The sequence below is a fragment of the Cyprinodon tularosa genome, unplaced genomic scaffold (assembly GCF_016077235.1).
Source record: "Cyprinodon tularosa strain WSP-4 unplaced genomic scaffold, ASM1607723v1 ctg34, whole genome shotgun sequence".
In the NCBI taxonomy this organism is placed as follows: domain Eukaryota; kingdom Metazoa; phylum Chordata; class Actinopteri; order Cyprinodontiformes; family Cyprinodontidae; genus Cyprinodon; species Cyprinodon tularosa.
Window position 1 is genome coordinate 801,997 of NW_024039052.1, and position 256,962 is coordinate 1,058,958.

Below are 256,962 nucleotides of genomic sequence, written 5' to 3' on the forward strand. Positions count from 1 at the left end.
TCTTTGTGAAACGGATAACAGTTTTACAGTTTTCAGTTAAACTGCTTTTTAAAGCGAACCCTGGGGCAAGAATTGAACCCACAGCTGCTGGGTTTAGCACCAGCATCTGTACTTGAGCCACCCCACATAGCTCTGGCTGTCTGGTATCTCCAGTAGTAATTGAGTAAGAGGCTGGGTACTTTGGACAGGTCATCAGTCCAGCACATGGCAACACAGAGACACACAGAACAAATAACCATGCATGCTTTACACAATTAACCTAAAAGTCATATTTTTGACCCCTGGAAGAAGTTAAATTTCCAGGAAAGAAACTTAGTATGCACAGATATTAAGTGCAAACTCCATGAACAAATATTAAAGGTTGGGATTAATTTCATCTCTTTTAATTCTATTCAATTTAAAATTTGGGAATTTTTTGGCAAATTTTGGGATACTTATAACCAAAAAGTGCATATTTATTCATGTTCTTTTTAGTAAATTCCTAACAATAGTTTAGATCTCTGCTTCACCTTTTACTAATTGTTTTAATTAGTCATATAAATTCCTTTAAATATTTTGGAATAAATATTTTTAAGACATAAATCTTAATGAGCCAACTAGGAAGTTAAGTCAGGAACACTAGTTAAATGTTTAAACCGTAATCCCCTGTGGCTGCCTGTCATTCTGTATGTAGTTCTATGGATTATTTACAAAACAGTTTCTGCGCAAATTACATCGATAGGTACTTTACGCCATTTTGTTTGAAAACATTTATGAAATTGAATCCTGTTTTGTTTTTCTGTTTGATGATATAGTAGCATCAGTGTGATGTGTAAACATTTCTATTATTATTGTCCTTAATTGTCCTTCTTTATCTTATTGGATCCACACTTAACACCTTATTATCACATTTGGACACCAGTGTAAGTCTTCACCTTTGACTTTTCAAATTCAATTTCAAGTCGTTTAGGGATGTGAAGCTGTCTTTATCTAGTTTATTCAATAAAATATCCTTGAAGGTAGGTTTACAGGATGAACATGTCATGCTACAGCTACAACTCAGGGTGGATAGCAGCAAGGATTGATTGGGTCAAAGTCTACTTTAAGCAAAGTTTGTTTAGTGTCAATGTTTTCTGTCATGTTACTAGATAAGGTGGCATTTACCCCAAAGCTGAATTAAATGCATATAACCTGCAGCACCAACAAATCTGTTTAATTTGCTTATTTTTATTCTTATAAGATTTACATTACCACTCCACTGGCCCTTCCTCATGTCTCTACTCTATGAGAAATACATTTCCAAAACTGACTGCTTAAATTGTTCTAATATAATTCTTTATTGCCTCAACAGACAAAGTTATTGAATTCAAGATGGATAACCTTGCAATAATTTAGATTAAATCCCTCTTTGGAGGAGGCTGATAAATATGCATGCTGACTGAAGACGCAGAGCAGCTCCTGAGGAGTTGTCCTTGTCACAAAATGAAACCGTCCTAGCTAAAGGTCACAAAGTGAGTGTCATTCTAAAGAGCCATCTGTTGGTAATAGATGGAACAAGGGTGTTGCTGTCCGCCACAGAAGGTTGTGCCAATAAATGCTGTCTCTTTGATTCACGGCTAAATAACAAATGTTTGCAAGTAAATGTGAAAAGGTACAGAAGCCAAGGACAATGACTGACAAAACTGTTAGATGTAGCTGAAGTATCATAACCTCAAGAGACGTGGCAAGTAACATATTTTTTTTAAAAATCCCTATTAAAGATATAAACTTTTCTGAGTAAAGACCTTTTCTATATGTATAAAACATTTAATGTCTACAGGTTACGTATAATTCTAAAGAGGGAATTACATCTGCCTTTAGATGCCACAAACTAAATAAGTACCTTGCATGATTTGCCTGTTTTACAAAGAATAAAATAAAGTTATTTCTTCAACTTTTTGCAGCTTGCTTATAGCTATTATGACTTTATATATTGAATTTGACAACTTTTTTTTACAAAAAGTAAAAAATAACAACAAAGGATTAATCTAAATCTAACCTTTTTGAGTAAAAAAAAAAAAAAAAAAAAAAAAAGTGATTACCTGATTAACTTTAAGGTAACAGTTCACTATCTTGATCTTTATCATGACATTTTTATTTATTAGCACCATTGATTAGTATCATACTAATCATGATTAGTATATTCCATGATTCGCATAATATGCAGGGAGAAGGTCCTGGGTTCGATTTAATGGTCATATTTATTAGGGCTGTCCATTAACTGTATCAACATAATTTTTACATAAAATTCCAGGAACTGTGATCCAATCCCTGCACATGTAGTCTTTTAGGTCCAATCCCAAACCACCCACTATGCAGTACCCCTTCACTCCTAATGAAGTCACACTTGCAGCTGTGAAGTGCGCTAATGATTGAGGATGAAGTATGTAAATAAAAATGGGACACCCTCTTCCTGTTGCCATCGCAACTCAGAGACGCCCCTTGTGATTGGCTGCAGCTCTGTGGCTCAGGTTGACCTGAAAAAAAAGAAATTTGCCTCTTGAAAATACATTTATACAGCAATTTTTAAAAAAATATTTCAAAGAGGACTTTTTAGTTCTTCTTAAGTTGTGGTTTTCTGTGACAAAGATAGAGATGTTTTAAAAAGGACAGTTAGTACAAGATGTTTTTTCTTCTTCCTATTTGCTTTTCCTCATGAAAAAAAACAAAAAGGGGAATATTTTTCAATATATGATTTAATGAAAAGCTGCAGCAAACCAGTGGAACTTAAATCTAAATGTAGGCGTTTTCTCCAACATCAGGCCACCTTTGTACCCTCTGCCACATTGCAGCGAATATGCCATGATACAGTCTCGTTATTTAAAGGCTGAATGGTCCAACCGCCCTACCTGCTACATGGTTTGGGACGGACATTAATATGGCTGAGCCTTCACAGGAATGCTCAGAGGTGCTCAGAGGTAGTGTTTAGGGGCCGCTTTGGGATTGGGCCTTACTTGTGAACTTGGCTGGAACCACTTTGCTTTTCATCAGCTTACATCCTGCTTGAAAGATTCACTCTGTTCCAGATTGACATGGATTTGAAGCTGCAAGCAGCAAAAATAGAGCAGTTGCCTTCTTTAGAGAAGTGGCCGGCACTTCTCTGAAACTCAAAAAATCACAGAGGCACATTAAGTGGAATCAATCTGATTGGCTGGGAATTTGACTATGTACATGCATCCTTCTTTATAAAATAAAGTCCCAAGCAATGTGCTCCAAATGAACATTTCAGGGGGAGCAAATTATAAACAAATGATTAAAAGCTATAGCTGCTTGTGAAACCTTAGAGGTGTCTGGAAAAGCAAATAACTTAGCCACATTAAGGTGACATAAGTCCGAACATTTTATCTGATTCCTTTAACAAGTTAGTCTCATAGACTAGGGCATTAAAGGAGAGTTGCAGAGATTGCTGTGAGGATAGAAAATTTGTTGCCATCATAAAAAATGGCACTGCTGTGCAATTAGGTGTCCTGCTGCTTTGCATTGGAATGCATAATTTTTTTGCTCTACACTAATCTACATTTTGATTAATTTTAAAAATTTTGCAATCAACACCTGTTGACATTTAACATGTATTCAAAGACTCTGACGACATGTGGGCTTGTATATCAGTCTACATTTTCCTAATGTTACACCTCATGAAGATCAGCGGAACTTAAAAACTCATCATCTTGCATTTTGCTCCACCGACCCAGATTGTGTTTTGTGGAGATTCACAAAACACATAGGCTTTCGTAAACATTTGTATAACATAAACAATTATCAGGGAGAGAAACGGTAGTTAACACTTGGCATTGATCAACATTTCAGGCAATGGGTGTTAGACATGGAGAGGTTTGGGTGTTTTCCCTAGAAACACTACTTGAAATCACGTATACCTCTTAAGTCAGGCAGACAAAGCTTGGAGTCTTTCTTTGGCAGTTTCCAGGGCCCCATCTGTTTGTATTTCTGCAGCATTCCATGCCAGATGATACCCTCTGGAGCTTGGAGAGGTGGCCTACTTTCTATGTTGTCTTGACTTTGGCTTCCAACCTTCTCTTCCATGGTTGACATTGTCCTCTATGGGCATTCTTGACTTTACCTTGGTCAAGCATATCAAGGATCACTAATGGTGTACTGTATATCAGCTCATTAGTTTCTATGATGGTCGGAGTTGGAATAGTACTTTGTGCTGTATTTACATCAGCCAGGAGATCATCGCTCCTTGTAATGCTACTGTAACTTTCCTAGCAGTTGGCGAGGTTGACAGGATCTGAGCCATGGTTTTGTTTTCTTAGGTAAGTAGTTTCCGCATTTAGTGGTTGAACCATTGGGGCTTAGTACCCAGCATCAGTGGGGTTGATGGTGGTGCCCCAGTCTCCTACATAGGAGTCTGTCTCCTTACTAACTGAGCTATAAAGCCATATACAGCGGGTAAAATAAATATTGAACACCCACTATTTTTCTCAGTAAATATATTTCTAGAGGTGCTATTGACATGACATTTTCACCAGATGTTGGTTGCAATCCATACATACAAAGAAATCAAACCATAGATGACCAGAAATTAAGTGATTTATAATAATGTGGAATAGCACAGGGAAAAAGTATCAAACAAGTAAAAGAAGGTGCAAAAAGGCATTGAAAGCAAATACACCAGCCGAAATCTCTCAGTAATTAGAAACCAATCCTGCCCCTTGTCAGTGCAAATTAATATCAGCTGGTTCAGTCCCAAATGATGGCCTATAAAAAGGTTTCTCTGGTATCACACAGAAACATCTAATGATGGGTAAAAGTAAAGAGCTTTTTCAAGATCTTCACAACCTTATTGCTGCAAATAATGATTGAAGATTTCTATACTTTTGAATGTTCCAGTGAGCATTGTTGGGGCCATAATCTGCAAGTGGAAAGAACATAATTTCACCATAAACAGACCACAACCAGGTGCTACTCGCAAGATTTCTGACAGAGGAGTGAAAAGAATTATTGGAAAAGTTGCACAAGAGCCAATGACCACTTGTGGAGGGCTTCACAAAGACCTGGAAGTCGCAGGTACAATTATTTCCAAGAAAATAATAAGTAATGCACTCAACCTCCATGTCCTGTATCCACGCTCACCATGCAAGACTCCATTTTTGAAGAGAAAGCATCTTGAAGTTCGTTTAAATTTTGCTGCACAACATTTAGACAAGCCTGAAATTTTGAAATATTGGGAGAATATAGTCTAGTCAGATGAGACCAAAATTGAACTGTTTGGATGCCATAATACACATGGCACCGCACATCACCCCAAAAACAAATTTTGGAGGTAGGAACATCATGGCATGGGGCTGTTTTCACTATTTGGTAGTAGAAAACTCAAATAATTGAAGGAAGGATGAATAGAAAAATGTACAGAGACATTCTTGATTAAAATCTGCTGCCATCTCCAAGAATGATAAAGAGGAAACATGGGTGGACATTTCAGCCAGACAATGACTCCAAACTCACAGCCAAGGAAACTCTTACTTGGTCATGGTTTCCAAGGTTTTAAGACGTTTTGCTTCCCCTCCAGGAAGCTTTCTCAATTCAAATGTCTGGATCCGCACTGAGTTTGAGGCTTTATATAGACAAGCAATACAAGGCCTTGTCAATCTAAAGCCTCAAGCTCACTGTAGATCCAGACATTCAACATATTCTCATCATGAGTTCGTATGAAATCATACGAAAAGTTATGCACACTATTTCGTACGTTTTGGACGTTTTTCCTCAAAAAACCACATCAGTGCGCATGCGCAGGCAGACAGACAAAAAAAGCAGATCCGCGGACGGACGTAAAACTGGGAAATGTCTCTAACTACGTTGCTTGCTGTTTTATATCTTAGGGTTAGGTACAGGGTCAGGGCTAAGGCTAATTGTATTTTAAATTCTATGTTCTTGAATGGTGCGTAAGATGCGCATGCGCATAAGACGAAAAAAACGTCCAAAACGTACGAAATTACGGTGCATAACTTTTCGTACGATTTCATACGAACTCATAATGAGACTAGGTTGAGACATTTGAATTGAGAAAGCTTCCTGGAGGGGAAGCGAAACGTCTTCAAACCTTGGAAACCAAGTCCAGTGGATTGTTTTTTTAAACTTTTATGAAATGACTATGACCTGGATGACTGAGAATTTTCATCAGCATATTCTAACTTGGTTAAGAGAAAGAAAATTAAGCTGCTAGAATGGCCCAGCCAATCACCTGACTTGAATCCAAAAGAAAATGTTTGGAAATAACTAAAGATCAGAGTTTATAGAAGATGGCCGGGAAACCAGGAAAATGTTTTTTTGTGCATTTTTTTATGGGCCATAAGTTGAATATCCATAGTCAGAGTGCATAAAAATCCCTTTGTTAATTCTTGAAAATATGAGAATAGCAACATATTATTATAAATGTATAGTTTTTTTTCTTTTATGTCAGGCATACATATAAACATACATATAAAATGTATCCCTGTCATACATATTATGACAGGGATAACTCTGTGGGATAATCACTTACTCTTGACACCTTTTCATGGATCCCTCTGTCTTCAATCCAACAAATAATTGCTTTCAAAAAATGTTAACAATTCTCTGTAGTCTGTGCCTATTCTAAAGAATGAGAAGGCAATGTTTTTTGTCTCATCAAATGTTTAGGCTTTGAGCACATAGGGCCTATGTTATTAAACTGTACACCCAAACCAATAGTTAGACAGGGATCAGACATGAAAAACGTAGCTAAAATGCCAATTCTGTGTGACTTAATGGGAGCTGACACAATCCACCTTCTCATTCAACTACAGTGGCACCAATACACAAGCCTGCTACACTGATGTCATTTGTAATAAAGAAAATATAATTAGTTCTTCAATACCTGTAATTATTTATGAAAGCATTATTGTACGCTGAAGCTGAGAGAATTACTTTCCAGAGTGTTCAGCAAATATGAGACCCCTCCAAGGCAAATAAATAATCACTGCTAGATGATTAAGTAGAGATGTCAATGAATGATAAAAATGCTTTGGAAAAATGCTTGCATTAATGAAATAGTTACATGAACGGATTGAAAAAAGAGTGGAAAACTGAACGGTACTTTATTTTTGGGAAACAGCAGGGATCAAATCTGACAATATGGATCAATACAAGAAAAAAAAACTGAAACTGAGATTGGATTTTTTTTGCTTTTTCTATGCCTTTTGAAAAGCCACATTCCATCATGTTTATTTTAAGCTTCCTTTTTTAAATGTGAACATGAAAATGATGGATTAATTTCAAGTCTTGCTTTTAAAACCAAAGCAATTAACAGCTTATTGTGTATATGAAAACACTAAATTATTAGAAATAACAAATATGATAGTTAAACAATGGTAATAATATTACGAAGGGGTAGGAATATCAAATAGTTTCTGAAAAGAAATCAAGCAACTTTAAAATAGGTTTGTTTACTGTTTGCCACAAGCTTTTCATGAGTTAACAACAGCAAACATGCACTATACACCACCCTAAAAAACACTGTCCCAAACTGTTAAAGCTGATGTTGGCAGCATTATTCTGTGGGGAGACTTTTTTTAAACAATGACAGAAAAGCTAGCATAAGATGAGGAGATATATGTTGTTAAATAAGGACGTCGTATTAGAAGTTCGTATTAGAAGGAATGGGTTCGCTTTACAACAGAGAGCATCTATAGATAAATACAACCAGAGCTATAGCAGATGGTTTAGCTAAAAACATATTTATATTTCCTCTATTTATGTTGTAATGGGTGAATAACAATTTACTGCTCGGCTTCACAATTGTGAACAACATTTTGTTGGCCTATTACATACAGCACTATTAAAATTAATCAAAGCTTTGGGTTGTAATATGACAATATGTGAAAAAAAAATAGTTTAATAGGTTTGAATGCTTCTTTTAGGCTCTATGAATACAATACCAGCACCAAAATTTAGACTACAACTTTTTTAAAAGTAAAGATAAACATTCTTTATATTACGAATAACAGGATGTAGGAATGACTATGAGTTGTCATCCCAGATGTTTGTAGCTGAATATCTTATTCCAAGAGCAGCTTTCCCAATCAAACAATGTCTTCAGACTCCAGCTGTCATACAAAAGTCAAGTCAGCTCCTCTGTTTGCAAGCTTTTGAAAAAAAAAAACCTACTTAATGCGCATCAACACAAAGTACACAATTGTAACTAAATATAAGCATAAGGAAGTGTCTCCATAATTGCATACATCCGGCAGCATGATTAGTTTTCATTCTCTGTATCGCAAATTGCTTCTGAATTGAAGAGCCGTGGAACAGTTGGACATGTTACTTAAATCCTCATTATGTTTCCAACTGGTTTGTGGTTTACAGTGCATGAAAATCTCACAAAATATGCACGTAACAATACATTTTCTTTTGCAGCAATTCTCTAGAAATGGAATGACATGGAACTGCTTAAACAGGTTTTACTAGTTTCAGTGACATACAATTTATTTGAAAAAGTACTTATAGTGTTTGTTTTAACATATTTATAAACATTAAACATTACCACATTTTTTTCAGCAATTGCAAACTTCATTTTGTTTCATCGGAATTTGAGTTGAGAGACCAACACAAAGCGGTGGAATATTATTATTCCTTCCTCCCTGTGCTTATTATTCAGTATGCGTACAACAGGAGATGCTAAGGTCTGATAAGAATGTATCTATATTTTCTTTGTCTTGCACAGAGACTTTTTGTTTCCTAATTAATAAAATAGATTGTTAAAATTTTTCTATTATTAATTCACTATTTTAATTATAAGTTACACTTAAAGGGAGATATTTCATGCAGTTATTTGAATTTATGCAACAAATATTTAGAAAAAGTTTTTTTTTTATTTAAATTTAAATTAGTTTTTTTAAGCATTGTCTTTGTAGAATAATGATGTGGGAGGATTTAAGAACAGCATAGAAATATCCTTTATATTAACTTAGAGCGGAAATTCTGGTGTATCTGAAGGTGACAGAAAAATGGAAAGGTGCATAGTCACATAAAGGTAAAGATCTCAAAGCAAAAAGAATGAAGAGATTGTTGATCAGCAGGAAATTCACATCAACCAAATATATTTTACCATTATCAAAATATAGCATTCTGAGATTCAAGGAAAGTAGAAACACATTTGGATAATTTTAAAAATAAAAAATACAAACCACATTTATTAATGCAAAGAAAACAGACTTATGCATTTATCTTTAGTAGAATTGATTACTGCATCAGCTTCTTCATGGACGCCAAAATGTTGCTGCCTGTGTTCTCACTAGAACTAAGAAAGTAGAGCACATCAGCCCGGTTCTGAAGTGCTTCCACTGGCTTCCTGTAGCTCAGAGAATAGACTTTCAAATTATGTTAGTCTATAAATCACTGAATGGATAAGCACTTCAATACATAACAGAATTGTTGTCAGTGTATCAACCTCCCAGACCACTCAGGTTTTCTAGTTCCACCCTAATCCGTAGACCCAGAACTAGAACCAAACATGGGGAAGCAGCATTTAGTTCCTATGCTCCACTATAAGAAACAAACTTCCAGCAGACTGTACAAGTGCTGAAAGCCTGAGTTCTTTAAAGCCAAAGTTAAAACCAGTTTGTTTAAAACTGCCTTTGACTGTTGAAGTTAATCTTTTAATTGAGATATTATCAGTTAACTTCGTGGTCCGAGTGTTTTATTCGTTTTACTACCTGTTTTTTCATACTTTTTATCTTTACTTGATTTTATTCAGCTTTTATTTTCTTTCCATTTTGTTTAAATTAGATAAAGCACTTTGAATTTTCTTTGTATTGAATTGTGCTATATAAATTAACTTATTTATTTAAGTATCTTTAAACATTTAGTCAGTTTGATTTTGTTGCCTAATATTGTTAAAAATGTAAATAGAAACTATATACACACTTTGGTCCTGTTAGTAACACGTGGTGATTTTCATATAATCTGTAGGTGATGTGTACTGATTGAAATACTTTGATTAATAAATACAGTCAGTTAATTATATTCTTCAGGTAATATAATACAATATAATATAATTAGAATGATATATTAAAGAAAACAAGGGAGGTCTTATTGCTTTTTTCTTGTCTGTATATGAGACAGATTGATGGATTAATTTCAAAAGAGTATTCCTTTATAGATATCACTAATATAGTACAAATGCATTTTTTTTCTAATCAGCTGGTCATCTATAGTCCATGCCAAAAAGCTAAACTGAAGTTTTTGCATGTAGTGTTATAAAATAGGAAAAGGTTTATAAGGTATAAACCAGTATGAGTACTTTTGCTTTGCACTGTGTATTGGTATAATGTTGGCCTCTGTCTGCTGGTAATAAAATCAGATGTCAGCCATTAGTGCACTGAAATAGTATGATCTGCACAGTTTCTAGAAAGGTGGACAGCAGTCCTCAATGAATGCCACCAAGGGAGAAGGTTAACACAGAGCAATAAATGGAAGCAGAGAGAGAGGAAATGAAGCTAATGAGAGGCGATAAGATTCACTCCAGTCTTCAATTTCAAGCATGGAGTAGCTGGGATCTCAGAAAGGACAAGAGACTGACATGAGGATGGAGATCTTTAATGAGAGACATTTAGAGGCCAAGAGATACTGGTGTGTCAGGCAGAACACAAAGCACATGCAGACAATCATTCTGTGAAGTACTTTGAAGGGTTTAAATATTCAAAATCATATGTCATATAAAAAAGACTTATCTAAATTATTCCAAATCATGTAAAATAGCTAATTAAAGAAAGGAAATAATGCCTGACTAAGTGGCTTCAATTAAATTCAAACTCGTTGACATGGGTTGAGAATACATAGAAATAAGCAGAACTTATTGTTGGGATTTTTTTTTTTTTTGGTAAAACTCATTTATGAATTTCAGACTCGTCAGCCCCCTGAGAAGAAGTGAATTGTTAACACCTGACCTCACAATATAAAAGGGCCAAATGGTTTAAATCAAGCAGAAGGGGCTCTGGGGACATTGTCAAAGGAGCAGGTTGAAAAAGGACGAATTTCAACTTGGCCTCAGCAAAGGGAAGTCATGACTTTTTTAACAGATACAAGGACACTAAACAAGGTTAGACCAAAAATAATTACACTCTTCTTTCAGTTTCAGCAAAAACATGATATTTGTACATCCTAAGGATATTACTGACCAGACCGGTGCTGCAATAATTCTTAACCTTTCTAACTTTGGTTTATTAAGAATGAATTAGATTTTGAGGAGATTCTATGGATTTCGGATATTTACATTTCTTAAAAGGGAATAAAATGTACCTTTCAGGTTCCATCAGACACAGATTAAGAAAACTGATGGAAAAGCACAATAAATCTATTATCATGCTAGATGTAGAACTTGTGCACAGTTATTGAAAATAATATTAATCTTTATTTGCGACATAATCTTAGCATGAACTCTTCTAAACAATACAACTTTTAAGTAAGTAAAAGTAGTCTTAAGACTTTTTATCTATTTTTTTTATCTTTCACAAATATAAACACAATTTATGATTTGTAGAATCTACTGCAAATGGGACAACAACTGTACATTTGGCAAGCTTAAAGCTAGAGATAAACTGAAAATATTGCATATTGGCCTTCTAATAAATTCTTTAAGTATTGGCAGTAAGCTTGTGACACTCCTGCTGCTTTCATGCTTTTCTTGCACAAAGCTATAGTTATAAGTCTGTTTGCTACCTTTTGAAAAATGCTTCAATAAATTTGATGGTTTTTTTTTTAAGAAAAGCATACATGATTGCTAGCAATAATTTCCAGCTACCCCAAGGTCTATTGCAAAAAATATTTTAATAGAAACATTTTCATCTACAGAAAAATCCAACATTGTATTTTCTTAAAATTTGCTTTGACACATTGTGCATGTCAGTCAGTTAACCTGGGTGTGTGCTTCTGCAGCTCAGTTGTTCTCCACAAACTAGCAAAGCAGGACACGGGAGCTGTACATGCTGTATCTGCCCACAAACACTGAGGTGAACTAGTTACCTGCATATGCTCACCATTGAAAGAACAAAAAGAGAGCCTGTTTACCACTTCAGATGTGGAAGCAGTAAAAAGATTTGGAAACCGCATTCTACTACAGGTTGCTTTTTATGCATAATTACCAGATGTGCTGACAAGTATGAACAGTGCTACTGTGAGAATATGATGCAAAAGGCATCAAACAAACTGAACAAACAAGATGCACAAAAATAAATACCCAAAACCAAATCAGAAAAACCTCTGCATTTTGAATTTAGTTACAAGAGGGTTTTTTACTCACCATACCGAAATAAAAGAAAAAATGAACACAAATATTAGAAATATTGAGGAAAAATGTACAGTATTTAATGAGTTCATTTCACTTAATCTATGCAATATATTTGGTATGCATTAAATAGAAAATATTTGTTGTATACTATCAGAGACCTCATTGAGTTAGGACAACATTAAGAGCTAATGTTCTGGATTATGCAGGTTTCTTTTTAATTAGGTCAAGTTTTATAGCAAAGTCTTGCTCCATCTCCTTTACCTTGTTAACATTTCAGAGAGATTTGGATCATTTTGATGTATTTCAATGTGAAAGACATGGAGAAGGAAAATCTCTGACAAAATGATTCTTTATTTTTCACTTAAAATAAAGGTTTAATGTAAATGAAATTAAAATAAAGAGACAAATTACACTCTTTGCATCAGAATCAGACTCTAAAATTCCCAGATATCATTTCATGAAATATAAGACAATATTAAATAGACAATACTTTTTCTGTCCAAAACCAATTTCATGTTCTGTAGCTTAAACTACAAGGTTTGTTTCTCCACGTGTTGCAAGGATTGTGACAAGCCTTTCATTTTAGGGCAAAAAGCGCTTTAATAACCCTCCATTCATGGTCTGCTCTCGCTCTCACACTTTAAAGACCTCCTTGTGTGGCCTGAGCCTACGTTTGAAATTTGTTCAGCAGCTTTGAAAGAGGTCTATTACAAAGAGTCATATATGATTATCTCCACATGTCTCAACTTTGCATTTTGCAGAGGTTGAATTATGTGTCCTTCCCTCATTATGCTCCGATTCACAGAAGACTGCCAAGGCCAACCACTTCAAATTTCCACTGAATCTTTGGCCTCCAGGTCAGCAGACATAGACACGACAGGCATAGACAAATTCTGAAACACAATATCTTTGAACTTTGTGAATCAGAAAAATACATAAATGGCATAAAATAAATGATGGAAAATAACTTTTTCATTCTTAGGGGGTTTTTGTGTCTTATTTTTTGAGTATTCTTGCAAGTTTATTTTCAGATCTGAAATTGTAGAATAAATGGAATTATAATTTTAGCAATACAATTAAGCAAAAATAATTTAAAATACTGAATGTATTATTCATTAAATAGGTGTATGTATCATTTATTATTAAATGAGAACAATAAAATTAGTGGTTAAAATATTTTTAGGATTTTGCTCTGTTTTTTCTTCCAGCCCTGTGCCCCCTTTCATCTTTCTCATGAAAGCCTCTATTATAAAAAAATTATAGATTATTTTTGGGTTTAGGTCAGGTCAGCTAGCTGGCACAGTTATGCTATGGTCGTTAAACCAGTTATGGGCACTTTTGGAGGTGTAAGCAGGTGCCAGGTCCTCAATATCTCCATAAAACTTGTCAACAGAGGGAAACTTTAGATGCTCTAATTTATGCCCCACTAACTTTGGACTTAATAAAACACAGTGGCCCGACTCTACCAGGTGACATTTCTTTCCAAATAACGACTGACCGTGAAAACTTCACTCTGGACCTCAAACTTGGACTATGTGCTTTTTCATTGTTCCTCCAAACTCAGGGACCTGGATCTCCATATGAAATACAAAATGTACTATGATCTTACCTTTGCCTGGATAAGCACAGGAATGTCGTTGAAAGAATTGTAAGGTGCATGCTAGACCATAATGCCTTTACATACAATATTGCTTTAGTGTTAAAGCTGAACTTTGCAAATCTTGCCTTTTTCCTACTGCTTCCAGTGTAAGGGGACTAAATATACAGTAGTTTAATCAGAGTTAATAAGATAAGTCAGACTTTATTGATCTCACAGTGGAGAAATTCACTTGTCACATTGACTCAATACACTGCACAAAATATAAATCTAAATAAGTCAGTTTTTCTTAAACTAAGTGCATTTATTCTGGAATTAAGGAGGCAAGTGAGACACTTTGCCAATGGAACAAGACAATCTACATTTAAAATAAGAAAAAACAATAGCATTTTCTTATTGCAATTGCATATTGTCTAATTATCATATTTTAAGAATAAGATAATTAGAATTCATCCCATTTACCCTAAGGTAAAAGGGTAAAATTAAGGGTAAATACTCTTGATTTGAAGAAATTTTTACTTATCTCAAGATCATTTTTGCAGTGTAGTCAAAAACCGGTGCCAAAAGGAGGAAAAGGTGCATAGGGTATATACAGTATAATAAGAAACATGCATTCACTTCTTCTGAATGTAGGTACTCACTAAACTGTGTTCATTTCTGTACAGGTTCAGCAGGGGCATATGCTTTGGATCTCTGTAACAGTAACATTTTGGGTATTAGTGGATGTAAGCTATTCATAAATTCTACTGTTAACTTTGAAGAACTTGACATTATATTATTATCAGATTTTTAAGTTTCCGTACAATATTCATTGTCGGATTCTGTCACTGTCACATGTCTTGACAGTGTTTGCCAATCATAAGGACTCTGATCGAATTCAGCTGTCAATCAGAGCCCAGCCATGTTGTTTTCTTGACTTGAAAAAGCTTCTTTTGGAAATCCTGACAAAAGAATTTCATTTTAAAGTTAAAATGCCTGTGGGTGACAGTTGCTTAAACAGAGTAACTGGTTTTGGTTGAAAAAGAAGGGTTTTGAAACATTTTGCATGTTTTTTTTGTTTTCTTCAGGTTTTTTATTGCAACACAATGTCTCACATTTTGAAAAAAAGAAATACGAGTATTTTTGTTATGTGCATTTGAGTGCAGATGTGTATCTTTGCCAAAGGTGTCTAATGCCAATGACGTTGTGCAGCTAAGGTGAGAGCAGCCCATTATATGTCAGTCTGCCTCTGCCTCCCCCTTCCAGTGCCCTGATAGGGCTCTACTCATTGCAGACCTGTTTTGGAGTAATTCCACAGATGGTGACGAGCCCGTGTAATCCCCATAGATTTCCATGGTTTATAAACAGCAAGACAAGCAGCAGGTCCCACTGATCTGAACAAACACTTCCAAATCAGGAGGTGTTTATCATGCCTGTTTGGGGTGGAGGTTGTAATTATTGCAAACAAGAGCAAACATGCAAAGAGAAATGGATTTCACAGATCTAATTGATTGTGGGAGAAGCAGGAAATTTGGCAGCTTTAAAAGCCAGACTCCCCCCTCCTTTTTCTTCCTCCATGATTGTATAAGAGTTAAAGATTTATCATATTTTGCAGCACCTGGATAATAATTTTTTTTTACTTTAAATAAGATGCCATTAGTGAGATGGAGATCAAATTGTATTTCTTGTGGCTAAATCCAAGATACAGTTATGACCAAATACAATGTTCAGATATGATGGAGGGACAGACAGACGTTTGTATTGATAAACTGACAGAATGACAGGGAAGCAAGGTGTGGAAGCACAGCTAATAGGGCAGGGTTTGCCAGAGTTAAGCACATCCCTTACACATTTGGGCATGCATATGTGATATTAAATGCTGCAAACTGGTCACACTGTTGGCTCAGATTGGTAAGTGCATGCTCAGGTCAGTGGCATAGAAATACGCCATAATCTTGACATTAAGTTACTTGTTTGTACTCAACAATAATTCCCTTTATCTCGTCCTGAATGCTCCTTTTTCTTGTTTAGGACTTACTTAAGATCACTGATAATCCAGGGTTTATTACTAGGGAAGCATCTCACTAATCTAATGGGAATAGTTTTATCTGTCTGTGCTGTGGACTGCAGCTGCAGGAGTGACTGGGATGCTGGCAGTTGAGGGCTCACCTGATTCTTATATATCTCATTAGCGATTGCAAATTTAAAGTGGATATTTGGTATTTTATTTGGAAATACATTTTTATGTATTTGTGCCCATCCTTGTCTGTAGATCAGCAACAATAGAGCTGATGACATCACAAGGTGTCTGCAACAGCAAAAGGTGGCATGTAAACATCCTTCCTTCTTCCTTCAGCCTTATTTAAATCTCTGCTTGCTTGTGTGGTCAGAAAGCCTGGCAGAATGAGACACAGGAATCAGGGATTTCAACCTGCAACCATGTTTTAGTAAAACGCATAATACTGCATTCGTATATTCTGGCTGAGTCCTTGCTAGAGTTCTTCTTACCTATTTCCTGATGATCTAACATTAACAACAATGATTTATGGAAGATATTACTTGCATTTCTTCTTCTCTCTTTTCTCCTTGCTCCTTTGAAACTTAAGCTCCTCCTTTTTAACTCAGCTGGAACGTGTGGAAGTAACGGAACTATTATTGCAGATTTTGAGATGCTAAGTAGCTGCTCCTCGCTGTAAAATTATTTTTGGTATGATTGTGCATCATAGGAAAATGTCCAAAAATAAAAAGATACTGGCAAAAATCCTTTTAGCCACATTCACTAGACTTTCTGTAAGCTTTCCTTAACCTATTACTATTACTCTTTAAGGGGAGACACAAGCACAGCAATTTGACTTAAGCTGGAAATTCAGTTAGGGTATCTGCTTGGGTAGAAAGGTAGATAAAAAAGCAATTAGCAACTTATCAACTATAGATTTAAACAGTATTACTTAAAACAAAGATAGTAGTGGCACTATTTCAGTCACTAATGCACTAACTTGTGAAAAAATTATACTGCTATATACTGTTGGTGCTAACTGCTACAAGTGTATTCAGAATTGTTGCTTTTTTCAGGGAATGTTATTTCCTCACAACAGCTGGTAAAATGGGAGCATTTGCATGAGAACTATGTGTGTTTTTTTGTTTTTTTATATCTGAGATTTGTAATACCTGAGGTAAATATTGTTCCTATAAAAAGAGTTCTGTTTCCAGCAATCTACTTTAAATAAAAAGGGTTGGAAAATATCAAATCTGAGTCATGTAAAAGTAAAAACCCACCTATTTTCTGTGTCAAGATTTTCCATAAAGGTATATGTTAAGCACCCCTTTGTTGTTGTTTCACCTTGTTTTAATGCAACCAGAGTCATCTAAAATTAGCAGCGCAGTTTGAGAAACAGCAGGTACAGCGCATAGTGCTATTAGACTGTGGAGGTGAATTAGGCATTAACTGAAAAGACTAATTCACCTCTAAACCAGATGTCTGTGGTAAAACAGAAAACGGCAAAACTGTAAATAGAACATTGAATGAGATGTTGGGAGATATATTTAAAGTGTTTTTGCCACTGTTAAGAATAGTAACCTGTCTGAGATGTTTTTTTTTTTTAATCACCACAAATAGAACCCTAATATTAATTAAAATATACATTTTTCTTTATTACCTCCGTTACTGCAATTTCTTGGAATTTTCAAGTGTTGTCATTACCAATTCCCCTATAGTGTATCTTAGAAAAGTATGAAAACTGTTTTTATTTTAGTTTTTTATTTTATTTGGTTACAGCCACAAATTTCATAATACAGTACTTCAGCACAATTCGGTCATGTTAAATCACACAGTAGGAGATACACAGAGGTTTTGAAATGCTGTGAAAAGAAAATAGGAGTTTGATGGAGAAAAATACGGGACAAACATAAAAGAAACTTTAGGCAAAATAAGAACTGGGTTTGGGACAGAAGCTGACTTTACAGCAACACAATAATCGTTAACCTACACTTTGCTTGAGTGGTTTGGACAAAAATATCTGTGTTTGCTGTCTTGAACTTAGTTCGATTGAGAATCTGTTGTTACACTTGGTGACAGATTATTTTTTAGAGAAATATCTGACTGACAAAAAGTTCAAGGGGTGGTAAAGCCCTGTTTCGTTTATTTATTATTTAAATATTAACTAAAGCTAAGTAAAATCAGCACATGTACAACTTAATCATCCTTTTTTTTTGTCTAATGCTTTTTTTTTTTAGCAATCTAAGATGAAGCACTTTCTAATTCTAGTTAGAGAAGAAAGTTGAAGCCAAGCTGACTTATAACTGTTGACTGGTTTAATTTGCTTGAGCTAAAATATTATTATAAACGTTAGGATTTTTGTGAAGCATCGACTAGCCTGAACATGTTTCCTTTTTATAACATCACTTATTTATATCATTTTATTTTACTTTGATGTGAGGAATGCTTGTAATTCCGCGTACCTCAGTCATCATGTTTCCTTGATGAAATTTTTATATGTATATAAATTATGGAGGACTAATGCATTATGCATTGATGGGATTTCACGTTTTCTACAAAACAGGATTTTCTAAAGTTTATTTTCTTAATTTGAATTCCTCTTGGTGTTAACCAAATCTCTGATGCTTGTGTTTTTAAGCTCAAGGAACCCGTTTTTAAAAACATTAATGAAAGTATTTGCAAACACTAATGATCACCATTCTACATTCTACAGAGACTTCACTTTTACAGTGGTCTTTCTGGGGTTTGCAGGGAGTATATTACTCACTTGCTTGAACCCTTAGGTGGGCAGTAGAGCTCCTGAAAGACATGCAGTCGATCCAACCCATTACCTTCAGAAGAAAAATTAGGAGCAGATGAATGATATGGTAAAGTGTCAAGGCCTTTATGTCATGTTTTATATTTAACAAAGGCCAATACTCTTTTCTATGCTTACATATACAATACACTGAACATTGATAAGAGATCTTGAAGTTTCTTGCATTCAGTCATGTTTCAATGCCACAGTATTCTCCTGGGCTTTATGTGACAGAGCAAGTCAAAGTTGCATTAAAGTACAGAGAAAACAATTGAAGTTTTGTGCAAATAAATGAATAATCTGAAAGTTTGACATGAGTTTGTGTACAAGGCTTTTGTAAGTGTTTTAGGCTACGTTTGCCACTTCTGTGTTTTTTCGGATAACTTTTAAAAACTAATTCGAGCTCATTATGATTGAATGGAGAGTGTATTTTACCATTAATATTTATATATTGCCATAGATTTTCAATCAGCTTTGAGAATGAAATTTAGGCAGGCTAATGTATTGTGAATATGCTGTAGTCTACACCATAGCATTGCAGCTTGGTTGTTTCCTTAAGTTCCTTTTCCTGGTGCTTGGTAAACCTTGAACCTTTTTACAGCCCCGTAAGGTGCGTTAACACTGTATGCAAACCCTGTGAACATTTCTGCAGGTATGTCTGCTTTTGCTGGCCTTGAATCTCACCGGGTCAGCCTAAGCTTTTTGCACAGCAGGCAATTTGGAACGGCGGGCGAAAGGCTCCTAGATCACGCAGTTTGCTGGTTGTTGGTTTCATGGTGGACATGGATTTACAAAGCCCCTGGCTGTAATTATTTTTTCTTTTTTTTAAAGTTTAGAAAGCAAAACAAGCTGTTGGCCTTTTTGGGTTCACCATATGCCCAGAGACGTAACCAATATAGGGAATACCATCACCTCCTCCAAAGGCTAGGTCTGTATGACGATCGCTGTCAGCGGGACTTCCACCTATCCATGACTCATTTCAGGGCCCTGCTGGCGGCAGATCAGATTAGTGCACTGGGAAGACAACACGGAAGGTGGGACAGAGATTATGGCTGCCCTGGAGAAGGACAGTGGTAACTGAGAGGAGATGAAATGAGTACCGCAGTGGATCAGCCAGGCTTCCCTGTGCAGAGAGCAGCAGAGCTTGGGAGACGAAGCATCTGTTTGTGCTCGAGGTGATACAACGAAACAGTCCTTCTTAGGCTAAATTAAGATGGCTACTTTAAAAACTTAAATCCTCTTAAGAGCATTTCCCCTTCATCCTTTGTGAATACTATTTTCTCCATGTTTCATTTTCAATAAAAATAGCTTGTCTCCGCTGCGCTCCTTCACTGTCACTCACAGCCACATCTAGTCCCTTACTAGATTTTGGGAATGTAAACAAAATTTCAGATGTTTTAACTTCACTCACAGGTGAGGCTGTGATCAAACACGGCCAACTTCGACTCCCTAAATTCACCACCTTCACCTCATTCAGCTTCTGTGCCCTTTCCTTCCCTCCAGATCCAGCCTTCTAGAGATAACAATTGAATCCTTCACTCTAGCTGCAAAATCTGTGTTCTGTGTGAACATACCTTAACCCTATAGGGTACTATGTGAAATCCTTTGAAAATCCACATTGCAAGCCAATAGTTTTATTGGAATCTAAGACAAGACCTTATTACCTTTTTAATATTTTGATGACAAAAATGAATGTCAATGTAATAACAAGAAACACCAACCTGGCCGAATATATTAAGAAAAAGAAAAATAAGTGCTTCTATAAGAAATTCATGAACAACACAAAGAAACACTTTTTTTTGGTACAACATAACCTTAGAGGCATTAATGCTGATAGTGGCACTTACATTTTTTAGTTTATAAACCTAACTATAATTGTTAACTAGGCTTATTAACTTTTTAACATCACTTTTTAACTTTTCAATTTGCATTTTACCTTTTCTTTTAATTTTTAATAAGCCTTTAACCTTTTTTTCTGGACTTTTTAACTTTTTAATGTAACTTTTTACCTTTTTTTTCTTGACTTATTAACTTTATACCTTTTTTTTATCAACTTATTTTGAGGTAGGTGATATATCACTCGAGTGTTAATCTTATTAGTCGAAAAGCCAAAATAAGATGCACAGCCATGTAGCATTATCTATATGGCTTGATATAGATCTTGTGCTTCTAGACCTCACTTAGGGACGGCGGGGACTCCATTTGTAAGGGGTAATCAAGTGATCAGAAATGGTAACTTGCCCTATAAAGGGTTAAAAGTTTTCCTAGGATTGCATTACTTTAAGATTTATCAGTGCAATATCTTTGCTGAATTTACCTTCTCTAAAGAATAATGTTTCCACTATCATGTTTTTCAATAAAAAGTTTTGTTTCCATCCAGATAAAAAAACTTTGGATGTCTTAATTTACTCAAACGACTAAGAGCTGCCACGTCCAGACATCTTTCTATCTTAGCCGTGAGTTTTCATGGCTTCTCTTTGGCCTCTAAATGTCGTGGTAACTTTGCAGTTTATAAATAGATAAATATAAACTGCAACATCTCTTAATAAATTAATAGATAACATCAATTGTTTCTCAACCTAACACAATTTAAATGCTCTTCACACACCACTGAAACCCTTATAGAGCCAATAGATTTATGCTGAGAAACCGAGATTACTCACTGTTTGGCCTAATCTTTAAATCAGGTATTTATAAGGGGTTCAGCTATATTTTATTTATGTCAGATTACAGATACATATGCCAAAATGTTCTGTTTTATACAATTCTAATGCTTGAAAACTATAAATCATTTTCGTTCCACTTTTAAGTTACTTTATGAAACAATAATTCATTGTCTGGAAGTTTGTGGCTATGATGTGATAAAATATATGAAAAGCTTGAGGGCTATTCATTCTTGTGTAAAGCAGTTAATATGGTTGCTTTTTAATATGAAACACATTTCACACTGAAATTGATGGATTTAACTAAGATTTACTATTTTCTATGAAACCTGATAACCTTTTCTTTATTTCTTCTTTATTCATATATATTTTTTTCTTTCTAATATTTTGCCAAATATAGTACTTGTTACTATACAGGGGCAGTGTTCATTGTATTTCAAGTGCATTTGAATGATTTGAGGTGCAGCATAAAAACAACACAGTTTTCGGATCTAACTCCATATTTATTGGTAAAAGCCTTAGAAAAGCTTCAATTAAAGTAGAGTAGTATTATCTGAAGGGGGGAAAATTTTAAAAATGAATTTTAAATTAAGTGATCAATTAAAGGTTGAGTATTCAATTATTTTTTTCCCCTGTGGTATCACCATGAGAAAAAAGTATGAAACGTTTAACTTTGCCACCAAAATAAAGTGAGTAGGATGGTAAAGAAACTCAGAGAAATATTTAAGAAGCTCACTAAGAATTGCGAAGTGTGGCATTCGGGGTGTTGCTGGGTCAAAACAACAACTTATTTCAAGGCCATATTTTTAGCTGAAAAAATTGGACATTTGATATAGATAAAAAAAGTGCTTGATAGGAAAGCAGAGAAAAAAAAAGGATAATATCGATATCAAGATTTACTCAGTGGGAAGGGGATGTAGAGGCAGAAGCTGGCACATTCAGAAGATTGGCAGCAGGGAACAGATGGTCAGGAGGAGAAAGGAAACATGACCAGGATGTGTAGTTATGCAAAGATAAGCAAAGGAGGTGCAGGGAGTGTTGATGAGCTCTGAGACACTGGCATCCTAATTCTGTGTATAATAAAGCTTTACAAGTATCTAAACTTCTGGTAGAAGCAGACAGCGAAAACAGTTGCAAAAAGTCTCCATACTCCAAGTTAGATCTGATTTTTTCTTCAGCAGATGTTAAAATATGATCTCTTTCTTGATTCATGCAGCTGTTTGTGCTTCTTGCATTTTAATGTGGAAGAGATATAGTTTTAACAGTTGTAAGTCTGATGCATGCAGTATAAACAGCTTACATCCCCTGTAAACAATGACACAATTCTGAATCATCTTAACACTTTAAAGAATTTTGGGAGGACACATATTTTCTGTAAAATTCCAAAAGAAAATAAACTATTTAGCAAAAAATGTATACATTTCACTTTTTGTGTAGAAGTTTGCAAATTTGTTGACTAATATATATATATATATATATTACATCTTTTATTTATTTTTAAGTATTTAATCTTTTAAAGTTCATTTCTACCATTCGTTGTAGCAAAAACTTGAAAAAATTCTTGAGCTCTTCTCGGTTTTTTGATCACATTTATTTATTTACATAATTCAGTTAAAGCTTTGATTTACTTTAAAAAATAAGAGTAAATGTTCATTCATGGGAACAAATTCTACAGCATTATAGCACATAAATGATGTTTGAAAATGTTAAGTCATAATTTTTTATGGTATGTTTCGTCTAAACTCTGCCCGTCACCCAAAGAACAGTACTGTATATTCACTGTAAAAACATGGTGCAGGTGGCATCATGCTGTGGGGACACTTCTGTTTAGATAGAACCAAGGTTTTCTTAAAGATGTAGAGTTATTTATTATTTTAGAAACATACAGAGTCTGAAAATACACACACCCAACAAAATAATTAGTTTAGTAGAGAAAATCTTTTTTAAAAGGCAAGACCAAAGTCCAGAACTAAATCAAACAGATATTCTTTGGAGCGTTGAGGGAAGCAGGTATCCTCACTATTTAAATGAGGCAGAGATTTCTTTAAAAGTAAGATGTTGGATGCTGATAAGACATACTGGATGCTCAAAACATATGAAAAGGCAATTCAGCTAAGTCTTAAAAGAAAACATTTAAAACTGGTTCTTATAGGTATTCATAGGGATGACACCCCCCTTCTTAAATGACCAACACCCGCAGGTCGAAGGACCTGTTAGAATAGTTTTAACTCATTCATTGCCAGCATGTAGCCTAGCTTACTTTAAATTAGAAATTTAGAATTTCTGATAAACAATCTCTATTGTATAGTACAAATACTCTAAATGAATATTTGAAAGGTGAGTAAAATGATTAGATTACATACAGGCATTTTTCATTTTCCGGCAAATTTGAACGAGTTTGAGCTTTTAAGCTTTTTTTTTTTTTTTTTTTTTTTTTTTAGATTTTTAGAATTGTTTCAGCTGTTTCAACTTAATTGATTGAATTTGAATAAAAGAATACTTCACTTGAAAGGATTTAGATAATCATTTGCAATGTTTTGTGAGGTTTAGTTCAAAATCTTAATAGATTCTCTACCAGAAGATTTTCCGAAGTAAAATAAAAAAAAAAGTGTCCTACCATGGCTATGAAGCTGATCCCAGTGGGAAATTAGTCCCTAACTATGTAGGAGCAGTTATAGCAATGCCAGTCCAGGGACTGACTGCAGTCCTACTGTAAGGTGCCTTGGTCAAGGTCAATGACCGGCATACCTGACATGTAAAAACCATCCATCCATCCATTATCTGACACACTTGTCCGGAGTGGGGTCGCGAGGGGTGCTGGTGCCTATCTCCAGCAGTCAATGGGCGAGAGGCAGGGTACACCCTGGACAGGTTGCCAGTCCATCACAGGGCAACACAGAGACACACAGGATATTCACACACACTCACACTTAAGGACAATTTAGAGAAGCCAATTAACCTAATAGTCTTTTTTTTTTTGGACTGTGGGAGGAAGCCAGAGTACCCAGAGAGAACCCATGCATGCTCAGGGAGAACATGCAAACTCCATGCAGAAAGACCCTGGGCCAAGAATCAAACCCAGAACCTTCTTGCTGCAAGGCAGCAGTGCTACCCACTGTGCCACTGAGCACACCATACCATACCATATTAATTAGGCTCTGTATGCTTCCAAAAAAAAGCCCACCTTATTTTTTTTTATTTTTTTTTACAACTCAACTACTGGTTCTTATTGTTAATTTACAAAAACACTTGAGGTTTAACTGTGGTGGGCACATTGTTATCATCCTCTGTATGTCTGTGTCACAGTTTGGAAATGATGACCTGATGTGCTGAATGTATTGTAAAGATGTTGCTGTTTGAAGAGGCCATTTTTCATTCTTCCAGATTGCAACAGCAAAAATATCTGTGGCTGATCCCTCAATTCAAAGTAAATGCTGAACAGCTGCACACTAATGATGTTACTCTATTAAAACTCGAAATGAATTCCGCTAACTGCAAAATTGACCAGCATGCTAACAAATCTGAGACTTGGGGGCTTCAAATCTCTGTTTTAATCTTATGCAATTCCATAACTAAGTGGTTCTGGCCCTGATAATTGGCTAGTGAAAAATCCACCACGGACAGCTAAATCCTAAAATCAGCCCATTTTCCATGCAGTGGTCTGTGAGAACACCAGCTGCCGGTTTGCCATCATCGATGCGAGCCCCAGCACAAAGCACTTCACTCTGTTTAGGGTGCGAGATTCTGTTACTGTTGGTATGGATGGAGAGATGGAGGAGGCAGACTGAATATGCATTCACGCTGGTCCCAATGGGATAATGCATGTCCTTGAAAACATCCCTTTGTTTGTAAAGTTAAAAGAAAGGGTCAACATCAGTTCAGCTATTGCACCTCTTAGTTTCAAACAGTCTTACATAAAGGTACTATCATTACCACAGATCTCAGCTGACTTAAAGATGACTCATCTTTCAGCAGAAGTCCTGTTGGATAACCAAACAGAGCATTATTGTTACTAAGAAAATGTAGCTTTCTATTTGCAGATGTTTAGTGAGGATAAATAAGAGAAGTTTCACTGCATTGTGAACCCAACCCTAAAGATTTCCTAGTAAGTATTTCTTCACTAAATGATGCTGCAGTGTTTCTCCATCCCTAAAACTTTATCACTGACATCAGTTTACCTCTAAGGACATTTTCAGTACACGTGTCTATCTGGGTGTAACAATGAGCCATTGTCCCCTGTATATTGGCTAAAGTAACAGTTAAACACACCATCTGGTTTATTTATTTTTTTGGGTGAAGTTGATTTGTTTGGGGTGTGGTTCTTTGGTTTGCCACATCTTGTTTTCATTTTTGTAAAAAGGTAAATTGATTTCACTTTACAATATTTTGTTTTTGTTTAACTCTTCCTAAAAGGGAAATGCAAGGATTAAAGAGTTAAAATATCAAAACTCATTATGAAATACTCTCACTCTCCAAGCAGGTGTGTACAGGACTGCGCCATTGGATAATTGAAGGGGGAGGTTGATCTGATGTATGGTGTTTTCTATATTGAGTTTGAGTATTTGTTTGGGTTGAATTGAAATATTTGTTTTCTGTATTTATTGGTAAAAGTATTTCTTAATTAGCTGTTCATTTAAAACATTTTTTCTTGTTGTTGTTGGTGTGGCTTGATTGATGTCCTGTACCAGAATAAAAATTAAAGACTTGTTAGCTGAAAACTCTTTGGAAATGTACTTCTTTCAACCGGTTTGGGTCCCGCCTTCAAGACTGCTTGACCTCATGACGAGCATGTGACACTGGGCATCACTGTCAATAACTTTAGTTAAAAGAAAACAAAAAAGAGTGCTATATTATGTATTAAAATACTGGTCAGAATTTTCTACTGTAGCTTAATCATGTATACTTTGATTCATTTTCAAAGACCCAGTCCATCTTAAGGTAAAATAGCTCACTTCTGTTTATGCATTTAGCAGATGCTTTTATCCAAAGCGTCTTACAAAGTAGGCATTAGTGTGAAGGGTCTTGCCTAAGGACCCATTCCCCCCAGCGCGGATTCAGGCCCCGTCCACACGAAGTCAAAACGAACACGAAACGCTGATATTTTCCAAAACGTTTGCCGTAAAGACGGAGACGTAAAATAAATGTGAGCGTCCACACGAATGCATGAAAACGCTGTAAAATGTATGCCAGGCCAGTAAGTGGCGCTGTGGTGCCAAAGCAAAAATAAGCGACAAAATGTTGGGCATGTGCACTAATATTTATACATGGTTGCCCTGCGGGTCCATTTTCGTGGTTAAGTCAAATTCAGGTGCTGAACTATGTCGTCGATATTGCTCTGTTCTTCCTGGAGATATTCCAGAAGAAGAAGATTCTGTTGTAAGCCCGACAGCAGGGTGAGTAGCATTAGCAGCAACGGCGCCATTGTTGTTGTGATACTGGTCGCGCATGCGTGCTTAGAGGCGACGCTATGACGCATGCGTGTAAAAAAAAATATGCGGTTAGAGTAAGGTGACCAGATTTCTGAAATCAAATCTGGGGACATTTCTTGCTCGTGGATAAAAATCAATACATCTTATCGAGATGAAATTAGGAAACGGGGACAGTAATGGTTTCATATATTTTTACATATTTATTAATATTTAAACAACAAAAATCAAGTGTAAAAGCCAGGAATCCTTTCCAAACGTTTAGTGTATCCTAAGATTAATAACATGAATAGTGTTATTAGTAGAAAACTAGAACTGTGTCTCTGGGTTGGGTCAAAGTGGTGGGGGTGGGAGCGGAGGGGTCAAGGGTCATTAGCAGGGCTTTCCAATTTTGTTGGGCTCAAAGAGCTCTGCCGCCTCCTAAGGGGAGAGTGACATGAGGAAAAGAAATTTAGAAAAGTAAATACAAACATTTATTCTATGCCTGTGGCTGTCTGTTGAGACAGAGTCCCCCCACCTCTTCAAAAAAGTGCAACAAATACTTATTCTGTTTACATCTACTGTACATACCTATAAGAAATATTTTTTTTTCTTCATTAACATAAAATAAAACAAGTAGTAGTCAAGCCTGCAGGTAAAGGTTCATATATGTTTCTTACTGTAACCTAGCCACATCAGGGGCCTGTGTGTCTCAAAGTAGCAGGTTCATTTTTCCTACTAACCTGAGTATACAGCCACTCTGTGTTCCACAGCATACTTTGCACACTACATCACTCAATATGTTAGTTTATCACTCAAATCATGTCAACACTTTATCACTTGAACTGTATTAATACATATTATGTATGAATATTATGTATGAAATGTTTGAAACAGAAATATTAACTGAACAGGGTCTGAGGCAGTGGCCCTGGTAATTTGGGTAAAATAATATAAGAGAAGACATAGCAAGTAAAAAGCAAAATAACCTTTTTAAATTTCTTAAACAAGTTTAACCATTGAACAGCAGAATAGGCTTAACATCAACACAATGTATATAATCCAAGAATAGTCCATATTTATAAACAGCAATAACATATACATATATAATTTCCCAATGGAAATTCTGATTGTAATTTCTCCGTAAAATGACACTTCCTCTTCTTTGAAAGAGCCATCTGGTCATTCAGTCTTGTCTGTTTTCTTCCCTCTCCACCTTCGCTTTTGTTTCTAGCCCTCTTCTGACTTCTGCCTGCTCTCTGCTTTACTCCTCAAAGTAAATTTTTCTCCCTTCTTGTCAACCGTTTTTTCTATCAGAGTTCCTAGTTTCCTCCTCTCTCATTCAATCTCCTTTCTGTCTTTCTATCTTCTTCCTCACTCCTCCAGCATCAATCTTACATTATTCTAAAACAGAGACATTATATAATCAAAATCACCTCCAAAAAAAATTAGGATGTGCAACATGAAAACTTATTATTATTAATATCTCATCTAAATACTAAAAATGCTAATTACCACAATATTAGGTGCTACAAGCAAAAACCACATAATAAATGAACATTAAACAGGTGGTTATCTCTTCCTCCATCATTCTCAGATCATGTAGATCTTGTCTTATTCAGTTCTCCTGTTACTGACTCCTATTTTTTCTCAAGGAACTTTCATATATATCCAAACTGAGCAGTAAAAAAGCACACCAAAAACTGGAAGTCTATGCTCATAAATCACAACCATAAATCATCAAAACAAATTGAAATAACTCTACTTATAATAACTATCTGAAATATAAACTAAAGGTCACCTATCCATTCTAAAACATCTTTATACAAACCAAGGGCGTAGGTTTGATTTTAACTTTGGTAGGGACACGATTGGTCGGGTGTCATTGGTGCTATGCAATATGCACGCCCTTTTTTATGCTCGATGTGAGCATCCGTACTGATAAGAGGAATTCAATGTTAAAAGAGAAAAGCATAATTTTGCTACATTAATAAAAATTAAATAAAAAAAACACTACACTCATTAGATGCTGTTTATCAATGTTTGAAGCATTAATTGATTATTTCAATAATCGTCAACTAATTTAATAATTGATTCATCATTAACTGGAGTATAAAGACTCTAAAACATAATATAAATGTAAAATGTGTCTTTTTCCAACAGAGCAACCCACTTAGATCAGTAATTATACCAAAATTGTAAAACTACAATACATATATATAATCAAAATTCTCCATCCAGAACTCCTCATGTGGAAATATTTTAGTTTCACCTGGTTTATTTAGACGTCACCTGAAGCACTGAATGGCAGCTGCTTCACCTACAAGCTGCCCTGCATCATTATTACTGAATATCTGTGTTTCCTATAATCATATAATGTATAAGTGCATTTTTAATACCGTAGTAAAGGATTAAATGTAACACAACCTTTTATCATTGTCCTATATTGCTACTGTCTGACTGTATAAATAGCTCCTTATGTATATTTTCTTTTTAGTGGCATCATCTACAAACACAACACTGAGAATGAGCCTAAGTTTATTAAAATATAAAATCACTTTTAACAATTATAAAAGACAATATAACACTATCTTATCTGTAATTTAATAATATCCAAAATAAACAGTCAGATTCCAGCATTTTTACCAGACATTAATGTTTGTACTAATTTACTTATAGACGTGTGGAAATCTATGTAAGATAAAATCAATGTTAATATTCTTCATCTGTTTGTTCTTCTCTTTATCCTATTTCTAGAAGTATAAATAGTCAATTAAATTATTATTATTATTTGGAACCCTAATTATGCTTTTTAAACGATAAACAGCAGATGTTTAGCCGCCATTTCTTGTTGTTTTCCTCTATAAGAGAAATAACACCTGCTAATAATTATACCTGAACTTCCTCAGAGTCATCAAAAAATGAAACCAGTAACAGCAACTAAATATTGGTAAAAAGGAAACCGTCACATTTTCTTTTTTAGGTGGCTGTGGCTAAGAATCAGAAATGTTGATGGCTTACAGCCTTTATTTGCCCATTTTGTGTCTTCAGAACTCCTGGCTGACTCAGAATATTTCGTTTTATAAAAGAAAAAAAAAGGTTTTTGTTTTTTAGTGTACATGATATTCATTTTTTTTATTGGGACTAGTTTCATAGTCTAATATTAATTGTAGTAACCGCTGCATTCTAGTGTGAATAAATTTTCAATGTTGTGCTCCAAGCACAGCGGACTAGAAAACAGCCAATCAGAAAGAGAGAAGGCGGGACCTAAGGCAGAACAGCCAATGAGAGTGGAGTTAAACAGCGCAGCACAGTTCAATGCGCTGCTAGGTGAAAGGGACAGGAGAGACCAGGCAGAGGAGCTGCGAGAGGAAAAGAGCCACTGCTGTAAATTATAAACATGTTGCTCACATCCAATTATTGGTCGGGACAATTAGGACGGTTCAAAACTTTGGTAGGGACATGTCCCTTTGGTCCCTATGCAAACCTACGCCCATAATACAAACCCTTGTTGATCCCTGGAGAACCAGCGTACCAGATTAGCGCCTTACAAGGAGTTTTCAATCATTTTGCTACATTTTAACCCAGCGTCTTTTACTCATGCTCAACTCGTGGTCTTGTCTTACTTTTTATTATTGTTTTAACCTGGACACAAACCAAACATTTATCACAAGATCAGCCCGATCAGAATAAAATAAATTGATTAACACACTTACCATCACTCAGCGTAGCTCCCCATCAGTTGCCACAGGTTGTAAAAAACGAACTTCCACTTCTTCTTCTTCTTCTGTTTTAAAAGTGATGCGCTCTTCTTCTTTTTTGTGTTTTAATGGCAGCTGACATCCAAAAGGATAATTTACCGCCCTTCTAGTGGTGCGCTCTGTTCCTTATCTTTATGTTATCAGCAGCGCAACCAGCTACCGTAATACCTATTTTTGCGCGCAACAGCTCTACCGTAATAACAGTCTACACGCAACATTTTTCGCCTCGGTAAAATCGGGGACATTTCCGGGGACAGCTTTAGCCGGGGACAGGTGGTCCAAAACGGGGACAGTCCCCGGAAATCGGGGACGTCTGGTCACCCTAGGTTAGAGCGTAAAGATGGAAACGCGAAAACGGCGTTTCGAAATCTTCCCACTCTGAAGGCTGAATAAAAAAAAAGATCGTTTACAGACCCCCGAAACGCCGGCTTCGTGTGGATGAGAGGCTGGTTTGGTGAAAAATTTGTGCGTTTAGGCCAGGGCTCGTCTTCGTGTGGACGGGGCCTCAAACTCAGGACCTCCAGTTGCCCTGGGTTATCAAAAAATATATAACCCTTTTTGCTCCAGTTTCAGGAAATCTGGTCCATACAATGTTTCGTGGAGAGTTTCAAAGCAAAGTACTTAGAAGATAATTCCAGCATTTTTAATGTCATTACGCTGTTGCAAGTATAGAGCAATGAAATTAACTCTCTGTATTAACCCATCCCCTTGCGGAGCAGTGGGCTGGCATTGTGCGGTGCCTAGGGAGCAGTGTGGGGTCTTGCTCAGAGACCCAGAGTTGCAGTCTGTGGGAGTGGGGCTTGAACTTAGAACCTCTGGATTCCAAGCTCAATTCCCTATAAACTAGGCCGTCACTCCCCACTCTTTTCTAAGGACCCACAGTGGCAGCTCATTCCCCCCCAGCTGGGATACGAACCCAGGTTGACAGGTGACTTATCACTTCAGCTAGCCAGCCGCATAATTAAATCCTTCCTATTCAGGTATACTGTAAGTATACACACCCTGAAAATGAAATCTGAAAAGCATCCACACCCTCCCTGCACAAAAATGCAATTGAAAATAATTGTTTTGAATTAGAAAGCAGCACTGACCTTATTTTTACAATGCTAAAGTGCCTTTTTGAGTCTACTTTAGAAATCAGATATTTTGGATGGAATTCTAGGAAGATCCTGCTTCATGATTTTTTTCCCTTCCAGCAGGTTCCTTAAGGTTTTAAGGAAATATTTTACCCATAGTACTACTCAGACGACCCATAGATTTTCTGTCTGTCTCTCCATTATTCTTTCCATCTTGACTAATCTCCTGTTGGTGAAGTACACCCACGGCATGATGGTGTCACCACCATGTTTCTCTACCTGTTCAGAGCTTTTTGGATCCTAAATGAACTATCTGGAATTTAGGCACAAACATAAAAATTCAACTTTATCAGATAATAAGAAATTCTCTTCTAAGTTATTTGGAGACTTTTTGATGCATGTATAATTTCACTGAAAGGAAAAACACTTTTTTTTTTTAAAGTAAACAATTATCAGCTTTGTTAAAAGAAAAGAAAAACATAGGAGATGGAACACAAGCAGTACCTTCAAGAAATTACTTAATTTTGGTAAAAATGCACTTATATATTTAATTTGTTCAAGCTAACCCACACTTAATAAATTAAATAGGTTCCTTTTTTAAATCGAGCTTTTTGCTACATCACAGTTGCTGCAATTTTTAAATGTGCAAGTCACATTAAAATGTTGTTTCACAAGGGATGGAACAGGGGTGCTGTTTTATTTCTATAGGGGTTATGCTTCACTATTCCTTTTAATTTGTGAGGTGAATGCTAAATAAATGAAATATAACATTTTTTTTTATCACTTTAGATAAAATCACTCCAATTCCTAAGGTACTATGTCATAGCAGGTTATGCACTCTATTTTATTGTTTATTTTCTTTTCACTTCTTTTCCCTAATATTTATTCATACTACTTGTTCATTTTCTATATACACTTTACCTTGGGGAAAAAATGGAGAAGAATCTTACATCCACAGGGTGAGAGGTGAAAACCAGGTCAACAGTCCATCACACAGACAAATGAGGCAATCATGCTCACTCGCACTCACACCTTTAATCAATTTGGAAGCCCCATTAAATCTAACCTGCTTTTTTTGGGACAGAAAAGAAAGGAAAACCAAAAAAAAAAAAAACATTGGACATTATAATTCCACACAAATCAAACCTTTCTAAGATTTAAAATGGAAACCACTTCACAAGAAATGTACCATTTAGGAAAACAATGGACAAAAATGTAATGAAAACAACATGGGAAAGTGCCAATAATAAACTAAAACTAAGAAATATACAACTAGTTAACTTGGGCATCATCAAAAAGCTCAGGGCTGCTTTAGTAAACAGTTACTGCATGTTCTCAATCCTGATTTAAGCGGACGGTTTCAGGACATCTCATGTTTTTTTGGCGGAGTAAGCAGAGCTAAAGGGAGCACAGAAAACTAAATACTGCCTCCGCTTGTTTAGCTGTGGTCCCTGGAACACTGAGCGAACAGATCTCTGAAGCCCTAAGGGTCTTCATTGTTCATTCCTGACGAGTAACTCTGATCTATTTATGCCTAAAGTCATTCAGTACTTCACACACTGGTAAGGTTTTAAAATGATGTCCTGTTCCAAACAGGGAGGCAGTGCAGTTATATAAGGACTCATAAAACCTGATCCCATATTGCGGAGTCGATCAAGACTCTGCATTAGACATAAGTAGGTCGATTGGTATATTTTGTGCTGATCCTTTGTCTGGAAACAATGGCTTTAATAATGATGCAGAAAATTCTGATCTGACACTGATCGATGTTCTGGAAAGAGTCACTCAATCGGTGTAAAAGATTTCTTGCCATGTGTTCAAAGAATGATTTTAAGGGTGGATGTGTGAAGCATGGGTTTGGTAAGATGATCCCAGGATGCAGCCTTGAAGAACTCCCTTATTGGAATCGTAGTGACTAAATGTCCCCATGAAACATGTAGATAGAAAAAGAAACATTTGAAAAACATAAAAAAAGGATTTATTGTCATTTTTCTTTAAATATTTTGCCTAAAAAGCTGCACAAAGCTGCATAGCAGTTGGTTTCCCTTGTCTTCTGCTTGTTGGTAAGACAACATTTATTAGGTTAGACAACTGTCAAAATAAGAGCAGTATATTTACACTTATTGGAAAATAGTAACCACAACATGGTATATACCTCTAAACAAGATGTCTGAGTGATTACATCTAATTTAACCATATATACAGACATTTTCATACAGTCCTGACATGCAGTGTCCTATGAAAAAGGCAATAAACAGATGGAATTGTATTCCCACTCGCCATCAATAACAAGTATTGCTCCTGGGGTAAGAAGAAAAAAAAAAAAAAAAAACAAGAAGCATATAACACTCTCAGCACACTGTCCAATTTCAGATTTTACAAAGCTTGAGAGCGCAGCTGTTATTTCCCTGAGGAACACTGACAAGAAAAAAGCATGTTTGTGTCTGACACATTGAATTATAAAAAATCTATTGACAAGAAATTTTTTGAATGTTTTTTTATATTTTTTTATTTTGCTGCAGTGCAGCAGTTGGCTGACAAAATCATCAAACTGTGTCCCCGTCCGGTGTTTAACTGATAATCATCTATATAAATAATTCTGTATGGCATAAATTTAAAGTTCATCGTGCAGAATGAATCTAGTAAAGCTCTTTTGATTGAAATCCTATCATTGAGGGGTAATGCATATTAATGACTCGCTTTCGCCATGCCTTTTGTTTCAGTGTTTGTTTTGATTTCTTTTGTGCATTTCGGAGTCTTGTTTTGAAATAACTTGAAGCCTTTTCAGATTCAGATGTTTTGTGTTACAACAGGTAGTTGGGATTCCGGTGAGGGGCTTGCAACCTGGTGCACATGACAGAGCACTCCAAATGATACAAAGAAAGGAAGAGAATGCAATGAAACGCCCCAGATATATGCAAAAGCGGAATGTGCTCCTCTGCATGCAGATCTGTGTCAGCACCCTAAGCTTTTTTGCTGAACTCACATGGTCAATAAATTCCCGGTGTTAAGAAGGTGCATGAGTCGAATTCCACTCTCAAAGATCTAATGAAATGACAAGAAACTGACCTTCAGGACACATGGGATTGATTCTTTACCCCTATCCTCTTGGTAATTGGCTTTGTATAGTTCTGCTTCGAATTATAAGTGAGTTGTAAAGAGAACGTATGTCACACAAGAGCACTCAGTCCTTCAAGGTTTACAGTTCAGAGAGGCATCAATAGCTCCACTGGGAGTAGAGATGTGCATGGTTCCAAGTTAAAAAGGCTAACATGCAGCATCAGCACGTCTCAGTAAAAGGTTCCGTTTCAGACTGTTATGATTAAAAGCATAATCGATTACTACATGAAAATATACCGCTTTCATTTCATTTTTGCCATTAAAGATTAGTGATCCAACTGATTGTTTCGAGGGTTAATTTTAACAAAGCTTTTTTTCCCTCTGAGAGGGAAACCACAGCTGTAAAAAACAAAAACAAAAAAGGAACTATATTTCCAGCCCTAAATCTTTTCTCAGGTGGTTCGCTCAGGTCAGCAATTTGATTTGAAGTGGGAGTGACGTGGTGGCCCACTGTGAAAAATTGAACCAAATTTGCCAAGCAGAATGTTAAACCATGTGTAAAATCCTTGCGATCAGTATGCTCCCTGGCTGAAGCCACCATTTTCCCTTCCCACCTCTGTCCTTGGGAATGGCCACACTCATTTCTCTGCGCCTCGTGAGATCCATTTAAAAGAAAGGTGGATGTCCAGGGGTCCATTTACCTCCCCTTTGTATGTGCAGTCATTCCTTACATGCATCCAGACACTGGGTCACCACCTCTGTTAAGCAACAATCTATTCATACAACATTAGCAGGTATTTCTCTCATGCTATATGCAGTCCTTTTCATTATTTTAAAAACATGTTACATGCAGAAATGCACTAAGTGTTTCCAAAACTTTAAAGATCTTGATGGACATTTGCTTAATTTATTATCTGGAAAAAAAAAAAAAAAACACTGAAGACCTACCAACACGTTTGTATTCTACATAAACTGAGCAAGAACACTAATCAGAAAACCAGTCAAGGGAACCTCCTAAGGAGCTAAAGTGATCCTAAGCTCAGATGGGGAAATCTGCTGCCAAGACAACCTTAAACACCACGTGCTGTTTTCTCCTGTAAAACTGACAAGATGGAAGCCGTTTTTACGTGATTGAATAGAAATGAAATAGAAATAACCGTTATCATCTAAACAGTATGTGAAGCATAAATTGTAGCATGAACAAGAAAAAAGGTAAAAAAAAATGAGTAAAAAAAAGTAAAAAAATAACAATAGTAGACTGTGCATAAACATACTTTACAGGTTGTTTAAAGGTATCATAATGAATTCATATTCATGTATATCTATGCATAGAAACACAGGATAGGACATAAATGAATGATATAGACTGCATGTATAAAACAGCAGAGATATTAAACCCAATGATTTTGTTGGGAAAAGTGATTTAAACTCCAACATCCAATGGAAAGAAGGATCGGTGGTAATGCACCTTTAATCTTTCATTGCAAAATAAGGAGTTCTGTTTTGGTCTTGGCATTAGGACTTCTAGTAATCACAGGAAACTTTGGAAACATTGTTTTTTCAAAGACTAAAAAAGCTTGCTGTTTCAGAAAGGCCCAGTAAAAGCTCAGACTACATTACAATTGAGATGCTGTGACAAGACTTGAAGTCATTATCTCGGATTCTCTTCATCAGTTGTGACAGTGCTGAGGCCATTTCACTAAGAAAAATGCACAATGGAAAAATTGACGTTTTTCTTCATTTGTGCAAAGCTAGTAAAGAAAAACATAAAATGAGCTGCAGCTTTAATTACAATGGAAGGATATTCATAGATTTTTATAGGTTTCTATTAAGGAAAGGGTTTATATAATTTCAGCGCTGTCAAACATACAGCAACACGAAAAACAAGATTTGGTTATAATCACCAAACAATTATAGCCTTACTGAAAGTTTAACTCTTCAGACTCCTACAGTTGTTGGTTTTTTCCCCCCAGCTTTTTTACTGTCATTACACTGTCACAGGTACAGAGCAACGAAATTAACTCTCTGCATTTAACTCATTCCCTTGGGGAGCTGTGGGCTGCCATTGTGCGGCACCCCGGGAGCAGTGTTTGATTGCATTTGATTCGTTTTTGTGAAGCGGTGACTTTTGCAAATATTTGCACTGATATTCCAAAAAAAGTTAAAAACAATCCACTGGACTTTGTTTTCAAGTTTGAAGACGTTTCGTTACCCATCCAGGAAGCTTTTCAATTTAAAATGTCAGGAATAGCGTTGAGTTTGAGGTTTTATACAGTATTTCAACATAGCCTTGTTTTAGTTTTGAAAACATGCAAATTAGAATGGACGAACGAGTCCACCCCTTTGGAATGGGGGTCGTTTGGCTTCTTTTGTTTGCCTGCAATGCCCCATTCCCATCTAAGTGTCTGAAAGAGGGGTCGTTAAAGGGGATTGTTGGCCTGGCTACAATCCCCTATTCAGCCAGGCCAACAATCCCCTTTAACGACCTCCTTTTAGCAATGTGGCAATAAGAATAAATGTGTTGATGCCAAAAAAGGGCCCAACAGATTTTGCTTTCACAAGTGGAGCAGTATGGCTATTGCCATAGTGTTCAGCTTGATTTACACATATAAATAACTTTATTATGAATATGCAGGGGGTATTACAGATTATATGGACACTACAATGTAAACAGAGCAAGAAAGGAAAAACCGTAAAAAGGAGAAAAGGTGAAAGACAGAGGAGATAAAAGGGAGATAACGATAAAACTTCTTCAGTCTGCTTTATCACCTGCAAAGAGATGTAAAAAGAAAAAAAACGCAACCAATGGATATACAGGGGCGGAGCTAGATGGTGGGCCAGGGGTGGCCATGACCACCCTTAACCAATCATTGGCCACCCCTGTGGCCATCCCTACCATTTTCTCCCTCTTATACAGATGGTGGCTGCAGTAATAATCTCAAGTGGAATATTAAAATTTTTTAAATTTTTCATATATTACCAATTACTTGACAACAAAAACCCTGAGGTTAATTATGCTCATCAGTATGCTAACATTAAAGGTGATAAATACCGAATTTTCAGAACTAGATTTTTAGTTATATGGGGTAAAGAGAAAATAACGTGTCTCTGCAAGTCATCTAGGAGTCTTTAGTAAAATCATAGATAAATAAGTATTTTAATAAAAACGTATTAAATAATCAATTCATGTAGATATTAGTACATGTATATATCAATTTTATGCCAAAGGATTAATGATAAAAGTAGGTAAGTAATGACAATGGAAAAGATGTTTGCCTGAGAACTCAAACCTGAAAGAATTTTACCCAATATACCTTTAATTTAGACACCACGGATGTTTAAATTTATGTGTCTATTTGTTAGCAAAGGCTGTAGGAAAGTATAGTTAGTTTTTATTTTGAAAATATGTATGTTGCACTTGTTAATTTTCCTGTTGGAACAGTCTGTCCACTTTCGGCCACCCCTCAGTCTACATTGGTTATTGCCTGGCCACCCTTATAAACATTTTCTGGCTACGCCTCTGCAGATACAGTATATAATATAAGAAATACAATAAAGTAACACCTTGATACTATCGCTGAAGTATAAGTAGTATTAATTAATGTGACATGTATGCTGTGGTAGCTGAAGATAAGAATATGGGCTTTCTGTATGGAAGGGAATCTCTAAGTACCTAGAACCAAGCACCTGTAATTATTTGTGAGAGTTCACATGTGCATGTAAAGTTTATCTAAAGGAAAAATGCTCAATAGTGGTTGTGAAGAGCCAAAGACACGCCCCTCCCCTCCAGAACACCAAGGCCAATTTACATGTTTTCAAAACAAAGGCATTGTTGAGCTACTGTATAAAACCTCGAACTCAATACCAATGGCGTAACGACACAACATTGGCCTGTAAGCAACATTATCTGGGGGGCCCCAAATGAAGTACAACCCCCCCCCCCCTCATCCACGCTCTCTCCATTCATCTCCTGGTCACAATCTTTCCTCTGCAACGTCCACCATTCCCTCTTTGGTTCTTTAAAAGAACGTTTTTTCTTTTCTTCCAGCAGCTCTTCTTTCCTTTTTCTTTTCTGTAATCCGCTTAAGTACCTCTTTTTGGTATCCATCTTCGCTAACACGTAATCTGGATTACCCATAATTCCAAGTCGTATTGTAAAAAATAAAATACTAAAATACATTGTTCTTTTAAGATCTTTATTGCGGTTTGAAATATATTATATTAGAGTATTTTTTACTCAGGGAGCAAACCAGGTGTCAGTGACGGGGCCCCTAAAAGGTCGGGGGCCCCTAAGCAACTGCAGTCTCGGCTTGCCGATAATTGCGCCACTGACCAAAGCTATTCTGTCATTATCCTGGCGCTGGTGGCTGGCTTGATTGCTCATTACATTCACCTGTTTAACTCTGCCCTGTTTCTCATCATCACTTATCTTATCCACCTGTTTCCAGCTCCTATATATAGTGTTTGTTTTCAGCCACCAGTGCCAGATTATTCTCACCTAGGTGAGAGAAACAGTCCAGGTTCTGTAACCACCAGGATCCAGGAAAACAGTGCAAAAACACAGCAAACAGAGCAGACAAGGGCAAGGTAAAAAAACGCTCAGAATCAGGATAACAGACAGACTTACTTGAGGGCTAGAGTTACTCTTACAGCAGCTTGAATAATCTGGCACTGGTGGCTGAAAACAAACACTTTATATAGGAGCTGGAAAACAGGTGGATAAGATAAGTGATGATGAGAAACAGGGCAGAGTTAAACAGGTGAATGTAATGAGCAATCAAGCCAGCCACCTGTGTCAGGATCATGACATATTCCTGACATTTTGAATTGAAAAAGCTTCCTGGATGGGAAGCGAAACGTCTTCAAACTTGGAAACCAAGTCCAGTGGATTGTTTTTCATTTTTTTGGAATATGACCCGGATGACTGAAAATCTTCATCAACATTTGCACTGATAATATAAGAAAGAAAAAAACAAAACAAAAAACAGAACAATAATCTACAAAAAAAATATATGCTTTATGTCCGAAAACTGATGTAAGAAAGTAACTATGTCCTCAGTGTGATTGTTTACCAGCGATCAGAAGTATTTCAAGGTGTTTTCATTGGTGAAGCGTCTTCATTAGTCAAAAAGCGTGGGCGGGACTCTATCTCTCTGCAGCGAGTCAAAGTCAAAGCAATAAAGGGAAGCAGGAGCTGCACTTTGCCGACGAGCATTTCTGCCGTCCTGCTTCAGCACAGTCACCACTGCCCCCTCTGATCAGCCAAAACACGCAGGGACTCCTGAGTTCATCAATGTAACTCGGGTCAACGAGAAACTGCACCGTTCAGCTGGATAAGTCCAATCCCCACCGAAGAGAGAGAGAAGAATAAGAAAAAAAAAGGAGAGAGTGGAGTGTTGGCGTAAAAATTGTGAAGGAAAAGAGAAGAATATGATGCTCAAGCAGCACCTGATCTTCATCCTCTACAGCCTCTGTTCAAGCGTCTTTAAAGGTGAGCCCCGCTTTGGATGGATGGATGGATGTTAATGTTGTGCAGACGGGCGTGGTGTGCGCAAAGCTGGAGGCTGTGTGGAGTGTTAAAAGATCATTTATGCTCGCCGCACACTTGGGTGCAAGTTGTGTTATTCAATGCAAAATAGAGGCAAAGAGAGTTGGTTCGCCTTTAAAACGGCGCTGCAGCAGTGCGCCGCTGTCTGCTGTCAGAGCCAAGTGTGCTGGAATGCCTGGAAGTTGAATTGCGCGGCGCAGTGGGGAGCAGAATGCGGCTACGCAAGTTTCTGCGTCGGGAACAACTTGGATGTCGCCTAAGTGGATGATTAGTTCTCTGTTTCTGTGCTCAATCAGCTGAGTATTTCTTCGCAAACTGATCCAGGATGCAGGAGAGGAGGCTGGTGTCTTGTTTGTTTAGTGGATGATCACAACCACAGGCTGCGCGCAGGTTGATTTTTAGGGATTGTGGATTTGCAAAGATGAAAATCGTCCTTAATGCAAACATGGGTACATTTGGTGAGGGTGTATATTGTGCACACTGTCTAAAGAGTGCATGTGCATCTCCAGCATGGTGCACAGGGACAGCATCGTGCACAGACGCAGGTGAGGTTGCGTGACTTGAAGCCTTTCAGCAGCTCGGTTTGGATGTCGCCTCTTGACAGCAGCCCATCTCCCCACAGACCGTCCCGCTCCTGGACACGTCTGCGCAGCCACCGCCCTACAGGCGACCAGCCTCCTCAACCCCCTTCAGAGGAGCTGCTGGTGGTGCCTTCAAAGTGCTCCATATGACAAATGGTCAAATTAATCCGCCTTCCTCTTTTAATAAAAAAATCCCACATGACATTAATGACATTGTCATTGCAGATTTAGTGTAAGCCATGGTGTAATGAAAGTGATTAGAGCAATTTTAACTCACAGCAGGAATGATTTAGACTAATTCTACTCAGGAACCCAGTTCCCCACATTTAATCCTGGGGGTCACTAATAATCGTGGGGTGGCAGCACAGAACCATAAAACCATAACAGAGGCTGAGAAGTTTTGCTCTACTGTTAAAAATAAATTGACATTTATTATTGGACCTATATAGGGCAAATAAATACATTCATTAACCAATAATCACTTATTATTGATGGAACGCAGTGAAATTTGTATCCTCTATTGAGTCCATATAAAAATGTCAATAATATAAAACAGTGCCTGTCAAGGGGACCTAATAGCTTACCCACATTAGAATCAGTTTAGTAAATACTGAAAAGCGTGTTGGCAATAAGTCGGAGACGATAACGACACAATCTGTGTTAGAATTCACAAAATATTTATATAATATGCCTTAATGAATGCTCGTTTTTTTGGAAAGTCGCTGTCAGCAAGTCTTGCCTCATCTAACAGAGCTGTCCAACTTGAAATGCCATCATCTGTTAGGCACAGCTGTGACCCGAAAAGACATCCAACCACATCCACAGTCACAGCTTGCCTAGAGACATGCCCCTTTTGGACACGATTATGGTTTTAATTAAATAACCTTGGATGATTTTTGCAAATTCCATCCATCCATCCATCCATCCATCCATCCATCCATCCATCCATCCATCCATCCATCCATCCATCCATCCATCCATCCATCCATCCATCCATCCATCCATTTATCTGATTATACTGAGATGTTTTAATTTTATTATTATTATTATTATTATTATTTAATTTTATTAAAATGATAATTGATGTAAAACTTTTTTAATCCATTACAAATAACAGTTTTTCTCTCTCTGGGCTTAATGAAATCTAACTTTGAAGCACTTCCTCTGGCTTTGCAAGTTATATCAATAGGGGCGACCATTCTGTTACCAACCGAAACTAAATTCAATAAATCTCTCTCTATGTCATTTGCAGAGTTAAGATTCTTAACTTTTGCTCCTATAGCCCAATCGATTCACACTTGTATCATTGCATTCTTAAGCATGCAAACTATACTCTCAGATAAAATGATTTTAAGGACCACAGACTTTAACCTCTGTCAGCCGTGGGATCATTGACTACCGATATGGGGATATTAGCATAGCTTTAAAGATTTAGTAAAACTGGCATTAAAGGGATTTACTAAAAAGGCAGACACCATCAAATGCCATTTAGGGTATGGAAATAGCACAGCAGCAGCAGGTAGAAAAAGATGAGCTGATTTTAGTTTTTATTTTATCATATCAAATAAAAGATATGCCTTGTAGTCTTAAAATCTAACAGGATTAAAACAAATGCTATTCATTCATCGTATCGGAGACATGATAAGAATCGCTGGTAATTACACTAGGGCTGCAACTAACGATTTTTTCGTAAATCGATTAATCTGTCAAAAGGTTCAGCAAAGGTTCCTTAAAGAAGACGTTTTTGTGGATTTAAACCAAATGAAAATAAAGCTTTTCCACTGGAGGAGTTCTGGTTAGAGCATATTGATAGACGAAAAAGATTTTTATCTTTAATTCTAAATGTTTACACATTTTTTTTTTTTTTTTACAAATTTGGTATATTTGCTGCTGAAAGTGGGTGGCTCTGTCAGCTAAAGACACATTTTACAGTCCCTATACTCCAGTTAACAATTAATCGCTTACTAAATTAGTTGACGATTATTTCAATAAAAGAATTAATCATGATTTATCCGATTCATTGTTTCAGCCCTGAATTACAGAGACTTATTTTGTTCAAAATAAGCCCAACTGTATTTATTAGCCTTTTCAAGTCCCCAGTGGTTCCAATTCTGTTCAAGGCTTCATTACCATCTTCTTCAAGAGCATCGTACTGCAGGGGCAGGGAGCCGCCATTTTTACAATCAATGGCGGACATACACGCTGGAAGTCAGTAGGAGTGGGTTTAGCCCTCAGGGGAGAGAATAAACCAAGGGTATCAAATGAGCTTTTGATATTGAGTATATTGACTTTATGTTGGGTTTCTAAAAGTTCTGCTGTGAACTTTTTCTTCGTTTTTGACGGAGCTTTTTTTGAAGTGTCTAAACATCTCTACAAACAGCAATCATCAAAATTATGTAAAAAAAAAAAATAGATTGTGAGGTATAACTAGTTCAAACTTTGAATTGCGTCAAGTTTTCACATAAAGGAATTTAACTAAAAATAAAACAACTAAAAAAGAGCTGAATTAACTTATTGCGTGCACTTCCAGTATGGATTGTTAAAACTGGACATATCCTGTCTTAAATGGATGCCTCTGATCTTCTTTGACCTTCTGCCCAAAACAGTGCAAGTATATTAAGTCAGGGTAGCACTAATATTTGGACTCATCTGAGGAAAGTTTTCTGCATCAATTAATCGTTTTGGAACTTTTCTTTTTCTAAGTTTGCTTGCAAAACAAAACACACCTTTGAGTGGAAGATGCTACTGAGGGAAGAAGGCTCTGAACTAAATATCAGTATCATTAATGTGTTTAAATTTGAGCAAGGAGAAAAATGTTATTTATATAAAAGGAAAAATGTTTTTTCAATTTAATGAACACAAAGAACAGTACAATAAAAAGATAAAAAAAACACTGTTCTTTATTTTATATGCCCTGTATTATAGAGTGGTGAACATATTTATTTAATCCAGTATTAAGCATAAACAATTGTAGGGATTTCTATACCTTTTTTATACAATTTACAGAATTTAGAGCTTCAACAGAAATTGTGCCAGTTGTGAGGTTAAAAATAGTTATCAGAAAGCTAACCTACTTGGCTCCAGATTTTAGTTCATGAGAGGAAAGAGAAAGAACGGGGCCCATGAAAAAGGTATCTTGTCCAGAGGCTGTTTCAAGATAGCGCCCACTTCAAGGGCTACTTGAAATATTAATGATATGAGGGTAAAGTTTAGATGCATGAGGTGCCAAGGCCAGTGCTCCAAAAGTATAAATCATATATGTTGCTTTTTAAAGATGTGTGAAGTAAAAAAAAACAAAAAAAAAACAACAACAAATAAGAGTATTATAAGAGTATTGCACTGAGACAAAGGCACCACAATTACCCAAACATGTTATTATAATTATTTGAATTTTTAATCTGCTTCAAGTGTGGACTATTCTGAAAACATTTGAGCAATTAAATGATATGAGCTGGGTAAGAGGTATTCAGATTTTTATTGAAGTAAGGCAGCTACAAGTACAATGAGCATTCCAGTGGGAATAAAGGCTTGAAATATTAGCAACAAAATGTATTTCTCCTAAGGCCCAGTCTTTATCTGGCATTTCCATTCTTGTGCATAAGCAATCGGTTTGGGGTTTGTGTTAGGGTTGTCTCCTCAGGATTGTCCGAACAGTTTATGTATCATTGATGCATATTCATATAATTTGTAAATACAGAGACTAAAGGGAAGCGAAAAGGGGATGAATGTTAGGACATATTAGTGCCTATTTGGCAAAGAATATAGACAGAGATATATTCAGAGACACAGAAATTACTTAAATCCTTAAAAATCATTTTTCAATAGATAAGATCAATAAGATTTTTTATGTCTATATAGGACACACGTACAGTATAAAACAAAGGGGAAGCTAAGAGGGAAGAAAAATCGCTCCTACATCAGTACACCTTATGGTCCATAGCATCCTCTGGTTTCTCTGAAGTCATGAGCAATTTTCAGAGAAACCATCTTCTCTAGCAGACAAACAAACAAATGGGACTGAAAACATAACCTCTTCAGCGCAGGTATAAGGGAGCGGATCTACTGAGCGTTCACAGCCTAATCGACAGTTAAATTGCAGTGCGCCACATCACATACTGCAGCGATTCTGTAGACAAGACTTCAGCCTCAGCAGCTCTGTTCATGCACCATAATGCTGTGAGTCATTTCACACAGACTCATCCTTTTTTTTCTTCTTTGTCAAAGAAATACACTTACTATTTTTGCTTATGTGACATTCTGAAAACCTATTTATAACTTTAGCCCATGTAGCGGCACGCTGTCCAAATATTTAAAATGTCTGCTTGACAGACTTTATTAAACTTCTTCCATGTGCTGCTGCTCCATGGAATGTGCTTTTACACCCATATGTGCACAAGTGTAAACTTGTGTCAGTTTGTGAAGTGTTGGAGTATCATTACACCATCAGAGCATATTTCACCAAAGGCAGCTAATGAAGACAGCAGACAGACTTGTCAAAGAGAGTTATCAGGTAAGATGGCAGGCATGATAGTAATGCTAATTAGCCATGTGGTGAAGCCATACCCACTCTCTTTGCAAACCCCTTGACTGGTTGTACATGGATGTACATCTTATGATCTGCCTGTTACTTTGTTGGATGGAGTCTTTGGCTTGATGTGATTTCCCTTCTTCTTAAGTGTTTCATCAATTTCTGTCTTACGGAGCCCTAAAAGCTGCCACGCCACCAAGGGAACTTTCCTTTTGTTTGAGCATGGTGCCTTTCATCAGGTTTTATCTCATCGGACATGTCTGCAAGAGCAGCCTGGCAGGTGACATTTGGGTGTGTGTTTGACCATGATGTTTAGGGGCAATAATGAATCTAACGGAAGATAAATAAAAGGTGAAAGTCTTTTCTCTCATATCAAATACACGCATGAATAAAACCCCTGATAAGAGATCAAACGTTACATATTCAATATTTTTCACAACACCTGTTAAAAGATTGGCTCCTTGATTGGAGATGGGATTGAGACTAGTCATTAACAGCTTCACTTACAAAACTGGTAGTTGGAGGTTTTTAAATATTGATCTGAGCAAGACCCAAACATTTTTTGTTGTTGTTAAGCTTGTTAAAACCCTAACTTGTTTGCAGGCTTTTGCAGCTTCTTAGCAAATGTGGTTTGGAATTATTTATCAAAGGATTGACAAAGGAAACTTCAGTAAATACATGAAGTATATAAAGAAACCCAAAAGATCCCATGGACAGGGCGACATTTATATGAATTCAATGATGCACTATATAAAATGATCAAACAGGCAGAGAATGACGCTTGTAAATCATTAAGTGATGCAGCAGGTTCTAAACAACATGCATCTGTGCAAATTTGCTGTGCTCATTTTTAATGGTTGTGCCAAAACTACAGTCAATTAAATTCTCTGCAGCCTTTTTCCTCAGCCTCCATAGTACAAACAGCTTTTGTCTAAGAATGTGATTTTCTAGTCATAATTCACACAGCTGTGCTTTAAGACAAATGGGTTGCTGTAAATAAATGCATAACGCCTTAATTAAGTTGAAGGAGACCGTTTTAGAGCAGAGACATGATATTGGGATGGTTCATTTTTTCTAAGGAGATTTAATTTTTAGATCAACAGTGACACAAAACCTCAAGTTTGTAGACATTTAACAACTGTTTTCTTGCGACAAGATGGTTGTATATCAGCTGTATTTCTGCACTGCTAAACAATTCCAGAAAAACAATAAAAAAAAATCACAATTTTTGTTAATTTACTGTTGTTAATTTCTGTTCTGTGAGCCTTGGGTGTCGGTGATCGACTGATCCTGCTGACTTTTTTTGCTCTTATAAAATGGTATGAATGGAAAAGGATTGTGATTTCATAAAGCCAGTCTTTCAAAAAACAAACTAAACTATATAAAAAAAAAAAAAAACATTCCTAAAGTCTTCCTTAAATGAGACTGATACCCTTTTGTGGGTAATATGTTTTTATCCCCACAAAAGGGTATCAGTCTCATTTAAGGAAAACAGTTCCTTCAAAAGTATTATTTTGGTACATTTTAATTTTTGTTTTTTGGGTAAGGCAGTTGAGACTTGCAGCCTGCACATTCACACTTTAATCAGTCTGAAAACACTACAAACTATTCAATCTGCTAAAAGAAGTCAAGAGGATCAGCATTAAATCAGGCATTGCCTCTTACTGTTCTTGTTTAAGCAATAGTTGACTGGTTAAGAAGTTTATCTTGAATATACTGAGAAGCTGTCATTCTCACCATTAGGCTGCCTGATTCAAAAAGGATTGGAACGCTTCTTAAATCAGCATAAATATGAAAAGTGCCAACTGTCTCGGTTGTTCACTTAAACTGCGAGATTGGGCATACTTTCAGACTAAATCGGGTGCAGCAGTCCGTATTTTGCTTTTCTCTTCTTTTTTTTTTTTTTTCGTGTGAAAAGTGAGTTCTGTTACAGCTTGGATCTGAGTCCAGCCAATGTGAACCATGAAATGCCAGACTGGTAGACGCAGGGAGCCTGTGAGATGTGTGGCTGAGCACATCTCCTGTGGGTTAGAATAATCAGTCAGCAGGAATAAGCTGGCTGAGCTGACGACAAGGTATGGAGGAGAAGGGAGGTTTACGTTCAAGGATACCCTTTCCCCACTGCTGAGGGGGTTAGCTTATCCCTGCAGAATTTCTCCTACTTGCCAAGTGCTGGCGCTGGTGCTATATGCAGTATGCCACTGCAAATGATAATCCAGTAAAAAGAACCAATATGCTGCAAAAGAGCCAGCACTGCCCTGCCTTGCTCTCTGTTGACAGATATACATCTGTGAGGATAAACCCCAAGCTAGAGGCAAATGTGCTCAGACAAGTTGGGAAGGGGGCTTTCAGATTAGCAGCTCACCGCCTCAGCGCCATACTGTGTGATGTCAGTGTCCCTTTGCCCTGCTCTTTGTCATCCCACATTTACACACCAAGCACCTTCTGAGTGGCTCTAAGCTCAGCATTGAATCTAAAAGACTGTAAGGCAATTACAATATAAAAGATTATTTTTGCCCATTCCCTGAGGAAAAGAGGTTTACAAACTTTTCTTTTGCCGTAAAGCCTTCGTATCTGATATTCATGATATGCTTGCTGCTTCTTTTGTTCCCAAGACATAGCAGTTAAAGCAGTGTTTATACGTGTCACACTTTAAAGTCAAGAGATGTATCCTGTATTCAGACGGCGTCATGTATCCAACATGCTGTAAAATTGCTTTAAAGTATAAAGTTGCCTTAGTTGACTGACTCACTAAATCTAAAAATTAGCTTGTTGTGTTAAAATGCAAAGATACACCTGGCTGTTAAATAACAATTTATAATTCGTAATATTCTTACAAAAATGGAAAAAAATGTGTTTTTTTGTGTTTGCAACAAAACAATTCTAAAAAGTCCTCATCAGCAGTTAACCTTAAATTTTTGATTTAGATTTGAAATGGCTTATTTCAAAAAGCCTAAAATATAACATGATAAGAGTATACATTTTACAATATATTTTCTTTTGCAATTAAGGTATATTCAAACATTGTTTGACAAAACTTAATTGTCAATCACAATTATCTGTGCCAAAAAGATGTCTTCGGCATAAATTTAAAGAATAGGTACAAACATTTAAATCACTTTCAATTAGAAATTTTTCGTTAAAATAGTAAAACATAGATAACTAAATAAAACAATTACTTAAACATAAGCAATTATATATAACTGCCAGGGGTGTGTATAACGTATTTAATTGTAAATAACGATGTAATGTAAAAAGCCTTTAATTTTTTCAGAATTTATCAAATTAAGCTTCAAGATCATAAAATACTTTAAAATATATAAAACTGAGAGCTGAATAAGCACTCTTAATAATTTTTTTCTTCTATAAATTTATAACGTACAGACTTTTCAAGACCATGTCAGAACCTGAAACATGGAGGAGGAATGTTGTTCTCAGTACTAAATGAGCCTACATGTAAAAGCATTAGATTTCTTTAATGCTACAGTCATATATAGACATGTTTGGAATTTGCTGAAATTATTAAAGGGGATTATTAGAAGCTGTGAGGCATGTTAGGAAGCAAAGCCACTTAATGTAACCTGCCTAGGCATTGCCTTTGCACCTATTTAGATACGTTGAATTGTGCAGAAAATTTAAGCATCTAAATAAGTAAAACATAAACAAAAGAACCCAATAAAAATTGCCAGATTCATTAAATGGAAAGCTGTTTTGTTAGATGTTATTTAAAGTTGGATTTATAAAATTTTAATTGAAAGGTTTAACAGATTCTTTTTTAGATAGAGTTCCACTTCTAACCAAAAAAATCTCCTATCTTTGTTCATTTCCGTTTTAACTTTATTTTTTGAAATCCACACATCATCAATACTTAACCATGTTTCTCTAAATACATAAAACATGAAGGGCATTCATTTTTTTAAGATTACACTTTTTTGGCTTTAAACTTTTACTTATTATTTGATTTTGCTTTCACTGTTAAAGAAAATGGCTAAAGTTGAATTGCTTTTGATTTTATCAGCTAAACTTATACTTTACGGAAACCTATTAACAGAAATAAATGTTTGATGCAGTACTTTTTTTAGATGTTTTAGAGCAAAGGGAACCTAATACACTTTCCTACCATTATTTTTATTTGTGAAACAGTTTTTCTATTTTATTTCACTTTACATTAATGCTTCACTTAGTGTTTGACAATAGCATAAAATCCCCAATATATTATGCTGTGGATGTAACATAAACAAATATACACAAGTTTATTAGACATGCATCTTTGTCCAAAACACTTTTTCTTAAAAGAGCACAAAATATTATCAATTTAAATGTTTGTGTTGGCATGGCTCCACTCTCAGATTCATAATGTAATACAAGACGAACAAATGTGTTTTTCCTTTTTAAAATGGTTGAATATATATGATCAATTGAGATAAAATTTTTTTACCAAGCCATAGTTCCTGTAAACACTTATATGTGTTGGCCTAGTCGTTTTAGCAGTGTGCTTGTGCTCTGAGAAGGTTGCAAGTTCCCGGTTTGATCCACACAGTCATTGCTCCCCGGGCGCCACACAATGGCAGCTCACTGCTCCCTAAGGGGTTGGGTTAAAATGGAGAGAGTGAATTTCCCCTTTGCGTTACAATAAAAGGGATTTACATTTATCTATATGAAGTATTTTACATTTTTTTCTACAGACTACTTTTTATAATAGCCTTATAAAAGCAGAATTTATGTTTAAAATATAACGTAGGTGAAAGTTAAAGGAAACCTTTGAAATATGAAAATGGAAATATGAGTGTGAGAATATGAGAGTTTTAGCTGCAGGTCCTGGAGTGAACCCTGGTGGTAGGCGTGTGTTCTGAGAGAGGTTTGTGCATTCCCGACATTACAGTATTGTGTCTGAAATGAAGCCTATACTTCATTTCATTGCTGTTTGCAGAGTTGACCTTTACCATTCTCTCTTGGCCTTCATATCTGTTGAAGTGGGCTATTGCCCGACTATGGATGAGCCTGTAAATCTCATTTACTCTGTGGAATGATCTCCCTTTTCTCCTTTGCTGCAGTCGCCGAATAAAGTTAATATTTTCTCTTTAGAAATTGCATCAGTACACTATTCTTTGACCCAACAGACAGGTAATCTGTTAAGATATTTTTATCATAGTGGGCTTTGTACTCCAGAGAAGTTATACAACTAAAGTTTTATGTTGTCTTTTCAAAAGCTTTCTCGTTATATGTCAGTGTATATAGCCTGAAAAGCAATTAAATACAAAACTGTTGGTGCCACAGTACAGTATATACTTTTTTTTAAACTGCAGTGAATTTATCTGTGAATAAAAAAATGATTCTGTCAAAAGTCTGGTTGGGGTCTTTGATATTTTGCCTGGAGGACTTCCAACGAGAAGTCCAAAAAGACATTTGTCAAACTGTTTTAAGATTCTCCCAGTCTAAGGGAGACAGAGGCATTTCTGATTTTGTTAAAGAGTGCTCCTTCTGCCTGTGTCTGAGGTGTCAGTTTTCTCATTGTATGCCCCCGCATCAACAGTTGTGAAATTTTTTCATCCTCTGCGACAAATCGGATGTGGGGTGTAAGAAAGTGTGTTATGTGTGATCTGCAGGAGTCTCAATGAATAAGATTTTGAAGCCCTGTATTGATAAATGTTGGAAGATCACTGTATCATTGTTCTGGAACAATCTTTTGGGGTAAATTAAAAGTAAAATAGACACAAAAGAAAAGAGATTGCATTTACCACACACATATGAATAAAAAAATCATTACTTTCATGTGCAGCACCATAAAGGTGCTGTATTTATGTTTTGTATTTATGTTTTCTTTCTGTTTCCAGCCATATGGACAGCGTTTGTCAGAAAACAATGATAGAGAGAGATGTATTCAGTCAATATACAGTCCCTTGCAAAAGTGTTCATCACCCTTGGCTTTTTAAATGTTTTGTTACATTCCAATCTTTAAATTTAATGTTTTTTTAATTCAAAATTTTAAATCTTGTAGGAATCTGCACAAAATAGTCTAACTTGAGTTGATCACAATAAACACACAATAAGCACTGCCTGTCTACACGACACGTATTCAGCCATTTGCTATAAAGAGACACAAAGTTGTTGAGAAATACAAGTCAGGGTGTGGTTCTTAAGAAATATCCAATTATTTTATGTTTCTTCAGACACCAAATCCATCATCTTCAATTTGAAAGCACGTGGTAATGTAACAAACATCCCAATAGAGGGACGGCCTACCAAAATTCAGAGACTTAGTTAAAAACATGATTAATCTGAAAGGCAGCATGGAAGAAAAACATGTTAATGCAGTTCAAAGTTCCATAGCGTAGTATCTGTTCATAGGACCACGCCAAGCTGCAAACTCCATAGGGCTAAGCTTTATGAAAGACAGCTCAAAAAAATGCAATCACCTGGTGTTATAAATAAGAATCTATTAAGAATCTAGCTTTGAATATCATTGTTTTTAAGTGGAAAGAAAAGAATGAGTTGGAAAAGTTTTACCTTAAGATAGGGAGAAACATCCCAGTAACAAAATGCTATTTGTAGCTGCAATTGCCATAAAAAGAGGCTCTAAAAAGGATGAATTCAGAGTGGTTGAAGTTGACACTCTAATTTTTTTTAAATTTCATCATTGTATATGTTGTTTACTTCACAGTAAGAAAAAAATTACATCCTACAAGTTTCAGGTGTCTTTTGTAAATGGATTTGCAAACATTCTCAAACAATCCATTTTCATCCTAAAACATGAAAAGTTTCAAAAAGAGTAAACACTTTTGCAGGCATCTTAAATTTTAAATAAATGCATTTATGCTTTTTGTAATAATAATGATAACAATAATGACAATGATGTATTATTATTCTAATTTAGGACTATAGGCTCGCAGTGGTTTCCTCTGAAGGTCCATTAAAACTGACCATCTGATATAACATACATTCTTTGGTCCTTTTGAGAAAAGCTGCAGTACCCAGGAAAAAAAATCCATGTATACAGAGAAAGTATGCAAATCTCAAAATACCCCAGCCAAAATCAGTAGCTTCCTGTGATGTCATACAGCTGCATCCAGCAGAATTTTTAGAAGGACACATGATGAAATTTTAATCCACTGTGCATTGCTTGAAAAATCTTGAAAAAGGCAAAAATTGAGTCTTTTTAGACAGTTTTATTTTTAATGCCAGTATGTTCTCGAATGTGAAGCTTTTTTTCTTACTAGAGGAGACATGGTTGGTCTCCCTTTGTCCAATGCCTTGTAATTTCAGTAGAGAGTGGTCAAGCTTAAAAAGCGGTACTTCTGATCTACAGTCAATTGATTGTTGCATCTTTAGATTTAAACATAATGCCAACATTTCTCCTGCTGTTTTTCTAATTTAAAAAGTGTTATTTTGAGATCGTTCAGAACAATTCATTTCGTAATTTATGAAAAGAATTACATAATTATAATCTAGAGAATAAAACATGTTACACTGAAAAAAATATTGCATTTACTTAATCATATTTAATTACTTTTAACACATTTGTTTTATGTTCTATCCTACTAACATGAAACAATTATGTTAAAATAACTAAATAGGAAAAAGTAAATGCCAAAAACTGTTGTATTACCGTATTTTTTTCAGTGTAGACTTGGATAAAAAAAATAAAATAAACTCATTTGTTAACTCTCCAAATAAAAGTTGTCCTACATTTTCTACAGTTTTTTCAACAAGTAATACATGGCAATGCATTTGACAATATTTTTTGTCCAGTAATGTCAACAACATTCCGTCCCAAAGTTTTAACACGTCAATTTACAACCTTTTTATTGTTTAATGCAGTATAACACAGAAAGTCCCTCAGTTTCATATTGCCAGCTGGATTTCACATCACTTCATTTCTCTGATGCAAAATGTCTGTCCTCATAAAGGCCCTTCAGTCAAGCAGCCAGGCTGGATGAGCTCCAGATAGAAAGACTATCTTTGGAAAATTGATGGCTAGCTGGAATTCAGGGACTTGTAAGCAAAATAATCTTAGGCAGCGTAGTTCTTCATTGTAGGATCAGAATTTGAGTAGTAATATTAAGATTTGATATGCCTTGCAGATCTTCATGAAGGTTAGTAAAAGGTTGGAGTCATGGGCAGAGAATAAAAAAGATGTAAACTATATTGACACAAATATTGACCAGTATAAGATCTTCCAAGTATGACAACGCTGAGTTGAAATACCACAGTTTCATGGTTTTAAAAATTAAATTTTAAAGAAAATGAAAAATATATTTATAACACAATGGCAGTTAAAAATAACCTTTGCTAGATGTATGTATTTGAATTTAATTTCATGATTCATTCAATTGACAACGAAGAAAGACCAGGTTGTCATAAAGCCCTGGCTATCAAATCTACATATTTATATGTGCATGTTGTCTAAATTGGTTATTGGTCTGCAAAATATACATATTGAATAGGTTGAGCAGTGGTTCTTTATTGCCAATATTATAGAAAACTACTTGATAATGGTAAATACACAAAATGTTCCCTTCTTCCCTATAAAGCACAAAACCCAGTTCTGAAAAGAGCATATATTCTATTATATCCTATTTAACTTTTGTATTTTTATTTAGGTATTTAAAGTATTACTATAATTTAAATGCGGTATTTTGTTGTCATTGTTTTTGTTAATCTACTAACAGATAGAAAAATCTAGTCTCTCATATATATATATATATATATATATATATATATATATATATATATATATATATATATATATATATATATATATATTATATTAAGTAATGTCAAAAATATTCCATCCCATAGTTGTAACACATTAATTTGCGAGTTAGAACATTACGTCTGAAAGTATCACCTTGTTGGGGTGGCCATAGAGGTGGCTACTGATTGGCCATGTCCCTCCTTAAGCTCCGCCCCTGCCACCCATTCCTTCAGTTTTCTCTTTCTCCATCTCGTTCTTCAATAGTTACAGTGGGTTCCAGGACTTTTAGCTGCACTGTCCCAAAACACTGGTATTCCTTCCCTCCAGACCTCAATTATTTATTTCTCTTCAAATCAAATCTCAAAACCCACCTTTTAAAACTTGCCTATAAACTCACTTCATTTGTCACACTGCTGTATTTTGCTGTTTTTAAACCTTTAGATCAATTTATACAGAGTCCTTGGGTTTTTTGAATGGCACTTTAGATTAAATGTATTATTATTATAGAAAACACTTAATGAATCTTGATGCAAAATATTGGTAATGTCTCAATTCTCCATGACTATTATGTCACTAAACTGGATAGGAATATACAGAACTTGCAATGACAAAATGTTATATATATATATATATATATATATATATATATATATATATATATATATATATATATATATATATATATATATATATATATATATATATATATATATATATATATATATATATATATATATATATATATGCATATCATTTTTAAACCTACTTAAACCTGCTTAAGTGAGATGCCATCCCCTCCTAAGAAATAACTTTAGGTTAAAGACTCAAAAAGCACAAGCTTAAGCTCTTGCATGTTTATACCCTTTTATTGACTTCCTCTTTAAAGGCTTCCCACAAGTCTCAGCTAAAGCTGGAGTTCAGATACTGAATGCAGGCATATTTGCAAGTGAAGGTGGGGATAAAAGCGCTGAAACTCATGTCCTCATAAAGAGAGATCAGCAGTGTGTACGGGAGCTGCATACCGATGCAAGAGATGCCAATGCTCCAAGCCAGAGTGCACACTATGCTGGAAAAAAAAGCCTTAAGCTGAGAGCAGAGGGATAAAGGAGGAGAAGGTGAGAAGCAGGAAGGCACACAAACTGTGTAAATCCGAGGATGTGTCATTATGTAAGGTATCTGCCATTTCCTTTACCTGCTGTGACTTGAAAATGCAAAAGGGGTTACCGCAATTATATGTGAAAGGTTAACTATTACATCTGGCATCACAGCTTTACCATCTTAACACTTACTTTTGATATTAGTAGTTTGACGGGATTATTTTTGTATAGGTGTATGCATACTGATATTTATGGGGATATAATCTTGAGAGAAACAAACCATGTAGGGAGATATCAGATGAGTGTTAAAACAGACATCAGCAGTTTTGTAGCATTTTTAGAAGATTCTAACAGTCAGAAATTATGTGCACTACGAATATTTTTCTATTAGTTTTACTCTAAGGGCCAATTTACACCGAATGTATTCAGAGTCAATGATCACAATAGATCTGATTTTTTTTTTCTTTCTTTTGCGTCACATTAAATTGACAACACATTCATTTTGTAACAGTTTAATGAAGATGGCGGTATGTTAGACACAAAATCCCAGTATTTTTTTTTTTTTGTCAGGGCTTAATTGATGAAATAAGAATGTAAACTGACTAGTACTGTAAATTGATATGCAATAATTAGAAATTTACAGATAATTTCTACTTTCAGGATTTGGTAAAACGTTGCTGTTCCAGTTTAAGAAGCTTTTAATTTCTCTTTAAAAACTGCAATATAAGAACACATCAGAAAAGTGTTTAAATAATAATAATGTTTTATTCTAGTCTAATATTGACAATCTTTGGTATTGATTCATTTGTACTGTTACACCGTTAACAAGTATACATCGTAGTGCCAGAGATATTCACCCGTCTGCCTACATGTGAACTTGTGTGAAATCCCTTTCTAAATCTACAGGGCTTAATTTGATGTTGGTCTACCCTTTTCAGCTTTAATAGCCCTCGTGGGAAGGCTTTCCACAAGGTTTAAGAGAAGTTCTGACCATTCTTCCAGAACATTAGTATGGTCAGAAACTAATGCTGGAAAAGAAGGCCTGGTTCACTGTCTATGCTCTCAAGGTGTTTTGCTGACTTGAATTCAAGACTTTGGGCAGCACAGTAGTTTTCTGCTTCAACACAAACTCTCTCACATATGCCTTTTTTTTTTTACCTTGCTATGTGCGTCAGTCTGTTTTTATTGTGATAATGGAATCTTTCAGAATGTCTTGATATGCTGGAGCACTAAGATTTGCATTACTGCAACTACATGGCTGAGTCCAGCTTTTAGAAAAAAGCTCCCACCCTAATCCCCTCTGCAGCAAACGCAATACAGTCAGGAGAGTGACTTTCTCTTGTTAACTGCAACACTTATATTCACCATTAGATCACCACATGGAGATATGTGTTTTGTTTCCCCAGAAAAGAAAAATCTAAACTCTGGAATAGAGTAACAGCATACATTCAATGTTTTGCCTTCTACTTGAAGAGGAAGTTTTAGCTTGTCAATGGAGAAAAGTTTTCCTGAAAACATAGAGCTTGATGGTGTGTACTGTATTACATAAAACAGTTATGCACCTCAGTATCATTTTGGGGGTTGCTCATTGCGCAGTGGGTAGCACTGCTGCCTTGCAGCAAGAAGGATGAAGGTTTGATTCCCAGCCTGGGGTCTTTCTGCATGTAGTTTGCATGTTCTCCCTGAGCATGCATGGGTTCTCTCTGGGTACTCCGACTTCCTTCGAAATACTGTCCAAATACATCACTGTTAGGTTAATTGGCTTAAATTAGGTTAAATTGTCTTAATTCTCCTAAACCTGGTTTACAAGTTCAGTCCACGCCCAGAGAATGAAGTAGGATCCAGCTGGTGGGCTGCCAACAAGATGTAACAGGCACCACCCAGAGTTTCCCAGATGCTGCAGCCCTGGAGAACAAGCAGGAGTCTGAAGCCAGATCAGGCAAACAGATCAGAACAGGAAGGCTCAGAGGTCCGGGAGGCCGAGGCCAGGTCAGCCAAACAATTCAGACAGGAAAAGGCAGGCTCAGTGGTTGAGAGGCAGAATAGGTCAAGATCAGGAAATAGGAAACACCAAGGTACTCTAAAAACACTCTCATCAATGACTTGAGAGAACAGATTAGCTGCCCTCATGACCGGATTCCATCTTCCCTCTCTTGCGGGAAAAATCATTGGCTTCTCTGTGTATTAGACTAAGGAGCTAATAGTGGATTTGAGGAGGACAAAAACACCTGTGACCCCTGTTTCCATCCAGGGGGTTCCGGTTGACACTGTGGAGGAGTATAAGTACCTGGTGTACTTTAACAATAAGTTGGACTGGACTAGAAACACGGTCTACAAAAAGGGCCAAAGCCGACTAATCTTCCTGAGGAGGCTGAAGTCCTTTAACATCTGTGGGGCAATGCTGAGGATGTTTTATGAGTGTGTCGTGCTAGCACGCTCTTCTTCGCTGTCACATGCTGGGGCAGTGGGCTGAGGGTCGCTGAAAACAACAGACTGAACAAACTGATCAAGAGGGCCGGTGATGTTGTGGGGGAGCAGCTGGACACCCTGATCATCGTGGCAGAGAGGAGGATGCTGTCCAGGTCTCAGTCCATCTTAGACAATGACTCACATCCTCTCCACGACACACTGGTCCAGCAGACAAGCTCCTTCAGCAGAAGACTCTTCCTACCCAGATGCACCACAGGAAATCATTCCTACCTGTGGTCATCAATCTATATAACGCCTCCCTCAAGTTATTCAGCCCCACCCGTAATTGACATTTATGCACTATTTTTGCACGCAACGTATCACTTTACTTGGATTTATCACTTTACTTGGATTTTCACTTTATTTGGATTTAGTTTTTACATATGCATAGATATACCGTAAATTCTCTAATATTGGCCTGTATTCCATTAGTGGCTGGGTCTCTAATAATGGCCTGTCTCGCTGATGGCGGAGGTAAATAATGGCCGGTCTCTAATACAGGCCGGGGCTATAAACGTTTTTTCTGGGCATACCTCAACATTATACTTGTGGTAGTAACATACAAGTACCACAGCCCTGCGCTGCTGGACGACAGGCCCTGACTGCTGCCCGTCTGCGCGAGGAAGAAAACAGACACGCAGCAAAACATGAGGAACTGTACAATAATGAACTTGTGATAGAGACTGGCGCGAGTGATGAGGAGAATACAGGGAGAGATGAAGAGGAGGAGGAAACTGAGGAGCAGGAAACTGAGGAGGAGGATTAAACAGAGTTGGAGGATTTTTATTTTTTTTACTTTACACCAAGCGAGACAATTTGAGTGAGCGAGGAGGTGTCTAAACCTGTAAGTTGCTTTTTGTTATAAAACAGCCTAATTATCACCATGTATGGTTAAGTGTTTACATTGCACTAGTTGCACTACTGGTATGTTTGCTACGTTTTTTTTCCACTGGAATTTAGCCTGAATTACAGGTAGGCTATTTGTTGTTAAATTTCTGTATACCGTTATGGTAACTGTTCTTGTTCAATAAATGAACCTAGTGTTTTATAGGTTCAAATAGACACAAAATCTCATTTTTTATTCATTCCACTGGTAGTCTGTTTTGCTCAAATAGCAATAGAGGCCTGTCTCTAATTCTGGCCTCCTTCCAATAAAGGCCTGGACCGCGATGCACTTGAGTGAAATAAAGGCCCGGGCCTATATTAGAGAATTTACGGTACGTACAGATATATATACAGAAGAGCTATATGTGTATATATTTTATCTCTTTTTATTCTTATTTTTTTATCTTTATTATATTGTATAGTTGGATGTGTGTATATATTATATAAAACTGTAACTGGAGCGTGTAACAAAAGTAATTTCCCTCTGGGATTATTAACGTATTTCTGATTCTTATTCTGATTCTGTATAGCTTTCCAGAGCAAAGTTGGCTTTGGTTTAAGTATTTTCATGTACATTAAAGACATTTCAAATCTGTGTTATTTTAAGATGGTAAAAGTTTGCTTTGTGATAAGAGATCTCACACAAGCCTTAAGCTTAAGTTTTTAAATTAAACCACCAAGAGATTTATCTACTGTAGGTAAGATAATAAACTTATTATAAACTTTTCATTTAAAAATCCTAAACCCTCTCTTTAATGCGAAAACCTTATAAGATATAGGATAAAAATTATGTGTTAATCTATGTGATGATTAGTACACAATTTTAAGTATTGCTGCAGAAAAGACAAAACTAAAAAACTTTCCCAAACTTAGCCCAAAGTTAACTTTCTAATCAATGCCAAATCATTAAAGTGAAAAAAAAAAAATAACAATAAGCTCTGAGTATTAAAAGAGATGCACAAGGTAAAAAATATCCTGCAGGTGAGCTGATAAGCCAGGCAATAGAAAACACTGATCTATTTTTTAGAAAAAAAGGGGCACAGATATTTCTACAGAGGGTGCAGATTTTTAAGTCTCTTACATATTCCATCAATTTTCACAAGGCTAGAATTGCTGCAGGTATTTATAAGAAAAGTTCTACATGCAGTTGTATTTCAAAAACTGGCTTAACTGTACTATATAGTATAATATACTGTTAGTGAGCTTCTTTTCACTCGTGATTCAAAACATCTTTGATTTATTCTGGACTATGACCTTGTATCTGAAACCCAAAATTTAAGATATTCATAGTTCTACCAGCAGCAACATAATAGAAACAGCTATGCATCAACAAAAATGCCAGAAATCGGGATTGACAACTTTCCCGTTGGCCATAAGCAGGCCAAATCTTAAAAAATATGATTTGTTTTTATTCAACATTTTCTCTTCTATTGTTTAAACACTAACCAATAGACAACACTTTAATACCCTTTTTTAAAGGTTAATGAAAAACTTGCAATATTTACGGACACATGTTCTGATGTGTAGATGGGACTCATTATCTGTTGGAATTAAATTATCTTTGAAAACATGAGTCATATTTCAATTTTTTTATAATGCCTAAAATAAGAATATTTAATTGGTTAAGATGGGAATCTGCTGATCAGTATATAAGTAAAACTGATTTTTATTTGAAAAAAAAAAAAAAAACAATCACTGCATTATCACCTTCTACTGCTTTTGTTAATGTAATGAATGAGGACCTGATTTAATTGCATTGAGTAGGCATTACTTTATAGTAGTTGATTTTTTTTTTCTATTTTTATTAAATTGTTTAAGGATAAATTGAACTTACTTAATTGTTTTACATTAACAGATTCTGATGAGATACATTAATTATAGGATGTTTAATATAAAGAACAGGGTGAATGTAGACATCTATAAAAATCCTTTCGCTTTTTCCGCTATTTCTACTGTCTTTCAGAAATCACAAAAAAGAAAGATAAAGTTAGAGCTGAAATAGCAGGATATGAAGTCAAGAAGGAGACCACAGTAAGCTCCTATAATGACCAGTCTGGATAGACCCTGGACTCTACAACTCTGGGATGATTATACATTTAGTATCCTCTAGTGTGAGGACATACAGTCTGCAGCAAGTGACCTTATCCACTAGAGATGTAGCATCCCCCAGATAATGACTATTCTGAACCCCAGGAGCAGGCCTCATCACCCCATAAATACAGGGACCATATGCACTCTCAGTAGAAAGCTACAGACTGTAACTTTTCAAATGGACACGTATTTGTTGGGGGTGCAGATTGTGCTGTGAAAAAAAATAATAAATACATTGGTTCGGAACAGAACGTTGTTTTAGGCTGTATTTAATTTATACTAGTCTAAATGACAGACATAAAGGATTTTTCATCATTGATATTTATAGTGCAGGTTATTAAATAATGAAACTTTGTCTTGGTTAGGAAAATTTGGCAAATGACATGAACAAAATCCATTTGTTATTAATGATTTCCTACAGAGTGATATAAAACAAATGTGACTAATATACATATTTGGTCATCCACCAAAATGATGTCATAAAAAAAGCTAATATATATTAACAAATGCCTGCCGGTGGGTCAGGTCCATTATAAATAAACATGGTTAAATTTACAGAAAGCATTTTAAGCTTGAAAAGGAACCTATAAAAAATTTAGATCCTCGTTCTTCGCGGGGGCAGAACAGAACAAGAGGGTTACTCATCTCAATAGTTTCCCTTCAGTCTGAATAGTGAATGTGGGGCCCCACTTTTCACTCGATTCAGAAGCGGGCCTCTGGACAAAATCACTTTCCATGGTGCTGACAAACCAATAGCTTCCATTGTTCAAAGCCACACGCTTCAAATAAGATTTAAGGAAAAGAACTATACGTATAATTTGAATTTTATTTTATTTTACTTTTTTGAAGTTATATTGGAATTTTTATTATCCTTTTATATTTAGCTTTTTGTTTGGAGGAAGGGGCACTTAGTAGCTTTTTCTTCTTCATGCTTCTTTTCACTCATGAAAACAACATACAATGTGAAGCTATACATGAAAAAAGAAATTTACATGACTGAAATGAAAACAAAATGAAGTTGAAAAAAGAAATAAAAAATAAACACTGAAACTGATACTTGTTTTTAATACATGAGGCTGATTTCTAAGGTGTAAGTGGTTTCTTAAATACAATTTACATTTACTGTTGATAGCACAAAATTAGCCCAGTTTCGCCACAAAAAAATACTAAATTTTATTTCTTTGATTAAATTTCTGTGTGCTAGATTTGCAATAGTTATTAACTCATGGGGAAATTAAGACAAACAGTTGTATGTGAGTCTTTCACAACAATATCAGCACAGACAGATGCATTGAAAAGTAAGCACATTTCTACACTAAGCCCATGTGTGTGTAATTAGTTCCCTGTATAAAACAATGCATTTTATAGATGTATTTTGAATTGAGAGGAGCTGAACATGTATTCTGCTTTAAAAATTTTTGGACAAAAAGCATCTTTTAGACTAATGAACACCCTTTACAAGCAGAGGTGAAATAAGCCGGAAACGTTCAGTACTGCATTCCAGTAAAAGAATTGCACATCTCTGTGATGACCTACTTCCTAATGTCATATATTTTGGATTCCTTTAGTGCCATGAACTTCTGTACACAGTTACATTTGAGATTCCTAAAGTGTTTTTGACATATTTTGAAGTTACTGATTAAGTCATATCAGTGGTAAAATCCCTACAGCTCACTATTGGGTTTATATGTTTTTTTTTTCTCTTTTATGTAACTTAACAGGAAGAAAGCATAGTTTAAATATCTTTTCACAAGGCATTGGTCAATATGAGAAAAAAAAACAAACAAACATGATCAGTCATCTTCCGGTGTTTAAAATTTTTTTTGAAACTGGCTGATCTGTAGTGGGCCTCAACACATCAGTGTAGGGCAGAATTGTGCTAATCTACTGTAAGGTTTTGCATCTCATTAAAAGAAGGAAAGCACTTTAAAACATGCAAACATCATGATGTGATTGTTTTATTTAGTAAACTATTGAGTTTTAAAACCTCATTGCATCTTTACACTGTTAAATGGGCCATGACTAACCTCAACAAACCTCAACAAATACATTAAGACGGTTCAATAATAACTAGAAAAAAAAAAACAAAAACAAAAAAACATCTAAAAAGGAGAAAAACACAAATCATGGTATCCTAGACACTTTACTGGGCACATTCTGAATTACTCATACTTTTTCATGGCAGGAGAAGAGCAGCTACAGATATGTTGGGTTTAAGATATTTTTGGCTCAGCACAGGCTTTGCAAAATTTATCCCAGACTGATGAGCTTTAGCTTAGATTTTTTTATGTTTATAAGTAGCACTGAAAACCAAGCTGCCTTACTGATAGATCAGTTTAACTCAAAAAACTATGCAGATTATAAATGACCTGAAAAACTATCTATACCTCTGTTGAAATCAAAATAGATTACTGTGTAGCCTGATAATATTACTTTACAATATTCTCAAACCATCATTAAGTGTTTTTTTTTTTTTTTTTTACTTTCCTGTTTACTTCTTTTCGTCTTTCAGAGTTAATGTTTATAACTAAGCAGTAAATTACACAGAAAAGCTGATTACAAAAAATGATTACAAGTAATGTAAATGAAAAGTACTGATTATAGTCTTAGGTGCACTACGCATAGTGAACAAATTAGAGTATTATTGCTAAGTAATTCAGTCCAGTCACTACGCAGGATGTTTTCAAACCCTTTTTCTGTAAATGCGGATGATTTTCTGCATACAGCTCATGGAAACAACACATTTAAAATTAGAAAAGAACATCAGACAAGTTAATAAGCATTTTTATACTGATATTAAACTCATATAATCACATCTCTCTATATGATTATAATATATATATATATATATAAATATATGTTTGTAATTATAAAAATATATATATAATTACGTAATATATTTCAGGTTCACTTTACTGGTTAGCTGTTATTGTTTTCTTGAAATTGTGTAAGTAATTGTTTTTTTTAAACTTAACACAGTGTATGTCTTACTTTACACAGATTTCATTTGGATGTGAAATTATTTTTAGCTACATTTTGTTCAAGCAGCTAAAGTTTAAACTTAAATTGCATTGCTGTGCAGAAAAAATGTTTTTCAGAGCAAAGTGGCTTCATGTAAGTGGGACATTAAAGTTGTTGACAGATCCTTTCAGGCACAGAGACCCAGCTGTTTCATATGCCTAACGAAGGTGTGACATTTAAGGGGAGATCATTTCATTCACATCATGAAGTCTTAACACACATTTTATGTGTAGTGTCAAGAAGGAGCTGTAACAAGTGCTGCTCATTGTTTGGCCTTTGAAAATCATAAAAGGGTTTAAAGTTCCTTTCTTTAACAGGGGAGTAAGTGGCTTATTATTACTGCAAATTAATGGAAACCATAGAAACGCTACTTGCAATTTGCTTTCTTTAAGTCACATTTCGTAAAATGTTCTATTTTTTTTTCCAGTAATTGTCCCAATGCTTTGGATTGCACAACATCTTGATGAAGAACACACTCAAGTGCAATTGAATCTTTATTCAATTATATAACAACTGCAATTCATTGATTTTCTCACTTTTATGTGTTAGGTTATCTCGATCCTTGAAGTTCACTTTATAAGAAGAAATATTTGCAAAGCTCAGAGTCCTTTTTGTTAATGTGCTATGATTGAAATTGTTAAATTTGTTTGTAAATCTTTAGAAGGTCAAAACATTGAGTGTGTTAATCATTGCTGTTCAGATGAAGAAGGACAGAGATTCAGCAAAACCTTAGAAATACCCTACATGTAAACTCACTCACTCCTACACATAATCAGAGATTAAACATATTTATTTTCATAAAACTGATTAAAATCATGGTGTAGGAAACAATGGGAAAAAATATTAAATACGTTGGCTGAAAACTTCATTAGGGATCAAACTATGGCTTACGGCAGTACCGTCCTGAAAATGTCCAATCTCATCTGATCTCGGAAGCTAAGCAGGGTTGTGCCTGGTTAGTACTTGGATAAGAGACCGCCTGGGAATACCTGGTGCTGTAAGCTTGGGCTGCTCAGTGAGTTCAATTCTTGTCTTTCTGCATGGAGTTTACATGTTTTCCCTGAGCTTGTGTGGGTTTTCTCCAGGTACTCCGGCTTCCTCCCACTGTCCAAAAGGATGACTGTTAGTTTAATGGACTTTTCTAAATTCTCCTTAGGTGTGTGTATGCACGTGAATGATGTATTTGTCCTGTTTGTCTCTTTGTTGCCCTGCGATGGACTGGCGACCTGTCCAGGGTGTACCCCGCCTCTCGCCTGTAGACAGCTGGAGACAGACACTCGCACCCTCGCAACCCCACTTGGACGGAAAATGGATGGATCAGACTATAAGGATAAAACTTGAAGCTTTTATTTAGCCTTTTTTCATTTACAGTTTAACAGACGAACTTGATCTGCATCTAAAGTCAATGATATTCATGTAAATTCTTCATTCCTTGCTTGTACTCTCTAAATTCATACACCATGCTGAGTTAAGTGTAGCAGCAGTAGGTCGGCAGGGCGCTGAGTTGAACATCATGAAACTACACTAGATTAATCAGTCAAGTTCAGAGGGGAGACGCACATCTTTTCATTTCCTATTAAGTTATTACCTTTATATTGGATATTAATCTTAATTTTTAGTTCCATCTGTGTTGATCTGATTCCACTATTTATTTTTTTTAATTTACATTTTAAATGAGGAGCGAATCAATTCGCTTTTTACTGTCAAAAACTTTTGTTATCGTGGCACTTTTCCTGTTATTATGTATGAACCGCTGTTGATCAACACATAATTGAGCAAATCATTATAAACTGATTAGGCACTTTGTATGATAAATGCCTTCTGTGTATTCCATTCTGATCCTCTTAAATGCTTAGTCATTTGCACATAATCTCCAAAGTGCGGTTTTATTTTCATATGAAAATCTTCCATTTTATGTTCTTAAGCTGTGAATAAAAAGGCACATCTTTTCTCCAAAAATATATATTTTTTAAATTGAAGTAAAAAAAGAACTCTGATCAAATCTTTTCTAATAAAGGACAATCATTCTTGCATCTTTAATAAGTTTCTTTCTTTACATGCATGTTATCGTTTAATATTAAACTAACATCATAAGCTGTATCCAAATCCTAGTTGAAGCTAATGATTCTGATTGTTTTAATTCTTCTGATTATGCACTAGTAGCTCTGTGCATATCAATGTTTTTCATGTATATTTCAAAAGATCAGTTTCCATTTTAAGACTGCATGAATTATATTGTCTGTAATTCCATGGTGGTAAGAATAATGTGTTTTCTTTATTGAATCAATTGTGCACAGAACTTTTTGGATAAACTTTTAGTTGTAGTTGTTCACCTGATCTGCACTTCAGCTTGAGGGGATTTTATTTTAAGGTTTACACAACTGCTCCTTCCCAGTCCTATAGTCTTAAGTCTATATTTTAAGAACAGACATCCTTCACTTGCCTTTCCAGGCATATATTTTCCAGAATGTACTTCTTGGTTTAATACCTATTTGTTCTTGTTTTTCTCTTTTCTACAGATGTAGTTTAGAGTGACATCAACAGACATTTTTTTATTATTATTTTTTTAATATAACAAACCAAATAATAAATACATTGGTTCGGAACAGAACGTTGTTTTAGGCTGTATTTCATTTATACTGGTCTACTGTAAATGACAGACATAAAGGATTTTTCATCATTGATATTTATAGAGAAGGTTAGGAAAATTTGGCAAATGACATGAACAAAATCCATTTGTTATTAATGATTTCCTACAGAGTGATATAAAACAAATGTGACTAATATACATATTTGGTCATCCACCAAAATGATGTCATAAAAAAAGCTAATATATATTAACAAATGCCTGCCGGTGGGTCAGGTCCATTATAAATAAACATGGTTAAATTTACAGAAAGCATTTTAAGCTTGAAATTATGCACTAGTAGCTCTGTGCATATCAATGTTTTTCAAGATCAGATGATGCAAACATGTTTAAACTATACTACCACTATTTTGAATTGCAGTGTCAGATAACTTTGCTTATGTTTTTTTTTTTTTTTTTTTCTTGTGGGATGTTTTGCTTTCTCATTAATTCATGATTAGGCAGCTTAATCAGCATATAGCTCCTTAATCAACAGTTTGATTAAGCTGCTTAACACTCCAGCTTATAGTAGAGAAGTGTCCCTCTTCTTGGTGCCCTGCTTTCATACCAATACTACTCAATGCTCTGTTGACTCTTAAACAAAAGAAGGCTGTAGTTGATGTGTGCAACTATTTGTGAATTACAATAGAAAAAAGTATAGCGATTTTCCCTAGCTTCAAATTTAAAAGGTCAGAACTGTTTCTGTGGAACTTAAGAATAAATATAGAACATGAAAATAAATAAAAAGATACCTGTGGTGCTGCTAGCTTCAGATATAATTGATCAAGCAAGGTAGAATTCATTCTGTCTTGATATGAGGTCTGACGTTTTTAAAACATACTACAGTGTGTTAAAAAAAAAAGTTTAAAGCAATTGTGTAACTTTTAACAGATGTTGCACAAGCAGTACAGGGTTCTCATTAGGATTAGATGTGGGTGTAGCAGCAGGGGGGGTGTGTGTGCAATAAATCCTTTCACATCAGTTGAAATCATGATTTTTGATTAGTGTTTTGTTTAACTGTTTAAAGTGATGACCAAAGAATAAAGCCAAACCATATTTCGATATAAACTTTAACCCTTAAATAAGGTCTGCCCTAACAGCCAAACTAAGCAAACTTGCCTAGTTTGGCTGTGATACATTTAGAGGCTAAATCCTTTCATGTACTAACATCCCACAGGAAGCCATGTGGTTTTATCCGGCATATTTTCTAATGACATTAATCAGATGTCTATCGCAATTTATAATTAAATTGATTTATATATAGGGGGTGCTAAAGCAAGACATTTTAATTATTTGGAAACGTTGCTTCAAAGGTTGTGCTTTCTCACTGCTGATGGAGCAGGAAAGCTACTCAAGTCTGTGTCGATGACAGTCTAAAGGGCGTAAGGCTGTCAGGTAGTCCATGTTTTCCTAGCCTAGACTCAAAGTCTTCCAACAGAGAGGTTTACCACATATATGTGCAAATAAGGAAGCAGATGAGTTTAACAACACAGAATCCAATCGTTACGCTCATTAAAATTTGAACCAATTTCTAAAACAGGCATTGAACCTTAATTCTAACATAGCGATGAAAACTGCTCTGGCCAAAACTCTATATACAGAAAGGTTTGTAAAGTACAAAAGAAAAAAATAATATTAAAGCAATACTTTAACTTTCAGCCCATGACCTTTAACTTCCATGTTTAGCACCCCTCAAAGCAATAGCAACAGCACTGTGAAAAAATTAAATCGTCTCCCTCCATGTTTTGAAGATTGATAGCAGACCACTTTGGAGCAACAGATTGAAAAGACGAGTGGGTTACTTGTAAAGACGAGACTGCATACACCCCTCTGAAAGAAATCCTATGTCAGACAACCAAAACCATCTGATAAGGTGTCGTGTCTCTTTTGTTGCCTTACAAAAACTTATAGCTTAGTTAGCGCTTGTATTTTAGGGGAGCTCAGACTGCCTTAAAGCAGCAATCTAGTTCATTTGACTCATTCAGCGTTGGATCCAACCCTCTCAGGTAATAGGGGATTTTTTTGAGAGGTGCAGCCTGCAGCGAGCATCAATATCTCTAAACCTTTGCATATTGGCCTAAAAAATAAGTTGATTAATCTAATGCTTAGGTCAAAATTCACACAGCAGTGCTTTCACCAGATAATTGGCAAAAGTTTTATTTTTAGCATTTTTTGAAGAGTTGTTTGTAGAAAGGAGATCAGTATGTGAGAAGAAAAAAAGAGGGAAAGGAAGTATACTGTATGTCAATCAGAGTAGAGCAGCCAAGTTTTCAGAGGAGAGTACTCACTATTGCTGTCGAATTTTGTGCTTTCTTACTTCATCAGCGGAAGTTCTTATGAGCTGTGTGACTCAAATCAGTAGGAAAGTTACTTTCTTGACAGTTTTGTATAAAGCACTCTCCTGTGTACAACCTGAAGTTTTTTGTAGAAAGAAACATTTCTTTATGGGCACATGACAGAACACTTCCAGGCATAACAAGCAGCAGAAACTATTTTTCGAAGGTATTCAGAAAGCTCCTTTGTTGTTTTCATAATCTGATATTATGTGTTTTCAAATCTAGATTATGCCAACTAAATACTACAGTTTAATAGATCCATCTTATGATTAAACAGGTATATGTAATTTAAATTTTTGTGGTTAGTCTTTAATGATAATAGTAGAATTGTTCCTTATAGTTTGCTCAATTTTTCCTTCATGCACGGTACAATTTCATTTAAATATATATATCCTTTACCTTATAAAAAAAAAAAAAAGTCAGCGTGGAGGTTTCTCTTTTTCATATTGTTTTTGATCACATCACTTATGTCATTTATTGTATGATGGATTTGAACTACCTATCTCATTTGGAATCAGTTTCAGAATAATAATGCCTACATTTGAAAAAAAAAAAAAAGCTAAAATCAGATATTAACATGTGTCAAGACTTTCAATAAACGGCAATTTTTTTTTTTTTATCAGTATTTAATCTGAAGGGGCCTTGTTCTCTTAGTCTGTCCAAAAAGTTTTACAGGACTTTTATATGCTTGTTTTTGTTCAGTAGTTACATAAATATATTCACTTGTAATTTAAGTGTTATGCTTATTGAAAGGATTTTTTATTAAAATAAAACTCAACTAGGGTTGTGATTTTAATTTCTGCATTAATTTAAATTATTATAATTAATTTATAAATTATTACTGTGTAAATAATTTACTATAGTAAAATTGAGGTGATCAAATATTATTTGTTTATTAAGAGAATTGTATTAGGTATATAAGAACTAATTAACATACTTGTGGTAGACTGCAGTCAGAGCAACTTCTCATATAAACTATGCATTTTGATTCAGTGTTAAGTGTTTCTAGATCTCATTACTTTTGCATGACAATATTTGTGTTATTGTCTTTTTCTTGGAGTTGGAGGTAAGGGTTTATGCATATGGTTGATTATAAACTGGTAATTTCTTAGACTTGTTTTTTTTCTCTTTTATGACCTAAGGTGTTGAAAAAGAACACAGGGTCAGTGTAAGTGGATATCAGTCTGAAATTTAAATAGGAATTTAAATCAACGAGGAAAAAAACCAATGAGTTTGATTAGTAACTGTTTTCACTTAGTTTATGTTGCAAACATGTCCAGCAGTTACTTTTTTTTAAATACAATGATCATTATTAGGACTCTTAAAATAATGTTCATTGATTTTTAGTTGGTTGCTATTAAAAATCTTTTCTTTCTGAGCCATGTATTAAAATATCATTTTTCCTGCATTTGGTTATATAAGTAAAAAAAAAAAAGGTACTGGTTAAATAGAATAACCATTCAAATCTGTATTAAGAGTCACAGAAAACCTTGAAGTATTATCAGTTTACATTCTCATTACTGTCACTGCTCTAGACTATAAGAGTTTTCATCTGCTTATCAAAGTGCAAATTATCAAGCATGACATAAACAGGAATAATTAGACCATCAATCAAGTAAATTAGTTATGGATTATCTTTCTGCAATTGAACCCTTTTTGTTACATAGCTTCAAAGGGACACTTAACCAAAGATGTTTTAACTGAGATGGCATAGCCTTTCATTTTCTTTCTTGCCTTTTTATAGTTCTCCATAAATGCAATGAGTTCAGCTTTACCAACACAGTTGGCCTACCTGGGTGCTGTTATTTTGAAAGTGGCTGGTCTTATGTTTTGCTAGATAAGAAAGAAAAACAGCAACAAAAAAAAGTTTTTTTGAAATTTAAATAATCTGGATATTAGAGCTTTTTCTAAAGCAAATTAAACAGGACAGTAATTTGCACATTGGAAAAATGTATTATGTAATACAGCTGAAAAACTCAATGTACAGTAATGTGAAACTCACTATTAACAGAATGTTACACTTTCAGCTTTTTCACCTTTTTTCGTTACATTACAATGCCTTTTTCCCCCCCGTTTAAGCATCTTGTTAACTATGATCTAAATTTGATGGTACAGTATTTAGTCCAAATCATACAGCGGAAACAATGGACATACAGATGTTAATATTATCACAATAATATTTATCGGCAAAGTTTTTTTTCTCCAGTTTGGCATTTCCAGAAAACAAAAACAAACTCTGTGTAGCCATGCTTGAGAGACTTAAATGAAACTGACATCCTGTATCAGTGGAGATCCAAACAGAAGTTCTTCCAATGTATGGAGGTGATTGGCACTAAGTCACATGTGGGCCTTCGGCTATACCTGAATGAGCTCTCAGACAGGTTTTCAGACTCTCTTTCTAAAAGATAGCAGAAAGTGTCTGTTCTGATGTCTTGAGGTGCAGAGCTGTGGAAGAGGTGGGGAAGCTGTCCATCCTCGGTACACACCCAAAAGGATGTGACTGTTGCTTGAAAATCACTTGAACACATCGTAATGAGACAAAAGATAAACAAGCTTGTACAGCTTTGATAGTTCACGATGTATTAGAATAATATACAATATGTCAACATTTAACAATGCATCACAATATGTTGTTTTTGTATTTTTTATTATATATGATATAATATAACACAATGAAATTGGTTATAAACAAAAAGTGAGAATGGTTTAGTAGGGGATATTGCATGAATGTTGCAATTTTTTTTTCTCCAGAAAAGAACCTGCTGCACGTTCTCAGCTGGACCCTTCTCCATGACCAGTAGGACAGAAGACACGTTCAAGATCATTTTACATTTACTGACAAAAAAAAAAAAAAAAAGGTGTGTTTTTTAATATGAAAGTAGATTTTTTTTTGTGGTGTATTTTCTCCATATACTCCTGATATTTGCATAAAATAATTAAAACTTATTTAGATTAAATCATTGTTTGTTTTACTTCAAAGTTACACGGTTATACTGGGCTAAAATCTGTGGCTGTAATGCTGGGTGTAATAGTCCGGGACACATAAAGGCTGCACTGCTGATTCTTACACATTCCAACTGTGAATCTGAATACTGGGGGACGGAGCGGATTTTTGGATTGTTCTTTTTTTTTGTCCATTAACATTGATATTTTTCTTAAAAAAAGTTAAATAAATATTTACATTTCTCTCTACTTTTAAAAATGAGTTATCAAAAAAGTTCATTTTTTTCTCTGTTTCAAAATGTTCAGAATTTTTTATTTGGACATTTGATAACTGCATTTAAAAAAAGTTTCCAGATTTCATAGTTTCATTTTAATTTCTGATGTACGTCTATTTGCACTTTTCAGAGCCCTAAGTTGCAGTTAAGTTTTATAAATGATACAAATTGTCAGAATAATACCTTTATATGCTAATTGCAAATAATACCTTTGACTTAAAACACATGGTAATATAAACAATCGTGTTCTTGTCATGCTTTAGTTATTGAACCTTAACCAAGGACTGACCTAATTGATCCTGGTGATAATTCTAAAAAAAGAAAAAATTATTTGTAATATAATGACAAAAATCTGTCACATGCATTCATATTTGAATGATATGAGGAATTAGACAAATGTAAGCATAATATATAAACACATGGAATATGTACAGTTGGCCCCATCATCCCTAAGTAATTAAAAAAAAAAGTTAAATCATGAAGTGGTGCAAGCACCCCTAGTTTCTCCTACTGCATGATAAAATACAATACAGAATGATTTGTTATGATATGAGACATGCCAAACATTGTACTTTCCATTAAACACAATACAGTGCAAACAATACCATGTGTTGCAGTTTAATATAGTATGATAAATGGAAATGCTGTAGGAAATGATGCTGCATAATATGTGACACCTGTCAGGTGTCTGGTATAAATTCATCAGTCGGTCATTGGGCACACCCTAGTTTTTAATTCAGCCCTGTATAAAAGGAAGTGGTGCTGTATTGCAAATGAGGGAGAGATATTGGGCCTCTATGACCTGGATGACTGAGAACCTTCATCAGCAAATCAAGTCTTTGTGTCCTTTTTCGTCTTTTTTTGTCAAAATCCGAGAGCCAGCTTGTTACAAATATATTCACAAAGGACGCAATTTGATTACACTGATATAATAATTTACAGTCAATGCACTATGGTGAGATCGAGTACATTTGATTCATACAACATTGTTTTTGTTTGTTTTTTCTTGTTAACATAAAAAAGCTTAGTGCTTTCATTGGTGGAATATCTGTAGGGAAAGTTACTGTCACCCACGGTCACTTTTACTTATCAGAATTAAATGTTGGTGCTTCTATGGAAATACAAACCACTTGTTATGTTAAATTAGTCTCAAATGTTTTTTAGCAGATGATACTAATATCCTTAGTTCTGGTAAAGATTTAAAAACCTTATTGGAGACAATAGAAAAATAATTAAGTTTTGGTTTTATTCAACAAATTAACCTTAAATTTAAAGAAAACAAAATTTATAATCACAAATCCTGCTATTAATATGCACACAAAATTGAAAATAAATGACACAGATATCGAAAGAGTAAGAGATGTAAGATTTCTTGGGTAACAATACAAAATAAGTTAAGTTGGAAACCACATATTGATTACATCAGATCAAATTTAAAGGCCTCTTAAATCAAAAAACATTATATCTTTTGTATTGTTCATTAGTTTCACCTTACAGTACCTGATGTACTTTATTGAAGTGTGGGGAAACACCTCTAAAACAAATTTAAACCCATTTTTCATAATTCAAAAGAGAGCTATTCGAATTTTAATAAAGTAGATTATAGAGAGCATACAAACCAACTTTTTGTACATTTAAAAACATTAAAATCATGAAACATTAAACATTAAAAAATGTTTTGATTAGGGACAGTGCTTATGACCTCAGATGGTAGAAAATGTTCAGAAAACCAAAAACACGAACAAATGTAAAACAACATTGTATTTCATTTATTGGGGTTGATGTATGGAACAAATTAGATCAGGAGCCAAAAGATTGTATGACATTAACAAGGTTTAAAAACATAATTAAGAATAATATGATAAAAAAGTATGAAACATGTGAATGCAATTAAGAGCAGTAAGATATTGGGTGTGTTACCTTTTTTTTTTTTTCTTTTTCCTAAAAAAATATTATTATTGTAGAATAATTTTTTTCTAAAATCTGCATTGGTATGTATTATAAATGGTAGCCATCTTTTTATCTTTTGCTTTCTAGTCCAATGTAAATTGGCTTTGGAGGGAGGGCATTTTTTTGCTTTTTACTTCTGCCAATTCACCCTTTTTTCAGACTGTTTTAATTTATGTTATATGGACATATATAGTCTTTATTATATACTTGTATGTCTGAAATAAATAAAATAAAAAATTCTTGCTAATGAAAGAAATACCTCATATCAGTGAGGTAACTCTAATTTGTAAAACGATTATGTTAACTGTTTTTTTTGTTTGTTTGTTTTTTTACGATGAATAAATAAAATAGGTTTGGGAACTGGGAGTTAAGGTTTGGGTACTGGGAGTTAAGGTCAAAGACATCCTATACAAAGCCCCATACTTGAAAAGAGCCTTGCCTTCTTCTTGTCTAAGGTGTAAAAACCTGCTGTTGTGCATTATTTGTTGCAGAGAAACATACAAAATATCCTTTAATTCTTGAGCTCTATGGCATCATCTATGAAACTATTGAAAAAGAATAAAGGAGTGCTTTTTTTTTATAAATTGTTTTTACATTTCCAAATGTAATTTAAAACTGAAATAAAAGCAGGACTTTTTGACAACCCAGTCATGGCGAAGAAAACAGCCTAATGCCTTTTTCCTAGAGCTTTATTTGAGAAGAATAACTCTACAAAAGAGATATTTTTCTGAATGTCCACATGACAATTTATTTTAGAGCAATCCTCTTAATGAAAGTCTGATTACACTACAGGGAAAATAACATTTCATGTTGGACGTTCTTGTCTATCAGTGCAAATTTCGTGGTGCGACCTATTTTCTGTTTATTCCTGCATTCATTGTATCATGTAGTCATTGTGGAGTAAAGTCTCTGCAGTACTGGCTGCCTTGTGTTCCAGTTGTGTGTGTACGTTTGTGAAGGAGCATGAAGAGAAGGCTCATGCTGGGGATATCTGTCACTCCACTACTCCAAAGAGCTTATCACAGAGGGAACACTTTCTGCCTCACCAGTTAAATAAATTTGGTTTCTTTCTATGCAGCGTGTCTATATAATACAGATTTTTTCAAAGATGACTCTGGGGAAAATGCAACTTTACAATGTCTTGCAAAAGTAACCCCAACCATTAAACAATTTATTATTACTTTTAGTCAAGTTACTGCAAAACCTTTAATGTATATTATTAGGATTTGTTGTGAAAGACTTACGCAATGTAGCTGATAACTGTGATCTCAGTCAGTTTCCACTCTAGAAGTGAACAAAATACTGAAATCATACCTCTTCAACTGTCTATGGGTTAAGAATGTATACTGTGGGTTAGGGCACATAGAGTACATAGTTTTCTTTGGTTTGAAGGACGCGTTCTGCAATGCTATTTAAAAACGTGAAAATAAAACATATCTAAACCTTTAATGAATTAACCATTCTGTGCAAAATACTTTTTTTTTTTTTAGCAATAATAACTTATCCTTAACCCAGCGGTGAAAAGTTACAAAGTACATTTACTTGATCACTATACTTAACTACTTTTTTTGAGTATCTTCACTTTATGTTATATAGACATATACAGTCTTTGTTATATACTTGTATGTCTGAAATAAATAAAATAAAAAAATCCTTGCTAATGAAAGAAATGCCTCATATCAGTGAGGTAACTCTAATTTGTAAAATGATTATGTCCACTACATTTTTAAGTCAAATATTGTACTTTCTATTCCGCCACATTTCGAGAAAACTGCTAGTTACTTGTTGGTAAGGCAGCAGCCTTTAGGATTGAATTTGGACAGCACAGTTTTAGAGATTTAATGGCCTTCCACAATTGTGAGAAACTCAGGTCAGACATTATTAGAAGTTTGTACATTTTATTAAGGTGTTACTGTAGTTGTTGCGTTTAGTTGAATTGAGTTTCTTTGTGGTAATAGATTCACCCTTAAAACTCTATTCAATAGTGAATTAGAGGAATCAAGACACTCTTGTTTTTCTTTTTGGTATGTTTTTAAAATAAATAAGAATAGAAATAGCTTTGCTTAATTTTTGTGGCATTTTTATGCTGAAGTTCTTTACACTTGGTGTAGAATCTGTAACAAGATTGGGTCTACACATCAATATATCAGGTGTTTTCTGAAAGTTACAAGGTTCTTTAAAAATCCCTCTGAAAATGATAAAGACATGTACTGATATTTGAAAATGTAATTACTATTTTTCTATGCTTAAGCACTATTAAATGCATGTACTTTTGAATACTTAGTATTTTCAAAAGTGAGTATGTTAATACTTGAGTCGATGTTTGACCGAGTAACCTTTTCTTGCAGTTGAGTAAGTTTTGACCATAAGTCTAATTACTTTTACTCAAGTAGCACAGTTGAGTACTTCTTCCACCACTGCTTTAACTGGGCATAAGCCTAATATATATATGTGCAGTTTTATGTGGTTTTATTCTACACAGTATCCATCTGGAAAGGCTCCTGTGGAAAGTGTTCGCAAAAGGGAGGGATCTTTCAGTATAATTCTGCAAGCTAATAGGGTAATTCCCCAAGTGGCACCTGCCTCCCATGTGAGCTTTTAGCCCAGGGGTGCTCAAGTCCAGTCCTCAAGAGCTACCATCCTGTAACTTTTAGATGCATCTCTTCTCTAGCACACCTGAATTGAAAGGCTCAATCCTCTCATTTAGCCTAGCAGAGGCATCGTAAGGAGCCACTCATTTGATTCAAGTGTGTTAAAAATGGGGTGCATCAAAAAGTTGCAGGAAAGTAGCTCTTGAGGACTGGATTTGAGCACCCCTGTTTTAGCCAATCACAGCAGCAGTAGCAGCTGTTGTTACATATCAAATTTGCACATATGTGTGTTTTTTTAATATTTACCTACCCATTGTATGTGACGTGTTACATCATCCACGCCAATTCCAACAATTGTGCACATGGAAGAAAGCATGTCTCTTCATTTAGAGTTTTGCCATCATCACTAAGGCTTGATAATCTCTAGTCTATCTCACCAATTTCATTGCAGGAGTCTGGCCCATAATGCAGCAATGCTGTTCTGTAACCCTAAGATTGCAGGAGCAGATCGATGTTTTTATAATGCTATTTCTTAAGTCACAAAAGAGCTGTTTTATCGTTTAAAGTTTAACAACTAGCTGCATTAGGAGCTTTTCTTTTCATAGAAAAAAATGTTTTTGCACCACATCCAAAGTTATCTTATTGGCTTTAAACTTTTAGTCCTGCCTTTGAAGCAGTCTGGCTAACCTGGCTTACTAGGCTAATGATAATAGCACAAACATGAAGAGGAGACACAGCACACAGGACTCCTTTAGTAGTTTTTCTTCATTTCCAGGTCAAAAAAAAAAAAAAAAAAAAAAAAAATGGTAAGGACAAAAGGATTTTCTTGGTCTCAATATGTCATTATAGGTTGCTGTTTTTTTCCCCTTGATAAATTAAACAAGTATTTTAAAACTACCTTATGTAATGGGTTAAGTTATTATTATATATAAAACATTTGTCAAACAAAGCAGAAAAGATAACCCACAAATAAATCTCTAAGGTGAAAAATATTTCTTCACACTTTATCACTTTTTATTTTTCTGTCACATAAAAGTTTTATAACTTTATTGAATTTCTTAGATGAAAACCAGGGAAAATGACACGAGATGTATGAATAGTTTTGAAAAACCCAATAAAGTTATTAAATATCAGACGTAAAATATTAGAAAATGGAATTTAATTTGAATTTGTTTCACATTATTTTGCATTAGGTGCTTTGAACTGAAATGGATAAATCTGTTAACTCAACAGCACTCTTTTGCATATTTAACAAGTTGAAACTTTTGGAACCATTTATTACTCTAATTACTCAACTAGATAAATCTTCTTTTTTAACTTTTCTTTTACCTCCAGTAGAATTATGACACAGCTATGGATGAAATGCTTTTTATGTGTTGGTTCAGCGTTCTCACAGTAGGCATTAATGTCAAACACACGATGAAGCAGATGGCAAAATGATGCCTCCAGTTAAAGTCCTTTAAAGACATCTGTTAATTGTTTCTGAAGAACAAAACTTGATGCAGTATGCAGACACAGTTATCCGATGTAAATTTTTTAATTTTAGATTTTAGATTTTAATTTTAGACGAGTTGTACTTTCTGATCTGTATTAATAATTCATCTTGTCTTGTACAATAGACATGAACTGTTACTTATGTGTTGGCAACCCAGTATAACAGTGGTTTATAATTTAATTCATAGAACAGTTTTCTATTATTTATTCACCAGAAAAAGGCATTGCCAGAAATTAATAACTTTTACAGCTTCTCAACTTTTTCCTTCCTTTATAGATTTCCTTGGAAGCAATCAAACACTGGAAAATGAATTATGTTTTAACTATGAATGACTACCTTATTCCTTTTGAGATATTTAAATATGTTTAATTTCAATTATTTTCAACATGATGTATCATATTACCTTGGCCATAGCCTGGCAATAATTATATTGAAATAAAAAAAAAATATATAAAAGAGTTTACTGGAAATTGTTAGAAAATATGTCTGTTGAATAAAAAAAAAAAAGAAGAAAGAATGCAACTCATTTAAGTATAACCAAGGTTTTTAAGAAAAAAAATGCCTAAACGATTTTGTTTTTAATTCTTGATTGGAAGTTATTAGTAGTTGGTAATAATTGTAAAATAGAAACAGACTACACATGGTTGCTTTAGGTTTTTTCACAACTCAATTGTTTTAGAACCCCGTGTTGATGCTTTTACACTACTCCGTAATTATGCACCATTGTGTGACATGTTATGTACTTTAAGCAACATAAGAAACAAAATTTCTCCCCAACAATTAGCCTTTTTTCCCTCTTTACCTACATCCCAGATAAAGAAAAAAATAATGCAAATTGTTTACACATTGAGCAGTTAAATATTTGCCAATAAACCTCAAGAATAAACTGATAAATTATTCTAAAATTCATTGTGTGAGTTTGAAGAAATGTCAGACTTTGTATATGTCAGTGCAGTGGCAACACTTATGCATGATAGATGTTTAGCAAATAAAATAAAAGAAATGTCAAATTTCATCTTGACATTCATATTTTCCCCCCCATGCTGCTTAAATTCATTACCTGCCTCACATTGATTTGCCCTCTGTGTGCCCTGGCGATCCCCATTCTAATTCGCTGAGAAAGATATTCAGTCATTGCCCTTTTTAACAGCCCAAAGTTTCCCGACAAACTTCTCGGTAATAACCAATCAGCCCCAGAGTCTGCTGATGTGTTGTTGCCTGGAATTTATTTGTCCTCCTATAAATTATTCAGTATTTTGCATCGACTAACTGCCATACCTTTAAGGTTGTGGATCCAAGACCTTGGCACACCTTGCATGTTAATACGGCCAGACATGCAAGGTGAGAGACAGATCAAAAATGACCAGGGTTTTGGTTTTAGTTAAGTTTTTCTGACAGGAACAACTTTTTTTTTTTTTACGCCTCTTCATTGTTTGTAGTTTTTTGTTCAATAGGAGGGCTTTATTTATATATTTTAGAGCCTGTTCTGTAAACTCTGCGCTAAGCCTGTTGCTATCTGAATGATGCAGTGACAGCTTGTTGGGCTGGGCATCAGATTATTGCACATTGGAGGCCTCCTTTGTTGTCAGGCCAACATAGTGTGAGGTACTGTGGTCTGTCACCATCAGAATGTCAATGCAGATCCCCAGTCCATCTGTCTATAGACATCTACTGTGAGGGCACATCCCATCCCCTCTGACACCCAGTACAATTACAAGTGCCTGGCAGCGTTACGCAGCTTGTAGCTAAGCTAATACAAGCTCCCAGTGAACCTTGCTGTTCACATTCCATCTCAGCTCTAGTAAGGAAATGAAGCTGAACCCATGCATGACAGTTATATTGTTGTTAAGGGCATTTCAGATAACCATCATTGCTCTAACCGTCTATCTATCTATATCTATATCTATATATATCATATATATATATATATATATATATATATATATATATATATATATATATATATATATATATATATATATATATATATATATATATATATATTTATATATATATAGATATTTATATATATATATATTTTTTTTTTCTTCAAAAAATCATAAAAAAAAAAATCAAAAGAGAGGTCAAAAGTACAATTTATGCTCAATAGAGGCAAACTAGAAGCAATACATGTGCTGGTTCTTAGTGAGATGTAGCTTGACTTAAAAAAAAAAATATATATATAAATATATATATATATATTTTATATATATAATATATATATATATAAATATATATATATATATATATATATATATATATATATATATATATATATATATATATATATATATATATATATATATATATATATATATATATATATATATATATATATATATATATATTTATTTATTTGATATATTTGTTATTTTTACAACAAAAAAAACTTAAGGGATTTTCAATTTACTGACTTTATCTGAGCTGACAAAATAATGCTTTCAAGCAATCGGATTTTGAAAATGAGTTGTTCCTGCCGCCAGCTGTGGCTAAGATGAGTGTTTCTTTTGATTTGTAAAGTGATGCACATACCTGCTGATCAAAGGCTAATAACTGTTTTGGAAAACTGCGATTGTTGCAGAAGCCTTTAGTAGAAAATACTGATCAAGTATTCAGTCTCGTACAGTTTCATGTCAGATAAGATTGTGAATATCATGCAGGAGGGTGAGGTGAAGAGGCATCAATGCTGTGAGAAATCATCTCTTCGTTGCAAATCAATGCTGCTACTGTGTGGTTTGTATAAGTCTTAAATAGTTAAATTTTTAATCATGTAGGGAAGGTTGAAATGGTTAACTGTGTAGGAAAATAGCTGATTTCTTATTATTTACTCTACCCAAATCATTAAGTGTTAACAGAATAAGTAGTCAGGAAACCCTTGTAACTCTTCAGAAGCAAACGATACTTCCCTTCTAGCAAGACAATGGCTCGCTCAACATAAAGCTAAACACTGATCTCTATGAAGGCCTATTCTTATACGTACTAGGATGGATCTATTAAAGTGTAGGATTCAAATATAAACAACTGGCAAACAGGAATCCATACTGTAATTATCTCACAATATATGCTCTGAGCTTGAGACATTTTGCCTCAAAGAAAAGGTAGGTATTTCAGGCTCTCTTTATAGAGCTGAAAAATACAGTGCATACCCCAATATGCTGCAAAATCCATCATCTAAGATCTAAATACAGATCAATGTGACACTCATTGATGAAATGTTTATTTTAGAAATGGGGGGGTGCAGCATGTTTGACCATCCAATCACAGACCCGATTCTGTGACGCATCAGATGTTTGTAAAGTGAGCTTCTCAGGAGAGACAGCAGTGATAGCCAATAACACAAGAAAATATGGGGGGCCAATCAGGAGCTTGTGGGTGTTCTAAACTCAGCGAAGCGGGTTTTCAGTTTGACCTGCGGTCGTCCCCATGGTCCAAGTGCTCGATGAATGTCTGTGTACTGTAGCATAACACTGTTTTTGGACAGTAAAACGTGCAAAAATCTAAGCAAAGCGTTTCAAAACCATCTATTCATTGTCTTCTTGTATGCAATATGTCCTGATGAGCTAAATGAAAGTTTTTTATTTAAAAATGAAAACAAAATTGGGGAATGTATTGTTTGCAAAGTGATTCAAAAGCTGCACGTGCAGTGCTACATATAGAGCCTTATCGCTTCCTACTACACTGGTTCTAAAATTTAAAAAACAAATTTGAACCTGAAGATGGACGGACCACTGTAGCAAGCAAGTGTTAAATTAATATGACAGAAAGAGAACAACGTTACACATTACAATCAGCTTTTTCTATGATGCAATAGAAGGCAAACCAGCTCAACAAATGTAATGATTTTACATCCGTCCATTAAAATATTTTTTGTTGCATGTTTGCGTGTTCTCTCCATGCATGGTTGGGTTCTGTCCGGGTACTCCGGCTTCCTCCCACAGTCCTAAAACATGACCATTAGGTTAATTGGTTTTTCTAAATTGCCCTTATGTGCGAGTATGTGTGCAAGGATGTGTGTCTTTGTGTTTCTCTGTGTTGCCCTGCGATAGACTGGTGACCTGCCCAGGGTGTACCCCACCTCATGCCCATAGACTGCCAGAGATAGGCACCGGCCCCACCGTGACCCTGATAAGGACTAAGAGGGAGAGGATGAATGGATGGATGGATGGATGGATGGATGGATGGATGGATGGATGGATGGATGGATGGACGGACATTTGGGGGAAAAATGTCAATCAAATGTCTTAATCTGAAATATGCAGAACAATTATAATGCTGTGAATTTCAAAGCTACTTAACACTTTACAGCATAAATTTTAGGTTACGGCTGTAATCTCAGAGTTGTCTTTTGAGTGGCCATGGCAGCTGAGTCTTAAATCTTTGCTCTTGGTTCTAGTTATCTCACAGACCTCTGTCTCTGTGCCCTGACATTAGCAGCTTTTTTCCCTTTAAACCTGCTTAGTGCTGATGTGGTAGCCACAAGCAAATCATCTATTTCCATACAAATTTATTCTTGCAGGGAAACTCTAGTCTCAAATTCTCAAAACTCACTCTCTTCATGTAGAAGACTCAAAATACAACAACTCCTGTTAACTTCCCAAAGTGCTGATCATTGAGCAGTTGCTCTGGAGTGGATGAAGGTTACATGACTTGCTCAGAGATTCCCAGATTGGATTTAAATGGCTTACCTTCTGTTCATAAGTTCTGTTGCTTACTTACTGGTTTATTTGTACAGACAACTTCAGGAAAGATTCAAAGCTTCATCAGTTTTGTGTTTTGTTTCAAACAATCCAAAAAAAAAGAACTATTTAAAATAAAATTAATATTAGAACTACATTATTTGTTCCCTATTTGGAAATAAAGCAATTCTTTATTGAGTATACAAACCCTCTGTGACTGATACAGCTCCTCCAGAGACTCCTCAGATCTCTTGGCTGCTTCTTTTTATGTTCTCTCTTCTCGTTCTTTGTTTAGGTTGATGTCTTTGAAACTTAGCACTTACAGTATATCATACTCTCCCCATTTGTGAATGCTGCATTATACAGTGTCTATGAGGTGTTCTCTAACAAACCTTTTAAAGAGCAGCCTTATATTACAAGTTAGTTTGACAGTGTGCTTATATTTACCCATTACGTGACCCCAGAGGGAGCAGGGTAAATGTGGATGAAAAGAAACCGTCACACTATATTTTTTCACTAGCAGGAAATATTTTGGTATTTTTTCACTACAGTACAAAAACATGCCAGATTTTGTGTTGTTCAATCATATAAAATGTCAATAAACACTAGATGCATCATAAAAAGGTAGTTGCAAGGTCAAGACCTTTCAAAACCTTACCAGGCCCATTGCCAAGTAGAATGTCCAGTTAGGATGTGTATGGCTTCATGCTTCCATTGTCAACTTGGTAAATGTGTTAAATGTGTTAAAGATAATCAAGATTTCAGAATAATCAACCAGTGACACATGAATCTGGTAAAGAAATGCACTTACTCCGATAAAAGGAGCTGTCAGAAAGGATGAGAGAATTATCAGTCTAGTCTAATATCCCTCCTTCAGTCATTACGAATCAGTATGTTGAGTGTCTGCGTCCTCTTGCAGAGTTGATGTTAGAATCACTTTAATTCAATCACTCTTTGCTAGTTTGATGTAAGAAGTGTTATAAAAGACAATTACGCTGTAAAATGTGACATTTACAATGACAAAGAAATTGTAGTCTCTATGTCTGACCAGCAAGCCCAAATAGTAATGTGTGACCATTTATAAACAATTTGGGGAACTTAAGAAATAAGATGCAATACTTGTGCAAGTACAGCTCTTATCTTAGTATACCGGTACCTAACCTTGAAAGCTTAAGGGCGTCAGACCTGTTTAAATCACTGCTTTTATTTTGCATGCAGTATATTCATTTACTTCATTGTGCTACACTAAATGCAAGCATAGATGTTTGTACTTTGAAAAAAATAAAGTTTGGTCGAACAAGTACTTCTTCAAAGGAATGAAGGGCAGTTTTTGAACAAACAAGACGGGGAATTATGCCTAGACAATTAAGCTTGAGTGACCTCCAGAAATATGATGAGAAGCGATGTCTAGAACACTTTTTTTTTTTTTTTTTTCAAAAAAAGGCTACCTTTGCTTTTAGCAGTATAAGTAATTAGCAGATTTGGATGCCATGTGGGCTTTCAACTTCAAGAATTATAAAGCAAAGGCAGATTTGTATATTTTAGCATAATTCATAGACAAGGTAATTGAAAGTAGTTTTCAGACACAAATAAAGAAAAGATATGTGGCCTTTAATGGAAAGCTTTAGCACACCGTGATGTTTTTCCCTGACTTAAAGGAGCATTGGTCTTGCATGAGTTAGTTACATTTCATTTAATTTCATTTCACACATTTGAATATCTCTAATGTGGGGTGTAGACTGTATGTACATCTGAGATCTATTTACGTCCATGTTGAAGTCTAGTTTGTAGAGGTCAGTATACTGTGACCTTCAATTCCTACCCACAACCATTACTTTTACAGTAAGTTTACAATCACACAGCCCACCCTTTATTTTTGTATGAAATGGAGCCTTTTTTTTTCAATAAAGAAAAGTTAGAACATTTTGTAACAAAATCATACACTTTGCAATAAGAGGGAAAAGGTTTAGATGTAGATAAAAAAATAGATATAACTGAAACAAATTTGTCAAATATCTACTATTTTACTTTTGTTACACAACTTAAAAATAAAGCTCAGTAACTAAAACTAATTTAATAATTACCACCTTCCATAAAATAAAACAAAAACAAAGCCAGGGAATTCGAAGTAATTCTGTTCAGTTTAATTCAGATCAATTCTATTCAAGTTATATTATGTTTAATTCTTTCCACAAAAAAAACAACAACAACACTTTATTGATCTTGCAGGGTAAGATTTTTTTTTAATGTTTAATGTTTTAATAGCTGTTGGCAATAAAATGTTCACATGGTTGTTTGGAAAGTTTTGACTAGGGACACTGTTGCTGTTCAACAGTCCTCTGAAGAGAATGCTTAAGGTTGTCTGTTATGTTCTTCATTTTAATAAATCCTCTCCAGATGTTCTTGAATAGTTCCTACAACAGAGCCAGCCTTCTTTATCAGCTTGTTGAGTTTCTCTGAGGTTTTTTGCTCAGCAGCTGCAAGCACTCTCCACACAAACTACAAGAACATCTTGCTGCAAACACAGCCTGCTTTGTCTCTTCTTTTTAAAGATTTACAGTTGCCTCTCCAGCAAAGTCTGTTGCATTTTTACTCCTATTCCACTTCTTCTCTCATAAGCGTTATAGCATTTGACTGTTTCCAGTTTCTTCTGGAATCTACAATCATCTTCTTTGTTTATTAACATTATGGATTAGATTAATGCTTCCACACAGTGCCAGAGAACAGACCACCAGCTTCCTGTACTTGTTGTTTTGTCCATCTCTGATGCACTCCCACGTCTGCAGAGTCATCTGTGTATTTCTGCAGATGACAGGAGTCTGTCATTAACTGGAAGTTGAAGGTGAGAGTAAAAAGGAATGCCCAACCCCTCAACTAGAGAACCATCAGTGCAACATCAGACACAGGCACCGCTCAATAGCTGGGAGCATAAGAATGGGGAGGAGACAGGCCGTGCTCATACTTGGGGCCTATGATATTCCAGTAGGTGGGGGGACACAAACACTCAACCTGACAAGCGGACAAACACAAATTGACATTCATCCAGTTACAATCACACAATCCCATCCTTACATCCATATGGACATATACAAGCATTTAACAGAGACGCAGACTGGGGCTGACATTAAACATATCCTTACACTCCTCATGCATGTACTAACATACAACAAAACAAAAAAAGGAGCTCTGATTAGGTGCCACCGTTCGAACCGAGCTTGGATCAGTTAACCGTGCCGAGCTCGGTTCCTTACGACCATTTACACATCACACTAGCACAGTTTCTCGCCTCCTATTGGCGATCTATGGTACTACTGCTCTCTTATAGGAAAAATTTGTGGTTATGTTTTGTTCCATCCAACATTGCCTGGATAGCACTTTGTGCATTACCGCAACTACTGGAAGGTGATTGTAAATTGGTCTGCTTATGCGCTCTTTGTTATCAGAGAACTGAGCCACGACTGAACCGCGCTGAGCCCTACTGTTGAACTATTAGTACTAGTTTAGTGGGGTTTGGTTGTATCTGGCACAGTCCGGTTCAGTTTTGCATGCCATTTACAATTAACAGTTATCTCGGTTACTGTTCCAGGGCCGCTCTTGGAACAGTTTCAAAAGGGTAGTGTAAAAGGCGCTTTAGTAGCCCAGCTCAAGCCCGAAACACCACCCCAGCTACCCAAGCTCAGGCCCCAGATACCCCCTAGCATTCTCCCACTCGACTGCAGGCACATGCCATGTGCAGGGTCAGCGCAGGGACCCAGGCAGACCCACACCACAAGCTGAGGTGCATCTGGGCACAGTGGTTGTATCCCACCGGCTGGCCGGCTTCCCTACAAGAATGGGGCCAGTCCCTCTAATGTCACAGACCCCATCCAAGGCCAGGAACCAGCATCCCCATCCAAGCAGATGGCCAAGACATCGAAGCCATAGGATGGGAACCAAAGGCAGCAGACCCCAAGGAAACCCGAAACCCCATTAAAGCCATAACCAACCCTAATTCCCCAAGTCTATCTTTAGGTGCAGCAGAGAGAACATAGGTATGAAGGACCCCATGCCAGCCTCCCTCCTGCTAGGATGTAGTGTTGTTGTCTGTTGGACTACTGTATATTTAAAATGGGGGAAGGATAGGTGTGCCGCCTCCCACCTCTCCCTCCCTAAGTGTCTAAATGCATTCCAACAACCCCAGGTGGGCATGAGCATAGGAAGCAAAGTCAGAAAGGCTGACCCCTCTCCAGTGCCTCATATATGCCCCCTCTGATGCCCTACAAATGTATGTCTTGGAAATGTTATAAATGATGCTGGCTAGGATGTTCATTAAAATTGGGGAGTAGGCCACCACAAGCATGGGAGGACCCACCATGGAGATGATCTCTTCCCCTAGATCTTTTGCCTGTGGTAGTGTGAAGGAGCAAGTGAGGCTAAGCATTGCAGATGGGGAGAAAAGAACTAGGGAACAGGATTCTCCCAGGCAGCCAGCTCTCCTACTGTTCAGAATAGGCACCATATTCTCCACCCTCTGGCAGGGAGCAAGGTGTCAAGCTGCACGGGAAGACCACAACCCAGACCCAGAAAAGTTATTTGATTATGCTTCTGTTGCCTTTTTTCATCTTCATTAAATCAGCAAATATGCTTCACCTGATTTGCTTCAGGTGAATCTTTTGGTCCACTGGACGCACTCTGCCATTTTGCTGCTATGTTACAGTGCTAAGCCGAGTGCAGCTGTTTACAAGGGCATACACTTAGGCCTAGATGCTCTCATGGTCGGCCCAGCTTTGTAAATAAATGAATATATATATATATATATATATACATATATATATATATATATATATATATATATATATATATATATATATATATATATATATATATATATATATATATATATATATATATATATATATTACTTTGGACTAAAGTAGTAATGATATCAATCAATAACTGGGTTTTTTAGTATTTGCTAAGAAGTAATTGACTAATTATTAGTGCAACAGCGATAATAGAATTCTTGTTGGTTAAGGACATTTTTAAGATTTCTTTTTGGATTCAACTTTCCACAATCAAGTCTTCTCAGTCAACTTTTTTTATTTAGCAGTTCAGCTGTCAGATAATTGCTTGGTAAACAACATGCTAATGAATGAGACATTTTTTTTTCCTTTCAATTTGTCAAGCTTCTTCTGGTCAAAGTCAACTCAGCTGTCAGGAACCTATGAGCTCATTTCCATATTGTTTGCAGTTGAATAATGACTTAAAATTAGCTTCTAATTAAATCAGAGGAATTCACACTTGAGTGCAGACAAGCATGTGTGTTTGTCTTTGTGTCTCAATGTACACACTTTTGTGTATCGGTGGGTACACTGTTGCCCCCTCAACTGAACTTAATTTTGTTTTTCAAAGTAGAGGACGAGAAAATGATGGGTGATGGAACAAAAATGACTCATTTGCTTTGTAGTTTGTTTTAAGTAAGCGTAATGGTTTTTGGGTGAAACAGAGTAAAAATATTAAAAAACATGCATTTTTAACAGAAACTTATTATTTTGGTGTTATTGATAGGTTTGTTTAAAAAGTGGATTGTACAAACTTCTTACGTGTTTATTCTCAAAAACTCTGGTTTGACACTAAAGTATTATAGCCTGTTTTTTTGTAGTTGCTTGATTCTGGAAGCTTTGTTCCTACACCTCTGGCCTTTAAAAGGTGCTTTGCTTCCACTTTGTCTTATCCTGTCTGCTTCTGCATGGGGCTTGTTCTGAAAAATCACTGATCAATAACTTCTCTCTGGTGGCACAAGTAATCAATCAAGCAGCAACCTACGAAACCAATAGATATGTGTATTTCTTTTTTTAAACGATCTGTTTTAATTGCTTTTGTGATTATTCAACTGAATATTTATTTTTCTCTATAAATAGCTGTTGAGGTATTGTAGTTGCTCTTTAGTATTACCAAAGTAATTGGCTAATTTGCTGCTCAGTCCTGTAAACTATATACATGGTAAGCTACTTGAAAGGCAGATGGTTTGGTGTTCATGTGGTCGTTAAAGCACACCTTCTCCTTGCTGATCAGTTATTTAAATTTGCATTTAAATGTGTTTGACCTTGAGATGTTGCACACGCTGCCTACTCTTTGTTGCTTCACACCTTTAATTGGCTAATTATTTTGGGTTTTGTTCTCTGCCTGCTTCATTATAATTTATGTGCAAGTTGGTGTGTGTATGTTTATTTTTCTTTTTCGCTTGTTGTCGGGCGAATGATGATTAGGAAGGAGTAGGTGTCTATTTTTCTCTCCGATTTCTTTTTATAATTTTGAATTGTCCAAAAATGTATTCTCAAACCAAACAATCTTGGCCTGCCCTCTATGGTAGAGGATAAACATCATCAAAGTTGCCACACAATGGCCACATTGCTCCCTTTGTTGCCCAGTCAGTTATTCTCTCAATTAATTTTTCCTAGGGGTCCCAGTGGAGGAGTTGATGCAGTAGATCAATTGATCAAAGAGCATGAAGGCTGAAGTAAATATGTGAAGTTAGACTGGAATTATTGTGTCACTTAACAAGAGTAACACTTCCAAGCATTTATATACATTTTTAACAGTTTTCAAGTGAAAATGTAGCTTTTGATTCAAGCTTCTGTCATTTTGTCCATACCCTTTTGTCTTTTTGTAGTTTTAGTGCCCCTTGGAGTTTAAATGGGAGGTTTATTACTTAAGAAATTTTGTACTAAGCAAGTTGTATTTATACTAACGTTAAATAAAAAGTATCTGTTTCTAAATTTGTACATGTATTTTAACAAATGTGAAGAAATGTAAGATTTTTATTTTCTTTTTTTCTTTCTTCTGAAATATATTAATAAAAACAATCGAGATGTGAGAGTCTAGAAAAGTCTACTTTGATGCAACTGTTTGAAATAAAAAAATCACATAAAGCTGATACATACGTTCCTGGATTGTTTGTTTTAAAACTAGAAGTTCTTTTAAAGCAGCAGTGGCCTTTATCAAACTTACTACAACTCAAAATTAAAATTAACCAAAAGTGGTGGATCAGAACAAAAAGAAAACCAAAAACTGGTATTGGCCAAAAAATATCAATGACGCATCTGAAAGAGGTCCATCATCCAAGTGAAGCGTCATTGTTCCTCCACATCAAAAGATGGAGTTGTTCTTATCGAAATGTGTGAGTTTCCCATGTGTGCTTGTTACTCCTGCAAACTCATGATGGCCTTTTTTGTCTGTAGACAGTTTTGCAGTTGCAGCTGGAAGTAAGCAAAACCAAATCCCTTTACAAAAACAGGGGAATATTTTCCACTTAACTCTCAGCTTCTGCTTTATGATTTCCTCTTTGTAAAAGTTAAATACTCTTAATGGGAAAAGGAAAACAATGACAATGTTTTGGCATGTGATCTTCTTTGAGATTCTGTCCAGATATTTTTTCTGTAACTGAGGTAATATCAGGAAAGTAATCAGTGAAAGCAATAATTTCAACGAAAGAACATCAATTGAGGAGTAAAAATTAATCTAGATTTATTAGTTCATATTCGCATCTGTTTATGGCTCCTGATTTTATTTTAATTTAACATCACAGCAGGCTTTTCAGTAAACCTTGCAAGTGCTCCCCATCATAAACACATACATGTAGTGATGATCCCTTGTGCCCTCATGCTTAAAGCTGTCGCATCAGTACAACAGTTTGTCATGCGCTCCACCTCTCCTGGGCACAAACCATAACCCCAGTGAGAACTGACTACATCCCCGTAAACTTCTCGCACCGATGAGCATACCCTTGTTTGATGAGGACATGCATAAACAATCAGGTTTGTTTTAGGTAGCATAAATATTCAAAACAGATGGAAGTTTGACTCCGGAGGATCACTGATGAAAGCCTTTGTAATCACGAAGAACTACTAAGGAGGAATTACTTTTTGTCAGCACTCAGCAGACTGGGATTTCATATTTTTTTTTCAATATCTACCTCCTTAGAAATGTAAAAACTGGTTTCAGGATGAATGGTCTGTAAAGCACAGATTGTCTATCAAATTTAAGATGGGACTCTGGTCAGACATCTCCAAATCATTAAGAGTTTCTTCATTGAGAAGGGGCATGTTGGTAAAATTAAGATGATACTTTAAAAACAAAAATCTGCCAGTGTTTTGAATTATTTTTGGCCTAAACATACATTTTGCTGCTTACAGAGTGATAAGCCAGGTATCTTGTTAAATTTTGTGATTATGGCCTATGACTAATTAAAACCAAAGTTTCAGTTTCTTAGAAAAATAATAATAATACCAATATAGATCAATAAACAATGATTTCCAATACTGAAATATTACGCTCTGGAAATTGTATGGCTTATGTTAGAGGTTTCCTAAGTGCAGTCTGGACCCCATGTGTGGCCCCAGAAATGTTTCCATGTAGCCCCAAATGGCAGTTCTAGAACAGACAACAATTTGACTCCACAGACCAGACAGTTTACTGGGATGCATAGTTTTTGTAATGTCCATGTCCATGATGAGATACAGACTCGTATCTTAAAATGTGAAATGTTTGACAGTTCTCTAAAGAAAGGTACATCCAATAAAATTTAAATAACTGTTTATTTTCTTTTTGTCCATTTTAAGTTTAAAATTTTTGTACAATATGTTTTGTCATAAGTAGTTCAATTTTGTTGAGGACCAATATCCAGGCTGGTTTACTTTGAATATTGCTGGGGGAAAATATTTACTCTAACATCCAAACTGCTGTAAATCCCCTCTTACAAGACCATCACAAGCAGGCTCGGACTAGTAATCTGTGATACCGGGCATTTGCCCCATGGGCCGGTCCAAATTTCAGCATGCAAGGGCCGACCCTCCTTAAATCAGACCAACCCCAACACTGATTCTCCAGCCGAAGCACCTACCCGTGACAGTAAATAACTCAAGGTGCTCAAGAAGTAATACAATATTAACTACATAAATGATGCATGCAGTATATATGTAGCCTTTCCTTGTCATGCACATCCTTTTTTCTATTTCTTAAATCTGTAAAATCACACTAAATTATAGTAAAACTAAAATGCTTTCTTTAACCAAACTATGATGTTTCTGTTATATTTGGCAAATTTATGTTAGAATATTTAGCTAAAATATTTTGTGGTGCATGATGGGGTTTTGCATCTGTTTACATTATTCCGTTACATTGCCCACATACCACCTTGGCTGGCAGTGAATGCTTCTACACCACTGAGCTTAGAGGGCCGTTGTAGATGGAAAAATGCCAGGGCCGAAAATCGTTCCCAGTCCGACCCTGATCACAAGACACTTCCACAGGGAAATGGGATCCTGATCCGTCTTTATGCTTAGTAAAACTCTTACAAAAGATTAGTCTCTTTTGCCCTGGCTCCTCAGCCAGCCACATGAATGGAAGGCCATGCAGGCCAAACAATTCAGAACCTTTTGGCTGCCATAAGTTAGCCTGCTGGTAATTGTAGAACCAGACTTTCTGTAATTTTTCTCTCTGAGTTTACTGGAAACTTTAACATATCAGAGACTGTAGGCTTTCATCTAAGAGGAAAGGAGATTAGCTTCCCTACTGCACGGCTACTATTCTAAGCTTTCCTGCACTTGGAGACGCCTCACCCTCCCAAAGGGAAGTTCAACAGAGGTTAGAGGTCTGGCAAAGTTAGGGAAAGACTTTCAATCTAAAATAATGTTTTTTGATGATTTTGGATCAACGCATTTCATGTTTTTGCTATTGTGTAGAGCAAGTAATAAAAAGCTACCCTGTCCTAACATATTTAGAACTGCTGTTTATAAAGTTAAAACAAAGGTTATTTCAGTAAGGGTTTAAAACACTAAGGAAATGTTTACATTTATGTGTTTTCTGATATTTTATTACATCTGATTGTGAGAATGTGACCAAAAGAGTCCCTTTAAACAAGTCTGCTGGGTGCTAGATCCACCGTTTTAATAAGAAAACCTTAAGGTAAATGGTTGCAACCCTTGAGTATCCCCTCAGGAACAAACACTCAAAGCTAATAATCAACATTATTATTGATTCTGATTATGCAAATAATTTGATAAGAACTCATTCTAATTGCTTTAAGTTAGTTAGAATGAGATTTGCCCTGAATCCAAACTATTAAAGGTAAACTTTGATTCTAAAAAAATGCTGAATTCTGATATGCTTTGCATCATTTCTATTGCTCATGTGTTTCAACTATATTAAATTCCTTTTTCTACACCCACATAGTAGCATAGTTTAGTTGAGTTTCAGTTGTTTAGTCAATAGTTTTTAACTGAAATATGTGTGACTATTGTGTCCTAACCCACATCTGTCTGAAAATCCCCCCACACACACACATACAGAAGTTTGTATCGCTATCCCTATGAGGACTTTAAATTGGCTTACATTTATTTTAGCTATAGCATTTATGCCTTATCCTGACATTTAATTAATGCCTAACCAATGTCTATGTTCTTAACCCTTACCTTAACCTATAGTTAATTCACACCATACCTCTAAACTGACTCCCTCACACTAAACATGGAGGTCCGCCACATTAGGACCAGCCTTTTGGGCCATACAAGGCCAGTTGGTCCTCAGAGTCTTCATAAATACACCAAAAATGGCAAGGTAATATAAACAAATACACTTTCTGTCAATGAAACATTGCTTAGCTGCAAATCATAAAAATATATATCCAAAAGATAATTCTTTTTCTGTTTTAGATGTAAGAAAAACTATATCTGGCCTGTAAGTACTTACGTTTAGGCAAATTTGGTCTATATAGTTAAGGTTTGGGGGCATCAGTAATTGATACCGAGCCATAAAGCAGATTTACTATTTGGAAATGTGAGCAATTAAACTAGATTCTATTTTGATTTATCAAACTTACAACATTCTCCATGCTGCATTTTTCCTTTGTGATGAGAAAAAGAAATAGCAGATTAATTTGGAGATTTCAGAGCAGGGCAGGCCAGAGGACTTATTAGTGCCGCACTAAATTGGTTATATTGCATTTCTTTGTGGTAACCCGACTTACACATCCCCTTGTTAGTGCTGGTTTACCTCAGACACATTATTTGCGTTACAATGTTTTCATTTTAGTCAGAAAAGTCTTTATAATAATAATAAAAAAATCATCTAACTTAATAAAAGCTGTCTAAAGAAATTATTACCTATTCTTTATTTAAATGTCATTGAATCTGTATCACAGACTCAACTCCCGAGTAAGCTGCTAAATGGAGTGTTGTTTTTTCTGTCAGTTTCTCTGTTTGTTAGCCTGATTAAAAGGCCCATTCTTCCCCAGAGTTTTATTACAGATTTTTGGCAATACTAACAAATATTTTATCATCAAGCTGTTGGACCCTTTGATAGACTTGTCTGTTTTCAAATCAAGCATCTGCATCTTGTTTACTCTCCATGCTTTTCAGTCTACTGTAGCAACTGTGAATCAGACCATCTGGTTGTATGTCAGAATGTGGAAAAACTAACTGCTTTATATTTCTGAATAAAATGAAGATTTTAAGAAAAAAAAAAACAACAACAAACAAGTAACTGTAGTATCAAGGAGTTGGATATAGTTTATCCTTTATATTGTGTCTCGTTAGACCAAAAATAACAACAGTAATGTCATTAGATCCCAAAAATTGTTTTTTTGACACATAGGGAGCTCTTAAGTGTTGACTTTACAGTTGAGATATTAGTAGTTAGATTGCTGCCCTTGTTGATTGCATTTAGTGGCTTAAAGAGAAATCTCCTTTCATGGGTAGCAGATGGATCATATCATGTAAAATACAACTGATCAAGCATCAGATATAATTGGATTTGATTCACTGCATGAAAAATGTCTTTTTTCAGCAGTTCTCTGCCTTATTTAGTGTTTGTTTTGTTTTGATTTTTATTTTGTTTGAGTACGTGTCTACTGATATTAATCATCAGTCGCTAAGATTTGGTCTTGTTCTTTAAAATAATAACAAATATGAACAAATTGAATGACATGATACACCATAGTCATATTCACAGAAATTGTAACATTTTCTTTCAGCAGAAATAAAGACGTGCATCAAAACTAGGCAGCTATTTCATCTATCGAGCAGATTAGGAAAACATTCTTTTCTCATAGAATCTATAATCTACACTTTTCTGTAAACTCAGTCTAATTTAGGCCTATTTTAAATTAAGTTTGACATATTCAAATTATTAATGTAATGGTCTATTTTCTCTAAATTTCGGCTCTTTTTTTGTAAATTATTTTTATGGAATGATTTAGGCTCCCAAAATTAGGCTGTAACATTCACATGGCTCTGGTCATTGTTTTTATTCTTTTTTTATACATTGCAAGTACAGTACTTATATTTGTAGTTTTATCTTCTGCTTTTATTCTAAGTCTTGTAAAGATATCTAGCTCAAATGTATATTGTAAATTCTCAGTTTAATTACATTAAAGAGTGTTAAAGTCATAAGTAGATTTTTTAGCTTATATATTTGACTAAGTGGTATACATCATGCAGCCTTGTTAATGCATTCAATTAAAACAAGATTCCTGACAACATTTCCTGCAAATCTGTTGCTTGACTTTCTTTTTTTTTTAATAAACCATAAATGATTATCAGGCAGAAAAACTGAAAGACTTAAGACCTTTTTGTATTTCTGTGTTGGATCATCTTGACAAGCTTCTTCCTCTACATTACTTTTTTCACTCAGTTCTTCAGACCCAGACCTACGTGTTCCCCCTGCCATATATGTACACATACTGCCTGTACCACAGCCATTTACAGAGGAAATTAAGAGCATTGCTGAGTAGATAAAAGACATTTTTAGTTAGTTCGGAAATTTCTAATTTTTTTTCTCTTGACTCCTGTTCTAAATCGTTTTCATTGAAATAAAATAAGTGAAATTCTGATTTAATTGTGTCTAAATGGAACATTTTGTTTTTTGTGACACCATCTCAGTAAATTTTATTTTATTTTGGAGGCAACTGACCATCTGTGAATGACATTTCATTATACTTTGCCTTAAAGTGTTATTATGACTGTTTGCCTACTTGTACATGTAGATGAGGTGTGAGTTACCTCCTCTGATGTTGTTAACCCAACATTACAAAGATAATAAACTTAGTAACTTTTTTCATGCGTGTCATCCATCTGTGTTTTTATTGGCATTGTACATTTAACTGTAAGGAAATACACCAACCCAGAGTATCTTTACCCTTTGGTTTTGATTTGATGTTGTTGTATTGCAGCAAACACACACGTCCATTTTTTCTCAACTAAGAAGACAAGCTTGACGGTATTCTCAGAGGGCTTTATAAGACCAGGATCAACAACATGAAAAAATAATAAATGCATCTCCTGAAACCGCTACAACAGCGTTTATTGACACAGGAGGATGGGAGCAGTGGGGATTCAGGGTCTCCTGTCTGTAATTGGTCTGCAGCCTTTTATAATGGTTAGCAGGTACAAGGAGTACTATATGGAAATTGAAATATCCTTTTTTTATCCAAAGGAATACATGCACCTTATGCATTTATTCAAGAATTGTATGTCCTATTAATTGCCTCTTTTTGTGGTTGGAATTTATGTCAGACAAAAAAAATTAAAATAAAATAAGAAGCTATATAGCATTTCTGTGCTGGTTCAGCATGAACAATGCTTATCAGTATAAGTGTTGACTTTTTAGCACTTCTTGTGTGAGCACAATTAAAAGAGTATAAATGCTTGTAATAATGCACACCACAGCAGTAAAGATGTTGCCTCTTTAGCATCCTGGAATTAGTGCAAAAAATCCGAACAGAATAAAAACTCATGTGATAATCAATGTTGCAGACACTGATAGTGAAATACTCTGCTGCTGGCTCTGCAGACTGATAAGGGTACAATCATTTTGATTTACAAATGACAAAGGAAATATTTCTGCTAAATAGAACAGGTCATAAAGCAAACAAGAGCCGCACATTTTAGTAAAGATTTCTATTTCATAAAATACTTAATTGGCCTTCATGGTTTAGGTCTTTTCTTTAACACCACAGTGCTGTCAAAGGGTAGAAAAATCAGACTTTAATTTGTGGTGTTTCTTTTCTTTTTTTACCATTTCTAATTAACCAATAGGAAAGATTGAACTATTTTGGTTAACTATTTAGTTGAGATATAAAAAAGAACTACTAATTCAAACATCTTATAAACCTTTTTTAGATTTGATAAAAACTAAACTAAATTTAGCAAACACAAGCTCCCTATTTATTTGATTTAACAGAGGATATCATTTTTTGAAACTGCATGCATGTCATTATATCTCTAGACTTATGATGGATGAGATTCACCAGTTAGAGTCTTATAGATTTTGCAGGGTTCAGCAGTGTTATTTTAACAATCTCTTCCGGCTTTCCCTTCTTTTTTTGAGTAGACGGATGAAGGTAGGTATGGGCACAGTGAGGGCAATGGAGTGTGCCTTGCTTCAACCCTGTCACTTTGATAGAGTGAATACATTGTGAGAGATAATGGAAACTTTCTATTCAGCGAGGGCTGGAATAAAGAAAGCCTTCCTACTCATTCATCAACATTGATTACTGTACAGCCCATGGCCTGGAAAGAGCATGGGAGCACCACTTCTCACAAAGGCTCTGCTGAATTGCAGGTACAGAAATAAAAAAAAAAAAAAAAAACAACAAAAGTGCAATACTTGCCTTTTAAGAAACATCACCCCAATTTGTTTTAAGGTGAAGCTGTACTGAGTTTGATACATTGAGCTCTGGGGTTATGAGGAAAGCTGTTTCAAGTACTGTGTATTACGCTATATAAACAACATGCAATGCCCCTCTGATATTGATAGTCTAACAGGGCACAGTGACTAATCTTTTGTTAAATCTATATTTGCTGAACAAGGAACGGAATTTAATGGTGCATTAAGTGAAATCTAACAGAAGACAGGTACAGCTTTTGAAGGATTGTAAGGGCTCTATGAATAAAAGCCTGAAACTGATCAGATTATGAAGTCAGTTTGTGGGCTAAGCTACTTTTTAAATATATTGTAAAGTTTTTGATACACGCATTAGTGTTTTTCTTTTACTATAGCGAGTTCACATCAGAATGAGTTGAGGGAACAAATGTTGTTTAATTAGATTTAAAATTTCATGTGGTTGAATTCCACAGTTACCTTAGTCTTAACATTATAACTAAATAAGACTGTATTGTATGTTCAAAAGTAGTTTATAGTAACTGTAGTCACCGTCCCCCCCCCCCCCCCCCCCTCTCTCTCTCTCTCTCACTATATATATATATATATATATATATATATATATATATATATATATATATATATATATATATATATATATATATACATACAAAAATATATGCTCGGTGACAAGGGAGCAACAGTCCTCAGGTGTGAGGAAACACTGGCCCAGCCACCAGGAAAGATCCTCTCTGTGACAGGATGCTCACTCACCAGAAAAGCACCAAAACCCCAAAAACCCTTACAGTAATGAGTTAAATCGGGTTTAATGATCTGAGCAATGTAAGCAGTGGTACTTTGCATTGCTATATGAGGCTGCTGAATAAAGAGGATATAAAAAAGTTGTACAGTTGTTGTATAGTAGAGAAAATTATTATTATTTTTTTTCCTGATATCTCACATGGAACAAATAAGATTTAATGTTAGAAACATTTTATCTCTTGGGAAAAACTGATGGCTGTGACAAGCAGGAAAATGACTTAAAAATGGCCTAGTTAAAGCAAGAAGAAGCTTTTTCGTGGGGTATTAATGTGTCATAAAACAGATTATGGCTTAAAACTGTAACTTAATGTGTCATTATACTGTAATGCATGAAACAACTTTAGAATTCTGTAATATGGGTTCTGGTTTCTGTTATTTTATTTTTTGTTGTATCAGTAACAGATTGCCCTCACTCCTTACTTTGTGTCTTTACCCTACAGAAGTTACACACTGTCTACAATTTGGAACTAAATCAAAATTGAAAATAATAGTTGGTCAGTAGCAGCTTTCAAACTGAAAAGGTAACAATGAAGGAGCCACTTTAAATTTTACCAGTTTAGAAAGTTTGAGATTAAACACCTGTTCCATCTTGTAACTCTAAAAAGCAAGCATTGTAAGGCAAAGAACTTTTAGACTAACCTAGCTGACAGGACAAAAGTTTCCAATAGACAACGGCAGACAAAAAAAAGATAACACTATGGTTGACTGAATTTGTCTTTCTGGATGAGCAACCCATCACCGTTGCGGAGAATATTGAGTTTCTTTTTAGCTTGTGAAAATACAGTACACCGCCCTTCTCGACAGATGACACACTATCTGAGCTGGAAAAAAGATCCCCATTATCTGTGGGTTATTTTACCTGATGTGACTGCTATTGGCTTGACTACACTGTTCAGACATTTCCCTGATGTCACCGCTTAGCCTTATGGCCCAATGGCTGCACACCTGAGATTTTTCTATTACAGCTGCAGGGCGTATAAGTTAGTTAGTAGGGAAATGCTAAAGAGGTGTAAACATTTACTTAAACGTTTTTTTTCTGTTGCTTTGTTAGTGCCAATAGTACAAAACAATCAAGACCTTTAATATGTGCAATAGAAAACAGCGAACAGAAGTCAGCCATCTAACAGATGTGATTTTTATTTGTTAGTTAACCTGAGTTTATTTGATGTGTGTTGTTTTTTTCCAGCTTGCTTCTTAACTTGATGACATTTAGACACATTATTCACTGCATGATTCTCCTATAATTTTTGCAAATTTCACAGATGCTGATCTCAAGTATCAACCCTTAAACTTTGCGGTCTGTGAAAGCAAAGTATTCAAGCTTCAAATGACAATTGGGAGTCATTAAAGCATATTTTTTTTTTATCTCTGTTGCATAAAGCCAGAGCAGCAGCAATAATTGTTGTTATATTATGATTTGCTTGAATACACTCCAGTGGTGCTTGCTTGTCAATATTTTACCATCATCCTGGAACAGATGGAGTAAATCGCTCACAATATGTTTGCAAGCCTTGTGTTCTGCAACTCATTTCGAATCTTTTCTGTTTGTGTTACTCTTTTTATGTTAGTTATTACCTTAAAAATAATTTAGGAAAGATATGGGCTACTTTAAGCTTAAATAATTATAAGGTTTACGAATATGAAGAGCCCCAACATTAATTCATGTTTGTGTTTTTCTTATAAACATATTGTAGCATTTAGTTTCATTAATTGAAGACCAAGCTATAACAAAGCAGTCCCCTAAAGTTTTATTAACTTGAAGCAGCATAAGATGGTACAATCACTGCTTATTGTGATAAAGTCAAGACGAAGGAAAGAACTGCTATGATCTGTTGCTGCAAAATACAATGGATTTTGAATTCAAAATCTTCTTTTACAACATTTATGATGGAGAAAGAAACAAAAAGCAATAAACAGTCAAGCACACTTTTTGGCCCAAAAAAAAAACACATCTAATGATGCCAAAACTAAAAAAAAAAAAAAAAAAAAAAAAAAACTGAAGATATCTAGAATTCTGTGAGTTCTTAGCAGTCAAACAGAGTTGTGAATATGAAAAAAGAAAGAATAAACACTGTTACGACATCTGGTCCACCAGGCAAAATTATTGAAGCAGATATATATAAGATAAAAAAAAGCATAGATTTTATTAATGTCACATTTAGAACAGATACAGCAGCTCTTAGTATCTATCTGGGTGGGCCCCATATGAGGTACAACACCCCACCCCCAGCAAAGTCAGTCATTTTTATGAGGAAAATCTGCAAATCTCTGCACCTGGTTCCTTTGATTTGTATGGTTGATTTTCCACTGCCAGTTTGGTGATCTTGCTGATGTATCTCTGTGACAGGCCAGCACAATATGCACATCAGATAAACCGTTCCTCTAAACTGATCAAGTATCAAGTGTGCCCCTTTTTTCTCTGTCCCCCCTTCTCCCTCTATTCACTTGTTAGATAAAAAGACAACAAAAATGCCAACTCACTTTTATATTGTTGCTGCAAACAGGAGAACCAGAAGAAAAGTGGACAAGCAGAGCAGAGCTGTATGGTTGGATGCCCCTGCTGAAGCATAGTGGCAAATATGTTTCTCTTGGAGAGCTTGGAAAATGTTTGATTTTTGTTTTTTCCCAAAAAATTTACATCCAATTTAGCTCATTTTTATACCGATCATATGCTTATGAAAAAACTATGTAAAATACTGGGGGAATATGCAAATGAACATACCACACTCAAAGTGATTTATCCTTAAACTGACTGCGAGCACAGATTTTTCTTTTCTATATTTAGCTATTTTGAAATTCAGGTGCACACTTGCAAACAAATATTTCTATAGTTACAGTATTGTGGCACAGGGCTGTTAGAAATAATACTACAATGGCATTAGTAGGGAAAGATACATTATTAAACGATTAAATAAAAAAAAAAAATTAAAAAAATCCAACGTGACTAAACTGCAATATTCTGGTAGTTTTATTATTTAGTTTAAAAGAAATTACATTAACATACACCCAAGAACAATCATCATGGAGCCTCGATAAGAACCTTAGAGTTCCTAACTTGTGGAAAAGGGGATTATTTTTTCCTCCTTAATGTTCTTTCATGGGCTCCATACAAAGCGCACTTGTATTATATTATGGTGGACCACTCTGGATTTGCAATGCTTTGGGTTGAGGGAAGCGTTAGGAGTTGGAGGAGGCGCATCCAGCTGTTAAGGGCTTAATCTCCCTGCTGTAAGTCTGACTGTTGCTCCTTCCCAGACTAGAATCTGCTTTTATAGGGCTTTATGTGTCTAATCTTGTAACATTTTGTTTTCATCTTTTATTTTTTATTTTATTTGTTGCACTTTGAGATACATTCATAGAAAGCTTACTGATATTCATTGTTGTAATTCTTCATATTTTTTTAAATGATTATCACTTCCAACTCCGTTGCTTTGAACTTTATCCACCTTTTATGTTCATCCCCAAACTACTACTATGAATTCATTTTCCTTTTTTAAATAGGGTGGTGAATTGGTCTTATCCTGAAATACAACCATATATTGCTTGCAGAACTTTATTTTTTTTTCCACCCAATTTTTTATTAATCTCTAAAGAGTTCTGCTGAATGTCCCCCCTTTCCCTAACAGATTTGATAGGAACAGTCTCAGACTATTCATGTATAGAACTAAGCTTGGGGCTACTCATTATCAATCTGACTACCAGGTTACTAAACTTTTCTTCTTTAGTTGGATTTGTCTATTTTTTCCATATGGGGAGACCAGACTCAAAGCCCCATAGATTGTATGATATAAAAAAATATTGAATTTTAACCAAAGTCATGATAATTTTTTTTTTTTTTATATTTGTCAAATAATTGTAATGCCTGAAGCATGCCTACTAGTTAGTGGAATGGAAGAAACCTCAAGCATAAGAAAAATCTCATCTGTAAGTAGAAGATCCTATTTTACTATAATATATATAATATTACTAACTTTGATGTTTCTGTCAAGTTAAAACATGCAGATCACATCTTCTGCTCCAATAAAAATGGTTCTTTTGATTTCTTAAAAAGGCCTTTTCCCTACAAGCTCATTACAAAGATTTTTTTGAAATGCATTATTATTTTTAGAATTCTCAACAGATCAGATAGAAAAAAAATCTATAAAATCTAACAATTAAAACTGTGTATAGATCCAAAAAGAATAAATGCATCTACATCAAATAAACCATAGAAAGATTGACAGTTGAGGTTCTTCATTTCTTACATATACTTGAATATAACTAAGTAGTGAATGCATTATGTTTTTATTCCCAATTCTCAGGTCTAGATCAGAATCAAAGAGAAGAGAAAGAAGCATTGAGCTCTTGTTAGAATGAAGGCGGCTGCAAAAATAATCTGGTCACAACATGGAGCAAATGAACATCAGAGTAAGGACTGAGCATGAGGTTCTTACATTATTCTTCAATGCTTTTTATAAAATGCCAGTTTTTATGCTGGTGTTTAACCAACACAATTGCACGGCGTAACCTTGAAAACAGGGCACAGTGATATGCTACCAGCAAAGGATACTTTTCTGGTCATTTTATTTGCCAAGGACTCAATTGGAAAATTGAATAAATAAAGGAAACCCGTTAAGACTGAAATCATATAAACTTTATTGAGACATAGATACACCTCAACTAATGGTGTCATTCTCACCATATTACCACACTATGACTCTTAAAATCAAACTAAATGTGGAAGGTCTTTCAGAGCTCTCCTGTGGAGGAACAAGAGCACAACATGCTACTTATTTTTGTTTGATTGAGAGGGATAGCTGAACATTAGTTTGAACTGTGATGGCAAATGGTTAGTAGTAAATATCCTGAACATTTCCAGAAATCTTACATTGAACATAATCTAGGGAATACTGGAAATATTCTAAATGGAAAAACCTTCTATAAGATTGTATTGATATATACTGAAGATTTCAGATAATAAAAACAGACTGTTTGGTAGTGTGGCATCAGAGGGCAGCATGGGGTTTATAGATTCAATTTATATTATTATAGAATAAAAAATAATAAACATATACAGAATAAAAAAGAATAAAAACAAGGCTTTACATAGATATTCACTCAGGAGTGACTCAGGACTGTAGAGAACTGTAAATCTAGTGTGAAGAGCACTATATCATTACATCTGGCGCTAAACTATGCTTTAACATAAAAAAATAGAGTAAAATGAAATTTGAAAGTAAATAATATGATCTTTTTTATTGTTTTTTCTACTTATAAACATATTGTGTAATATAAGGTAATAAAAAGGTCTCTAGTCTGCTAATCTCTCAAAGGATAGTGCAGTCAAATTTTATTATGCTACGGTGGGCGGATTTAATATGTTAGATTCTCACAGTGTGGTCTAGTATGTCCTTTACATGAAGGATTCGACATGATCAGCTTGTTTTTTTCCCCCGCCAACCCCAACCCTGCTCAGCGTAAACCTGAGTGTACAGGTAGACAAATATGAACCTTGGCTGCGTGCCGGTGGTTTTTAATTAAGTTATCGCTTTATATTTATGACTCAAATTCAATATAAAGGTTTTTCATGCATACAAAGGAGAATAACAATTGCTCTTTTTATCTTTTAATTTTACTATAAATATTTAAAGAGGCTGTTTAGCTCCAACAATTTTCCTTATGAATTGTGCAGAAACCAAATCTTTTTGTAGCTGTGGTCTTATTTACAAAAAATATAAATGCTTCAGTAAAAAAAAAATCCCAATAGATATAATAGATTTACACCTCAAAGCCTCATAGACAATGTTTGGTTTATAGATATTTGCTTGGCTGGGAAACAGGTCAACTCATCCTGGTTGCAAGCTGGTTTTGTCTCTGTAGATAAAAACATAAATCAAGTGCACTGCAGCGATTCTGTTAGCATTTATCACAACTAAAATAGAGTTGCCTAGCCTATCTAGGTATTGTTATTGAGGGAATTAACACCAAACCTGAAACTCTTTGAATTAATACTGTCAACCTCCAGACTTCTGGTTATTAAAGGCTATAGGAAACACTGTTTATCAAATATCTTTTTTTTTTTAAATGAGCAATCAGCATTGAGGTAAATTACTGTTTTCTAACTAGATTTTTAAAAAGCTTTCACCATATGCAGTCTTGTCAAATATTCATCCTTTGTTGTATCAGTTGTGAGCTTCTAATTAATGTGTGAATTACACCTCACAATGATGAATGCTATACAGGTGACTCGTCTCTGCTCATCACAGTGCACATAATGATTGATTCTGTACTATAACAGAAGTAGACTGCAGTGCTGACTTCTTTCTAATTAAGTTTGCTCACTGTATTGGAATCTAGGGCTCTCCTGTGGTGATTACAAAATGGAAATGAAAGTTGTGATACTTTGTTCGACACCAAACTATGTTGTTTGGAAACAAAAACACAATAAAAGCAGGTTCAAAGAATGAGTTATTAAGCTTGGACTGCTTAAGCTTGCCCATTATGTGCCAAGTGGGACACACAGATTAAATCTGCTGTTGATTGGTGGGTTTATCAACAGTCGCACTGCCCTTGGCAAGGCCTCCTATTGCTTAAATAAAGCACTGCTTGTGGCCATGTTTGCCTTTCCTGAAAAGATATTTGCCTCCTCAACTGAGATATGAGAATTGGCAGTCAGGCCTTGGTGTTTTTATAAAAGGCTATTTTGCTCCAATCCAACTCAGAAATTCAGATAATTTATAAATGCAATTTTGAAGGAGAAGGCATCATCCTCATGTACAGTAGCTATTAAATAACATGTTATATAATTAGAGGAAAAAAAAAAAAAAAACATATATCAAAAAGAAAATAAAGATATCATTTTTAGACTAAGGTTAAAAGATCATTATAAATAACATTAGTGGTGGAAAAATGTGTTTTGCGTCTTCGACAAAATTAAAATGTAGGTTTTCAGCATATGGAAGTGTTAAAGTGCAGTACCCTGCAGAATATTCATAGCAATTTTATCTTCTAATATCTGGTAAAAAGTCTAGGTTTCTTTTTGAATAAAGCACTACTTGGATTTTTCTGCAGTGATAAGGTACCTATGTAACCTGAATGTGGGATTACAAATTACTGAACTGACATAGACTAAACCAATCCAGAATTGCTGCTAATAGTAATTTATGGTGTGATGCTTGAGCTTTAAGCCTTAAAAAAAATCCTTTGATTAAAATTAAATATTCTAATTTTTACATTTTAGATTTAGAAGTGCAATATGTCTTCTTTATAAACTTTAAATTGTTTAGGAGCACTGGAATTATAAACTGTCTGAAGTAACAATTGGCAAAAGGCTGGGAATATCCTGAGCAGATCATGATTTAGATACATGAATTTGAATTGGCTGAATTCTTAACACTGAAGGCCTTTTGCATGAAGGATTCTCATATTTTAGGGTTGTTTTTTTAGTTTTTTAAATTAAGAATAATTGCAAATATAAAGCCCTTTCTGTATTTTTGGAAACCTTTGGAAACTCCGCCATGCCTGTGTTTTATCTTGCCTTGACTGTTATGTTCAAAATGGCTGGCTGCAGTTCGTCCAAAACGCTGCAGCATGACCTTCCTGTAGCACGCATTACCTCATTAGTCCAATTTTTACTCCATCCACTGACTATGCATTTTAAAAATGATTTTAAAGCTGATCTAAAGAAGTTTCAGTTTTGGTTGATTTTGACTTCCCGCATAGCGTCTTAAAATTCTGATTTTCCGGTCGCCTGCGGTTCGATTGAAATACATTTCTTTTTCCACTGGCTGTGTTAAAGAGCAACGAGGTAAAGAATCTGTGATGAAACAATGTCATATGACTATGTTGAAAATCAGAAGCACTGAATGCATCAAAACTATTAATTTACACATGTGGAATTATATACTTAATACAAAAGTGTGAAACAACTGAAAATATGTCTTATATTCTAGGTTCTTCAAAGTAGCCACATTTTGATTCTATTACTGCTTTGCACACTCTTGGCATTCTCTTGATGAGCTTCAAGAGGTAGTCACCTGAAATAGCCTTCCAACAGTGTTGAAGGAGTTCCTGGAGATGTTTAGCACTTGTTGGCCCTTTTGCCTTCAGTATACTGTCCAGCTCACCCCAAAACATCTCAATCTGGTTCAGGTCCGGTGATTGTGGAGGCAAGGTCATCTGGGACAGCACCCTATCACTCTCTTTCTTAGTCAAATAACCCTTACACACCCTGGAGGTGTGTTTGGGGTCATTGTGCCGTTGAAAAATAAATAAGGGTCCAAATAAACGCAAAACCGGATGGAATAGCATGCAGCTGCATGATGCTGTGGTAGCCAATCTGGCTCAGCATGCCTTCAATTTTGAATAAATCCCCAACAGTGTCACCAGCAAAGCACCCCCACACCATCACACCTCTTCTTCCATGCGTCACGGTGGGAACCAGGGATGTAGAGTCCATCTGTTCACCTTTTCTGCGTCGCACAAAGACACAATGGTTGGAACCAAAGATCTCAAATTTGGACTCATCAGACCAAAGCATCAATTTCCACTGGTCTAATGTCCATTCCTTTGTTTTTTTAGCCCAAGCAAGTCTCTTCTGCTTGTTGCGTGTCCTTGGCAGTGGTTTCCTAGCAGCTATTCTACCATGAAATGCCTGATTCACACAGTCTCCTCTTAACAGTTTTTGTAGAGATGTGTCTGCTGCTAGAACTCTGTGAGGCATTGACCTGGTCTCTAATCTGAGCTGCTTTTAACCTGCGATTTCTGAGGCTGGTGACTCACATGAACTTATCCTCCACAGCAGAGGTGACTCTTGGTCTTCCTTTTCTGGGGCAGTCCTCATGTGAGCCAGTTTCTTTGTAGCTCTTGATGGTTTTTGCGACTGCACTTGGGGACACTTTCAAAGTTTTGCCAATTTTTGGGACTGACTGACCTTCATTTCTTAGAGTAATGATGGCCACTCGGTTTCCCTTACTTAGCTCTTTTTTTCTTGCCATAATACAAATTCTAACAATCTATTTAGTAGGACTCTCAGCTGTGTATCCATCTTGACTTCTGCACAACACAACTTATGGCCCCAACCCCATTTATAAGGCAAGGAATCCCACTTATTAAACCTGACAGGGGACACCTGTGAAGTAAAGACCATTTCAGGTGACTACCTCTAAAAGCTCATCAAGAGAATGCCAAGAGTGTGCGAAGCAGTAATCAAAGCAAAAGGTGGCTACTTTGAGGAACCTAGAATATAAGACATATTTTCAGTTGTGTCACACTTTTTTGTTAAGTATATAATTCCACATGTGTTAATTCATAGTTTTGATGCCTTCAGTGTGAATCTACAATTTTCTTAGTCATGAAAACAAAGGTGTGTCCAACCTTTTGATGTGTCCTGTATATATATATATATATATATATATATATATATATATATATATATATATATATATATATATATATATATATATATATATATATATATATATATATATATATATACAGGACACATCAAAAGGTTGGACACACCTTTGTTTTCATGACTAAGAAAATTGTAGATTCACATGTATATATAGATATGTGCATATATATATATATAAAAAAAAAAAAAAAAACTGTTTCCTCACCCCTCGTGGGGTGGTATGTGTCATCCTCAAGCTCAGGTCCTCTACCAGAGGCCTGGGAGTTTGAGGGTTCTGCGCAGTATCTTAGCTGTTCCTAGGACTGCGCTCTTCTGGACAGAGACCTCTGATGTTTTATCTGGAATCTGCTGTAGCCACTCTCCCAGTTTGGGGGTCACAGCCCCCAGTGCTCCAATTACCACTGGCACCACTGCTGCTTTCACTTATATATATATATATATATATATATATATATATATATATATATATATATATATATATATATATATATATATAGATAGATAGATAGATAGATAGATAGATAGATAGATAGATAGATAGATAGATAGATATAGATATAGATATATATGGCAGTTTAAAATGTTACATTTAACATTCTGCTATCATTGTGCAACTCCAAACTAGTATTGAGTGACAATTACTAAAAAAGGAGTAAGATCTTGTATAATCTTCCCCTTCTCTCATTAGCTCTACCAAATAGGACTTGTACCCTGCAAGTTTCAATGTGTTTGGTACAACTGTTTAATAGGTGATAGGACAATACCATTCGGCTCACAGTTAATTTGTGGTCTATAATGCCTGTTTTCTAAAGGATGCACAGAGTTAAATGCAATTATACAGTGAAAATATTACATCTTAAATTGACATCAATTTTAAAAGCATTAAACTTATTGATGCTTAGAAATATTTTACCTTCTCTCTTTAATTATGGCTACATCTTCAGATGCTGTGGGGCAGCTGTAGTCTGCTGATGTTAAAAATTAGATTAGGACAATAATAGGATTCAATATGATTCTCTGTCCTTTGTGGCAGATATTTTAATGGGAGTTGAGACCCTACCAGGCCGTCAGCCAGATGGGTCAGAGCAACTTAATCTCCAAACAATGTCTTCAGTGAAGCAAATGGCCTAATTAGATTTATGATACAGGACATTTCACTGTTAGAAGTGAAAAGAGCCAAACAACATTTTATTTCTCTATTAGTTGTAATCACATCTAAAATAGAGAAGATCTTGAAAACGCTGTTGCAACCTGTCACTTCCAGTATTCATAAGCATAATAGAATGACTATTTAAATGAGGAATAATTGAATATTTTTTTGGGATCTGTTACAAACAGAGAGATAAATCCAGACAATTAGTAATGAAAGGATCTTAAATAAACACATCTTCTTTTAGGCTTGATAAAAAAACTAATTACAAGGCATTAGCCTCCTTGGTTTACCTTTATATTCTGTAATACATTGAATGTACTCCATGAAGTCAAACTCCAGTTAGTCCTTTTTAAATATTCTTATCTGGCAGGTTTACATTGATCATTTGTTTTGCAATGTGACTGCTTGACTAAAATTCCGTCTGTTATGACAGTCTGTTCTGTTAATACCTGAAGTACAGTATACTTGACACATGGTGGGTGGCAGGAGATAGAGCATACCACCTCCATGTGATGACCTCAGCAATCAGCGGCGCTAAAGTGGGTTTACAGTTGTGCTCCGAGAACAGCTGGGATTGTCTTCAACAAAGAAAAGAGCATATGCTTTTTGCTGTAAATGTTTTACACCATCCATTTCTTTTATCTTTTAGACCAATTTTGATGTCAGCATGTGTGTATTTCATTTCTTTAATCAAGGGCTGTTCAGCTTTATGAACTAATTTCTGAGGCCGGCAGGTACTAAAAGATCCCTTTTCAATACCTCTGTTGTCCTCATGATAATAGGAACCAAATGTTCAGCATATGATGGTCGACACCCAGTACTCAGAGTTGAAAGGAGTCATGCTTTGGGTCACAAGATGCAAACATTCCTGAACAGGTTTTCCACTCTCTCTTTTACACTGATAAATGTGTGTATACATTTCATTTATTTCATAAGCAAATTTTAGGTTTTAATTTCTCAAAAAGTTTGTTCTTGTTCTTGTGATGGAAAGAAATCATGCTTTATGTTATATAGAAGATCAATAATACAGATATATATATTTTCCACATACATTTTCTTACAGCTTCTGCCAGCAAAACCTTAAACAATCTTTTACATAACAGATCATCGTAAGTATTTCTACTCTTAAGAACATTTCCAAACTAAAAAAATAAAAGTGGAACTCATCTATACTTTTCCTACTTAACAAGAGCCAATTCAAACCCTGACCATTTACACAACTGCCTGGAAAAACATCGAGGACAAGCAGCGGGAACCCCGAAAGATGATGCTGAGATAATGTAGCTTGAGAACAAAGAGGAGGATCTCTGGCAAAGATGAGGGTTATAAACAAAGAACCAGGTAGAGGTTAACAAATCCAAAGGGTAGGCGTGGTGTGTTGTTTGTGAGATTGAAACTGTGAGGTATCCAGAATGGGAAAGGCAGGAAAGAAGAACCCAAGAAGCAGTAACTTGGTAGAGATCTGGTAGGCAGGCAGTGTAAGGATGTTGAAAATCTATTGAAATGAGGCTGTAAAAAAAAAGCTGGTACTGTCTTATGCTGAAGATCAGAATATCAGGGCAAGGGAGCAGTTGAAGGGAATGTGCTGATGTACTGCAGCTGAGGAGGTTCACAGGTGCATCCTATAAAGTTATCGGAGCGCAGGAGAGACAGCAACCCCTCATTCACACAGGCTTAGTTATAAGTGTATTTTCACCTTGATTGCAAATGAAAACTATTCTAGTTGATACAGTAATGCTCACTGGCTTTGTTGTGTTACAGCATGTCGATCAGCCACTCCCCCATTCTCCTTTAGAGATAAGGATTAAGTCTATTTTTGACAGACGATGGAGCAACACGTGATCATTTCTAAGTCAAGGGGGTAAAGAAAAACTCATCTGATCAATTTTAAAATAGGAGGGCTGTGTGGAATGGTGCTCAACACATTTTGCAAGGAATTATGAGGTTGACATGAAGTGTGTAGTCAATCTTTGGTTGGCCTGCTGAAAAGGCAAGCAGACGTAGGCCTAACAGGTTATCAGGTTTTTCATTAAGGAATATTTAGGTAAGGGAAGTAAATACCTTGGCATAAAAATTCTTTTCACATTTCTAGCATTAAAAATAATATTTTAGTCCTATTTACTTAATGATTATGCTCTATTTGTGTTACTCCAAAATAAATTTATGGAAATGTGTGATGGTAATGGGGAAAAAAAAAATTAAAAAAGGTTATGAGTATTTTGGGAATGACACTGTGTTTCTAGGTGTAATTTTTTTTTTCATTTTATTTCTTTTTTATTTAGCCTTTTGCTAGATGGTAAGACAGGAATGGGGTGTTTTCACACTTAATAATAATAATAATAATAATAATAATAATAATAATAATAATAATAATAATAATAATAATACATTTGATTTATACTGCACTTTTCATCAAAAAGACCTCAAAGTACTACAAAAAAGAAAAGCATTAAAAAAGAAATACATAAAAAATAATTATATTGATTAAAAAAACTAATAATAATAAAAGCTGTTTTAAAAAGAGAGAGAGGACAAAAACATTTAAAGGGGACCAAAAGTTTTGCTAAAAATAAATGTTTTAAGGCCTTTTTTAAAACACTCGGTGAATTGAGGTGCCCTCAAGGTGTCAGGGAGGGCATTTCACAGATGTGGGGCAACAACACAAAATGCTCTATCTCCCATTGTTCTGAGTCTGGTTCTGGGAATGTGGAGCAGGTTTGGGTGAGTGGAGCGAAGGGAGCGGGTTGTGTTCTGTGGGTTGATAAGTTTTTAAAGTAGGGGGGGCATGTCCATGGATGCATTGATGTGTGAGGAGGGAAATCACTGGCTTCTCATCACCTGGTGGAGATGGGAAGCCAGTGTAGTGAATGGAGAATTGGGGTAATCTGCTCATGTTTCCTTGCTCTCATCAGGATCCTAGCTGAAGTTTTGAATGTACTGAAGCCTCTGTCACACTTCCATTGACAGATGTATTTTTACTACTACTCCCATCAAAGCTGGTTTATTGTATTTTTGTTGAACTTTTTTTGCATTTAGGCTGGAACTGAAGGAAGCATAACAGAGGTCAAGGTTGATATTTTAGTTTGGAGCCTAATTAACGTATATGTTGAAACAAGACTTGGGGAAGCACTGATATCCCTTCTCTGATTCTGCAACAGTAGTGTATTTTAAATCGCATTGTTGCAATACTTCAGTACTTTTGTTTTGTAAAATTTCAGTGTGTCATTATAAAACCCTATATCCTTTACCAGCTTAAGCTGACTAGTCCTGTAGCAGAGACAGAGCAGCTAAGCAGTGATTCAGATTTCTTTTATAATTATTGCTTAAAGAGCCAAAATAAAAGCTATTTCAAAAGGGCACATTTTAAGGTTGTTTGTAGATTCATTATTCCTTTAAATTACATGTCGCTTCCAGACAAGGTGACATCATGTCACCTAGTCTCCTATATACTCAAAGCACATGCAAGTCACATTTATTGCCCCAAGGCATAAATGTAGGTGAATGATTGTCTGTTGTAGCCCTATGATTAACTGTTGAGTCTTGTTTTGTGTTTCTCCGCCTTTTTCTCAATGTGTGCTGGGACTGTCTGTGTGACCCTGAATAACAATGAGGGGGCGAATTAATTATTTATTTTATATTGTTCATTTCCCACTCTGATTGAACCAGTGGCGTGCTATAGACTATATCACATTAAGATGTGGTTTATCATTCTTGCAGTGAAAGATGGGGCTTCCTTCACAATCTCTTTAGCCAAAAAAAGTGTTCTGAGTAGTCTTCAGTTGTTTTTATACCTTTTGAGGTGACTTTTTTCATTTGCAAGATGTTTGACTGTGTGACACATTTACAATTGGTGTGAAGTCAAGGATCATTGTTGTATTGAGGCTCTAAATGAATTCACATTCACTATTATATATTTTTTCAAGTTTTTTTCATTTCATAAAATAAATCTTTGTATTTTGGAGGGCATTATAACTGACAGATGAACAAAATATATGAGAGGCCACAAGAGACGAATTGCTCAATTTCTCCTACATAACTATATAAACTCTCACAGAATCACAACTATTCACTTACATAAAGACAACCAAACTGTCACAAACATGTCAAAACTAATGTTTTCCCAAGAAGTTTATCTATTTAGGACAGTTCTGCTTTATAGTATATATAGTTCATTATGTACATAACAAAGATTTGGGTATGGAATGAAAGCAGTGTTCTTGATCTAATATCTATGCAATATTTTGATAAGGCTGGAGCCATTAATGTCTCCTCATTTACAAAGTGTATGATATAATGATGTGTCATACTGAAGTTTTATAAAAGGCTTCTTTAACTTTGATTTGGGGCCAACTTCACAGAGAAGCGAGTCCGGTTTGTAAGCGCTACCATCTGCAACCCTAAGAAATTTCTCCGCTCTGAGTAATATTAGCATTTCTGTAAAATTTGTTCTCATGTCTAATGGTTATTTATTACCTAGACATTATGAAGTGTTATTTAAAGAGTTTGTCCTGAGTGACCTCATCTCAGGAAAGAATTGGGGAGAGAAAGTTTAAAAGTCTAAATACATAGCTTTCCTTTACATATCAAACAGTTTTACATATACAATTTAACTCTCTTACATATATGACAAACTTCTTTATATATGCTATTAAACTTCCTCCCATATACTATCAAACTCTCTTAGATAGACCATTAAAATAATCTAAAATATACTATTAAAAATCTCTTTTTTTTATCTAAGTAGATTGTGATAGTTTATTACGAAACTAGCTTTTACTAGCTGTTATTGGAAATGCCTGGGTCAACACAATGCAAATTTCATAAAAAGCTAGTAAAGATGAGGGAAAAAGAAAAAAAAAAGGACATCACAGCATTATAGAGCCATAATATTTTAAGCTATACTTCAGATTCCAGATTTTTCATACAAATCCAATTGAGATTCCTTTTTTAAGTGGTGGTTCTGCTGCCTCTTTATTACTGTATATTTTAGCTTGTAAAGAAAGAGAATTAAAAAATAAATTGAAAGTGAAGTTTTTTTGTTGCTTTTTTTACAGTGTTTTTTTTTTAATCAAAGACAATAGCAGCAACAATAATGCAAAATGTGCAAACCAAAAATCTAATTATATATATAAAAAAGTATTTATAGAAGTAAAATGCGACATGCTAAAAAAAAAAACATTCAGTAAAGCTGTTATTCATAAGAAAGTAATTCAAATTAAAAGCAAAGTAATTTTATTCTTCAACACATATATATATATATATATATATATATATATATATATATATATATATATATATATATATATATATATATATATATATATATATATATATATATATATATATATATATATATATATATATAAATATATATATATATATATATATATAAATATAAATATATATATAATTTTAATTTTTGAAATTTTAAGGCTACTGTAGGCCTATTGTTAAATCAATGTTAATGTAGTTGAATTTCTTTTAGAAAAATATAGCCAACAGCAATTATGCTGTTGTAGTAATTTAATTAACTAACACATTCTTAATTTTGATTTAATAGTATATTTTAGGGAATTAGATTGTATGTCTAAGTGAGTTTGATAGTGCATGACCGGGAGTTTAATACTATATCTAAAGTAGTTTTGTAATATATGTAAGAGAGTTTAATGGTATATGTACAACAGCGTGATAGTATATCACGTAAGTATATATGTAAAAGTTTGACAGGTATATCAGGTGTGAGACATTGAGATTATAGTAGTGTTTGTGAGATGGTTTGGTTGTCTAGTAAATAGTTGTGATTCTGTGAGAGTTTATGTAGACATGTAAGAGAAATTGAACATTTTGTCTCATGTGCCCTCTCATACAAAATTGGTTGTAATTTAAAAAGTAAAAGGAAAAAAAATAGGTTTGTATGTTTATGGTCATTACCCTGCAGAAAGCTCTAGGCACAAGTCTTTCATGGACCTGTGGTTCAGCCCTGTATTTAGCTCCATGTCTTTGCTCAAGAGAAGCATCCCTATGGCAATGATGCTACAACTGTTTTTTCCCCAGTGTGAAAGGTACAGTGTGGATCATGTGTAGAATGCAGTAAAACATTTTGCAGAAAACAAGGCTTTGCTTGTAAGCAGAAAGTTTTAAGTTTTTTTTTTTTTTTTTTTCATCTGACTTAATTCCATTATAAAGGGCAAGTTTGTGGAGGGCATGATAAATGATCCACCCCCGAACAAATTTTTAAAAATGGCACCAAAGGGGTCAGTGCTGGGAGACCTTAAGGATCAGAACTAACCATGGGGATTAGTGGTGGCAGTTTAGGAGAGGTGTGTCAGAACAAAAGAAAGTGGCTAGATTGGTCTATTCTATCTCAGTTTGGCCTTAATGAAGCAGAGAAAGTGAGTAAAAGGATGGGGTAGTTAAACCATGGAAGGATCTTTTGAGATGGGGAATTTCCCTCATCCCCACGAAGCCTAAGGTTTAGAGAGGTTTTGGGAACCCCAGTGGACCAATGCCTTCTCAGTTCTGGCAGCTTTCTTCAAGCCGTTAAATTAGCAATGCCAGATGCTGGGGTTGCAGGGAAGTGGAGGATAGGATGACTACCTGAATGGGGCGAAAGCCTACTGTACACCATTAACAAAAGTCTGTACCCGCATCTGTTGTTTGAAACAACAAAAGTCAACTGCAAAAGCCACTGTTCAGTCACTTGGGTTAGCGCTAAGACAGTTTGAAGATAAATATTGTAGAACTATGCTCACATATTAAAAGAAAACTCAAAGTAGCATTAAAATAGCTTCCCATATACCAGGTTTATACAGTTTTGCTGCTATTAAAGTTGATTCTGTGGAACTTTACACAATATTTTTATTATTGACCAATTCTTTTACCTGAGCTGTTGGTATCCACAACTCCTGGAGAGTTACCATGTGATTAATGTATTCTCTGCTTGTTACTTCATCTTTGCTGATGGGCTTTAAACTGTAAAACACTTTTTCTATTTCTTGATAATGGTTTCAACAGTTCCCTATGAGATATTGATATACAAACTAACCCTACTTTAAATGTCTCTACAGATGTATATCAGACCAGTTGCAATGTTCCTTGGTTTCCACAATACTGTTGGTTTACTACCATCTAAAGAACATCTGATTGCCTTTAAACGACAGCTATGGTTCAGCCGAGATGAATTTATGCTCTTGTTGACTCTATTGGAATTGTAAAGGCAACTTTTTGCAGAAGATTGTGTTCAGAAGTCATAAAGAAATGATAGTAATTACAAATGCATATTATAATTTAAATTTGTTAACAAATGAAAAAGACTTTCCTTTTTATAACATGCTACTTTATGTTCCTTTGTCATGCAAAATCCCCCAAAATTAGTATTATAAAATTTATTCTTGTGCATATATATCAGTTCCACAAATATCAACATTTTTCATAAGCATGCAATATTTCATTTTGAAGTTCAGTGACTTATGTATCATCTGGTTTTTAAGAGTGTATACAATTTTTCTCTAATATACTGCAGTGCTAATCATTGTTAGAGTATTTAGTTTTAAATTGATAACAACAAAATAAATACAGTTTAGAAGGTTTTTTTTCTTTTTGCCATTGATGTTTGTTTTTATAATGCCATTTCACAATTTAGACCATAATTTGTTCTTCCAAAAGCAATTTATTTTTATCTCTCAGGGCAGCTATGCAATTGCTATGACAATCAGATCTGTATAGTGATTTCACAGTTCTTTCTCAATGTTTCTTTTTCATTTGATTCTTGCATCTTTAGTTGATAATTCATTAAAGTAAATCCAGGAAACAAAATCCATTTGTTTTGACAGATGCTTGTTCTAGGGCTACAGCCAAAACTCAGCTGGAATTTTTCCACACTGTCACCCAAAGTCTTGTAGTTTTTCTACTTTGTTGTTGAATAAATGTGTTTATTTGCCACACTAATAATCAAGCTCTATCCTTAAGAGGCTCCAATAGTTGAACTGGCTTGGGAGGACATAGGAGTTCATCTGGTACAGCTGTTTGGCTTAACTGCTGTTTTGGATGAAACATTAAGCTGCTGTTTAGAGTGTGTCCAAAGCCAGCTCTATAGCAGAGATAGGAAAAACACCAAACCAACAGATTTATGTATAAAAAAGATGTTTTTACTAGAAGTATTTTTTTCTGGGATATTTTAGACAAACCAATCAAGAATCCCAAGAGATTTGACAAGTCGTACCCTTCATGCAATAGCTGTTAATTATGTGTAATCGTTTCGGGTGTCTTTAATTTCAATCTTAATAACTCACCCTTTTCCCTCCAGTGTTTAATAAAACCAGCGGATTAGCAGTCATGTTGAAATGTATATCTCTAAAGGTAACATCTGTGTCATTTCTTGGAGGGAGGGGAAGGGGGTTTAAATGAATACTTGGCAGAATTTTTTATCAGCTTAAAGAAATTCAGAAGTCCTTTGTGCAAGGTGATAGTGTGGAAAGTAGGAGCTTATTTATTTACAGTTGCCGTAACAGCCCACAGTGATCGGATTTAATCCTTTCAGGTAGCTAATAAGCCTTTATCGCAGAGAGGGTGTGTTCCTTTGTTTGTGAGAAAGGGAGTCATTATCAAACCGCTTATTCTTAATGCCAACTTGGCTGTGTTTGTTCAACTGTTAAGCATCAATTTAAAAGGTCCTGACTGCTCTAAAAGGCTCTTTATGGGCTAGTGAAGTGCAAATAATGTTGGGTAGGAAAATCAATTTTTCTTTAAAAAAAAAAATCTTTAAAAAATACATTTGTCCTGTTTTACAGAAGGTTTGCATCCTCCCTAACGTTGACTGCAAAGTGGAATGAGGCATGGATTTTAAAAATCTGAAAAGTGTGGTGTGCGTGTGTGTCCTGCCCCCTTTATTCTGATACTTTCTAGTGAAATATAGTGCAAAGCCCATATGGACCATGTGTTATACCCAAAAGGTCTAAAACAAATTTTGAAACAGGATTAAATGGCCTGTTGAGAAAAAAACAAAACAAAACAGTTCTCTCTGAAATGTTCACACTGATCTCACGCTAACAACAGTGTAGTCGTAGTGTCTTACTGTCACTCACATTAAATGCTTAAACAAACCCAGCCAGGATATGTCTTTTGCTGCAGGAAAAGCACTTAGAAGAGTAGAGGCTCCTGTTGGCTCACAATCTTTCCAGGGGTCTTAGAGCAAAATTCATTATCTGTGCACATGCATGACCTTTTTATCCTCTGATTACTCCTTCCTTTCTCTGTGTTTATGTTTTTTCTTTTTTGTAGCCATCTTTGCATAAGTTTCTGGGTTGATTTCATCCTAAACTTTCTTTGTGGCTTCCAGTTTTGTTTTTAAAATTCAAGATGAAGAGGCTGCTGCGTTGTTCGGCCAAACTCCCTTTTTGTAGAATCACTCCACTCCGTAACCACACCTGTACTGCACCACAGCTGATGTGAGTCTACACATTGATTTTGATCATTTGGGTTCCTTGCAGTGCCCATTCAGTGTAAACCTTGGTCTGTCATTTAAAAGTCGAAATAGTGTAGTACAACTGGAAACCTGGATATCATAAGATCTTAATGGTAACTGTTGGCACACAGTGTGATGGGGGAGACCAGGCTGGATGATTCGTACTGCATGGTGGTTTAAGATATCGAAAAGTCAATCAGCAACAAATGTAATGCTTTAATGCACTTGATTATATCAGATGCTATAAAGAGCTGAAAGCTGTAAGTAGAAATGCATAACGAAAAATCAGACATTCCGACTGTGGAAAATATCTGACATTGCTTCTTATGTTTTTCATTTTTTGTTCTTTTGACATAGCATTACTAGATCAATTCTTGATTAGTCTGTCCCGCTAAAACACATATCAACATTTTATATGCTTGCCACACTTTTCATTAGATTTTGCACTATCTAATTAACTTTTCAGAAGGTTGCATAAATAAAATCTCTATTAAATGCGTTCTTTGTGGTTGAAATAAAAGTTTCCATTCCTTAAGAAAACCTCAAGAAGTTCCACTGACGTCATGTTTACATCCAAAAGCGCCTCATCGTTTCTGGCTCTGATAGTGTTGAATGGAAGCAAAGCTTTTCATCTGCACAGGTGTTTGCACCAGTAATCAGTAGTTAACAGTTCACACAGCCCCACGCAGGCAGCTGGCTTTACCTCTGAGGACTCCTTCAATCGCACATGGTTTTCATGTGTCAAAGAATTTGAGTAGTGACCTTTGTGACACACCACCATGCAGGAGATGTGTTCTGCAGGTTGCAATGCTAATCTTGGCTTGAGTCTGAACAGGGAATTTATTAGCACTGCTGCGTACATGCATAACAAATTCCCATCTCAGCCACATTTTCAAAGCTTTTGAGTATTCTGGAGGTGTCGGCAAGGATATTTGGAGGTGAGTTTAATTAGAGCACAACTCCCCTCTGCAGTGCTGGCAAAAGAATGCATAATAGCTTGAAGACACAAGAAAGCTGCTTCACAAGCTTGTCATGGTTTTGATTTCTTCACTCTAAGCCTTCATTCTAGTTTGTCTGCAGCAAATCAGTTCTTTCATTTACAAGTGAAACAATTGTCTCACAGAAAGTAATTTTGTATCTGCATCATGAAGCTGGGTGTTGAAGCTAAATAAATTTATTCAGGATGGAGAAGTATTGTAGCAGGAATTTAATACTTATTTTACCGTAGAAATTCTGATGTGATGCAGTATATGACGCAGACCACTGATGCACAAAGTGTTAGTTACAAAAAGTCACATTTATCTGGCTCTTGTGATTGCATCAAAATAAGATTTTCCAACATTTTTCAGTGTTTTTTTTTTTTTTTTTGCTGCACGTCTGGTGCATGAAAACTATGGGAACTTGAATGATTGATTGTGGCACAGCTTAACCAAGAGTTGCTTCCCACAACAATGGACAAAAGAACTGAAACAGGCATGAGAGTTAATTGTTATCAACTATGACACAAAAAGGGTGCACAGCTGAACGAATGATCTGTTATGTCGAGTTTGATCAGGTTGGTAAGTTTGTTTTTGTGAAGAGAAACAGACCAAGTCTCTATAGTAAATTATATATCTAAGTTCATATTTCCTTTTTGCCAATTATTGTGAAGATAAAAAGTCATGGGAGTAATCATATCTTGGAAAAAAATACGCTATGTAATTTTCTAAAGACTTTATTTGTTACATCCTGATTGTATTTATGTTGGCTCTGATTGCAGTTTGGGATGACAGACAATGTTTTATGACCCTTGATAAAACATGAATAGATAATTAGAAATCATTGAAAAAGTTTTTTCAGAGTTAGCATTAAATGTGCATTCCGTTGATGCATGAAAACTCCCGCATTTCTTTTAAGGAAGAAAAACTACATTTGCAAAAACCTCCAATAGTTGAAGGAACAAATTTGCCACAATAACCAGCTGCTCTATACAGCATGTTGCTCAATCAATTACATTAGGTGTGTTTTGTAGGGATATAATACTAACTTTTGCCAGACCACATTTTATCAAGGCCTCTATTTGTTTTTTAGGGTTGCCATGTTTCCAGCACTCTCTTTTGATTCTTCTTTGACCATAAAGGCTTCATCAGCCATACCCATGTAAGGCTAATAAATGTGATCCAGTGGAACAAATATATCAATTGTGTCATGATCGGTTCTCTAATGGAGACCCAAAGATGCAGAACACCACTGACGGACACAGGATGAAAAGTTTAACAAGTTTATTTGCACAAGCACATAATATGCAGATGACTGGTTTGGGCCTGGAATCTGGTTTCACCGGAGTCTGCGCGAGAGACAACACAGTTAAGGACTGTTGACGGGGTTTTGGTTTCCAATGGTGCTCTGATAGTACCTTGAGGGTTCTTGAGGTTCTCCTTGGGAGAGTCACTGTTGGTTCTGGAGAAGGATGTGTTAGCAGAGTCCGTTAGCTGCTTCAGCGTCTCACGTCTTATTAGAACAGACCTTGGCTTGGGTTTCCTAGCTCTTGCCCAGAGCTGCTTAGAGGTTGACTGAGAATCTTCAGGGTTTGGCTCGGAGGGTCGGCTCGGCAGGTTAGCTCTTCCAGAGCTTTCACGGAGGAAGCACGAGTCACCTAGAGGCACAGAGACAAACGTTAGGATCTGACTCGGGATTAAGGACATGGAAAAATCACTGAGATCAAGGCTTTAGCGCTGACCAACTGGAACAACACTGCGGCGTTGAGGTAAGGTCTGAAGGCAGCTTAAGTAGTGGATCCTCTGATGGTCTTGATGAGCTGCACCTGTGCAGGAGGCTCCCTCAGAGGATCCACGGCGGACTCTGCTGGAGAAAAATGGTATTTTCTCCAGCTCCCAACAAATTGACTTTCAAATGTTATGACAACCAAATATTGCAACAATCATAAGAAATTGCAGTGAAAATCTTGATTTAATGGTATGCAGCACTGCTCTGTAGGTGAAAAAATGTCATGGTTGAACTTTCTACTGAGAAACAGAATTTTATCAAGTTTTAAAAATACTGTTTATCTTTTTTTTTCTCTTTTAGTAGAAAGTAGGATTGATGTTTTGAATTAGGAGTATATGCAGTGGCTTTGAATTGTAGTGTCATTTATAATATTCAAGACACAAGGCTTAGCTAAATGTCAAATTTAAGGAAAAAGGCACTGATCAAAAGTCACAAACTACCAATTAAAGTTATTCTACAATTCAGCAAATTAATGTAGGATTAGGGGCTCTCTCTAATGTGGCATCTGACTATTTGGTATAGGAAGACAACAATAAAGTACAAGATAGCAATGGGACAAATGGTCAGAACCGTTGCAGAATCTATTGCATAAACTACGTTGGAAACTCAAAATAGTCCATGAGTCTGATCCTAACTCATGGATCAGTTTTTTATGTTTTTGCTTGTTCATGTGCTGCTATGTTTTCATTTTTTTTTATGTGAACAGTCAAGTTTAGAAGAATGACCCCTTTTCATTCGTCCGCCGATGCCACGTTCTGGTATTAATCACAGAGCCATCTGTGATGGCTGATCATGGAAGCTGTCAGACGGAGAACTTTTCAGGAAGACCAGGTTCATCACTGGCTGCTTCCAGGAAAGATTGATGCCAGTGTTGCACTGAGGGATTGTACTCTGGTGCAGTCATTTGGCACAGAGATTGAGGCTCACCCATGGCAGCGTAATGGTGACATGACTCATCACCAGGGAATTATACACGAAGGAGATAAATGGAAAACATAAGGCTCATCTTCAATCTATCCTGTTTACTGGAGTTTGTCATTGAACATAAAGGGGAAAAAATTGGGATCTCTGCTTTTTAACTACAGGCTCTTGTTAAATAGCATTTTTTTTTTTTTTGGTTTCAGCCGCATGCACAGCATTCCTGTTGCTTAAAGGGGTCATAGAATGCAAAACCGAATTTACCTTGTCATAGATGAAGAACAATATTTCACTGGGTGAAATGGACGTACAGAGAAGTTCAAACCACAGTGAAACCTCCTTTCTCTGCAAATCTCACAATTCTAAACTTCCACCATAAAACAGGCGAATCCAAATGAAGTCCTGAGTAGGTGTAAACTCGTTTACGGTGCCTTATTTGGTTCTGGCCTGTACTTTTGTCATGCCCCGAAATTGACATACAGACCAGTCCACTGGTTCACTGTCCCAAAAACATGAATAGAGATCGGGAAGATATAAGACACTAGTTTAGCTGTTTAGCCTACAGTTGGGTTTACTTCTACAAGAATTATAAAGCAGGCAGTTCCTCTATTGAAAATGAGCCAGAAACACGGGCGTAGATGCAGTGTTCCAGGCTGCATAGAGGAAGGGGACATTTTTCAGTCTTCCCAACGATCCGAAGACCCAATATGCATGGATTATGTTTGTGTATCAGAAGATCCCTGCAAAGTTTGATGCTCAGTTGTTAATTTGCTCTAAGCATTTTACCGAAGACAGCTTTCAAAATCTTGGACAGTTCAAAGCAGGATTTGCTAAACTTCTTTTTCTGAAACGAGGGGCTGTTCCGACCGTAAAGCCACCACAACCGCAACCTGGAAGTATGTTTTTATGTGTCAACTGCTTGGCCTCTGACTGAATTGGACCTCAGCAAAGACCCATGAGCCACCCGTCGTCAGCCAGAGGAGGGGGTCTGGGGGCTGGTAAAGCAGGCGGGGGGAAGCACAGGGCCGCCGGTGTCCAGGCTACCGTCGCCGGGTCGGGTTTGGTCGCTCCATTCCTCACTGGCTTCCTGCACCCGTCAGCCGGGGTTCCAAGACCAGCTGGCTCGGTTCGAATGCCGGGTGTGTTTCGACTACGTGTTGCACTGTAGTCGACCAAAATTCTGCACGATTTTGAAGTATGAAAAGTAAGAAATGTCCGGGAAAAATAGGACGTCTGGTCACCCTATCATATCAACAATTTCAATGTTTCAGTGAGCGAGTGCACAGCTCATCTAAATATTCATGAGCATACTAGAAAAGGAAGAAAACTTGTTGTTTCATTCTGGGGCTCTAACCAGGCTTGCATTAGGGCTCATAGAACAGCAAATATGCCATCTTCAACCCACCCAATGTAACACACCCTATTCAGAGATCTTAAGGACCAGTGCCAAATACCCTATACAATAATTCTATGACCCGTTTAAAGAACTAATTCTTGTTACTTCCAACAAAGGAATTTTGTAATTCCAACTTTGAAATGTCTGCAGCATTTTAACAAAAATTAACCAATTAAAATGAAATATGATATCATTTTATTTAACATCCGGAATGCATTTCAAACTGTGGAAGTCCGCTGCAATGTCAAAAATAATTTCAAATGCAGCGGTAATTTCCCTTTAAATCAACCACTTTGCAGTGTTGTTAAGGGAAGGCTATGTTATTATTTTCTATACGTTTTTTTTTTTTTTTTCCACAGCAGACAAAAAAAAAAGATAGCAATTTTGTGCAAATTACAAGATGGCATACACCTATTCATGCTTTGTTTTTGTCATACATCATATATCATTTCCATCCTCTTATTGTTTTACAGACTACACAAAAATAAGGTTGTGCCCTCTGATTTATTATTTTCTGTTGTATGCAAAGACAAGCTCTCCCTTCACACAATCTTTTTTATGTGACTGAACGATTAGCTCTTTAAACAAATTCCTCTACCTGTCCCTATCAAGGAGGCCTGAAGGTCATCCATCTGTCTGGCTCTATTTTCACTGCACTTTGTTGTTGAGTTGCTTTTCCAATATGTGAGGAGAGTCATTCCGTTCAATACGCTGTGTGCCTCGGCACTATTGCTCGGCACAGTGATAAATCACAACACAGAGAAACAGAACTTTATTTGCATTCAGCTTCCATCCACTTTTGAAGCTGAAGATTTGGAATTGAATTTTTTCCCTCCTCGTAGCACTTCTTTTTCTCCAGTAAGAGGCTGTGATCTGAAAGCTTTCAGCTCTATAAGCTGTTGCTTTCTTTCTACAATAAAACCCAATTTATGCCATCTATTTCATAATAAAGCAAATATATGCATATTTCCTTAGCACAGTTTTTTTTTTTTTTTTGGTGTAGAGATATCCAAGCAGTGAAAATCAATTGTAGCGTTTTAGGAACAATCTTGATATGCAGGCAGGTATGTAAATAATTGTAGTTGCAATTAGTTGATAAATAGGCTCAGGTAAGCACAGCAGATGCACACAATCCTCAGATTTTGGATGATACACTGAAGGTTATGTGGCTGAGTGTGGACTGGCTTCCGCCAGGCTTTGCAGTCTGCAAAGGGAAATCTATCATGTCAAAGAGGCCGTAGCCTCCAGCACACTCTAGATTGCTCCCTCTGCATACGTACACTCACACACCAGCACATTCACACAGCCGTGCCTGCTTAAGGGCTGGCCCCTTCCACTTGACCGCTCTCGGTGGCAGAGAGAGGGTATATACTCCCTGTGACAGTGGCACTCTGTCGTCCTGGTGGAGATGAAGCTCAGCCCCTCTGTCCTGTCTCGCCACCGAGAGTTGGCTCTTGCCTTAAGTCTCATGTGCTATGACCTTGGTATCCTACAAGCAAAGGTGGAAAGCAGAGCAAGCCTGGAACAACACTTTCTCTCAGGTTTAATGCCAGACAATGTTTCATCTGTTTGTCCGCACTGAACGAATTAGAGATAATTTCGTATTCATCTGTGAGTCAAATGAGTCAACAGAGTCTGCAGTGTAGAGCCAGGCTAATCTGCTTTGCTCGTTGCTGTTTGAAAATTACTGACAGAGTGCTGATAAAGCCAAAACAAATTCAAAGCTCAGGCCACTGTTTCAATGGAAGATCGCAAAAGATAACTCCCCTTGGATTTTATGTTACAGGGAGAGAAGCAGAGGGAACTGTGGTAATCTCTTTTTTTCTCCCCAAGCAATTTTTACTTTAATTTTTGGCAACAAAACAGATTAATCTTAATAATTAGTAAACCAACACATGTTAAACCGCATGCCCACAAACTCGTGTAGTGACTGCTGATTATTCTGAGTGCATATAAAAGCTCTAATTGCAGTTAATGGAAAGTAGTCGCCTTGGGGTATAGTCATCCCTTTTGCTCATTTTTACTTCCATTTGGTACATAAGAATAGCAAAATCACATAAAACAAGTTGCTCTTATTTATGTTTGTGAGTAAAAAAGGTTGACTTACAGCAACCAAAAATTCTAATCTAGACAATGACTTAGGGATGAAATGAGCAGGACCCTAAGATAAAAATCAACCATGACACACAAATGCTGTCTGTAAATTTTAATGTAAACAATACTATAGCGATAGTTCTCTAAATGAAAATTTCTACATTTTCCTTCCTAACATAATTTCTAGCCAAAGTGATGTCAAAAGACAGAATGATTCTCCTAATCTTCCTTAAGGGACAATCATTCATTTTACGAGTGCTCCAGACTTAATGTAGGATTCTTGCGCAGTCAGTCGGCTGTCATCCAAACCCAGTTTTTAACTAAATGACTTCATTTATTTTTACTTAGAAGTAATTGTCTTTTTTATAAGGCTACATTATTATATTTATACCTTATGTAACTCTGCAACTATTATTGACTTTTTTCACTGATGACAAAACTATTGCTGTCTACACCTGACGCTGTGCATGTCGGTATCCAGGAGACACTGGTTTAATTTTGTGTAATTTCCTCAAAAGAAAGAACAAAAAGAGATCAAGCTACTATTGAAATAAAATCTGGAACAGAAAATAGATAGAAAGTTCAGAATAAATTTCAGCAACTTGCTGATTGAAACTCTACTAACTTGCTTTCATTTCACTCCATTGTAGCTCCTTGGCTTTGTAATTACACAAAATGTGTCTGTCTGACTTAGTCAAATCAGAGTTTTTCTGTTAAAATGTTTATGTTGATGCATGAGTAATAACTGGTGTGATGAGGAAAGGACAGGTGTGGTCTAGAGATGTACACTAAACGTGTGTGAATTAAAAGGAGATTTTGCAGACTTTTGTGCAATTGGTATTAAGCATTTACATTATATGTTGCCTCCTTCGGTAGTTTTCATTTAGTTTTTTCGGACCAAATGTTTTTTATTTTTATATACATTTTTTACAATATCTTCTTATTCCGTAACAATGCAACGTCATTTAAAGCTCTTTTGATTTATTCCCCAGGGCTTGGCTTTACTGGTCCGCTCAGCTCTCAGTCAGCAGAACTTTGATCTCCAGACCCATAGGGTATTACTTCTTTGTCTTCAATGCCATTTCTATAAATAAACACCTGCTGACGAGAATGGGAATTTGTAGCCCTCCCACTTACAGTATATGTAATATGTAGCATTATTGGGGTGGTAAATATGCAGATTTACATTTCCCAGAGTGCACGCTACCTTCCTCACAGGTGGACGGCATCAGGTTTCAGAGGATCATTCACCATCATTTACTAAAGTTAAGAATGTTTGTTTAATCTGAGGTGGCGCATGAGTAAATGGAGAAAAAGAGAAATTTACATCAAGAATACGAAAATGTTGCTGCATGATGCTAATTGTTTTTGTTTAGTAATATCCCATTTTTCTCCGGATTTGTTGGAATTAGTTAAAACTAGAGACGTGGATATGAAGGGTGAGCTTTAATTTTAGCTGATATTACATTAAAATGAGCAACCCTACTGCATTACATCAACAACATATTTTAAGAAAATCTAAAAATGGCAAGAATAAATGCTAAATATGTGCTACATCAGTTGTTAAGTAACCATATGACCCTGAGACAGAAACAGACCCAAAACCCATGGCTGATGTAGTAAAGAGGAAGTTAAAGGACAAGTTCCCCCGCCAGGTCGAGCACCTCAAGCATGTTTCACCAAGGGTGAATCAGCTCACAGTCTTTTAGTTGCTGGAATAAGACATCTGTAGGTTCAAATTTGTTTAAGTATTAAAGTCGTTTTGCTGAGGTATTGAAGACCTTGACGGAAACGTCAACATTTGAATCACCCCACAAATTTCTTTTAACTTTTTTTTTTTTAAGAATAAATGCACTGAAAGGAAATAGAAACACGTTTGTCAGTAGGTTTTTATGTAGGGAACATTTACGTCACATGACTGATTAATAGTTTCTGCTTCCGGCGTCCTAAATACAAGCATTAGAACCGTACTTCTCTCTGGATGTCTGCGGATGGTTTACAGTATAACATCATTCATAACACAACATTCGTAGTACAACTTTCCCTCTTGCAACATGTTTATTAAAACCTCAGCCCATTACTAATCTGTGGTCTGTGCTAGCTTACTAACTGTACTAACTCCCTACTTATTACAGCCAAGTGAAATGTCAATCTATGACGGCATTACACTTTTACATTGCTTTGGTAAATTCGCTCCAATGACGGGAAACATATCTAATTTGCATTTTCTTTTTCATTTTTGACATCTTTAAAGTTCACTGAAATTGACATGACCTTTAAATGAAAAACACAACTAATGCTACAAAATTTACCAACAGCTATAATAAAATAAATTGCATAAAGTCACCAGATAAAATATCTAGAACTTCGTTTAACACATTTCCTTGTCCTATTATTTTGATAGATGTAAATTATAAAAAATCCTCTGAGCTTTTAAATAGATTTCTGTTGAGTCATTCCAGCAGCATTGGCTAGAGGATTTTAACAGAAGTCACAAGTTACTTGTGTCATTAAATTTATCAGCCTCACATTTGTTTTTTAATGCACTGCTGACCTTAGTTTCATTAAATACTTTAAGCATGCCATGATTAGTGCTTGAATTAATATATTATGTGAAGAATTGATTTGTTCTTTTGAATTATCATTCTAGCCCTACTTAAATTTAGTCAATACAGTGGGAGGTAATGAGTGCCTGGTAGAAATGCATTGGAGGTCCTTCGACACCTCACTGGGTCCCAGATTGCTTCAGGCACTGGCATCCATTCTTGCTTAACCTAATGAAGCATTTTACACTCCTGTGGCAGACTACTTAATCTCCCAACCATGGCAAAACTGTTTGAGAAGAAAAAAACAAAAACGTATGTTGAAAAGTTGGAGGTCAGAGCACAACTTCCCATTTGGACACAACAGTTCACACAAGGTGCCATCTGTTGATATGCTAAAGACCATTCAGTCTTATGTTATAATAAAAGGTCAGTAATCAAGGGCTCTGCTTTTTTGCTCAATGTTATTCAGTCTTTTTTGTTTGAAGCTCTGAAAGCAATGAAATATGGGGCATTATTATAGAATATGAAAATATTTCAAATAATTATATTGTAAATTCCTGTTACTCTTAATTAACTCACAGATTTCTCCATTCTAGAGGAGGAGACACTTTATAAATATTTTATCAGGGCTGTCAGATGGGACCGTGCACCCTCTTGTGCTGAAAAGCGTACATACCACACAGATTGTAACTAACTTCATTTTCATAAGACAGAATAAACATATCTATATAAGCATTAATTATGTTGAAAAATGGGTTGAATTTTAAAAACAAGTAGGTGTCATGTTCAAATCTTATTCTGGCTCATCTGTCTCTATGCCTGTTTGTTTTCGATTAAAATCATTTTTCCTTATATATTGTTTCTTTTTATATGCCTCAACTATGTACTTTCCATACCACTGAACAGTTTAAAGAAAACATAAAAAATAGTAAAAAAAAAAAAGGCTTAATAACTTATATAAAATGCATAAAACTCTCATAACTGTATAGCTGAAAGTTGTAGTTTTTATTTTGTGTTTTGAGTTTTAAGGTTTTACTTTATATGGGGCTCTTGGTGAAAGAAAGTTTAATTCCTATCTATAGTTGCATTTTGGAGCTAATAACTTCAATGTCAATGGGCAAAAAGGTATCAGCAAATGAACATGACAAGTTCTGCACTTCTGAGACAGCATTCATTGGCACAGACGAACACGAACAGGCTTTTCTTTAATTGTAAAGTCACTGAGAGCTTCACCAGATTTCATCACATCGCCATGTTTATGTTGGCATATTGAGGGGTGAAACATTGTTATAGAAATGCATTACCACTCTTCATCAAGCTGAGACCAGTCACTGGCAGGATTATGTAAATGAACCCTGATATGAGAATCAGTATGCCCAGGACAGAGCCAGCATTGCCAAGATGAGCTGGCTGTGAAGCTTTTACTCCGAGCCAAGAGTCTCTGGCTCCAGCAGTGGAGAACATGTGTTGGTCTTGATGTTACAGTTACTTTGCATTTTTGCTCCTGACAGTCTTCATCACCTTTTTGGAAATCATGGAGGTAATTGGGAATATGTCAGCTGTTTAACTCTTCCTGGACAAAGCGTTGTCCAAATCTTTATTGCTCTACACATTTGGTGAAATGGACCATTTTTATTTTGCAATCAAAATGCAAACCAACAAAGTAAAGTCCATCTGGGAACTTCTCGCGCATCAGATTGGTTGTTTACCTACGCACAATTATATAGAAGTACAAAGAAGTAAAAAAAAAAAAAAAAAAAAGCTTAGTAAAATGCAATTTGTTCGGCAGTGTACTTTTTATAAAACCATTTGGGTTGGTGGAAGTGTTGCAATCAGTCAGCATTGCATGTCGTTTTCTAAAGCAGTTGTGATCTTAGAAATAAAAAGAAACACCCTAACAAAACAAATGGATGGATAAGTAAATGAAGAATTTCATACATGAGGGTGTTAGGCAGTCAAAACAGTCTAATTCAGCATTTTAAAATAACATTAAGTATTCTCTACAGAGTGAGACTAATCCTGTCGGCTCAGGGCGAGACTAGTACCTGCACATTAAGGCCAAGTGCCTGCTCATTTCCCCACACAATAAAAGACAGACATCTTCCCAAGTGAATATCATCAGGGCACATTTTTAATATTCTCGCCATGAAGAGGTGCCTTCATAAGGAGCATCAGCATCTCTGAGCGTGGGGCTGTCCTGGGAAATGAAGCTCCACAGAGCTGAAGGTAATGACCATATCGCCGACAGCTCTTCAAGAGAAGGCATGAGTGTTGCCGGAGGCCGTTGTCAGGGGAGCAGGGCAGTGAGCAAAATTTGTCATGGCTCTTGTTTAAGGGCGGCTTTGAGATCCATATCCTACTTTCCAAACTAAACTATTGGAATTAGGAATATCAACAGAGTCTGCAAAAAACAAAGCCCTTGTGTTCTTTTTGTAAAATGATAAATTAATGTAAAGAGTTTGGATCATGCTCCTATTTATAAATTGTACCTCATGATTCCCTCATAGATTTTACCTAGCTTTCTTCCTGACTTCCTGACCCATGTACTGTATGTTGTTGCAAATTTGCAGCTTTCTTAAAATTGTTATCAAAAACGTATTAATATTAAGGGTGAGTCATGTTTCTGACATTAACTAAACATAGTGTGATACATATCAGAAAATAAGTTAGGGTTTGTGCTGGTGGTACAGGATGAATAATGCCCTTGGCTATTTAGCACTCTTTTTTTAGTTTAGTTATTTTTTGGGGGGGGAGGGGGGACCTAAAACTTTTAGAAGCACTATTTTAAAGAATGTATTCCCATGAAACCTAAAACTTTCTATATCAGAGGATTTTTTTTTTTAACCTGGGTTGTCAGTGTTCTGAATTTCTTCTGCTGGGTCTCAGATTACATTGGTTTCATAAACCAGGACCACTAACTCTTATATGTTCCTTTTTTCTAACATGCAATAGCACTAAACACCTTCATGCACTTATTCAGACAGAGAGAAGGGGTAGGCATGCAAAGGTCTTCGGTTCGGAAGTCAGCTGTGTCGAGGTCGAACAGCCTCTGTATATGGGACGCCCACGCCACGCTACGCCACACTGCACCCTAAGAGTGTGTTAATGCAGGACTGTTGTTTGACTGTAATGGAAACACCTTTAGTCTTATATCTCCTGTCATCCAAACATTTAATAATGTTATGTTATGCAGCTGTTTGCAGATGTTTTGCGTGGCACAGCACAAAAAGATCTGATGCTCAACTACTGTAGATAGCTGCCCTTCTTTTCCTCTGTTATTTTCATTACCGTACTTAATCCAGGGCCAAATCAGATTACCAGGGTAAAATATTGTCTAAGAGAACAGTCCTGGGAGGTGGTAGATTAAAATTAAGATTAACCAGAGGAGAAGTTTCTTTTAAAGAAATGTTAACATTTCATAGGGGAGGAATTTTTATAGAACCTTGTTCAACTCATCCTCACATTTAAGATCCTTTACAGCTCAGCTTTTGTTTGTGAACCTTAAACAAAAAAATAAATAGACCCAGTGACTAATTTTGAATATTTGTTTGTTTAAACATATATATTGATGAATAAAATAAAAAAAGAGATATATTACTTTAGTAAAAATGTTAACTTTAATTGAATTAGGTGGGTCTATGGGGAGCAACCATAAATCTTAATCTTTAAAGCCACATTTAGGGATTAATACCAATCATTTTTGTTTTCTTTTAGACAACGAAGTTCTGCAATAAAATAAAAAAAATAAAACAGAAATAGAAATAAAAAGAACAAGAATTGTCAGATTATGTGAAGGTTTTTAGATGACTCAAATGCAGAGATGTAAGCTGAGGTGGTTTCTTGTAGATTTGATTGAAAAATGTCAAAATACAAAGTTCAGAACAGATCGAACCAAAAAAGCTAGGAGACACAAAAAAAGGCATAATACTTCATAAGGCCTTTCTTAACTTGCATACTGAGTAAAATAGATTTAAATGGCCAAAAAATACATATATTACATATGATATATTATTATGATATATAGTCTTACCCCACTTAATATATAGTCTTCTAGAGCATTTTCAGATGAAGATCTGGACATATGATAAGAGTTTGTTGGTCGCAGTTAGTGAGCTACATCCTTATTATTGCTGTAATAATAACTGAAACCCCATTGAAAGGTGGTGCTTGGGCTTTAAGGGACCAACCCAAATGTAAATCCATAACTGTATATATATATATCTATAGATATATATATATATATATATATATATATATATATATATATATATATATATATATATATATATATATATATATATATATATATATATATATATATATATATATATATATATATATATAGATATATATATCTATATATATATATCTATATCTATATATATATATATATATATATATAGATATATATATATATATATATATATATATATATATATATATATATATATATATATATATAGGGCTTTCTAAGCACTCTCTTTGTCCAGGCATTTACATATACATAATTATGTCTATGATCAAATAACAAAGGTGGTTTTCTTACTGAAATGAGAAGCATTAGATCAATTGGAACAGAAATAGGATATGTGAATAATTTTACTCAAAGTCCTTGTATTTGGCAGCCAAAAATATTTTATTCTGGAAGTACACCAGGCCACTATGGGAGCTGAAACATAACCAGATTTATAGAGTATCAGCTACAACCCTGCATTATCACACCAACTGGATGCTGGTAGATTTGTCTGTATTCTCTCTCTTCAGGGATAAGCTGATACCCAATTCTGTCAGAGCTGTATAATGATGATAATTCTTTAGAGTGTCATCTTATCCCTGACTGCTTCAATGGACCAGTTAATTTAAGAGTGTGGCTTCCTATCCTCGTACAATAGAGTAGACGATGTGTGTCTGTGACCATGCCAGTGCATTTGATGGACTCTGAGGATCTAAGTATAGGGATATGGTAAGCGGGTCACACACTGTAGACTTTAAGATACTTATTAATCTCTTCATAAATGACACATTGATTCAAAGTCTCTTAAAAACGGTCACAATACCTCTTTGATTTTTGTATTCATACATCACCACTTTTTGCAGCACAGGGTAAAGTTCTGCAAAAAGTTTTAAAATATACACCTTTCAAGCGAGTTGTAAAAATTTAGCCTACTTTTTTACATACAACTTTTAATTATAGTATATCTATTGTGCAGACAAAAGTAAAATGATGGGAAATATTTTTTCACTGCCATCTAACTTAAAGATTTTTATAGTAACCCTTTCACTCCTGTTTCCCTATACATATGTATTACTATTTATCATAACTACATATTTATGTGTGTATATGTGTGTGTGTATTACACAATATATAATACCGGTAGTATACAGGTGCTGGTCATAAAATTAGAATATCATGAAAAAGTAGATTGATTTCAGTAATTCCATTTAAAAAGTGAAACTTGTATATTATATTCATACATTACATACAAACTCATATATTTCAGATGTTTATTTTGTTTAATTTTGATGATTACAAATGACAACAAATGAAAATCTCAAATTCATCATATCAGAAAATTAGAATATTACTGAAGACCAATAAAAACAAAGGATTTATAGAAATGTTGGCCAACTGAAAAGTATGAACATGAAAAGTATGAGCATGTACAGCACTCAGTATTTAGTTGGGCCTCCTTTGGCCTGTATTACTGCAGCAATGCGGCGTGGCATGGAGTCGATCAGTCTGTGGCACTGCTCAGGTGTTATGATAGCCCAGGTTGCTCTAATAGTGGCTTTTAGCTCTTCTGAATTGTTGGGTCTGGTGTATTGCATCTTCTTCTTCACAATACCCCATAGATTTTCTATGGGGTTAAGGTCAGGAGAGTTTGCTGGCCAATTAAGAACAGGGATACCATGGTCCTTCAACCGGGTACTGGTAGCTTTGGCACTGTGTGCAGGTGCCAAGTCCTGTTGGAAAATGAAATCTGCATCTCCAAAAAGTTGGTCAGCTGCAGGAAGCATGAGGTGCTCTAAAACTTCCTGGTATGTGGCTGCGTTGACCCTGGACCTCAGAAAACACAATGGACCAACACCAGCAGATGACATGGCACCCCAAACCATCACTGACTGTGGAAACTTTACACTGGACTTCAAGCAACGTGGATGAAGTGCCTCTCTTCTTTTCCTCCAGACTCTGGGACCTTGATTTCCAAAGGAAATGCAAAATTTACTTTCATCAGAGAACATGACTTTGGACCACTCACCAGCAGTCCAGTCCTGTTTCTCTTTAGCCCAGGCAAGACGCTTCTGACGCTGTCTGTGGTTCAAGAGTGGCTTGACACAAGGAATGCGACAGCAGAAACCCATGTCTTTCATACGTCTGTGTGTGGTGGTTCTTGAAGCACTCACTCCAGCTGCAGTCCACTCTTTGTGAATCTCCCCCACATTTTTGAATGGGTTTTGTTTCACAATCCTCTCCAGGGTGTGGTTATCTCTCTTGCTTGTACACTTTTTTCGACCACATCTTTTCCTTCCCTTCGCCTCTCTATTAATGTGCTTGGACACTGAGCTCTGTGAACAGCCAGCCTCTTTAGCGATGACCTTTTGTGTCTTGCCCTCCTTGTGCAAGGTGTCGATGGTCGTCTTTTGGACAACTGTCAAGTCAGCAGTCTTCCCCATGATTGTGTAGCCTATAGAACTAGACTGAAAGACCATTTAAAGGCTTTTGCAGGTGGTTTGAGTTAATTAGCTGATTAGAGTGTGGCACCAGGGGCCATCAATTTTGAACCTTTTCACAATATTCTAATTTTCTGATATGATGAATTTGAGATTTTCATTTGTTGTCATTTGTAATCATCAAAATTAAACAAAATAAACATCTGAAATATATGAGTTTGTATGTAATGTATGAATATAATATACAAGTTTCACTTTTTAAATGGAATTACTGAAATCAATCTACTTTTTCATGATATTCTAATTTTATGACCAGCACCTGTAAACGTGTGTACATGCAGAGGAGCTATTGCTCATTGCAATTCTTTCCATCATGTAATATAAGAGAATGTGCAAGGTCAAGTAAGGCTGATGTGTTTTAACCCCAAGAGAATACGTAAAATCATGTCTTAACTTATCAACATTCATGGGCAGAATAATAATAATATCAAAAACAAAAACAAGTGGACTTTGAAAAAAAAAAAAAGGCTAAATTAATGACAAACATTTTTAGGTGAATGGTTAAATCTCCAAATCTCTATGTTAGGTACCTGCAGTACATCAGAGACCAGGAAATTGCATTTTGTAGTACTTTTCTATCTACAGGTCTGTTGATTGCTAAGGGATCCTCAACAGACCCTCTTAGGATCTGTGATGTTGAAATTTTGTCTCTCAGTCCCTCAGAGGCCCTGTGAGTCTAAGAGTTTTCTGCATCAGGAAGTCTTTGAAAATAAATTTTAAGTTACTTTTGGATTAAAATAGTCTACTGTGAAGATCTAAAAGTTGGTGATTTTGATCCGTCATCTGGATATAAACATTGAAATGATTCACCAGACACAAAATTAAAATTTTTCCTGTGATAATTTTAATCTTAAAACCTAAATCGTAAAGAAAACCTCCTCTGCAGTAAGATAAAGGGCACATAGCATAGGAGAGAAACTGAAACTCAGGATGATTAAGTGAAATGGAGGAAAGAGGAGCTCTCAAATATTTTTCTCTCTCTCTGCTGTAACCTTTAGTAATGTTATAAGGCTTTTTATAATTGTTGTCCAAAAGCTTTAATGTGTAAATAAACTGTGCAAATAAATATTTATGTCCTTAAACATTTTTTTTTCATATAATCATAAAATCTGTCTCACTAAGTGAGAGAATCACTGATTTAAGCTATTTTAGGCAGGACCATTTGCTGTTGATATCTTATTAAAAAGAACCAAATTAAGACAGAGGTGTCAATGGTTAAAATTGACAAAACATTTTTGTGTATAGAGCATTTTTGTTAGATTAGGAAATTGGCCTGAGAATTGTGCTCTGCTAGTTTCACCATGATAGTTTTATGAGTGTTGTTTTTGCCGGGCAAGAGGAAGGAGTGGCTGCAGTGAATCACTACTGTGAGTTCTGCAAAGTCAAGCTTGATAGTTCCAGTGAAAGACAACATTCATGCTGAGCCGTCGTTACAGGCTACTGGAACTCTAACATTTTATTGTGTGTCTCCCTTCTTCTTGAGCTTCCTCCCCAAAATTGTCTGCTTCCCTCCTGTCATGAATCGCTGGTTCTTTGCAGAGTTGGTGAAACCTGTTCACTCTGGCAGTCTCTTGTCTGTAACTGGAACTAAATGATTGTAATACTTCTCAGAAAAAAAAATGTTGCTTATGATAGAAAAAGAACACATCACTTATAGCTATAGTGTTCTCATTGTTTTTAGCTTTGAAAGCAAAATGTTTAAAAAAAAAATCAGGGTTGCATTCAGTCCATTCATCACTCTAGTAATAAAAACGTAAGCTTTTCATTCCAGCACTCTTAACCCTGTCACGCTATTGTGTATCCTTTCATTTCAATTGCATGGAAAGAAAAGATGACATAGAAAAATAATCTCTCAGCACCTTTTTGTTATGCATTTATAAGTGTAGCTTCCACATATTGATCATCATATAGCTGCTGTGCCGCATATTATTGTGAGATATGTGGAAAAATTCTACTGCATGAAGCATGCACATGTCAAATTCTACAGTATACCCCACTTGTGGACCACTGCTGCAGCATTTACACATCCTCTACAATAATCACATAAATACCTACTTAATAATCTGACCACTTTGGTGCAACCATAGAATAGTGATATCCCATTCCATGATGGTCAGTTAGTTTGAAAACGGAGGACATTTTTTCACAGCAAAATGAAAGTAACTTCAGTATAACACTGGATTCCACACTTTTAATCCCCATATGCATGCATTATTTAGCAGGGAGAGCATGTCAGGAGCCACATACATACTTCAAAAATATCCTGGAATTGATCTATCCCAAAAAAACCATTAAATATTTGACCCACCTGACATGCAGTTTATAATATGATTACAATGCAATACACAAAACAGATTAAAGTGAACTTTTATGGTGTTTTCTGGTTATATTATAGCTGCAGTCAGCAACACTTTTCAATACACATATTTATACAAAGAGTGGTAGGAAACTTGGAGTTAAGTTCCTTGCCCAGGGGTACAACGACAGGAGACAGGAGAAAGCTGGAATTAAAACCTACACTTTTGCACTTTGAAACATCTATCATTGGGTGACAGTCTCTCAATTTTTCTCCTTAACCAATAGGTCTAATTTATGTTCATCTATAGCACTAGTTTTCTTGGGTGGGGTCAAACGGGGCTTCAAATCTATTAGGAAGAGAGCTGCACCAAATAACATTAACCTTTTCACATGATCTTTATCATTGGCTTCAACATGTTCATTAAGTTGAATTAAAAGCAAGACTTCTAAAGTGGAAGCTCTTAGTTTTATCTTCTGTATTAGTTAGCCAGTTAAAAATGATCCAAAAGGAAGAAAAGAAACATAAGATGGTATTTAACATAAAACTATATTTTCCACAACCTACAGAGAAAAGTCGAGTTCGTTCTGGCTGTAAGCTTTAGGAGAGAGCAATACTTATATAACAGAATGGCTTGGACATTTTCAGAGACTTTTGGAAATGTCATTGTTAAGGTGAAGATTTGTCTGAACTCTGTTTCCTTTAACTAATCCATCATTTTGTCTTTAATATATCAAGAAAAACCCTGTTTTTTACAAACTGATGACCGGTGCAGCTTCACCTCACCTCTGCTAGAAAAATATTATTAATGCTTCTGCCTCTGGTTTATAAAAACCGAAACCAGAAAGCTACAAATTGAGGATCAGGGCATTTCTTGTAAGAACCTACCACAAGGGACAATTTCAGGTGTCTCTGCTTTCCTATTTTTTTCTTACCTTAGTTTACATTACCTAACTTACACATTTTTTCAGCATTGTAGTGTGCATTATTTTACATTATTAGTGTATTATTTTCAAACAATCAAAAATGACTTACAATAAAAGTATTCATTTTAGTTGTCTCTCATAATGATAACACCAGAGCATCACAGATTTGAGCAACAGAAAAAAAAAAAAAAGTGATGCTGAAAATCAGCAGATTAGGACATTGGGTAGTGCACAGTGCTCATTAGATTCTTATTAGCTCTCTTCTTCTTTGAATATTGCCCTAGATGCTAATGTCATAGTATTTTTATCTGTTCAAGCTGCTGTTGTCAAAAAATAATAGCACTGTGGGGTAGCCACTAAGAAAAGTGTAGTGACTGCAATTTCTGTTTCACCAAAAGAGGAATAATGAGGTTCATGGTCTGTGTTCCCCATGGGAGATGTAATTTTGTCTCTATGCTCTGAGAGGATATGAAGTGAATTTCTTTCCCAATTGTAAGAGGAACAAGATTTATTTTCTTTGCCACTTTTACCTGACCTAATTGGACATTATTCACATAACATTGGTGACAGGCACAATGTACCTTAAGAACTACTAGCTAAAGAAAAGTTAAATGTTATTCCCCAAAGGCATTAAAAAGAGATGTTCAGACCTTACAGTGGTACCTTAGATACTTTATGCTAGCTGTCCTCGGCTCTTGTTATATTTCCAAACTGTCAGATAAACCTCACACAACCATGAATTAACTGAGACACCAGGAGCCCAAACTTTGCACTTTCTCTACAGCTTTGCAAGCTGATTATAGCCTTCTAGTTTTTCGCCACTCTTGGATAGATGAGCTGATGCTCTGTCAACCATGTCAACAAATCTGTGGTGAACTTTTGATCATTCTGCTGTTGTTCTAACCTTCACTTTTATTGCAGTTCATGTGTAAAATGGTGCTAGGGCTGCAATCTGCTGTCCAATATCAGCTGTCCTGTAAAACTAGAGTAATCTGTCTCTGCAGCGCTGTTAAACTGTCTTCATCCCACAACAGAAATGTCAGTTACGTGACTAGAGATGTTATTATTGCCTGGTATCATATAAACTAAAGTCACGCTTGACTTAATCTGACACATCATCTGTGACTAACCCATCTTGAATAAACATTATTGCATACACAAAAGCAAGATTTGGTCATCTTGACTTCACAGTGTGTTTGCCATATGTGTGTTTGACATATGAATGTGAAATGTTGTGTATCATAGTTTTCCTTATCGTACAATTGTATCTTAAAAGGCACATTAGCTTTTAGATTATTCCAAGGGGTGTCCCTTCAAGACCTCAATTATTTTTTATGCACTGCTATGGAAGAGAAGCTGTTTTCTGAAAAAAAAAAAAAAAAAAAGAAAAAAGATGATATAAGACTAAAGTAATTTATAGTACCCCTCCAAAGTAAAACTTGAGGTCTTTTGGGAGTATTTGTGATATTGTTATAGAACTACAAAAACGAACATATGATTTTGACATTAAAACACAAAAATATAGTTTAACAATTTTACAAATATATTTTTTAAAAATAAGATATTTTTTTCACCCTAAAGTTGACACCTCCATTCCAATCTTTCAGAATATATCTTTGGTTCACTTCTACAGACAAAATAACACACCTTAAAGAAGTGACAGCATTTATGAATCTGCTGTTTCTACGTTTTATCTCCCTTGCATTATTAGACATTTAGACTGTTAGACATCATCAGTGGACAAAAACTCCCATTAAGATCCATGAACACAATTGACAAGTCTGAGTCAGGTTAAGACAATGATGCAAGTGCAAATTTAGAATTTTTCTTAAGGAGACCCAAACTACAGAGGAGCTACTCAGATCCAAAGCACAGTGGAGAAATCTGTAGCGAGGGCAATCATTCTGGTGTCTCTACAGTTCTGACATTTAACATACTTTTAAAGGAAACCAAAGAAATTCCAGTATCCAGTTTTTCATAAAGCCACATAGGACACATGCCACACATTTTGAAAAAAAAAGTGCACGAGTCAGATGAGACCAAATTAACACCATTCTTGTAAGAAGCTTCCCACTGTAGATTCTGGTAACAGCATCATGATTTGTGGATTTTTTTCTCAAGCAAGGAAAAGGAAACTGGTTAGATTTGCTGGGAGAATTGATGGAGGTAACCACAGAGCAATCCTCGAAGAAAATCTTCGATTTCCCACTGGCTTAGAGATTCACCTTCCAACAGGTTAGGCAGAGTTAGAGGGTAAATATTTTACATCAAAACAGTCATATGCAGGAATGGTCCAGTCAAAGTCTGGACTTAATCTCAGCTGGAAATCTGTGACCAGAGGTTGAATATGGATACCTACCTGCTCCATTCAGTCTGACTGAAATGGAGAGCAATCTGAGTATCTTTATTCAAGATTCAAGGCTGCTAGAGAAGAAATTAAAATTAATAATATAATATATTTTTAGATTTTTATTTCAAAATCTACATTCCTGAAACTACATTTAACATTTTTCTATGTAACAATTATTTTGTGTTAATCTAAATGTTTAAAATTTGTAGTTAAGTTGACAAAATGTCTGGGTGTGAATACTTTTTCAAAACACTGCATTGCTGACAACTTTTACAGTCAATTTACAAAAAGTTTTTTTTTTAAGAAATCCACAAATTTTAAAATAATTAATAATTTAATATAAATTAAATTTAGTCATAACACTTTGTTTGATGTATATATACATTATTAGAAATGCAACATGTTAGATCTTTTTAAATTTTATTATCAAAATTGTCCTGGAAACAGATGGAACTGAACACTTCAAGGTTAATCTAAACCCAACTGCAGGTAATCAGTCTCTGCAGAGTTTTTTTCTGTCCATCTTGTGAGAAGTGGGAAAGAGGGCTTTGCTGGGGACACCACTTAGCAAACTCCTCACCTGGCTCTCCCTTCTTTCCAGTGGCTTAAATGATACTTCACCAACGGTGTGTGAACAGTCTGTATCCCACGCAATCCATTTATCACTGCAAACACATAGAAAGTCTAACATATTATCCAAAAGGTGATTGTATTTTAATTGCAAATGTGCTGCTTTTTATTAATATTAATTCACTGTGATTTCTTTTTGCAGCATTCAGTCATGCACCTTCAATCTAAAAGCCCTTTGTTGTCAAGGGCACTCAGAGCATAGTTTTACTGGGATGATGGCTGAACTGACAATGCTGATAAAACTGAGGTTCTTGTTTTTCTGTCAACAAGGTGACATGAGCAAATCTGATGATTGTTAGTCTATGAAAGCAACGATCAGCAACACTGTGATAGATATCGGTTATGACAGAACAAAATTACACACAATACAGGCAGCAGAAATGTGAGTGAAAGAGACACTTGTTTGGACAGTTGCTGAAATAAAAAAAAATGCTGAAATGGAACTATAAGGAATATGAGTAGTTTTCGGTGGCAATAGTCAATAGTTATGTATTTTGTATTTCCTCTAGAGTGAAGAGCCACGCACTGAATACATAATAGGATAAAACCAAAGGAGTCCAATATAAGCAACAACCCCTGTAAGAACTATTAGTATGAGTAACTTGAGCTGACCATGAAACTAATTCCAATTTTCCTCGGTGTTGCTGCATAGGGAATAAGAAGTTGTGGCAACATGAAATAAAAAATAGCAGAAAGTTACTCTTTAAGTGCACAAGGTACGATTTTTTTTCACACAAAGAACAGTTTATATAGATTGCAATAATGAACATTCTGAGTATTATCTGAAAGCAGTGTCTTCACCTTTACACTCTGGCAATTGGTGGATTAGAGAGCCATAATTATCAAACATGGTGTGTGAAAATGGTATTTACCAGCTTTATCTCAGTTCATGATGTCAGCCTCACTCGATTAGCTCCTTCACTCAGGGGCGAATGAGGTACAGGCCTTATCAGGTTGGAATGTGCCTGTGAGCTGTTTGCCTGTTTACCTTTGTCAGTCATGAAGACCTTCTTATTGATGGCCCGGGTCTGGGAGGCTAAACCAATATTACAGTTTTTAGTGGCAGTTGAGCAGATACTGTTTCCCTTTTATAGTTCAGTCAGCCTTGATCTTCCAGCATCCTATCAAATGTTCCTTTAATCAACTCTGGACACTGTGCTAGAGAGTATCTTAGAGAAATGTTAATTAATAAAAGGGAAAGGAACAACTATGTTCAAAGCTAACTGCTGATTTTCCCTTAGCTGTCATTGTAATGGGGCATCCTTTTATTTTTCTGCTTATATTAAGTTCATGCACTGTTTGAAGAAGACATTTTTGAAAGACAAGGTAATACAATATGAGCTATATGCTGAAAACGTGAAAACGGTTTCCTCTGAAGACTTTAGATTAAATTTAAAGAAATGCAAAAAATTTTCACTATCTTACATTCAGAATTTACTAAACCGATATGAATCCATTTGTGCATCTATATTACATTAATGCCACAATATGAATACACAGAAATAAAGCATCAAAGAAAGTTGACCTAAAGGGGTATGGTGCTGTTGCTACAGGTGTTTCTCTGCAAAGTAAAGACATAAATGGTGATCAATTTCCACAACTACCTCTTACTCAAGAGATTATATTTATCATGGTAGAAAGGCAGATATGCGTAGATTTTAATAACTTTTTTTCTTAGAAATAAATAAGACGACTTTGCTGTGGGCACATTGGTCATCCTCATACATATAGATCTTTTATTTCATAAGCACAGCATGCATTTGTAATCAGGTTATTACCATGCAGTAAAGTGAACTTCCAGCCCAGTCTCCTGTCTTTTGTACCCTCTAGCAGATCCTTTTCTTAGGTTTTATATATTGCTCCTAAAATATATTTAGCTATTAAGCTGCCTAAATAGTTTCATCCGCAGACAACAACAAACTTCCGTGTTACTAAGCTCCCATTAGTAAAATGGTGCCACGATGTTCAGAGTGATGTGTAATTTGGACAGCAAGGTCAACCTGGCCTTTATGACACCTGAGCTAGATTAGTGGATTTTCTCTACAATAGTTTTGTTCTTGCCAATCCCCTTTTTGCTGTCCTCCCAATAGATTCACCAATAAGAGTTAGTGATTTTTGTGGGTCGAAGTTACCATAAATTTCTTGGCAACTTCTAAGACTGATGCTCTCCTTCTTTATTCAGTCAATTACGACTCTGAGGGCAACAGTTGTACTGGATTTTATTGAGGGCAATCAACATAAAGCAAGATGATTTCCTGCTCTTTTTACAGTTTTTAAAGTTGTTTTAAAATCATAAATCATGTTCTTTTCATTGTAGAAATAATGCACTACATTGTGAAAAATAATGCAAGGGGTAGAAAACATTTGCAAGAAAAAGGGGCCTCTCATATGTAATGTAAAAAGGAAAGTTTATTTTGTCTTAGGGTCTAGTTACAAAAAGAAAGGGTTCCCTAAGAGTTATAGAGAAAAGGTTTGACAGAATCCCTACGTAACTGTAGGAACATTAGACCTGCTGGTATATAACAGGTGTCTGAGGGAGGAAAGCTGTTAGATGTAGAGAGCAAGACCCCCGTCTGCCGCAATTCACAGAAGTCTGATCCAATAAATTTTAAAACAAAGTGCACCCTCCAAACATGTTATCTTTACACTGGGGAATTTTAGTTACTTGTTTATTTCTTTTTAAGCTCAGCATAAAACTCTTTAACACAGCTTAGATTTGATTGCTAACATAGGTCTACATGCATCAATATTATTTATATCCCATCCAGCATCAAAAACTCACATTGTGCAAAGATATGCACTTTATATCAGATTGCAGTGTATAAATATATACAGTAGTAGACATTCAAAATTTCTCCACTTTCCTTGATGGGCCATTGCCTGGCCCTAAAGCAAATGTATGGCAAAATCATGCAAAGGAATTTTATATTTTTTTCAGTGAAAGCACATTCTGAAATTAATCTGTATACAACCTCACAATCAATATTGTTATGACAAAATAATTATTATGTAAGGTTTATGATTTGATCTACTCATGGCAGTGATGTAAAATGATTTACTCCGTCACAGAGTAATTTAAAATTAACATTAGTATTTATTTATTCAGTACAGCTGTGATATACACTAAAAATGTATTATCGCTTGGATACAATCAAAACCACTATGTTTTAGTTTTTATAGCAGACATAGAAAAGGTTTTAAAATGTGTGAGCTGCCCGGTTTATTTATTGAAAGCATGCATTTGAAGATGAGACTAAAGTTTGCCAATATTACTCGTTTGTAATTTATTGTATTTATGGCATTTATTTTCAGCTTTCCATACTTGCTATGATATAATTGTTCTTGTTTAAGGGTTCTGCCTGTGTGAAATCTTTATATTTTAGCTCAAAAGTGACTCACCTTCATCTCAGGCCGTCTGTTCATGTGCTGCAGAAAGGAATAACCCTGTAAAGAGCAAGTTGTGACATAGCGCAGCCATAAACATTTACCAGTCTCAATACATTTCCTATTGAACCTATCCTAATTATCCTTATTATAACTTCAATTGTCATTTCTGCTGAGTTTGTTAGAGCATTTAGCATTTATTAAGGAAATTATTTTACGAGCCATGTTTAGAGGAAAATACACAGATATGAGAGGAATTCGTCCATCTACGTCATGGGTCAGCAATCCAAACTGCTCAAGAGCCATATTGGACCAAAGAAACAAAAAACACATCTGTCTGGAGCTGAAAAAATGTAAAAAGTCTTGTATTAGCCTCATATGGCAACACAGGCTTTTAGGTGTATTAGCCCACTATAAAAAAGGACTATGGCGGCTTAAATCTACAATAGGGATAAACAAAACTGTTTATCCCGGAGCAAATGTCATAAGGTAGCATGAGTTGAGGAAGGAGCAGTGAACGCTCTCACCACGTGGATTTTCCCATGTGCCGCTTCGCCCTGTGGTTTAGGTTTTGTTGCATTGATGATAAAGGAATCTTTCTAAGGTGGATGTTTTTCTGTTGGGAGGAGTTGATTGAGTCATGAGGAACAAGTAGAAACTGACACCTCGACATCTCACATCCTGCGTTAGCAGTATTCCTTAGTGATACACATACCTGCAGAAGTGCGCTACCTGTTCCATCTGTGAACGGTTTTCCATGCTTGCAACAAAACTAGCAGCAGTAATGGAGTTTGGAGATGCAATCCACTTCTAAGATCTATCTCTGCTCTCCTCTAATTTATCCAGAAGTTTTAAAATCACAATTTTTTCTTGGAAATGCCTTTCCAAATTACTCTTTTTTTTTTTTTTTTTGACAACCTCTGATTACAAAGCAAAAATGCAGGAAAATAATTCACTCCATTCTTCTTTGAATCCTCTCTTCTCATCAGGTATCTTCCTTCTTTCCTTAGGGATCCATGGTCCAAGACACACCCGCCGTTTTGTTTGCGTGGCACCGCGCTGCGCTGAAATCTGTGTTGCAGTCTATGATCACTGATCTCTATGACGATGACACCATTTTTTTAGTTGAAAGAAATGTTTACATTTGTGATTTAAATGCATTTTTTATACAGATGTTTACAGCATTGGAAAACATAATGAATGTTTGTTTGACCTTCTGCACACCATGCAGGGGGGTACTAAAGAGCTGCATCCAGCCCGTGGGTTGCCAACCCCTGATCTACGTAAAAGTGCAGAAGGAACCCAAGTTACTGTAGGCTGGGCCCCGCTCCTTGAGGCATGTTCCTCAGGTGACAATAGGCTTCTGGAGTGGTTGTCTTACCCCGAACCGAGGGAAAGATCCAGGCTATGTATTTCCCTGTGTCTATCTGTAGTGGACTGAGCATTTTGTATGTTACTGGAGCAGTACTATAAGAGGTTGGATCAGTAGAAAAAGCATTTTGAGGGAATGGACAATAAGAACAGATAATACAACAAGGTTTTAGATAACAATAAAAGTATAAGCAATAAATATGCTTAATAGATATGCTCAGTTTCATTCTTTTTTAAAACCCCAAAAAACTGTCAAAGTCTAAACTTATTTTGAAACTGATTTTGTTTTATTGCAGTTTTGTCTCTGTGTCTTTGCTTCTTTGTTATTCTACCTTAAACAGAATATGTTGCAATAAATTATCGATAAGAACAGAACATTTACTGAAACTACATCAGGCTTTGGCTTTCACACTCTTGCTGGTATGTTTATTTATTTATTTTTTCTCTGGAGGGAAAAGGACATTCTTCTAAAAAATTAAAACAGAATAAAGTCTGTGAGAACGGGGCTACTCAGAAAGTGCCTCTATGGGATTGATGTTTGTGAGGAGAGTTCCTACTGTCAGCCAAGTGGCTCCTGTGTTGGTGGATCATGCTGTGTCTGTTATCAAAAGACAAGTGATTCCCTGCGTTGCCTTCTTCGAAACCTGTCAGGATACTGCATTCAGTGCAGCAACTGGTTCGTTTTCAACAGAAACCTTGTCTCATCCACAGCGGGGTGTGTCTCTGGTCAGGCAGCTGTTGCCTTTATTTCCCTTTTCCTTGAGTGTCTTTTCTCTTTCTCCAGACTTTGCAAACCAGGGTAGCTCATTTATTTATAAACTATTTATCTGTCTACTATTAAAACTATAGCAGAACAGTTACATTGCACCCATGCTTTAATAAATTGTCAGTAATAATGATAGCTTGAAAGCCTTCATCTTGCAGGAACTGCTGACACATTTCAGCCACATGAGGTCTAGCATTGTTCTGCTTTGGGACAAACCCAGGGCCAGCCGCACCACCATATGGTCTCACAAGAGGTCTGAGGATCTCATCTCGGCACCTAATGACAGTCATGCTACCTCTGGACATGGAGCACATGGAGGGCTGTGTGGCCCTCCAAAGAAATGCCAACCTACACCATTACTGAGCCACTGCCAAACCGGTCATGCTGAAGGATTTTGCAGGCCGCAGATCGCCCTCCAAGGTGTCTCCAGATTCTCACGTCTGTCACATGTGCTCAGTGTGAGCCTGCCTTCATATGTGAAGAGCACAGAGCACCAATGGCTAAACCTTGCCAATCCTGCTGTTCTCTGGCAAATGCAGTTTAGTAGGAATGAAAATTCTCTATTTTCTTGATATTCTGAAAGGAGGTCCTGGGGAGGATTCAGTTGCGCTTAGATCTGCTTTAGATCGGTGTATTTAATTAATATTGGTCGATCTTTGACCATGATGAGCTGTCCTTTTACCACGAGGCATTGCAGGACATTCATGTTCTGTTAAGTAACCATCTAGCTCTCTAATAGTTCTGAGGTACTGCTGGTAGATGGACACATGTCTGTGGCTAAGAATCTGTCTGTATGATTGTTTTCAATAGATTTTTTTCTTTTGTTAGTGCCTTGAAACCACACAATATAGATAAACTGAATTAAGATTGAACTGATACATGGAATGGATTTGATTTTTATTATGCACCCTAAAAACTGTGCAGTCAGTATGTTCTCATTCCCTCATACCGTATTATAAGAAATGCTAACATTGTTTTTAAGGAACAACAGAAAGAATTAAATAAAGGGTTAATGAGAATATGGATATGTTGCAGACATTCCAAACTATTGTCTATAGCTGCTCTTCCTCTAAGGGTCCTAGGGTGGCTGGTTCCTATCTTCACTGTATTGTAAGAGGGGTAACATCCTGAACAAGCGGTCAAAGAATCACCAGACAACAGACAAATAGAGGACAAACAAAGGAAACAAACATGCACTCTCATAACTAATGCCAAATTAGAGAGATTAACCTAACAGGTATCTGAGGAAGCAGGGGAAAAAGCAACCTCACATACCTGTACAGTATACAGTGGGAACATGTATGAACATGAACTGCACAGCCCTTGTTTTATAATGGTGCATAAAAAGAAAATTAACTAAGCAAACCTACATACAGCCTTTCATTTGTATACAATATTTTGAAATGAAATACTTTACTTTCATTTAAGGAGAGACAACCCTGACCCTGTTCATAAAAGTCTATGAATGCATTGAATCAGGATGTTATCAGAGTGGAATGGTTTTTTGTATCTTGTAGCTCTCTCCAGAGATTGACCCTCTTTGAAACAGTTTTTCTATAACATGAAAAGTAACTGCTATGAATGATAAGTAACTGATAAACCAGCAAGGTTATAAAATACATTTTAGACATTGCATTTCCACATGCATTGTTTTTGAGTTACATTCACCAGTATGAGCCTGTCCTATCTTACTATCAGGCTTTTAAAAGTTTCAAACATCTTATCCTGTTCACCTATTAGCATATATTAGTCTTTATTACTCTGTGGCAGAGGACGGTGAAAACATCACACTTGTCAAGGTAAAGGAGCTTGCTTGAACATTTTTACTATATTAAAAAAAAAAGAAAAAATCAACAAGCGTTTGCTTTGAAAATCTTTTTTGTTTCACAGAATTTTATTACTTGAACTCAGCATCTGTTTTGTCATTAAGGCACACTTCAGCTCTTACCGCCCAAACAAATTATTTCTTGTTGCTATGTTCAAATCATTTTTATGTTGCACTGCCTCTTGAAAATCTTTACATCTATAGATGCTGAAAGTCTGCTCATAAACAGTATATCCAAATTCATTAGCACTGCTAACTAATTTCTTTATGAAAATAAATCATCTTCTTATGTATCAAGCATTTGTGTTTGTATCAGGCTGTTGTTTTAAAATTGTTTCAGTGTTGAGGGATAAAAATGAAAAAAATTATGTAAATGTTTTTTTGTTTTTTTACCAAAATATAATTTTTTTTTTGCAACATTTAGCTGATAATATATGTTCTGATCCTCCTACTGTAAATTATGCTGTGTACAAATTTCATTTTGTGTATTCTACATTTTTCTCATGCTCCGCATAAAGCTATATAGTCTGACAGCATGTTCGGCATTACCTAGGGTAGAGCTGTGGTGTGCATTCTTGACGTTATCTTCGGCGGTGCCACAAAATCTTGGGAGGACTCAGGAATTCTGAATGGCCTTAAGCGGAGGCTCTAATCAGCATGCGTGGGGCTTCAGCAAGGCATCTGGGCAGTAACATAATGTCAAGCAATTTTCTGCAAGTGAAGGAAACCTGATTTGGTGCAGTGTAGCTGAGGAGATGGGCTCTCTAAAATTACTTCGAAACATCTGAGTTTACATCAAATACAGCTTAGCTGGACTGAAGCATAACCTCAGTACATGCTCAGCATGGTTTGCACACCACACTGCGTCAGACAGGTACATGTTTAGGCACAAAGACTGCACTTTGGCTGACCTTGTTTTCATTTAACACAAAAGAAAAAGCTGCTTGAGTTCATATCAAACAATGTTTTAGTCGGTTAAGACACTGCTTCACTGCACGTCTGTTTTGACAGTGATAGTATTACCACTGTCAGAAAAAAAGTGTATGCAATAAGACAAAATCCATGTCTAAATTGCATTTGAAACCTCGGGCAAAAAGGCAGTATTTTCTGAGTCGTTTGATTCTTTTGAAAGAATAGTTTCATTTCAGTTTCACTTTTATTGTTATATACACGGACAAGAAAAAAGTTCTCTGTAATGAAATTCATCCTGCTGAATGCTGTACACTCCAAATGACATATAAACAGAGAAGTAATGTAATGACACAAATAAGAGTACAAAAAAAACAAACTGGTAGAAAATCAGATGGCATACCAGCAATTTACAAATATACAAAAATGTGCAGATGTGTTATAAGAGCTTTGTGCAATGAACAGAGGAGAATGTGGGAAATAAAACACTAGTAAAATGATTCACTCCAAAGTAGTAAGTATAATCACCATGTTACTGGGAGAATGGTTGCTCTAAAACTCTGTTTAACTATTTTATAACAAATACTGAACATGTTTGAGTCAACATTTTCAAAATATGTATGTAATTAATACTCTATCAGTCACTATTAGTGTTTGCATTGTTGTGTATCATTACCAGCTGTAAACATCAGTCTATGTATGCATTCCCTGAGGAATATAAAACTTAATCGTAACTCTGAGATGCTGCAAACATTTTCAAATAAAGCCTGTCCAACAGCACAAAAAGGATTGAAGACTCAAAAGACCAACACAAACATGTTTGCTATTTATTCAAGTCTGGCTGCAATTTGACCAAACATAACAAAGGCTGGTCTGAATTTCTGTCTGTGGGAAAAGGCCCCAAAACTGCATTAGAACAGATAAGCAAAGGAGAAACAGAACCAGCACCAGCCGTCTAACTTAACTTAAGTCTAACTTAACATTACCTTGAGACATTACCAGCAATAAAATAACTTTGAGACTTTCCACCAAAGTAACTCTTTCTACCCTAAAAAATGTCCAACCGCCTTATAAACACGTCATTTGCTTTGATATAACCAAAAAATTGGTTAGGTTTAATATAAAAATGGTTTGTTACAGTCTTATCAATACTAATTAAGACAGTTTATATTTAGATCTTGCATCTAAAATAGACTGGATCCTTCCAACTGTAACAAAAACTGGTTTGATAACTAGATTATAGATATAAGAAAAACATCTTAATGTTAAAAAATCTGTCAGGGTAGGACTGTATTGATTTAATTAATTTTTACTTTACTACAGCTCTCAACTCTATAATGTAGTACAACAGACCTTAAAATAAAACATAATGAACCAGAAACTGAAATGCTTTTCTACAAAGCAGGCAACTGTATCTATATCAATTTGCAAATGAAGCATTAATGTTATATGATTCCAAAAGTCAACAGTCAGACATCAGATAGGGAATATACAAGTGGTTCTTATTCTTTTCAGCGTCATCATCATGCATAAAGTAACCTGGTTCACCATTTACAATATCTTGTGATTTCCCTTTAAGGATGTTAGCTGACATGAAGATGAAGTGCTTTCCCATCACATGTTTACTTATGGGCAGATTGTCCTTGGAGAGTTTGCTGTGGGACATTGGCAAAGGAAGAGCAGTGACCTCAGTCATGGCCAGCTGAGTGACTAAGGTTAGCTCTCACTATCCGAGGACAAACCTCTCATTGGTTGGTTAAACTCATCACCACAGAGACAAACAGCACTCAACAGAAATGTGTCTGACAGATAATGATGGGATGTTGTCACTGTTTCTTCCCTTATTCAAAAACAAGTAAGTAGAGATTGAGTGTTCATGATTTCCACCTCTGGCGGTGGAGCTGGATAAGGTCCAATCTTCCCTCTTTTGCTATTCTCCCTTTTCAGTTCATTTCTCATCTCGATATGCCAACCATTTTGCTGTTTTTAACTTTTTGCATTAAATTGAAGATCACATTACCTTTTGTGCTGGACTTAATTATTCATTTATGAAAGCAACGACTGTGTGGACATCAGGGGCAGTTCCCCTGGATTGGCAGACTGGGGTAGTGGTTCCTCTATAAAAAAAAAAAAAAGGGGACCGGAGGGCGTGTTCCAACTCAGAGGTATCACACTCTTAAGCCTCCCTGGTAAGGTATATTCCGGGGTCCTGGAAAGGACGGTCTGTTTGATAGTCGAATCTTGGTTTCAGGAGGAGCAGTGTGATTTTTGTCCTTGCCGTGGAAAACCAGATCAGCTCTACAACGTCAGCAGGATCTTGGAGGGTGCATGGGGGTTTGCCCAATCAGTCTACATGTGTTTTGTGGATCTGGAGAAGTCATTCGACCGTGTCCCTTAGGGGTCCTGTGGGCGTATAGAGTGGGCACTTTGATAAGGGCTGTTAGGTCTCTGTATGAGCGGTGTCAGAGCTTGGTCCACATTGCCGGCAGTAATTAGGACTCGTTTCCCTGGGTAGGGATTCCAGGCACGGCCCACCGGGAGGAGGCCCAAGGGGAGACCCAGGACAACCTGGAGGGACTATGTTTCTTGGCTGGCCTGGCAACGCTTTGGGATTCCCCAGAGGAGCAGGCCCAAGTGGCTGGGGAGAGGGACATCTGGGCGTCCCTACTGAAGCTGTTACCCCCGCGACCCTGACCCCGGATAAGTGAAAGAAGATGGATAGAGATGGCTGGAAAACAATGATAGTTTTAAACCATTAAATTTAAAGTTTGTCATTTCCTTTGGATTCAGTCATATTTCCTTAAATGTTCTTTCATGTTTGGTAACATTTGGGATATACAGGGAGAATGCAATACTGTTACAATCTGTAGAGTGTCAAGTAGCATCTCCTCTGAATTTGCTGCAAGGAAACAATTTATCGAATGCTTGAACAACTTTAGGTTCTTTAGGAAATAGCATTTTTTTTGCTGTAATTGAATTAGTAGAGAACTGCTTAGTCCAGAGCAATATGTCCGAACAATCAGTTGAGCTTATTCAAGGCTATTAAAGGTAACATTGTTAATGAAATGTGTGAGTCAATTTGTCAGACAAATTAAACCCTGAGATAGAGTTTGAATATTAGAGGTGCCAAACTGACCATTTGTTTACACAGACCATCGCTTTGCTCAGTTAATTTCAAATGTGCAGTTGAAAGTTTGTACCGTATATGTGTGACATAGATTAAAAAGTTATACACTATTATCAAAGGGTTCATTTCTTATAATAGTAGAATAATTAGGATTTATCACATACGGTTGTGTATTTCAATCACAGATTTCTCTTCATTTAGAAAATTGTGGTTTACACAAAAAACAAACAAAAATTCTGCATCTATGAAAATTACATTTCTAGAATAGCTATTTAAGTAATTTTGTTCTAATGCTAAAGGTTAACTGTTTAGTAAGTCTATTTATTAGACAGAATAAGCATCAATACAGTGCTGGAGATGAATTTCATTTTCATGATTTACTGAAACGATGCAGCTTTGCATGGAGTTTGTGTTTCAGCAAAGGTGTGTAGGAAGTGTTTTAATTTCTGCCTCCAGCTTGTGATCATTTTGTGGTTTGTTGTCTCTCAGTATGTTTTCTCTTTGCATAAACCATTGTACCCAACAGAGGATGCTGGACATCTAAACTCAACTTTTCCTTTTACTTTTCTTAGTTGGTTCACAAGTCATAGATTGATAGCATTAAACAATAAATTAATGGCAGGAGTTAAAGTTTAAACACTTCGCATAGCTAATAAATTGAATAATATCAATACAAATGATCAGATAATAAATTTATGATTTTAATTGCATTTATTATCCATCACAATGAAACAAATACTTATAAAATCCTGTAGAAGAGAACTAAAGGTAAAATATATTCAGTTATATCTAATGTTATAATATTATAAAAAATTATTGATGGAAATAATTTATTAATTTTTTTTATATTTTCATACAAAAATACACATCCCATTATTGTGGTTTGCTAAAGCTGTGTATGTTACATGAACATAGGCATCTGGAATAAAGAGAGCATCAGAATAGAAATACATTATGAAAATGCTGAATGTCATGTTTGGATTTAACTCAATTTTAACAAGAGAGGTGTTTATGCCAGTCCAAAATTTGATCAGTGTTTACCTGAGCACTTTTTTTGATTATGTCATTCGGGTTGAAACTGCCCTGAATGGACATGTATATGATGGATGCAGTACAGAACTTAAAAAGATGTTACCACAATGTCTCTCTTATCTCTCATCCTGTAATATAGCAACAGCAAAATCATATTTGGTTGCCAGGTCATTGTGGAAACTTCACTCCAGATCTCTTTCTGCCAGTGTCAGAAGGAACCAGTATTCAAAGCAGACAAACAGTTAGATTTCTACAAACATTTATCAAAAACTGAATCGGAGTGAGCGGCATCGGCATCTAAGACAGGTTTTATAGTTTAGTCCAAATACAGAGGGTGATGTTCGTTCCAGCCGGCCGGCCGCCAACATGGCACGGCGGTCACCTCACAGAAAGTCCCAGATGCTGATGTATCGGTGGCAGGAGACAATGTCAGTGATTTGCTCGGTTGTCAGAGCCAGGAGATCAGAGATCTGATGAGGTGCCGAGGGAGAATCCAGGACGGAGTCGGGTCACAGTTCTAGGTATAGTACGCATACAGGCAGAGATCCGGCAGGAGTCAGAAGACAGGTCGGGCAAACGGATCAGATGGGAACAGGCAGGGCAGAGGTCGAGAGGCAGATCGGTTTAGGATCAGGTAATCGGAACACAGGAAACTAGAATAAGTCTCACCAATGGCTTGAAATAATCTGGCTCCGATGACAGGTCTGAATGCTATTTAAATAGAGACTAATGCAGGTGGATCATATAAGCAGGTAAAGAGAACTGGGCGGAGTTAGGCAGGTGTGTGAAATGAGTGCTCAGACCAGGCATCAGTGCCAAGATCATGACACTTTCTGTTCCCCTCTTACCTTTCTTTAGATTCTTGTACATCATCAATAAAAGCACAACTTCCACATCTTTTGATAGTACAGATTAATCAAATTAATGTTACAGTCATAGGGCATACTCTAGCTTCCACATCATTTTTCTATAATCACTTCAGTCAGCATTCTATGGCGTAGCAGTATGTAAATAGATCCTGTCAGTAGCAGTGATCCTTTATGGCTTACTCTTATTGTGGAGAGTGTCATTAACTGTCTGCTGGACAGCTGTCAGCAGTCTTCTCCTTGATTGTGTAGTCGTGGTATGTCCATATCGTCATATTCCTAAATTAAAGGTTTCACATTTTTATCATTTTTAAGTAATATTTCAATATCATATTCTCAAAAAAATTGTTTACCAATTTCACCTGTTGAAGTGGGTTCATTTTTTAATCTACTTTAGATAAAGAGAAAGTGAATAACTTATCAAATAACTATTTAGATGTAGTAGAGTTGTGAGTAAATCTGTAGAATCCATCATACATGTGGGATTCACTAAACCAAAAGATGTTATTTATAGTTTATAAGATACCCACATTCATACAGAGATATTGTTTGGGTTATTTTATCAGTTTTCCGTACAAGTTCTCTCAGGAATTTCAAAGTATTTTCAAGTCATAGGAAAACTAAATATTGATATGCTTTCTGTGTACTTGCAAATATTTCCTGTTCACAGCAATGAGAATCTTATCACAGTGTCTGACTTTGTCAACATTATTGAATTTTAGGAGAGTTGGAGATTAATAACTTCCACCTGAAACAGCAATAAAGCTGAACACTTGGAGGAAGAATAAATGAGTGTCAAAAACAATGAATTCTACATTAGATAGAGCTATGGCATGTATCAACTTTGAAGTTTCCACTTTTCTCCTCTGATAAGAGTTTGTTCACAAATTGAAAAGAGATGACCTATTTTACAGATAAGCATGTTGTCCTTTTTCCACACTTCAGGTTACCAATGACCTATTTTAAAGTCAAAAATAGTACTTTTTCTCCACAAGGCTTCAGTTTAACCCCCAGGTATGAGTAAAATAATGAGCAGAATTATTACAGTTTTTACTGGGCATTTGGTCTTCATCTTAAACACGGAGAACATGATGATTGATTTTATTTAAGCAGCGTTTAATAAAACATTGCATACAAACATGGGCCCATAGTGATTTTTCTATACTGCCTCACAACAGGCATGTTATCTATTTTCTGTAGACATATTCCCTGCATTTATCAAATATACACAGCAGATAAACACAAAAGCACAGCATGAGCCTGTTGAATACAAATGAAGCTCATTACTTTTGAAATATTATAGGAACTATTTTGAAATGAATGTGAAAACTGTGCCCTGTTAAACTGAGTGTAATGTGACTCTAAACACGGCTTGTTGGGAAAAAGGGAACAAACTGGATCATTTTTCAAAGTATTATTGTTTTAGAAAAGGTTCTATTCAGGTTTAGGTTGATTAAAATCAGCAGTTTTGGGTTTGACCCATTATTCATTTAACTTTTAAGCTGAATAAATGCGGGGGGATGAGGGGGATTTATTTGCCCAAAGGACGTTATGGGTAACTACTTATTATTGAGGCTTACATCATTTCTTAAATTTGATTATGCTAAAAATAAATTTGATGATAAAAAACAATAAAACATGTATTATTGGCAGTTTTAGTAATCTGTTGCCTTGAATAACAACAAGGCTATTGCAGAGTGATTTTCAAATAATCACTTGTATCTTAGCTGGTTAGGATTATGTTAAAATAATAGAACTTTTATTTTTTTTTCTTTTAATATTCTTTTAATGTCATCAGAGATACTTATAAAAGCAATGCCGTAATATCTTATTGAAAAAAAAATTAAATAACAATTTTGCTACTTAATATATAAAATATTGTTTGTCTATGTTGACTTTATAAACACACATTTTTATCAAAGTATATAGATTTACTAGCTTGCCTCAGCAACTTATCAGGAATCTTGCGAAACATCATAAAACCAATTCAATTGTGCATTAATTATAAAAAGTGGATTTTTTAAAATCTTTTTATCTTTTTAAAAATGAAAAGTTGAGAATTGTTTATAACCTTCTAAGTGTTTGAACTTAAGGAGAATTTAATTTGGATTACAGATATTAAACTGTTCTTTTAAAATGCTAAGCAGTACTTTTCTCAGGTTTGCCAATTGTGCCATGTTTCAAGTATTTATATTTAGTGATAACTTCCAAATTGGAAGGTCTCCTTGCCATAACCCTAAATTCGAAATTTGTGGAAGTTACAGTGACGTATGATTAAGATGTTGATTTCAAAATGGTAGTCTTTAGAAAACTGTGTGGCATAATCTATTATTCTGTCTCATTAGCAAAAACAAAGGATTTAGATCAGAGAAAAAAAGCCATGTTTGTATGCTGTTGTATTTTTGACTAGCTAAAGGCTATTTTTTTTTTTTACTAAAAGTTACTCTGACTTATTGAGGTTTAGTATTTTCCCAGTGAAACAAATGACCCACTGTCCACAGGTATTAGCAATTCCTTCAGAAAATAGCTGTGTTTTAGTTAGTAATTAAATCCTCCTACAAGATAAATAAATAATTTTTAATATGTAAGTAATGCCCTAACAGGTGTCACAATTCTGTGCATGTAGAAATGACTTATCTAAAACTAACTCTTTAATTCAAAGTATAACCACATCACCACTATGTCCACCTTGGAAAAAAAAAAAGAAAAAAAGTGATGGAAATCCGAATTAATAATAATAGGAATAATAGGTCAGATCTGAAATAAATCTTAATATTGGGGCCTTCTAGGATATGTGGCTGTTAAAGCTTGAAAATTGATAGAAAATATGCATGTACAAATATGCAGTGTTATACCCTCTGCTGTTTTGGCATTGACAGGCTTTATCGTAATGGTATTAGATAGTATATTACTGTTTTTTTGGTTTCTTTACTTTACTATAGAGAAAATCAATCTACTTGTTCCTTCCACTGTTTTTGTATGGAGTTGCAGAGACACTCTACAGTAACCACTGGGTGAGAGCCCAGGGCCACTCTGGACAGGTCATCAGTTTATTACAGGGCAACACACAGGACAAAAACCATGCACACACACAGTTAAACCCAAGGGCATTTTAGAGATACCAGTTAACTTAACAGTAAAATGTTTTGACAGTGGAAGAAAACTGGGATACGGAGAGAGAACCCACACCCAAAGAGGTGTAACATGCTAACTTTTCTCTCCAAGACGACAGCCCCAATAACCTGGCTACTACGCAGGTAACAAAAGATAACAAAAAAAAAAATCTGGAGAAAAAACAAAACGCTAAATAATAATATAAATAATATACTAAACTCTCTAAAATTCCAATGACTCCTATTTAGGTTTTTTCTCTAAAATTCTATCCTTACTGAAGACAAAGGCTCACAGGAACAGTTGAAAAAGTTAGATATTAACTTTTTTTCTTACAAAAGAAGACTAGAATGCTATTATCTAATAATCTTCTTTTTATATTATCCTTCACCTTATCAACTCATCATGCATTCATATTTTAATCAGTAGCAATCTTTTGAAAGTAATGGTAAATTTAAAATCTACACGAGCTCCTAACTATCAGGTTAGGAGTGAGCATTATTTTACAGGTTATTCATTTTTCCTTTTTTCTTATAGAAAGCTTTTGCTCAGAATTAATATTTTGAACATTTCATTATCTACTATACTATAGTAGTCAAAGCCACAGGTGAATAGTAGCGATATTATCCAGGATCACTCATAACAAGAACTGTTTATAGTTTGTCACCTAATTAACTGTAGGGACGTGGCTTACATTACATTCATACCTTTTTATTAGGGGATAACAATATGACTAATAAAACTAAATTCCTGTCAAAAGTGCTCATTTAGTCTGCTCTCATATTTTAGGGTTTCCTTAGAAATTCATTACACTGGATGCCCTTTCTGACAAACATAGGATTTGACTATGGGTTTCCTGCATGGCACACATGTTTATGAGTAAGGAAAAAAACACACACATAGAAATTAGTTACAACTGTGTGGGACCATAAAAGGTTAAACTATCAGTAATCGAACTCATGCTTTACTATTTGATCTATTAACTAGTAAGCTCTTCATGATTTATTTAGTGCACACTAAAGTCTCTTTGCCCAGGTGTAGATTGCACATTGGATCTGAGTGTTAAAAGCTGTCTTTGTAGTGCAATCATTTTTTTTTCTTTCTTTTTTTTCTTGCTGCTTTTTCCCTGATGCATCCAATGTAAGGGAAACACAACAGGGGGTGCTGCCTGCTTTTTCTGTTGGCTTGGTATATAAGAGCTCTTAGTTTTAAGTGCTAAATTTAATGCGTCATCCAGCACCTTCTGTAACCCCGAGAACATTTTTTAGGTTAATCAAAAGAAACACTTTAAAATCGTATATCCGTTTAAGTCTAAATGTTCCTCTCCATCATATTTAACTCAGTAAAAAATATCCTATGTCGTAGGATGTGAATTATCCGCTGCTTTTTTAAGAAAGCACTTGTCGAGAGAGGGTATAAACACATGCAGATCGGCATGATCTAAAAACTTTCTTTCTTTTTCCTGTTTCCAGCGATTGCACTGATCCTAATTTGGTAACTTTCCTCCAGATATGAGAAAGTAAAATGTGTGTGCATAAGTGTTTCTTATCGAGGACAATTTCTCCCTGATTTCATTTGTTCAGCTTCCCACCTTGGTCAAATAAAATATAAATTATTTTGCATCAAGAATGCATTAAAAAGGCAAAACTGTGCCTTTTCAATGATATTGCATAATTTAGTCCTTTTTGAGTTTGTATCCTTAGCCCGGCTCTCTTTCACAATCAAAAGGAGGTTCATTTCATTGGAAGTTTTATATGGAAGGGACTCAGATGCAGATTAAATTCCTTATTCCCTTACAACACTCCCCAAAATGAACTAAGAAACATGATTAGAAAATAAATATTACCCTGAAAAGATCTAATCCGGAAGGATGAATTGTATGGACTTTAACATATCACTTAAAACAAACGAAGATCTTTTATTTGCTCCCAATTTTACTTCTTTCTTTAAATAGACGTCTTTTAAAGCATCAGTAATAATTGCAAAATACTTCTGATTCTCAGAAAAACAAATGTTTTCCAAGTCTTTAACTTTGTTACAAAGAATCTGTATTAAATCTATAATTACTAATTAGTCTCCATGTTTAAACAAATAATTTAAAAATCTAAGCTGAGCTACATAAAAACACCTATTAGTTTAGGTTACAAATTAGACACCGCCTCTAGCGTCATCAATTCCAGAAATATCCAGAAATATAAAATTGACCACTGGTACAGGTGCTGGTCATAAAATTAGAATATCATGAAAAAGTAGATTGATTTCAGTAATTCCATTTAAAAAGTGAAACTTGTATATTATATTCATACATTACATACAAACTCATATATTTCAGATGTTTATTTTGTTTAATTTTGATGATTACAAATGACAACAAATGAAAATCTCAAATTCATCATATCAGAAAATTAGAATATTACTGAAGACCAATAAAAACAAAGGATTTATAGAAATGTTGGCCAACTGAAAAGTATGAACATGAAAAGTATGAGCATGTACAGCACTCAGTATTTAGTTGGGCCTCCTTTGGCCTGTATTACTGCAGCAATGCGGCGTGGCATGGAGTCGATCTGTCTGTGGCACTGCTCAGGTGTTATGATAGCCCAGGTTGCTCTAATAGTGGCTTTTAGCTCTTCTGAATTGTTGGGTCTGGTGTATTGCATCTTCTTCTTCACAATACCCCATAGATTTTCTATGGGGTTAAGGTCAGGAGAGTTTGCTGGCCAATTAAGAACAGGGATACCATGGTCCTTCAACCAGGTACTGGTAGCTTTGGCACTGTGTGCAGGTGCCAAGTCCTGTTGGAAAATGAAATCTGCATCTCCAAAAAGTTGGTCAGCTGCAGGAAGCATGAAGTGCTCTAAAACTCCCTGGTATGTGGCTGCGTTGACCCTGGACCTCAGAAAACACAATGGACCAACACCAGCAGATGACATGGCACCCCAAACCATCACTGACTGTGGAAACTTTACACTGGACTTCAAGCAACGTGGATGAAGTGCCTCTCTTCTTTTCCTCCAGACTCTGGGACCTTGATTTCCAAAGGAAATGCAAAATTTACTTTCATCAGAGAACATGACTTTGGACCACTCACCAGCAGTCCAGTCCTGTTTCTCTTTAGACGCTTCTGACGCTGTCTGTGGTTCAAGAGTGGCTTGACACAAGGAATGCGACAGCAGAAACCCATGTCTTTCATACGTCTGTGTGTGGTGGTTCTTGAAGCACTCACTCCAGCTGCAGTCCACTCTTTGTGAATCTCCCCCACATTTTTGAATGGGTTTTGTTTCACAATCCTCTCCAGGGTGCGGTTATCTCTCTTGCTTGTACACTTTTTTCGACCACATCTTTTCCTTCCCTTCGCCTCTCTATTAATGTGCTTGGACACTGAGCTCTGTGAACAGCCAGCCTCTTTAGCGATGACCTTTTGTGTCTTGCCCTCCTTGTGCAAGGTGTCGATGGTCGTCTTTTGGACAACTGTCAAGTCAGCAGTCTTCCCCATGATTGTGTAGCCTATAGAACTAGACTGAAAGACCATTTAAAGGCTTTTGCAGGTGGTTTGAGTTAATTAGCTGATTAGAGTGTGGCACCAGGGGCCATCAATTTTGAACCTTTTCACAATATTCTAATTTTCTGATATGATGAATTTGAGATTTTCATTTGTTGTCATTTGTAATCATCAAAATTAAACAAAATAAACATCTGAAATATATGAGTTTGTATGTAATGTATGAATATAATATACAAGTTTCACTTTTTAAATGGAATTACTGAAATCAATCCACTTTTTCATGATATTCTAATTTTATGACCAGCACCTGTATGTATACCAGTATATCAACAAGCATTTAAAATCTGAATTCCTTAATTATAATTTAGAAACCATTATGTTTTATAATGATAACTAAATAAAAGTAATTTGTCCTTGCGTCAAAAAAAAAAAAAAATACAGTTCCTTGAAAAAAAATAGCCAGTCAAATCTAAAGTTGACTCTTTTTCATCCATATGACCACAGAGGTTACTAGTTTTATGCTAAATTCTGCAGGCAGGTTCCACCATTTTTCAGGGACCTTTTCAGCTTCTCTTTACTGCAGGGCGAGTTTTGCTCTGACTTCCACTTTATGATACCCAAAAGGTGTCAAAGCTTTCCTTTCTTTTTTAGGAACTCCTGTCTGATTTTAGCGTTATGCTTTGAATTGTTATCATGCCGGATTTTTCTTCTTTCAAGCTTCAGGATAATGGAAGTCATGTTGTCGGCTCATATTTCAGTGCATTCACAGGAGCTTTTGGTGGTGTCTTTAAATTTCATGTCCCAAAAGATTTTGCACTTTACAACCCCTGTATTATTAAATTATGGTAACAGTTTCTAACTTCCTGGACCAAGAATTCCAGGTCAAGTTCATGCCAAATAATCTGAGCTGAGCATATTTATCTTGTTCTCATTATAGCAAAGGACGTGCTCCTAATATTCATTAGGCCTTTTTCATGTTCTCCAGCAAAATCTAATTTTGCAGTTTAGACTGTAGAAAAGGCTTACTTCTTCTCGTGTACCCCATCCAGTAAGGTCAATAATAAAGCACCCCATGTATTGTATAAGCTGTCATAAAATGGATATTTTTATTTAAGCCCTTTGATGAATTTGCTGTAGTGTGGTGTGGTTAGTTTTTATACCTATAATCTAAAGATTCTGCAACAAATTGCCTTTACCATGTGATTTTAAATTAAATCTATTTATCTTTTTAAATTCTAACGTTTTGTTCCTCTACCTTTTCCTCTCACACACAATAAAAAGAGGTGCACTTGGCAGTTTATGAGTTGTTTCAATATAAGTTATGTATTGTCTGTCTTTTCATAAACTGTCCTTTCATTGCTTCATATAGTATTGAAGAAACCTTCTATTCTGCTTCCATTTCTACTCTTCAATCATACCATGAAGAGAAGAATAGCAAAACAGACAATACTACTTAGCGAAAGTCTTGATCCTACCTATCTAACTTATTGTTTCCTTGTGTTATCCCCTCATGCTATCAGTGGCTGGAACAAAAAGCAAAGCGAAAGGTGAGTTATTGTTTCCATTTTCTTAGTACATGATTTATGTCGCACACAGTTTCCAATAAACAAGGTCTGGATCAAGCTTTTATCTCCCCCAAGAGCCAAGCAAGCATTAACATATGTTCTTTTGGATGAAGCTTTCTCTGCATGTTTTTTTTCTCCAAACATTGATTTCCTCTGAAGAGGTATACTGAGCCTATCTGCTCTTTCCCAGATACAGGCTGTTTCACATATGTATAGATTCACACTAGGGAGCTACCAACATCTCCCAGTCATTCCTCCCTATATACAGCTAGTGTGCAGCTCCAGTGAAGCAGCTGGGGCCTGTTTCATGATTCAAGGGCAGCCCAGTGGCAGATGAGTGAGGGGGATGTCTCTCCCTACTTAGATATTCTGAATTTAAGAAAGACTTCCTGGTTATAGGATTGCTTTTCACTTTTTTGCTTTTTAACTCTGCCACTTGACTAGTATTTGCGACGGTGTGTTGCCTCTATATAGAAAACACTTTAAAGAAATAGTAAATCATGTCTGCAAATATTGTGACACAGTTGAAATAGCCATTGTAGTCCTTTAAAGACCACCACTTGGAGCTATTGAAAGGAAATATTAAGAGTTTATTATACTTTTTTCCACTGGAGGAAATAGCTAATAATACAAGTATACTCTATGATATTGTTAATTAATTTAATGTCTTTAATGCATAGAACTTTTTGGCCACTTAAGATAAGCCGTATACCTGTACAGACATTTGTGTAAGATACTGCTAGTCTGAGCTAACTACTTTAATACCCCCTAGGTGTGTCCTGTTGAAAGGATTTCTGGGCAATTCCCACTGGGAAGGGGCCCTGGGGCAGAACTTGCTGAAGAGAAGCTATGTATACTTTCTGACCTGGGGATGCTGGGATCTCCTAGATTTAGCTTCAAGGAGTGTGCTAAGGGAGAGGGATGATTGGATTTCCCTCCCTGACCTTTTACCTTTATCTTAGATAAACAGAGGACTTGGAACGGATAATGGGTAAAGTTAGACATTTACCTCTTTACCAAAAATCTGTCAAAAGTGATAGAGAAACTTTTACTGGTTTATAGTCAGGGTTAAGGATATGCTTTGCAATAACTATCATTTATAGATGATAAAGAGGCCATTTAATAATGATTGATTAATTTACAAACTGCATCTAAACCATTTATAAAAGGTAAATAGAGAATTTATTAAGGTATTAAGCCCACTGATGTTACAGTAGGGTAAGTCCAGCATGACAGGGCAAGTTTAAAAGAAAATAAAACTATAAATGATGGTTATTGTAAAGTTTTATTTTATCTGGTAGTTTGTAGTTGTAGAATAATATTGATTTAAGATGCCAACATATTTCTACCCAAACAAAAATAGAACTGATTGATCTCACAATGGAAAAATTCACTCTCTGCATGTTACCCATCCCCTTGGGGAGCAGGGTGGGGTTAAGGGTCTTGCTCAGGGTCCCAGAGTGCAGGCTGTGGGGACCGAACCGGGTACTTGCAACCTTCTCAGAGCACAAGCGCATTGCTCTAACCACAAGGCCAAAACTCCCCAAATATAATTGTTTTTAGTAATCCATTGCCTCTTTTTCATATACTTTTTGATAGCCTTCCTATTAGACATAAGCAATTAAATGTGTGTTATTGGTTAGAAGCTAGCCATTGAAGAGGGTTTGAGAGCATATGTTGTATTAATTTAACTCCAGATTAATCTATGGTTAAAAAGAACCTAAATTGAGAGTCGCTTTTTTTGTTGTTATTTTTTTTTATAAAGTTGGATCCAGCTCTAGGATGGTTCTCCTCAGTGGATAGCATGTGCTGTTGCTATTAATATTCAGCCTTATCTTAGAACTGCTTCATATCTTATAGGTTAGCAACATTTAAACCATAATAAATGCTGACACATTGTTTGCATGTTTGCCTTGCAGAAAACTCCATGTTTTGAATCATGACTGGCCATTGTGTGTTGAGTCTGCATGTTCTCAATATATACATGGACACTCCCATATAAACATGGGATATATACAGGTGTGACTGGATGCATGCATGGTTATTTTTCCTGTCACCCTGTGTTCCTTTATGGTAGACTGGTGATCTATTCATGGTGCGCCTTGTCCTCCACCCCCTATTTGCTAAAAATAACACATCAGCTACAACCAAGCACATAAAACCAGCAGAGAAAATATATGTATGAAAAGATTTAGTTTTTAATTTTGTGTTCAACTCTTTAAATTCCTTAATGTTCCATGTTAATCTCTTGAAGTAATAACTTGTGTTGAAAACCTAACCTACTATTCTGTTTAAAGCCCACAAATCAACTCTGCTGTGTTAAACCAGTGACCCAAACTGAGTTTTTTCAGTATTTCTTACTGTGACATTTATTTCTTACTGCTAATTAATAAATTGTTCAAATCTTTAAATCCAGCTGCAATGAAAAGATTAAATGAAATTATTCTTAATGATGTGAACAGTTGAGAAAAAACATTACGTTTTGCAACTAAACTCACTGCCTTTTTCAGAAGTTAAAGAACAGGGGGAAAAATGAAATTCAAGCAAAGCAAAGAAAAACTTACCACAGGCATTTATGTAACTGAGAAACAGTAAGAATGTAAAACAGAAAGGTGCAAACACTTAATGAGGATAACCAGTCTGATCTAGGAGATGTGCTTAATTAGCAAACTAGGACTAAGGGTAAAGGTAGAAAAGAAAGGACTTAACTAAAACAAACCTGGAAACAGACTTATGAGCAACCAACCAACACCTACACTGTAAATGTGAAATAGAAAGCACAGAAGAAGACATTAATTATCCACAGCAGAAGTACTGATAGACCTTTAGAATCAATACATTCAGTTAACTGCTGTTTTGAAAAGATTTGCTTTCAGTTCAAACTAAATATCCATAATATTTTGGGTTTTTCTTTGTATTTCTGTATTATTTTTTTCTTTGTGTTACGGATGTGACTTCAACCAAACCTACTGATTAATGTTGTTCATTTACATGAAAGTGTTCCACAGATTTTATTTCACATCCTTTTCAATCTGCAGCACTTTCTAATCACAGAAGCAATTAGGGAGGTAGTTTTTAATTAAGAAAAGATACACATTCAGCATTTGTGGTCCTAAAATGTAGTTCAACACAGTGGAACATTTTCCAACGTTACTTCCAGGACTCTAATTATGGTTGATTACTTGTATTAATAATTATGAAGATAATATTGTATATATAACATGTAGCACTCTCTAATGGTGTCTAATTGCCTTTGTCAGTTTTCTGCCTTCACGGCGATGTACATAGGAACACACACAAAAAAAAGAATAAAAGAAGAAGCTATGAATTATTCTCCTATATTATAATGGAAACATGGCTCCCTCAGAGGACACAGCTGACCAAATGAAGAAGTGCTCAGACCAATTTGAATGCACAGTAGAAGAGAACCACTCATTAAAATATAAAAACTGTATAAGAAGAGTACACTCAGCAAAAACACTAGGTGAATAACTATCCTGGCAGACACAAATGCATTTTAACAGTTGGGAGTAGCAATGTAGCTTGTAATATTTTCTTCTTTTTGAATCAGACCATTTTTAATCAGAAAACTTTAACACATTTTCTCTGATTAAAACACCAGTCAGTGTTATTTATTTTGGATCTTTTTTAGGTGATGGTGAGCCGCTATTGCATGATTATGAGGTGGAAGAAAGGTTATATCTTATCAGGTTTAAATAAAAGCTGTGTTGGTTGAGCCTCTACCAATGTTGCATTTCTAGAAACTTAATTTTCACATTTTTTGTCTTATGTTAGATGCTTCAAGCTAAGTTCAATTTTGTAGCCTACAGATTTTGTAGTTAGACATTAGTCTGGACCATGGGTCATTCTATCACATCTTTATGCTTTGATCTAAAGCATTCCATTGTAGCTCAGGTTGAATAATAGTCCATAACAATCAAATTTAGTCTGTGTAGAATTCTTTTATAAACAAACTTCAATTTGTTTATAATGTTTAGTTTGTTCTAATAATTCCAAACCTCATTGTATTTTAAAGAATAGTCACATTTAAATGGAATAATATTTACTAATTGGATGACTTCCTTAAAAATGAGTGTTTGCAGAGGATTTTATCCAGAGATATCCACCTAAAGTGGCCAGTTCTAAGGCCTGTGACAACAATTTTAAAACATCAAACAGAAACAGTAAAGTTAATGCTCACACTTTTGAATAACATAATGAAGCAGACTTTATTTAAATATTTTATGGCATCTCTTAGAGAAATAATTTCTTGAACTGAGAATCATATACGGTATATCCCAGCATGCCACTCATCTTGAACGATAATCCTGAAACCAATTTTTGGAACAACATATAGAGTGCTGTAAATAATACGATCTAGACTTATAATTTCTCAGTGAGAAAGCACAATATTTCTGACCCACATTCTAAAGCTGATATATTGCCTTCTCTAACTTTCCCTTCTTTTTTTTTTATTTTTTAAACCTGTTAAAAAAAAAAAAAAAGTACACCACAGACCTTTTCCCAGCAGGGATATTTATTACCAGTTCTGTCGATTTAGCGCCCCTACCCTTCCCCCCATCCTCCCCCACTGAGGGAAATCACAGGGGAGGACAAGACTCAGAACCACCTCTCTGCTGGGGAAGGTTCACTTTTGCTCCGATGGCATTCAGTAACAGGCACTAAGTGCTTTTTTTGTTGATGGCGGATAAGGGTGACAGACAGCTCACTCTGTCCTTGTTATTTTCTTTGTGAAAGACTTCATCAACTCAATCAAGTAACTGCATCTTTAAAATAACACTATCAGCTCAGACTATGATTACAATACCAGGCTGATACTCTGTTATATACTAACTGATGGGTTATCTTGTATCTGTGTTGTCTGCAGCTCATGGAAGCATTGTAGGAAATCACTGTAATCCCAGCTGAGATAAAGGATGAGCAGAGACTAATGTGTCTTGATAAGATTTCGAAATTGAGACTGATACCAAATGTTTTATATTACAAGTTAAAGATATGGGTGCCATTTATACAGAAGTGAAGCAGCATGCAGGGAAGATGGTGCTCTGTGATTGTGCTTCGTTGTTTACTCATAACCAACCTGAATGAAGTATATAAAACCGCCCAATGTTTTATTTAGATATTGATGGTGTGTGAAAGAGACTGACACAAATAGTCTGAACTCTAATATTTAAAGTCTTACATGCTTGACTGTAATTACACAAGGATTCTCTATGACTGAGTTAGCTTCATTCTGCGGGGGCTTGAATTGCAAGATTTTTTTAAATTGTCCCTATTGGCTCTACATGAACACATTATCTGAGGCTGACGGTGTTGAAACCAGTTCTGGTATAATTCACCTTGGACGGGTAATTTACAGATTATCCTGAGTTAATGGATCAGACTTAGATTTAGTGTTAATTAGCTGCTGCCTCCACAACAGTTGTTCAAATCTCCCTAATTCACTGGCCTGATTGCTTTTAAAATTGCATCATTTACAGAGATCCCCTGAACAGCAGGTTTCCACTAAACAAGGGATGCTTTTCTGTTGAGGTTAAACCGGCGGGGCATAAATTACACTGCCAGAGTAAATGATTTTTTTAGGTGACAGATGTGACCTTTTAAGCAGGAATAAATTAAGTGAAATATGCTTTTGCCCATGTTGTTCCTGTTCAGGAAAGGTCACTCAACAATCAGATATGACAAAGCTTGTTCACGAGTCAGCTGATAAAAACACTGTTATCATTTTGAAAGTCTTTCACTTTTCAAGTGATTCTTTTATTGGTTTAACAGTTTATTTGATTTTCATCCTTGAAACTTCATGACATTTAAATAATAAAAACACAAGTGGAACAGCAGAAACAGTAGATTGAAAACTTGAAAACAAAGAAGCTTAAATAGGCCTACAGAAAAAAAAGGTCTAAATTAAACATAGCTATGGATGTGTCTCTCAGGGAATTATTGCTTAAAACAAGTTTGTTCCTCGCTGAATGAAGTTACTCATTGATCGGTAGAGTAGCGAGAAATTTTTATTCCAGTAAGAGCACTGATAGTCCATCATACTTTATTCAACAAAAGAAAAAGCACAAAGCCATAAACTACTCCTAAAAAGTACATTCTTTTTCAAAAAGTGAATAAAGTAAATTTAACTCTGTGAATGTAGCTAAGTACTGCCCAACTCTGCTAAAAGCTCATAAAAATCTATTAAAAACAAATTTAATAGAATATAAAGTGACTTACATATATCACTATAACCCATACTGTTCACAGTTGGCAGAATTTCTCTCAAGCATGGTGTTAATTCAAGTTCTGTTGTGTAATTTGGAAATACAAACACAGAACAGAAGGAAAATTGAAAAAGAGAAGAAAATGGAACCAAAAGAGAACTAATTTCTTGCAGATCTGACTGGCACAGCTGATCCATGTCATCAGTGTGTTTGCACAAGCGCAACCACATAAATTCGGGTCGCCCTCGATATGTCTTTGTAAAAAAGACCTAAATAAAGTTTTTCCCTCCCTAAAAACAGTAATCATACTAAACTTTATTTTGTTAAAGGTTAATAATATATTTCTTCCTTTAAAATCCTGTTTTATCACTTGTCTGAACTGGAAATGGGATCCTGCGCTACTGTACTTCCAGAAGCCAACTGTTTTTAAACACACAGTAGATCTAGTCTTTTTGAGTTTTATGTTTTTCTTTTGTGTTAACCTTATGGTATATATTGCGTAATCTAAAGAAAGAAACAATTAAAATGCAGATAAACATGGTTTAATCATATTTTGCAATGCTACTCTGTCCCATGGTGATGTCAGACAAGCAGTTTAATGAAAAAAAAAGTAAAAAGCATCAAATTGTCTCAAAAAATTCATAAATTTTTTTAAGATGTAGTATAGCATTCTTTATGGATTTAAGGATAAATATAAGTATTTTTACTACCATAATTACGTTATTTGCGATAACCTGGATGAATATCTGCTTGCACATAAGCAAATGAGCTGATGGTATGGATCGTGCTTCTGTACAGATCTGGTAGTGACACTGACCACCCCAGCAGATCTTGTACCTACACTTTCCTTCTTGAATGCTGAGATGCTCCATGCCGTGATATGTATACATGGTCATGGTATAAAGGAATTACAAAGCTTCTTCAGAAGGAAAATATGCTTACTAGTAGATGTGGGTGGCCCCAGACCCTACAGGGCCCATGATCAAGAAAAAAGAATCACAAGCTCCAGATATCCAAAGGCAGCACAGATTACTGGGACACAAGGAGGGCAGACCCCCGAGGGGCCAAACTCCAAATGGGCCCAGTCTCTGAGGGGCCCGACGTCAGCAGCCAAAGTGCAGAGATCCCACGGGGCAGGGGCAGCCGGTTACACCCTGGATGAGAGCCCAGGGGTGCAAGGCCCAGGGGTGCACAACCCCCTAGTGGGAACCTAGGAGGATCAGTCCTGGCCCAGCAGCCACCAGGAATGAGAAAACACCCACCAAAGTACCCAACCTGCACCTAGAGAACCATCAGCACCAGCAGACACAGGCACCTCTTATTGGCAGGGAGCATAAGAAGAGAGAGGAGAAAGACCCAGCTCTGTAAATGAAAAAAAAAAAAAAAACAATCAACCTGACAAGTAGAAAAAGACAAGTATTACTACCTCAAAAAATACCTATAACCACTTCCAGCTGCTACAAGTGGCAGCTTGGAAACCCTGACTGGCTGGTTGGCTTGCTTGGCATGTTAAACTTTACATACTTGCAAAATGGAAAAAAAAAATATATATGGCTTTTTATTTGTTTACTAATAGGAAAAAAAAATGTGCAGTGTGCATTTTTATTAAGACCAACTGAATCAATGCTTTATAAAATCTAAATTCATTACAGTTATGTCCACTGCAATTATTTACCAATGGTTTAGGTCTAGAATATGCTTGGTGTTTATATGCTTTAGTACGAACCATTTTTAGGGAGATGGTGATTGAAAAGTTCTTCCTGTAATTGGTAGGTTGCCAATTCGAGAGTTGCTACTCCATCCATCTTAGTCATTGTGTCCTTGGGCAAGAAACTTCACCTCAAAAAGAAAGTTATATACACATATATTTGTATAAATGTAAAGAAGGTTACATATACATACTGTTCAGAGTATGCATTACAATTTTTTCAGTTCTTTTTTTTTTTTTGTCAAAAGTCACACATTAGTTTTATATCCATTCCACAATTACATGGTATTTTGCATTGTTTAAAAATCACTACAGTGGCATACTTTTGTTTTATGACAAATACAGAATGCTACTTTAAGTTACTAATAAATTATAGTGGCATGCCTTGAATGTGTCAGAAACCACATCACACGGTTTTGTTTGTTGTTTATTGAAAAGGCAAAGCACTTATATCTTTATTTGTCATCAGCAAAAGCCTTCAAAGGCTTCAACCAAATTTACTGAGATAAAAGCAAAGTTTGTAAGAAAGGCTGAAGATGTAATGTGTGTTTAAGGAAAATATCCAACAAAGCTATCACCTCAGGTCCTAGAGTTATTAGATTTTTAGAATGGTCTCATTTTAGGTCATCTCTAAGGGTTATTTAAGTATCATATTTTAGTTGCTGGTGGACGTATCATTGAAAGTGTACTTTTTGATGTTTTGTATTCATCTTTGTATTTGAAATTGTTTAATGCAACTACTACAAAAACAGACAACTAAAATATACTGTAATGCAGGAGCAGACAGCGAACCCAATATTCAATTTAGACATGGTATTTGGTTTTAAAAGGGTTATTGCGAAACCTTGGGTCAGACGGGAAATCCAGTGAGGTGTCTTATGCCAGTAGGCTACATAAAAGCAGATATACAGTGGAAGGGAATCAACTTCATTTCACTCCCACTGTGGGTGGTTCACAGGTGCATCAGATGAGCTTGAGAGCAGCAGGGATGTGACAGATCATGCAGACAGTTGGGCCAAAATAATAATATGTACCTTGTTCTGCAATGCAATGTTGTGAAACTATGCTATATTTATTACCCACCCCAGTAGGGCTGGTAAATATGTTATTTAATAAGACAATATTTGGACTGTCATATGTTGTTTGTGAACACATGCCCTACTGGCTTTGTGTTAGAACCACAGGTGGACAATCCAGGTCCAGAAAATAAAAAGTATGTACATAGATCAGTTCTAACATTTGCATTTCCAGCTCCACAAGACAGACTGATCACCTGTGTGAACAAGTGAGCAGGATGAAGGAAAACAGGACCAGGGTTTTACTTTCTGCACCTGGATTATCCACTACTGGTTAGAATGACTAATGAAGGTGTCAGTCGGGCTCAAATAATGTTGAAACTGACAAATCTGTACATAAATAGAATAAATTTACCACAACTTTTATTAAATTTATAGGAGTTTATTTTAAAAAAATCATTCAGCTCCAAGTCAAACATATTTCAGCTAAAAACCTTAACTAAACTAGTAAAACTATAATAATTAAAATTATGCACTGATATCAAAGTTAAGCATGGATTTTATATTTGAGAACCAAGGTTTATCTTGAAGAATTTGTAATATATTTATAATTACGTAATCATAATGTTATAAACATATGGGAAAAGACATGAACATTAACGTTATATTAGTGTTTAAACCCTTACTGTAGGGGACTAAAGCTTGTTTTACCTTTATGAACAACAGCTCAAACATGTTAGCATGGCATACCATTCAGCCCATTTTGTAAGATCTATTAACCAACAGTAAACACATGAAATGATCAAAAATCATCAAAGAAAGTAATTATTTAGCTAGAAACTATTCCTGACTTCTGTGCCAGACCTCTACATCTGTATCTCCAGTTGGAAGGCTTCGGTTTTTCTCCAGCATTTAGCAGCAGGCGACACATCAGGGGTTTCTTTGTTCCATGGCCACACATGAAGGGATTGGCTTTCTTTGTTCTAAAGACTCCCACCTCCAGTCAGCATCTGAAAGTTCTGAAAACTCAGAGAGAGATATTGCAAACAGTCTGTTTTGCAGCAATTTGGTTCTGATGTCAGCCGTCAGATCCACATAGCCTTTGGTCAGTTTGCAGCTTCTGCTTTTTAGCATGCGGTCTCCTATACTGGAGCCTCTCTGATGTGAACTGGCCAGAGAGCAGTCCCAGAGGAGAGAGAGAGAGTTTCTGTAAGGTTGCTGCTTTGTCCTCAAACACCAGTAGGATTGCAAACCCCCTGTAGGAGGGTTTTGTGTCACTGTCTTGGGGGGTGGATTGTAGACCAGAGTCAGCTGCAAAGCAAAATTGTGTCCCCTATCCAAACGAACATGGTTAATATAAAACATGGACATTGGTTTCCAATTTCCAGAATTATTATCATGGTTGTTGGCACAACAGAAACATAGGGGCATGGCTATAGCAAAAACTGAATATGAAATGTCTATATTTTTCCTACACAGAGCTCAAACTTGTGATGGCATATTTACTATAATTAAAGCTGGTGGAGATTCCCAGTCATCCAGGTCATAGTCATTCCAAAAAATTTTAAAAAACAATCCACTGCACTTTGTTTCCAATTTTGAAGACGTTTCCTTTCCCATCCAGGAAGCTTTTTCAATTAAAACTTTGAATGATGGGATGGGAAGGAAAATGCCTACAAACTTGGAAACAAAGTCCATTGGATTATTTTTTTAACGTTTTTTTGGAGTACTATCATTAAACAACTTTATAACATCAAAGTACTGTATATTTAAGTTTATATATATATATATATATATATATATATATATATATATATATATATATATATATATATATATATATATATATATATATATCTTTCTATCAGCCTTTCTAAGACTGTCCGCCCACCCTTCTGTCTGTCTTTCCATTTGTCTCCCCAGCCGTCTGTCTGTCCACGCATTCCTCTATCTGTCCATCAATCCAGATAGACAGGAGCTACTGTATAGGGGCTGCAATTAGATGAATTCAGATGTACCCTTTTTTTTAAATTATTTTTTCTTTTTTTTGCCTGGTCTGTTATCATCCCACCACTTCCAGAGTTTTCCTTAATTGCTGCAAAATCATCTTTGTTTATCAAAATCTGTCTATCTACCATGTGCCTGCCAATGTCCTATCCTTGATCCCTTATTGCTAAACACAAAAACTCATGTTTTTTTGCAAACTGTGCTCACCTGGACTTACTTACAAAATTTATTTCAAGTAGTTAATTTATAGTTTCGTAAACTTAGTTAATTTTTGGAAAAAGTGAAATATGAATATGAGCTAGTTCATTTTCATCTGTGTGAACTGAACTTTGAGCTTGTTCTTTTTAATTCTGAACTTGCACAACATTGTTTTCTGCTCTGCCAATAATCAAACAATGCTTTTTGTTGTAAAGCGATCCAACCTTTTGGTTTAACTATACTAGCATTAATGGTTTGGCTGAACTAACGGTTACCAATAAGTCAGGAAGAGCCGCCCATTAGCCATATTATGTATAATAGATGTTTTAAAATACTATGCTAAAATAATGCCAAAGGGATGTTGATAACTGATGTCATGCAGAATTAAGTAAAATCTTAAACTTCTCCTTTTTTAGATCTCTGTTTGCATTGAAATTGTTTAGTATTTTATGGCTCATCACTAGCCGGATAACTATGTTAAAGGACAGAGGGACCAAACAGACTTCTCAGCATGAACAGCTGCTGTGGTGTTGAAATGCAAACATCTCTGATGTGTTTCCTCAATCTTTGTATTAAATATCACATTCTAATGCTTTTATTTGAGCAGTTAGGGCTTAATGGAGTCATAACCTATTATTTTACTTATAAAATCCTTCTAAATTGACTTTAAATTCATGTTTAATCAATCAATTAATCAGTCAATAATTAGAGCTCATTCAGACCCATTTTTATATCCCTTTTCCCCCATGATAATATGCAGGAGAATTTGATGTGTGTAAGCGTATTCCTGTGGATGAAGCATTAGCCAACTTTAAAAGGTCTTTAGGGTATTAAATGATAAATTTGAGAAACTCACAAAAAAGAAGATTTGGAAGAACATTTTTTCATTTAATTTCATCACGGGTACATAGAAGACATAGTTACTGCATTGCATTGGTATGCTGAGAAGAATCCTAAATATCCAACACCTCTATTTGCAAGACGCCTGGGAAAATCAAGCAAGAGGTGAACTTGCTGCTTGATAACTGCCTGGAAATCATTCCATGGGAAAATGAATCATTGTTATTAATCCCTAATGAATGAGGGCATTTCTGGAACTATATTTTGAGTTATTTGTTTTCTTCCACCCTGGCTAACAGTTTACAGTTTATTCTGCAATGGTTTGCTTGACTGCACTCTAGCCATTCATCAAGCCACCGCTTCCCATTATTTGGTGCAGTCAGCTGAAACTGAGAAAGGTTTTTGGGGGGGTAAGCCTCATTCTTCCTCCACTAACTCTCAGTTCTCCTAAACAGAGATATTCTTCACACTGTTTCACTTATGTGCTGGCTCACTGGTCATTAGATGATTCAGTAAATTTATTTACACAGCTGGATTTGATTATGCTTACATTTTCCAAAAAATGCCCCCCAAAACAGAATAAAAGGCTACAAATGAAAAAGCAATAAAGCCATGCATGTACAACCATTTTTCAGTTTTTTCTTACCCCTTCCCTGAGGTGTTGGCTCACATTTTCTACATACAGACTCAGACCACAAGGCACACAGAATCAATAACCTAAGTATCACATTTTTTGTTTCTAATATTGCCCAAGCTGAGATTTTATCAGGCTCTGGTCTGAGCTGCATTCTGATAAGAGCAAGAGCTCGTCTAAGATTAAATGAAACAGCTTATTGCTAATGTGCACCAAACTGCTAGCCATTTTAATCATCTGTATTATTTTTTATAAACTACACCAGCTGCACAGACTCTGTCCCTCGCCGGGAGAGGAAGTCTCCACATTTACTCTGTGCAGTGTGTTAGCTGACATCTGTTTCTATGGTTCCTCTTCAAAATCAAATCATCAAATATTTGTGTTTACAGCGAAGATGAAATCTTCTCACCTGATTTACATTTCAACATGTTTTAGCTGTGCAGGTAAATATTTGATTCATGAGATAACGTCACCAGATTCTGTATGAAAGTTAATGTCACCACAGAGAGATGTGTCAGCAGCATTGTAAATGTGGGAAGTACAGCAAACAGCTTGACTAATCTTATGTGTGCTGACATTGTGACTGATGATCAGCGTGCTGGCCCACCTGAGTTTGGACCATAATCTTTAAGCTCAAGGGGATATTGCCAGGTGGAATATTCAAACAATATATATATATATATATATATATATATATATATATATATATATATATATATATATATATATATATATATATATATATATATATATATATATATGTACACTCACCGGCCACTTTATTAGGTACCCCATGCTAGTAACGGGTTGGACCCCCTTTTGCCTTCAGAACTGCCTCAATTCTTGGTGGCATAGATTCAACAAGGTGCTGGAAGCATTCCTCAGGGAGTTTGGTCCATATTGACATGATGGCATCACACAGTTGCCGCAGATTTGTCGGCTGCACATCCATGATGCGAATCTCCCGTTTCACCACATCCCAAAGATGCTCTATTGGATTGAGATCTGGTGACTGTGGAGGCCATTTGAGTACAGTGAACTTATTGTCATGTTCAAGAAACCAGTCTGAGATGATTCCTGCTTTATGACATGGCGCATTATCCTGCTGAAAGTAGCCATCAGAAGTTGGGTACATTGTGGTCATAAAGGGATGGACATGGTCAGCAACAATACTCAGGTAGTCTGTGGCGTTGCAACGATGCTCAATTGGTACCAAGGGGCCCAAAGAGTGCCAAGAAAATATTCCCCACACCATGACACCACCAGCCTGAACCGTTGATACAAGGCAGGATGGATCCATGCTTTCATGTTGTAGACGCCAAATTCTGACCCTACCATCCGAATGTCGCAGCAGAAATCGAGACTCATCAGACCAGGCAACGTTTTTCCAATCTTCTATTGTCCAATTTCGATGAGCTTGTGCAAATTGTAGCCTCAGTTTCCTGTTCTTAGCTGAAAGGAGTGGCACCCGGTGTGGTCTTCTGCTGCTGTAGCCCATCTGCCTCAAAGTTCCACGTACTGTGCGTTCAGAGATGCTCTTCTGCCCACCTTGGTTGTAACGGGTGGTTATTTGAGTCACTGTTGCCCTTCTATCAGCTCCAACCAGTCTGGCCATTCTCCTCTGACCTCTGGCATCAACAAGGCATTTCCGCCCACAGAACTGCCGCTCACTGGATGTTTTTTCTTTTTCGGACCATTCTCTGTAAACCCTAGAAATGGTTGTGCGTGAAAATCCCAGTAGATCAGCAGTTTCTGAAATACTCAGACCAGCCCTTCTGGCACCAACAATCATGCCACGTTCAAAGTCACTCAAATCACCTTTCTTCCCCATACTGATACTCGGTTTGAACTGCGGGAGATTGTCTTGACCATGTCTACATGCCTAAATGCACTGAGATGCCGCCATGTGATTGGCTGCTTAGAAATTAAGTGTTAACGAGCAGTTGGACAGGTGTACCTAATAAAGTGGCTGGTGAGTGTATATATATATATATATATATATATATATATATATATATATATATATATATATATATATATATATATATATATATATATATATATATATATATGTATGATCCTAATTACTTATCCACCGCTGGAATTTTGTGTATTTTCATTTCTTTTGAAGCTTTGAAGCTTGAAAACATTTTTAAAATTGTGGCAGTGCTAAAATGTCATCTAGATTGCTCCATTTTGCATAAAACAACTTATATTCTTCAAGACTTATGATTCTACAGATTACATGTCTTTTTATATCTCTCATGTATTGCAAATATGTTTCACTGCTGAACAAGATTTATATCATAGGGTATATATGCACATATACATTTAGGCAATAACTCATGTCCTTCGTTTAATCAACCGTACTGAGGAGGAAAGTGTATTACCAAAATATTCTGGATGAAATACATTAATAGTTATTTCTCATTAAAATCATTAAAATCTGTGAACTTTTTGGTTACCAGCAAATCGGTTTCTGTCCACCTATTTCCAACCCTCAAGAAGCAGGAAATTAATCTTATAGCAATTCTCCCTTATTAATTGTCTTAGTAATTGTAGATGAGACACATTTGTCCAAATTGTGACAAATCAATCTGAATTTCCCCATATGTGTACAACTTTGTTCAAGGTTGGAGAAAGCATAGACTGAAAATGTATGATTCACCTTTTTTTCACACTCATCAAATCATTCAGTGACCCAATGGATAGGGGCATTTTCATCCTGGAAGACACCACTCCCATCAGGATAGTGATGTTTCATTGCAGAGTAAAGGTGACCACAGGAAAAAATGGTATCGATTTGCCCTGACCCTAGCTTCTCCGAGCAGAAATGAACCCAAACCATGCTATAGTGAAGAAGCACTGGATACTTTCATTGCATGGATCTTTTTTTTTTTTCCTTTAATTTGTCACCTGTCCGTGTAGGCAGGAGGGGTGATGATGGGTCTTTAAAGGCATTTGAACAGTTTAGAAAATAGCTTTAGCAGCCAACAGCATGCAAGCATCAATGTGTCCATGACCCATGACAGACTAAATCTTTGATTAAAATGTGTGAGCCTGTATCTATAATTTTCACTGTATACAGACCAAACTAAAAGAGCATAAGACAATAGTGTGCAAAATATAATACCTGATGGTCTCTTATATTACTCACTGACAGCAAGTACATGATTGTGTAAAACTTAAAGGGCATTAAAGAAAAAAGGGCTTCCTCTTAGTATCAATTTAACATATTGCATTTATTCAATAAAACCAAATTTAGCTTCATTTAAACCTTTAGGTCTTATGGGCTTTGTCTCTGTGAGTTTTTATAAATGTAATTACAGACAACTGTTTCCCAAATTGTGTCATACTATATTTGGAGCATCTCCTAATTTCTTTTTGGTCTCTCTGAATTAGATATAGGCTGTGTCTTAATGTCCACCCTAACCAGTATAATCTAGGGCAGCGGTCCCCAACCACCGGGCCGCTGAGCGATACCGGTCCGTGGGTCATTTGATACCGGGCCGCACAGAAAAAAAAAATATATATATATATCTATATATATATATATAGATATATATATAATTTATTGACGATCAGAGTCTGAGTGATGTTTTATTTTGAAAAATATAAAAAATTGCGGTATTCTCTCCCAATTACATCAGTCGGTGCATCTGTGCCTCTTGACACAGGCTAAGACTCATCCTATATATAACATCCTATCTTTGTGAAGCAGGATTTTCTGCGGTTGCAGCGACCAAAACAAAGCTACGGAACAGACTCGACATCAGGAGCACACTTCATCTGTCATTTTCTCCGATTACGCCTAGATGGGACCGGCTTGTTGTTTTATTTTTATGCTGTTTGTATTTGATTTTACGACAGTCGTATCATTTTACTTGATCGTATAACCCCACCCCCGCCGGTCAGTCCGTGAAAATATTGTCTGACATATAGCAGTCCGTGGTGCAACAAAGGTCGGGGACCGCTGATCTAGGGCACCTATATTGCACCTTAAAAAGTATCAATCATCCATGGTCACTAGATGAGCAGATATATCCTGGAATGCTCTGCGAGGAGAGCTCTCCTCACAAAGCATCATGGGATTTGTTGTCACAGCAGCCTGCTGTCGCTACCTGACAGCAGCAACAAACAAAAGAGATGGCACAGGCACCGTGGGGGGAGGCAGAGTGACGTGACCAACGAGAAACAAAAAGTTGTGATAATCTGTCAGAACGTTCAGTTAGCTGGGTAACTATAAAATCCACCATATAGTCCCCACTTTATATAGTGATTGAGGGATTTAGGGGATAGGGCAGACTTTCAGACACAGCCACTGTTGTAGACTTCAACTTTTACATTCTCTTCTATTATATTCCATATTTGTGCATATTTAATAAAAAAAAAATAGGTTTGCTTTCTGTTGGAATTTAAACGTTTTCCCACAATGTGAATTCTTTAGTGTTGAGAAACTCCTGGCACATCATTATGGCTTGCTCACAGACCGTAATTCCAATTTTTGGTAACGCTTTCTTTTCAAGTACATAAATAACTATGTAATTAAATGGTAATTAAACAGCAAGTTACACTATATTACTAGGTAACAAGAAAAACGTCATTACCTCAAAATTAAGGTATATAATTTCAAAGTAATTATCTGTCAATAACCATTATAATTTAATGTTAAAATGTCATAATTGAGAATTTTGGTGGTTAATTATCATTAGGTTACCACGTATTATTGACTACCACCTACCAACAGATTACAAAGTAAATTGTATTATATTCTCCTCCTAACGTAACCTAAATTGGACGCTCCCATTACAAATAAACATTTTAACCGCTTCATCGTGGGGACTGCTGACCAGAACATGTTCTTCTGGGAATGTCATGTATTTAACACAGCCCTTCCTCCCACCAACATGATACTGACCCCATTTTTCATAGTGGGGACTGTGTCTTCAGGGTGATGTGTAGTTTTAAGCCACACATGGTATATTGAATAACAAAATAATTCAGTTTAGTCTCTCGCCTGGTCAGACCACCTGTTTAACCATGTTTTAAACATGACTTCTGACAAGTTTAAAGCATCTTTTTTCTTCTTGCCACTTTTTAAGATTGTCTGGTCTGTGGAGTGCACCACTAAAAGTTATTTTAATAGTCGCTACCTCTAGAGAAGCAGTAACGTTCCTCCAGATCTATTCAGGTCCCCTAGGGTTACCATCTTGGCTGCTTCATTAATAAAGCCTCTCTTTGTCTGGTCACCTTTACGGTTGTGCCACACTTTTTTTTCCTTTTATGACTGAACAATTGAAAGGTGCTTTGAGCAAGCAATGCTGAAGATATATATTTAACATAATGTGCCTATAAACTCGTCCCGAACATGTCTGACATGTTCTCAAGCTTTCTTGATATTACTTCTTCATTGTAAACACTTCATAAGCTTGTTAAAAAGATACAAACAAGTGGGCTCTATTTAGAATCTGGATTTAGTTAATTAGTAGCAAAATAAAGTGAACTGATTTTTTTTCACTGTACCAAAGTTAAGGAAGCTGAATATTCCAGATTTTGCAGATTTCTTTTTTTTTAAAGTAGGTAACAATTTTTTTTATATATCCCTGCCGCTAAACAGTTATTAATCTCAATTAAATACTTTTAAGTAGTTTGTGTGTCCAATTTGACAAAATATAAAATGTCAAAGCTTATATTTTGAAAAATATTTTGGAACATTTTGGAAAAAGTATGGAAAATTGAATAAAATTTTGGTCATTTGGGGATTTTCATAGTTATTGCAGGTGTTCTGAATACTGATCCAGCATAGAAGACAAGTTTTCCACTAAATAGCACTTAAATCAATATGACATCAAAGGTTGATCAGGTCACTGGAACAGTAGATTTTAAGAAAAAGGTGTATTTATGACCTCTGTGATCTACGTGCTGATGCATTTGTGCAATTAGAATGTATTAGAGTAGCCTAATTATTTACAAACAACAATTCAAGAATAACTTTACAGGTTTGATAGGATTTACACAATATATATATTTTTTATCCATTTTAAAAACTGTTCAAAATGTCAGATTTTTTTCATAGGGATAAGTTAATTATATGTATACCTGACACCATAAATAATAGATAGGTCTATAAGAATGTGAACAGGTCTGATTCTCAATGACTCTATAGGGTCAAACTTCCCCTCACCTCCCAAAGACGGTGGGCCTTATCACTGCAATCTAGGTCAAGGAAGGTCTAAAGATCTTTGGCTCTACCATCATTCTCTGCACCTATTTGTGAGGGGGGCTAATGAGGCAGACAGCTGCTCCCAAAGCTAAAACATCCCTGCAGTAGCTTTTACTTGGAAAGGCACAGACAATGTCACCTTCAAATCCAGGGACATATGAAATGAAAAACTGTGAAATTCAGAAAAATGTGTAGATCCTTTATCTTGTCAGTCTACAACTGGAGTTTAAGAGCTCAACATATATTGGAGAGCTATAATGCAACTGTTGTTCACTGACATTTTTAAAAGGTTGGATTTGTTTTGTTTGTTTTTCTTTTATCACAACAGCCTTCACAAGAGTATGATTTTAAGACCGGTTTCTGAGGCTCTTAAGAGTTCAATAAAATGCAACCAGGATAAAATACTTCTGAAATGCAATTAGGGAGACTTTGCTTGAGACGACACGTACAAATGTGGAATAAGAAGGCAAATCAAACAAGGCTGGATGATTAGGTCTCATTTGGATGTATTCGGCACACTGCAACAAGCGGTTGCTCTGTAGCACGGTAGCTGCTCAGATCGAAGGCCCACAGTGTCTGGGATTATGTGTCAATTTACCACCCAGCTGCAGTTCCACACTTTGCAGCAGAACATGACTACCTCTAATTAGGGCATGCTACCAATTAGGTCCTCTCAATAAGGCAACACAGAAGGCAGCCTTGGTGACTACACCTACTACTGTTGTCACTAGAATACGTAACATTAGTCCTTTAGCTGCAAAAGCTGTTTCAGGCTCTTTGAGAAGTTTAACTGGGAAGTATAATGAGAATGTAAACTTTGATGTTCAATTTGAGTGATAAAATAAAACCTGGAAAAGATACTAAAAGGCAAAGTGATCTCGAGCTCTGTTTTATAATCCTACAGGTAGCCAAGGTCAGTTCCCCATCACTCAGAATGTGACGGTGGTGGAGGGGGGCACAGCCAACATGACCTGTCGTGTGGATTACAATGATAACACTTCCCTCCAGTGGTCAAACCCTGCACAACAAACTCTGTTTTTTGGGGACAAGAAAGGTGAGTGATATTTCCAATCCACAGAAAAGGTTAAAAGATAAAATGTTAAGATGTGATAAATTTGTCGGATCCAGATGAAATTACATCAGTGTCTTTTCAAATGTATTCCTTAAAGTTGGATGTCGGAACATGTCTCGTCTTTACTGCCTCTGAGCACACAGTTTGACTGAATACACAACAGAGACATGATAAAAGGGAAGTGAATTCATTAATCCTACTGCTGAAGAAACTTTTAATGATTTTTTTTTTTTGATGTCCCAGGGCACAGACTAAGTAGGGAATGACTGTTTTTGTATTGCTCTTTTGTAATCACGCAACTCTCACTGTGCTGTTTACAACATTGCAGTGCCTGTGGATGTTGAGATGATTGGTCTTAATTAGTGTCTACGCTGCCCTAAATTTGTATTGTTGTTTTGATATCACTCTGATTTGGAAGCAGAGTGTTGCAACCTCATGAAACATGGCCTCTGCTAGGATAAAACATAACACGCTCTCAGCAGCCAAATCCAATTTAAAGGTGACAAAAGTCTGGATTTGATAAATTAGAATTGGGGTGAAAGGGAGTGTAACAGAAGACTGGTCTTGTAAGGGTCGGGGTGCTCATCTATCAGTGTTTCTCACAGCATATTACCCATTTCATTTCTGCTGTAGCTGCTAATACAATATCATTGGTTCGGTGATTGAAGACGAACTTTCCTTCTGAATAACAATTGATGGGGAAAGGAAGATGCCAGGAAACCAGGTGAATGAGAGTCACAGTCTGGTCTGAGGAAATACTTTCCTCCCTCACAAGTGATTGGATTTAATAATGAGGTCTAAGGTGTTTTATTAGATAGAATTGCTTCCAAATACAATTAAATGAAAGTTAACTGAATCTTAAACATACGCTCTTGTGTGAATGGGCTGGCTTTGCCCTCTGGCTCTAAATTAAAGTACAAATCAAAGAACAAATCCTATTCCTCCTCTAAACAGATGATTTTATGTATCTTGGCAATTTCATCACTCTATTCATTGACACGATGATTGAGAGTGTATAACAAGCAAACAGAGGAATAGAGGTACAGACAATGACTTTTAAAAATAATAGTAAGAATCACAGAAAATATATTAAGATTAAAATTAACTGATGAAATAATTGGTGAGAAAGAATGTTACTATGGTAACAGAAGCACAGAAACAGAGATTGAGTCGACTTTATTGTTTCTTTCTCTGTGAAACAGAAAACCCAGAGTTTCCAAGATTTCAAATTTAGAAAACTAAGGGCCGGATTTATCAAGATCCAATTTTGGTGCAGTAATATTCGCTCGCAAACTGGAATTTTGCGCGAGGGGCTGAACCATGGTTTGCGGGTGATTTAACAAAAGTGATTGCGTAACTGTTGGCAGGCGCAAAACTGTTGGAGACACCCTATTTAATATGATATGAAGGTCACATGACCCATTCAGTGACAGATTCGACCCTCTCAAATTCTACAGGTGAGATTTTGAGTGGGCAGTTCATATAGAGCATTCATATGTGCCAAGCATAGTGACCTGGAAAATCACATATGTATATATATATATATATATATATATATATATATATATATATATATATATATATATATATATATATATATATATATATATATTTCCCCCACATCATTAGCATATAGCCTCCCAGGTTTAGGTTACTTAGGTAGTAACAGTGGTGGTGGTAGACAAAAAGCAGAAGAAAGCCGTTGTGGTATACATAGCAATCCCAAGTGGCTGCAATATCAGGAAAAAAGAAAGAAATACCAGGGGCTCAGAGAAGAGCTGCAGAAAACCCGGAAGGGTATGTTCTAATAATTTTCATCAGAACTATCAGGATGCATAGAGATATTTATGGAATTGTCATTGAAAAAAAAAGCCCAAGAATGCAGCCATTATAAACCCCATGTGATCTCTGTTAAGTCACATTTACACCTATCAAAATGTGTCAAATACCACCAGTCCACTGAGGAAGAGTGGAGAAAGTTTAGCACATTATCAAACTATCCTCAACTTTTCCAGCCAATAAAGTAGTACAGGTTAAATTAAGCATATAGTGGATAAGATTTGCAGATACTGCTTTTATAGTTCATCCAAACAAATCTTATAATCTTGATGTTTTTTTTATGAGAGCTTGAAAAGCAACATAAATGGAACTTTATTTATCTCGGGTTACAATTATTATTACAGAGTTAACTCATTTTGTTTAGTAATAATTATCCCAAAATGAATGTGGCCAATGTCACAGCTGACAGAGCAAAGTGTGGGGACTCTTCATCTCCATCTCCCACAGCCAAGTAAAAAGCTTTATTGGCATAACTAATGCAATGCCTGGAAGGCTATCAGGAGAAATGGGAGGCGTTGAAAAACAAGAGATTCACATGTAGAACAAAGTGGGACACCTAGAAAGATGTTTCTGCTGTGCCGAATCACCAGTTAATTGTTTGGCATAGAGCCGTAACTATCTTCTTACTTGCTTTGGCCTCTTGTACAGCCAGTGAAGAATGCTGCATTTAACCTCATGCTGATTTTCAACTCAACACGAAACTGTTGAGTTTAAGGCAGCCCTGTTCATCTTCTCTGATAGAAAAACAGTCATAAACAGGACATAAAATGCTACAGCCAAGTATATTAAATTGTGGCAGCAATGATGCATAACACCATTCTTATTTTCTATATATTTTTTACTGTTTATTCCTGATAAATACATATCAATGTCTTCAGATTCCTGCAGTCCTTGTTCATCTCCCTATGTTGTGATATTGTTTAGAATGACTGAGACAGTTGCTTTCTATTTGTTCAGAAAGATTCAACACCAAAGCTATTTACACGTTTGATTTTTATTTCTTTATTCTTAAGAAAGTATGATTATTTAAGTGTTTTTTTCCTTTACTTGATTCCATTCTTTCCAGCTTGGGATGAATAGTAAAGCCATTAAATCACCTTGATTTTTTGGAGTAAAAAATAAAGATGAGGGAAGCAACATTTACAAGCCCTTTATTTTTCATAATTTCTAAAGTGATGCCATACCGTAAAAACGTTGATCTTAACCTTTCTGAGTTAACTTTCATTTTGAATTATGTAGTTAAATTGGAATGTGTAAATGTAGCTTTTGTTTCTCTTTACAGTGGTTCAAACATTGCACACAAAAAAACATTGCAATCATACTATTCTATTCAACTATACCGTTCATAATGTACGTTTTTTAAAAAGAGGCCATAAAATGAAGATTTTTTTTTTATATAGAACTTTTGGGTCAATGCATCTCAAATGTAAGACAGGACTATAACTGTTGTAGGCTTTAGTAAACACTATGATACTGTAACTGTTAAGACCAGATTCCTGAATTGAGTCTCTTTGGCTATGTTGACAAAGCAGGATGAAGTGACCCAGGTCTGATTTTTTTGCCCTTATACGACCTGTATCTGATCTTTTCATGACAGTGTGAACATCACAAATCAAAATTTTCCCAATGCAATCCAGGCCACTTGGCTATGTGGTCATGAGTCTGATAAGTATCTGATCCTTGCAAATGCCGTCTGTGTCTGAACAGCCAGGTCGCATTCATCCAACCTGAACGGCATTAATACTCAATGAAGGTCACTTTTCAGTGTCTTGCTACACAGAAGCGGCAAAAAAACAACAACCATGACGAAAGATAATGCAGAGAGCAGGCTTTATTTCCAACCATCTTGAAAAGACTGTGTTGTTAATGCATTGGCTCAGGTTGGGAAAAAAATTAAAGATGCAAGATGTGCTCAAACCCTACCATCCATGTTTACTTCCTTAAGCTTTGTGATATCATTACACCTTGTACTGTGCATGAAGGACACTTAAATTGTGTGAATGCATTTCACACAATTTAAATAGTAGTCATGCTAAATAGTAGCATGAGGCTTTCAGATCTTAAAGTCTCAGAGCTCCCTGCTAAAAACACACGGCGAAAATTAACAGTGGATACTTGCAAAACATTTATTAGTAATCATGATTTAAAGATTACAATGGCGATTAAAAAAAAACTGTTTATTATTAATAAGGTTATAAATATCACTGTGCTACTTTTGGAATAAGAAAATACAATTATAACCTTTTGGTTAATTAATTTGATTTATAGAGTCTTTTACCTGTCAACTTACTATTTCTATTTCATTGCTTCAATCCTCCTAAACCTACGTATTTGTGTTTTTTAATGTATAAACTGGACATTCAGATCTTTCTACTGTACTCATCCTTTAACCATGTATCTAATGGTGTTTTTTAATATACCATTAATTAATTTATTGTGAATGGAAGAGAGGTTGGTCAGATTAATTCATTTTGTTACTTTATAATAAAGCAGGTAAACCATACCTTTATCACATTTTAGAATTTCGATGGTGACCATTAAGGTTAAATTATTGATGGGGAGATCTCATGACATCCCAAAATAAGCTTAGTTAAGCTTTGTGGATTTATAATAGAATACTAACTGAGCTTAGCTGCCATATGGGATCAGGGGTTGGAATCTCTTTGCATATTAGTCCAACAGTAACGACATTCCTCATATCATTCCAGCTTGCTCGTCTGCCTGCTCAGTTTAATTCATTATGTATATCCAAGTCTAGGCTGAATGTGACCACCAGAGAGGTTTTAGATTACTCTATGGCAAAGATCTGGTTTCTGCTCAGACTTGGAAATAGCAGAGATAAGTTGCCTTATTACTCAGGCCATTGCTTTTTTCATACATAAGGGCAATTAATGGTCACTGCTAGGCACCAGCACTTTGGTGGACTTTTCTAGGAAAAAAAAAAAAAAAGTGATACAGACCATATGAATTTGTTAAAATATCACTATTATAAGTTGCCAGTGCTGTAAATTACTATTACTGTGCAGAGCAAATGAGAACAGAGCTGTCCTCTGCTGTCTTCATTGTGATTTATTTCACTCTGGCTTCTGTGGGAAAAGGATAAAATGCTAGTGAGGCTATGGAGAATGGTAATGACATTCTTGAAGGCATACAGAATCTTTTATCAGATATGGTGAATATGAATAATACAATCATTATAAAACTACAGTGGGATTCGTGAGGAGGAGAGATTTATTTATTTTTTATCAACATTTGCTGCAATTTAAGGAGGTATAGCTACTTAAACTTAACATAAGTGTTGGAGATTTATGTTTCAAGCTCCAAAATTATATCACTGTCCTTCTTTATACTGTCCATTTCTCCATTTCAGTCTCATCTTTTCTAAGTTCATGGATCATTATTCATGACATTTAATTGGGGAACTCTGAATGAATCATAAAGGTCACAAAGCAAAATTGATCTTAATTGGCTTGTTGTAATCAAAATGCTGTTATGTGCTAAATGAATGCTCTAATGTGAGCATTAAAACATTCATTAGCCTGAGAGAATGAAGGATAATTACCACAGACACAATTACAAAAGGGAACACAAGTAAAAGGACATTTAAATCGCAAATGTAGTAAATATGCAACGTTTTTTTTGTTGGTTTTAAGCAACACATATTATAATTTTATTTTGTATAATTATTACTTTTGTTGTAATTATTGCCACTGCTTTTGTTCTTATATTATTTTTCTTTAAAAGTAGGAGAGATTTCCGACTATAAGAATCCACAAGTTTGTTTTTTTTAAAGTGGTGTTTACTTTCCATTTAATGTTTTTACAAGGAAGAAAATGCAAAAAGGGTCCTCATGGCCAGGGCTAATGTCTTCTTAAGGACTAATGGGCTTTTAAGTATACGACTTTACTTCTAGCTTCACAAAATTGTGAATTTGCTATTGTGGTATCGTACGCTCTCCTGCGACTGCTAATGTGAAAAACAGCTCCGCGATGTAAAAAGCCAGATCTTCTACAATTCACATTCACACTTTAATTAGATTAGCTCTTAGAATAGCTAAGAATTAAAAATAATTCCAGGTTTGTTTGGATAGAGTCCAAGTTCTTGCTGTGTTCACTTGTGACTCAGTTTCTGAATTCAATAATACGGCCGTACATCAATAAAGTTAAATAAAATGGAGAAGTCTATGTCAGTAATTTCAGTAAAACACAATCTACTCCTTTGAAAAAGTGATTTTAGACCAGGAAGGAACTGTCTAGTCAATTTTCTCCATGTCCCTGTACGCTGTCCATGATTTGTCTGTTTCAGAGCTGTTTTAAAGCAAGAAATGCGCTTCTGGGCCAGTTCATCCCTTATGAATATCTCCCACACTTTTAAATTGTCTTGGCTTTCTGTCACATCTTTGGTTATATAGATACTGACAATGAACCATTTCCTACTATACTTTCACTATAAATTCCAATATTATGCTTCAATGGAACTAGCTTGTTTTGAAATGAATTATTGTCACTTTTTTTGCATGGAGGTTTAGTGACGACCTGCTGAACTGTGAAGTCAAAAGTCTTCCCCCTGATCCATGAGGCTCTAACATGGCCATGACATTACATTTATGTGTTAAAAATCCATTATTTATTTACCTATGTAAGAATAATTTTTTCTCAGAAACTACAATTTTGGTTTCTATTACTTGTAAGGTATGATCATCTAAACTATTAGATAAAAGCTATTCAAAGCTATCACATTATAAATGTAAATAATATGCATTTCCATTTTCTATTGAATTGCTAAACTTGATTACATTTTCAAACATTGAGATACAAAATATATATATATATATATATATATATATATATATATATATATATATATATATATATATATATATATATATATATATATATATATATATATATATATATATATATATATATATATATATATATATATATATATATATATATATATATATATATACATATTTTTTTTTTTTATCAGGTATGTGTATAAGCATAATGAGATTTCTTCCTTTTTTTGGTAGACTACATGACTTCAAGCACTGAAAATTAGTCTAATTTGAGAAGCATCTGCTCCATGGGATTTCTGAGCAAGCAGGCAGTGACAATGCCCCTCTGGAACAAGGCTCTTTCCTTCTGTTAATTGTGGCCACATGTGTGGTGCAGAAGAGCCCCCTGCCTGCACCACTATATACTTGGAACTTGCCCAAAATCACCCACACAGCCACCAAGTGAGCACAGCCAGCAGCAAACACCCTCTAATTGCAAAGAGCGCAGCCCATGGATGGAAAGCAGGCAGGGGGTGCTTGCCAGGATTCTGTGTTCTTGCTGAAGGACAGCTCATGCTTTTACATTTCAAGACTAGCTCAAGGTGGTAATAGGCCATGCAAAAATTGTGACATGGGGACACAGATGTAAAATACTTTGACGGAACCTGAGAACTCTCAGTTTGGTTCCACCAGTAATGGATGGATATAAAATGTACTCTTAATATTTAAAATTTCAGAAAGTCATCCGTTTTTTGAATTAACATATTTTTTATGAGATATTTTTGCTAAAGATGAAGTGAAAATCATGTCACAATTGCAATTCTAGATTATCTGGCCCTAGTTATCTAAATATAGATTTAACTTTGCTATATTAACCTCAGTAACATCCTCCACATTTTTATCAGAAAAAACTTTGCTGACAGTGTTTTACCTAATTTCTGGACACAGTGAAATTGAGAAAGTTTTAGTTTTAAAGCTTTCATGGTTAAAACTGACAGTAAAAAAGAAGTATCCACCTCCCCCCGCCCTTTTTAAATTTTGTCACATAACAGAGTTGGAAATGATGGGATCATAGTGTTTATAGTTTGTTTCGTGACACATAGTAGCATACTGCATATAGGCCTAATGGGACTAAATCGTGCTGTGTGAGTTATTCAAAGCTTGGACTTTGGTTTAATGGCCTAAATAAATTGCTTTAAATTATTTGCATGTAATGCAATGAAAAACAGCTGTTTTAATGACAAGGTGGAATATTATCTAATACGGTTTCTTTTGATGACGGTTGCACTGTATTTTATTAAGGAGTAAAGGAGTAAAATTGGTCTTATACAAAAAAAAACTTCAAACTTTCACATGTAATTTTTTGTTTCTTCTGCTACTATTTTGCAGCATTCCGCATTAATTTTCCCAAATAAAATCCATAAAAAAATTGTTAACATCAACATTCTAAGAGGTATAAATAGTTTGCAAAGTACTATTGTATATAAAGTTAAGTCCTGTCAGAGTATAAATAAATAAAGAAATTTATGCAATAATTTTAACTGATCTGATGCAACCTTGGGAAGGTCTCCGTCACAAGTGATGCACTCTTGCCATGTCATTTAGCTGCCATGCTACGAGGCTGCAGCATACACAAGGTCGGGATGCAGATTTATGTTTCTGCCTAAGCAGAATGAACTGTAGCAGAGCTATCTAGAGTTTGGGGGAAATGAACCTTTTCATCACATTGATTTCCCAAAGTACCTAGAAAAAAACTTGGTCAGCCGTGGCATTTGAGTCTGATTTTGACGGATCTACCCACAAGCACAGCTTTTTACCTGGGTTGGACTCCTGGTAGTTTGTTGTCTTGTCATGTGATAATTGAGTAAGAGACATTGGTGGTGCATCTTTTTCTATGTGCCTTGACTCATTTATCCAATTGTATTGGTTTTTAAACAAAAGAGCAGCAGTTGACACCATCCTTTTTTAAACTGTAGGCTTTAGTCTTTCCTTGGGATTATCTATCGGATTCAATATTTCAGCAGCTGACATTTGGATATATTTCCTTCCTGAATAGTAATGTGATGTTCATGAATTACTGAAAATGAGCTCAATCCTTTTAGCTTTAAATGTCACTTGAAATTATCAGCCGTCTGTATTGCATTGGGTCATTCTTTGGTATTTAAAGAGAGACACAGCATCAATTGAAAAGCAGACATTGTTAATGGGCCTTTTGAAAGTTGGTGAAAGAAGAATATGAGATATTTTGGCTTTGCTCTCTATAAATTCCACTGAGAAGTTCATATCATGAAACCAAGAAGCATATGCAACTTTACCAGTGAACTTTGGAGAGAACTTTGTTCTGTAAACTCTTAAATAAATATATTTATTTTTTCGGCATATTCATTCAATGTCTTCATATGCTTTTAAAGTCTTCTACATTCCTTTTGTCACAGCTAGTGGTGGACAGAAACAAAGTAAATGTACTTGACTATTGTACTTAAGTACATTTTTGGGTATCTTTATTTTTCATACTATAACTTTGACTGCACTGCATTTCAAACTCTAATACAGGTGCTGGTCATAAAATTAGAATATCATGAAAAAGTAGATTGATTTCAGTAATTCCATTTAAAAAGTGAAACTTGTATATTATATTCATACATTACATACAAACTCATATATTTCAGATGTTTATTTTGTTTAATTTTGATGATTACAAATGACAACAAATTAAAATCTCAAATTCATCATATCAGAAAATTAGAATATTGTGAAAAGGTTCAAAATTGATGGCCCCTGGTGCCACACTCTAATCAGCTAATTAACTCAAACCACCTGCAAAAGCCTTTAAATGGTCTTTCAGTCTAGTTCTATAGGCTACACAATCATGGGGAAGACTGCTGACTTGACAGTTGTCCAAAAGACGACCATCGACACCTTGCACAAGGAGGGCAAGACACAAAAGGTCATCGCTAAAGAGGCTGGCTGTTCACAGAGCTCAGTGTCCAAGCACATTAATAGAGAGGCGAAGGGAAGGAAAAGATGTGGTCGAAAAAAGTGTACAAGCAAGAGAGATAACCGCACCCTGGAGAGGATTGTGAAACAAAACCCATTCAAAAATGTGGGGGAGATTCACAAAGAGTGGACTGCAGCTGGAGTGAGTGCTTCAAGAACCACCACACACAGACGTATGAAAGACATGGGTTTCTGCTGTCGCATTCCTTGTGTCAAGCCACTCTTGAACTACAGACAGCGTCAGAAGCGTCTTGCCTGGGCTAAAGAGAAACAGGACTGGACTGCTGGTGAGTGGTCCAAAGTCATGTTCTCTGATGAAAGTAAATTTTGCATTTCCTTTGGAAATCAAGGTCCCAGAGTCTGGAGGAAAAGAAGAGAGGCACTTCATCCACGTTGCTTGAAGTCCAGTGTAAAGTTTCCACAGTCAGTGATGGTTTGGGGTGCCATGTCATCTGCTGGTGTTGGTCCATTGTGTTTTCTGAGGTCCAGGGTCAACGCAGCCACATACCAGGAAGTTTTAGAGCACTTCATGCTTCCTGCAGCTGACCAACTTTTTGGAGATGCAGATTTCATTTTCCAACAGGACTTGGCACCTGCACACAGTGCCAAAGCTACCAGTACCTGGTTGAAGGACCATGGTATCCCTGTTCTTAATTGGCCAGCAAACTCTCCTGACCTTAACCCCATAGAAAATCTATGGGGTATTGTGAAGAAGAAGATGCAATACACCAGACCCAACAATTCAGAAGAGCTAAAAGCCACTATTAGAGCAACCTGGGCTATCATAACACCTGAGCAGTGCCACAGACTGATCGACTCCATGCCACGCCGCATTGCTGCAGTAATACAGGCCAAAGGAGGCCCAACTAAATACTGAGTGCTGTACATGCTCATACTTTTCATGTTCATACTTTTCAGTTGGCCAACATTTCTATAAATCCTTTGTTTTTATTGGTCTTCAGTAATATTCTAATTTTCTGATATGATGAATTTGAGATTTTCATTTGTTGTCATTTGTAATCATCAAAATTAAACAAAATAAACATCTGAAATATATGAGTTTGTATGTAATGTATGAATATAATATACAAGTTTCGCTTTTTAAATGGAATTACTGAAATCAATCTACTTTTTCATGATATTCTAATTTTATGACCAGCACCTGTATTGTACTTTCTACTCAACTACATATCGAGGAAGCTGCTAGTGGTTCCATTTGGATCAGCTTAACGTTTTAATTTGCTGTTGCTGTTTTTCTTTTTTGACGTGCAAGATAGTTATTGTTGCTGTTTTAGAGATTTGCATGACGTTCCACAAATGTGACAAACTTGGAGCAGATATTAATTGTAGTTTATGAATATTATTAAGTTGTTGCCATGTGGCATAGTTGTTCTGTGGGATGAATTCTTATATCAGAGTTATGTTTTTTCTTTGTGGTAATAGATACAACCTTGAACTTCAACTCCATAATGAAAGTGTGAGGAAAACCAAGACACTCCTGTTTTCTTTTTTGCTTGTTTTTAAATAAGAAATAAAAATAGCTCTCTTATTTTTTGTTGCATTTTTATGCTAAAGTTTTTTACAGGTGATTTCTGAAAGTCAGAAGGTTCTTTACATTTACACAGAAATATACTGACTGTAGAAAATTAAATTTAAAATTAAATTTAATATAATACTCTTAAATGCATGGACTTTTGAATGTTTAAGGATTTTCAAAAGTGAGTACTTCAAAACTTAAACTTGAGTAGATGTTTGACAGAGTAACTTTTATTTGTAGTTGAGTAAGATTTGACTATGAGCAGAAATACTTTCTCTCAACTACTACTGCAGAGTACTTTGTCCACCAATGGTTACAGCTAAATAATTTATGGTGATTTGTAGTGGTTAACCAGTATAAAGTAGTGCTGTAATTTGTTTTGGAGAAGTAATGTTTCTTAAACGTACTTACAAACGACTGTTAAGAATGGACCCCTACAGTTTTTCCCCAACTATCTAAATCCAAGTTTTTTTTATTTAAACCCACTTGATCTGTGAAGCCCTTAGAGGTTTGTTTCAGGACTCGTTTTACAAACAACATCATAAGTATCAAAGAAAACACCAGACAAGTCAGCGGTAAGGTTTTAGAGAAGTGCCACAGTTTATCATTTTGTAAAGGGACTAATTCAATTTAATTGGAATTTTTTTTTTTTGAGATTTGAAAGAGTGTGAGACAAATACATTAGAGAATAAGAGGTTTCTGAATCTAAACCAAACTTTACAAGTTAAATAAAGGTTAAATAAAAATGAAACTGAGTAGCTAAGCACTTAAAGAAAGACATAGTCATGTTCGCAAGCTGCCACAATGCAAGTAGGAAACACAGCAAGCATGTGTGAGAACGTACCCTGCTCAGATTAGACCAAAACTGAACTATCTATCACCATCATCCAAAACACCAAATCACCCTGAACACACTTTACCCACCATGAGATATGAAAATGGCTGCATTATCAACAGTAAGCTTGTCTTTAACAGGAACAAGAAAACCAGTTAGCTATAATTAACAGTTGGTTGAAAACCAGCTAGAAGAGATGCGGGACGAAGGCAAACCTTAACCTGATTACCCTAAACATACAGGCAGAGCCTCAATGGCAGAGAGTAGATCGACGCATATTCCTTTTTACAATGAGGCGGCCAACTCTAAGTCCAGGCCTGAATCCTCTTGACAATCTGTGGCAGAAAACCGATGTGTACAGATGGACTCCATCTAATGTCACTGAATGTGAGCTATTTTGAAAACACAATTGCAGTCGAGATGTGCAAAGCTGGTAGAGATAACCCCCGGAAGACTTGCATCTTTACAGTAAGAGTCGTAAAAGATGTTTCTAGTGTTGACTCAGTGGCGCTGAATGTGAATGTGTGCTTTGTTAAAACTGAAGGAACATGGATACTTTTATTTGGCATTATATGTGTCACTATGGAGTACAAAGACTAAAAATAGCACAATGTAAATAATGATAAATGATACCTATTTTATTAGAAGAACAACCAAGGAGAGTATGCTCTACCATCATAGGAGAGTTTCGTTGGTATTTCAATCCCTGTTGAATATGTCGAAACAGATATCATTTCATATTCATCACACCTACTGGGAAAAAAATGCAAATGTTTCATACAAATAATCACAGGTTTCTGGCAGTTTATCATAAAATGAAAACAGCAGCTTTCCAACAACAAATCCATGTTAGAAAACACAGAGAAAACATTTAGCAGCTTCTCAAAAAGGTGTTTGTGCTTCCAGGAAGAGTGGGCATGAAAGAAGAAAACCTGGCCTCTTTCTCTCTGTCTTTCCTCCATGTGTTACAGAGATAGAGGGATAGAGGCTAAGAGCAGTGTGTCATCTCATTCACAGCTTTGATCCTCCTGGGCCATAATTCCATATCTTGAGTTGCTGTGCAATGTTTGCTCAGACCTCATCACTTCTCTAGTTTGTGATCCACCAAAGACTTACAAATAATCACTTTGTTTCAGGATTCTGTTTGCATCAGCAGGTCTTGCAAATGTTTCTATTAAAGGAGCTTGCTGCCAAATGGCATTGTCCTTTATAAATTAAAATTCTTGCTTGAAGATTTTCTGTATTTATGTTTCTCTTTTTCTTCAAAGCCAGAATGTAAATCTTCATATATGAACTTCTTCCAGGCATTGGTTTCCGTGCTCATTTAACTGCATGTTATTATGTAATAACAAACATCACAACTAATTAAGGGTAAATAGCAGCTTTTCTGTTTTTGCTGTAATAGCTAAGAACTGTCTCAGCTGGTTACATTTAACTGTAATTCCTGTCTGCTGTTTTTGCATCTTTGAAATCAAATGCCAGCTGTGACCTACCACTAGTCCGAAATCCTAATCAGCAACCTCCCCTTTGTATTTTGCCAGAGTTTTTTCTTGAGAGCACAGCACAACAGAGTTTAAATGACCTTAAATGAAAGGCTCCCAGGAGAGAGCTGGGCTGGCCTAAAGGGAATGAGGATTAAGAATGTGTAATTCATTCAATGAAGCTACTGTATCTCCTGCCCTCTCTGGTTACTCACTTGTACTCACACAGAAGACGAAGCTTATTCAGTGTTTAATTGTGTAAAAGGGATAAAATGTGCAGGCTGACCTTACTCAGTTTAGCTGTATCATCACAGTTTAAAAAGGAAGTCCTGATTGTTGCAATATAACATTAAAATGTTTGTTGTGTATTTCCTCAAACTCATACTTGTTAGATTTTTGCACATGTAGCTGAAGAAATGTTTGAATGCGGCTAAAACTAAAATAAACAGTAAAAAGAGATTCTTACATATGGGAAAGCTTAGTTTAATTGGCCCATCTCTGCTGCATGCACTTGCCTGTCAGTCTGATTGAACACACCTGTTCACAATCATCTCCTCCTCTGTGTATTTAGCCATTCTGCTCCCTTCTCACCATGCCAGTTTGTCAACCAGCCAGCGGTCTAGCCTTTGTTTAGCCCGTTGTTTTTGGAAACCTTTGACCTCTCTGAAAGATTCCTTGTGTTCCTACCTTTGGATTCCTATTAAACTTGTTGATTATGGAATTGGTCTAAGTGTCTTCTGAGTCTAGCCTGCCAAGTTTAAAGTTAGAACACATACAATATGTGAAACAAAAAAAAATAAACTAGTTACAACATAAAATATGTGAAACAAAAAAAACCCTACCATTCCATTAGATGAAGCTGATCCCAGTTTGCACAAAAATGTGTTCTTTTTTCTCTCTGAGTCTTTCTTTGTTAGTTCATAAGACACTGCCAAGTGCTTTGCAAGACTGGCATCAGAAATACCGGTAGATGAGTCTACTAAGAGTAAACATGCTGGTATGTCATGATGTTTGACTCAGTAAATGCCATAAAAAGCTGACGTTATCCAGTGAAAAGTGTCATCAAATGAACGTGAACTTGAGCTGTGTGTGTCGCTAATTAATATTGTGAACGTTCAGTTCATTAAAAATATGAACGTATTCAGTGAACATTGTTCATGCACAACACTGATGATCTCACATGGAAATAATATACACATTTCCGACATTTTATAGGCTTACATGTTTGAAGTTACACATATCACAGCCATCATAATAAAACGTAAGACTTGTATAGGTTCCAAACTAAAGCATTAATACCACACATAAAAACGAAAGAAATTTGAATTCATGATATCATTTTAATGGATTGGACACTGCGTCTATTTAGACTGATAGGATACATCACATCAGCACTAGTGTCATATCAAAATTAGGGTGAGCACATTTTGATTTCTAAAAAAAAAAGAGGACACTTGACTCTGCCTTGATATATATACCTAAATGATGTTCAAAGGTAACGAAAAGATATCCTCTAAATTAAAAAAACATAACTAAAGTCTCCTCCGTATCATTACAAAGTTAAATTAAACAAAAAGAATATAAAATAAAAAATATAGACTTCTCAGAAGTTATATAAAAGGCTTTTGTACCTACATGTATATCTGTCAAGTGTCATAGGTTTTAATAGTTCAAAATAAAAATTTGAATCTGGAATAAACTGTTTCTGTAAATGATGCTATTTCTGTATCAGAAAACCAATCTGCAGATTTAAGGAGAGTTATTTTCCCTTTGCAATTCATCTATTACTCCCAAATTCTAAATTTGACCTATTTAACGATTCACAACAGTTTGATAATTGCTTGTAAAATAATATAACCACAAACAACTTTCTTTCATAGTAACCTGCTGTTTTACTTGTATTAGTTTAAGCTCATTTCTAATGTGTACAAGCCTCCACACAGCTACTAAACTTCATTCAGAGTATCTGCTGTCTTTTATTCACTTGGACAATTCACCTTTCACCGCAGCAACTTTTTTCTCATCCCTCTTTCATTTCCTATTTTGAGTTTCTGAGAGCTTCCTTTTCTGTGAGTCCATCTTTAGCACCAATGCTCCTCCATGTAAATACTCCCTGCTGCCCAAACAGTCACATTCACTTGAGGGAGGTTGTTGTGTGGGTAGAGGGGCGCGGGTAATCTGTATTGACAGTGACTTACACATGCACAAAAGCTGTTATATACAAAAATTGCAAACTTTAAACTTTTTTTACTCCCTATAGCAGTGCCTCAATGTGCCACTGCACAACCTTCTTTGCTACACAAATTTTTTTTTATTTTAAATACAATAATATTGGATTGCACCATCTTCCCATATTAGCAATAAGGGAAGATGGTGAGAAAGAGGGGTAAGTTACAATAGTTTCTTGGCCAAAAAAGGAGACTTGGCAGATATGTGCTAAAAGTTTCCAATGACCTTATGGTTCTACTTCTTTACAGTAAAATAAATTAAATGGAGCATTTAAAGTTTGTCCTAACCCAGTATAAAAGCATGATTCTGACCCAAAATTATTTATGAAATCCTTCGCCAAAGTAGGCTGTGCAAAGCAACGCTGAGGGGCGTGAGCAAATGTAGATATGAGCGAAGGAGGTAAGGAAGATTTCGAGGTTCTGATGTAAATCTAATGCATCATTATATCCTGGACATTAAGTCATAATGTGTAAATTACTTTAAACATTATAAATGTATTGGCAATACTTGTTTTTCCTTTTTCTGTTGCACTTTAAAGTGTCTCACTTTTTCTGTGTTTTGTGACTATGGATAAGCTTCTCAGACTAGAACGCTACAAACTACTTTTTTTGAACTGAGGAAGGATACAGTTAACTCAACAATGGTTTAAAGAAATCCTCCACATCTATCTCTGCAGGTGCAGTTGCTAGGTCTATATGTCTTCTCATTAATGAGATGTGTTTTTCTTTGTCATTCTGTTTTCTTCTTTTCAGCTCTGAGAGATCACAGAATTGAGCTTGTAAGAGCCACGTCACAGGAGCTCACCATCAGAATCAATGACGTCAGCCTGTCAGACGAGGGCCAGTATACATGCTCACTCTTCACCATGCCTGTCAAGACAACTAAGGCTTTCCTCACTGTTTTAGGTGAGCGTAACAATTCTGAAGTGTGTCTACATGCCTTTAAAATGATGGTGTAATTTGGTATATACAATTTTTTTATGGCTGTGCTATAGTGCATTCATTTTGATTAATTAATTCAAGAAAGAAATTACGAATATAAACATAAATACGCCATCTGAACTAATGTGTGGATAAGTAAGTAACAAAAGTCAAATTACAAGTTATACATTTTCATTTCTTATACAAAACTGATTTTGCACCTTTTAAAATGGACCAATATTGATATTGACCTGACATGATATCAGCACTAATCATAAATACTTTTATTGATTGATTGATGGACTTGATTATTGATCTCACAGTGGAGAAATGTACTCGTTACATCAGCTCAAATAGTCAAAGAAGAAGAATGTGCCAAAGGCAGAAAAAGGTGCATGGATATATACAGTAGTATCCACAGTGCTTCTACATATGATAGCTTATTTTTAATTGCTTATTTTGTAGTGTGGAATGTTCAAAGCTGTTTGATTAAGTGATATTGATCAAACAAAGAACAATGGTCAACAATAATATGTATAAGACCAACCAATTGTTCTCATATTAACCACTAAAATTTACACAGAAGCAAAGTTTTATATCAGCATGCCCATGTCAGAGATTTTAGGTGCAGGCCAATATAATCCAATATTAGTTTTTTTTTTTTTTTTTTTTTTTTTTGTTTGTTTTTTTGGACCTATATTTATTATTATATCAACAAGGCAACATGGCTGGTGTTGCTTAGTAGAGAGGCAGTACCATCACATAATTACTTATAACATATTTACTGTTAAAAAATTTGTACCTGAATATGTTCATTTTAAAAATGTAGGCATTTATTGCAAGTGTGTGATTTATTTCAAGTTATATTTATCAGTTTATTCCTGGACTGAATGATTTTTTTTTTTTTTTTGGATTTTATTTTGTGACACTTTTATTACAAGAAGCTATTACATAGAAAGCCTTACACTCTCATCTGAATGTAAGAACAAATACTAAAAGCTGATGTCATAAAAAGAGCCTAAAAGAGCAACAGGGTAAAAAAAAAGGTCCAAAAATATGGATAGTAGCTTTGCAATGTAAGTGTCACAAAATAAAACACCATTATGAAATAAGTAAAGACATTTTTAATTAAATAAACCTTTTAATAACTACTTAAGTATGTTTTAATACAAAATTATTAAAAAAGATAAAATGATGTATTATAAAAATAAGTAACAAGCAACGTAAAAAAAAATAGGTAAATAAATACATCTTAAAATTAATAAATACATGAAATTATGATAAGCAATTTTATTTACATATTTAGTTTTTTAATTAAATGGGGACACTTGTTTACTTGTTTACCTATTTATCTATATGGTAAATGTTAAATATATTATTTATTATTATACCATTTTTATTTATAAGGTTAACAGCTTCCATTTATTACTCTAATTTTGAAGGTCTCAACAACTTTCCTTGTTGAGACCTATATTTTATAAATAAAATGGGATAAGTTACAACACTTCTTTACCCTTTATTACTTATAAGTAATTTTGCCAACTTTGTTTTGTTGTGTATTACAGAAACAAGACTGGCAGACATACAGAATCAGAATGATAGACAGGCAAATAGTTAGCCTAAGTTTAAGTGAATAAAAGCAAAAAAAACAAGTGAAATGTGATAAAGCAGTGTTTGGCCTCAATGTGTCGGCTGTTTTAATTAATAGGTATTCACAACATAGCAGCATAAATATAATAATCTGGAAATGCTGGTAATTCTTGAACATATCAGGATCAGTCTAATGAGTAAAACTGGGGTGGTATTTACAGCCTACATGCATTTATTTCTAATTAGTTGCTGTTTTTGTATCAGCAGGGGAGAGGGATTGTCATGGGTTTGTTTAGTCATGTGGCAGTTATGTTATGCACACGTTTCCAGTAACAAAGTTCCCACATTTGGGCACTGCCGCTTGCCTGATATAATACCAGCATTGGAGTGGCCGGCGACAAGCTCCACCCCTGATGCTTCTCCGTGTCAGCAAATAGAAGGAGTATCTATCTTCCACTTGCTGATTTCATGGCAGGACCTGGTTTCACTGAGCGAGTCATGATACTTTATTCATTATTTAATGCAGAACAGTGGCACAGTTTTCTGCAGCTCAGAAAGGAATACTTGCCTCTGCATTACTTTGGCACAGTAACACCCGGTACCAGTAATACCAGGTGGAATTTTGTATCTCATTTTATTTGTTTACACAGCTATAAAACAAAAAGTAATTGTGAAAAAAATAATTTTGAACATGGTTGTGAAATTCTAAAGCCCCATTTTGAAAGGCATGTTGATTAAACACCACATGGCTGTGTTTAGGCCATTTCTATAAATAGATCAACATGTGCACATGTCAGATTGGCCAGGTACCGAGGTTAACAGTCCTTCTAGGGCTAAATTAACACAGCTTTTTTAAAATCCACCCACAAACCTCTTAAAAAAATGTTGCTTCTCCATCTTTCGTCAGTGTTATTTTTGTTCTGTTTTCCTCTCTGCTGCACTCCTTCTTCCCACATCTTAAACACATGTAATTCCTGATTGACTCAGAACATAACCAGACACAAAAGTTCAGGTAATCCACCCTAAAAATTCATTTTGTATCCATCACAGGTGTCACATCACTTTAAATCACATTGTTCCAGAATAACTAGTAAATCGGTCTCTTCTACTCCTGGAAATGTGCATGTTTTGAACGCACCATTATAGTTATGCAATGCAGGATTATGTCATGTTAGCACTTATGTTGGCTTTTCAAGATGTCCAAAAAGTATAAAAATATATAATGATAATAAATATCAGTGATTGTGTAATTGCAATATTAATATCATATTTCGATATCAGCACTATTTTTTCATTGCCGCATACCCATTAAACATAGATGGTTTCAGCGCAGATTTAAAGGAGCTGATCCTTTAACAAATCTCCAGATCTCACTCAGTTTGAGAGCAAAAAAAACATCAAAACTAGATGTTTCCTCCCTTTGAATAGTTCTTACTCTAATACTACAAAGTAAAGAGCTCTTATATTAACCACTGTGTACTGTACATCATATCTGAGACGCATATCTATCTCTAACTTTTCAAATTCAAAACTGCAGCGATCAAATTTGGTATTTAAGGTCTATTTTAATGTGGTCTGTTGTCTTGGTTTCTATGGTAGCACTATTGCATGTATTGCAGCTAATTTAGATCTCTATACAATAATCTAACCTAACGGATGAGGAAAAACATACACTACTGTAGTTGCAAGCATATACTGGATATGATGCATATGGTGTTATCAGAAGGAATTATGGACAGCTAAATTAAATGACTAGCAATTAGCAAATTAGTGCTTTTACATGTTTTTAGAAAGCTAATCTTACTGGCACTAATCTCCTAGGAGTGCCAAGTCGACCAGAAATCACAGGATTTACCAAGCCAGCCATGGAGGGAGACGAAATCACCCTGACATGCACCACATCAGGCAGCAAACCTGCTGCCAACATTCGGTGGTTCCGAAATGACAAGGAGGTCCAAGGTAAGACGGTGATGTGGGTTTAACAGAGAACTATATTCTATTTTTTTTTTTCAACCAGTGCCCTCTAACAGACATATTGTCAAGTCATTCAGCTGCTGCAATTCCTTTGTGCTCATATTCATGCTCTGTTACACTGGTTTGGTCCTTGAAAGCTGACAGATGTCACTGGACTGGGCACTTATGGAAAAAAATTTAAAGTTAGTTCCAAATTTCACAAATAATTCCACAAAGCTTGTTTTTTTTTTTTTTTTTTTTGTTTAAGACATGATTTTATCTCTAAAATAAAACTGAAAAGCAAATATTTTACCACAGGTGTGCCAAAACAAAACCATTGAAAAACATCTCCTAGTGGTTATGACCCCTGCAAAGCATCACATAAAAGAAGGATTGATTTAAAAATCTCAAATAGTCAAACTGATTAAAGAGCTATAATATGTTGAAGGAAGCATGACCAACAATAAATATTTATCCACATAATTTTCTTTATAGAAATAATGTTATACCTTTGAATGGTAATGTAACAAAGTCTTTAAAATACACTAAAAATAAAGAGAGAGAGACACGTTTGAAGCTTAAACAAGTTTAAGTTAATAATTTTGGTAAAAAGAAATTACAAAAGAAAAAGTTCAAAAATATTTTGTTGAAAAAAAATCAGTGCATGATTGTGATTCTGCTGCTGTAAAGACTAAGTACTGTACTGCCCGACCAAGTCTTTTACAGTACATTCTTCTTTCCACATTTAATTATAACCTGACGATTCTGAGATAAAGGTTATCGCTCTATACACAGTCTTTATAGTAAAATAAATATTAGCTGACCTCTATCGTAGCCACTTGGTGTGGCAGGATGAGTGAATTTTCATTAGAGCAGATGAACATCTCTGTAGCATGGCAGGAAATTAGTTAATGTTGTCATTACTTCAACATTTCAGTAGCAACTGCAAGTGTTTTATTGCAATGACACAAATTAAATCTGATGTCTTAAAAATATATATTTTTTACGTGTTCTAAAATCTTTGTGGAAATATAATTTAGCCCGAAATCAAATTATATATGCTAGGGTAACAGATGGGTAGTGACACAAAACTGAAAGAGTTCCTTTTTTTTAACCTAAACTGCAAATATTTGTACACAGAAACAAAAGAAATGCAATTTTTGGGCCTAAATCAGTGTAGAAAGAAAACATCTTTCCAAACTGGAGATAAAAACGTTCAAAAAACGTTGGCTGGTGCAGAACAGAGCTCTGTAGAAACTAAGGTTTTGGTGGAAGCTCTGTGTGAGAGTCGCTCTTTATTGAAGATTTGCACCAGAGAGCTTTTTCTAGGTGGTTCTCTCTGTGTCTGCCCAACATGGCATGATGATTGATGGGAGAAGGGCTGGGATATGAAGTTTTCTGTTGGAATGACATGCACGCAGCTTCCTGAAAGACCAGTGGAGAAATGGCACACAGCAACACAAAGAGACATGCTGTCCATCTCAAGAGTTACTAAGATGTTCTCTTTAGAACTTTTAAAATGCACTTTAAATTATACCCTTTTACCCCTAAAATATACATGAATGTATAAGCACGTCTTCCTGCCTTTGCTGCACATCCGAAGGATAAAATGCTCTATACATCTGTGATTAACAAAAACAATATCTATAAAAAAAAATAATCAAACCATACATTTGCATCAGTGTTGTATACAGATGTTTTACTAGGAGGCATTGGGTTGTATGCTGCCGGGGCAAACAGGCCAGTATGCACCTCACAAAGAGTGATGCAGAACATTCCAGAGACTGGAGGTCTTGATTTAAAAATGTGTGTGTGTGTGTGTGTGTGTGTGTGTGGTGGGGGAAGGGTTGTCTATTAAGCTCCAAGACGACTTCAGGTGTAATAGCAAAAAGATGTCATATTTATTTCATGCTCTGATGATTTGTTTTTCAAAAATTTATATTAGAAGCACACAGCCTTACAAACCTCAAAGTGCAACTGTCATCTGGAGTCAAGTAATTTGTTTACAGGGTACAGAGCTATACAAATTCCTTGTGCCACTGAATGACAGCTCAGCTTCAAACTGTAATCTGCTGATTAAAAATCCACCCACCATCACTCCCTCTGCAAACGCAAAGTTTTCTTTTCTTTTATTTGTGACACAAAGACAAATTCCAATTATCTATTGAACAGTCCAGCTTCTTTTTTAAAGAAAAAGTCACCTAAGAGTGACATGTCACTATAAGGTTTGAGGTCCTTTTCCAAGGAGTATCATTTAAGTGTATTTATTTAGGTTTTACAAGGTTAATGAACTTAAAGTATTTTATATTTGTGTTGCAAAAGAAAATAAAAGTGTGACTTCAAGTCAGTTTTTATTTTTTTAATTCATAGCTTTAAGTCTTTTAAGACATACCTCTACTTATTTTTACACTATATTTTGACTATATATCCTTTCCCATTCTTCTTTCAAACTTCATCAAGCTTTTTGTCTAATTGTATAGAGAGCTTGTCTTCTTAATTTTTTAGGCCATGTATAGCTAACTTACACATCCATCCATCCATCCATCCATCCATCCATCCATCCATCCATCCATCCATCCATCCATCCATCCATCCATCCATCCATCCATCCATCCAGCCAGCCAGCCAGCCAGCCAGCCAGCCAGCCAGCCATTCAAGCAACAGGAATTAAGTTCTGGCAGATTTTAGGTGATTTCTTGGTTTTCTTTTGCTTTCCTCTAACCATGTTCTTTATGCGTTCAATGTTTATTTCATCTGCTGTCACACTTCATTTCATATCATGGATTAAATTATTCTGATTGGTTTGTATTTGTGGATAACTCTGGAAGTCAGCAACATCTGGTGTGATTTCTATATAAATGGAGGTATCACAAATACACTATATTGCCAAAAGTATTTGCTCACCTGCCTTGACTCACATATGAGCTTAAGTGACATCCCGTTCCTAATCCATAGGGTTCAATATGACGTCGGTCCACCCTTTGCAGCTAGAACAGCTTCAACTCTTCTGGGAAGGCTGTCCACAAGGTTTAGGAGTGGGTTTATGGGAATTTTTGACCATTCTTCCAGAAGCGCATTTGTGAGGTCGCACACTGATGTTGGACGAGAAGGCCTGGCTCTCAGTCTCCGCTCTAATTCATCCCAAAGGTGTTCTATCGGGTTGAGGTCAGGACTCTGTGCAGGCCAGGCAAGTTCATCCACACCAGACTCTGTCATCCATGTCTTTATGGACCTTGCTTTGTGCACTGGTGCACAGTCATGTTGGAAGAGGAAGGGGCCAGCTCCAAACTGTTCCCACAAAGTTGGGAGCATGGAATTGTCCAAAATGTCTTGGTATGCTGAAGCATTCAGAGTTCCTTTCACTGGAACTAAGGGGCCAAGCCCAGCTCCTGAAAAACAACCCCACACCATAATCCCCCCTCCACCAAACTTTACACTTGGCACAATGCAGTCAGACAAGTACCGTTCTCCTGGCAACCGCCAAACCCAGACCCGTCCATCAGATTGCCAGATGGAGAAGCGCGATTCGTCACTCCAGCGAACGCGTCTCCACTGCTCTAGAGTCCAGTGGCGGCGTGCTTTACACCACCGCATCCGACGCTTTGCATTGCACTTGGTAATGCATGGCTTGGATGCAGCTGCTCGACCATGGAAACCCATTCCATGAAGCTCTCTGCGCACTGTTCTTGAGCTAATCTGAAGGCCACATGAAGTTTGGAGGTCTGTAGTGATTGACTCTGCAGAAAGTTGGCGACCTCTTCGCACTATGCGCGTCAGCATCCGCTGACCCCGCTCCGTCAGTTTACGTGGCCTACCACTTCGTGGCTGAGTTGCTGTCGTTCCCAAACACTTCCATTTTCTTATAATACAGCTGACAGTTGACTGTGGAATATTTAGGAGCGAGGAAATTTCACGACTGGATTTGTTGCACAGGTGGCATCCTATCACAGTTCCACGCTGGAATTCACTGAGCTCCTGAGAGCGACCCATTCTTTCACAAATGTTTGTAAAAACAGTCTGCATGCCTAGGTGCTTGAATTTATACACCTGTGGCCATGGAAGTGATTGGAACACCTGATTCCAATAATTTGGATGGGTGAGCAAATACTTTTGGCAATATAGTGTATGTTCACTGAAAATAAAAATAAAATATGTCTTTGTACTTATTTCAGCTGCAGTAGGTGTTACTCATTATCCCAGAATACACTGCAAGACATTAAACTGTCTGACACCAAGTTTACAAACCTAACAGAAATTTGTTGTTGTTATGAATGAATGTATTCCTTAAGGCATTTTTATAAGTAATGAACTGAAAAACATTTAAAGCTAGTCAATGAATGGCAGGAACATATGGAAGCTTCATGGTTATTATCAGGTCTCAAATGATCCGATGCTCATTGAAATAAAGAGCTTAAACTGAAAAAGTTGCAACTCTTAAAGATGCTATGTTGACCCAGATAATAATAATAATGGAGGAGGACGACAGTTCATTCACTCCTGTATACGTTTAAAGGTCTGCTACAATCATTGTTGATGGTAGATGATAGTAGACATCTTATTAATCAATCAAATGGTGCCGCTAAGCTACTAATGCTAAGGCTGTTATTACATACATGTGTAGATTTGCTTGAATTTGTGTCCTCTGGTCTCTTGGGCGTCGGTTCAGAGAAGATACACCTGGGCACCTTCCTGTTCCTTACCAAAGCTGGCACAACACGCTCTCTGGCGACGCCAGCAGCTGCCTTAAAAAAGGCTGACAGCTTTTCTATTGCAGCTCCAATGCTGCAGGCGGCTTGACAAAATGAAAGTAAACACAGCAGAGAATAGTGTTTTATGCCGCAGAGACTCTTCCTTTACCATCTGTGTAGTGCTTGGAAAAAATTCAGCGCATTCGACTTTTAGATACATCCCTGCAGTAATGTCTGTAGGTAAATTTTTTCTTTATTATGAGGCAATTTATTCAAATTCATGGTAATATGGCAATTACTTTTAAGTCTGTATGATTTTTTTTTTAGGTTATTAGTAAGTGATAAAAATGAGTCTGTAAGTTGAAGGCATTTTTTAAAATGAAAAAGGAAATTACATATTATGGTAATGTTTTATCTTAAATGATAATAAAGCATTTTGTTGTATTTAAAAAATTGGAGTAGGCTTACTGTATATCTGATTCCCTTAAAGACATTTTTGAGCAATTGACACTTGCATCCAATGCCATTGATTTACAAAAAAAATTAACAGTTGCAGCTTCTCATAATAACTGCTAGTAAATGTACAAATGACTACTCATGGCCATAACAGAAAGAACACAGAAAGTTGAACAATTGGAGCATTTTAGACCAAATTATACTGGTATTTCTATGAGTTTTACTTAAAAAATGTTTAAGCACTTAATAAACTAAAGAAAATCCTAAGACATGTACTATACTATACTAACTAATAAGTACCCTGTAGGCTACTTTTTGTAATTTCTTTGTTTTTTGAAAACTGTCAGTACTAGATCAAGTGCTATCTGGAGTCTATAAATGAAACAACACAAAAGTGTTTTAAAATGTTAATATTTGATTTATAAATCAATGAAAATATCATAAGTCAAACAAAACAAATAAAAGGAGAAAGGATAATTTGCAAATGAAACTAAAAACAATAGAGAAGACTAAGTGAAAGTGTAACAACGGCAAAAATTCCCCTCGGTCTTCAGGGTGAAGTGTGTGTTTTTGTTTGAGTGGGATGTTTGAGAGATGGTCCTGGTGGAGCAAACACGCTCAACCAACCGAGTCAACGCTCACATTGCTCTCTCTTCTCTATTCTCTCTTCCTTGCCTCAGCTTTCAAAGGCCAAAGATTGTCTCCCTCAAGGGAGATACAGGGGAAAATAACACTGTTCAGCGTTCTTTTCCACAACTGACATTTTTCAAATAGAATTTGATATTCCTCCTTTTAAAAATTAACAAGAAACATTTTATTGGCCCATCAGTTGTTTATTTTTTAACAGCACAACCTCAATCTTAAATATATTTGCTTAGAATAGTTTAGCTATGTGGCAATGACTAAAAAAGTTAAATATGTGAACTACCTAACATACCACTTGTGCCTTGATGCATGATGGCGGCAGCATCATGTTGTGGGGGTTATTTTCTTCACTAGGGAAAGATAAGTTGTTGAATGGGAACAAATAAGAAGCTTCAGACATGAGAATTCTTGAATAAAACCTGTAAAGAGTTAGAGGTTTACCTTTCTGCTCAATAAAGAACCTAAACATAAAGCCAGACCTTGTGCTGTTATGTGTTTGCTTCTCATGCATAATACTCAAAATAAAAAATGTTTTTTTGAGTGAATAGATGTAGGACCATTTATTTTGTATAGCAAAGGTTTGCAAAGTGCTGTAATGTAATATAAACTTAAGTTGACAACAATTTTTTGAAAATACATTTTCTATCTAATCTGCATTCATTTTACCTTACTCTAGGAACTACAGAGGTCAATGCTACAGGAAAATCCTTCACAGTAAGAAGCAGCCTCTTGTTTCAAGTGGACAAACGGGATGATGGAGTCGCATACACCTGCAGTGTGGAACATGTGTCTCTGTACAAACCGTACATGACAACTGAGGTCCTGGAGGTTCATTGTAAGTTTTATCACTGATAAAGAATGATTAGGTCTGGCCATTGAAAAGGAATACAAACAAACTAATAAAGGAGCTTAAATTTATGTCTGCATGCGTAGCCCTGCATTTGTTATAGATTAGTATAGGATTAGTTTGCAGGTAAGGGGTTACTTCAAAAGTACAACAAATGTACATGAATACATACTAGAGCGTAAAGGTATAGAGGACGATCTTTTATTTCTGGGTCGATCATCTAAATAAGTGGTCCTCTTAATTGTCAATCTTCTGGTGATATGTAAGGCATTCCTACGTGCTCGCCCGTTGGCTATATTTTTCCTGTGCATGCGCACTTTCAGGTGTAAATCTGTGCTGAGCTATGCTTTCAGACAGTCATTGAAGCTCATCTTTGTTACCACGGTTCTTTGACAATGGTCGAGGTTCATAACAGAAAAAGTGTCTACGAAGTGTATGAAAAGAAAAGAAAGGTCTCAGAAGAGGTAGATATATCCCAGAATGCTTTGTGCAGAGAGCTCTCCTCACAAAGCAGTATGGGATTTGCTGTCACAGCGATACGCTGTCGCCATACGCTGTCTCAGCCTCAGAGCAGCGACAAAGAGGGCGCAGGCACCGCGCAGTGGGGGAGGAGTTACGTGACCAAAAGAGCTAACGGATTAGTGTCCGAACCGTAAGGTTACTGAGTTCACTATTAGGTCCACTATAGACTCCCCGCTCTATATAGTGACTGAGGGATTTAGGGGTTATGGCGGACTTTCAAGCTCAGTAAGCTTGTATGAGCTTTGAGAACTGCAGAGAACTTTTAAACAGAGCTTGCACAAGAAGAAATTGGCTAATGCATGCTCTCGCAGGCATGGAGAAGGCAGGTCTTTTAAAATAATTTACGAAAATCCTCCACGATACCTTTAAGCTTCCTATAGGTTAAAGAGCTAACTACCTTTGCATTATTTTTGGTGTTAATTTCTTGCACACATAGGTGTTACAATACTGCTTTTATTAATTTATAAATTTTTTGCAGATGCTCCACAACTGGAAATCACACATTCACTGATAATTCCACAGGAAGGGACAATACTTCAAACTGGAGTGTGTTTCCATAGGCAACCCAATGTAAGTTGGATTCACGACTGCACTTTGATCTATTCCAAAATAACTTTGAAAAGTAAGAAAAAATAACACGATTTTCTTGTGTTTTCTTTCCCAGACCCGAACCAGTTCTCTGGTCTAAAGATGGAGGAGAGCTGCCAGACATTGAGCGTATGATTGTGGAGGGCAGAGAGCTCACCATCACGACACTCAACAAAACAGACAATGGCACATATCGCTGTGAGGCCAGCAACCATATGGGGACCAGCTTTGCTGAGTATATTCTGTTTGTATATGGTGGGTACTAAACTGAATTCTTTATGTCTATGATTAAAAAGTCATGTTTTTTAGTGCTTAATTGATTTATACTGTATCAGGGGTTATTTATCGGAGAAGTCAAGAGTCATATATCTTCAACTAGCACATGGAAAGTAGAAATAAAAAAAAAAGCTGATTATTGGTAAGCATTTTTTTTCTTTTATGGCAAAAGTGTTTTAGGCGATGTAGGCAACAAATTTCAGAATCTCATAGAAGATGTTTGACGGTCAATGTAGGGAATTTAACAAAACAATTATTTTGTGAAATTGAAATTCAAACTAAGCTGTGTTTAAGCAGCAATAATCAGGTTTTCTGTATTTCATCAATGAATCAGGCATTGTTATATGTCATTTCACTTTTATCATGTAGTCATGTATCAAAATGATTGACACTAATGTGCTACTTTTTCCATCTGACATGTTATATTTGAACTACACCTTTTAAAATAGCAATTAGATTCTGACGTGTTGTGAGTTTTCTCTCTTGCTTCTTTGTCATGCTTAGGTGTTTCAGGTCATCAAACATAATGATGCTCAAGGAAATACAAACATTTAAATGATTACATTATTTGATAATACGACTGATGCAATACAGTAGGATGCACCGTTAATGAAGTTGGAGCTTTTTTTTTTTTTTTACAGGGATCAGTGGATTTAACCTTCGACTGCTGACATGTTTGCTGTCTTTCACCAGTCTATTTCTTGTTGTAGAATTATTAACACTTGTTTTACCAAGGAGAGTCAGGCCAGCAATGTTTACATATTGCTCAAAGTCCTTTTTTTGATCTTTTGGAGGAGTGCACTCTTAGGGCCTGATCTCAAAGATATCAAATCAGTGGCACTAATTGGGTGTGTTGCAGAATTTCTACAAATATTGCTGCGTAAATGTTCGTAAATGAGAATGGCTGTCAAAGAAAGATGTGGTTTAAAGCCTAGAATATGGAGGAAATACTAATAACTATTAAAAGAATAATAAATAATATTTACTTTGCACCTCATAGTATCGCTCCATTGATATCCTGTTTTTATAAATATGCACCAACATCTAGTTTCAGTATTTTTCGTTAAATCTGGTTTAGTAGTACAAAAATTTCTGCTAGTTAATAATTTTTGCTGCCCTACATAGATGTAATTTTCTTTATTGGTAATATTCTATTGTTGTTATTATTCACGATCCAAATGCATTTATATGCACACGGAATATCTCCCCGTATGCATTTCTTCCTTTGCAGTTGTCACCTCACTTTCAGAATTACGAAAAAAAATGTTAAAAAAAATAAATAAATAAATTACCAATGTGAGTTTCAGATTTGGAAATTCAATTTGCTTGTGGTAAATTTTTACATTTTATTGCATGGTCTGGTGCCTTCATGCCATTTTATGACATGTAAACGTTCTAAAGATCAGGCCCTTAGAGTCTTTCTCACGATTAAGTGGCTTTTGGGAAGTTTTACCACTGTTCCTTATTTTCTCCGTCTATGGTTAATATAGCCCCATGCACTACCCTTTGAAACCGTGCCGAGAATGGTAACCAAGGTAACCGCTAAGTGTAAATGGAGAGCAGCTGAACTGGACTGTGCCAGGCAAACGAACTGCAATAAATCCAGTACTAGTTCAGCAGTAGGCTTGGCGCGGTTCAGTTGTGGCTCGGATCTCTGATAACTAAGAGTGCATGAGCAGACGGCGTCATCTCCTATTTACAGCCAGCTGACTCATTTTGCGGGTTTTCTGGCGCGTCCGGCTTTACATATCACAGATCTCTTCACCTGTTCACAACACAAACTTCTTCTCAGCCTATTAACAATAAATGGCATCCATTAATGGGATGATGCCTAGAGCGAGGCTCTCATCGAAACCTGGCTGGAATACACTATCCAGGCAGATAACTTCCTGAATGTTATGGTCGACTCCATTTTTGTTTGCGTAATTCCCACATTGAGAGCTGTAGTGTCGTGGACCACTGAGGAGGTGAGGAACCGTGCTAGCCAGATGTGTAAACGGTCTAAGAACCAAGCTCAGCACGGTTAACTGATTCAAGCTGGGTCCAAAATCGGCAAGAATTTCAAAGGAGTAGTGCAAATGGCGCATATTTTTCAATTTCAATTTCAATTTATCTTTATTGTCATTGTCACAAGAACAACGAAATTTGGATCCATGCAACGAATATGTGGATCCATGCAGTCACTGAGCATAACCCTCTTTTAAATAGGTGTCAGCATTGTCTTATCTCACACTAGGGCATAATGTGTGGGTTCCTTTTTTTTTATTTCTTTTTTTGTTTTGTTTTATAAGCATACTTAATTTTATCAGACTTAAATATAGAAACTTTCTTGACTACACAATTATGTTAAATTAATTCATAAATTTTCAAGGAATTGTTTTGTTAGATATTAAAATTAGATTAATACTTTAAAATATTAGTTTGTGACTCGACTAAAGCAAAAGAAAAAACGAGGGGAAAACATTTTTTTCTTCATTATTTCTAAATTATGTGTCACTATAAAATAAAGAAAAATAAAGCTTTTTGCTTGACATATATGAACGAGCAGATTAATGCACCAAGAAAATATAAACTACTAGAGCCCATTAAGTAGAATATAAAGAAAAGAAAATGTACAGTATTTACTCTGATCTTTTTTAGTACAATGCTGGAAAAGAAAACAGATCTGTTTTATCAACAAAACAACTCGCACAGGCTCGAATTTAGTGTGCAAGTCATGCACACTAAAATGGGCTGTGATTGGTAAAAAATTGGCTGCACAAAACCCAGCCTAACGGCTCACTGGAGGTGTATTTAACAAAATCACAGAGAATGAAAGGAGCAGGTAGGCTATCAGGAGCTGAATACGATCAGGGATACTGCTAATCATCCCTAACATTTTGGTGATCTTCAAATTGGTATGATCCAGCAGGTTTTAGAGGAAACTACAACCTGATTAATTGCTATTATTAGAGCAAGGGATCCAGGTATTTTGTCACTATCAGGATAGAATAAAATGGGATTTTTGTTGTCATGTAGAAAATCCGCTTGTTATAATGTATCTAGGTCTATTTCAGTCTTGCACATTTCCAAAGCTTGCATTCAAGTATCGACTGGCTAATATGGGACTGATGAATTTCAATATTAGTGGATAAGGATGTACGATTTAGTTTAATTTCAGCCTAGAAAATTGCATTATCACATGACAAATAACGGGTTGATTAAAAACCAAACACTTTGTTACAGGAAAAGAAATAATACATATTTAGCATCCCATGTTTATGTATAAAAGTATATGAAATAATTTGAAATAAGTAGAACTGGACTGAATACATATAGGGTCGTTTTAGTTTTCATTGTCCTTGATCTTTGTCTTCAGTTTTTGCCAGTTTAATAGTGCAGTAGCAGAGTGAAAAGCCATAAAAGAGCTTACTTCTCTTCATTGGAGTTTTTTCCTTCTTATAAACTATTACTTGATGCATGGCAGCATCTTTGCAAGGTTTAGAAAGGCTTTAGGAAGTAAAAAGAAGGGACATTTTTTTTTCTTTCAGACATTGCTATCTTTGTGTCCTCCTTCAGCATACTTATTGAATGAGAGAACAGCAAAGTCTTGTTGGTATGTTGCATATATCCTCCTATATCTGGCTACCTTTTAATTATTTATTTGATCACATTCCAAAGCTCAGTTGTAGCTTTAGAATTTGTATTATTATAATTTGTATAATTTATTTATAATTTGTATTATTATAAATCTAAACCTTAATGAGGGTTTTATATGAATTGATTTTTTTAAGTCTGCATAATCAGGAAGAAGGATGTATTTACCTCACGAGCCCTCGCCTGCAGTTGCAAGAGGAGATGAAAAATTGAGTTAAGCAAGTAAAAGATGTGTTAGACAGGCTCATTTCCAATGATGATGAGACTCATTCTTCAGGGCTACATTGTGATGAGCTGAATACTTGCCAGGTCTTTTCGGATCATCTCAGCCTCTAAACCTAATTTGCTAATGACAGGGAAGCGGAGGAGCTATAAATGTCATCCACCAAGCACAATTTATCACTGTTTGAAAATACCGTCTATATTAAACCTTCTGAAATACAAATAAGAAACATTGCATACAAGATATTTGAGTTGTAGTAACAAAAAAATAGCTTTCCTCAATATAGATGGAGGCCCTAAGAGGCTTAAGTCTAATTTCTTAGCCTTAGCTTCACAGTGTTCAGTCTTTAAATCTACAATTTCGCTCTAGTAAGCATGAAAATTGACATCTAAAAATTTAACTGATGTAAAAATATATATTTTAAGCAATATTCAGCATTTTCCTTTTTAGACTTGTTGTCCTTATTGTTGTCTGATATTAACATTTATTTACTCACAAATATTTATTTTGTGACTTTTACAATAAAAATATATCTGTAGACGTGCTTACCTTTGAAATTTACTCCAATAGATTTAGCTCTATTCTGATTTTTATATCTATCTCACTATTTTTTGTTTTTATTTATTTATTTTTTTTTAGTGCAGGATTTCAAAATCAGATCACTGCATTCACAACCGCATTAACAGGTCCACTTACAGTACACCCTCACAGAGGCCTCGACTCAACACTTCATGCACTCAAAAACATGTTATTGAGCACCCACTTGATGATTGATGAGCTAACAACTAAGCTATGAGCTAGAAAATAAACTTGTTTCAGTGGATAAATTCAATGTGCTCTCCTTTTTATTTTCCCTTTTTATACACAAAACTGATTCATTATACTGTTCCAGATTAGTTCAGAATTTACAGGTGCACCTTATCACATTATTTATTTAATATTTGCAAATGACTGCACAAATATAAATGTGTTTGCAGATGTGGAAAATAGCAAACAAACTCTTTGGAGTGTTCTTAAACAGGTTTGCAACAAATAACTAAGCATGCACTCATAAAATCCATGTGCAGGCTTTGGTTTATAAATCCAATTGTTACCAGTACCGTCGAGTTTATGTATTACTTTTAATGATCCAGAGGGGCACTCTATAAGTAAAAAGTAAAGATTGCTACCTTAGAAGTAAAATACCTTTTCTGTTTTGATGGCAAAGCATAAATATTATAAAGTTAGTTTTAATAAATGGATCAGAAACAGTTTTTGTGGTATGATGATAAATTTCCTCTTAAAAAACAACAAAGATTTGTAATTGTTGAAGCATCATTTCAAAGGCTGATGATTATGATTTACTATTTAAAATTATTTGCAGTTTGCAACTGCAGTGGAGAATATAAAAAAAATATTGCAAATGCCGCTTAGCCAGCATCCCAAATAAACGGTTAAGGTATTGTGATTTCAGAACTGACCATATATTTTCTTAAACCTAAGACCTAACCTTAAATCTAAAAGCATAGACAATGAGTTTTGGGGAACCCTGCTATCATAAATCAAACAACAATAGCCTTGTAAACAGTTATGCAACCCCTGAAGGGAGCTGGCAAAAACAGCTTTGATAAACATTTTGCATTTGATAAATATGGTGTGCATATATATTCAGCCACATTTACTTTGATAGAATCCAGGAAAGTCTTTCAGTTGGTGGTTTGAGAACTTAACTAAAGAAATTGCATTATGAAGACCAAGGATGACACAAGACAAATGAGTGTTGTGAAAAGATTTAAGGCAAGATAAAGTTTGAATTGGTCCATCTAGTATAAGTATAATAAACAGAAAGAATATGACTTAAAATTCATTCCTCAACCCAATTAAGATCTATGACAGTAGGGATATTTGTGCTATAAGCTATTTTAACATAATGGCTCTGGGACTGAATACAAATGCATGCAACACTTTGTAGGAATTTCCCTAAATAAAGACTTTTAAAAAAATGTATCCCTTTTCTTGCCACCTTAAACCTGTTCTTTTTCATGGTCTGACACTCTAAATCACAATAAAATACACTTCCCTATTTAGTTGAAGTGTGCGAAACATTTTCAAAATTACCAATATGCTGTAGGTGTACAAGAAAAAGCAACGCCATTCTATGTTTTCAGAAAATACAGAATTGAGAAAAAGGCAAAATAATAAACACAATTTTTACCTATAAAAAAAAAAAATCTACCATAAAGACTTAATTGACATGCTAGTGACCCATCTAGGGCTGCAGCTGAAGAGTGTTGGACAGTAAGTTTCACTAACAGCTATTTTGGTCAAGCTGTTAACATACACTTCCTCTGCACAAAATCAGAGCTCTTTCTCCATGTATCACATTGATAGTTAATTAATTGTTTGCTCCCCAGTAAAAACTGTTTCATCTTCATCATTTAAACTTTTTGTTTTTTTTTTATGTAAGTTTTGAACTCTGTTTAAAAATGTTTAAGTTATGTTGGCTAAAGACTTCTTACTTATTGAAAGCATTGCAGTTGCATAGCTGGAGAGAAAAAAATAAATTATGTTATTATTAACTTGGAATTAAAGGCAGTTAAATAATTGATGAAAAGATAATAAAGTAAATAAAAATTTGTAATTACATTTATGTAATTTGTATCAAAAGGAAATATAATAAAGTGCATAATTATAAGAATATAATGCATTTAAAGAAAGTTTAACTACAGAGTAAAACTAATCACATTAAATTAGCACAGTCAAATGATACTCTAAGTAATCAGGTTTTTAATCTCAACTAAAAGCAACTCAGGGTTTCAGCACTTTTACATTATTCTGGGATTTTTTTTTCCCAGTTAGAATGGGATTAAAACTAAAAGCTGGTTCTGCTTCTGCTAGCACAAAGAGCAGGTTCGAGACAGACGACCTGGGGGTCTTAGCAGCTGATACAAAGACAAGTCTGTAATATAATTTGGTGCCAAGCCATTAAGTGATTTACAGACTAATAGAAGTATTTCAGTCATGATCTGACCAAGAGGGAGTTAGTGTAAAGACTTTTGAAAAGGGTTGATGTGCTCCACGTTCTTTGTTTTAGTGAGGATGTGGGCAACAGCATTTTTGATCAGCTGCTGCTATATGACAGACTTGTTAGAAAGACCTGTAGAGACACCCTGACATTAGTTCTTTAATCATGGAAATGCTTTTTTAGGTGACAGTAGGCCAACTTTGCTGCTGTCTTTGTGTGCCTCTGTGCCCACTCCCATATTATAAGCCTGACTGGTGGTTTCAAGATGTAATAACTTAAACTTTGTACGTGCTTCTAAATATTCTTTCTTCAAAAAGTTAATAAGTCACTTAAGTTAAAATTCAACTAAAAACCTTTTTTATACGTTTATTATAGGCTATTTGAACAAGGGGGTGCATATACAGGAGAGGCTCTAATATGGACACCAAGGGAATGCCACATGTGAATTTTGTTGTTTCTTATTTAATTTACCTACTGACACTTAAAACAATCCCTGTCTTTTAAGTGGAATAAATCCTGACCAGTGGCTGTTCTCTAAACAGAACAGCCACCCCGGTTTTCCAGGCAGTCTAATAGAGTACATATTTATACAGATTTCATTGAACTACCTGACAAGAGCAATCTCTGTACTTTGCTGAGCATATAGGCATAGCTAGAAGATGTTAAAGCAGATGATCGTTGGTAGGAAGGTGTTTAAATGCTGAAGCCAGGCTTTGTCAATAACCTTACTGATGAAGAGGTTAGAGATAAGCTTGTATAGTTCCGTAGTTAAATTAAGTTAAATCAGACATTATGACATGCAAATCCCTTTTTAAGAAAGATTGAAATGTAAAAAATTGAGACAACAGGAAGAAAAGTCTAATTGGCGTAAGATTTCTTCTAGGTTTTTGTATTTAATTTGGTGAAACTATAGTATGCTGTGCCCCAATAATCTTTTGGGCTTTTTAATTGAATATGTTAGAAAATTCATTACAGACTGTGGCTAATATGGCAGGAGCAATATGTGAGTATCAATCAGACAGAGAGTGATGTTGGCAAAGATTTTAAAAATTGTTTCTTAAATCTCTAAATTGACGATAAAGTAAGGTAACCAAGATGTAATAACAAGATATAAAATTAGGATGTAGAAACCAAACTAAATGAAAACGTAGAGAGCAAAGATTTTTTTAAAAATGATGGTGACATTCTTAGCTATGATGGGCATCACTCAATCCTAAGAGTAATTTAGCTATGTTCAGTTGATCTTTATAGTGGAAACTTAAATATCTCAAGGCAATTTACAGAAAAATAAGAATCCAGTTTTTACATGTGAATATGAAGTTAGTTAAATACTTTTTTTTAATACCTTGTCAATTATTTAAAAATAGTTAGGTGTTTGGTATATGGATACAGCTTGACAAGTGCTCCATAGACTTCCTAATGAACAGCAGGAGAAAAGGAAATCTGGCTACTCATTAACTGACTACTTTTCAGAATAATAAATGTAATGATTAACTTACTGTACATTGTGTGAGCTCAACTAACTGAACAAAAGAGAACCAGCAATGAATACCATCTTCAAACCCTTGCCTTATAAAGGAGAAGTTTGAGAAATAGAGTGTTGAAAAGATTTCAGGTCGAGTGGTGCCAGGACACTTATGACTATGAAACCTAAACTGGAGGAGAGCCTGCTTAAGGCTATTACAAAAGAAATATCCAAAATCTCTTTTAGCTTTTTATTTTTGCTTTTTTCATTTAGCTGAAAACTTAAAAAAGCTACCAAATGCTCTGTATAATCTTATAACTAAGAAATGTCAGAATTTATGATAATGTGTATATTTTTTTAAAGCTATTTGATCTTTCAAATATATTACATACACTTGAAAAGCTGCTTGGTTAAAAAAAACACAATTAGTCCCTTTTTCCTAACCTTGTGTTTTGTTTCAATACAGCAAGGTGTGGTTATAGGTTTGATATTATATATGTATGAATAGGGAGGGAACTGTGCAAAAACTCACTATGCTGTATAGGCCAAAAATTTTAAATGTAAGCTAGAATTTATTTTTAATTATTTTATTCATAACTGTAAAGAAAATATCAAATTTAAAAAATCACATAGACTCATGCAGTCTACCAAATATCTAAATTTTTATAACACTATAAATTTTATAAATTCTTAGTCACTGTATAACTGATCCTCTGCCAAAAGTTTAAACTTTCAACATACCCAGCACTAGATTGTGAAACTACTTTTTTCTGTAACAAGCTAATGTTATATTGTGTGAAAAAAGAAAAAAGATTTGCTAGTGTGAAATAAAGCCATTAACATTTTACCATTTACAACTTCTTTTTTTCAGAAGTAATTTTATAACAAGTGATCGTGTAGTTTCAAATGGCACATTAAGGATCTTTCAGTTTCCTTCAGTTTCTTTTTCAACCCACAGGGTCAGTATATTAGGTAGATAGTTTATCTAAAACTAAAACACTTCTGTTCTAATAGCATAAACCCAGCAGTAGGATTAAATAAAAGTAAGTTTTTTATGAAAGTTAAGTGAGGACTGAGAAATGTAACCTTGCTCCAAGAACTGCAATAATGAAAAAACAGAAAACAGTTAGCCCATGTTTATGAGAGCTTTTTCTGCACACACCATCTTGTCTTGGCAGTTATTTTTACACATGTATTGTATGACAGCCATTGTGTGTTTCAGTAGAACATTTTGGGTCTGGTAAATGGCTAGATTGGACTTCCAAAGTGGCCTCCAAATGTGTTTTCCAACAAGTTTGAGATGTCCAAAGCAAACTTTATTCCTGTCAAGTGGGCAAATAAATGTCTTATTCTGCATGGAGTTTATACAGGCCTCTGGAGTGCCTTCAAGTAAATAAGAAAAAGGGCATGTTGGACGTATTATTCAAAGCTAACAGGAAATATTAGTTTTTAAGTATGGACTTTATGCTTTGTATATAAAGCATTTTTTTAAATTTTTTTTTTGTTGCTCACCTAGTGAATACGTTTTTCCTCAATCTAGCTCAGCATGAATGCAAGCTTTCCTCTCTGTCACTTCTGCACTCTATTAAACAAAACCAAGATCATACTGAGCTATTATGCTTTGCTTTGAAACCTGTGGTCACCTTTTATATCATGGTGTTGTTCCCTACATCTTCCCTACTGCTGTCACTGTCTACAACCATGGCAACAGCCAAAGATTTTCCAGGCCCTACAACAGGTAAATATCCCAGTGGATGATCATTGCAAGCCAGAATTAGTGTGTGTGATGCTGGAACTGGCTCTGGGTCAGGACACATCATGGCCTCACCCTGCATGAGCCAAATCATCAACATGCATGGATGCTCGCTCTGCTGACACTAGACGTTTTCTCTCTTTTCATGCCACGGACTGCATAAGTTGAAACACAACATGTTGCTATTTTGGTTTGCCTTTTTCATACTAATTGTATCTGAGAGAGTAAAATACAGAAAATTGTAGTTTTTGTAGCACTATCATCTAATATGTTAATGACAGTACTAAAGTAGAAATAAAATTTACGAATATATCTGTTGATTTGAAAAAATAAAAATATATATATATATATATATATATATATGTGTGTGTGTGTGTGTGGAACCATATAATGGAATATATTATATGTTTTTTACAATATAATATTTGATATGATATTTCCTGGTTGTTCCTATTCAATATTATTGCTAAAGATTCAAACTTCACAAACATCTGTTAATATAAAATTAGTAAGAAAAAGGGTTCAAAAAAGATTCTCATTTCATGTTTTCGCAATGTCATTTTATATCAAATTAATAAAAATATTGCAAGGTGAATTGCTGATTTCTTCAAGGGTTGCTAAACCAAGGAGTTTTCTAAGAGATGCATTGAAACAAAAGTGGCTGGTGGCATGCCACTCCTGCTGTAACAGCATATGTCGACTCTTTTGTGATCATCCACGACTCTAGAATGGAATTTAGTGGCATATGCCAAATCAACAGCAGTGACTCACTGTCCTCAGATGGAATGGTGCTCATGTTCCAACCACGCCAAGAAATTCTCAACACCACCTCAGTCTGTCACATTAGTACTGCTTGCTCAGTGCTCAATACATAAAGTGATGCAATAAACCAAACTGTATTATCAATGGAGTGCTATGAAAAGTACTTCAAGAAATGTAATAGCTCTATAATTTCCGTTGCTAAGTAACATCATGAAAGGCAGCAATTAAAGGAAACGCTTTGAAAATGTGTTTTTTAATAACAAAATGAGTGAGCTCTATAGACAAGTTAACTAAAAAAAATCAAATAGAACATTAATACCAATTTACAAAGGGAATTTCTCAACACTATTCCCATGTTAACACTTGATTTTTCATACTTTTAGGAATGCCTTTGAAGGTTGTTTTATATATCCAGTTACTTGAAATACATAACTGTAATATTAAAATCTTAAAATTAGATAAACATTTAGCATAGAAATCTGATTATTTTTGTAAATGTACTTTTACTTATCAGTGGAATGAATGTCTTATTATTTTTGGACATTAAATAATACAGTATATTACAGTAAGAGTGGAAATTTATACATATTATTATTATTGTATGATAGGTTTTGGTAAATTTTGTCAAGCTCAAACTTGCCCCTATATTAAGAATCTACATGCTGGGTGAATTACATATACTCCGATTCATAATCTCTATATGTTTTAGGAATACTTATCATTGGATTTTTTTGCATTTTTCAAGGCAAAATTATTATATTAACCTAGATTAATGTTTTAAACATATTCCCCAAGTTTAACAGAAGTGTTGATGTCTGGAATTAAGAATGATTAAAGTAAGCCTGCTGATCCAAAACCAGTTCTAATATGTTTGGAATCACTGTCCTGTTGGTATGCCAGATTGTTTGCAGGTTTTAAGCAACTGATCCAAATTTTCATTCTCAGGCTACTCTGAGGGTGTTCAGCAACAGCCCAGGAGCTACCAAGGCTGGTCCATCTTAGAATTTGAAATTGCTGGAACAATAATTTTGGAAAATCCAAAAAAAAAGCTCCTGCAACATAATTGTAATCTTCAAGTGTGATTAAAACCTGCTGCACACAAAGACAAGCCAGAAGTCTTTTTTATGTCAAATAAATAACGTATGAACAAATATTTGAATATGACATTAATTTATTTAAACTGGAAATAAATACAGAATAGTTATTTAGATGGGCCTCAATTAAATATATTTAATTCATTTTAAGAAATGTATATAATAATTTCATGGTTTAATTAATTTTTTCATATTTTCTGCACTGAAGCATACTATACATTAATTTAAACTGTCCCACACCCAACAAAGTAAAGGAAGTGGGACTAGGCCCCCTTCAATAGAAACCGTGACTTCTGGTACAGTAGGCTTCTTCTGACTAAACAATATTAAACACCTTCTTCTTGAGGTTTCTTTTACTCTAAAGTCAACATTATTACTGAAAGAAGCAGAAATAACATCCAAAACGTGTTACAGTTTACATACAGCACATTTGGTAAGTAATTCCAGCCTCTGGATCTATAATTTGGTCTGAAATAGATCTAATACACATACGTTATAAAAGCTATTGTGCTGTTGTGCCAGCTTCAAATGCACAGATAGAACATGCAAATAGATAAAAACTGAAGGCTAGAAACCAGGGCAAGGTCATTGTTTTTAAACTGAACCGGCGCTGCTTATAAAAATTGCGACCAGACAATCTGCTGAGCTCTGTATAGTATTATGGCCCTATCAATATGAAATTTGAATTCTTGAAATGAATAATGAAAAGATAAAACTACCTTTAATCAAAATTATATAATGTCTCTTTCTGGGATTATTTTCTGTGAAAAAGTACCAACCTGTGTCACTCTTGACTGTTTAAACTTCAGGTTCTAAGCTTCATTTCAATAGTCCCCATAAGGAGGGTGATGTTTTCATATATAATATTGGACTTAAAATATTCCCTCAAACATGTTTTTACCTTTCCATTAATTCCTCTGAGCTCCTTCCAGAGTCTGTGTAAAACTCAATGTCAGATCAGGTGACAATTTCAGTCATTTTCACCTTGCAACATATCTAAATTAATCATTAAACATCACATGCCTTCCATTTATAGGCCAGACAGACATTAGCCACAAGTTTGTTCAACCCATAAATATCAATTTTGATCGATCTCAATAGTAAAATAGACATAATTTAAAGAGAAAAATGATGATTTCCTCACCACATCTGGTATCAACAAAGCTGTAACCCACTCCATCAATCAAAAACATGTCCCCATTATTGTTCTAGTTAACTCACTGTAATTACACACAAATCATTAAAAATGGCAACTCCACAAATGCACACAAATAGACAGACATGTCACGCAACTATTTTTCCATCTGAAAAACTCACATGAAGAGACAATTAGGAGAAATTTATTGATTTTCTTTGGCGCTCAGACCTCGGCAGGAAACATAGCGCTTCATTTTGATAGATATGCATGAACAGGAGCAAAGAATAGGACTGTTTCGCCCCAGGCCTGAAACTGGTGGTGGAGTGGAGATAGATGAAGTTGGTCATTCTGTAGACTGCTGGTTAGTGAGAGAGTATGCTGAGCTTTATGGGGAGATCCAGTGGACTGCATGAGCTGATGCTAGAGCTTCACTCAGGGACCTGAAAGATGGAAGTCCAGTTGGATAACACAGATTGAGAGAACCTGTCCATGATGAGCAAGCATGGAGCGATAGTGGAGAGGAAAAACTCCCCGTTGGGTAGAAACCTCTTGCAGAAAAAGGCTCAACATGGCGGTCATCTGCCGGACTGGCTAAAATGAGACAGGGAACGCAGTAAGAGTCCAGGTGGAATGATACTCTGATGAAGCTTTAGCTACGATGGTGGAGGAGGGGTGGAGATGGGTTGAAACTGTAATCTGAATAAATGTCACACAGCCATCCGCCCCCCCGCGCACAGGAGCAGACAGGTGCGTATCAGAGGCCTTTTAAGATGAACTTTGGATGCCAATTGGCTTTCATGGAGGTGTGGTTCAAAGCTGATTGGCTGTGCCGCAGGTGGATGAAGGAAAGCATTGAGTTTCTTCAGTTGAACTTCTGCCTAGGCTCCATTATTCTTTTTCTCTGGAAACACCCATAATTCTTCTTCTGCACATCTTTCATTTTCTCTTAAGGAGAAATCTGGAAATGTTCAAACTAGAAATGTCGGCCTATTTTCTCTTTCTTTTTTAGGAAATAGGCCACTTTCAGAACCTTTTATTAAGCATAAAAGTGCCTCTAAACTCAATACTCCCCCCGGCATGGAATTTTTCATGAACTCTTAAGGAATAACTGGTCCCTATCTCCAAAGCCAGGTGTGCATCTCTCTCTATTTCAGGAAGCCCACTTTCATTTCTGCAGGCAAATAGGAATAAAACAATGTCCCTTTCAGCTAGCTGAAACAGATGATCTAAAAAGTAACGGCTTCTCTAGTCTGCAGTTCTCCTTCTAGAGGAAACCGTTGTGAACAATGACTGCCCTCATCTCTTCTTCTTCATCTAATCTACATATTCGCGAAAAAAGCTTCAAGCAATTTTTCCTTCTGTAAATGTATAAAACCATCAGCTTACTTCAGAACCCTCAAAACAGCCAAAGTGCTTTAAGTAAAGAACTGGAGATATTTATCTATAAAGGATTTTCTCACCTCTGTCTGAGTAAGCATATGCAGGCTGTGTGGTCTGTTCATCAGTGGGAGTACAGTAGGAGTAATACTACTTCCAGGTCAGGGTGGAAACACCAGTTTGTGTTTACACCAAGCTTTCTCTCTATGATTTCATTTCCTGAAAGAAGATCACTACAAACAATCACTTTAAATAACAATTTCCAATGTATATATATTATATGACTATAAAACACAATGTCAGGTTTAACAGAATTTAATCATTAATGTTCATTCACAAAATGACATTGATGACGTAGAAGAGATACTGGTGTGGGGATCACGGTTCTGCTGGTGGCCAAGCAGTGTAATACAATAAATCACAAGAGAAAACAGTCATGTAAAACTAATGATAGAGGTAAGATTAACATAGGATGTAAATGCCTAACATAAATCTCCTTTTAATATACACACACATCTGTACTGTACATTTCTAGATCATGTCTGTCATCGCTTTATTGCACTGTCTATCTCTCTCATACAATGCATAAACATAAAACTGTTGATGGCAGAACTCTAATTTTTACAAATTTATGCAGACCCAAACATTCAATTTTTACTGTAATAGCAAAGCCAATGAATCTGTGATGAAGGGAATTGAATGCAAGTCTTACTGTTGGAGGAGTTTCAAACAGCAAGCTGCTGAACTTGATTCTGAACTTTCTATCTATTTTCTGTTCCATATGTTATTTAAATAGTAGCTTGATCTCACACAGAGCTTAACAATTGTTCTTTCTTTTGACAAAATATCAAATTCAACCAGTGTGTCCTGGATACTGACATGCCAACTGCAGGTGTAATGACTGATAGATCTGTCATCAGCGAATAAAAATGCAGAGTTGCATAATATATAATTATGTAGCCTACTCAAAACGACAATTGCTGCTAAGTAAACTAGGTTTGGATATCTGCTGACCGATCGCACAAGACACCAACGTCAAGCCTGGAGCATTCGTAAGAATGAATCTATTAGAAATGGGAGAAAAATGGTGAATGCAACATTTTCTCCTAAATCACTCGTACGAACGACTTAAGAACAAATTTGTTTGTATGAATGCTTCTTCATTAGGCGCAATGTTTCTAAATGATGAAGCATCACTGCCTATAGCAATATTGAGATAATACACGCTGTCCTTAGATCAAGGACAATCCAATCCACACTATCAGATATTTCTATGTTAAGAATTATCACCTCTGTCTCTATGCTCTCATTTCATTTCCAAACCCTTTTTACTTTCGTGATGAAAATCATTACTTTTTATCATGACCAAATCATAACTAAATGAACTGCTTGGGAAAACATTGACCTTAACACTTAACCAGTTGGTAATATTAGGGTTTAACAAGCACAGATATGAATGAAAAATAATCATTTTAACACTTACATGAGAGCTTACTATGTTTAAGTATGGCTTAAGCTGCAGAATCAACAGAGGCCCCACCGCCTGACTAACACCGGCTCTCCTTCAATTCACTTTTAGAGATCATCCCTCCGCCCATCCATTCACACCTTGTAGCAAGTTATTTAGCCTTTTTAAACAATAACATTGACTTTAGAAAAAAAAATATATAAACCAGAAAGAACTCATCTAATATCGCTCAGTAAGAGGCAGCCAATCAGACGTCAGGGTTTCTATGGAAACAGACCTAGTCCAGCCAGTTTCAATTAATTAGAAAAGATAATTAAAATAATTTATAAATAGCATACAATTAAAGTTTTACAAATAATAGATAAATAGAATAAATAAATTTAAAAAACTACTCGTTAATAATTAGCCTTATAATGTGAAGTCTACATCATGGATTTCTGTTAGTTAACTTTTCACAACTCGGATACATCAAAAGCAAAACACATAACTTTAAGCTATAACAGGACTTGATGTTCCACTAAATTTATTTCAGTGCCCACATTCTGATTTAAATTGTTTTTTTTCAACAATACAGAAGCAAAAAGCATATATGGTAATATCAGAAATTGTTTGATATAAACTTGCTAAATCTGCACCGGAGTTTGTTACAAACAAACTGCAACCCATCCCAGTCTGATCAAAACTCTACTGGTTAGGTCTATGCTAGTGTTTAGATATATTTCACATCTTTCCAAAGAAAGCAGTTGATCAAAAAAATTTACTTTTCTGCTTTATTGCTTGGCAGTTGGATTTTTAAGAACTAAAATAAATGTAAGTACACATCAAAAGTGGTTTCAGAATGGTTAAGGCAGGCTGAAATTAATCTTTTTTACCTCACTTATTTTAACTCTCTGATTGGGATTTGTGAAAACAAAATCAATGCATTACACCACTATTTTCTTTAAGAAAGGTGCTTAAATATTCAGCCAGAATAATCCCAGAGTCCTTCTGATGAATACAAAATGCAACTAGTATCTTTACAACTAACCAACAAACATTGACTCACATTGTACTTGTGGCCTCTATTTTTACAGTTTGTTTATTTCATCATGTGTGAATAAAAAAGAACCAAAACTTTCCACAAACTGTAACTTATGCATGCATTTCCTTTTTTTTTTTTAAATAGAATTAAGTCAAATATTGATCAAAAAGCACTAAAATCATTAAAGAACCCCAATTGATCCTGTTATAAGGTTCATAAGCGTAAGTGAACATACATTATATCACAATAAATCACAAGTGTACTTCTGTACAACAGGCCATTGAACCTGTGGTGGTGTCCCATCAGCTGCTTTAAAGATTTGGCACTCTTTAGTTTTCTTTTGTGGCTTAATGTGGTATCTTACATTTCATTCAGTTATTTTCATGCACTTGTTCTCAATTTTGCTTTTCAATTCTTGCTTTTATGTTCTGGATTGAAATAAGAAAGAATGAATTGTTGCACAGCATGTTTGGGTACATTTCGTTCCTAATTCCAGTTTTCTTTTTTTTTATTTTAAGAAAGTATTAAATTATGCTTTTTTCATTAATGGAAACCAAGTATTACATAACATTTGCTTTACGCTATTTGTTACAAATCATTATACTCATTAACATTAGAACATGTGCAGGTTACTCTTGAGAGTGATCATTGTTAGTTAACATGTCCCTGTGTTCTGTTTAAAATGCATGGATTTTAAAGAAAAGCATGACACAGGCCTTATTCTTAAAAAATAAGAATTTGGATATTTTGTGTTTACAAGGTTAGTTATAATTTTCCAGGGTCACTTTGCAAAGCTGAACATGAGCCATAGCTATTTATCATGTTGAGATAATGAGAACACAAGAGGTGTACTGTAAGACACATGCGCTCACAGTTTATAATGGGACAGACACTGGGGCATCATAGTGAAGCTTGAAAAATCTATGCTCATCCTCTGCTCAGAGACCTCGATGCACTTTAACAACTTTCCCAGTGAAAAAAAAAAAAAAGAAAGAAACCCTGATGCTTTTTATAGATATTTGTGGTAGCATTTGTGATTACTTGTAGAGTTCAGGAATATAAAATCGAATAGTGGCGACAGAGGCAGGGTCCTTCGGAAATTGTGGCAGAGGCTCATTTGGGAGCTTATTTTGTTTGCAAGCAACAACATTTTATTTTATTTTTCAAGAATTTTCTTCCTCAGATGTGTGCTGTACCTCATTATTGTTGAATGGTGTTATATATGGCTGTAATTTATATTTGACATTGACACTTTAAATACAGCAATCAGTCAATAACCCAATGGCCACCCAAGGCAAAAGGAGAAGGCAGTAAAGTGAAGGTTTATACGGTGATTTGTTCCATGAGGGGGGAAAGGCCAGGGGAAATGTTGTCAGAGAGCTGTAGCTTGGAGACTGAAAATTCTGACACATTAGTGAGGGATATTAAAAAGGGCTGTCATGAGTCCAGCCTGACCATGATTGAATAATTAAAAGCAGGAGCATTTTTGGAGAAATGTTTTCTTTTCTGATTCTTACCAGCATCGTTACTCTGAGGTGCACAGTCGTGTATCAGCATGATCCTCCTAAGCAGCTGTATTACCATAATAGCAGGCATCATATTGGAAAGTCATGGACTGTTTATGGAAGTCTCACTGCTCTACACATAAGTCTGTGTTTTATTCATCATATTTTACCCTTTAAAGACCACTAAAATGTGTTAGGTCTGTCTGCACTAAGTTTACCTTACCTTTAACATCATGCTGTTTTTTTCCTTGAAAATTACATTGCTATTATTTCCATCTCATTAAACAAAAGTCCTATTATTATAATTTCAATTTTTCCTTCTGAGATACTGTTTTTGATTGGTTGGAAGAAATGTATCCTCTTCCTCATGAAATCGTGTTCTCTGTAGCAAAAGGGCTTACTTTATCCCATTTTAGTGTTGCCAGAAGGAAGCCACACATTTGACAAATTCCCACTAAAATATATATATATTTTTTATTTGGGATTTTGGCTACAAAACTGTTAGATAAAAGGTCTTCCTGTTCTAGTGTGCGACACAAAGTTCTCTTGTGGTTTCATTAAAAAACTGAGCTTTAAAATTACTAAAAAGATCTATTTTAGGTTAATATTGTAAGATTCTTAGGCTGCCTGGTTAAAAAATATGATGATAAAAGCTATTTAAAGTTTAGTTATGAGTATTTTTAGCACAATTACAATGGCCAAATATTTATTGATGAGGTTCCTAAATACTGAAAGCTAGCTGAAGCTGTAGCCTGTTGAAGTACTGTGTAATCCTCCAAATTTACGCTTTCTGTCATTGTTTTCTTTCAGATCCTAATGCTTTAGGACAACATGGACCTGACCATGCTTTAATCGGCGGTGTTGTTGCAGTTGTGGTCTTCATCACCTTGTGTTTGATAATAGTTCTTGGAAGATACCTGGCTAGACATAAAGGTAAAACAGGTCCCTTCGACTCCCTCTGGATTAAATAAAAAGATGCTTTGAACTTTTCCGCCTGTGAATTTTTGACTTGGCTGCATATTTATTTACAGGGACATATCTAACGCACGAGGCCAAAGGAGCAGAGGATGCCCCCGACGCTGACACCGCTATTATCAATGCTGAGGGAAACCATGTGCATGCAGAGGAAAAGAAGGAGTACTTCATTTAGACCTCTTCCTCCTTTCTTCTTCGTTTCCACGTTCAACAAGAGACATGCAATTTCAAGCTGCCTCAGTGTCACAACATGGTCTGGGTTTATATCCTTACTCCTTTTTTTCCAGGAATCTCATGCTTGGTTCAACTTGACTTTTAAAACAGCTTTCTCCTTTTATAATCAATACAAAGTAAAGGTTGGATTAGATTTTAGTTTTCTTGTGCCTAAATGAGATGTTTTTCTGCATTTTTTTTCATAGACTGCGTGAACAAACTTATCCACTCTCTTACATAACTGTCAAAAGAACTTTTGAACACAGAAGGGATAAAAGATGCTCTTGATTCTAAGAAATTCAAGGTTGGGCTTTTCAAATTGTTTTACTTTAAGAAAAAATAACGCTGAAATGCATCAGTTTATCAAACATTTCCATAAAAAGATGTTCCTTTTTGAATTAAGCAATTGTCTTGGATGTCACCTGGATGTTACCTTAACACAGCCATAATGTATAACATAACATGACACACATTTTGATATAACAAAACATAAAAGCACAATCTGCACGATTGTCCAAAAAGGATCCATCTCCTCTTAACATACTCTTAAACTTATTCATTTCAGTTTTCCCATATATAGTTATTTTATACTATGAAAGTTGGAAATTTAAAGCACAAAGTCTGAGGACTAAAAAAAACAAGTGAGGAAATATGTGAACTGTATTGTGTCTCAGGATTCAAAACGAGTCTAAATGGAGAGATGGAGTCTGACATGTAAAAAAGATTTTGATCATCATAATGGATCAGGAATATTTGGTCTTTTTCGTTGGCTATTTAATGTAAAATCAAAACTGAATGAGTGGGACTTTGTGGGGCTTTATTATTTATGTTGAACTTTATTAAACAACAACTATGCTTAATGTGTGGATATCGCTGTAAAATACTTTGCTAACGTGAATATTTGTGAAGAATATTGTTAAATCTTGGGATCCCTGGCACATTAGGTTTTGTATATTAGCATATTCATAATTTAATGTATTCCATATTTCATGATGTTTTTTTTTTATCGTTTATCAAACAAGAGTTACAGTGCTGTGAAAGAGTATTGGCCTTACAGATTTCTTCAGGTTTGCAAGTCTTTCCTTTGACAAATGTTTCATATCAGACAATTTTTAAATGTAGACTGAGACGACCTGAATTATGCTAAAGTAGCTTTAAAGCCCTGGAATCTGTCTAACAAGATAAAGTAGGCTTAAGATCCCACAAAGCCAAACATTATGCCTTTTTCCATAAAAGTTCAGAATTATCAACATCTATCAGTCTGCAAAGAATTACAAAGCAATTTCTAAGGTTTTGTGACACTGGTGAACCACCGTGAAAGCTATTATCATAAAACAGAGAAAATATGGAACATTGATTAACCTGCCAGGAGGAGCTATTCTACCAAAACTACTTTAACAGCAAATCTACAACTAATCCAGAAAGTCTTAAAAGACCCCAGGAAAACATATAAAGTGCTGCAGGCCACGCTTACTTCTGCCAATCTATTTTATGATTCAGCTATAAGAAATGGTGGCTATAGACAGTATAGCAGAAAAGACAGTGTTGAAAAAACAAGAGACAGAAGTCTATCTCACATTTCTTAAAGAAAAACAGTTATTATTCAAAAGACTTTGAGTGGAGAAAGAAAAAAAAAATACTTTTGTGAAGTGTGCTTCCTGATATAAGTGGCAGAAAACAAGTAAAGTCCCAGTCAGACATGGTAATTATAGTGCAAAGGAATGGGGTTGCTTTGCTGCATCCAGAGCAGAATACCTTACTGAAGCTGATGGGACTATGTAACCTATAGCAGAACATCTAGCTATCAGTTTGTGAATGTTACCTGGGTTTTGCTGCAAATGATGAAATATAACAGCAATCACACCTTGTAGTGGCTAGATTAGTTAAAATATGGACTTAAAGGTTTGGGAGAGGATCTTCTTGATTGTTTTTAAAAGACCTGCCCTCTTCATTTAAAAAATGCAGGTGAGAGAGCATGCACAATCCCACTTCTCCTTGTGCACACTCATACAAGCTCACTGTGCCCAAACGTCCTTCCTAACCTCTATATCCCTCAATCACTATAAAGCAAGGGGACTATATAGTGGACTTTATAGTGAACTCAATTAACTGACCATTTGGACAGATGATCACTACTTTTTGCTCTGTTGGTTAAACAACTCCTCCTCCACTGAGTGGTGCCGGCGCCATCTTTGTTATTAGTCGCCGCTGTGGAATAGTGACCGCAAATCTCATAATGCTTTGCGAGGAGAGCTCTCTGCACAAAGCATTCTGGGATATATCTGCCTCTGATATGAGGCCTTTCTTTTCTTCTCATACACTTCTTAGACACCTTTTCTCTTACAACCCTCAACCATTTTTAAAGAACCATGATGAATGAAACCGTAGCTCACCACAGATATATGCCTGAAAGTGCGCATGTGCACAAAATGATACCTATCAAGGTGAGCATGTAAGACAGCCTTACGTAAACGTATCACCAGAATGATTGACAATTGGGAAGACCATTTATTTAGATGATCCACCCAGAAAAATAACATCCTCCACTATACCTTTAAGTGAGATGCTGTTGCCTCATGTAAAAAATAAAAAAAAGTTCATGTTAACAAACCCACCAACCAAGAGCGAGAAGTTCCTCTACAGCTTTGATAAAGAGTCTTTGTTATCTATCAGAAATGCTTGATGGCAGTCATTGTTGCTAAGACTGACACAACCACTTATTAGCTTTAGTGAGCAAACATTTGTTTCATACAGTTGGTCTGGATTGATTTGTCTTTTTATAAATGAATTAAACTTCTAAAAAGTTTTCATTTTATGTTTTGAAAACTGCATGATGATCTTAAATATAACAGCATCTTAGCAATCCAAAAACAGACTGAAACCTGAATTGGGACTAATACTTTTTCACAGCCAGCTAGGTAATTTAAGTAAACATAAGAGGGATGAATTTCACTCCTGTTACTTTGATGAGCATTTTCACTCTTTTTAAGGTTTCGTCAAACAGGGATTCTAATGAATTACCTAAAATTGAAAAAAAAAATATTCTGACTATCTGTATTTATTATTATGACTGATTCCGATTTATTATGATACTATATTAATTAGTATTATTGTTGTTAACAATTGAAGTAGTTGTCTGACATTACATTTTCCATTTTTTAAATTCTGTAATTTATCATAAAAAATACTAAAAGGATCACCGTTATGGCCTTTGAGTTTGCTGCAAACAGTACATGACATGACATGTTGAGGCATTGGTGAATCAAACATCCTCTAACTGTATATATTCATTGTATCAAAGAAACTGAACCACATTGCCAATGCTCATACTGTACATGTTATTTTCTTGATTCCGTATGAGGCTATAAATAGTCATTTTGTACAAAGATTTAATTGCTGTAATTATTTTGCTTTTTACGGAGGGTGTCTGAGGTTTGTTTTATTTCTCAGTACTGAATATTCATTTTTCAACTATGCCACTGTAAAAAAATAAATAAAGAAAAAATAAAGAAAAAAGAGGGACAAAGTGCGAATTAAAGAAAATGAACAACTTGAAAACTGTCATTTTGTTGTGGTTTGACAGAAACTCAAGATCAGAGATTTTACTTTTTATTGTAGGCTTCTTTCCAGTAGCAGAAATATTAGTCTTTACATCTACTGATGGGTGAAAGTAGCATATAATGATTGACAGGCATTGGGCTCAGGCTGCACTGTAATTGTCATTCGATGGAACTGTAAAGTCTTTCTCAGCCTCTCGTATTATAAATATATAAAAAGTGACTATTTTTAGAAGCATTGGTTGAGGCTTTCATCTCCAATCATTTAATGAACATTACAAAAACAAAGAGAAAAGTCTCCATGATTTTCCTCTTGTTTCACAACAGCTGGGTTAGATATTTTCAGACGTCACACAACGTGCTGATTTTTGGTTTGGATCTTATTTCCTTTGAGACAGTATTGAAAATACTGTAAATAATGAAACTGGAAACAAATTAACTAATTTCGTCCATACCTGAGGCATTCAACATATACCCCTTTTTTATAGCCTGATAAACCAGACTAAATGTGAGATTAAATGTATCATTTAGTCTGGCCCTGATGAATGAGACATCGGAAGATTGTTGATGAGAACAACCCGTTGTTTTCCAAACCATGTCTGTGCCTATTGACCACGTAGTAAGCGCGACAGGAAGCTGGTGGGGGAGTGTAAACAAACAGCCTGTCGGTAAAACGGCGAATACATCCTTCCTAAAAATTAAGGAGTGTAGAGCCTCTTCCTGCTCACGTTTCAACGAAAACCCCAAGTCTAATCCTTTCAAAACTGATTCCAAAGCTCAGTCAAATGAGAACTGTTCAATAGTTGTTGCCATCTTCCTTGTTGTGCTTTCACCAGCGGCTGGCTGGTGGGGCTAGTTTACTAGGCTACCTTTTTTAAACTATATATTCAAATCATCCAGCAGTGCTCTTAATCCTACATCACCATAAAAGTTATACTAAAAAAATGATTAGCCCAATTTGCTGAAATCTCATGGCACCAATTTAAATGGGTTGGGTAATTTATTGTTGCTCCCACATGGTCCCACAACCTGTTGATGGTGTTGGATCACAATTTTGATCACCCGGTTCGAATCCAAGAAGAAATGTTTCTCAGATACTGTACAAAAAGAAGGAAACATCTTTTAAGTATTAACAGAATTTATTCTAGTCATGTTTAACGTCATTGATGGAAGGACACATTGCAGAGGATGTCTTCACCTTCTATGTCTTTAGGCTGTCCTCTTGACCATAGCTTGTGTGAACAGCTTAGGGGAAAAGAACTACTAAAGGTTTTCCAGTTTATCCAAAAATACCACACCAAGCCAGAAGGTACCTCTTCCAAAGTCTCAAGACTCAGTATCCTGCCTTTCTCCTTCAGCCTTCAGCTTTGGAATATCATTCTAGCTCACTTAGGCTTTGTGAAACTGGTGAACGAGTGTAAAGAACAAGCAGTTATAACAAAACAGAAAGCAAAATAAAAAGAAATTAATCTTCAACGATGAGGAAAAAAAAGAAAAGGGTTAAGGACCTCAAACGGTCTCATCTAGTTCCTGAGTAACTGCAGTTTCCTGGAATCTCCTCCATGCACTTTGTATTGCACTGCTAGATGCTCCAGATCTTTTGGCAACAACTGATGTGCTGTCTGGGTGGAGTTGGCCTTCCTGTACAACCTCTGCAGAGTCCAGCTATTGCCTCATGCTACTAGTGACACTGAAAAAAAAACAGAAAAAAGGGAGTAGGGGAAAAAAATTCTCATTTGAATTCATCTGAAAAACCCTAATCGTGTTTTTGGAGGGGTTATCAATAAATCTTTAGTGCACCTGTTTTGAATTTTATTAGCACCATAACCGCTAACAGTGATAAACCAAGCGCTCAATTCTACTTCACTGACCAGAACAATATTCCAATTTGCCGATTCCCTCAAGCTATAAAGGGGGACACATCCACACACAACGGCATGTGGAATAAGTCCCCTGGTCGAATATCTCTTTTTTATGCAAGAATGGGAAGGCTGGTCAGAGCTGGTAGAAAAATGGATAGAGCTTAGTCCTGAGCCCTCAGAGAAGGCTAAAGCTGCAGTAGGGAGACCTGAGAAAACTGTAGACTTAACCTGAACATTTGAACAAGCAAACCACACAGGGACCTCCATTTCACTCTGTTACGCTGGCCTACAGCATTTCTTCCACAGCTCCTTCCCCACAGCGTGGCCTGCTGTGAATGTGGAGGTTTGCAAGGTGGGCCACCGATGATAGCAGATAACCAACTATGACACATTCACTGGTAGAAATGAGACATCAATGCTATGCTTTACAAGATGCACAGCTGAAACGCATCGAAAATCTGAGGTTTTTTTTGACAGAACATGTTGCGCAGAGGAGGTATGTGAGCAGTGCATACATGAGCTTGATTAACACTGCTACAAGATTCCTCATGATTGGTTGTTTTTGATCACGCGTGATGTATTTTTGAAAATTGCTGGCTATGAGTGGGAGAAGGCTAAGGAGCTTTCTCACAGATTTTTTTTGTCATATTCTACTTCTTTAAACATAGTGAAAATTTTAATAAATAAAGAAATTAAATCTTTTCAAAAAGAAACCACTGCATGTTTAATTCCAAGAAAGGACATTTATTCTGTAGACATTTACTTTTAAAGGACATTGAAAGTCATGTATCCATTCAAATGAGAGAAATTTGAGTCTTTAGTTTTGGGTGATCTATTTTGTGTTTATACTTTTTGCAAAGGAAAAAGGACTCAACTTTTGCTTTAGAAAATCCTTTTGTTCCCTGTTTTCCAGTCAAAACCTTGTGATACGTTTGGATTGCATTCACTTACACAAAAAAGAAATTGGTCTGTTTTTTTAATTAACATGACACAACATGTCATGTTTGTCGAGTTGAATTCATTTTTACTTTCTTTTGGTATTGAGACACAGGAAATTCTCTTATAGGATGCGATCACTACTAGTTTGTCGACTTCACAAAGACACCTGCACAATGGCACTACTTTTTAAATGTGTTTTTCCCCCGTTTCCATCTCGAAAATGTATAGAAACAGGGCTAATACATTTATTTTTTAAACAAATTATCTCATTGATTCAGAAAAAAACTGAACCTTTTCATCTATTTTAAGAAAAAAAAATTCTTGTTAATTCCTAAAGATAGATAGATATATATATATATATATATATATATATATATATATATATATATATATATATATATATATATATATATATTAAATTGTCTAGTTCTATAGAAAAACAGACCAATTTCTTTTTTTTCTTCCACGGATACATATCCCCTTCATTAACTCACTTGTTTAAAATTCCAGGGACGACTCCTTGTTTTTTTTCCCCTCTGTCATTTTAATCAGGGTCTGAAATCTGAACTTTGGTGTGTAGGTTTCCAGCTACTCACTGAACAAGACCTCCAATCCCTTTCATTAGTCAAATTAATGAAAAAAAGAACATAAACAAAAACACGAAAAGGTAATTAATTGTTATTATATTTGTCTCTCAAATAACCCCCTATAAAATGCATTGAGATTTGTGATTGTTACATGCAAAAACGCTCACAGGTATGAATATAATTTTAGAGCATTTTTTTTGTGAACTTAACTTAATATATATATATATTTTTTATTATTATTATAAAATACCATGCAAACTGTACATAGGTTTTATGTTCAAGTGGGTAGTTCAGGTGTGTGAAGCATTTTATGCAAATACCATAAACTTAAATGTATGCAAATAAAGGGTAATGACCTGTGTAAATAGATAAAAAAGATGGAGATCAAAAATACACATACAGGTGCTGGTCATAAAATTAGAATATCATGAAAAAGTAGATTGATTTCAGAAATTCCATTTAAAAAGTGAAACTTGTATATTATATTCATACATTACATACAAACTCATATATTTCAGATGTTTATTTTGTTTAATTTTGATGATTACAAATGACAACAAATGAAAATCTCAAATTCATCATATCAGAAAATTAGAATATTACTGAAGACCAATAAAAACAAAGGATTTATAGAAATGTTGGCCAACTGAAAAGTATGAACATGAAAAGTATGAGCATGTACAGCACTCAGTATTTAGTTGGGCCTCCTTTGGCCTGTATTACTGCAGCAATGCGGCGTGGCATGGAGTCGATCAGTCTGTGGCACTGCTCAGGTGTTATGATAGCCCAGGTTGCTCTAATAGTGGCTTTTAGCTCTTCTGAATTGTTGGGTCTGGTGTATTGCATCTTCTTCTTCACAATACCCCATAGATTTTCTATGGGGTTAAGGTCAGGAGAGTTTGCTGGCCAATTAAGAACAGGGATACCATGGTCCTTCAACCAGGTACTGGTAGCTTTGGCACTGTGTGCAGGTGCCAAGTCCTGTTGGAAAATGAAATCTGCATCTCCAAAAAGTTGGTCAGCTGCAGGAAGCATGAAGTGCTCTAAAACTTCCTGGTATGTGGCTGCGTTGACCCTGGACCTCAGAAAACACAATGGACCAACACCAGCAGATGACATGGCACCCCAAACCATCACTGACTGTGGAAACTTTACACTGGACTTCAAGCAACGTGGATGAAGTGCCTCTCTTCTTTTCCTCCAGACTCTGGGACCTTGATTTCCAAAGGAAATGCAAAATTTACTTTCATCAGAGAACATGACTTTGGACCACTCACCAGCAGTCCAGTCCTGTTTCTCTTTAGACGCTTCTGACGCTGTCTGTGGTTCAAGAGTGGCTTGACACAAGGAATGCGACAGCAGAAACCCATGTCTTTCATACGTCTGTGTGTGGTGGTTCTTGAAGCACTCACTCCAGCTGCAGTCCACTCTTTGTGAATCTCCCCCACATTTTTGAAGGGGTTTTGTTTCACAATCCTCTCCAGGGTGCGGTTATCTCTCTTGCTTGTACACTTTTTTCGACCACATCTTTTCCTTCCCTTCGCCTCTCTATTAATGTGCTTGGACACTGAGCTCTGTGAACAGCCAGCCTCTTTAGCGATGACCTTTTGTGTCTTGCCCTCCTTGTGCAAGGTGTCGATGGTCGTCTTTTGGACAACTGTCAAGTCAGCAGTCTTCCCCATGATTGTGTAGCCTATAGAACTAGACTGAAAGACCATTTAAAGGCTTTTGCAGGTGGTTTGAGTTAATTAGCTGATTAGAGTGTGGCACCAGGGGCCATCAATTTTGAACCTTTTCACAATATTCTAATTTTCTGATATGATGAATTTGAGATTTTCATTTGTTGTCATTTGTAATCATCAAAATTAAACAAAATAAACATCTGAAATATATGAGTTTGTATGTAATGTATGAATATAATATACAAGTTTCACTTTTTAAATGGAATTACTGAAATCAATCTACTTTTTCATGATATTCTAATTTTATGACCAGCACCTGTAGGTAAAAAGAAAGCTAATTAGTGAACCTTTAAACCTGATTTGAATGCTACAAGGATACAGAATAAAACACATAACAAAAAAGCTAAATAAATAAGGTACCTTTTATGGTCTATTAACACAAATTACCCTTTTGAAATTGAAGACTAAATCAACAGCCTTGCGCAGATCACTGAGGTCATATTAAATATCTTAACATTCTTGCAGAACGATCACATTTCAGGACATAAGAAGCATGTCATAATGTTCCTCCATTCTTCAGCTCCCATTGACCTTGAGCATAATGTTGCTTCCCAGTAGACTAATGTTGCCATTATCAACAGACTGTCCAGCGAACCATCTGCCTGCTTCACGCAGCATAGCTCCCCCTCTTCTCTCACAGACACTGCTCCCAATGCTCACTTCATAATCATTATCCGCAAAAGCCCAGCCAGTTCAAATAAACATCAGCTCTCTATTGCACTTCTTCACGTTATTAAAAGCTCAGTGCTTCGTTAAGCTATGTAAATTGTGATAGACTGGGTTGAGTAATGCCTTGCAGAAAATAATGCTTAAAATCCATCATAATTTAGTAATTGGATATTGAGAAGGGGGAACATTTCTTTGCAGCCACAAATAGGGAGTTGGCAAATGGATTTTCTCCTTAGCCTTGAAATTTGAGATCCATACCCTGGGCTATGTAAGAATCACAGCGTGACCTCTAAGGGAGCCTTGTAAGTCTGACAAAAGTGAATAAACTGATCTCCTCTCTACCCTATGGGCACGATCCATATAAGTCAACCAGCTCACAATATGCTCTTATCGTGGCAGAACAGAAGAGTTTAGCTAAAACTCTAGGGACAAATTTATATCTTAAAAAGCAATATTAACATTTACACACAGTATGTATTAGTGTTTTGAATTTAAAATGATGTTAATAACATCAGTTCCAATGTTATCAATCCTTTTTCACAGTCCTATGCAATTTAATCGTCATAGTCATTCATCTTTACTTGTCCAAACATTACCACCCTGGTAGATTCTTTTTCAAGAAACTGGTTGCACATTGATATAAAAAAAAAAGCAGCCACATACAGTAGGGTGGAAATATACAAAAGGATTATAGAAATTATTTGGAAGCCTTATGTAAATACATAACTTTTTAACATAATTGTCTTGGAAAAAATCCTCTTACTACATCTAACACACTAAACCGATATACAAAAAACCCGACAAAACTCATTTCATAAATAAATTAATACAATTTAGATGTTGATGTTAAACTTAATTTGATGTTATTGTTAAACTTACTAGGTGAAAAAACTAAAAACTATTTTTCTAAATGTTCCCCAACTGCAAAACAAAATCTAATTGTCTCAATGATTTTTTTAAAGACGTGTAAAGCTAGGCTCTGTGTCTGCACCTTGATCCTTTATCTCTTCGGTTCTTTATCCTTAAAAGAGATCACTCAGGACAAACTCTTTAAATGACACTTCATAATATATATGTATTAAATAACCAGGAGACATGACAACAGATGTTGATAGAAATTATAATCTTAGTCAGACCAGAGAAGTTGCTTAGAGTTTACAGAAGGCAGCTGCTTACCAACCGAGCTCACTTCTCTGGAAGTGGCTCCAATTAACAGCTAAAGAGGCATTTTATACATCTCCAGTCTGCCACATAATCGCATTTTACATCATAAACCTTAGCAGATGAGGAGACATCCATGGCTCCAGCCTTATCAAAATATTACATGTTGTTCTTAGCTGCAGGACACCGCTCTCATTCCATTACCAAATATTTGCCACGTACAGAATGAAGATTATAACAGTTTATCTGCACAGAGGAACTGCCTTAATTTGATTAAATATTGGGGAAAACATCTGTTCTGTTTAAACTCACACATCATTAATGATAATTATCCTAACAGGAGCAAGCATAAAAATAAACAAAAATGCTGTCAGTACTATAAAATGTTAGTATTAAATTAGTTAAATTAAAATGAAATGAATGCTATCAAATGTTAGAACTGTAAATATACAGTCATATGTTTATATTACTATTTTTAAGGTATTTGTTACTGTTTTCAAGGCTGCACTTTAAAAAATTAAATTGTCTAAACAAAATGTCTTTTTGTATACACTCAAAATAAATCTGTCTAAGTCTACTGATAATTCTTTCTCATTTAAAAATATCATCACTACTATAGAAATGGCATGCCCGAATATACAGACATATTGACATCTACCAAAAGATGTAAGCTCAAACTATTCATGTAAATGTTTTAAATTGCTGAAAAATTTAAATACTTGTTACTGCAGTTCTAACTAAGGCAAAAAAAAAAAAAAAAAATTAAAGTTTGTCTATTGCCTCTGTGAAAAAATTACTTTTAAGCAAGATTTAAATAAAGACTTTTTGGACCTTTTATAACATGAAAATTTTTCCATTTAAAGTAAATTTTGAACTATATTCGGAAATCATAGTCCAAGATTGTGGAGGAAGAGGCTCACAATTCAAGCTTGTGGAGCTGAAATATTTTCAAATATTAAATGTAAAGTATCTAAATATTTCTAATATTTTCTAATGTATGTCTTTTATTCATCATATTCAGTGAGATAACATAGATTACCCGAAGTTCTCTGAGCAACAGAGCTAAATTCTTATTTGGAAGGAGTCAATTAATCAGGAACAAAGAATATATTATCAATCCCGTTGGATGCATTACAATGCTGTTAGTTTAGATGAATGTGTACAGTCAGAAACAATTCCCAGATTTGTTGCACGAGGGGCGCCTCTTTGTGTAATAGCGGCATCACTGCTCGAATGAGGCCACACGCAGGTCCATGGATTAATGACAGAAACAGGGCTAACCATGTATTTTAAACCCATTCATCTAAACTGACTCTGTGGTTCATCTTTAAATAGCCTGCTCAGGGATTGTATGTCTACCATTTGATTTATTCTGCACTGTACTTTCAGACCTAATTAAAACAAACTGTCTGCAATTGTTAGGGTAAATTTAAAGTGACTTAGACAAAATCATACATAAGTGAAGGGCTGCTGTTTATGTAAGTGGTGGAGGGGTACTCTACCTCTAGCATAAGCTATGCAATAAACAGCTTGCCATCTGTTTGAATATGAGCACAAGAGATTGCTCCAAGGAACTCACATGAGACTTAATTAAAGTTGGAATATTATTGAGTAAGAAAGCTGGGTTGCTCCAGTTAAATGACATCAACACGATTTCGTCTTTATATATTTTTTAAAGTATAAACTTTTTCATTTTAAGGAAAAGAAAGATTTTACCCTATTAAAATTGATTATTTAAGACAGATTTCTTGCATTTTTAAATGGATGCATCAGCGAAGCCTATTTTTAGAGACAGTGCAGTGTAAATGAGGATTTGCTGCAGCCTAAATATACACGTCGTTACAGCCCCATTTTGATTTTTGTTTGAAAAACACTATCAACCAATCATTGAATCAAAATGGATTTTGAAAATATATAAAGCACTGTAACAGAGTTGGAAGTTTTATGCATGTGTTAAATACGATGGCCAAGGAGGTGCGAATGACCTGCAAATTCAGAATTGCGAAACAAAAATGGAAAAAGTGCTGCAAAGAAATTATTAGGCATGCAAACACAAAACACTTGACTAACATAAAAAAACACATACACATACCCTGCCAACACACTTGCAAAGGTAAAATGATAAAATGCTGCAAGGAGCAAAAACTGTTAAGGAACTAATATGTTGAAAATGAAGGAAAGCTGCAAACTACAGCAGATACGTATAACAGAATTGCTCCAGGCTACTAGGGGGAGGCAATCACCAACTGATATGGGACCAAGCGAGAGATATTACTACAAATTCATGTCTCTGGACCAGACTCTTAGCAAAAACATAAACGTCTGCCCAGAGGATATTTGATGGAAGAAATAAAAGCTGAGTTTTCATTTTAATTTTTTTAAACACTAAGGGCCTGATCTTCAAAGAATCCAAATAAGAGGTGCTAAATTGCATTTGCAGTTTTTATTAGATGCAATAAGTGGGTGTGTTGCTGGTGATCTACAAAGATTTAGAAGAGCAGATTGGGTGTGATGCTGTCAGTTTGAGGGTGTCCATTGTACCCGACTAGTTGAAAGCACTAATGATAATTATAAAAAACAAAAAAGAGACAAAAATATCAAATCATATTTATAGTGCACTTCATAGCCAATTTGAAACTGCTAGGAACACAAGTTAAAAGCAAAAAACAAACATACAATATAACCATGTTGTTTTGTTTATACACATGCCACAATATTATGGTTAACTTAGAGTTTTCAGAAAACCTGCTTATTGTAACGGACCCCTGAGTGTGTTCGGGATATGGGCCAGAGCAAAAACGTAACATTTTAACAGGGGAGTCGTCTCATCATCTGTTGATAGTGTTTTATCAAGTCCAAAGCATTGATACACCAGAACACTAAAAAGGTCCATATGCTTCCTTCAGCTGATAAGCTTCATGGACATGCATATTTGCATATTTATATTCCCATTTATTGGCACCTGCCCAAAAAGTCCAAACAACCATGTAATCACTTCGCTTGACCAGCCATACAACAACAGTACTCGCAAAAGGAAAATGAGAGACACCAGATTTGTGTAAATGAGGGATTACTGCTACTACTACTTGTTGGACACTAATTAAGCTTTGGGGGCCTAAAAAAGTCAAGTCTATGACTTAAATACTGCCATTTTTAAACACCTTAGCAAAGCCACAGGATAATCACTCCTTTGATACCCTGCACTGATGCAGTTTTCATTCAACATGTGGGTTGATAGTTCACAGTGTTCCAATTTTAACAAGAGGGTTCTAGGTTTAAATCCAACCAAAGGCTACTATTCCTGTGTTTAAATGTTCATCAGGTGCATGAGCAGCTTTTTTCTTGGCACCCCGGCTTCCTCCCATAGTCCCAAATTATTGACGGCAGAATGACTGTCCAGTCTACATTTTCCTATGGTGAGAGAATTTGTATTTTTTGCATGCTTATCAGTAAAGTGCTACTATTATTGTTGTTGTTGTTTTTTTGTTGGGGGGGGTGGTAATGAACAGTCTTAAGTTAACCCAATGTGAAGATAGAACGATGGATGGATGGATGGATGGATGGATGGATGGATGGATGGATGGATGGATGGATGGATGGATGGATGGATGGATGGATGGATGGATGGATGGATGGATGGATGGATGGATGGATGGATGGATGGATGGATGGATGGAAATAATCTATTTTTTATACAGAAACATCAACTCTCTCCTATGTTCCACTGCAGGAATTCCCCAGACAAACTGGCAGCTTTCACTGCTTATTAATATGTAAACAGCATGTTGAAAATGTTCTGACAAACTGCTGTGCCTGCTGGATGCCAGCTGTCTAGATGGGTGGGCATCAGGTGATGCCATTAGCATCATTATCATAATACTACCAGGACAATACAACATTTTTTCTTTATAATTCAACATTTGGTTTTTCATCAACTAAGATAGTTTTAACCATGTTTTTTTTTAAGTTAGTCATTACAACACATACAGTTTAAATGAAAAGTCAAGAATGTTTGCTTAAAATGTGTACTTATTTAGAAAGCCTAGGTGCTGAGAGTAATTATCTCAGCCTTGTATTAAAAAACTGTTAATTGTAGGATTTTGCTGCAGTTGACCTTAATAATAGGGCTGCATTATTTTATTAGCATTATTGATATATTTTTTGTGCATTTTCTTAAATGGTTACCAGGGCATCTGAATATAGTGTCTCAATAGGAAAAGATCTGCGAAAAATCCATAACTCAATGGAGGATCTTTGCATCCCTTTTGGCTGGGGAACACCTTGGGCCCCTTTAGAATGAGCTGAATTGTGGCTGGAGGGTTTGATCCCTTGGTTTTTCATTCTGGACTCAACCTATGAGCCAGCTTCTACAATATGAACGCTGCAAAGTATTGCTAATCATTCACAATTGCTGCCCAAGCGCCCCATGATGGCAGCCCAGTGCTCACCAAGCGGATGGGTTAAATAAAGTCAATAAAGTTCAGTTATCTACAGCAACATTGTATTGGAACTGGTGACAGTCTGAAATGCTAATTTGTGTTTTTTTTTTTTTTGTTGGGCACTGAAATAGAGAATTTGGCTCCGATGACACTAAAAAAAACCTGGTAGGTAGAATAGAATGAAATAAGAGTACCGTAAAACATAGGAAAGCTTTGCTAAGAATGAGAACCAAATTTGCAAAAAAAAAAAGAGACATATTTGTACATTCTACTGTCAAATATAAAAGAAATTTTCATATTTGTGGATATCTATCAAGAAATATGAAAAATCTGTTTTATTTGAAAAAAGAATGTCTAAAAATATCTATTTTATTTACCAACTATGTGGATAAAGGATATATTCAAGGCAATCAAAAAGCAGGGGAAGGCCGGTGAGATATGTGGCATAGATACTAGAAGAAAAAACATTACTGTCTGCTTTATAATGCCATTCAGTGGAATGTTGGAGCTTTGGGATTACTTCAATCTGAGAGCTCAGTAGGAAAACTGATTAAAAAGAAGTTAGACAAAAGAAAATGTTTAATTCAGGGATGTTTGGTATTCATAGGGAGACAAACCATACAAGGGTTCACCTTGAGAGGTCATCAGGAGGGAAGGTCCAGAATCCCAAAGAGCAGCCAAGTAAAGTTTTTACACAACACTTGGAAACACAATTGATTGGGATGTTAATTGCTTTGAATATCAAATTATTTTGGCGGAATTGAAAATGGTAATTGAACACAAAGTGAATTGACAGGCTGATTTTCTTTGAGAGAGAGTCCTGGTCTGCATCTCCTTGACATAGTAATGGATTTACAACAATAATCAATGAAGAAATTCAAGCACTGAATATAAATGAATACATCCCTGCTTTCTTTCAGTGTACTTCATCATTACAGTCAAACCAAACGTACGTGTAAGTGTTTGGTGGTAAGATATTACTCCTTGAACATAGTGAATTATCTTGTGTGAATTTTTTTTTATTTAATATATATTCTTTTACAAAAATAAAAATAAACTAATTATGTAAAGACATTAAAATGATCACAGAAAAAATTATATTAAAACAAATAACAGTGAATATTGACCCCTTTTACAAAGCCATATTAGTAAAATTTGCTTGCTTTAAGAAGCATTTTAATCCCTTTCCCTTTTTTTCCACAAAATTTTGTAACCATATTTTTGCCACCATATTTGAATTGGATTTTATTTGACTGACCAAAACAAATTCTTTGGTACATTCCTTAGTGGGCTCCAATAAGGTAAACATCTGACATTGTTTCAAGACTTTAAACTTTATCAAATATTTTCTTTAACATGTTTCCTTCCATTGCTCTGTATTTAGCTCTTATCATATTTTTGTAAACAAGTTTTCCTGTCCCTGAAATGATGAACTCATTCCTATTTGCAAAAACAAACCCTCAAAACTCTGTTATTGTGTTTTGAGAGCAATGCAGAGTGTTAGTTTTCCAACACAGATTGCATTTTGGACGTGTCTTTACTCTGCTTCTTTGTTTAATGCTCTCTTTCCATCCTTTTCATTTAGTCTTTCATAGATAACAGTGTTTCAGAGAACATTCAAAGCTTTGAATATAATTTAAAACCTAATTCGCTTCAAACTTTTTAACAGCTTTAACTCTGAATGCCCTAATATTTAGACTTGTTGTGTGTGGTTTAGAACAATATTGTGAAAACTCACTGTTTTCCTGATTAAATTCTATGAAATCCAAATTTCATAAGTATTCAACATATTGTTTTAAAAACAATGCTACAGTACAAAGAAGCAAAAAAAACAAAAAACATCAGGGAAAACTCACATGGGGAGCCAGAGACGAGGAAGCAACTAACAATAACAAGGAACCAGCACTGAGTGACTGCAGAGGTTGAGTGTATAAGGGGAACAGAACAAAGGATGGACTAATGAGCTGAATAAGGAGCATGTGTGAGTGGAACTAACTAGAAGGAAGCCAAGAGGAAAGGTAACAAGCACAAAGGGGCAACAGAGAGTAACTAAAGACTGCTCGGGTATAATGGAAAATAAACCAAAGAACTGCTGGTGAACGTTCTCAGTCATTTAGGTCATAGTCATTCCAAAGAAGAAAATTAAAAACAATCCACTGGACTTTGTTTCCAAGTTTGAAGACATTTTGCTTCCCATCCAGGAAGTTTTTTCAATTCAAAATATCAGGAATAGAGTTGAGTTCGAGGTTTTATACAGTAGCGAAACCAAGCCTTGTTTTTGTTTTGAAAACATGCAAATTGATACAGATTAAGGGGTCCACCCCTTTGGAATGGGGGTCGTTTGGCTTATTTTGTTAGCCTGAAATGCCCTATACTCGTCTAAGTGTCTGAAAGGGGGTCATTAAGGAGATTGTTGGCCCCGCTTGAATAGACAAGGTCCTCTGCTCTCCTGTACAGGAGCTGGGGATGTGATGATAGCGGGAAGGGATTAACTCAATTGCTGCATTGTACTGTAGATCAACAAAACAGAATAACTAATAACTGAAAGCTAAAAACTCAGAGTCCCAAAAGGGAAGAACCATAACACAAACTGAAACATATGATGCTGGAACCCTCTGGGCTTGAACTGCGACTGTTCTTTTGACAGTTGCTTCTCCAGGAAGCAACTGTCAAAAGAACATCGCTCCATGTCCTTCTGTTTAAAACAATATATCATAAATGTGTATAATTTTTCCACACTTAATAAATGTTTTGACATTTTTTTGGTTTAGAATTATGTTGCTGGAATAAATGGTGGATTTCTTTTTGACATTTTCCAGTGGTATCATAACTGTGAAGGGGGCTGTAAATACGAAACCAATCCAAAACCTTTCCAGAAAGCTGTAAGCCTTATAGTGATGTTTATGCTGTAAATATAAATCTTGTTGAAGCATAGATTAGCATATTTATGCTGACATGATTAATATTCTAAGCAGCAGCTTGTCATTCTTGTAAAACTTAAATACAATGCCAGAGAAAGGGATTGAAAGATCAGCTTCTCTTAAGCATTAAGTTGTGCATTGTTCCTCCTCCCCCACCTGTTGTTGGCCAGTCTTAGCCACATTGAACTTCTTTTAAAATGGCCCTTTGATACTTTATCAAAGTTAAACTTAATGTGTATACAGTAGTCTAGTTGTAAAAAAAAAAAAAAGAAGGGGGATGATAGATTATTATTATTTTTTTTTTGGAAGCATACATAGCCTAATTAATATAGTCTATTAACCTAAAGCAATATGCATGGAATGGTTGTTACGTGTCATGTTACATGACCTTGACCAAGGCACCTTACAGTAGAACTGCTGTCAGTCCCTGGACTGGCATGGCTATCACTGCCCCTACATAGTAAGGGACTAATTTCCCACTGGGGTCAGCTTCATAGTCATGGTAGGACACTTCTTTGATTCTATTCATTTTGCTCAGGCTACTCATAAACCCACAGCCCCCCAAATGTTGAAAAGGTAATATTATTGCCATTGCTGTTAATAAATAGCAGAAATTTTACACATTCTGTAATAAACCAACCAAAATGCATTGTTCCTTGTGTATCACTCACTTGTCATGTGGTATTTAAATCATTGTATCGAAGTTTGGGGAAACAATTTTAAGACCAATCTTCAGCCCCTGGTTACACTGCCAAAAAGAGCCATTCGAATCGTTCATAAAGTAAATTATTTACATCCCACAAATTTATTGTTCCTACAATCCTCCAATTTAAAATTTTTTGATCTTGTAAACTTAAGAACTGTGCAAATGATGTTCAGAGCGTCAACTGGCTCTATTCCAGAAAATGTCTTAAAACTCTTTCAGAAGCAGGAGGCACTTCGCACTTATAATCTTAGAGGCGAAAATTGATTATACCTGTCAGGTTTAATCAATGATGATTATAAAATTGTGTGCTTATGAAACATTTTTGCAGTCAGGAAACCATCATGCCTGCTGCACTGTGTCTTGTGATGCAGTCAGGAGACCATCTTGCCTTGTCATTCGGATGGAGCATCTTGTCTTTATGAACTGATCAATTGTTATGTATGAACAAATACTGTTTTGTAATCATGTGCTATGTTCTGTCAATAAAAGATGGCTGCAGGAGATTCAGGGGAGGAAAGCTTGAGGTTGGGTTGGGCTTTTCCTTCCGCTGCTGCAGGAGCTGCTTGAACCTCTTTCGTGTGCAGAGTCAATTTTTTTTTATTTGCAAAGTTATTTTCCCTGAATCCAAAATTTTTGGTGCCGAAACCCGGGAGTCAAGATCCATTTGTCCAGGACCGTGTGGGACCAAGGCCAAGAATCTGTCGACAGCCGTCCTCCCTTCGCTGGACGGGGCCCATAGGTTGGTCCAGCCCTGCCCTGGGCATCCTGGTGACGACTCCCAGAGGACTGAATCTGCGCAGCGAAAGGGTAGGCCTAAAGCTTTTGATCAAAAGTTGGTCTGGGACCATATGAAAGCTACAACTGGTTGTAGTCGCAAGAATATTTGACGAGACCAAGTCTTGTTTACGGATGTGGCATCTGGGTATTCTGTGCGTTTGAGTGTGAAACTCTGTGTTGTTCTCAAGATAGTAAGGTTTGCAGCTGCAGCAGGGATATTTGATGAAGCCAAGTTTTGTTGACAGATCTGGGATCTGGGTATCCGGTGCGTGCGAGGTCCTGGAGTTGGTGACTCCAAAGTGTACACGATAAATGTTTGTTGTCTATGTTGGTTAAAATAAAAAAATATCTTAGGCCTAGGTGTGTGTGACTCACTCTGTGTGTGTCAGGAAACAATCGAACCTTTCAGATTCTGTTGTTTAATATTAAAACAGCAGGGGTTAATACAGTACAACTCTTGTGGATGCAGAGGCAAGAATTTCTCACCTGAAAAGGTAGAAGCAGAATTACTACAACAGTGTTTGGGTGCTGTCTTGCTGAATAAAAATCCAGTGTGTAGAATACCCTAGGTGTTTGTACTGGACTAAATTCTTTAAAATGGGTAAAGGTCAAAATAAAATTAGAGATAATTTAGAATCTACGATTAGTTTGTAGAAGTGCAGAATCCAACAAAAAATAAACACTTGAATATATAGTTTGGTAAAAATATGGGTTTGAGGGACGCCTCTATTCCAAAATAAAATAATAAGAACTATATGATAACATAATAGAATTAAAGTGAACCAGAAAGGTAAAAGAATTAAAAAGGATGGGTTTAGGACGAGTATAGAGAAGATCATAAAGGCGGTGAAAAAGTTTGTGTCTTTGATCCAAGTAATTTAAAATACTTGTAGAAGTGGAAGTAAATGTATAAATAAATAAATGAGCTCCAAATGGCAAGTTGTTGATATAATACATGCGCAAGGTAGATATATTATTATTAAAAACTAAATAAATAGATCTAATGTTGTGTTTTTCCGGTTTTAATGTTATGTGTTTCCGTCTCTAAAGTTATATTTGTGGGTTTTTTAAGTTGTTTGTGTGTCCAAAAGATAATGAAACACAGTTTAGAGGGAGACAGCTTAAATCTGCACAAGTGCGCAGGGGGGATGTCACTGGAGCGATGGCTGCAGCATTGTTCCGATTGACAGCCTTCCTAATGCGTCTGCAGGGTCTCCAAAACTATAAGTTCGGAACCAAAATTTAAAAATGAATAACCCAAAAGAAAATTAATCAGCAAATAATCAAACATCCTAGGAATGGAAAAAGGTTGCATGTTTTTGTAGTAATATTACCAATTCACCCCATTAATCTGTTAGGATGGGAATTGATGGGAAAATTAAACAATTTTTATCAAACAGGGGGGCATGAAGGCTGAATATGGAGAACATATAAATAGCTTTTCAACAAAATCTTCTTGTGTTTAGATGCACTATGCTAGAAGCACATTGTCAGATCCACAGGATAAAACTCTGTTAGTTGAACAGTTACTGTTAAGCTTTCTACACAGATGTAAGGAATGTACTGCTTATTATGGGTAAATCATTTGTCATTGGTTAAGACCAGTGAAGAGCAGTGGAGAGACGCGTGCCTGCATTTAGAAGCTGCAGAAGTTGCATCTGATTTCTATCTATGTCCGCACCACAGCCTGGCTTTATAGCCATAACACAGAACTATGGAAACAGCCTTATAAAATTCTGTTCAATACAGAAGCTTGGGTCCAAGATTTAGCATGTGTTAAAAATAACTCAGCATTCTTTGCGATCACAATTTGATGAAAATGATTTCAAAGATATTCCAAATGCTTTGTGGTCTACAAGAATAATTGATGTAAGACTGTTGACAACTATAGATTTAGTTGAAATAGTTCCTAATACAGGCCAAGGATAAAACAATATCTGCTAAAATGTGAAGCAAAGGAAACTATAAAACTAGTTAAAAAAATTTTTAGCGGGTGCAGATATTGTTTGTTGTTTGGGCCATGTTATTTCAGAAGAAGGTAAAAAGCTACAAGAATGTCTTTTTAGAATTGTGCAATTACTGCAGGGCTTAGATTCCACATTATGAAAAAGAAACTCAGCTTTTCTTAAGTTTTTCATATTGTGTAGTTGGGTGTGTGTATATAAATAGAAAACTGTAACCGAAGCGTGTAACAAAAGTATATTCCCTCTGGAATTATTAAAGTATTTCTGATTCTGATTAAAACCAGCAGCTATTTGGATCCATGTATTATCATGTCTCAAACAGGGGGGAGTTATGATGAATATAGTATACTAACACACACACACAGGTTTAAATAACTACCTTAAATTTTTTTGCAGAGCATGTCTTACATGTTGTAAATACAACCCACAAGGAAATCAGAGGCCTAAGTATGGAAGCCCGTTTCCGCCACTCTGTAAAAAAAAAAAAAAAAAAAAAACTATCTCAATATAATGAGATAGTAACTCAATATAATGAGATAGTATCTCATTATAATGAGATAGTATCTCAATATAATGAGATAGTATCTCATTATAATGAGATAGTATCTCAATATAATGAGATAGTATCTCAATATAATGAGATAGTATCTCATTATAATGAGATAGTATCTCAATATAATGAGATAGTATCTCATTATAATGAGATAGTATCTCAATATAATGAGATAGTATCTCAATATAATGAGATAGTATCTCATTAAAATGAGATAGTAACTCAATATAATGAGATAGTAACTCAATATAATGAGATAGTATCTCATTATATTGAGTTACTATCTCATTATATTGAGATACTATCTCATTATATTGAGTTACTATCTCATTATAATGAGATAGTAACTCATTTTATTGAGATAGTTTTTTTTTTTTTTTTTTTACCAATTTTTTAAGTTAAAATTGAGTATTTTTGGTCAATAGCTCCCAGATCATGTGACCTATTGACGCAAAATCACTTGGAAATTGTTCTACTAGTCTCTGTAGATGGGGCACACTCATTTGATTTTCATTTTAACTCTTTTTTTTTATTTTTTACCAATTTTTTAAGTTAAAATTGAGTATTTTTCTTCAATAGCTCCCAGGTCATGTGACCTATTGACCCAAAATCAGTGTGAAATTGTTCTACTAGTCTCTGTTGATGGGGCACACTCATTTGATTTTCATTTTAACTCTTTTTTTTATTTTTTACCAATTTTTTTAGTTAAAATTTAGTATTTTTGGTCAATAGCTCCCAGGTCATGTGACCCATTGACCCAAAATCAGTGTGAAATTGTTCTACTAGTCTCTGTAGATGGGGCACACTCATTTGTTTTTCATTTTAACTCTTTTTTTATTTTTTTACCAATTTGTTTAGTTATAATTGAGTATTTTTGGTCAATAGCTCCCAGGTCATGTGACCTATTGACCCAAAATCAGTGTAAAATTGTTCTACTAGTCTCTGTAGATGGGGCACACTCATTTGTTTTTCATTTTAACTCTTTTTTTAAATTTTTTACCAATTCTTTAAGTTAAAATTGAGTATCTTCAATAGCTCCCAGGTCATGTGACCTATTGACCCAAAATCAGTGTGAAATTGTTCTACTAGTCTCTGTTGATGGGGCACACTCATTTGTCTTTCATTTTAACTCTTTTTTTATTTTTTACCAATTTTTTTCGTTAAAATTTAGTATTTTTGGTCAATAGCTCCCAGGTCATGTGACCTATTGACCCAAAATCAGTGTGAATTGTTGGGTCCCCCCTTACATGGGCCCACCACCCGTGAGAGGGGCCATAAGGGTCGTATGCAATGTGTGTTGGCCGGGGGAGGGTACCCTGGTGGTCCGATCCTCGGCTGCAGAAGCTGGCTCTTGGGATGTGGAATGTCACCTCGCTGGTGGGAAGGGACCGGAGCTAGTGTGTGAGGCTGAGAGGTTCCGGCTAGAAATAGTCTGTCTCACCTCGACGTATGGTTCTGGTTCTGGTTCTGGAACCAGTCTCCTTGAGAGGGGCTGGACATACTTCCACTCTGAAGTTGCCCACAGTGAGAGGCGCTGGGCAGGAGTGGGCATACTTGTTGCCCCCCATCTCGGCGCCTGTACGTTGGGGTTCATCCCGGTGAACGAGAGGGCTCCGCCTAAGGGTGGGGGGACGGGTTCTGACTGTTGTCTGTGCTAACGGGCCGAACAACAGTTCAGATTACCCACCCTTCTTAGAGTCCTTAGAGGGAGAACTGGAGGGTGCTCCTCCTGGGGACTCCCTTGTTCTGCTGGGAGACTTCAACGCTCATGTGGGCAATGACAGTGAGACCTGGAGGGGCATGGTTGGGAGGAATGGTCGACCCGATCTGAACTCGAGTGGTGTTCTGTTGTTGGAATTCTGTGCTCGTCATGGATTGTCCATAACGAACACCATGTTCAAGCATAAGGGTGTCCATATGTGGTAAAAAATAAAAAAAGAGTTAAAATGCAAAACAAATGAGTGTGCCCCATCTACACAGACTAGTAGAACAATTTCACACTGATTTTGGGTCAATAGGTCACATGACCTGGGAGCTATTGACCAAAAATACTCAATTTTGACGAAAAAAATTGGTAAAAAATAAAAAAAAGAGTTAAAATGAATATCAAATGAGTGTGCCCCATCTACAGAGACTAGTAGAATAATTTCCAAGTGATTTTGCGTCAATAGGTCACATGATCTGGGAGCTATTGACCAAAAATACTCAATTTTAACTTAAAAAATTGCTTAAAAAATAAAAAAGAGTTAAAATGAAAAACAAATGAGTGTGCCCCATCTACAGAGACTAGTAGAACAATTTCACACTGATTTTGCATCAATAGGTCGCATGACCTGGGAGCTATTGACCAAAAATACTCAATTTTATGGAAGCCCATTTCCGCCACTCTAAAAAAAAAAAAAAAAAAAAAACTATCTCAATATAATGAGATAGTAACTCAATATAATGAGATAGTAACTCAATATAATGAGATAGTAACTCAATATAATGAGATACTATCTCATTATAATGAGATAGTATCTCATTATATTGAGTTACATTCCATATATACATATATGGAATGTTAAGAAGCCTTTTGTGTAATTTTATATTATTTTTAGAGAGATTACTAAAAATAAAACTAATGTAAAGGACCACTCTTTCCCTCAAGATGTTATACACCTGTATGAATATTATCTTGATAACTGAAACCAAATTCTCTTCTTGACATAACCCTCTCCTTTTATCTGGGCTTGGGACCAGCACCAGGAGCACATTAGGACTGTGGGCCCCTTGTGGCAGGATTATTGTGTGTGTGTGTGTGTGTGTGTGTGTGTGTGTGTGTGTGTGTGTGTGTGTGTGTGTGTGTGTGTGTGTGTGTGTGTGTGTGTGTGTGTGTGTGTGTGTGTGTGTGTGTGTGTGTGTGTGTGTGTGTGTGTATATGAAGTGTAATGGAGGTATGTGTAAAGGTGTTTTGGATTTTTTTTTTAATTTTTTAAAATACATTTTTGTTTTTATCATCAATAAAGGTTTGTATTTATAATAAATATATATTTTTTGTATAAATACATTTGAGCGTGACGTAAGAAGACAAAGTAAGGGTGGGCTAGCCGGAGCACCCGGAGAGAACCCACACAGGCACGGGAGAGTATGGCAGCTCCATGCAGAAAGGTCTCCTTCTACAAGGGAACAGCACTGATCACTGATCCACAGTGCAGCCCCACTCTGTTTACCAGGATCTAATCAATACCAAGGTAGGAATCTACCTTAGAAAAAGACCCTGGTATGGAGGCAGTACTTTTTTATTTAAAGGGAACCATAGAGTTTTATGGAGGGTGAGGGCTAAATATTATGGACTGGATTATGGATTTAGTGAATGGGTCTGGGGAGTTAAGGGTTAAAGGAAGGGTTATGAAAGTTAAGGGTAACGGTTATAGAGAAGGGGGGTTGGGGTGTTGGGGGGGGGGTAATTGTAAAGCGTGTAGGTGATAAAGTTTCTTGAGGTTTAGCAGAAATTATTTTTCTGACTGATGGCATTTAAAGAGGTTGAAAATTCTTTTCCGTAAAGATTTCTTTTTTGGTTTTCTTTCTTGGGATCTTTCAGTCTCCTGTTGCAGATTTTTGAACTCCTCCATAAGGCTCTCTGTTAATCTTTTCTTCTCCTCCTCCATCTCTGTCAGAGCCTTCTTAGCGTTTGCCACTGTCTCTTGAAGACAGGACTTCTCTGTTTGCCACAGCTGCCTTTCACAATGCAGAACCTCCTGAAGGTGTTTCATAGCTGCTTCCATATCTCTAAGAGCGTTCTGCTGCTCTGTCAGGAGACTGGACTTTTCCTGGGCCCAGACCTGTGTTTGCTTCTTCACATCTTGTTCCATCTTGAGCAAAACAGCTTTTATGTCATTGGTTTCCTGCTCTTTCTGAGCTAAGCAGATCTCAGCCTCCTTTGTTCTGGCTGTCTCAGCAAGCAGACTAATTTCCAGATCCATGACTTTTCTTGCAGAAGCTTTCCCCTGCTCTAACTCAGCTTCCTGTAACGCCAACTGCTTTTTCAGCTTCTCACACTCATCTCTTTGTTGTTGGTTGGACATAAAATGGGATTTTTCTTCCTCCAACTGCTGCCGCTGTTCCTCCAGATCTTTCTGCATTTTTTCCATTGCAGCCTTGATTTCACTGGTTTCCTGCACTTGTTGGGCTAAGCAGATCTCAGCCACCTTTGCATTTGCTGTCTCAGCAAGAACAGCTGCCTCCGTTTTCTGAGGCAAGACAGTGAGATTCTTAATTTGTTCTAATAATTGGGTGTTTTCTTGTTGAAGTGTTGCTACCCTCTCTCTTGTGAACCTTAACTTGAGCTCAGCGTTCCTTAACCATTGAGCTGATAGTTCAGTCTCCTCACTAAGTGCTGCGATCTCCTCATCTTTTAACCTCATGCAGATCTCAGCTTCCTCCACACTTTGCTTGAGAGCAGTTACCGTGGACTCCAGCTGTCTAGCTTCCTCGTCGGTATATTTTGGCTTTGTTTCGTGCTCAGCATGCGTCTTCTGGTTTGTTGATAATTTGATGTTTTCTTGTTTAAGTGCTGCGATCTCCTTATCTTTTGAGCTTATGCAGATAGCAGCTTCCTGCAACCTTTGCTTCAAAGCAGTTGCCGCAGTCTCCAGATGCCAGGCTTTTTCGTTGGCATCTCTACGCACTACCTCCATGTTGTGAAGATCAGCAGCTTGTCTCTGCAAGTAATTTGATAATTTAGCATTTTCTTGTTGAAGTGCGGCGATCTCCTGATCTTTTGAGTTAATACAGAAACCAGCTTCCTGCACCCTTTGCATATTAGCATTTAGCACATACTCCAGCTGCCAGGCTTTCTCGTTGGCATTTTTACACACTGCCTCCATGTTGTGAAGATCAGCAGCTTGTCTCTGGCAGATTTCTAATAATTTAATATTTTCTTGTTGAAGTGCTGCGATCTTCTCATCTTTAGATTTTAAGTAGATTTCATTTTCCTGGTCCTTTTTTCTTTGAGCAGTTAGCTCAGATTCCAGCTGCCTAGTTTTTTCGTGGGTATTCTGACGCGCTGTCTCCATTTTCTGAGGCAAGGCAACAAAACTTTGGATTGTTGCTGATAACTTGATGTTTTCTTGTTGCAGTGCTGTGATCAGCTCGTCTTTTGAGCGTAAGTAGGTCTCTGCTTCCTGCACCTTTTTCCTTTCAGCAGTTAGCTCCGACTCCAGCTGCCTAGCTTTCTCATCGGTATATCCAAACCCTGCATCCATTTTCTGAGGCACAGCAACATTTTTCTTAGTTGTTTCTGATAACTTGATGATTTCTTGTTGCAGTGCTGTGATCATCTCATCTTTTGAGC

At 35.7% G+C, this 256,962-nt stretch overlaps 1 protein-coding gene and 1 pseudogene across 1 annotated transcript; both read left to right on the top strand.

The window, feature by feature from the left end:
* The first annotated feature begins 39,782 nt into the window (after positions 1-39,782).
* LOC119789505 (cell adhesion molecule 2-like) lies at positions 39,783-231,924 on the top strand. The gene is given in 11 exon segments (XM_038294418.1): positions 39,783-40,108; positions 161,964-161,990; positions 181,766-181,915; positions 198,384-198,536; positions 201,963-202,100; positions 208,560-208,718; positions 209,731-209,777; positions 209,779-209,822; positions 209,917-210,095; positions 229,373-229,495; positions 229,594-231,924. Coding segments are annotated over 11 exon segments (1,200 nt in total). The 5' UTR covers positions 39,783-40,047; the 3' UTR covers positions 229,713-231,924.
* Positions 64,418-64,536, top strand: LOC119789529 (annotated as a pseudogene).
* Positions 231,925-256,962: the final 25,038 nt, after the last annotated feature.